The 230,918-nt window shown below is 38.6% G+C and overlaps 1 protein-coding gene across 2 annotated transcripts; it reads left to right on the top strand.

Annotated features, from left to right (window-relative positions):
• Nucleotides 1-97,076: 97,076 nt before the first annotated feature.
• On the top strand, nucleotides 97,077-195,067 carry LRPPRC (leucine rich pentatricopeptide repeat containing). Of its 2 annotated transcripts, none has more exons than XM_081312979.1 (37): nucleotides 97,077-97,260; nucleotides 105,343-105,539; nucleotides 108,166-108,288; nucleotides 109,193-109,314; nucleotides 109,391-109,449; nucleotides 109,870-109,956; nucleotides 110,967-111,093; nucleotides 112,273-112,417; nucleotides 112,697-112,851; nucleotides 113,576-113,681; nucleotides 113,767-113,874; nucleotides 116,384-116,502; nucleotides 118,239-118,332; nucleotides 118,999-119,068; nucleotides 132,305-132,332; nucleotides 135,147-135,195; nucleotides 136,240-136,346; nucleotides 136,558-136,635; nucleotides 137,615-137,725; nucleotides 138,630-138,760; nucleotides 140,700-140,785; nucleotides 142,187-142,394; nucleotides 155,795-155,919; nucleotides 156,329-156,435; nucleotides 164,000-164,068; nucleotides 166,946-167,036; nucleotides 170,804-170,946; nucleotides 171,066-171,177; nucleotides 173,677-173,794; nucleotides 177,179-177,267; nucleotides 182,534-182,738; nucleotides 185,206-185,336; nucleotides 186,329-186,444; nucleotides 190,861-190,935; nucleotides 191,481-191,565; nucleotides 193,240-193,382; nucleotides 194,898-195,067. In XM_081312979.1, exons 1-37 carry the CDS (start codon nucleotides 97,121-97,123, stop codon nucleotides 194,964-194,966), a joined length of 4,128 nt encoding a protein of 1,375 aa, XP_081169105.1. In that variant the 5' UTR covers nucleotides 97,077-97,120; the 3' UTR covers nucleotides 194,967-195,067. The 2 variants fall into 2 exon arrangements, with proteins under 2 accessions (XP_081169105.1, XP_081169104.1); XM_081312978.1 differs by having other exon boundaries at nucleotides 136,237-136,346.
• Nucleotides 195,068-230,918: the final 35,851 nt, after the last annotated feature.

Here is a 230,918-nt window from a genome sequence, read left to right as displayed (position 1 = left end):
AACCACCCAGCAGATGGGGAGGGAATAAAAACCAAACACCCCACCCCCACCCCAGCCCTGCTGCCAATCCTCAACAGAAATGGTTACAACAATGAAACCCTCAGACAGCAAGAAGAGCACCGCCGGGCGGGCAGGCAGGTATCTTGCTCGGCTGTGGCTTGAGGGGCACTTTTTTCAGTGCCATTGTAACTTTGAACAGTCACTAAGCGAACTGTTGTAAGTCAAGGAATACTTGTACTTCATCACTTTTTTACTTTTTTTTTGGTCATCACGTTTTTGATATCTTGCTAGGTGACTGGTGGTACTTGGATATTGCCATATCCTAAAAGTGGTACAATGGGTGAAAAGGTTGAAAAACCCTGATCTAGGACACAGTAACTATGCACATGGATCACTAATGGAAAGGAACTGGGTTTTGAAGGCATGAGTAACCAACTCCAATAGATTTATGCTATAGAAGGAATTGAAGCACATTGCACGACTGGACAGTAGGACAGATACAACTTCGTATAGGCAGAGCCAGAAAGCAAAGTTGCATTAGCTTCAGACTGGGGGTGAATTGAGGCTAATATCATGCATTCGTGCTCTCCACTAATGAGGCTACCTTGTGCTTGTGTTGGATATAGTAGAAGTGCTGTTGTCCGAAGCAAGACAGTCCCAATGATACAGGACTCTTCTGGCTGTGGGAGAATTCCCCTGACATACAGTAAGAGAGCACCCAGTGTAACATTGTACAGTTGTGGCCTCCATTTTTTTCTCAAAGAAGCTCCATTTGCCATGAAATAAGTTGAAACGATTAAGTCATATATCAAAAGCAAAGTGGCTATAAATTATATAATAAAGTGTGAGTGCCATTTATCTGTGTCAATTTAACTTATTTCACAGCAAATTGGGATTCTTGGGGGAAAGGTGAAGGGTACTAGCTGTGCCTGTAAAATGTGAAGCCAACTGTGATACAATCTTGTCTATTAGAAAGTGAGGAAAAGTTTAAAGATTCTCTTTTCCAGTCTTTCATTCTCTTCCTGCTAGTTGCCTCCTATTTGACTCAAACAGTTAGAATCCATTTTTTGTACATTTCTATATTTGATTTTTATTACTAAAATTCTATGCCACCCATCTCACTGAGGCTATATTTGTGAAGATAGCAAGTTAGCATTGATTCCAAGGTTGCACATTAAACCTCTGCACATTAAGCTGGATATAAATCTCATTTGTCAGAATGAGATGCAGGGTGAGCATTTATAACTATAATGCTTATAATGTTTACCTCCTAGTTCAGTGGTTCTCAACCTTTTCTTCACCACAGACCCTCTTTAAATATTTTTTGTGGCCACGGACCATGGGCATAGGCCACCAAGACTTAATTCAAGATTTAAATCATAACATTTTTTAAAATCTTCACGGACACCTCGTGACCACATCAAGGGCCCCTAGGGGCCATGGACCACACGTTGAGAACCAGTGTCCTATGGTAGTTAAACGTGTAAAATTGAACTGCACAGTTACTTGATAATAAGCATCACTAAATAATTGTCAAAGCTATATTGAAGTGCACCTGCTTTGCATGCAGAGATCCCAGGTTCAAGCTTTGGCTTCTCTGGGTATGGCAGAGAAAAGTCCTGCTTCATCATTTGTAAAGCTACTGCCAGTCAGCACCATCTGTACTGAGTTACATGGATGAATGCTGCGACTGCATATAAGCAGCTTCTTACATTTCTTAACGGGCTACCTAAGCTTCTCTTGCTTCCTACTGTTTTGGACAAGCCTGGGCTTTATGCTCCAGCTGGAAGAAGAGGAAGTAACCTGCTAAGATAATTTGCTTTATAACATATATTGATAAAATTGTTTCTATTTTGTTTGAAACCTCAAGAAAGCATTACAGTAAAACACGTCTTTCCCTTTCTGCTTAAATTCAGAGCAAGGGAAAATGACATTTCCATCTGGGTAGTGTGGTCATTCTGAAGAAAAGATGCAGAGTCAGTGAACAAGTTATTTGATCATGGAATGGGTTAGGGTTAGGGTTAGGGTTAGGGTTAGAATCATGGGTTTAGCTTTGTATTATTGCTAAAGTTTATAAAATGTTAAATCTGGAAAATGAAGCAGTAAAATATTGTATGATTCAGTGAGCAAGGAATTTTGGGTATAATGTAATGCTTGAACAATAGGAGAATATATGGAATAAAGGATTAAAATTTACATTAAACTATAATTTAAAAGAAAACTTTTACAAGATGACGTAACATTGGTATTTAACAACAGATAAGTTATAAAAAATGTATAAAGTCATTTCAGATGAATGTTGCAAATGTAAATGTAAAGAGGGGACTTTTTACCATTTATGGTGGATATGTGATAAAGCAGGAAAATATTGGAGTAGGATCCATATGTTAATATAGAAAATTCTTAAAGTGAATATAGAAAGAAAACCAGAGAGACCTTTCTTTTGGAGCTAATGGACAAAGACCTGGAAAAAATATGGAACCTTGATGTTATATATGTTGACAGCAGCAAGATTACTCTACACTCAGAAATGGAAGACCACATTGATTCCCACAATGGAGGAATGGTTGCAAAAACTGATGGAGCTAGCAGAGATGGCTAAATTGACTGTACTGGTTATTGGTACGTGGAAACTGCTTCTGGACTTTGGACTTGAGGTGGGGGGAAAAATGAAATTTTGATTTTGGGCTTTACCGATTAGATAGATTTGTTGTTATCGAAATGTTCACACTATTTTGTAAAAGTAAAAAGTTGAGGCTTGATGTTGATATTCTATTTTACTGCACCAAAGAAAGTCGGAAGTCAGTGCCTTTTTTTTCCCCTTCCCTTTCCTCACTTTTTTATTTCCTTTCCCCTTCCCTATCTTTCCCGCTATTTACTTTTGTATTTTCTTTGTATCGTGTTGTTAGTTGCGAAGTCGTGTCCGACCCATCGCGACCCTATGGACAATGTTCCTCCAGGCCTTCCTGTCCTCTACCATCTTCTGGAGTCCTTTTAAACTCACACCTACTGCTTCAGTGACTCCATCCAGCCACCTCATTCTCTGTCGTCCCCTTCTTCTATTGCCCTCAATCTTTCCCAGCATTAGGCTCTTCTCCAGTGACTCCTTCCTTCTCATTAGGTGGCCAAAGTATTTGAGTTTTAGCTTCAGGATCTGGCCTTCTAAAGAGCAGTCAGGGTTGATCTCCTCTAGGACTGACCGGTTTGATCGCCTTGCAGTCCAAGGAACTCGCAGGAGTCTTCTCCAGCACCATAGTTCAAAGGCTTCAATTCTTTGGCGCTCAGCCTTTCTTATGGTCCAGCTTTCACTGCCATACATTGCAACTGGGAAGACCATAGCCTTGACTATACGCACTTTTGTTGACAGGGTGATGTCTCTGCTTTTTAGTGTGCTGTCTAGATTTGCCATGGCTTTCCTCCCAAGGAGCAAGCGTCTTTTAATTTCTTGGCTACAGTCCCCATCTGCAGTGATCTTGGAGCCCAGGAAAATAAAATTGTATCGTGTACTATAAACTAATAAAACTTCAAGATCATGGTATGGGGTCAGACTGACAGATCTGCCTTTCCTCACTATCCTGCTGTCTCCCCAGTTTTACAGATTAAAGATAAAAACAATTCAAAGCATTGAAAAAAGAACATTATTTCTCTGGATGTTACAGGCAAAGTGAACAAAGAAATGTTTACTGTTCCCCAATCTCAAAAGTCCCAAAGCAGTGGAGAATTAACAAATAAAATCTACGTCATTAATATGCTGAAAATATGCAAAGGGAACATAGTGTGAAAAATAGTGACCCAGTGTTAAAAATCAGAACCATAGTTAAAACCTAGTATCTAAATATTTACATCTTTAGAAATCTAAAAGAACAGAACAGAAAAACAGACTTGGAAGGGACTTTGCAGTTCTAGTCCAGCGGTCCCCAACTTTCCCAGCTTGGTGGCCTGGTGGGGAGGGATGTGTGAGTGATACGTGCACGGACGTGCACATAGCACCATTCGTGTGAGCGGAACCCACACCCTCCACTCACAAATGGAGCTTTGTGTGAGTGGAGGGTGCCTGTGTTCGTGCATAAAGCTCCACTTGAGCAAGAGCAGGCACTTGTGCTCGCATGCAAAGCTCCGCTTGCACAAATGGAGGTCTTTTGAGTGGAGGGTGCTTGTTCTCACACATGAAGCTCCACTCACGTGCTCACCCAAGTGGACCTTTGCTCATGAGCGCAAGCACCCTCCACCTGTGTGAATGGTGCTTCGCATGCGAGCATAAGTGCCTGATGCTCCCGCAAGTGGAGCTTCATGCATATATGTGCAGTGGCGTAGCGTGGGTTGTCAGCACCCGGGGCAAGGCAAGTAATTTGCGCCCCCTCGCTCTCGCACCGCACGCCTGGCACCCCCCTGGCGTAAGAAGAATCGAGCCTCCCGCGATCTCCCGTCCCCCCCACCCCCCTGAAATTCTCGCCCGCTTTCACAGACTTGTTCTTTTACACCGGCTGCAAGTACCAGGAGCCAAAGGCAGCCTCTCCGAAAGCCTCACACCCAAAGACGCAGGCACGCCCACACCGAGGAATGCCGCCGCTGGCGAGGCTCGCAGACGCCGCCGCTGCCGTTCTTTCTTTCTCGTTCGCGGGAGCGCGCGGCGGCGTGCGCATACAGAGGCGTATATAGACCCAGGGAGCCGCCGAGCCTTCCCCCACCCAGAGAGAGAAGTGTTTCTGTGTCGGCGCAGGCACAGATACCCCTCGCTCGCGAGCAGCCTTGCCCTAGCCCGCCGGTCGCGCCCCCCAGATGTTGCGCCCGGTGCGGCCGGCCCCCCCTGCACCCCCCACGCTACGCCACTGTATATGTGTGCTTGCCCACCGCTTGCATGAGTGGGGTTTCAAGCGCACATGCTTGCCCATTTCTCCCGCCGTTTCAGTTTCAAACAGGCCATGGCCCGGGTGTTGGGGACCCCCGTTCTAGTCCAACTGCCTGCCAACTGCCTACCCAAGCAGGAGACCCTATTCCATTTTAGACAAATAGCTGTCCAATCTTTTTTTTTAAAAAAATCCAGTAATGAAGCACCCACAACCTTTAAAGTCAACCTGTTCTACTGGTTAATTGTTCTCACTGTCAGGAAATTTCTCCTTAGTTATAGGTTGCTTCTTTTCTTGATTAATTTCCATCCAATTTCTTGTCCTGATTCCTGGTGCTTTTGAAAATAGGTTGAACCTCTCTTCTTTGTGACAACCCTCAAATACTGGAACACTGCTATCATGTCACCCCACGTTGTTCTTTTCAGTAGACTAGACATACCCAATTCCTGCAACCATTCTTCATATGTTTTAGCCTCTAACCCCCTAATCGCCTTTTTTTTCCTTCTCTGGACTCTTTCCAGAGTCTCAACTTCTTTTTTCTATTATGGTAACAAAACCTGGAGGCAGTATTCCAAGTGTGATGTTATCAAGGCTTTATAACATGGTACTAACACTTCACGTGATCTTGATTCTATCCCTATATTAATGCAGCCTAGGCTGCATTGGCTTTTTTGGTGGCTGCAGCATACTGATGGCTCATATTTAAGGGATTATCTACTAGGACTCCAAGATTCCTCTTGCAGTTACTGTTGTTGAGCAAGTTTCACCTAATCTGTACCCATACATTTGGTTTTTCTTGCCTAAGCATAAAACCTTATTTTTCTCTACATTGAATTTCATTTTGTTAGATAGGGCCCAGTGTTCAAGTCTGTCAATATCCATCTGGATCTTGAGCTTATCTTGTGGGTTGTTGGCTCTTACTGCCAGCTTGGTGTTGTCTGCAAATTTGATGAGTTCCCCTCCTATTCCCTCACCTAAATAGTTTATGAAGATATTGAAGAATACTGGGCCTAAAACAGAACCTTGGGATATCAAAATGCTTACTTTCCTCCATGCAGATGTGGTTCTGTTAAGAACTACACAGTGAGTGCCATTTGTCAGCCATATTTTTCTAGCTTACCCAGAAGTGGGTTGTGGTCTACTTTGTTAAATACTGAAATCCAAGTATACTATGTCCACAGTATTTCATTGGTCCGCTTATTTAATCACTTTGTAAAAGAATAAAATAAGATTTGTTTGGCATGATATGTTTTTGACAAACCCATATTATGGTTATAACTTTGCATGCTTCTAGATTTTTGCCGCTCTGTTGCTTGAATATTTTTCCAGGATCTTCCCAGGTATTTATATCAGGCTGATTGGTCTATAGTTTCTTGGTATACATATTATTTTCTGCCTGGCCTCTGAATTCATTCCTCTTGGCAAGTGTTTGATTTTATTGATCTTTATAATGAGCTCTGTGTTCTGAAGTGTTGACCAGACTTTCTATAAGGCAGATATGGACTGGAAGGAGAAATAGACTGTTCCCCCATTCATGTGTCAATGGGCAACCATTTTTCCACTTTCCTCCATTGCTTTCTCAAGATAGAAAAGAATGGGGGTGGGTCTGAAGGACATCTGAACGTGCCACCTTATAGCTGCTCCTTGAAGCCTTAGCTTGTATCCCACAGCAACCATTTTATTAGCCTACTGTTCATTTGTGAAACTGCAAGCAAATCACTACCATAGCTCCTATGACTGTTCAAAACTACCACATTCTGCTATCCTAGTGCAGTGTATTTCAAACTTAGCAACCTGTGCTGGATGGGGAATTCTGGGAATTGAAGTCCACAAATCTTAAAGTTACCAAATTTGAAAAACACTGCCTAGTTCTTTACTCTAGGGAAGAACATGATCTGATTTAAGTCCTTCAGTGCCCTGCAATGAGTTTTAATTTTGAAGTTATGCTGAATGTTGTTTTAATGTTAAATATTTGCAAGTGCCCAGAATCTGACGCATAGGTAGCACATAGATTGTGATAAGAAAATAAACAAATTTGAGGATAAAGTTTTATTGTGTCTTAGAGCATCACACTGAATTTATTACTGAAAGTTGACGGTAAATCTCAGTGCATGCCATTTACAAATAGCATCCATTTTTTTCATTATCTGAAAGAAAAGGAAAAAGAAAGATGGTAGATGAAAAATATCCAAGATTGGATATTAACTTTTTCTTAAGCTAAATATCTACAAACTGTAATTCATTAGCTTATCTTTTTAATTGCTCTTTTTTTTAGATTCAGAATGACCAATGTGGACTGTTTGGTATATATTTGATTCTGAACAGTTTTGATAATAATAGAGTGCACTAACTTTCCTGCTTTTGGGACCTTTTTTTTAAAACCTCTAAAAATATGTGGTTAGCTGTGTTCTTTATTGTATTTGCTAATGTATTACATTGTTGAATACTTATATTCTACTTTTCTTGCTTTGGTCTTACTAGTTTTTGTTGTATTTCCTACTCGCGTGAAATATAGCAAAATATACTGCATATTTGCCATTTTATCCCCAACTTTTCTCTTAAAGTGTCTTCCTGAGTTCAGCACATTTTGTCTAGTTATTTTATTGAGTCTTGTAACTGTACAAAATATTAAAGTTGTTTATGTGATTTTGTAACATTTAAGTTACCTTCTATTTTTCTATTTGTTATGGCACTACCATGAAACTCAAGAGACTACTGGAGAAGTTTTGTGTCATCTGTCTCACTAATCAATGACTTTCCTTGATTTTGACATCTCAATCCCAAGCTCAAAAAGAAGCTTTTTGCATTGAATGAAGTTAATCAATAAATAGCATGAAGGACACCACAGGGTATTGTGCAATGGAACAGAGAACAGCTTTTACTAAATGTCATTTCGTAACATCTCCCTGTGGTAGTCCAATCTATTTTAGATCCAATAGGAAGTCATAATTCAATTTTTTTTGAGGTGCAATGGGCAGATTGTAGAAATGTACTGAGTAGTGAATCAAAAAGAAAGAAAAATCAGGTGCATAGTATCACATGAAAACACCTTATGTGGTTCATCTACAATCAGTTTGATGTGTTTATTATTACATTTCTAAATATAAAGCAGTATCTTTATTATATCATTTCTCCATAAAGAAAAGGGTACTGAACTTTTTTGCACCAAAATGTCCTTGTAAATTTTCTCAAAAGAATGGAAATTTGCATCACAGACTATATACAGTATATCTGTTCTAAATGAAGTTCCTTTCAGTTCAATTAGACTTATTCCCAGCTAATACCATTTCAACATAACATCAAATTAGTTACTGGTATATAAACAAGCTGCAACATTTATCTTTCCTTTGGCATGGCCGCCAGGAAGAGATAGATTAAAAATGAAAGCAAAAGTTTACAAATGTGATTAGTGACTACAACCATACCGACTTACGTTTGTGCTAGTATATGTGGGCACTGTATTTCTGTACAAATAAATAGATCTTGTTTCTGCTTTGAACAAAACTGTTTTATGGATGTTAATTACTTAATTTGCTAAAATACAATACAGCCCATAAGCAAAGAATATGCTCTACAAACAGCAACTAGTGTTCTTTATCCATGGTGATAAAGTGCTGTATTTTACAGAAAATGACATCCTATGCTAAAACCCTCTCTCATGTACAGTATAGAATAGTGGTTTCTGACTCAAAGGCAGTAACTGTGAGTAGAATCTTGAAGCCTTAGTGCAGGGGTCCCCAAGGCCCAGTCCATGGACCGGTACTGGGCCGCAGCATGCCAGCAACAGGTCCGCACAAACAAGCAAAACCCCATCTGCGGGATGCAGGCAGTATACAAAACCTGCCCCCTCCGGTCCACGAAAAAAATTCTCTCCACGTAACTGGTCCCTGGTGTCCAAAAGGTTGGGGAACCTCTGCCTTAGTGGACAATCACTTAAATATGAGCCATCAATATTCTGCAGCCACCAAAAAAGCCAGTGCAATCCTAGCCTGCAATAACAGAGGAATAGAATTAAGATCATGTGAAGTGTTATTACTGCTTTATAATGCCTTGTTAAGAAATATTGCATCCACAATATAAAAAAAGATGTTGACACTCTGGAAAGAGTGCAGGGATGAGCAACAAAGATGATTAGGGGGCTGGAGGCTAAAACATGGTTGCAGGAATTGGTAATGTCTAATCTAGTAAAAAGAAGGACATGGGGTGACATAATAGCACTGTTCCATATTTGAGAGGCTGCCACAAAGAACAAGGGGTCAACCTATTTTCCAGAAGGCAGGACAAGAAGCAATGGATGGAAATTAATCAAGGAGAGAAGCAACCTAGAACTAAGGAGAAATTTCCTGACAGTGGGAACAATTAACTTGTGGAACAGGTTGCCTTCAGAAGTTATGGATGATCCATCACTGGATTTTTTGAAAAAAGATTGGACAGCCCTTTGTCCAGAATGGTTGGTATAGGGTCTCTGCTTGTGCAGGGGGTTGCACTAGAAGAGCTTCAAGGTCTCTTCCAACTCTATTATTCTGTTCTGTTCTATTGCATCTTCTGATTTTTAGGAATGGAAGTCTATTCAATTGAACAACACATAAAGGACAGGGTGGAACCAAAAAAACAAGATGAAGGTAACCAGCATGCTAATAGCTTAGCAAATGACAGTGTTTCTACAATGTTTTTCCATTTAATTATGTATGTATTTATTGGAATACTTTAAATTGCTTTTGGTTCGAATATAGTTGCAAAAATATTTGTGTTTTAGAATAAAATGAGAATTAATAGTGCTTTTTCAATGAGAATACTATTTTAAAATGTAGGTAGAGGCTCATATTACATGCTACAAGACCAATCTGCATTGTGCATTCTCAAGTACTAACATATAGAAATAGAACTGGAAGAGAAGAGGCAGGATAAATAAATTATTAAATCTACCTCATAATATTCTCAGTGGTTCAAGATATCAAGAAAAATGATAGCATGCTGAATCTGTATAACTTTAAAATCAAAAGTGTGGTCTTGGTTATTTGCTGTATGTTATTTCAGTATTTGAAAATATTTTTCAGAAAGTAAAAAGCCAAGGTATTTTTTTTACAAAAACTGGTTGCCTGAAATTGTTTTCAACATCAATAGTCCCAGACTGTTTAATTGTTGTTTCTGTAAACCAGGTATGTACAGTACAAAACTTTTTTTCAAGTCAAAATCTGTATTTGACCTTTCAATGATGTGTCAAGGCAGTAGTCCAAGGAAATGGGCAACACCAAGACAAAAGCTAATTTTGATTTAATTGAAATTTAATTAAAGTTGATCAATGAAATTATTGTTATAAAGGAAACCTCAAGTTTTTCTTTTAGGGGTGGCAGATGAGTTGGAAAAAACATGGGACTTTATTTTTGTATGTGAGATCAGCTGCAAAGTATGTGTGTGTGTGCATGTGTTTGTGTGTGTGTGTGTGTGTGTGTGTGTGTGTGTGTGTGTAAAAAATTTTTTTGGATTGCTAACAAAGAATAAAGGGAGACCGATATGATTATTTCAAACTTATTTGTTCTCATCAGTCAGCCATACCCTCTGAGATTCGAACCTGGGCCGACTGCGTCTTAAGCAGTTGTTTTAACCCCCAGGCCACAAGGAAGATATGTGTTAAATGTTTGTTAAGCATTCAGAATACACTTGCTTAGTCCCAGACACGGGACAAATCTTATTTCCTATTCTGAATGCTTAACAAACATTTAACACATATCTTCCTTGCTTCTCAGCTAAGAGAGAGAGAGAGAGAGAGAGGGAGGGAGGGAGAGAGGGAGGGAGGGAGGGAGAGAGAGAGAGAGAGAGAGAGAGAGAGAGAGAGAGAGAGAGAGAGAGGGAGAGGGAGAGAGAGAGAGAGAGAGAGAGAGAGAGAGAGAGAGAGAGAGAGAGAGAGAGAGCGCCTGTGGCCTAGGGGTTAAAACAACTGCTTAAGACGCAGTCGGCCCAGGTTCGAATCTCAAAGGGTATGGCTGACTGATGAGAACAAATAAGTTTGAAATGATCATATCGGTCTCCCTTTATTCTTTGTTAGCAAGCCAAAAAATTTACACAAATATGAGCTGCCACTGCTGTGGCTACTGCCTGTAGATGGCCTTGGGCTAGGCTGAAACAGGGAATAAGATTTGTCCCGTGTCTGGGACTAAGCAAGTGTATTCTGAATGCTTAACAAACATTTAAAACACACACACACACACACACACACACACACACACATACATATATATATATATATATATATATATATATATATATATATATATATATATATATATATATGACAATTTACTATAAATTAGATTAAAATTTGGAAATAATGTAGTACAAATATTTATTTTTAAAGTGTTGACTTAGCATTTTAAAAAAGTTTAAGTGTTGAATATTCACCTGAGGTTGTTGTCTTGTATTATTACCTTTGCATTGAAAAAAGTTGGAAGTCACTTTTGTTTATATTTGTTTGCTGTTTTTTATGTCACTTTTTAATCTATTCTGTTATTCCCTTCTTCCTTCCTCCCTCCTTTTGAGGTTTGCATTTCAGTGTTTTTAATAAAGAGATTTGCAAAAAAAGAGAAAGAAATAGTTTCTATGGTAACTCTCTATGTATTTAATATTTCCAACCTTCATTTAATTAAAAAATATCATTTTGTGGTAAGTTTTGGGGTGCCCCCCCCCATTAGCTTTAAACCTCTCCACAGGAAAATGAGTGGATAGTGCTATTATTTATATAGTCATTAGATGGCCTTGGATTCTGGATGGAGTCCAGAACGTTATTGTTTTATTTTTGTTTAGGAAATCCTAAGAACACTCATCTCTACTATTTTAAATCTGTGCCCTCCAAGCCTTAGACAGCAGACCAAACTTTTGACATTTACCAGAGTACATTGCTTGGTTAATCAATTTTTGTTTACATCTTTAGATCTTGCCATCTGCTACACTTCAGCTGTTGTGAACTGATGCCAAACCTTCAATGTAGAGTCGAATCATTCGATTCCTTTATTGCAGTATCTGGCTACTTTCTGCAGAAAGCAAAATGGTTATTCCTTCGCCTTATTCTTTCCTAACTCAGAGATACTGTATTGTCATTCCAATTAACACTGAGAATACATTAAAGTTTATATCAGTCCTGAGTCCATACGTTTGTACTATTATAGCTTTATTTGCCGTGCCATTCTGAATTTTTTATAATGACATGCCATACAACATTGCAAAATTGCACCTGACAAAAATACATCTTTGAATATCAGTAAGCCATCCTGTATTTTTTGTCATTCATTTCATAAGCATATCCTGTTAAAGTAGCAAAAAGTAGCCAAAAAATATGCCAAAACCAGAAAAATGTGCGTACTCTGATGGTGTGCTGTATTGTCATTAGGTGGAAAGCATTTAAGAGATTCTACAATTAAAAAAGAAAAGAAAAAACCGTTTAACAGAGGAAAATAAATTCTACTGAGACCCTCATAGTTACAGATAAAGGCAAAGGCAAAGGATAAATTAATACAATTTGAAGCTCTTATGAGATGCCATGGCAGACATCAGCAGGTAGCGGGGACAGACAAAGTTGGCACCAGGAAAATCCCAGAACTGTGAGCCATACCAGGATATGTTGGGGAAAAAAAGATTTTTCAAAAGCCACTTTATTTTATTCTTACCGAAAAAATTACATGGAAGTTTTTGAGAACACATATAGGTAGTCCTCGATACGAATGGTCACCTAATGGCCATTCAAAGTTATGACAGACTCCCCAAAAGCTACATTTGACTACTTTTCAAGTTATAGTCACTGTAGTGCCCCTGTAGTCATTCGTCCTTATAACCAACCCCGCAGGGATGCTGCAGCAACCCCCAGACTCCCTCTCCCCCATCCCACTCTGCCAGGACCCAACAGCACTCTGGCCTACACCCCATATGCCTGCTACCCATCACACACTTACCAATTGAAGATCTCCAGACCTCATGTTGCAGAAGAAGGGCAGACCATGCATCCCTGAGCCATGAGATGACAACCTGGTAGCTATTGCCATTTTGTCCCGCTGGCTTGTGGGTGGGGCAAATTGGCAGCTATGGGACAAACCACTCCATTTTGTTACCCTTGCTACCTTTGCAGCCAGTTTGCCCAGTGCTGCAGAAGCTTTCTGCAACCTTCAGAAGCATTTGCAGCACTGTGCAGATCTCATTAGGGCAGCAAAACAGAATAATTTATCCCTGGGCCATGCAGCGGTGACTAGGAAGCAGCCGCAGTTTTGTCCCACCCACTTTCAGAAAGCTTTTGCAGCAATGTATGGACCTCATTAAGGCAACAAAATGGGGTGGTTTGTCCCTGGGCTTTCTGGAAGCAACCCAGAAGCAGCTGCCATTTTGTCCCCCCCTCTTGGGACAGAAGAAAGTTTCTATACAAACCAGATTAAGACAACAAAACACGGTTATCCCTTGGTTGCATAGCTCATTTCTAGAAGTGGCAATTCGGCAATTGGAAACATGGCATTCACTTCTGGAATCATGCTATGTGGCTGAGGGACAAAATAACCCATTCTGTTTCACTAATGTCTGCACAACTTTTTGGAAATCTCCGGGACCTGGTGGCATAATTCCAAAAGCAGCCACCATGTTTCCAGCAGCCAAATTGTACTCTGGTAGCTGTAAATATTACCACCGCTTCCTGAATTGCACCACATGGCCATGCAGTGAGGCCACATGGCCATTCTAGTGCTCTGGAAGGCCTTGGAGCTCTGCAAAACGTAAGTGAGAAGGAAGGTGTTTGGTATGGTGGGGTAGGAATCTGGCCTAAGGCCTGGGGAGACCATCCCGGTGGGAATGGGAAAAGGTCTGTGGGGACCCAAGGGGTGAGAAGTGGATCACAGGGTGTCCTGGTGGATGGGGGATGCTTGGGAGGGCCATAGCAGGTGAGCATGGGCCTGTACTAGGCTTCCAAAAGCCTCGTCCACCAATGAAGTATCCCATGCACCACTTAACAACCTACACATTCATTTAACAACTGCATTGGGAAGAGCAGGGATAGAAGGATCATTAAGTGAGATACTTCACAACAGCTGTCAAAACATGAGGCCAGAATGGGCAGGCTCCACAAAGGTCATATTTTGAGGACTACCTGTACTTTATCTAATGCCTTTGAAAATACATGTACAACAGCCATCATTTTCCTAGCCAGTTAGAACTGCTGCAGTTGACTAGGGCTGTCCAGCATATACTTCATAACTCACTAGAAATCATTAGAACAAACAGATGAGGTGCTTGTAAACCTTCATCCACCTTATTTCAACATGAGTTATACTGTATGCAAGGGCAGCTGGGTGTTTCTCCAGAATGTCTTTTCTTCAGGGGGCAGAAATTGTGCTTTTGATTTATACTCCCCTGATAGAATTCCCAAATAGAAAAAAATATGCAAGAGAGCCCTGGATCAGAAATCCCCCTGAAATTACAATGATGTTTTGGCCAAGCATTCTCATGTCATTGTGGTCTAGAATAAGAAAGTAAAAGAAGCAGTTCTAAGGAAGGCATAAATTGAAAGAAGCCCAAACTTTAATCCGAGCTATTTTCCCATCTGCAAGCTTTCCTCAGCAGCATATCCCCACATCAGCACATCCCCTTTCCCTGAGAAGTCTCCATCTAGACATAAAGAAGGCATTTTGCCAAAAACAGGGGAGGAGAGAGTAGAAGCTGAAAGTCATTGGCCAAATTAGCATTGTGTGATCTTAGCTTTCAAATGACCTCCTTGCTGTATAAACAAGATTATGTAAGTGTTCTGGTAGAAGGTGCAGCTGTTTTACAGCACTGCCATCTTGAGGTTGGTAAACGGAGAATTACAGGAGGAGACTGTGATCATTCTCCTCATAACCTTTACAAATCAGTCGCTAGGATGTAATTTGTGAGACTTGCAGCCCAGTCCTTTCCACAGCTATTGAATTTAATGGGGTCTGCTTTTACACAATTGTTAACTTTTTCTGGATATTTGTTTAGGCTGCAATCAATGCTCAATTCTGACTTCGCACATTTTGCTTCAGAGCAGTGCATTGTATTGCATAGATTTCCCCTCTTTCTCACACTCAAAAAACAGTTATTTACAATCACTTTTTGTCCAGTGAATTGTTCAGAATAGCATATAGATCTTAGCTGTGTGACTGGCACAGAGCTTTTTAAATAATCTCTAGGAGATTATTAGTGCTGAGCATCATAAATCTCTCCCCAGTCTGCTTAATTTTGAAAAAGTGTGCCTTGTTTCCTCTTTTTAATTTAAGTGATCTTTAAATACCTGTGGGGACTATTATTTTACATGTTTAAGTGCTATTGAGCCTGGTGGCAAAGTTAGACTGTAATATTGCAGGCTGACTCTGCCCACAGACTGGAGTTTGATCTTGATGGGTTCAAAGTTAACTCAGCCTTCCATCCTTCCAAGTACAGTAAAATGAGGACCCAGATTGTTGGGATCAATATGCTGATATTGTAAATCATCCAGAAATTGCTGCAAAGCATAATGGGGCAGTATCTAAATCTAAGTCCTATTGCTATTGTTATCATCCTATAGTAAGACCAGTTGTTAGGACTATTATAATCCAAACATCTTGAAATCATTAGCTGATTTTACATTATAAGGTTAATTTATACACTTTTACATCAGTGTCTAATGTATTTTGTTACAAAATGGGTTATCCTGCAATCTGTACACAAAATGGTGCATCCATAGAGCAACAGTTTTTGAACTAAGGTATCTCAAATGAGCTAATTTACAAAATCTGGGACCCATGGCTCCTGTGGGAATTAGGCAAATTGTAGAAAACATTTTATGATGTAGAAATCATTATAAAACAGTTTATGAAATCATACAAAATGTCATAAAATTTCCTGTGCTGTGCTATACAATTCAACAAGACTATTTTCAAGGCAACATATCTCTAAATAAATCCCAACTTTTCCAATGAAGGTAGTTCATTAGAAGTTCTATTATTGTTGAGGAATATGGTAAGAAAGGATGACTCAATGGGTCACAGATTGTCTATTTTATATAGAAAAATTTATATTGCTATTTTTATTATACAGTACTATACTTTAGCATAGTCAGTAGGACAGCACTCTCCATCACCCCTGAAATGCTGGTTTACATCAACACCTATGACACACAAGAGTGTGTCTTTTAGAAGAGAGGAATGGCAATGGGCTCAGGAGAAACTGCCAGTGACTCCTGTTTTTACTTGACACCGTTTCTGTTGTGTAGCGGGTTCTTCGGTGCAGGAATGAAGACGAGACAAGTGAGTTCAGGAAAGCTCATGGTTTATTGCTTGCAGAATCTGAACTGAGAATTGGGCTGTAACTAGCCTCAATTTATAGTTTAGCCCCTAGGCGGCAGCCAATAGGTTTGAAACAACCATTGCTGCCTAGGGACAGCCAATAGCAGCACTGGAGACTTGTAGTCTGGGTTGCTGGAGAGCCGTTAGCTGCTCCAGCTACCCACGTGGTATTACATTTGAGCCCAATACATAACACCCCTCCCCTCTTAGATCAGACAACATTGTAACACAAGTTAGTCTTAATACAATTATCAAGACTCATTATCAAAACTACCTTAAATAATAGTAATAGGAAAAAATATAGGTTACAAAGTTAACTTATAGCATCTGAATGAATAAGCTTCTTTGACAGCACACTAGACAGTTAACATCATAGCATCTGAATGAATAGGCCTTCATTGACAGCATACTAGACAGTTAACATCATAACTCCCAGTTTCTGTAGTACAGTGACAAGTTACAGTACAACAACATTATAGTTCTTTATTTTACAATGTAATCAGCAAGATATGAAGGAGGCTTGTGTGCCCTAGTGGAACGTCTCAGAATTCCAGCCACCTTGTGGTCTACCAGCTTACCCAGTGGGCTGGGTAGACCCATGTCCCTTGATGCTCCTGATTCAAGGGGATTAGATGCGCTCTGGCTGGCCTTTCAGGTTGGCCCACCCCAGAGTCAGACTGATCAGCAGAGTAGGCACAGCGGTTGCTGAAGTCCGGTTGGCTAGCTCCTTCAGGGGATCCATGTTGCATTCCTGGACTCCCCACTTCTCCATCTGGTTCCTCATCGGTTATGAGGGAAAAGTCCTGAGAGTCCATGTGGGAACTGGCTTGGCTGCAATTTTGAGGACCTTGGGAGGGACTTATGATGCAGTCCTCACTTAGTGGCCATTCTGGAAACCGTTTTCTGAGTTGATCAAAGTGGCATCTGACAACTCGCCCTCCCTCCAGCCCCACTTCATAAGACGGGCCCAGATGCTTTGGTAATTTTGCCAGGAACCCACAGATTCCCATGACCATAGTTCCTGGCCCAAACCCAATCGCCCATTTGCAACCCCCTGGGGGTTTTGGTCAAGAGGCTTCTGCTGCCACTCTATCTGGATGCAACCTGTCCAGTTTAGTGATCAGTCACCTCCCCCAATGCAGTTCTGCAGGACTTTTGCCTGTAGCAGTGCAAGGCGTAGAATGCTGGCAGAGTAGAAAATCTGCCAATCTGTGATGCCAGTCACCTGTTACAATGCGCTTGAGTGATTCCTTTGTTGTCCTCACCATTCATTCAGCTTGACCATTAGAAGACGGGTGAAAGTGGGCAGACGTTGCATGTCTGATGAGATTTGCTCTAAGGAAGGCCTGAAATTCAGCAGCAGTGAATTGGGCCCCATTGTCTGAAACTAAGACATCTGGCAACCCATGTGTGGCAGAGTTTTCTCAGCACCTGGATGGTCCTAGCAGTAATCATGTTAGGAACTGGAATTACTTCCAGCCATTTGGAGTGGCTGTCCACCACTATGAGGAAGATCTGTCCCTGAAAGGGCCCAGCGTAGTCTATGTGAATTCTAGACCAGGGAGTATGTGTTTCCTCCCACCTGTGAACTGGAGCCTGTGGCATTTCAGGCCTAGATTTCTGGCATGTATAACAACCATGGACTTGTGCCTCAATGTCCTTGTCAAGGCCAGGCCACCAAAGGTAGCTTCTTGCTAATGCTTTCATTCTGACAATGCCTGGATGGCCTTCATGTAATGACTGTAAGACCCTGTCTCTCAGTGAGGAGGGAATTATGACTCTGTTTCCCCATAAAATGCACCCCTTGTGGGCAGAAAGCTCATGCCTTCTGACAAAATAATTCTGAAATTCAGAACCTAGGCTTTTATCCAACCACCCCGTGTATACCCATGAAAGTACTCTACTAAGTGTTCTATCTGTAGCTGTTTCAGCAGCAATGTCCCCAGCATGGAGGGGAAACTCAGGCAGGTCCTGTATGGACAGAATTCTGGCAACAGGAGCCAGATCTGGTTCCATTAGTGGCAGTGGTAGTCTGCTGAGGCCATCAGCATGGCCCATTTCTTTGCCCGGTTTGTGAATCAATTTAAAAGTGTATGCAGATAGAAAAATAGACCATCTCAACATTCTTGGAGAAAGTATGTGGGGGGTTTGTTTGTCTGTTGTGAAAAGTCCCAACAGAGGTTTGTGGTCTGTAAAGACCATGAAGTCCCTGCCATATAAATAGTCATGGAATTTTTTTTATTCCAGCAACAATGGCTAGGCCCTCTTTGTCAATCTGAGCATAGTTGCGCTCAGCAGAGGACAATGCCCTTGAGTAAAACGCTATAGGAACCTGTGTTCCATTCTTTTCTAAGTGACTTAAAACTGCCCCCACCCCATAGGGAGATGCATCACATGCAAGACATACTGGTTTAGACTTTTTGTAGTGAGTTACAGTGGACTTTTCTGACAATAGTGCTTTTAGGTCCTGGAAGCTTTTTTCATGTATGCTAATCCATTTCCATGGAGCTTTCTTATCTAAAAGCCTGTGCAGAGGCTCTGCTAATGTGGCCTTGTTAGGTAGAAAGATATGATAGAAGTTAAGGAGGCCCAAGAATGCTGGTAGCTCTCCTCTGGATTTGGACCTAGGAGCCATTTTAATGGCCTTCACTTTAGATTCAGCAGGGTGAATGCCATTAGCATCAATTCGGAATCCCAGAAATTCTGTTGAAGGGACCCCAATACTACACTTGCTCTTTTTTAATTTGAGGCCTGCTTCACAAAGCCTTTGTAAAACAGCTCTGAGCCTACAGGCTAACACTTCTGGGCATTCCCCAGGAATAAGAACATCATCAAAATAAGGGCAGACGCCCTGAATGCCTTTAAGTGTGCGTTCCATGATCCCCTGGAAAATGCCTGGGGCAACACTGACTCCAAACTGTAAGCGTTTTACTTTGAAAGCCCCCCTGTGAGTCACGATCGTCTGAGCCGCAGCTGTGGCCTCATCAACCGGCAACTGCTGATAGGCCTGTGCTAAATCTAGTTTAGCAAAAATAGTACCCCCTTGCAAGGAGGCTAAAATGTGGTTGACCACTGGAACCGGGTAAGCGTGTTGCTTGAGGGCTTTATTGAGAGTGCATTTATAATCTGCACAAATGCGAATTTTCCCATTGGCTTTAAGTGGGGTAACTATAGGAGTTTTCCACTTCCCCCCCTCATCAACTGGCTGTAAAACGCCCTGTTCTACAAGCTTGTCAATTTCTGAATCAATTTTATGTTTTAAGGGAAAAGGGACCCTTTGAGGCTTAACCCTAATTGGAACTACGTTGGGAACTAGCTTAAATGAGATAGGCAGGCCTGTGTATGTTCCTAGGGCTGAATAAAAAATGTCTGCATAACCCTCGCATACTGACAAGAGGTTTGCAGTTTGTGTCCAGTTGATACCAGTAATCTGAATGCCTAAGGCATCAAAACCAATCGAGTCCAATGAGAGTCGTTCTCTGGCCCCCTACTACTATGACATCCAGGTACCCATTAAATTTTACAGTCAAGGTGGCTTCTCCCTTAACTTTAACTTGAGCATTTTGAAAGTCAGTTAGAATTATGTCTGAGGGCCTCAGTTTGGCCCAATTGTTACTGCGCCTACACACGAAATTAAAAGTGTCTTGAGAAATAATGGAGACTGCAGAACCAGAGTCCAATTCCATTTTACATGAAACTCCTTGTAGCTCTACCAGGAGTCTGAGTTTAGGGTTGAGGGGGCATCAGGCCTCAGTGCAGCACACACTTCTACGGCTTCAGAAAAACCCCACACTAACCGGACCCTGGGCCCCAGTACCTCTCCTAGTTGGATCTTCCAACTGGTGTTTGGGTGGCCGGTCCCTCTGGCAGGCTCTGCAAACTCCTGTGATGTGGCCTGTCCTGGCGCAGGCCCTGCACGTGGCTGACCGGAATCTGCAATCGGCGCGAAAATGGTTGCCACCGCACCCTTTACATCTAGGTAAGAGAACTGCCTTGTAAGTGTTCTCTTGCTTCTGGCTGTTGCAGTGTTGCACGTTGGGCTGCTTTTGGAGTCTGTTGGTTTTGGGCTCTTCTTCCTCGGAAGACTCCTCAGGGCATTTGGCATCCTCGTGGTGGACTGTTTCTTCATGCTTTGTCGTTTTGGTGGGCTGTACTATTTGAACTGCACCCCCGGCAGCTTCGTCGGCCATTACTTCATCTTGTGCTTCTGAAAATGTTAAATTTGGTCTGGCAAAGAGTCTTTGTTGAAGCGTTCAGTTCCGTAGGCCGCAGACGAGCCAGTCTCATAGTCTCTCTTCTAAGTTCAAAAATTTACAAAGCCATGCGGCCTGCCTCAGGACCACCATGAATTCTGAAGCTGATTCACCGGGTTGCTGCACTCGCTGGTCAAATTTGAAACGCCAGGCTATTTCTGACATCTTGGGCTGAAAATGTTCGGTTAGCTTCTTCTTGAGGTATGCATAGGAGACCGATTCTATCGGTGTCAGAGCGAAGAAGTTCTCAGCCAAATCAAAGGTTGCTGGGCTGCACAGGAAGAGTAGTGTTGCGGCCTTAAGTCCTTCTTCCGTGATTTTGTTTGCCCGGAGGTAGTTTTCTACCTGGGACAAATAGGATGGTCATTCCTCTGGGTGCTTTATGACGAAGTCTCGAAGTCTCCCGACCTTCGGCATTCTGTCTTCAGCTGGTTCCTGTGGTTTCTTGTGATCCTGCTTCCCAGGCTCAGGGAATGAGTCTGCTGAGCACAAGGTCGCTAGCGTAGCTTGCTAGCCGACCTTCAAGGGGAGGGGAAATGCCTTTTCCCTCCAGCGTGCGCTGCCTTTCCCTTGTAGATCTCAGCTCTTTTCAGGAAAGCAGGATCCCACCTTCATCGTCAGTGTTGTGTAGCAGGTTCTTCGGTGCAGGAATGAAGACGAGACAAGTGAGTTCAGGAAAGCTCATGGTTTACTGCTTGCAGAATCTGAACTGAGAATTGGGCTGTAACTAGCCACAATGTATAGTCTAGCCCAGGGGTCAGCAACCTGAAACAGTGAAAGAGCCACTCGGAACCAGTTCCCTCACAAAAGGAAAAACTGGGAGCCGCAAAAAATGTGTGTGCATGTGCGTACATGCACGCATGTGCAGAACAGGGTTTGACTGAAGAGTGGAGCCAAGGCGAGATATGCACCTACCCTGCATATTTGAATTGAACTTTTTTAGTCCCACTTTTTTTTTTGGACTGCACATGGCAGAGGACTGGGAGCCGCAGGAGACGGCTGAAAGAGCCGCATGCGGCTCCGGAGCCACGGGTTGCAGTACTGTGGTCTAGCCCCTAGGCAGCAGCAACCATTGCCACCTAGGGACAGCCAATAGCAGCACTGGAGATTTGTAGTCTGGGTTGCTGGAGAGCCGTGAGCTGCTCCAGCTACCCACATGGTATTACATTTGAGCCCAATACATAACAGTTTCTCTGCCTAATTTTAACAGCCAGAGAAGATTGTGACAACAGCCAGCTACAAGCTGCCATTTAACATTTCAGTAGCAAGTTCCTAAATGGATGATGTAGCATCTTTCAACAGCATTGTCAGAAACTTGTAAAAATGAATCTAACAGATCCAGTTTGGCAGCACATAGCTCTAAGCGCCAGTGTCAGCAGCTGTTCAAGGGTGCTGGGTTCTATGATCAGGAAGCATTCTTCCATCAGTGGGCTATAGATACATGTATAGCAAGAGGGACACTGTGACATTTGGACTTGCTGACAGATAAATAAAATGTCTATATATACTTCATCTGCCTTCTTTGAACCAATTGCATAAGCTATTTTATTAGGAAAACTCTGGATTGTTAAAATTAAAAAACAGTTGTCTAGACCTCCTGTAAAATTCTTTGAAAATTGAAGGACAATTGCACAATAATGATCTTCTCTGGAAGCACCCTTGGTTCCATGATAGGTACAGTGTCTATATTTTCTTGGTGAAAATAAAGGGCAAATGTTTAAAGGAGGCAAATCTGAAAGAAATACATAAGGATAAAATGTTTATGTTTAAAATTTGTTTGTGTTTATAATTTTATTTTAGAAACAAAAAATTCAGGAGCAAAACAAAGAAAATAAATAATTTAATTAAGATATATGGTCATTGTAAAATAAATTAAAAGGATTTCTCCAGGAAAGTAAAGGAGGTAAAACACAAAAATACAAGATGGTTGTAATTTCTTTGCATAGCACATCCTGCAGCAACATTCCAATCCAGAATGTTTGTGTGTGTTGTTACTTAGGGCATATCATAATTTACCATAACAACTTGATTGTAAGATGGTTTAAGAAAATCCCATCTGGGCTGTGAATCTATAGACAACAGCTTGCAAGAACATTAGCCAGTCAAAGTTGCAGGCTTCAATTGGATGATGCTCTGCCCTTTCACCTCTTTGTTCTAAGAAACTAATGACCAATCTCTTTCTTTCTGTGGGTGAGCTATCTTTGAAATATGTGCATGTGCACACGCATGTGTATGCATATATATATATACACACACAAATTTAGGTTACATGTATCTATAACAAGGTCAAACCATAAAAATGTAAATATGTACAGCCACAATAAGTCTTCTAAAAAAGATCCATTCTTTCCTGCATGCAATCTATTGCTTCTTTACCTTCCTTTATTGGTACTGCTGAAATACCATGCAAAAAAAAGCCAATTTAAAAAAACCGCCAAATTTTTATTTCCCCCCATCTACTGTTTGAAAAAAGAAAGTTCAGCGTTTTGACAAGTTATTGTATTTTTCAGTCACCTGACATAGAAGGGGTTTGCTATTTTAGAATCATACCATTGTAGCAGATATTCAACATCTAAATTAAATCTTTTCCAGCTCTTCCTATAAAGGCCATGGATCAGATTTGGGTCCTTGTGTATGCCAATTATATATTATAAAGTAGCAGTCCTTGTCTTTATCTTGTTTTGGAAACATTAATGAGTATGGATGTACAAAACCTAACAGTTCAGAAATAGATCACTCAAGAAAACTCCAGGTTCCATGCTGGATAGAGAGTTCTGGAAGCTGAGTTTCACACATTTTCCAGTTCCAATGTTGACAAACACTGCTCTAGAGTATGCAGTTCTAAGAGCAGGTCAATGATATCTTAAAATAAATCCCCCAAACTGATAACAGCTTGAGGTGTTATGAGGGTTACCTGATCCCAAACAGGTGCATTTCACCCCAAATACTATTATATGCATATAAAAATGGATGCTGTTTCAGTCGCTCACTTGGGCTTATTATTTTGAAGCAAGGGACCATCACTGCAAACAGTCTTGCTTGAAGACTTTGAATTCAGAAGATTTACTGTAAACATTCATTAAACAAGCAGTCACTAAACAAAGGATTATCCTAATTACTTTAATTTTTCCAAGGAAATGGGCATAGTTTGATAGATGAAAGTCAAATTATTCCTTAGCCTTAGAAGAGAGTTAATAACTTAAACAATTAACCATTTGTTTCCTTTTCATAATAGCTTAAATTAATGTCAAAGTCATCTGTCTGCCAAATGATATGGCTGGCCTTGACTCAATTTAAGCCCAGTCAAGACATTTATTTCTTATTTATTTGCCTTTAAAATGGCAAATTCAGATGTGCTGGATGATAACTATTGGAGAAATTGTGTCATACTTTTGACTTAGTCACCTTGGCTGAAAGTTGGATTGAGTCCAGGAAAATAAAAGATGTGATAATTATAATAACTGCCAACTATATGTTGGGAGTCAAGTCATTCACCTAGCAACTGAACATTCACCTGTACAGTGACTCTTCCAGCTAAGAAAACCTCCTTCTCTTTTCCTTCAAGCTCCAGACAAATAAATGGTTGTATCCTGGCAGGTGATGTGGAGGAAAAGGAAAGGTGACATAGGACAGTTCAATTACAGTGATAAAGTGATGAGCTGTAATTATGGGAAAGTCGAATTCAAAGTGAGGCTTAAAAAGGAAGGTCAAACAGAAAAATAGGATTTCTCTAGAATTGTGTCTTAGCATATAATAATCTGACCGCAGGTGCAATTTGGGGACTGCTACTTGTCAGACGGAGCTCTCTTCCAATATAGAAGGTACAAAGAAGTGATTCTACCTTATGGTACTCGTGCTCTGGGATAAAATCTATAAAGACATTAGGTTTGCCATTTGTTTTAATGGACAGAAGGCTTTTGTTTTTGACTGCTCCATGGCAGGGAAATTCTACAGTAACATTTCTATCCATAAATAAGCAGTGCGACAAAAATATCAGGAGCCGCAAACCAAAGGTCAAACTAAAAATCATTTACCTTTTCCTTTGTTCTAATCATAGGATGAGCCTCTGTGTTTGCCTTTGCTGACTTCCTATCAGTTCCCAAGCAAATTCTCTGTCCTTATTTTCAAAGCCAGCCTTTCACTGTCTTGACTTCCATCTTTTTGATATGGTCCTCCTAGCTGTAACTGTCACTCCTGCAGTTCCACTGCTTCAGATATCTAGATTTTCTTCATTTTCAAAGGACTAATCTGTAGCCTTCCCCACTGCCTGTCCCAGAACATATTTTGGATACTATATTTTATTTTTCATTTCTTTTCAGCACTTCTTTCCATGAAATTTTTGGCTCATTGTTCTACTGCAAATTGCAATAAAAGTCTGGGACCCTCCAAAATATGGCTGTAATAGTTAAAGAGGATAGCTAGGGATTCTGGGAGCCTAGTCCAAAACAACTGGATGGCTTCAGATAGAGGAAAGCTCTCCTATCAGTAACCAACCAACCATGGACAATTGCCTATCATTTCCTGTTAACCCCCCCCCCCCTCTCTCTCTCTCTCTCTCTCTCTCTCTCTCTCTCTCCCTCCCTCCCTCCCTCCCTCCCTCCCTCCTTCTATTGTTTCTCCATCGACCACCATGATATTTTGCAAGCAGTAGGAACTATTGGACTAATTGCAAATGCTTCATGTTTAGCTATTAGTACTTTTAACAGAAAATTATTTTGGTCTGTTTTCCGAGCCGAGTCATAGAAATAAACACGCTGGGCAACTTGCTTGAGGCAGAGGCTATTTTATTTGACAGCATAGTGGTCTGTATAGCTCTCAAAGGTGACTGCAAATTGAATGGGAGGACAGTAATATTTATACAAAAGTTTGCCTCTTTCTCAGATTTTTGCAGAGGTGCTTGGAGATGTGTTACTGACAGGGAGGAAGTGCCATTTTCTCACTCTGTGAGACATGTTAATTATTAATCTTTTGAGGTGTTACAATTTTGGGTGAAGGTTCTGGCAGGAAGGGAGCCTATCTTTGTGCAGCCAAAGGCTGTTCTTGTCTTGAGGGGATCCTTAATTTATGATTAAGTTGGAGTTTGTCAACTTCTTAATGGAAGATGCCCTTGGTCAATTTCAGTCTGTGTTTTAATATGGCCAGAAAGATTTTAAGTGGTCTTTTGTTCAGTCCTCTGGGGCTTGCCTACTGGGCATTGGGGGCTGATTTTTTGGAAGTGAAGTGGATTGACATGGAGTCGGGTGAAAGATAGGGGCCGGGGGGGGTGGCATTTGGCTTTTCATCCCTTAGTACTAAAAATGCTACCAGGTGAAATAATTAACTAACAAAATCTTACAAGTATCTAGCCTGGAATTCAGGAAAGATGAATGTCCAACACACAATGGATTAAGTTTGAAAGTAACCAAAGGCAGTTGTTCCGGATCAAAAACTAAGCCAGAAATAGCATTTTAAGAATGTTTTATGTGGTTGGGTATATATACCAGCAATCTCTGGTTGTGAGCCACAGTTTACAGTAATAAATGAACTGCTTGGCTTTACTAGCCACTAAGCCACAAACTGGCCAATCAGATTACAACCCATTGTTGTAAATGTTACGTTACGGCTGCTATTAAAAGTATTTCTGCATACTGTGCTGCTTGACTTTCTTTTGCAAATTTCTTATCCAAACACTTGACCTGATCTAACCCTCTTCAGTAACTGAGAGACCAACGAGATCATAGCCCTTAGGGGATAAAGCTGAGCAAATGAAAAACTGATAACAAAACCCGAAGCAGCATGATTGACGTATCACCAAGTCGAGTAGAATAAGTTTTCAGAAAGCTCTCTCTATATGTACATTCTATGTCCTATTATCATAACAGGAGATAAGAAATATAAGCTAAAACAGGAGGGCTATGCATACAAGTACTTGATGGCCATAATAAAAAAAAATATTATAGAAAGACAGTTTGTTGCAACAGAAATTATTTGGGCAAATTGTAAGATGTTTCTTTCAGGAAATACTGAAGCAAAAACCATCTGAGACAATTTTGCAATTAGTTATCTCTCCTCTCTCTTAGCTTGGTATTTCTTATTAAGTACTGATCTGGTGCAATATTGCTCGGTTTTTTCTAGGTATTGGGTTCGTCAAGATTCTATAAACTTATATTGTTTAATCACAAGGGGAAAAACAGATATAAGAACAACCCTAAGTGTTAAATGCATCTTCAGGCAATGAAATTTATCTCTGAGCAATCTTAAGTGATTTCATTTTTTACCTTGCAACTAGATAACAATACTTACATTGCTGCAATCAGTGTACAATATAGGTTTTGTATATGGAAGCTAGACTGACTTTCTGAGCTCATGAATGAATGGAATGCAGTGATCTTAAATTGGTGCAACCAGAGGTTTTATAATGATGTTCAATTCATTGAAGCAGAACATTCTAAGTATACCTGTCCAAAGTCTTCAGAATTTAGTTCCCTTGGTAATTTAATCAATAGGCCTTCCTTTCTTCCTCACCTGAGATGAATTCATTTGCAAAAACTATTCTGAATGATATATTTTTCCTACAGCAAACATATAAATTGATGCATTCTTGTTTTTACATTTCTTATGAAAACTACAGAGCAATAATGTATGAAAATTATGTAACATTGTTGTCTCAGTTGTAGCAAAATATTGTTTTCTGTCTAATTTGCAGCCATTTCTTTGTAAGTACTAAGAAGTTGCTTGCTCTCCATGCTTCCAATCACCACAGCAGGGATCCCTAAAACCTGGAATATAGTTATTTCATAAAAGCAAAATGGTCCAACCTCAAGTCTTTGTTACTAAATTTGTGCATATGCTTTTCAGGCATGGGAAGCTACTGAGTAGGCAAGTTGATATTGGACAAATCCCTGATTACGCTCTTTGTAATGTTAACCATCCCTACTGTGCTGGAATTGATTAGTTACATTTAGAGAAATGCTATTTGAACAGTAACTCATTTAGCCATCTTCTCATTTTCACACATCATTCAGCATGCTACTGTCCTATGGCCCATTCTTTCCTCCTGTCTTACAACAACCTACACAGCATGTCCCCTGCCATTGTTTGGCATAGTTTAAGATGGCATGGAGAAGAAAATGGCAAGATAAACCTGTGGTGATCATTGTTACTAAAATGGTTAGCAGTGCTGTGGCACTTATTCTTCCATGGACCAAGGAAGGAAAAGAAGTAATGGCGGTTCAATCAATGCAATAAACTACTTGATACTGATAAGTTTAGAATGCAGTCCAAGGACATTTGGATCCTAGCAAAAGGCCTTGCATGGAAGAAGATTCAGCACCAAGGAGAAAATGTATTGCAATGAGGTTGAAGCAGTTTTTTTTAAAATAACACAAAAAGTAACACATTTCAGTCTTGTTGAAAATGCTGTCCAAATTGTGATATAACTTGGTAAAAGGTAAAGGTAAAGGTTCCCCCGCACATGCGTGCTAGTCGTTTCCGACTCTAGGGGCCGGTGCTCATCTCCGTTTCAAAGCCGAAGAGCCAGGGCTTGTCCGAGGGCGACTCCGTGGTCATGTGGCCGGCATGACTAGACGCCAAAGGCGCACAGAATGCTGTTACCTTCCCACCGTAGTGGTACCTATTTTTCTACTTGGATTTTTACGTGCTTTCGAATTGCTAGGTTGGCAGAAGCTGGGACGAGTAACAGGTGCTCACTCTGCTACGCTGCACTCGGGATTTGACCCGCCAAACTGCCGACCATCTGATCAACAAGCTCAGCGTCCTAACCCACTGAGCCACTGAGGCTCACTGAGCAGTAGCAGGATTGTGACCATTAGTAATCTAGGCACACTAACTAGTTTTAGGGCAAATCCAAAATTGAAGGAGAATATTTGTAGCTCAGGGTTGAAATGAGGGGTCCTTGGTGCTCTCTGAGCTTGCTTGTTTTCTCACATATGCTTCATTACCCAAACTAGGTAACATCATCAGTGCTAGTAAGGAGTGCTGTTTGCTGTCAGTTTATATTCTGGTGTCTTGCTTGTCTGTGTGGGTGTGGGTGGTCTTAGAGATTCTTTGGCTGGGCTTTTTACTATTGGCTCTTTGGCAGTTTCTTGATTGGGGTATTTACTTGATTGTTGGTCTGAAGTTGACCTTGGAGTTAATCTATGCCGGGGTCAGCAACCTGAAACAGCAAAAGAGCCACTCGGAACCAGTTCCGTCACACACACAAAAAAAGTGGGAGCCGCAAAATGTGTGCGTGTGTGCATGCACGTGCACGCATGCACAGAACAAGGCAAAACATGCACCACCCCAACGCCCACACCGCATCCTGAGCCACACACACCTGTCACCGCCCGGTGCTGCCAGCTTACCGGGGGGGGACTCGCAGGCCGAGATGACCGCAGAGGGCCGTGCGAAGATGAGGAAGGAAATGGCCTTTCAGAGGATCCTGCCCGGGCCCCCCTTGGAGGCAATGGGCCCTTCCCCGGCAGAAGGAAGCCTCACGAGCGTCTCCCGCAGCATGGTTCCCTCGAGCCAGGAGGCACCTGCACAGCGGTGGCGGTGGCAGGTCTCCCTGGTGATGGGCGCTGGGTCACGGTGCTGCCTTCAGCCCAGACACCGCTGAAGCCACCCGAGCACCCTGCCCCTCTCCCCGGGGCCTCCAAACCTCCGTGTTTGACGAAGGCAGCAGCTCTCCAAACCTCCACCGCCCCGTTTGGAGAGCTGCTGACTTCGTCCGCGTTTGAAAGAAACACGGACGGCGGATTTTGGCCGAAAGAAATACGGACAAAGGCAGCAGCTATCCAAACATCAGCTCTCCAAACCTCCACCGCAGCTCTCCAAACCTCTGCCGCAGCTCTCCAAACCTCCACCGCCCCATTCTCTCAATGGGACTTTTTTACTCCCACTTTTTTTTCAGAACTGCACATGGTGGAGGAGGACTGGGAGCCGCAGGAAATGGTTTAAAGAGCCGCATTCGGCTCCAGAGCCGCAGGTTGCTGACCCGTGATCTATGCTGATCTGAATGCCGGTTTTGGTGGAGAGGTGCTGGAGTCTTTTTCTCTTTGGGGCCGGTTGATTGCCTCTTTTCCATAGTCTATAGATGTTGTTAATGTCTATGTATCTATTGATGGCTGATTTGTCAGAGTGCCAGGTTTCTAAAAATTCCCTGGCATTTTTGGATTTGGCCTGGTCTAGGATTGTCACATTTTCCCATTTGAAACTATGGTTAAATCTATCTATATGTTGTGAAATTAAAGAATTTTTGTCATGCCTTTTGACTGCCAATTGGTGTTCATGGATGCATTCTGCCAGACTTCTGCCTGTTTGTCCTACATAGTGGTTGTTGCAGTTCTTACACTGTATGTTGTAGATAACTCCTGTTTTTTCTTCTGGGGTTGCTGTGTCTTTTGGTTTGCTTAGAATATTTTGAAGGGCTTTAGTTAGCTTGTGTGCTATACTGATTCCATATGGTTGTAATATATTTGTGGTTTCTGAGAGATTCTTGATGTATGGTAGTATAATTCTTTTTAGGATTTGTGTTGGTTGTGCTGTATTGGGTTGGATGGTCAGGGACTTTTTGATGAAGTTGCATGGGTATCTATTTTGTTGGAATGTCTTGTATAGATGCTCTATTTCCTTTTCCTTTACTGTTCTGGGTTGCTGCAGTATGTTTGGGCTTGTTTAAATAAAGTCCTTACACAGCTTCTCTTGTGGGAGGTTGGGACGAAATGGAGCATCTACACAATACATTCCAACAAAATGGATCCCTAAAACCACCCTCACCCACACAGACAGGCAAGACACCAGAATATAAACTGGCAGCAAACAGCACTCATTACTAGCACTGGTGATGTTACCTAGTTTGGGTAATGAAACATCTGCAAGAAAACAAGAAAACAAACAATCTCAGACAGCACCAAGGACCCCTCAAATCCAAAATTATTTAGGAAATTATTTGGTGATTAAGAGTTTTGTCAATAGAATTAGAAAGCAAGATTTAAACTGTACAATACCTCTACTTGAATCTGTTTAAGTATAAATAGTCCTTTGGATTGGGGCCAGAGACCATAATGTATTTCCTTTTTGAGATCCAATACACTACACTGTTTAATTCACTATATGTATGAAAAAAAACATATTTGAAGAACTAAGAAGGAACTGAAATTTTTATCTGGCTTCTTCTTGCTCCTAATGAAGACTAAAGTTATTGGCTGAAAATGAATTTGCTTTTCCTTTGTCTCTAAGCAAAATATAGTTTAAGCTAGCATCAGCAGGGATTATTTGTATATGAAAAGAATAAGCAAAGCTGTTGCCAACTGCCTCCATTGCCTGCCAAAATACACGCCGGGTGTTATTGCTGATGTACAGTCTTCTCTGTTGTGACACTTCAGTTCTGCAATCTTTATTTAAAGTGGGATGAAGTAAAATAGCCTGAATCTATACATAGGAGCATATGGAATATGATAGGGAACAATTTGAATATACAGTAGAAGAAAATTAAAGATACAAAAATGCCAGCTTCCATGAATAATCCATAAAATATAAAAATTTTAAGCAGGTTACATGGAAGAAATTGATGGTTAGTTCAAAAGGCTTTGCAAGCTTTCTTTTAAGAATTCCCCATTGATTACAAACTTATTTGTGGAAGAAAAAAACTAGAACATTGCAGAATTCCTTTCTTAAAATCAGAATAAAGTAAAATGTAGACCTTCTGCTATGGCTTCTGAAGATGCGCCAACCTGTAATTGTAAAAATATTCTTTTACCTGCTAGCTGAGATATAAAACTATATACCAAAGATGCAACACTCTTTTGGACCAAAGAACGCAATCACACTCAAGAGTCACGCTGGAGGCCATAACAAAAATTAAGCCTGATTTGATTCAGTCTAGTTGTTTAAAAAAGTTGGGCTGGGGAGAAGAAAGTGAAGTGGTTGTTCATGTACATGTGTTCATAGATGGCTTACAACAGTTTTAAAGGGTCACATGAACCAGAAAGTACCTGTTTGCTGGGACTCAAGATTGCAAGTCCATTGGTGCTATAAGGACAGGTGGCTATTTTCCCGGGTGTGCATGTGTAAAATATTATGGAGGGCTAATTCACTTAAAATGCAGCTTTTTAGTCCAAAAAACAAAAAAGTCCAAATGAAAATCAGGCTCTTTGCTGCAATCTTAACAGTGATCTGGTATTGCAAGGAGACCACAAGGCCAACAGCCTATCCACCCCTCATGTAGGAATTAGGAACAAATCAGGGATGATAGAGAGCTATGGTATTTGTTTAGATCAGGGGTGTCAAACTCAATTTCATTGAGGGCCGCATCAGCATTGCAGTTGCCCTCAGAGGGCCAGGTGGGCATGGCCTGGGTGGGCGTGACCTACTGGGTGGGCATGGCTAGAGTGCGTATGGCCTACTGGGTGGGCATGGCCAGCTCTACATCGTTCGCATCAAGGGTGCCTATGGGGGCCTGGGCAGGAGTGGGACAGATCTGGGGGGTCTCTGGCAGAAGGAGGGTCTCTGGGCCAGGGCCAAGGCAGTGGGGGCCGTTCCCTCACTGTTTCCAGGATGGCTTCGCGGGCCGCATGAAACCACTTCGCGGGCCGGATCTGGCCCCCGGGCCTTGTGTTTGACATGTCTGGTTTAGATTTAGGTGCTACATGATGCCATATAAACTCTGAGTAGTTCACAATATAATAAACTATAAAAACACAATACAAAACAGTTAAACAAGTTGGAATCTGGTTGCTCAATACAAAAAAACATATTGATGGAAGCTTACTCACTCTACTTTGATATAATAAAACAGAAGTATTTTAGGAAGTGAGCCAAAGGTATTTTAAGGAGGTGAGTTTGTAATTGCAGAATGTAAAGTATACTGCCTACCTGACAAATTAATACAGAGTAACAAAGTAAATGTGGGTGAATATCACTGGCACATACTATAAATCCCAAATTCTGTTAGGCTCATTGGATAAATTTGAGGCAGAAACTGTCTTCAGACATTTCAAAGATATATTTCATATTGTTAAATCATTTTGTATAATTAATCAATTGAATATATTTTCTCTCTACAATTGTGCATAAATCTGTAGACCATATTATTCCAGCTGAATCATGCTGTATATTTGTAAATACTCAAGTGCTTGCACAAAACAAATATGAATTCAACAGATGTAATGAATTAAAAAATAAATAAATGTTTCTGTTGGCATATAATGTATTTTTTAGAAGAGATTCCACTGTGCCATCCAGCACATAAATTAGAATTCTAGTTTGGCACTGTTACAAAATAAGAACTATAAAAAGGAGCTCTCTAAAGAAATAAGAATAATACAGAGTTATATAGGCAATAATATCTCTTCTTCAAAACCTCCAATGCCCACAATCCCCAGGATAGTTCTCTGAATTTGCTCCAGCTTGTTGATAAGGTTATTTTCAATGGCAAAACTGGACACAATATTCTAAATGGGAATTGTTCACAACAGAGTGAGATAATTGCCTCTATAGGATGTTAATACATAGTAAAATAGCATTTTTTTTCCAGCAAAAAGTCCCATTAGCAAAAAAAGTTATAAGGTTATAGTGGCATGACATGTTTGCAACTAATTCATATTTCTATCAGAACTAGAAAGCCTGAAAAAACAAAATTAATTTTTATCAGTTGCCTATTCTATTCTTACTGTTCACCTTTTAGAAGATTGAAAAAATGAGTGATAAGTACAAATACATGTAAACATGATTAGATTGGAGAGAGCTAGTTCTTTCTACTTCTATTATGGCAGTTTGCAAGTGTGCCCGTCTCCTAGTTCCTCTCAAATATAAGACACTTAACCAGCTTCCAATTTGCTTCTTTTCCGAATTTTCTGAAAACATTACTTTTCCAGTTACACAATTTTAGCCATATTCATCCACATCCTCTTATACCTGTTTCTTTCTTGCCCATGATCCAGTTCTTGGGATTCACTTCCTGGAAATCAGGACGGATCCATGAACCCCACAGTGGTTTCTTCTGCAAGCTTTGGATCCTATTGGTCCTGCTTCACTTCCTCCTCCTGTACGGCTTCCTCCTCTGCCCAAGGCCTTCACCCTCCAGATCCTGTTTTTTCCAGCACAACATCAGCTCATTCTGAGCTTTGCCTTTTCTGACATAGCTGCAGAATAAAATATTTGTGCATTTTTTAAAAAAGAAGTTATTTCAATTTGGCAGGGAAAGTGTGAAATAAACATTTAAAAGAAATATTTCCATTTGTCTGGTGTGACAGCCAGCTATTTAATCAAGCACTTATCAATAAACATATTTATAGTGTACTCTTTTTATTAAAAAAATATTAAAGATTACAATTCAACAATACAAATCAATACAAACTACAAACTAAAAAATATGTAAGTAAAAAAAGAAAAAGAAACTATATAAAGAAGTAACTTAGTAATTTATCACCATCGTAAAATACAATTAATACTCTCTACATCCCTTATCCCCTTCATGGATTACTGCCTTGTCGTGGCGAAGGGGCTTGCGTAATTCAATGAAGCTATGAGCCATGCCGTGCAGGGCCACCCAAGATGGACAGGTCATAGCAGAGAGTTCTGACAAAACGTGATCCACTGGAGAAGGAAATGGCAACCCACTCCAGTATCTTTGCCATGAAAACCCTATGGACAGTACCAAAAGGCAAAACAATATGACGCTGGAAGATGAGCCCCTCAGGTCGGAAGGCGTCCAATATGCTACTGGGGAAGAGCAGAGGGCTAGTACTAGTAGCGCCAGAAAGAATGAAGCGACTGGGCCAAAGCCGAAAGGACGCTCAGCTGTGGATATGTCTGGTGGTGAAAGGAAAGTCCGATGCTGTAAAGATTTTTTCTCCATAGGAACCTGGAATGTAAGATCCATGAATCAAGGAAAGCTGGACGTGGTCAAACAAGAGATGACAAGACTAAACATCGACATCTTAGGTATCAGCGAACTAAAATGGACAGGAATGGGTGAATTTAATTCAGATGACCATCAGGTATACTACTGCGGGCAAGAATCCCTCAGAAGAAATGGAGTAGCCTTCATAGTCAATAAAAAAATAGGAAAAGCAATACTGGGATACAATCCTCAAAATGACAGAATGATCTCAGTTCGAATCCAAGGCAAACCATTCAATATCACAGTAGTCCAAGTCTATGACCCAACCACCAGTGCTGAAGAGGATGAAATTGACCGGTTCTATGAAGCCCTACAGCACCTTATAGAACTAACACCCAGAAATGATGTCCTTATCATCATGGGGGATTGGAATGCTAAAGTAGGAAGCCAAAAGATAACCGGAATAACAGGCAAGTTTGGCCTTGGATTACAAAATGAAGCAGGGCACAGGCTTATAGAATTTTGTCAAGAGAATACGATGGTCATAGCAAACACTCTTTTCCAACAACCCAAGAGACGGCTTTACACATGGACATCACCAGACGGTCAACACAGAAATCAGATTGACTATATGCTCTGCAGCCAAAGATGGAGAAGCTCTATACAGTCAGTAAAAACAAGACCAGGAGCTGACTGTGGCTCAGACCATGAGCTTCTTGTTGCAAAGTTTAGGCTTAAATTAAAGAAAGTAGGGAAAAGCGCTAGGCCAGTCAGGTATGAAGTAAATCATATCCCTGTTGAATATACAGTAGAGGTGAAAAATAGATTTAAGGAATTAGATCTGATAGACAGAGTGCCTGAAGAACTATGGACAGAGGTTAGCAACATTGTACAACAGGTAGCAACCAAAACCATCCCAAAGAAAAAGAAATGCAAGAAAGCAAAATGGCTGTCTGAGGAAGCTTTGCAAATAGCTGAGGAAAGGAGGGAAGCAAAAGGCAAGGGAGAAAAAGAAAGATATTCCCAATTAAATGCAGAATTCCAAAGAATAGCTAGAAGAGATAAGAATGCCTTCTTAAATGAACAATGCAAAGAAATAGAAGAAAACAATAGAATAGGGAGGACCAGAGATCTTTTCAAGAAAATTGGAGAGATGAAAGGAACGTTTCATGCAAAAATGGGCATGATAAAGGACCAAAATGGCAGGGACCTAACAGAGGCAGAAGAGATTAAGAAGAGATGGTAAAATTACACAGAAGAACTATACAAGAATGAGCTTAACGTCCCTGATAATCACAATGAGGTGGTCACTGACCTCGAGCCAGACATCCTAGAATGTGAAGTGAAGTGGGCCTTAGAAAAGCTGAGCAACAACAAAGCTAGTGGAGGTGACAGTATTCCAGCTGAGCTATTCAAAATCTTAAAAGACGATGCAGTAAAAGTGCTACACTCAATTTGCCAGCAAATTTGGAAAACTCAACAGTGGCCACAGGATTGGAAAAGATCAGTTTACATTCCAATTCCAAAGAAAGGCAGTGCCAAAGAATGTTCAAACTATCGCACCATTGCACTCATTCCTCATGCTAGTAAAGTTATGCTTAAAATTCTACAAGCTAGACTCCAGCAGTATGTGGATCGAGAACTACCAGACGTACAGGCAGGATTTCAAAGAGGCAGAGGAACTTGTTGTGACTCAGGGCCAGCCTGTGGGTCCGACAGCCGGGTCCGATGTATCGGAGGACTCAGATGTGGGGGAGGAGGGAAACGAACCGGCTGATGATGATTTGGAGGCTTTGCAGAGTCCTCAGCCGGGGACCTCTTCTCAGCTGTGTGAGCCCGAGAGTGCGGAGGATGATGACCCACAGCTGGCCCTGTTCAAGGACGCCCGACGTAGGAGGCAGACGAGCAGGGACAAACAAAGAAAGACTATGGGACTCCTCGGGAGGAGGCACAGGGAGACCACGCCCTGAGCTCTCTATAAAAGAAGTGTTTGGGGAGGGGCTGGTTGCTGAAAGAAACTTTTCCGCTTGAGAAGACAAGCTCTTGTGTTTTTGTTAACTGCGTAATTAAATCTTGGCAGAAGCCTTTTAGCCTTTGGACGCTTTCCAGACTCTTCTCTTAATTAGGGGTTGCGAGAAGAGGGCTGGTTCAGAACAGTTTGCTTTCAGCCACCCACCCCTTAATACTACGATGGAGCAGCTTCTTGCCGAGAATGCCCAGCTCAACCAGCAACTCACCTTGCTGGCCACTCAGGTGGCACAACTGCAGGCTCAGGTACATGCTGCCCCCCCACCCAGGAGGAAATGTCAGTTAGCTATGCCGGATAAATTTGCTGGTAAACCAGAACTGTTTCCTGCCTTCCTGGGACAATGCCAGCTTTATATCAGCGTGAGAGCAGCTGATTTCCCCACTGACCGTGATAAGGTGGGATTCGTGTTGAGCCTTCTGTCGGGAGATGCAGCTCGTTGGGGCACGCCTCTGTTGGCACAGCCTAGCCCTTTGTTGGATAACTTTGGGGGGTTTTGTGACCATATGCGCCTCATGTACGAGGACCCGATTAAGGCGCAGACCGCCACCCGACGTCTGAAAGCTTTGAGGCAGGGTCAGCGCCCCCTACAGGCCTATATCAGCGATTTCCGGCTGCTTAGCCAGGATTCCGCCTGGAATGAGGCTGCGCTCGTGGATGCCTTTCAGGATGGCTTGTCAGAGGAGATGTTGGATGAGCTGGCCCGCGTGGACATTCCCTCAGACCTGAATGGGCTGATCCATCTTTGTCTGCGGATCGATGCCCGGCTGCAGCAGCGTAAGAGTCGCCGTGCCACCCCACAGACCCCTGCCGCCCCTGTTGTGCGTGAGCCCCCAGTCCAGAGGGAGGAGCCAATGGAGCTGGGTGCCGCCAGGTCCCGTCTATCGGTGTCGGAAATGGACAGACGACGATCGGAGGGGTTGTGTTTTTACTGTGGGGACTCTGGACATTTGGCTGCTTCTTGCCCGAAGAAGCGTCAGCGGGCGTCAGTGACCAAGCCTCCCCCGAGAAAGTCCCCTGCTTTGCTATCGGGAATACGGCCCGAGCCCGATCTAGACGGTGTGAAAGATCGGGCGACCCACAACGATCACGCCGAGCGACGCCGTTTCGACGGTGCCTGTGAACCTCCACGGCATTTGATTTTGGAGGCACGACTGATCCTTCCTGGCAAGCCAGAGGGGATTCCGGTCCATGCCTTAATTGACTCTGGGGCTACCACTAACTTTATGGATTCGGCCTTTGTGGCCAAATGGGCTGTTCCCCAGTGTCCGGTGGATCCGCCCATGCTTGTGGAGACCATCGATGGTCGAGTGCTCCTGTCCGGGCCTATCACGGCCGCCACGCAACCCGTGTGTATGGCCATCAGTACCCATGTGGAGGCCATTCAGTTTTACGTCACTTCGGATCTGCACTTCCCCGTGGTCTTGGGACTGGCGTGGCTCCGGGCGCATGATCCACAGATCTATTGGTCTCAGAACTTGGTCACCTTCCCAAGTTTGCAGTGCGTGGACCACACCCGCCATATCTGTGCCGGCCAGGTGGAGGGTTCCTCAGGGGTTTCTTTGCCTCCCGTACTGTCCGACTTTGCTGATGTGTTCAGCGAGTCAGAGGCGGACCAATTACCCCCGCACAGGCCCTACGACTGCTCCATTGACCTAGTCCCTGATGCGCCTCTCCCAGTGGGGCGTTTGTACTCCATGTCGGAGCCCGAGTTGGCCGCATTGCGGGACTTCCTGACAAAGAACTTGGCTCGTGGATTCATCCGGCCCTCGTCCTCGCCAGTGTCTGCGCCCGTGCTCTTCGTCAAAAAGAAGTCGGGCGAGTTACGGCTTTGCTGTGACTACCGGAAACTCAACGCTATCACGGTGCGTAACCGCTACCCGCTGCCCCTCATCCCCGAGCTCTTGGACCGACTCCGGGAGGCTAAGATCTTCACGAAACTGGACCTGCGTGGAGCTTACAACCTCGTCAGGGTTCGGCCGGGTGATGAGTGGAAGACAGCGTTTGGTACTCGCTATGGACATTTCGAGTACACGGTGATGCCGTTTGGCCTGACCAACGCCCCCGCTGTGTTTCAGCATTTTATGAATGACATCTTTCGGGATCTGTTGGACCAGTTTGTTGTGATTTACCTGGACGACATCCTGATTTACTCCCCGTCGCGTGAAGCGCATCATCAGCATCTCCGTCAGGTCCTGCAGCGCCTCCGGAAACATCGGCTGTTTGCCAAGTTGGAGAAGTGCCAGTTCTACCAGGTGACCATTGATTTCTTGGGCCACCGCATTTCTCCCGAGGGCATCGCCATGGATCCAAGTAAAGTTGAGTCGTTGCAGAGTTGGCAACCCCCGCGTCGCGTGAAGGATGTTCAGCGACTTCTTGGATTTGCCAACTACTATCGGACATTCATCCCTGGCTTTGCTGCCTTGACAGCCCCCCTCACCCGGCTCCTGCAGAAGAAGACTCGGTTCCAGTGGAACGCCCCCGAACAACAGGCGTTCCAAGCTTTGAAGGACGCCTTCATGAAGGAGCCCATCTTGAAGCATCCTGACCCGCAACGGCCGTTTGTCGTGGAGGCGGACGCCTCCGACATTGCCATTGGGGCCGTGTTACTCCAGGCAGCGACGCCCAACGGTACCCTTTTCCCTTGCGCGTATCACTCTCGGAAATTGAATCCCTCGGAGCGCAACTATACCATCTGGGAGAAGGAGCTGCTGGCCATCAAGGCGGCGTTCGAGGCTTGGAGGCATCATCTGGAGGGGGCGCGGCATCAAATCGAGGTCCGGACGGACCACAAGAATCTGGAAAGCCTGCAGACCGCTCGGAATTTGAACCAACGCCAGATCCGGTGGTCCCTCTTCTTTGCGAGGTTTGACTTCCGGGTGCGGTACATACCAAGCGGGCACAACCAGAGAGCGGATGCTCTGTCCAGGAAGCCCGAGTACACCCGAGTGGAAGACAAGCTTCCGCCCAGGACAGTGATCCCCGTCGAGTCTTTTGCTGCGGTACGGGAGCCGGTGGATATACGGGCTCGGATCCGGGAGGCGCAGCAGCAGGAGGCGTGGGTGGCTCAGCGGAAGGAAGAGGTGGGGCCAGATTCGCCTTGGTCGGTCACGGATGGACTCCTGTATTATCGTGACCGGCTCTATGTTCCAGGAGGGCCACTCAGGGGACTCGTCCTCAGCCAATGTCATGATAACCCGGCTGCGGGGCATTTTGGCCTGTTCAAGACTCTGAACCTGGTCTCCCGTACTTTCTGGTGGCCCCGAGTCCGACACGATGTCCAGTCTTATGTCACCTCCTGCGTCCCATGCAGGCAGGCCAAGTCAGCGACAGGGGCCCCGCCTGGTTTACTGCAGCCTTTGCCAACGCCCAAGAGACCCTGGGGGGCTGTGTCCATGGACTTTCTGACGGATCTACCCCCATCCTCCGGCTTCACGACAGTGTTTGTGGTGGTGGACATGTTGACCAAGATGGCGCACTTCATCCCCTGTCGCGGCTTACCGTCAGCTCGCGCCACTAGTCGCATGTTCATCCAACAGGTGTTCCGGCTGCACGGCCTTCCCGACAGGGTCGTCTCCGATAGGGGGGCCCAGTTTACAGCCCGCTTCTGGCAGGAGTTGATGCGGGCGTTGGACATTAAGGTTTGCCTCTCGTCCGCGCATCATCCTCAGACCGACGGGGGTACCGAGAAGGTCATCGGCATCTTAGAGCAGTATCTGCGCTGCTATGTTAACCTGCAGCAGGACAACTGGGTGGACTATTTGGCCATAGCCGAGTTTGCCTTTAATAACTCGCAACACACCTCCACGCAGATGACACCGTTCTTGGCCAACGTGGGTTATCACCCCAGGTTTTTCCCCCTTTCGCCCGTGGACTCACCGGAGCCGGCAGCGAACGAATTCATGGCGGAGTTACAGGCGATCCATCGGTTGGTGCGACGGCAGCTGGAGAAGGCCAAGGCCGACTACAAGAGGTTCGCCGATCGGTCGAGAAGGGATACGCCTCCACTATCGGTGGGGGATCGGGTCTGGCTGTCCACCAGGAACCTACCATCCACTCGGCCGGCGAGGAAGCTGGACCACCGTTACCTTGGACCGTTCCCAGTCGAGGCCGTCATCAACCCGGTCGCCTATCGTTTAACTCTGCCACGTTCCCTGCGCGTGCACCCCGTCTTCCATCGGTCCTTGTTGGTCCCCGAACAACCGGCCTGTCCACTTCGCCAAGCGGAACCTCCCCCATCAGGAACTCGTGATGGAGGCAGCACCCCCGAGTACGAGGTCGCCAGCATCAGGGATTCCCGCTGGCTGAAAGGTCGCTTCCAGTACCTGATCGAGTGGAAAGGGTACGGGCCGGAGGACTTCACATGGGAAGACGCGACCGCCGTTCATGCCCCTGCGTTGGTGACTGCTTTTCACGAACAGTTCCCATCCCGACCGCATCCGGATCGGCAGACCCGAGGGAAGGGCCCTGCGGTGCGGGATAGTGTTGTGACTCAGGGCCAGCCTGTGGGTCCGACAGCCGGGTCCGATGTATCGGAGGACTCAGATGTGGGGGAGGAGGGAAACGAACCGGCTGATGATGATTTGGAGGCTTTGCAGAGTCCTCAGCCGGGGACCTCTTCTCAGCTGTGTGAGCCCGAGAGTGCGGAGGATGATGACCCACAGCTGGCCCTGTTCAAGGACACCCGACGTAGGAGGCAGACGAGCAGGGACAAACAAAGAAAGACTATGGGACTCCTCGGGAGGAGGCACAGGGAGACCACGCCCTGAGCTCTCTATAAAAGAAGTGTTTGGGGAGGGGCTGGTTGCTGAAAGCAACTTTTCCGCTTGAGAAGACAAGCTCTTGTGTTTTTGTTAACTGCGTAATTAAATCTTGGCAGAAGCCTTTTAGCCTTTGGACGCTTTCCAGACTCTTCTCTTAATTAGGGGTTGCGAGAAGAGGGCTGGTTCAGAACAGAACTAGAGATCAAATTGCTAACATACGCTGGATCATGGAGAAAGCTAGAGAGTTCCAGAAAAACATCTACTTCTGCTTCATTGACTATGCTAAAGCCTTTGATTGTGTGGATCATAACAAACTCTTGCAAGTCCTTAAAGAGATGGGCATACCAGACCATCTTATTTGTCTCTTGAGAAATCTATATGCGGGCCAAGAAGCAACAGTGAGAACTGGACACGGAACCACTGATTGGTTCAAAATTGGGAAAGGAGTCCGGCAAGGCTGTATACTGTCGCCTTGCCTATTTAACTTAAATGCAGAGCACATCATGAGAAAGGCAGGGCTAGATGAATCAAAAGTTGGAATTAAGGTTGCTGGAAGAAACATCAACAACCTAAGATATGCAGATGATACCACTCTAATGGCAGAAAGTGAAGAAGAACTAAAGAGCCTCTTGTTGCGGGTGAAGAAGGAGAGTGCAAAACTTGGGTTGAAACTAAACATTAAGAAAACCAAGATCATGGCATCTGGTCCTCTCAATTCCTGGCAAATAGATGGGGAAGAAATGGAGGTAGTGACAGATTTTATTTTCCTGGACTCCAAGATCACTGCAGATGGGGACTGTAGCCAAGAAATTAAAAGACGCTTGCTCCTGGGGAGGAAAGCCATGACAAATCTAGACAGCACACTAAAAAGCAGAGACATCACCCTGTCAACAAAAGTGCGTATAGTCAAGGCTATGGTCTTCCCAGTTGCAATGTATGGCAGTGAAAGCTGGACCATAAGAAAGGCTGAGCGCCAAAGAATTGAAGCCTTTGAACTATGGTGCTGGAGAAGACTCCTGCGAGTTCCTTGGACTGCAAGGCGATCAAACCGGTCAGTCCTAGAGGAGATCAACCCTGACTGCTCTTTAGAAGGCCAGATCCTGAAGCTAAAACTCAAATACTTTGGCCACCTAATGAGAAGGAAGGACTCACTGGAGAAGAGCCTAATGCTGGGAAAGGTTGAGGGCAATAGAAGAAGGGGACGACAGAGAATGAGGTGGCTGGATGGAGTCATTGAAGCAGTAGGAGTGAGCTTAGATGGACTCCAGAAGATGGTAGAGGACAGGAAGGCCTGGAGGAACATTGTCCATAGGGTCGCGATGGGTCGGACACGACTTCGCAACTAACAACAACAACAACAACAACATCCCTTATTTCATCTCTTAACTATAATCAAAATCCAAGGGCCTCATCATTCATTCCTTATCAGCAAAAGTCCATTAAAGGCTATAGGAAATAACTACATATCCATTTGATCTTGATCAAATAATCCAACTCTATATTCCTTACCTCTACTTTTAACAATCTTGGTTTTCAATCACTTTAAGTAATCTCTTAGAACTTGATTTCTTTTCATTTTTAGCCCCTTTTCAGAAAATACTTCAAGACATTAACAGATCTCATTTGTACATCCAATAATAAAAAGTTATCCAAACAAATCTTTTGGTTGGATACTTGTATGGTCCTTTTAAGTATTAAAACATCACCTAGTTTTATTTGTACGTCCAATCTATCATTTTAAAATTAATTTCTGTGTTCCGTATTGAAAAATATCCTTCAAACATCCACCATTAAAGTATTTTGCTTTCTTCTTTGTTAACAAGTTAAATTTAACTATTCTTCTCCTTTATTTTCTTCTAGTTCCCTCTAGAATATAATCTTCAAACTCCCTTCCTATTAGGGTTATTTTCCCTCCAAAGAACCCAAAGAACCACAGTTTTCCCACAGGAATTATTTTTATAATTAATTTCAAATTTTTATTCCCAATCCACCTGGACCTTAGTCCATTTTTTTTATTAAAAAGTTTTAGAGTACATTTTATCTTTAACAATCCCCCCTCCCCCACCCCTATCTATCCCTCCCTGCCCCTCCCCCCCATTTCCCCCTCCCCCCCGACTTCCCAGAGCTAAGTACAAGGTATAAAAACAAAGAACAATCATAAACACCCATATGCTAACAACAATAAACTCTTAAATCTATCGCTCTCTAGCTCATATAAGATAACTACAAGCAATATTAATATTACATATAAAAAGAAAGAAAAAAGGAAAAAGAAAGGAAGACCTATTCAAATGCTAAATGAAACTTTTTAGTCCCATATTTGTTCTGGATATAATCAATCCATTTTTTCCACTCCATAATATAACGTTCTTGCGAATGATCTTTCAAATAAGCCGAGATCTTTGCCATTTCCGCCAGGTCAGAAACCTTTAGAGTCCATTCCTCTATAGTCGGCAGTTCCTCCTTCTTCCAATATTGACCTATTAAAAGTCTTGCTGCTGTAATTAAATTCAACATCAACTTAGTGTCCACAACAGTAGCATCTGTAGTTATACCCAACAAAAACAATTGCGGACAAAACTTTATCCTTTGCTTGAAGATCTTCTGCATATTCCACCAAATTTTTATCCAAAAAGCCTTAACCTTTTTACAGGTCCACCATATGTGAAAATATGTTGCATCTTCGCCACCACACCTCCAGCATTTTGGCTGATAGTTCGGATACATACTTGCAAGCTTTTTAGGATCTAAATGCCATCTATAAAACATTTTATAAAAGTTCTCTCTTAAGTTTTGAGCTTGTGTAAATTTTACGTTCCTCACCCATATCTTTTCCCACGTATCCATTGTAATAACTTCTTGGATATTCTGGGCCCATTTTATCATACAATCTTTAACAAGTTCTGCTTCTGAGTCAATTTCTATCAATGCAAGATATATCTGTTTGATATGTGCTGGACCCTGATTTCTAATTTGCTTTATCAAATTTTCGTCAGTCATTGCAAAACCAATTTTCTGATCTTCTTTCCACCTGGCCCGTAACTGAGTATATTGAAACCAAGTTTGAACAATCTTCTCATCTCGCAAGAGGTTATACGGTTTTAAACACCAGACATTTCTTTCCAAGCTTAAAATCTCCTTATACGTAGTCGTATCATGTTTGAAACCAACATTTATGTTTTCTATTGCGTGTTTTGGAATTGCCCACAACGGCATCTTGTAGTCTAACTTATGTCTATACTTCTTCCAAACTCTCAACAATGCCTGTCTTAAAATATGCACTTTAAACACGTTATCTACCTTCTTATCATACAACAAATATGCATGCCAGCCAAATAACAAGTCATGGCCCTCAAGATTTAATAATCTCTCTTGTGTCAAATTAATCCAATCACTTATTCCTGATAACGCAGCAGCTTCATAATATAATTTAAGATTAGGCATTTTAAGGCCACCTCTTTCACGAATATCCTGCATAATCTTAAGTTTAACTCGTGGCCTTTTCCCTGCCCAAACAAATTTATTGATACCCCATTGCCATTCTTCCAAATTAGAATCTTTTTTAAGGACCGGTATCATTTGAAATAAAAATAAAAATTTAGGCAGGACATTCATTTTCACTGCTGCAATTCTTCCCAGCAAAGACAATTGCAGTTTTTCCCAGCTCTCCAATTCTTTTTGAATTTTTCCCCATAATTTTTCATAGTTATTTTTATATAACTTTGTATTAGAGGGTGACAAAAACACCCCCAAATATTTGACCCTTTTAGCAATCTCAAATCCAGTTAATCCTTCTAAAAGGGCCTTTTGCGATACTGTCATATTTTTGGCCAGAATTTTAGTTTTTTGTGCATTAACTTTAAATCCAGAAACCTTCCCATATTGCATTATTATCTCCATCAGGTCCACAACAGAATTTTCCGGCTGGGTCACCGTAACAACCAGATCATCTGCGAACGCTCTCAGTCTATAATCCTGATCTCTAATTTGTATACCCTTAATTCTTTCCGAATTCCGTATTTTTACCAATAATATCTCCAATGTTAACACAAATAATAAAGGTGATAACGGACACCCTTGCCTTGTGCCCTTCTCAATATTACATACTTCAGTCAAACTATTGTTAACTATTATTCGGGCAGTTTGTTTTTGATATAATGCCCTAATTGGTTGCAAAAATTTATCCCCAAAATTCATTTTATCTAAAACTTTCATCAAAAATTGCCAATTCAATTGATCAAAAGCTTTTTCAGCATCTAGAAAAATTAGCGCCGCAGGGATCTGGTTGTTCCTTTCCAAAAACTCTATCACATCAACTATATGCCTCACATTATTTTTCATTTGCCTACCACTAATAAACCCAGTTTGATCCCCATGAATCACCTGTTGCAGAACCCTCATCAATCTGTTAGCTAACACCTTAGCAAATATCTTGTAATCTGTATTTAAAAGTGATATCGGTCTATAGTTTTTTACTTGAGTAGCATCTTGATCTTCCTTCGGAATCAAAGAGATAAAAGCAGTTCTCCAAGACGGAGGCACCTTTCCCCCTCTCTGAATTGTCTGGAACAGTTCCTTTAACGGCTTTATCAACTCCAATTGTAAATTTTTGTAGTAAGCCGCAGTCAAACCATCCGTGCCTGGCGCTTTATCCACCTTCAATTCCTTAATTGCTATAAGAATTTCTTCTTCTGTTATCAATTGATTAATCTCATTCTTTTGTGTTTGCGTAAGAACCGGGATGCTAGCATTCTCCAAGTATACATCAATGTCTTTTTCATTAATCTTCTCCTTAGCATATAATTTAGAATAAAAATCCACAAAAGCTTCCTTAATAAGATCCTGTTGAAGCACAACCTTTCCCCTATATTCAATTTTATCTATATTAGAAGCCCTTTGCTTTTTCCTTAGTCTGTAAGCTAGCCATCTACCTGGCTTATTAGCATTGCAAAAAGTATTATGCCTAGCAAACCGTAAATTGGTTGCCACTTGATCAGCCATCAACTTATCAAATTGTCCTCTTAATAGATTAATAACCTCCTTAGTCTTCACATCCAATGGATTCTCGATTAGGGCCTTTTCTTTTTCCCTAATTTCATTCTCCAATTCTTTCCTTCTAACTTCCAAAGTACGTCTGCATTTATTATTCATATATATCAACACCCCTCTCATGTAGGCCTTGCTAGCATCCCAAACCATGTCCATAGAGGTATCCTTATTCATATTAATTTCAAAGAAATCCTTCATCTGCTGTTTACATTCTTCCACATTTCTCTGATTTCTAAACAAATTCTCATTTACGCGCCATGAGCGCCTATCCCTATTGTCCTTATTTATCTCTAACCAAACTGGGCTATGGTCAGAAATAGTTCTTGCACAGATCTTTACCTTCTTAATCCTAGGAAAAAAGTCATTAGTCAACAATGGACCTTAGTCCATTTTTAACTTTCCAGAATTAACATGCTAAACAGCCTTTTGTTATTTATTCAAAAATATTTTTCCAAGTTGTATTTAAAGCTTCTTTGTCTAAGGAGAAAAAGACCCACCCAGTGAATGTAATAAAAACTTCCAAAGCAAGAACAAATAATTCCAAAGGCAATTAAAAAAATGAAGCTCAGTTGAACTTTTTGTCCAAAAAAGGCTGCATTACAACAGTGAACATCGATAGTATTTAACACCTCCCAGCCACTTGACTCATAAGCCAACCATAAAAGTTTGGTTTCTGAGGTTTGCTAATGAGGAGCAGCTGTCCAGAGTGTACATGGGTTAGCTCACAACAATGCCTTTTTCCACAGAAATTTTGCTGGCCAGGATCCAGCATTCAGTCACTAATTTCCACTGTAAATGCCATCCTGCTTCAGCAGGGATGACTAGCTTGACTGTGACTGTGACTGTGACATTCACTGGAAGTCTCACACAGTGGTGGGATTCAGCCAGTTCGCACCACTTCGGCAGAACCAGTAGCTAATTTTTTGTTGGCCAGGCCCAGAATGGACTTCCAGAAGCGGCATCTACACAGAAAACCGATTATCCCACTACTGGTCTCACATATTCATAGATGACAATTTCCACATTAAGCGTACCAAATTAAAAAAAATGTGCTGAAAAAAATTGAGTATATGACTCTTTAAACAACACATTATCCATACTAGGAATCTAATCTCACTGATCATGGACCTGTAGCTGCTGCTGAGAAATAGAAGACTTAGAATTAGAAGGAGATGATCTGAGATTTCAGGGGTAGATGTACAATAAAGTCAAACTTAATATAGATTTCAAAAAGTATTATATTTGACATACTACATTAAGAATATTTGTTGTTCTTGTTAGTTGCGAAGTTGTGTCCAACCCATCGTGACCCCATGGACAACATTCCTCCAGGCCTTCCTGTCCTCTACCATCTTTTGGAGTCCATTTAAGCTCACGCCCACTGCTTCAGTGACTCCATCCAGCCACCTCATTCTCTGTTGTCCCCTTCTTCTCTTGCCCTCAATCTTTCCCAACATTAGGCTCTTCTCCAGTGAGTCCTTCCTTCTCATTAAGTGGCCAAAGTATTTGAGTTTCAACTTCAGGATCTGGCCTTCTAAAGAGCAGTCAGGGTTGATCTCCTCTTAGACTGACCGGTTTGAACGTCATGCAGTCCAAGGGACTCACAGGAGTCTTCTCCAGCACCATAGTTCAAAGGCCTCAATTCTTTGCTCAGCCTTTCTTATGGTCCAACTTTCAAAGCCATAGATTGCAACTGGGAAAACCATGGCCTCATTAAGAATATAGAATAGTTATTAATCCAGTCTGTGCTTAAAAGCATCTTTATGGCTCTCAGGACAAGAAACATTTTATAGAGAAGAAATAATAATAGGCAAACAGAAATGGTTAACATATTGTGAGATACCAGAATTCTATCAAAAAAATACAATAAAATCAAGAGAACCACTGACGACAGAGAAAAATACAGTTGTCAATGGTTTTATTATCAGAAAACTTAAAAGTACGTAAAATATAATATTGAGCATTGGAATATTGATTTTGAAACAGAATTGTATACAAATGATGATAGTATGATTGCTAAAATGTATAAACTTCCATTTATATTTGAAACAGAAGAACAAGTTAAGGAATGTATAATAAAGTGGGGCAACAATTTTGGTTATAATATACAGAAGGAACAATGTGAAAATATGTGGTTGCAAGGACTGAAATTTACACTATGTTACAATCTTAAAGAGAATGTTTATAAAATGATATACTTTTTGTATATGACCCCCCAAAATTATCTCAGATGTATAAATGTTGGAAATTTGAACAAAAAGAGTCACTTTATCTTGCATAGTGAATATGCAAAAAAGCTAGAAAATGTTGGGTTCAACTACACAGAGTTAATCAGAGATTTTAAACATTAACATTTGACTGAAACCAGAATGTTTCCTCTCATTGAACATTATTTTTATATATGATAACTTCAGCTAGTTTGCTGAATGCACAAAGGTGGACAAATGTTTCGTGAAGATGATAGAACTAACTGAAATGGCCAAACTGAATTGTTTCATTAGAGAAAAGACAATATCTGTATTTATTGGTGACTAATGACTTAAGGATTTTTTTGCATAAAAAAGAAAATAATAGGATAAATTATAAAAATAGGATAAATTATAGGATAGGACAAATTATAAGATAGGATAGGATAAATTATAAAAAAGAGTCATGATGTAACTTTAGAGAGAAAGATTAATTTATAGTTATAAATGCTATAAAGAAGATCAGAAACCATTTTGTAGCTTTCTTCTTTTTATGCTACTTTTTCTTTTTGTACTTTCATTTTTCCTTGTGTTTTTCCTTTTTATTTTTTGCAGCATTTTAGTTTGTATTAGTCTTTTTCTTGTGATCAAATTTTTCAATAAAATTAGGTATTTAAAAAAAGAAACAGAATCCGGAAAGAAAAAGAGATCCTGACTGTTGAAGAATGGATTTTGAAATTGAACTAGCAGAGATGGCAAAATTAACTGCTTTTATTTCAGAGATAACTAGACAGCTTTATAAGAGACTGGAAACCATTTGTAGACTTTCTATGTGCTAAATATAATAACAGATAGTTAACAGAGGGATTTGAAGATTAGTGTAGTGTTTAGCTCAACCTGTTGACTGCTTTTTCTTCTTTCTTCATTTATATATAAATATATATAAATATATAAAATATATAAAAATCAGAATATAGTTACACTGATGTATGAGGAATCAAAAAAAATTTCAGAGTAAATGTTATGAGAGAAAACACTTAAAGCTATATCTCAACGCCTACTCTTTGTGAATTCAAGGGTTTACTAGGATGAATCTATATTTTGCTTCAACGACCGTTTAATTAAAAAAACAAAACTATTGAAAATCTTTTTTTTTCTTTAAAGCGACATGACCAGCAGCATTCATACGTTGATCAGAGAATGAAGGTCAGTAGCTGTTAGGAAGTTTCTTTCAAAAGCTAAACAAGCAAGTCCTCTCAAACCCTAGCAATTAATTGAATTTTCAAGCATCAGTCCAGAGGTTAAGAGCTTCTACTATATTCTCTAGCTACCAGTTCCAACATTGCTATATTCCAATTACAATGAAAGATAAATTGACACTCTCCTGCTATACTCCACAGATAATATATGTAAATACATTCTTTTCCATACGTGAAAGCATAACTTCAGCAGCTATTTCTACTCAGAAACTTCAGAACTACCATAAACAACAGATACAGACCAAATGAATAATAAAGAAGATAAGGAAAAATCTCTTTTATTAGGCCATATGTTTTTACAATGGCATGATTATATGTGGACTAATGCATGCAAATTACACAAAGAATAAAAGTCAGCATTCAAATGCTACCCTTTTCCCAATCAGATGCCTTCTATACTGTACGTGTTATGACTAGAACCTCCAGAATTGTAAAGTTTCCTGACTAGAAATGCTGAAGTATTAGTTCCAACAAATCTGAAGGGCAAAAGGACGAGTAAGGTTATATTCATACATAATCACTTCAGATGGCTCTAAACAAATGTCACACTTGCAATTTCCCTTTCTACCAAAGATTACAGGGAAGTAGATAGCTGTTATCTTGTTTCCATAAAAGCCACATTAAATAGGCCAATATAATGTGATTTCTTCCATGGTTATGCTGGGATTTCAAATGCTCTGCCAGCTATATCATACTGGCTTTCCCAGAAATACACTATTTTAATAAATTCTATTAAACTTTTACAGTGGGATTACAAGGAAGAGGCAATATTGCAAACAGAATTTTGAAGATGAGCATAAACGTGGCCCACGAGGGGCTAGCTGCCAGCTTATGTACTACAATGTGATTTTAAAATCAAATCACCTGTAGCTGCAAAGATATTGATGCACTTGAGAGGCGAGACTGTTCAGTACATCACCTGAAAAAGCATCACCATTCTTACTGTTCCTGAATGCAAAGAAAAGACCTAGTACCAAGCTCTCAAAGTCAAAAGAAAACTTTGTTTTATCTAGTCAGTAGTTTAAGTATGCAAGCACTGCTTCCTAAGCTTTGATATATGAGTGCATCCACTATATAAAAGATCACAGGGAATGTGGTGGCTCTAGAAGTCCTAACAGGACAAAGCACTAGAAATATAAAGAGAACATCTATATGTAGGTGGAAAAAATCCATGATTGGGGGAGGAGCTGTTCAGCCTAAAGTTCTCAAATGAATCAAAGCTGGCGAAGCAAAATAACCTGCCATATAGTTTTTTTCCTAAGATGAAAAAAAAGAGCTAAGATGATGCAGTAGTTGGATCTTACTCTGCCATGAAGCTTACTCAGGCATTTCCATGCAATAATTATCTCCAAATGTTACCTTGTAAAATTGTTGTGCATATGTTATCAGGGAGTCCTAATTCACTGCCTTGAGTTATTTGGGCACTTCTTTCATGTTACTTGGTTTAGATTAGGCTAATCAATAATATTAATGGCAATATATTATAGATGACCAAATCATATGTGCATTTACACTGAAGCTCTTTAAATAAATCAGTAAAGATTCTTATTGATAATTAATACACAATATCACATATTCATATAGTATGCTGCTTCAGCATCACCAAATACAGGACATAGACACCCAAAAAGCATGTGAAATGCCCCTCTCCCAAATTAACCTGGATGCCAATAACATATGTAAAAGAAGATTGTATGCAACATCACTGTTGACCTTCTGTTGTCTGTTCTACTGTCATTGTCTTTGCTTACCTGCCCTTCTTGTTTTCTAACAAAACTCACAACTGGCATTGGTAGTTTCCCTGGAGAAGCAGATGCAGAACACAAGCTGAAAGAATCAGCTTTACTAAAACTGGTAAGTCTTTATCAGATAATAGAGAGGTTGAAGACATTGGCTTTGGTGAACCCAAGTTTTCCCCTGTGCTCTTCCATATGGAAGATGGTTCATAGGGTATGGGGGCAGGGTGAGCATTCAAGTTGTATTGGAAACTGCCTTATTACTGTTATAAGATGCTCCTAAATTTAAAACCTTCCCTAGGAAAAGTAAAGAAGAAAAAACTTCATTACTGCATCCAAGGAATTTAAGATTAACCTTTACTTTTAAAGGGGCAAATTATTTGAGGGGTTACAGAGGAGTCCTTCCTTTTCTAGTCCAGCACTGTCTGCTTTCACTGCAACAAGCAGAACTAAGCCTTTCTATCTCCCTGCTACCTGAACTTTTTAACTGAAGATGCCAATACCTTTTACACATACAATACTAAACTGTAGTCAGTATACAACTTGCATATAAAAACTTGTTGCATGGGTGTTATTGAAGGGATAGAGTGTTGCAGGGATGTCAAACTGCTGGCCAGTGGGCTGGACGCATCACCAGGAAACCGCGCCCACAATAATAATAATAATAATAATAATAATAATAATAATAATAATAATAATAATAATAATAATAATAATAATAATAATAATAATGATGATGATGTTGGAAGGGACCTTGGAGGTCATCTAGTCCAACCCCCTGCTCAGGCAGGAAACCTTATACCATTTCAGACAAATGGCTGTCCAGTCTCTTCTTAAAAACCTCCAGTGTTGGAGCATTCACCACCTCTGGAGGCAGGTTGTTCCACTGGTTAAGTGTTCTAACTGTCAGGAAGTTTCTCCTTAGTTCTAGGTTGCTTCTCTCCTTGACTAGTTTCCATCCGTTGCTTCTTGTCCTGCTTTCAGGTGCTTTGGAGAATAGCTTGACTCCCTCTTCTTTGTGGTAGCCCCTGAGATATTGGAACATTGCTATCATGTCACCCCTCACCCTTCTCTTTGTTAAACTACACATACCCAATTCCAGCAACCGTTTCCTATATGTTTTAGCCTCCGGTCCCCCAATCATCTTTGTAGCTCTTCTCTGTACCCTTTCTAGAGTCTCGACATCTTTTTAAAATCGTGGTGACCAAAACTGGATGCAGTATTCCAGGTGTGGCCTTACCAAAGCATTGTAAAATGGTATTAGTACTTCACTTGATCTTGATTCTATCCCTCTGTTAATGCAGCCTAGCACTGTGTTGGCTTTTTTTGCAGCTGCAGCACACTGCTGGCTCATATTGAAGTGATTGTCTACTAAGACTCCGAGATCCCTCTCACAGTTACTACTATTGAGCAAGGTACCACCTATACTATACCTATGCATTTGATTTTTCCTGCCTAAATGTAGAACCTTACTTTTTTCACCATTGAATTTCATTTTGTTAGATAGTGCCCAGTGTTCGAGTCTGTCCAGATCCTTCTGTATCTTAAGCCTATCTTCTGGAGTATTGGCTATTCCTGCCAGCTTGGTGTCATCTGCAAATTTGATGAGTTCCCCATCTATCCCCTCATCCAAATCGTTAATGAAGATATTGAAGAGCACTGGGCCCAGAACAGAGCCCTGGGGCACCCCACTACACACTTCCTTCCATGTAGATGCGGTTCCATTGAGGACCACACTCTGAGTACGGCCTGTCAGCCAGCTACGAATCCATCTGGTGGTAATGCTATCTAACCCACATTTTTCTATCTTATCAAGTAGTAGGTTGTGATCTACTTTATCAAATGCCTTACTGAAGTCCAAGTAAATCATATCTACAGCATTCCTCTGGTCCACTAGTTTTGTCACTTGGTCAAAGAATGTAATAAGATTTGTCTGGCATGATCTGTTTTTGACAAACCCATGTTGACTTTTAGTGATGACTTTGTTTGCATCAAGGTGTTAGCTGATTTGTTGTTTGATTATCTTTTCCAGAATCTTCCCAGGTATTGAGGTCAGGCTGATAGGTCTGTAGTTTCCTGGATCTATTTTTTCCCTTTTTTGAAGATGGGAACTACATCAGCTCTCTTCCAGTCCTCTGGTAGTTCCCCAGTGCTCCAGGATCTTTGAAAAATATAGTTCAGTGGTTCTGAGATCACATCTGCCAGTTCCTTGAGAACCTTGGGGTGTAATCCATCTGGGCCTGGTGATTTGAACTCGTCTAGGCTGGACAGGTGCTCACTTACCATTTTCTTGCCTATCTTAACTTGCGTTTCTATTCTGTTTTTTATGGCACTGGTTTGGGTAGGTTGGACTGTTTTTTCCCTTTGTGTAAAGACAGATGCAAAAAACGAATTAAATAGTTCTGCTTTCTCCCTATTGCTTGTCACCTTCTTGCCACTTTCACTCACTAATGGACCAATCATTTCCTTAACTTTTTTCTTGTTTTTTATATGTTGAAAGAAGCATTTTTTGTTATTTTTGACTTTGGTCGCAAGCCTTAGTTCATTTTGAGCCTTAGCTTTCCTCACTTCATCTTTGCAGGCACGGGCTATTTGCTGATATTCTGACTTAGTTATGTGCCCCTCTTTCCAATTCTTATACTTGTCCTTTTTATCTTTCAATTTATCAGAGAGTTCTTTATGCAGCCATGCTGGTTTCTTTTGAGAGCTGTTATTTTTCTTCTTTGTTGGTATTTGTTGACAGCAATGGGAAAAAAGCTCCAATACATTGCACGACATCACGTGACATCACAAGTTTGACATGTCTGTCATAACAGTTATGGTCATTGCTCGAATTAAAAACCTAAAGGAGTGCAAAAAAAGTGGCTGTGATACACAACAGAATCTCCAAAAGAATCTTTTTGCATGCAATGTTTTTTTTCTAATGAGCTCAAAAAACTTTTTGAGTATACAGTATGTAAATTCTATGTTTGGAACTAGTACAAATTCAACCCCAAATCGAAACAAGAACACACATTAGCTGCCTAATGTACAACCATGTGCTAAATGGCAAGAAAATTACAGCATTTAAATCAGAAACCTTGGATTAAACAAGAAACTGATTCTGAGAGTCATTGTGCCACCTAGCGGTACAAGTTGCTGACTAAGAAAAAAAAACTTGCATTCCAGTTTTTTCATTGCAACCTTTTTCCCTCCCTGGATTTTATTTTTCTGATTGTTATATCTCCTAGTTTTATTTATTATATAATACATTTAAAATATATGTATGTGCTTAAAACCTTTATTGCTTTTAACTTCAATTTGTGGCTGAAGAGCAGCTCCAAGAACACTAGATATAGTCATTTATTTTGATTTTTTTTATTATGCAAAAATGTACATCACAAACCAACATTAGCTCAACAATGATGAGAACAATAACCTCTAAAAGGTATTCTTCTCATTAGCAAATATGTATTTTCCAACAAATATCCAATAATTAAAAAAATTGCAGTTTGGGTGACCAGCAGTATGCATTTATATATTTGTGTGTGATTAACTTTTTAGAAATACATAGAAAGCTTTATGTATGAAAGTAAAATGCAGTAGTTACAGGCACCCTTTAGGAATTGGCTGTGGAACAATCTTGATAAGTATAAATCCATTTCTATGGACAGTTGATAAGGATTAAAAAAACACAATATAAAAATACATTTCTCAACCAACTAAAATACTGAGTGGTTGCTGAAGACATCATACGCCAGCAGTGTGGACTTTAGTAAATCCCTTAGCACCCACACTTGGGAAAACAGCCAAGTTTTCAAGATTTTCTGAAAAGTGAGTAGGGTTGAGGCCAGCCAGACTTAGGCAGTGTGGTATTCCATAGGATAAGCATGCTCTTCAATTCTGATAGATTTATTGATAGGAAGTGGAGCTTGCCTCTTCTGCTTGACTAATGGGATGGATGGAAATTTATGAGGGTAAGGCCATCCTTCAAATACCCTGGCCCCATGCCATGTCGAACTTTTAGGAAATAGTCAGCACTTTGAATGTGATCATTAAGCCAAGAATGGTTTATTTCTGATAAATGTAGAATGAGATAACACACACACACACATGCACACTACTACTATTACTACTACTACTACTACTACCTGCACCACCACCATTGCTCAAACAATGTAACCAGGTTTCTTGCAATTGCAAGCAATTTTAATAATTCTCAGGTTATGCCTACATGTCCAGCAACTGTTCACAGTTATCATGGCACTGAATGAGAGAGACTGAGAACTGGTCTTTGAAGTTTGGACCATTGCAACATCCACACAGTCTCATGACTGTAATTCAGCACTTGGCAGTTACAAAAGTTGCAGTATCCCATGATCAGCTGATTACCATTTGCAACCTTCCCTTCCAGCTTTCCATAAGTATAGTCAATAGGGAAGTTTAGAGGGGGTCACAAGTGTTCCCACTCCCACCACTTTTTTGACCACCTGCCCACAGGTCCCCCTGTGCTCCATGCACCTTTCCACAGCACCCACCCACCTGCTAGCACTCCATAGCACCTGCCAAAGGCACCCAATGAACTGTTCAGACCTGGGATTATGACGGCAATTAAGATTGCTGGGATTGATGCAGCATGGAACATTGTGCTTTATAACCTCATTGCTTAACAACAGAAGTGCCAGTGAATGAAAGCAAATATACATGTCTCAGGATAATGTTGCAGGATCCAATCTGGGTCGGTCACTGGGACCAGAGGTTTAGTCTTCTTCTGGTCCCAGTGACTGACCCAGATTGGATTCCACAAAAATGTCAGTCTTGATTATTCTCATAACCTGATCAACTACCTGTACTCTGAGCCAGTGGTGTTTTACCCATGCTTGTATAACTGCCTTGTGCTTCAAAGAGTATCCTATGCTCTTATTGGAAAGGATTATGAGTTTACCCCATCTTCAACCTCCTGGGATGCTGTCATAGCAATATGATAGCTTAATTAGTTAAACGAATTGCTGAGCATTAAACTTTTGGGAAGCAACTGAAGTTACCCACAGTGGAGAGCATCAGTGCACAGAGAAACATAGGAATTCTTATTTTTAAAAAAGAATATTTGTCTAAGCATGGCCCTGAGGAAGGAGAACAAGACTCTTAGTTACCGGGTAACAACTAAATGCTAATTATCTGATAGTTCTTCATGCTCAGCTAATGACCACAAAGGGAAGGCATGACTTAGCTGGTTGTTCTCTGTGGGCTCCAGATATAAATATGCCTGTGTTCATAACATCCTGATGTCTAAATAAATCTGAAAATATTTGAAACAGCCTGGATCAGTCTGAGTGCATTGTAGACTCAATTCAGAAGGGCTGGGAAATGAAAAAAATAATGATAATCTGAAAGTGTGACCAACCACACAAGAGTTACCCTATATACCAAATGATGATTAAAACCTTCAGGGGTGGGGTAGAGTCACTCAGTAAGAGTTTATCAGCAAATTTAAAATTGGATGTTATTATTGTTTGATTTTGGAGTTTAAACCCCCTTCCCAAAATAGAATCAGGAATTTGAGTTTTATCGAAAATAGAACACAGAGTACAGAGCAGAAGAACTATATTTATTGTAGTAATTGTGGGTGGCCGCTATACAAGGAAGAGGGGCCTGGAACAATAGGAGGGCAAAGATTTCTATCAAAGTTAGGGGCTACACACTGGGAAATTCTAGGGATCTGATTTTCTGACAACTTTGAGAGAAAATAGGCAAGTCTTTGTCCATCTACCTGGAATTATTTCTGTTCTGCAAAGCAGCCCTTTCAGAAGGGGAGTTGAAATTGAGGGAGTCCATCATTTCAAAGAGATGGATTGTTGTGCCAACCAGCCTGATTCTGGATGGAACTTTACAGTCTCTCAACTTATTAAAGTGCTGCAGTTCCTTTATTAGGGCTGCCCTTGGGCTATACTGTCAATTGGCAAGGAGGATTCTAGATTGTCTAGATTGAACTGCAGGGGCTTTGTTTGGGGCAGGGAGAGTCAGTTTGGATCTGATGGGATTAGGCAAAGAGAAAAACTGGTTTAATCCTGGTCACTTCTGAAAAACAGAGAGGAAAAGGATGGAATCTCCATTTTGCTTGTTAGATTTATTTTCGCCATTGTACTGATAGCCCTCCTGAACTATCACATAGTTTAGGATGGAACATTTAGACTGGTTAAGGCCTCATTTCAGACAGCCAATTTGGCATCAAGCTAAAAACTGGGAGACTGTCCTGCCTGAGGCATAAAGCTAATTGGGTAACCTTAGGCCTTGGATGACTCTCCCAGCCCTAGGAAGGAGATAATAGTGGACTGAAAAATGCTTCCAAGAAAACTGCATGGACTAGTCTAGGCAGCTGCCAGAAGTCACTACTGAGTCAAAGGCACCCTTCCCATTCCCCAAATGGGCACATTGTGTCCCTGCTGAAATACAGTAAGTGGGCCCTTGTTCGGCCATTGAAGGGGAGATAAAATCTTGACTCCTGTCCACACATACACACACACACACACAGACACAATCATATTGAAATCAACTCACTGGAGAAGAGCCTAATGCTGGGAAAGGTTGAGGGCAAGAGAAGAAGGGGACGACAGAGAATGAGGTGGCTGGATGGAGTCACTGAAGCAGTAGGCGTGAGTTTAAAAGGACTCCAGAAGATGGTAGAGGACAGGAAGGCCTGGAGGAACGTTGTCCATAGGGTCGCGATGGGTCAGACACGACTTCGCAGCTAACAACAACAACAGCTTACCCACATTTTCTCATTGCTTCAGCTGACTTTTCTGGCATTAAAATATATTAAGAATTGTCTTATATTGACTTACTGACACTAAAAGAAAGCACTCCTGGAGCTACTATTGGGTGCTATGACAGGTATTGAAAAACTTCAAGAGATATTAAACTATACATTTGATACTTGAAAGGGAGAGAAACCTCAGAATTGATGGCTCCTTTCCATTCAAATTAACAAGTTTCTTTACATTGTTTCCCTATTTTGTCCAATTTAAACTACAAGTTGGTTACACTTATTTGTTCCATACCATGTATTCCAAAATCTCCTTGATTATGTAGGCAAAGAAAAAAAGATCTATCTATGTGTCTTCTGCAAGCTAGAAGTGTTCAGATTATTTCATTTGGAGGCATGGGTACAAAACAGAACCTTGCAGTACACTGTAAGGCATGGGTGTCAAACTTGTGACGTCATGTGACGTGTCGCGACGTATCACAACTTTTTTCCCAATGCCAGCAATGGGGTGAGTGCGGTTTTGGTGTGACACATCCGGCCCGTGGGCCAGCAGTTTGACAACCCTGCTGTAAGGCAAATGGACAAGTCTGTGTAGAAGCCTGCCAATGCTAATCCATTATGAGGCGGCTGGATGGAGTCACTGAAGCAGTAGGCGTGAGCTTAAATGGACTCCAGAAGATGGTAGAGGACAGGAAGGCCTAGAGGAACATTGTCCATAGGGTCGCGATGGGTCGGATACGACTTCGCAGCTAACAACAACAACAACAAATAACCATCTACCAATAAGTAAACATATCGACATGTTTCAGTTTAACAGCTATTAAAAAATCAGAATTTATCAGCATTTACACATTTAGAAGTGTGGTTATGACGTTTTGGCAGAAAAAAAGAATTATGGTATATGGTCATGTAAACCCTCGGAAACAAATGGTTTAGCATGCACAGATATGCATAATGATCTCTTTCTAAATTATCAAATACATTCCTGGTCTGCAAAGCTATTTTGGAAGCTGGCCTTGGCTGTCTCTGCATGCATCTGCATGCATAGATACTTTACTGAGATACATTATTAAAAAGAGAGCATCAAAAAGGGGAAAGTCTGTGAGCATTTTTATGCATGGATGTAGGTAGAGTCCTTGGTAGTCTTAAGCACCACTAATTAATTCCCTGCACATTAAAAGCTTTAGCTTTTCATACCATGGTAGTTTGCCTTTCTATCTGAGAGGAGCAGCTCAAAGCAACAAGGCTAATTTCCATTGTTATTTAAAACTATACTAAAATATGAGAGCATCTGTATTTGGACAGTTGGAAATTAGATAAGTAATTTGTGTAGCTTCATTGTGTAGCAAATGGATGAAACTCTGTAAATGCATCTTTCTTTCTAATTAGAATAATTCAAGTGTATTTAGACAAAACAACCAGCAATAACAAAATTTACCAAACAGAATATTCATTCACATGAATAATAATAATAATAATAATAGAGATGTGACAGATATTACTGGCCAGAACAATTTCCTGAACAATTTGTTTTCTTGGGAAAGATTTTGGGGAAAAAATCAAATTAACAAATGGTTTTATTCAATCCACTAAACAGATTACTTGCACCTTTCAAAAATATTAAGTATTGCAATTTAAAATAAAATATGAGAGATGCCAATGTTTCACAATATGAAGAAGAACAGCTTGTCAAGAACATTTGGGAATAGAACTTAAAGAGATGACCCTTAACGGTAAGGAAGCCAAAAGAGAAATTCAAATACACACACGCACACACACACACACACACACACACACACACACAGAGAGAGAGAGAGAGAGAGAGAGAGAGAGAGAGAGAGAGAGAGAGAGAGATTTCCCCAAAACCCAAGAAATAGTACTATATTTTACAAAGAAAACATAAATGTGAGCAAGGGAACCATATGTTTTATGTTCACGACCTGCTAAACTTCAGGGTTATGTCCCCATCCTTGTTTTCTAGTATTCTTCATCTTTGAGCCACACTTGAACTATACAGAGGCAGCAAACCTGCTCTTCCAGACAAACCCTTGGTTATTAAGCCAAGCTAGAACGTTCCCTGGTACCTGCATCTGTTATTTTTTGCTTAGCAGTTGCTGCTTAAAATCAAGTTCTAGAGTTAATTGTCAACTAATAGAAACTTGTAATTTCATTGAGCATGTCTTATTTCTCTAATGTCCTTGTAAGGGTCTATCAATATCATCTGAACTTGTTGTGATTCAGGGTCAGCCTGTGGGTTCGGCAGTTGGGTCAGACGATTCAGAGGAGGAGGAGGGGGGTGTTGGAGAGCCTGCAGAGAACAGCCCGGAGGCTTCGCAGAGTCCTCAGCCAGGCCTCTCCCATCTGGTCACTACGCAGACCCAGATGTGTGAGCCTGACAGCGTGGATGAAGATGACCCACAGCTGGCCCTGTTCAAGGACGCCCGACACAGGACGCAGTCAATCAGGAGTAAACAGAGGAAGGCAATGGGGCACCTCGGAAGGAGGCAGAGAGAAGCCACGCCTTGAACTGTTTAAAAGGGGAATGTGTGGGAGGGCTGGTTTGCTGAAGGCAACCGTTTGAATAGCTCCTGTTTCATGGTTCGTGTTTTTGTTTGGCTCTGTTTGCTCTGTTTTATGTCAATAAATTTGGCAGGCTTAGTTCCAGCCTCTTGCCTTTTTGCAAAGGGGTTGTCCCTGCCTTTTCTGCAGGGCCGGTAGTAGGCTGGTACAGAACAGAACTGCTCTAAGACTTGAGTGTCAAACTCGCCACATCACATGACGTGTCACGACATATCATGACTTTTTTTGCATTGCCGGAGCTGGGGTTGGCGCAGCCTCAGCATGATACAACCGGCCCAAGGGCTGGCAGTTTGACACCCACTCCTCTAAGATAATTTTTTTGTCTATACCACCTAGCATTTTGATCAGCACTGAGTATCAGAAGGCTCTCTATATATTTAGCACAGTATGCCTAATATAGCAAGTATATTAGTAATATAGCAAGTAATATATACTTGCTATATTAGTAATATAGCAAGTATATAAGTAATGACCTATAAAGCCCTACATGGCATGGGTCCGGAGTACCTAAGGGAGCACCTGCGGCCGGCGTCAACTTCCCTCCGCCCAGTGCGCTCCCACAGAGAGGGCCTCCTCAGGGTGCCACCGGTCAAAGAATGCCGATTGATGGCCCCCCGGGGGAGGGCGTTCTCTGTGGGTGTGCCAGACCTTTGGAACTGTTTACCGGTTGAGCTCCGGATGGCTCCCGACCTGCGCTCCTTCCGACGTAATCTAAAAACTTATTTATTTGAACAAGCCGGCCTGGCCTGATGAGTTTGGGGTTTTAATTACTATTTTAATTAATTTATTGTATTCGGGCACAATTGTTTAATTTGTTTTTAACTTTTGTATTTTGCATTTTTGGTATTTATTGCCCTGTACACCGCCCTGAGTCCTTCAGGAGAAGGGCGGTATACAAATTAAATTAAATTAAATTAAATTAAATTAAATTAAATTAAATTAAATTAAATTAAATTAAATTAAATTAAATTAAATTAAATTAAATTAAATTAAATTAATATTATTCTGTGAAATGGTATTTCTCAGCTGCCACTATGAGCAGAAATAGGACCAAGGATGCCCAAGGGCTCTCACCCAAATAGATTACCAGATGGATTCTAATTCTCTCAGGTATTTTGGGAGTTTTCAAAATCCTTGACTGAGAGTGACTTTTCTTAGCATTTGATGGGCTTTTTGTTATTACTGTTGAGAATGCTACTGTTCATTACAGTTGGTCTTGAGATCAATTCCCTTTTCTCCCCACCTCTATAGCTAATCTAAGATTTTCTGTGATTTACCATAATGAGTAGATTGGAGGTGATAAACATTCAGATCTCAGATGCATATCTCAGACTTACTTTACATACAAACTTTCAAGGGTAATATTTGATATAAGATTTTAGTAAATACTTGAAGTGGTTCCTTGGATTTCAGATCAAAAGGATATATATTATTCTTCAAATATTGTTGATAATGATTAAATTTGCCTTGTTTGAAACCAGATCAGAATTCACAACCAGTCCCGCAAAATATTTTCAGCAGACATAGATTCTCCAATAATAATAATTGGATGATCACAAAATGGAAGATGAGTGGAAGAATCAGAGGCTGAAAGTAGTCCTAGTATTATAAAATTGTAGGAAAAGTAATAATTTTTTTTTCTTATTGGGAAAAATTGATATTGCCCCAACAACAGGGAATCTAATGCTATTTTGATTTGTATATATTGTATATTTTTAAATTCATAATAATATTATTTTTTTCAATTCAAAAGTATCAAAATGTTTACAGTTTTCAGACTCTGCTTTATTATGGTTTTGCTTATAGTTGATTGGTTTGTCAAACTTGCCACGTCACTTGCCACATTTTCTTTTGATTAAAAAAATCAATCCATGTCATTGCTTTCCTGGATAAAATAAGACATGCTAGAATTAGGACCCTACCTAACTTTCCTAGAAGCTGGATTTTAGATCATTATTTCTGCTGACACTATACAGCTGTTGTCAATTTTTTTTCTTTTTCACCCTGTTTAGAAGCAAGTTCAGTTCTGCTCTTTTTAAAAAAATTCCTCCCCTCTGGCCACAGAATGCTTTTGCAGGAACAGGAAGGCATGGCTTGTTTGAACTTGATGTAACATCAGTTGACAGGTGGATTTCAGGGAACTCTCTGGGGTGATGGCCTCTTTAGTGGTTTTACCACTGTAAACTCAATAATACTAGAATTTTATGCTTCAAAGCAAACTCTATTACCTTTTTAATTAAGCACATACAAACATACAAATATGCATACGTCTTAATACATAAGTCACAATGATGGTCTACCATTTAATATTAGTTGAAGAACATATGTTTGGAAATTGGATGTAGAATTTAATCCATTTTCATATTTATATCACTCTGATGCTTTCAGAAATGAGCAACATTGAGTTCTCATTCAAAAGAGATAAACAGGTGAGATGTGTGCATCTTAGCTCAATATAACGATGAGAACCAATCTAGTCATTTTGAAGATAGTGGTAGCAAGTCAGTACTACAACTTACTTTAAGAAGGAAGCAAGCATTTGCTTTGACTTATCCGTGTCATGCTTCAGTGGCATAACTACAATATAATTCTAGGTTCTCCAGATTGTTAATATCTTATTTTGCCACTGTCTTACCCAGCAATTGACTCTTGGATATGACTTGACAATGTAGATACATTTTGCACAGAAGGAAGCCATGTACAATAGAAGATCTGTCTATTGTAGTATAAAATAATCACAGCCTACATATATGTCAGTGCTCCAGGACTTAAATTCTAGGGTTTTTCCTACTGCATTTCCACATTAGTGATTATTTAGTCATTCCCTTTAAAGTCATAGACGACAACTAGGATATACCAATATAATATTTCTCATACATCTGGGAAAAATTATTCCAGATAATTGTTTTCAAACCATTTATTAAATTTACCTCACAAATAAGCATGATATGTAAGAATCCTGAAAAGCCAGATAATTCTTTTTCTACAGGCTCTGAGCATTTGCCCTACTGAGTACAACATTCTGTACAAAATGAGTGGATACATCCATATAGACGACTGCAGTTTCATGTGTTGTATGTACTGGTCCCTGCAACCTTAAAAAAAGCCATTGTGAGTCTAATTTTAAAGAGGTCCTCCTTGATTCAGGGGATTTTACCAACTATTATCTGTTCACAAATACTCTTTTTAAAATAGGGTATTAAAGTGAGTGGTGCCTATGAAGCTGCTTAACCTTTTCTTAACTCTTTTCATTCAGGATGCTGGCCTGGTTTTAAGACAGAATCAGCTATTGATCTGCTTAATAGATAACTTCCTATGGGGGACTGAAAGGGAATGCAAGTATGTTGATCCTGCTCATTTCATGACATCTTTTAATACTGTCAGTCTTGGTATCCTTCTGGATGAACTTTGTAAGTTGGGAGTATTGTTAATTAATGTGCCAATAATGCTTACTCTGTTTTTCAATTGACATCTAAATCAGGAAAAGCTTTTATACTTCTGAACCAGTCCCTGGCTGCCATAATGAGGTGGAGAAAACTCAGTATGTTGAGAGTGAAACCTGACCAAACAAAGAGTATGTGGATGGGTTTGTTTAGCTTCCAAAATTGGGAAGAGTTGAATAGGTTCTGCCATTTGTAAGGCAGTTTATACATAAATCCTATTTACAAAGAACATTGGCTGGATGCTCTTATCATGTTAACCCCGAACCAAGCAAATTACATTCTGGCTGTACAAACTACTTCAAATTATGATTTGTTTATATGAACCAGCAATCACTGTACAGAAATGAAATTCTCCAGACATTTATTTTAAATATAACAAAAGCTATCCTGACAGTCAGGTGAGCAACAAATTATATGATCCACTTGTAATTATGGTTTTAATAATATTCTGTCATTCATATGATTATAGAATTACAACTTTACAGAGTAATTTCCCAAATTTGGACTTGCACACCACTGAGATGTTTTGGGATACATAACTTTTTTCTCTCAAGGACTGCTATGCTGCCTCATTATGCAGTGGGTGTTCCTGGGAGGGATGAGCAAAGAGTACCAGAATGCATATCAAGAATATACTGTACATTTTCAAATGGTGTGAAGTTCATCCCAGCAGCCCAGGTAAAGGATGCAGGCACCTATTGACAGCAACAATATAGGAAGATGCTGAAGATGGAAGTTTAGTGTCAACAGCAAAGGGATAATTTCATCCTGAGTGGGATAGGGCAATGATAAATCACTTCTGTATTTTATCATGAAAAAAGACATAGATTGTCAAGATGTAGTGACAAAGCTTTTCAGATCTAAATACTGATGTGACCATGCTGGAAAAGAAATTGAAGGAGAACATGGTAGTATGAACAGGAGAAAGCTCTACATACTGAAAGGTGAAACTATTTCACTACATATTGACATTGTACAAATTGAATTGAAATGGACTAGAATTGGAAACTTTCAGTAAAGAGGTTACTACTTAGGAGGTGAAAAGCAAAGAAGAAATAACTTGTGTACAATGCAATCAACAATAGAATAATATCAATTTTGGAGGTGGACAGTGTAGTTGAAATATAAGGACTAGGAATCCAAGCTGAAATAGGAAAATTACATTAATTTCTGCCACTCCAATATTTTATTACTAATGTCTACAAACAACCAAAGGATTTCACAACACACACAGATAAGTCACAGAAATCAAATTGGTTATAATATTGGTACAAGGAGGTAGAAATCAGAAATTATTTTGGAATCTTAAACCTTATTGATAAGGAACCAGAGGAACTGTGAAATGATATTAAGGAAGTTGGCAAGGATGAATACAAAAAGACAGTGTCAAGGACTAAGAAATGGAAGAAAGCAAACTGGATGTCAGAATAGGTTATGGAAATTTCTAAGAACAGAAGAGAGAAGCCAAAGTCATGACAGACAAAGATCTTGGGAAGATACTTAACAAAGAATTTCAGAAAACTGTTAGAAGAGACAAGAAGAACTATTTCAACAACTTCTGTAAAGATATTCTCTGAGCTTGCTTGTTTTCTTGCAGACGTTTCGTTACCCAAACTCGATAACATCATCAGTGCTAGTGTGGTCTGCTGCCAGTTTATATTCTAGTAGCTCTCCCTGTCAATGTGGGGGGGGGGAGGTGGTCTTAGAGATCTTAAAAAGATCTTCAGATCAAGATCTTAAAAAGATCTTCAGTTATGTCAACTATGTTAGGATATTAGGATATTTTTTATCAAAATTGAAATCTCAGAACATCTCATTGTCCCCATGAGAATCCTATAAATAGGATAAAACTCCACAGTCTGAATGGAATATGGTGAGACAGATCGACTGCAGGCTAGCAAAAGAGAAAGACAAGGTTACATATTGATTTATTCAACGTATATTCTGAATATGTATTAAGAGAATCTGGAGAGGAAGAAGATGCATGTGCTTTAAAATGGGAGGAACAAACATAAAACCTATATTACAATCATGACACTCTCCAGTAATGAGAGCTTGCATATAAAGAATATAAAAAAGTGTTAGTTTAATTTTCTTTATATGAAGAAAATCCAACTAATGATAGCAGATAAAACAAGAGAATAGTCCATATGCAGTTATTGAAGTGGTGGATATTTTCTAACTTGTAGGATTGACTATCAACAGCAAGGAACCAGTGGATAAAGTATAAATGGTCATTCACTGGGGTATCATTCCATTATAAAACTGTGAATAATGAAATTGCAATACTGAGAACCTGAGGCTATGGGGATTGGGGCATGATGTAGATTGTGGAGTGTACAGTCATCTCCTTCCTCCCATAGCAGTCATGTGCTCCATATATTTTCTCTACCTTTTCACTCTGACAATCAGTTTGGCTGTGAGGCTCCTTATGACTTTCCCCACTTTTGCCTAGGGTTCACACAGGCTTATCTGCCCCACTTGTTTCTTTCACAACCTCTGTGGAGGGATTACTGAATCCTGCCTTTGCTTGTAGCCCACTTGTAATTGATCAGTTTTATTTCCTGTGGACATGCAAACTTACAGACAATGAGGACCACTTGCGTTTGGCACAGGTCTTTCTTTAAAATTCTGTTTCCATGCAGTGCAATGATGAAATTAACCCAGGCCATTTTTCTACATAATACAGGAGTGTGTTAAAAAGGGCCTTCATTCCATTGGCATCCTATCCTTTCTCAAAAGAGCACTTTTATCCCAAGAGTTCTATTTCTAATCACTAAAAGATGAATGAACGTGATAAAAAAGAGTTAATGTAATGATGTAGCTTTTTATATGATTGAATGTTTATGCATGGGGGTATGACTAATGGCATCCTGTTTAATAATGCAGCAGCTACGTTGCTGAGGGGACAGTGCTTGATTTGAAAACGGAATATGGTGCACTCTTAATTCTCTTCCCTAAGGAAGGCTGACTAACTGATAAGTGCCATAAGCTAGCATGGGGACTGATTCTGTCAAATCAAGCTCAAAGGGAAAGCACAATGTAAAACCTTCTTAAACTTTCATGAGTTAATGCAAACAGACACAAGTGACATTAGACAGTACATCAGCTCTGGAATGTGTAAAAGTTCACTGTCTTACTACAAGGTGGTCTTTAGATGACAGGATAAGGAAATCAGTGCAAATTTGTTAATGTAACAAGTTGGAAAAGCACGCTAAAAATGACACTCTTTTGGGATTTGTGATAAAACCTATAGGGATATAAGTGCCATTTGGAATAAAGTTATTGAAAGGACATGTATTGCTTGGGCAAAAACCAGACATTTTTGTGTTAAAACTGACACACATTCACACTAAGGATTATATCTCTGATACAGTAAGATGAACTGTTAGGTTCCATGCTTTAGATTTTGAGAGCCTTTAATTGCTCCAAATTGTCAACAATTCATTTACTGTGAATTTTTTTAATGGGAAGCAATAAGAACAAATTAAATGAAAAAATTACATGTATTTTAAACAGATATTTCTCTTTTCTTTTTGAGTTCAATATTTTTTATTATTTTTTATTTTTTTATATATCCTGAATTTCTATCCAACCAAAGCTTACAACATCAGGAAGCTAAATAAACATAATTAAAATAGATAATTTAATAATAAAATAGGCATTCCCTTAATCAGGGCTTACTGATCACTTCCTCAACCTCAGGAGCTTCAATTCCCAGAATTCTGCGTTCTCAGAGTTCTGAGAGTTGAAGTCAAACATGTCTTAAAGTTGCTGAAGTTGATAATCTAGCTCTAGTCTAGGCCATTTAGAGTTTTAAAAATTAAAGCCAATCTTTGAGTTTTGCTCAGAAAACAATTAGCTACAGGTTTCAATATGGTTATCATGTGACCCAGAATCATGAACCTTGCTGCTACATTCTGCACTGATACGCTTCAAAGGAAATCCTGTATAGGGTACATTGCAATAATCAGTTTAAAGAAAAACCCTAAGACATGAATAACTGTTGGGAATTCTGGCCAACTCATAATTTATTGCAGAATGACAGCATCCTGACAAGCAAACTCAATTGGGGAAGCTGGATTTGCTTAACAACTGTATGATTCACTTAGAGACCACATGGTTTGCTTAAAGACTATGGTGAAAATGGCCATAAAATTGGGTCTGGCCAAGTGATGACTTGCTTAATGACTGCATTGCTTCTCAGTCATGGTCATAAATTGAGAACTACCTGTAATCAGGAAGAACAGCTCATTCAAAATAAGTTCAACTACACTCCTAGGATTATAGTGGTCGCATAATCTAGATTACATTTAAGTGAATAAATCTCACACAACCCATTACTGAACTTGCCAGTTTTATAGCAGAGTGACCAATTCTATAGTCTGAAGGATTTGCAACTTGTTCAGCAGCTGCATTAAAAATGGCTCTGCATTGATTTATTGAGTAAAGTCCTCAGGGCTTTGTCCTCATTCTTGTATCCTAGAGGATGGAATAGAAAAGATTATTACCAGATTTGCAAATGATTCCACACTAAGGAGATTGGCTAGTACTTTAGAAGATAAAATCACAATTATAGCCAACCAAGAGATATTTGTAAGGCTCTGCTCTTGGGCAAGAGAAGAAACAAATCCTATGGACAGTATTGGAGAAAATTGGTTTGGCAGCAGAATGCCTGAGAACAATTTAGAGGTAGTTAGTCAGCAGATGAACATGAACAAGCAATGTGATAATGAAAAAAACAGCAGCGTCTCTTGGATTGTACAGAAGCACTGTATCCAGGTCATGGGAGATAATAACCATGCTATTGTTTTTTGCACTGGTCATATTGAACTTGGGGTAATTTCATCTTGAAACTTGGGACATGGAGAAACTAGGTACAGGTAGTCCCTGACTTATAACAGTTCATTTAGTGACTATTCAAAGTTACAACGGCACTGAAAAAAATGACTTATGACCACTTTTCACACTTATGACCATTGCAGCATCCCTATGGTCACTTGATTCATATTTGTATGCTTGACAACTGGTTCATCTTTATGATGTTTACGGTCTCATGTGATCATTTTTTGCGACTTTCTGACAATCAAACTGAATGGGGAAGCCAGCTTCACTTAACAACCATGTCACTAATTTAACAAAATAATAATAATAATAATAATAATAATAATAATAATAATAATAATAATAATAATAATAATAATAATAATAATAATAATAATAATAATAAAAATAAAAATAAAAATAATAAAAATAATAATAATAATAATTGGAAGGGACTAGTCCAGGGGTCAGCAACCTGAAACAGTGAAAGAGCCACTCGGAACCGGTTCCCTCACAAAAGGAAAAACTGGGAGCCACAAAAATGTGTGCACATGCACATACATGCGCACATGCGCAGAACAGGGTTTGACTGAAGAGTGGAACCAAGGCGAGATATGCACTTACCCTGCATATTTGAATTGATTGGTTAAACTTTTTTAGTCCCACTTTTTTTTTTTTGAACTGTACATGGCAGAGGACTGGGAGCCGCAGGAGACAGCTGAAAGAGCCACATGCGGCTCTGGAGCCGCGCGTTGCACACCTGTGGACTAGTCCAACCCCCTGCTCAGGGAGGAAACCCTATACCATTTCAGACAAATGGCTGTCCAGTCTCTTCTTAAAAACTTCCAGTGTTGGAGCATTCACAACTTCTGAAGGCAGGTTGTTCCACTGATTAATTGTTCTAACTATCAGAAAATTTCTCCTTAGTTCTAGGTTGCTTCTCTCCTTGATTAGTTTCCATCCATTGCTTCTTATCCTGCCCTCAGGTGCTTTGGAGAATAGCTTGACTCCCTCTTCTTTTTGGCAGCCCCTGAGGTATTGGAATGTCACCCCTCGTCCTTCTCTTCATTAGACTAGACAGACCCAATTCCTGCAACCATTCCTTATATTTTTTAGCCTCCAGTCCCCTGATCATCTTTGTTGCTCTTCTCTGTACTCTTTCTAGAGCCTCAACATCTTTTTTACATCATAGTGACCAAAACTGGATGCAATATTCCAAGTGTGGCCTTACCAAGGCATTGAAAAGTGGTATTAACACTTCAGTGTTAATCACTGCAGTGATTCACTTAACAAATGGGGCAATAACTCACTTAGCAACATAAATTCTGCACTCAGCGGTCATCGTAAGTCAAGGATTACCTGTACAGAGGAGAGGTCCAGAAAGAGTTAAAGAGTTAAATAAGTTGAGCATGTTTGAATTGCAGAACAGAAGACTAAGGAGAGATATTGTAGTGAAGTGTAGTTGGAAGGAACCACCAAGTTCCCTTCCTGCTCTCTTATCCTGTTATTCTGATCTACAGATATATAGAAGGCTCCAGTATAAAAGAAACAGCAGATAGTTTCACTGGAAACGGAAAGGGAACAAGGTCTACTGAAATAAAACTAAAAGAAAGGAGATGCAGGAGGAATGTCCTTTGTGTAAAAACTGTTAACTAGTCTCAACAGAGCTCTGATGGGGTCCCCCTCATAGCAGTTTGCAAATGGGGGCTAGATGGCTACTTATTGGGGATTTCTACACTAAGCAGGGAATTGGACTAGATATCCTATTAGATATTAATATTTACTCGATGATGGGTGATAAGAAGTATCATCAGAGTACCAGAAGCACTTTAATTCAAAGCTTTAGCTCAGTGATGGCAAACGTTTTAGAGACCGAATGCCCAAACTGCAACCCAAAACCCACTTATGTATCATTGGGTGCTGGGTGAGTGTGGCCCATTGGGTGGGCATGGCTGCGGTGGTAACGGCAGACTGGGTGGGACTAAAAAGTTCAATCAATCAATTCCAACTTTGCGAGATCTTTTTTTTCCCCACGAGAAGTTGAAATTGATTGAACCTTTTTTTTTTTTGCACATGGCGGCGGAGGCCTAAAGCGAAAAGGTTTTGTAAAACCCAGCTGAAGGCCTAGGACTGGGGCAATGGTGCACATGCCCACAGAGAGGGCTCTGCGTGCCACCTGTGGCACGCGTGCCATAGGTTCGCCACCACTGCTCTAGCTTATCTCCCTACTACATAGAGGACAAGATGAAATCCTATAAGATATCAGGAGCAATGCAATGTTTCAAATGAACATTTATATTTATTTATAGGACTTTTTTCATTTCTGGGGCAATTAGATAAAATAAAGCACTGTGATCATAAAAATAAAAGCATTATAAAGCAACACAAACAAGTAACATGTCCCCAACATGATCAAGTTGATCAATTCTGTAAAGCAATATAAATGTATTACTTATTGGTGACAAAATAATAAAAAAGCAGGTTGAATTCTGAGTTTAAATCCCGCCTTAGCCATGAAAGCCAGCTACGTGACTTTCGGCCAATCACTCTCTCTCAGCCCAATCTATCTCACAAGGTTGTTGTTGTGGAGAAAATAGAAGTTGTGTTGGATATGATATATATTTGTTTGTCTGTGTTGTGTGTGTGTGTGTGTGTGTGTGTGTGTGTTTGTGTGTGTGTGTGTGTGTGTGTGTGTTATATAGAGAGCCGTGGTAACCCAGTGGTTAGAATGCAGTATTGCAGGCTGACTGCTCACATATCAATTCACACTTTCATCCTTCTGAAATCAGTAAAATGAGGACCCAGATAGTTGGGGGCAATATGCCGACTCTGTAAACTGCTTAGAGAGGGCTGTAAAACACTATGAAGCAGTATATAATTCTAAGTGCTATTGCTATGTTCTCTGTCTTGAATTATTTGTAAAATAATAAAGGTGGGATACAAATTAAATACATAAATAAAATCCAAAACCTAGGAGCAGTCTCCAAAAAGGCCTTCTAGTGTTCTCGCCAGATGTACTTGTGCATCTGTTGAAAATCTTAATACCGGGATAGGCTTCTATGAAAAGATTGAGATTTTCAGAAAACGGTATTTTTGTTTAGCTAGGTGGGGTTTTTACAGATTATAATGAGCAGACCAAGCTTGTGTTCAGAAACAGATAGGTAGCCAATAGAATATCCATGAATCTTTTGCCTTTGTTACAGTGCTTTGCTCTGTTTCTCAGTGAGATTTATTCACAGACCTTTACACAGAAGAAAGTAAATCCCCAACTCTAGAATTAAACCAATTTAATTTTCATTTAATAATTTGTGAACGCTATATTTTTTATAGTTCAAGGATCAGTTTTTCCACATGATTGAGAGGTACAGGTAATGTTAAATTCACTGTCTTGCAAATGGGTAAAACCATCTTTAAACAGATTCTATCCATCTGCTAGAAATGGGGCAAAAATGGGAGTATTTGGGGAATGAATTTTTCAAAAGCCCCAGTTCAATCTACAGGCTGAATAACTTCAAGATATATGTAGAAATTCTTCAGGATTGGGATGGTTAATAGACCTTCTAAGTAAATATATAAATAAATGCCAACCCAAACAGATGTGCATTTGGCATCAAAGACATATGAAATATACAAAGAATGGCATAATTTATGACTACACCAAACAAATCACATTTTGGCTTCACACAATATGGAAAGGCAGACTCACCTCCCTGGTATAATAAATCGTCTACACTGATAGTTCAAGGAATTACGAACGTAATTTTGTAGAAACCACTATAAATAAATATTATTATTTGAATTCAAGACAAGGATACATCTTCTGGATAATTTAAAGCTTGAGCAGTAGCTTTTCTTTCTAAGAGAACAGTTGCTCTCACCTGAGGCTGACCAGGACATGATAAAACAGAACACTGACGTATAGAGAGAGTGTTTGATTCCGGCTGCACATAGGATTGTTGTAAGGTAAATAAGTTATCTAGTTACTAGCTAGTTACTTTAACTGAAATGAACTCTTTATCTCAAGTATTGATTGTACTTCTTGCTAAATTTCATTTATTCTTTTTATTTATGAAATAGATATCAAATTTAGCTTCCTGTATAATTTCAGATTAAATTGTGTCATATTATTGATCAAAGCTCATTAACATAGTATAAGGTTATTTTCTACTTTATTTTGCAACCTTTTCCTATAATTTCATTGAGCTTCTCAGATCAATGGTCCCCCTCAGCACAGAGCTGATATTGCCAATCATGTATGTTCAGTGGATGATTTTGACACCAACCTCGCATTTAATCATAAACAGCACAAATACTAAATATATCTTGTTGTTAGTTGCGAAGTCGTGTCCGACCCATCGCGACCCTATGGACAATGTTCCTCCAGGCCTTCCTGTCCTCTACCGTCTTCTGGAGTCCATTTAAGCTCACACCTACTGCTTCTGTGACTCCATCCAGCCACCTCATTCTCTGTCGTCCCCTTCTTCTCTTGCCCTCAATCTTTCCCAGCATTAGGCTCTTCTCCAGAAATATATCTACTCATATAGAATGAAAAGAATGGACCTAAGGTGACCTAGCTGTAAACAGAGACTCATTCATTGTTTCTTTTGAAACTGATTGACTTTAAGCAAATCATAACTAGATGTTGTTATAAGAAGGTCAATGTTAACACAGAAGTTTAGAATAAATGTGACATTTAAGGTGTTCCAGAATATGCAGCTGTCATTAAAAAGCTGCTACGTCGACAGAGAGATGCTAAAATTATGTACAACTTACTATTTTCTGTTACACATGAAAATGTGTGAGAACTCACAATTTAAAATAGGACTGCAAAATGGCTAACATGGCCTTGTTGTTTCTTTCCAAATGGAAAGTGGGTATCAAATGCGTGCACAATTACAACAAATAACTGCAGAAACAATATATATCAAAATAGTAAAATAAACAAAATGAAATTGCAAACCATTCATTTGAAACAACATTCATACCACCATTAGTCAAGAAACGTTAGATCAAATACAGGTAACAGATAGCTATCAAAGCTTATTTAAACAGTTATGAAGTTCTAGGAGTTTTCACTCATTCTTCCTTTGGAAATAGATTGCTTTCAAACAAACCACAGCAAGGTGTTGATGTTAAATCTGACATTTAAAGTAGTGATTGATTCAGAACGCACACCTATCATTAAACAAGCTGCTGTACTACCAGACAACTGCAGAAAAAAATGGATATCAAAGGTTTTTAAATAGTTAGGAAACAATAAGGAAGCTGATTTGGAAGCTGAGATTGACAAAAATTAGAAGTTCCAAAGTCCCTTTCTTATTTCATGTCTCTGTCAAGCCCAAACCATGACAAACCATGGGAATACATAAGGTGAAGAGAAACGAGTGAACTAGGCCTAATGCTGAGCAATCAATTACCGTGGCTGATGTAATCATAGGCAATCCTAAACATTTCTTTTTTGTGGACCACTATAATGTCATCAAAACCTGCAAACTAAAAGCCAGGAGTCATCAGGGAGGTATCTATAGGCATCAAGGCAGCATGTCCTTTCTGACATGGCATCTGTAAGATCTCAAAATTAAACAAAAAGTAAGATTTATATATTTGTATACAAGGCCATCTAGCTTCATAAACAACATGGCTTACTGGGGAATTCTGGAGTTGAGGTCCATCTTAACGTTGCCAAGTTTGAGAAACACTGATCTAAATAATGCAATGGCCTCAACATCTTCGTATTTCAAAAAACAAAAAATAAATAAAAACAACTTACGATCTGGATCCAAATATCCTTGCAACTCATTCAAAGGTATTTGCAGATTCTGTTTCTCAAATAACCATGCCTTTGACCTTATTTCTGAAGCTGGACTGACTTTTAGATATACTTATTAATACAGCAGGAAGGTTTATGTTCAAAGGGGGAAAGGTTGCCTGCAGTGCTGCTTAGCAGAAAGGCAAAATAGCAATGTAACTTTTTTTGTGTCTCACAGGCACACAAAAATCCTCCCATCCAAGGGAGAGGCAGGGCAACTAGGAAGCCTTGCTAGGCAGCCTTTGCACACTAAGCTCTCTGATGGGAAGATTAAAAAGGGGAAACTAGCAAAACTGCTGTTAATGTTTTATATGTTTGCTTGTTGATATGTCCGGAAGGGATATTATAAAGCCCTCAAACTACAAATCCCTCAGGTCCTGAAACTCACTGGGCTGCAGTGAGGCAAGAATTTCCTCTGAAATGAGAAATGGAATCAAACCATTTTAAACAACAAAACAAAAATCTAACTTCACAATAGTTTCACAATAATCCAAAGTAAATTGACACACTGCTACCATCATGGGAAGACAGAAGACCCAGAAGACAGAGATTGAGGCTTTAAGAGTGTGAGGATTCCCCTGAAGTTCACGCATGATTACACATGCTGAAAATATCATTTTGAGTCAATAAACATAGGAAAAGTGTATTGTAAGCTTAAATATATATACTGCTCAAAAAAATAAAGGGAACACTTAAACAACACAATGTACTGTATTTGATAGTAGGATGTCTTATTTTCTGTTCCCTTTATTTTTTTGAGCAGTATATTTACTCTGATGTTATGTGTAGTCTCTCACTACTATAAAGTGGGTTTAACTTAACAATAAAGGAATTGCTGGTCTTTTCTGGAAACTTTTTGGTTATTTCAGGAATGACCCTTTTCTAGGGGAATCCTTGGGGGTTGTTGTTAGCTGCGAAGTCATGTCCGACCCATCGCGACCCTATGGACAATAATAATAATAATAATAATAATAATAATAATAATAATAATAATAATAATAATAATAATAATAATAATAATAATAATAATAATAATATTACTCCAGGACCCTGTCAGCAGCCGAAAGGAATTATGCCCAAATAGACAAGGAGGCACTGGCAGTGGTTGCTGGAGTAAAGAAGTTCCATGATTACCTGTAAGGAAGGGACTTCATAATTTACACAGACCACAAACCATTATTAGGCTTATTCACCACAGACAAACAAACACCTCAGATTCTGTCACCCAGAATGCTGCATTGGTCCATCTTCTTGTCAGCTTATTCTTGCAAGTTGGTACATAGGCCAGGTAAGGAGATGGGGCACGCTGACGGCCTCAGCAGACTCCCCTTAAGGGACACTGAACCAGACCCAGCACCTGCAGCCCCCTCAACGCTAAGGATGTGGCTGCAGAAACCCCCAAAGACAAAATCCTGAGCCGGGTACAGTCATGGGTGAGCACAGGGTGGCAGGACAAATCGCCAGGCCAAGAGTTCATGGCATACTTCACCAGGAGGCATGAACTATCTACCCCAAGGGTTGCCTGTTATGGGGAAGTCGGGTCATAATACCTCAAGGGCTAAGGGAAAGGGTCCTACAGTCACTGCACGAAGGCCACCCAGGGATAGTGCGAATGAAGACACTGGCTAGGAGTTACCTCTGGTGGCCCGGGCTAGACAAAGAAATAGAGGGCTTAGTAGCAGGGTGCTATACGTGTCAAAGATCACACCCCGAACAGCTACACGCACCAGTGCACAAATGGGAGGAGACTCACACCCCATGGTCCAGAGTGCACATTGACTATGCGGGACCATTCTAAGGCCATACCTTCCTAGTCGTGGTAGACAGCCACTCAAAATGGCTAGAAGTGGTTCCTGTAGGTAGCATGACCACAGCAGGAACCATTCAAGCACTCAGAGGCCTATTGTCAACCCATGGACTTCCTGATGTGATAGTGTCAGATAACAGAACACAATTTACCTCATCGGACTTTCAGGTGTTCCTGAGGACCTTGGGCATTAGACACGTCACCTCTGCCCCCTTTCACCCGGCCAGCAATGGGTTGGTAGAACGTTTCGTGCACACCACAAAGGACGCCCTCAAGCACATCATCCAAGGGGAATGGAAGCAACGTCTGGCCACCTTCCTACTCCACCAACATTCCACGCCCTGCACTGCAACAGGCAAAAGCTCAGCAGAACTCCAATGGGGCAGGCGCCTAATAACAACACTGGACAGGCTCCACCCAGATAGAGTCGCAGCAGACACCGGAACCCCAAGCCTCAACAGAGTGTTCAACCCAGGTGACACCATCTGGGCAAGGAACTATGGCACAAGTCACCCATGGGTGCCAGGGGAGGTATTGGACCAAACGGGCCCCCTGTCCTACAACATAAGGGTGGAGGGGGGACTCCATTGGAGAAGGCACCTGGACCAGTTAAGGCCACGGGCTCCTGAAAGGGTTTTGGGGAACAATCAGGAGGCAAGATCAGAGATGGGGTCTGATGAAGAGATGTCACTACCACAACAACCCAGGATGGCTACCAGGGGGTCAAAAGGTGAAGCCTACTCCAGGCAGGGACAGGACAATGGGAGCAGGGCAACCCCTGACCCAACCGGAAGGAGGACGCTGCAACACCGCCAAGATAGTCCCACAGCCGCCAGGCTCACAGAACCCCCCAGAACCACCTCACCCACACCTACACACAACAGCCCACCACACCAACAGAAAGGGGCAGAAAATAATAATAAAATGGACCCAAACAACAATACACCATCAGGCGAACCAGCCCTGAGGAGAACTAACAGGACTCACAAGGCCCCAACCTACCTCTCCGATTATGTGCGGACTTAAAAGGGGGAGGAAGAGGGAACAATAAAAAAAATATTGTAAATACTGTATATAGTTGCTAGGAACAGGAATGGTTAAGGGATAGCTCCTCACTATGGGGGAAGGGGTGTAGTGTATGCAGCTAAAGCATACACAGGATGTCAGCACAGCAGGAGGCGCGGGGCTGGACAGCTCCACCAGGATAATAATAATCACCCTCAACTAGATAACCAAGAACTGGCTCTGTAGGCAAACCAAGTATTTAATCCCCCCACCTCCACAAAAGTAACTGTATTTTATTTATTTTTCAAAATTTTGGCTGTCTGTGGTGAGCCAGGTTTATCTACATGAATAGGCTGCCTGACTAAACATTTTAAGTATATCCATCATCAGGTAGGGAATGTTGTCTAAAGTTGATAACATCTGATTATTTGTTCAAGGTAATCGCCGGGAACCTTAGAAAGTGTTATTTAAACTAGGAAAGTGACCCTGGGTGTTCTCATTAAATATCTTCCAACTGGATGGATCTCAATTCTATAATTTCTCTCTGTGTGTTTTGTACCACAATTTTGTTTACATTAATGGCTTAAATAAATGCTCAGAATATTTTTGTTACTTTGGAGAGTCGAAATGAAATTCAAAGATGAACCACGCTAATTTCTCCTGTTTCGAAACTTTATGGAAGGGACTTACATGTAAATCCATATTTAGAAAGAAAAATCTTACCTTGAAAATTAATGGGAGAAATCACCATATGCCTCCAGTTCTCTGTTGAAGAAAATTAATATATCTGTATTTCCCTGAGTCCTTATCACTGGAAAAATTAGAACTGTCATAATGATGTTTCATTTTATTGGTTCTATGAAGGAATTTAAGCAGTTTTAAATATTAATAAATATTTTAAGCAAATATTTAGCAAGCACAAGAAGCAAGTAGGTACATAAAAGTAGTTTTTATATTGTATTTGTGGTTAGATTCAAGAGGAAGTAGGTCAAAGTAGTTAGAGGTAGTTGAAGCTGTGGTTTGACATTTAACAGGTACATTTAGTAGATACAACATTGAATACTTTAAACATTTTTTTATTAACAATATACACTGTTTCCTTTGAGTCTCGCCCATGTGTGTTTACTTGGGCTTGTAAATCCATAGTAAATTTTGGAGATTAAAGTACTCTAGTGTCCTGCCTGAAAGACAAAATGAACCTAATCTTGAGAGAAAACATGTAAGTTGGAAACGGAATGGAAATTCAGGAATTCCCTCTTACAGATTTTTCTCGAACAGTTAAGCATATAAAACCTTGGTAGAAATTTGAACAGTATCTGTGATTCAGATTTGCTTTATTTCGTCCTATCTGGAGTATAGTAGGAGGTAAAGTGACAATATATCCAAAGTACACTAAGTTTGGAGAAATCAGGTTTTTGCCAACTCCCTGGCATTTACCTAATGATTTATTTAACTCCTTGAAATGGGCACTTATCTCTAGTTCAATATTAGCTGTGGCAGAAGGAGGAATCTCTGGGGCTTTTTACCATAAGTGGAATTTCCTTTGTTTCAACAGAGAAGATGCATGTCATGAACAAATAGGCCTGTAGCCTTTATTATAATCCCACTGATTCAATCCTAGGTATTACATTAACATGGATTTTGAAGTCTACAGTTGTCTTTTAGCTCACTCTTTTTAGTTCCAGGAATCTTTTGCCTTAATTCTAATTCCCATTCCAATATACGGTATATGATATATGGTCTCCTGCTTGAGCAGGGTGTTGGACTACAAGACCTCCAAGGTCCCTTCCAACCTTGTTATTCTGTATTCTATGTTCCACATTTATATTTAGATACAGCTTTTGTGCCATCTTACACTGTGGTTCTCTTTAAATTCCAGTTTGCTTTATGTCTAGGATCAAAGGGATAAACAGATAGAAGGTAACAGTTTAGGTGTCATAGTTGACTCCTACCTATAGATTTGGCTGCTATGGAGTTATCCAGTCCATGCTTTTATTATTAGGATTCTAACAGAAGGGTGAGGATGAGTTATATTCTCACTCTTTCTCTATTCTGATCTCAGTTCTATATCCATTGACTTTCATGGGAGTGGGAGGAGGGGTGCTAAAAATTATACTTGGCTGTGACCATGCAGCTGAAGCAATCCATGTAAAAAAGGGACAGGGAGTCAACTGCATGGCTGTGTTCACATATGTATACATGGAAGTAAGTACAATTGTACAGAGTCTAAAGTCTAGTTTCCTGTTCTGATTTAGATCAGAAGGCTGTTTGGATAGGAGGAACCTTTTCTGTGTGGTCAACACTTCAACGATCAGTCTTATGAAAATTGAGCAGCTCCTTGTATCTAGAGGAACCTGGAATGCATGTTTATCTAACCGGGTTGAAAAGACAACCATAAACTGCATAAACCCTACTGTACTTTTTAATGGATTATACATTTAAACTGCTTTGAAAACTGAGGCACAAATACAATAACACGCTTTAAAAATTGAATTTATGGGCAGTCCTGTTCTTATTCTAAGCTAGATAATCTAAGACAGTGGTCCCTAACTTTCTGATTTGGTGGACCGGGGGGGGGGGGAGGGAGGGAAGAGAAGGAATGATTCTGTCCAAGTGGTAGGTTCCTGTGTGAGTGCATGTAATTCCATATGTGCACAAATGGAGCTTCACGCACAAGTTTAAATGCCTGCCACTCATGCAAATGCCTGCCGCTCGTGCAAACGGAGCTGTGTGCATGAGTGCCCACCATTCACACAAATGGGGCTTCCCACCACTTGCGTGGCCCAGTTAGTGGGGCCCAGCCCAGGGGTTGGGGACTCCTGATCTAAGATAAGATTTAATTTGCTTTATGCACAACTTAAGCATCAAGTTGCCTGTTGAAGAGTTTTAGATCATTGTCTTAATTTGAAAATGGGGAGAAGAATGCATTTCCTTACTGATGAATTTACAATGTGTAAATTTACAATTTGTTTCCCTTTCTCAAGTCTGTCTTTGGCTCCATTTAATTTGGGCTGACCATCCAAGACAACTTGGGCTAAGACTGTAAACTGTTCATACTTATTCATATGCAGCTGAATGTTTTGGATGTTTTCATTTAAAATAGCCTCCTGCTTTTCAGAATTCTAAGAACACTAAGGTCCCACAATGAGCTTTGATCTAGAAAATGATTGCCTCAAGATTTGTGGTAGAATATTATCTATTTATAAGAGCAGAAATGTGATGTGATCACTGAGCATGAGAATGCTACAAGAACTGTGTAGTCAAAAGTTATTAGACAATTGTTGCTGTCTTTTGGGGTGTTGTGTCTTTAATGGTGTCATCTGGCCTCAGACTCTCTCCCATTCAAAGTCTTCAACTAAGTCATCTTGCAAAATAATATGAAATTTCCAGTGCAATGGTTACAAAAGCTTGTTTTATTTTTGTTTCAAGATTCATTTGCAAGCATAATGGCAATTCTCTTCCACTTACCCCCCTCCACCATCTCTCCAGCGGAGAGGAAACCTAGGAGGCAAATTGCAACCAAGCTTGTAATTCTGTGAGTGGCATCTTTGCCAAAGGGGCAAGCAGCTCAGAGCAGCTGCAGGGAGCACACCAGCTTTTTATACTTGCAAATCACATGAATTTACAATTAGTGTGGAAGAGTGCTTTTTTCACAATATTATACTCTGCGTGAATATAGTTTGCTTGAATAAAAGAAATGAATCACTCAAAGGTTATTCTGTTCCACAGGAATGTTTAAAAAAAACCCACCTCGCTATACTTTAGGCAATGAAATGTTTGTTTTCTGCACATATCATGGCCCAGGAAACAGAAAAGGCTGAGATGATTTTGAAGCCACTATAATGGCTCTGTTGAAATAATAATAAGCATGCCAAGCTGCTCCCAGACAAGATTCTTATAAGCTGTGTCATTGCCCTTCCTTGGCAGACCCAGATGTTCAGCCTTTTCTCCAAGTAAAAGTGATTGACCACTTGACCCTGAATCAGCAAAGTGCTGTCCCCCCTGATGATCCTTCTAGGGCCCTTATTCTGGCTTGCTTGTTGATGGTGGTGCCCGATTCAGTATAAGAGAGAAAATACTTCTTGAAATCCAAAACCAACTGGCTTCTTCATGGTTGAAGATTAGATGGAAATGTCATGATAAATATCATAATAAAAAAGTTGCCAAGGTCTTGTTGTACTGTGGTTTGATGTAAATAGTGAGAGGTGCATTGTTCCCCTCACTTGGAATACCCTGCCACTAACTTTATATTGCCCCCCAAACCATCCATGAAGAAGCAAGAAATGGATGAACTGCACAGTCCTTTTGAACCTTCCACCCTGAAGCTCTTCATGTTTGTACCATTTGTGGAATAAAATAGAACTTGCAGACATGCAGTTCTGTGTACAAACGACAGCAATTCAAAATATGCCTGAAATCTTTCTCACAATTCACAATTCCTAGGTATGTGTGTGTAAGCATCTATCTGTATGTGTACACACAAACAAACAAACAAACAAACAATCACACTGTAATAGTATCTCCTAACTACGTTAGTAATAGCTGTTGTTAACCTTAGATACCTATCTACTTCTACTCTTCGATATAGCACTAATTATGCATCCTCATGTGTGAGAAATGAATTTGTCCAAAAGAACAACAGTACTGTTTCTACATACCTGGGGAATGATTTCAGTAGACAGTTTCATACATGTATGAGATGACCAGATGTTCCTCTTTACAAAAAGCAATCCTCTTCTGGCAGGTATGCTCTGGATTTTCTGGTCCAAGTCTTCTTTAAATAACTCTTAAAAAAAGAAAGACCTCTGCGGCCTTTAATTTTTCCATCAGTAAGTCCTAAACAGCACAGCAGACTGAGCAGCAAACACAGTACTGTCCCCACCATCAGAAGATATCAAACACTGAGCCATGGAGCCAAGACTATTTGAAGGATGACCCTTTCCCCAATTACATCTACCCAACCCACCAGAGCAGGAAGACAAGTATGTTGTTGGTCCCATTTATTACGGAAAAATAGAGAAAAGGCTCTTCTCTGTGGTGGCTCTATCCCTTTGGAATCCCATTTCTCTGGAGATGAGATTGGCTTCCACCATAATACTTCTCCAGAAGACCCTGAAGACATAGTTCTGTCAATGGACCTGGGGACCCTCAGGTTGATACCAAGCCAAAAGTGGTTGGTGTGGTTGTGTGGTTGCCACTACTGCCATTGCAGGAAATAGAGTTAAACAGCAGCGATCACCTCATGAAGAAGGGAGAACAAGCATACTAGCCCTGTCCTCCATTTGTAAATTGCATATATCTGCTGTGGAGGAAAGCCAATATTCTTACACTAGAGAGCCTCCATGGAAAGAGAGTCACTTACTCTATATATCTGGGAAAAGAAAGGGAAAATACAGCTAGGTTACAGAGTGAAAAGGGCACAAACCAGAAGCAAACACAACTGAACCTTTGATTTACTGTAAAGTAAGCATGTACTCCCCTTCATGGATTACTGCCTTGTCCTGGTGAAGGGGCTTGCGTAATTCAATGAAGCTACGAGCTATGCCGTGCAGGGCCACCCAAGATGGACAGGTCATAGCAGAGAGTTCTGACAAAATGTGATCCACTGGAGAAGGAAATGGCAACCCACACCAGTATCTTTGCCATGAAAACCCTATGGAGTAGTACCAAAAGGCAAAACGATATGACAATGGAAGATGAGCCCCTCAGGTCGGAAGGCGTCCAATATGCTACTGGGGAAGAGCAGAGGGCTAGTACTAGTAGCGCCAGAAAGAATGAAGCGACTGGGCCAAAGCCGAAAGGACGCTCAGCTGTGGATGTGTCTGGTGATGAAAGGAAAGTCCGAAGTTGTAAAGATTTTTTCTCCATAGGAACCTGGAATGTAAGATCCATGAATCAAGGAAATCTGGACGTGGTCAAACAAGAGATGACAAGACTGAACATTGACATCTTAGGAATCAGCGAACTAAAATGGACAGGAATGGGTGAATTTAATTCAGATGACCATCAGGTATACTACTGCAGGCAAGAATCCCTCAGACAAAATGGAGTAGCCTTCATAGTCAATAAAAGAGTAGGAGAAGCAATACTGGGATAGAATCCCCAAAATGACAGAATGATCTCAGTTTGAATCCAAGAAAAACCATTCAATATCACAATAGGCCAAGTCTATGCCCCAACCACCGGTGCTGAAGAGGATGAAATTGACCAGATCTATGAAGCCCTACAGCACCTTATAGAACTAACACCAAAAAACGATGTCCTTATCATCATGGGGGATTGGAATGCTAAAGTAGGAAGCCAAACGATAACCGGAATAACAGGCAAGTTTGGCCTTGGAGTACAAAATGAAGCAGGGCACAGGCTGACAGAATTTTGTCAAGAGAATACAATGGTCATAGCAAACACTCTTTTCCAACAACCCACGAGATGGCTCTAAACATGGACGTCACCAAACGCTCAACACAGAAATCAGATTGACTATGTGCTCTGCAGCCAAAAATGGATAAGCTCTATATAGTCAGTAAAAACAAGACCAGGAGCTGACTGTGGCTCAGACCATGAGCTTCTCCTTGCAAAGTTTAGGCTTAAACTGAAGAAAGTAGGGAAAAGCACTAGGCCACTCAGGTATGAGCTAAATCATATCCCTGACAAATATATAGTAGAGGTGACAAATACATTTAAGGAATTAGATCTGATAGACAGAGTGCCTGAAGAACTATGGATGGAGGTTTGCAACGCTGTACAAGAGGTAGCAACTAAAACCATCCCAAAGAAAAAGAAATGCAAGAAAGCAAAATGGCTGTCTGAGGAAGCTTTGCAAATAGCTGAGGAAAGGAGGGAAGCAAAAGCCAAGGAAGAAAAAGAAAGATACACACAACTAAATGCAGAATTCCAGAGAATAGGTAGAAGAGATAAGAATGCCTTCTTAAATGAACAGTGCAAAGTGTCAGGACCCACCCCAAACCACGTCTTAGGAAGACAAAACTCTTGGAGCCAATTCTAGTCCAACGCTGTACAAGAGGTAGCAACTAAAACCATCCCAAAGAAAAAGAAATGCAAGAAAGCAAAATGGCTGTCTGAGGAAGCTTTGCAAATAGCTGAGGAAAGGAGGGAAGTGAAAGGCAAGGGAGAAAAAGAAAGATGCACCCAATTGAATGCAGATTTCCAGAGAATAGCTAGAAAAGCCTTCTTAAATGAACAGTGCAAAGAAATAGAAGAAATATAATATAATATAATATAATAGAATAGAATAGAATAGAATAGAATAGAATAGAATAGAATAGAATAGAATAGAATAGAATAGGGAGATCTCTTCAAGAAAATTGGAGAGATGAAGGGAACGTTTCATGCAAAAATGGCCATGATAAAGGACCAAAATGGCAGGGACCTAACAGAGGCAGAAGAGATTAAGAAGAGGTGGCAAAATTACACAGAATAATTATACAAGAACGAGCTTAACATCCCTGATAACCACGATGAGGTGGTCACTGACCTCGAGCCAGACATCCTAGAATGTGAAGTGAAGTGGGCCTTAGAAAAGCTGAACAACAACAAAGCTAGTGAAGGTGACAGTATTCCAGCTGAGCTATTCAAAATCTTAAAAGACGATGCAGTAAAAGTGCTATACTCAATTTGCCAGCAAATTTGGAAAACTCAACAGTGGCCACAGGATTGGAAAAGATCAGTTTACATTCCCATTCCAAAGAAAGATAGTGCCAAAGAATGTTCAAACTGTCACACCATTGCACTCATTTCACATGCTAGTAAAGTTATGCTTAAAATCCTATAAGCTAGACTCTAGCAGTATGTGGATCAAGAATTACCAGAAGTACAGGCAGGATTGCGAAGAGGCAGAGGAACTAGAGATCAAATTGCCAACATACGCTGGATCACTGAGAAATCTGGGGAGTTCCAGAAAAACATATGCTTCATTGACTATGCTAAAGCCTTTGATTTTGTGGATCACAACAAACTGTGGCAAGTTCTTAAAGAGATGGGAGTACCAGACCATCTTATTTGTCTCTGAAGAAACCTATATGTGGGTCAAGAAGCAACAGTGAGAACTGGACACGGAACCACTGATTGGTTCAAAATTGGGAAAGGAGTCCGGCAAGGCTGTATACTGTTGCCCTGCCTATTTAACTTATATGCAGAGCACATCATGAGAAACGCAGGGCTAGATGAATCAAAAGTTGGAATTAAGATTGCCGGGAGAAATATCAACAACCTAAGATATGCAGATGATACCACTCTAATGGCAGAAAGTGAAGAAGAACTAAAGAGCCTCTTGTTGCGGGTGAAGAAGGCAAGTGCAAAAGTTGGGTTGAAACTTAACATTAAGAAAACCAAGATCATGGCATCCGGCCCTTTCAATTCCTGGCAAATAGATGGGGAAGAAATGGAGGTAGTGACAGATTTTATTTTCCTGGGCTATAAGATCACTGCAGATGGGGTCTGTAGCCAAGAAATTAAAAGACGTTTGCTCCTCGGGAGGAAAGCCATGACAAATCTAGACAGCACACTAAAAAGCAGAGACATCACCCTGTCAACAAAAGTGCGTATAGTCAAGGCTATGGTCTTCCCAGTTGCAATGTATGGCAGTGAAAGCTGGACCATAAAAAAGGCTGAGCGCCAAAGAATTGAGGCCTTTGAACTATGGTGCTGGAGAAGACACCTGCGAGTCCCTTGGACTGCAAGGCGATCAAACCGGTCAGTCCTAGAGGAGATCAATCCTGACTGCTCTTTAGAAGGCCAGATCCTGAAGCTAAAACTCAAATACTTTGGCCACCTAATGAGAAGGAAAGACTCACTGGAGAAGAGCCTAATGCTGGGAAAGATTGAGGGCAATAGAAGAAGGGGACGACAGAGAATGATTATTGTTATTATTATTTATTACATTTATATACCGCCCTTTCCCTGAGGACTCAGGGCGGTTTACAGGGAATTAAAAACCACAATACAAAAGTTAAAACCAGTTTAAAAAAGATTAAACTTAACCCTGTGTAAATAAAACCCCAGTTAAAATAAATTAATCCTCAGCCTGGGCCAGAGAGCTCAAAGAGCCAGGTCTTCAGGCCCCGGCGGAATGAACGGAGGTCGGGGGCAGTCCTCAGCTCCACTGGCAGCTGGTTCCAGAGGGCAGGCGCCCCCACTGAGAAGGCCCTATCCCTGGGCGTTACCCGCCGGCAATCTCTTACCGGTGGGACCCTGAGCAGACCCTCCCTGTGGGAGCGCACTGGACGAAGGGCACTTGATGCTGGCAGCAGGTGTTCCCTCAAATACCCCGGACCCAAGCCATGTAGGGCTTTATAGGTAATGACCAGCACCTTGAATTTCACCCGGAGGGCAACCGGAAGCCAATGCAGCTCGCGGAGTAGAGGTGTTACATGGGAGTATCGGGAGACCCCCATTACAACTCGCGCGGCCGCATTCTGCACCAGTTGAAGCCTCCGAGTGGTCCTCAAGGGCAGCCCCATGTAGAGAGCGTTGCAGTAGTCCAAACGGGAGGTCACGAGCGCATGAGTAACTGTGCGTAGGGCATCTCGGTCCAGATAGGGACGCAACTGGCGCACCAGGCGAACCTGGGCAAAAGCCCCCCTGGTCACGGCTCCTATGTGGTCTTCAAAATTGAGTCGTGAGTCCAGGAGGACGCCCAAGTTGTGAGCCCTATCAACGGGGGGTAACACCTCACCCCCCATCGTTAGAGATGGAATAGTGTTCCATCTTCTTCTAAGTGACTGAGCACAGCCCCAATCCCATAAGGGGATGCATCACAGGCAATGCAGACTGGTTTGGTTTCTACGAAGTGTGTGACTGTGGCATTTCCTGCCAACAGTTTCTTTAATGCATTGAATGCATCAGTGTGCGTGGTGGACCAGTTCCAGGCTGTCTGTTTGTCTAGTAATCTATGTAAAGGCTCTGCTATTGTCGCCTTATGTGGCAGGAATGTATGGTAGAAGTTGAGCAGGCCCAGGAAAGCCTGTAACTCTGCCTTGTTTTGAGGAATTGGGGCCTCTCTGATTGCCCTTACCTTGGATGCTGAGGGGTGGATGCCTTGAGCATCTATCCTGAATCCTAGGAACTCCGTTTCTGTCACCCCAATCCTGCACTTGTCCCTTTTGAGTTTTAATCCTGCAGCCCTGAACCTTCCCAGCACAGCTTGCAGGCGGTCTGCCAGGATGTCCTCAGAATTTCCTGTGATGAGGATGTCATCAAAGTATGGACAGACCCCTGGTATGCCCTTAAGGGTTTTTTCCATGACCTCTTGGAAAATTCCAGGAGCCACACTTACTCCAAACTGCAACCGGTCTACCCGGAACGCCCCCTTGTGGGTGACCGGTAGCTGCTGATAAGCTTGAGCGAGGTCCAGCTTCGCGAATAGCGATCCGCCCTGCAGGGATGCGAGGATGCTGCTGACTGCGGGGACCGGGTATGAGTGGGCACTCAGTGCTTTATTGATGGTCCCCTTATAGTCCACGCAGATCCTCACCTCACCGTTCGACTTGAGGGGCGTTACGATGGGTGTTTCCCATTTAGCTCCCTCGACTGGAGTTAATACTCCCTGGTCTACCAGCTTGTCGAGCTCCCGTTCTATCTTATGCTTTAAGGCGAACGGGACTCTCCTAGCCTTTATCCGAATGGGCTGAACCTGCGGATTTAACTTAAAGGAGATTGGGGGACCTGTGTATCTTCCGAACTTCTCATCAAACACATCTGCAAACTCTTTGCAGACGGTTTCTAGCGAGCGGCAGCCTCGCGTCTGGTGAATCCCTGTGATTCTAATGCCCAGCGCTTTGAACCATCCCAGCCCAAGACTGGTCTGCTGCCCTTCTACGACCAGTACATCTAACATTCCCTTGAACCCCTTGTACTGCACCTCCACTGATGCCTCCCCCCGAACGTTTATCGGTGTGTTTTGGAAGTCAGTGAAGGTCAGTCTGGATGACCTCAAGGGAACACGCCGGCCGCTCCGCTTGCAAATTGTTTTAAAGGTTCCGGCAGAGATGATGGAGATGGCTGACCCAGAGTCCAATTCAATTGTGCATGGGACTCCTTGCAGCTTCACCACCAATTTTGTTTTTGGGGTGATGGTCTGCGGACCCTCAGTTGCCAAAAAGGCCGCCCTGCCCTCCGTGTGGCTGACGGTCAGTCTCCGAAGCCGCTCCCTGGTACCTGTGGCTGACTGGAACTCCACTTCCACCTCGTGCAGGTTGTCCCGTTGCTTGCTTCGGCAGACCGACGTGATGTGTCCTGTCTTTCCGCATGCCCGGCACTTGGCTGACTTGAAGCGACAGGTAGACTGGGAGTGCTGTCCGCCGCAGCTCGCACATCGGGTAGACCGGGAGCCATTCGCGCCACAGCCGGAGCACTGGGTAGACCGGGCTTGTCCGCAGCCACAGTGCTGGGTAGACTGGGACCCGCAGCCGCAGTGTTGGGTAGACCGGGGCCAGTTCGCACCGCAGCCAGGGAACTGGGTAGACCGGGGGGTGTTCGCTCTGCACCTGCATTCCTGGCACTTCTGTTCCACCGCTGATGGTCTTGCCTCCCTCGGGGTGTCTCAATTTGTGGCGGATGGTCGAGGACTTCAGTGTATTGCGTCGATTTCGGTCGCTGGCCCTTCGTCTCCGCTGCAGCCACTCACCTGGTGGATGGCTCCGCCGGTTCCACCACCTTGTGGACCCTTCGCATCCGACCCCTCCGCAATGTCCCAGGCTAGGAATTCCTCCTGGACATCCCTCAGGGTCAGCTTCGGCTTGGCGAACAGTTTCTGCCGCAATTTCCTCTCTCTCGGGCCGAAAACTATACGATCCCTCAGCCTTACCTCGATGCTTTCGAAATTGCAGAGGCGGGCTGCCTGCCTGAGTGCGGCTATATACTGCTTAGCTGACTCACCCGGATGTTGGTCCCGCTTCTCGAACCGGTACCTCCATGCGATTTTGGACATGTCCGGTTGGAAGTGTTCAGTCAGCTTGGCCAGGAGGTCTTTGTAGCCAATGGAGCCGATGTCCTCCGGTGAGCAGAGACCGACTGCCAGCTGGTATGTGTCTGTCCCGCAGCTGCACAGTAACGCCGCCGCTTTCTGGCCATCATCCTTGACTCCGTTTGCTCGGAGGTAGCACTCCAGCTGTCCCACGAACGATTCCCACTCTTCAGGGCGGCTGCTGTTAAAAAGAGGATACTGACCCAGCTGTGCCATTTTACTGCCGCGGGTTGTCCTGCTCCGATGCCGCTGCTTCTCAGATGCTGTAGCCACACGTGGTTTCTTCCTCGGCTAGTGATGTTCGTGGCAGGATCCCACCTTTGTCGCCAGTGTAAAGTCGCGTGGTCTCACACAATGACAGACGCGCAGCTTGGGTATGCAGAATTCTTTATTGCAGTCAGGAACGGAGCTGAGGAAAAGGGGTTACCTGGCGTACCTTTATACTTGCCCAGGTGAATACCAGCCAATGGATTCAAACCTGGGCTTCCCGCCAGTGCAGGTGGCCAATAGATTTAAACCCTGGCTTCCCGCCAGGACTGGCTATAGCCCAGGGCTGTCAAGCTCGTTCAAACCAGGCTTTCCCGCCAAATGCAGTTATAGCCTGGAGCTGTCCAGCCCTGCACCTCCTGCTGTGCTGACATCCTGTGTATGCTTTAGCTGCATACACTACACTAGTTAATGACAGTCTTCCTACTCCTAGCACTAGATAAGAAATTAGAATAGAATAGAGCTGGAATCCCCTTCATGGATTACTGCCTTGTCATGGTGAAGGGGCTTGCATAATTCAATGAAGTCCTACAGCACCTTATAGAACTAACACCAAAAAATGACATCCTTATCATCATGGGGAATTGGAATGCTAAAGTAGGAAGCCAAACGATAACCGGAATAACAGGCAAGTTTGGCCTTGGAGTACAAAATGAAGCAGGGCACACAGACTGACAGAATTTTGTCAAGAGAATATGATGGTCATAGCAAACACTCTTTTCCAACAACCCAAGAGATGGCTCTACACATGGACACCACCAGACGCTCAACACAGAAATCAGATTGACTATGTGCTCTGCAGCCAAAGATGGAGAAGCTCTATACAGTCAGTAAAAACAAGACCAGGAGCTGACTGTGGCTCAGACCATGAGCTTCTCCTTGCAAAGTTTAGGCTTAAACTGAAGAAAGTAGGGAAAAGCACTAGGCCACTCAGGTATGAGCTAAATCATATCCCTGACGAATATATAGTAGAGGTGACAAATACATTTAAGGAATTAGATCTGATAGACAGAGTGCCTGAAGAACTATGGATGGAGGTTTGCAACGCTGTACAAGAGGTAGCAACTAAAACCATCCCAAAGAAAAAGAAATGCAAGAAAGCAAAATGGCTGTCTGAGGAAGCTTTGCAAATAGCTGAGGAAAGGAGGGAAGCAAAAGCCAAGGAAGAAAAAGAAAGATACACACAACTAAATGCAGAATTCCAGAGAATAGGTAGAAGAGATAAGAATGCCTTCTTAAATGAACAGTGCAAAGTGTCAGGACCCACCCCAAACCACGTCTTAGGAAGACAAAACTCTTGGAGCCAATTCTAGTCCAAAAAGAAATCTTTACTATGACATGCTTGGCTGTGGGAATACAAGACAGGATCTAATATTGTTCTACAAATTGAAACCTTATAAAGAGTTCCATGTTCAACCCCCCTTTCCTAACCCCATTTGGTCAGCCCCCCATCATTTACCTCGTGTCATCCCTTTCGTGAGAAAAGGAACTTTGGATTTTATGGTTATTGTTCTTTTCCTTCAAAAGGAGACACAAGCCAGATGCCTCCTATCCTAGCCCTCCCTTTTGTTCCCCCAGTTCAAAAGGCTTCTCTGAATCTTTGAAATGCCTAAGGCAGGCTGAATCCACATTCGTTCCTTCCTCCTCGGGAGATGGCAGAATCCATGGAATAATGTTTTAAACATACATTTATGAATATGATATAAATGGATTCTGACACAAAGAAATAGAAGAAAACAATAGAATAGGGAGGACCAGAGATCTCTTCAAGAAAATTGGAGAGATGAAGGGAACGTTTCATGCAAAAATGGGCATGATGAAGGACCAAAATGGCAGGGACCTAACAGAGGCAGAAGATATTAAGAAGAGGTGGCAAAATTACACAGAAGAACTATACAAGAATGAGCTTAATGTTCCTGATAACCAAGATGAGGTGGTCACTGACCTCGAGCCAGACATCCTAGAATATGAGGTAAAGTGGGCCTTAGGAAAGCTGAGCAACAACAAAGCTAGTGGAGGTGACAATATTCCAGCTGAGCTATTCAAAATCTTAAAAGACGATGCAGTAAAAATGCACAGATAGCTGAGCATAAATTGAAAGCAAAGAGATTAAGTGACTATTTGTTTGATTGCTATGAAAAATCTGACATTTAGAACTTATTCGTTATGGTATTCTTTATTGAATTGTTTGGCCACTTACGTAATGATTAAAACCAAACCAAAAGGCATTGTCTGATATCTGAAAACTATTCCTTTTTGACTGAAAATTACTTATCCTTGATTACATTATAGTATGAGATGCACCATTACTAGTTTATCTTCTCCATGATTTTCAGCTGCTGTTTTATTTAACTATACTGCCTACACTGCCTACAGCAATTCTGGGCAATGATTCCCCCAGTGGCATGCATGAGCTGCCCTGTTGTACTATAAAAATGCATTATGGCTGAATTCACCCTGACAGTTTGGAAAGATCTAAGTTCTTTGGAAACTCAGAAATGTGTTTTTTCTTTGTTTTAGCTGACAGGATGAGCTTCTGGCCTTTTAAAATGCAAGTCATTAGCATCCACAAGGGTAATGTTAATCTGTCTGTGTTTCAATCTCAGGACATTTTCCATTTGCTTCTGCCACAACAATCTCTGCCATCTCAGTGCTTTCTGAGCCCCCTGAGAATTAAAGGAAGCTTTACGGTGCCAGCAGGAATCACAGAAGAATTCAGCTCAGACCAGTTGCTTGCTGATTCACTCATCCTAGAGACTGGCACTAAAGAATGATAATTCAGATCTACAAGAGAGAAAGACAGGTGGGGGGGAACGAGGAAAAGGTGAGTGATTAATAATGAATTATTATCTCATCATAAATGGAAGGACACGGAAGAACCTGGAGAAAATGCAGTTGTACTGAATGAGTGTTTTTATATAGAAAAACACTCAGTCCTTCTGTGCTCAAAGAGTAGAAATGTGATGAGAGGATAGCTTGGACATTTTCTTTTTTTTAGGAAGTGAATTTATTAGACATTTCAAGTGCTACAAACTAACTTGCTTGTGTCAGCAATGGCAGCAGGCCACCCATGAACAAAATTCCATATTTTTGCCCCAGTTTCTTTTTGGAAAGATGCTACAGTACTTAGTGGCAAAATATTGCTTAATGGCAGGTGGAGAGGGGATGATAAAAGTGTCACTACTATGTTAGCATTCATTCCCAAATCTTCTACTGTATTTCCCCAAAAATAAGACCCGTGATCAGCCCGGTCAGGTGCCCCACCCCCTGGCAGCGCACGGAGGCTGCAAGTGAGAGGGGGGTGATGGTGTCTGGCAGGAGCTGCAGCCCGCAGGCCCCTTGGCACAGTGCAGAGGCAGAGGCAGAGGGGGAGGCAGGGGATCCAGATGTGCCGCCCACTCCATCCCACCGACTCTCGGCTTGCCTACGGCCGCGCTGTGGCACGCGATCCTGAGGCACTGCCCACTCCGTCCCATCTCTCAGCTGTGAGAGATGGTGGGAAAGTGGGCGGTACATCGGTATTGCGTTTCAGCATGGCTGCAGGCAAGCTGAGAGACGGTGGGATGGAGTGGGCGGCATGTCAGGATCACCTGCCCTCCCGTGCCTCTGCTTTTGCCTGCTGCTGGTGCCGCCACATGAGCCTCCCGCAAGCCAGGTGGCCGCACAGTGTATGCAGATCACCTGCCTCACCCTGCCTCTGCCTCTGCACTCAGACTTACCTACGCTGCGCGGGCTGCAGCTCACTCACTGCCTCCTGTGCTGGCCGTGCCCAATCCCCAGGCTTATTTTTGTGGTAGGGCTTATATTAGGTGTACCCTAAAAAATCAGGCTAGGGTTTATTTTCTGGGTGGGTCTTATTTACAAGGAAACACGGTAGTAATTTTAGCATAAAATGTCAGAAGTTCTCACACAATATGCTGTTCACACATTGCACTATGTTACAGTTTATTTAACAAGTGTTTGTTGAATATACTAGTCACATTTCACCTAAAGCAATACATTACGATTTATAAAACACAACACCTAGATTCATGTGAAACATTAAGTTTAAGTCAATTCATAACACTGTAGCTTTATACAATACATGAGATCAGCCAATGTGAAAAATACTTTTATACAAAGACATCTATTACAAGCTATAGAAAATGTCTCATGTACTATGATGTTATGAAAATGCCATAGATGCCATAATGTTGTCATGATATGCATGGCATTCTTTTCTTTGTCCCACTCACAGATCCCATTGAACAAGTCAGAGAATGCTGTCCCCCAAGCTAATTAAGGTTAGCTCTCAAAAAAAGCTTTTGTCCTGCCATTGTGATGCCTCATATGATATTTACAGGGGTATTTAGTGAGGGTAAAGATTCTCTATAACATTGTTGCTTCTATTTTTTATTTTGTACACAAAAATTCAAAGAAGGCAGGACAGGTAAAATGTATTTTGTTTTAAGAACTATTAGTGGATGATGATGATGATCATATGGCACTGTTACAGTAGCCAGGAGGCCACAATGCTATTGCAGTCGTAATTTGGCTTGCCAAGATACCAACCCGGGTTATACGACATGCTTGCACACTTCCCAAGGTGCATCACAGGAGGGCGAGCTGGCTTTGCACCAGAGAGAAAGGTGAATGGGTCTTCCTGCAGCATCACCCAAGGCCCTCTCCCTTTCCGGACCAGCCTTGAAAATGAACACTGCAAAACGTAAGGTTCAGAGCCATCAGGAATCTGACTGCCTGCACAGAGCACCAGCTTGTCTTCCCACTAAGGTGCACCTATCTATCTACTTGCATAGAACATGCTTTCAAACTGTTAGGTGGACAGAAGTTGAGGCAAGTGCCATGCAGTGCTTGGGCTCGAAGCATCGGAGCTGAGACCATCTCCAGCATCATTAAGCCACTGAGCCGGTGCGCCTCTATTTGTGGAGAAGAACCTTCAGTTAGGCTGTAAAATCTTCTCCTTGCTTCTAGTAGTCATCCTAATTTTTCTCTTAGCCCAAGCCAATGGCTTCAAATAAGATATAGTTGCAGAGGATAAGATTAAAATATGGGATTTATTTTAACAAAGAAATGGCCCGATATGAGATAGAGCTCTCAGAAATTCTGGAGAGCCCGCCCATTAGTTAGTACAGTGTAAAGGCTATCAAATCTGGATTGAAAACAAAAATTACATCAGAGGTTAAGAAAGAAATATAAAAAATTCTAAGTCTTTGTTTCCACCTAGTGGCCAACTGGAGTATTGTAGCCCTAATTTGTAGGTAAAATGCTGTCCACAACCAAGTTCTAAATGGGCCTAATATCACATCATGCAGCAGACTGCTAATACAGGTAGCAGTCTTAGCTACTAAATGATAACTCTAATGGAGTCCAGAACAATGACAGAAACACAATGCCACATATGAAACGAGTATGGTAACAGTGAAGAAAAAGGAATAAGAGCTAACAACTGAGTCTTTCATATGTTATGTAGTAGCTGATATAAACATAAGGCTGGACTAGAACTTAAGCGTCTCCTGGTTTCTAGGCCACCACCTTAACCATACACCAAACTGACAAATATAGCACAACCAGGTAGAATATGCCCAAAGATCAGTAATACCATTTCTACCTCTGAGGAAACTCAATCCGGAAAACCTTTTTATTGGTGTTAAGGTCACCTTATAGAAATCAGAAACTCCAGGGGTGGGGGGAGAGGACTCAGGGAAAGCAGGTGGTCAAGGTCCACCACTAGTTGGCAAACTATGGCTAGTCCTCACAGATCACTTGTGCCGTCAGGCAGGTTTTAGTGCACCAGTTTGTACCACCCACACACTGTATATTAAGTTTATTTTGTAGATTTGGAACTGATGCATCTGTTTATTCCAAACTAAAGTATGGCCAGACACTAAATAAAAACTTCTCAATGCAATATATTCTGCAGCAATTTTTTCAAGCGAGAGCGCCAACAGCAGCATAATTAGAATAGAACAGAGTTAGAAGGAACTTCCGAGGTCTTCTAGTCCAACCCCCTGCTCAGGAAGGAAACCCTATACCATTTCAGACAAATGGCTGTCCAGTCTCTTCTTAAAAACTTCCAGTGTTGGTGCATTCACAGCTTCTGGAGGCAGGTTGTTCTGGTTAATTGTTCTATCAGGAAGTTTCTCCTTAGTTCTAGGTTGCTTCTCTCCTTGATTAGTTTCCATCTGTTCCTTCTTGTCCTGCTTTCCGGCGCTTTGGAGAATAGCTTGACTCCCTCTTCTTTGGGGCAGCCCCTGAGATATTGGAACACTGCTATCATGTCACCCCTCGCCCTTCTCTTCATTAAACTAGACCAGGGGTAGGCAACCTCGGCTCTTTTATGACTCATGAACTTCAACTCCCAGAATTCCTGAGCCAGCATAGCTGGCTCAGGAATTCTGGGAGTTGAAGTCCATGAGTCATAAAAGATCCAAGGTTGCCTACCCCTGAACTAGACATACCCAATTCCAGCAACCGTTCTATATATGTTTTAGCCTCCCTGATCATCTTTTAGAATAGAAATCTTAAAATCGTTGTTTGCCGTAATCGTCATTTGAACACACCCCGAAAGCACTGGGATAGAAAAAGCGAGATTCATTATACTGTCGATTAAGCTTCCCCTTCGCTGGGAAGGCTCACCGCGGTTCGGATTTAAATCGAAGTGCGGCTGTATCCTTAATCCAAACAGGCACGCCTCGCCTTCCAGCGACCGCCAAGAAACTGGGTAAGCCGAAGAGCTCGCTGGTTATTTTCTTCCCGCGCTCCAGGCAATTTTTTTATTATTATTCAGAGCGCGTGTGATTACAGCGCATGCGCAAGTAGGGCAGTTTCGCGTGTCTTCCCCCTGCAAGAAGCGAAAGTAAGGGAATGGCCGAAAAATAGCTTTTCCGGGGTCACAGGGCTCTTGAGTCATAGCTGAATCTTGAAAACCTCTTTGAATTGGTCCGTCCCTGGACTGCGCGGTTTTTATTTTTAATACAAGTCTTGCGGTGGCTTTTGAAAACGTAACTCCACCAGGAGCAATCATAAATAATTTGCAGACTGAAACCTCGGGCTCCATTCTGAGCGGCCCAAGCCGCTCTTCGTCCTTCCCCTTGAGCTACGTAAATCCGTTTTGGACTGTTCCATTTTTTCCCCAAAGGGGTATAACTGTCTGGGTTTACAAGAAAACGCGAATATGTTTTTTTTAAGATAATCCTAACTCTTCAGGATAAATCAGACAGTTTCTCCAGCATCTGGGTTTCTTGTAGCGCATTCCTCCGTTCGAGCGTACCGGCTCTTGCCAAAGCGCTTCCCAAGACGCTCCCCCCCCCACGCCCGTCTTTCTCGGTGAATGCCACTTCCTGCCGGTCACGTGTCCCCCCTCGGCCGCTGCGTTCTTTGCTGCACCAGCGTGCGTGGAGAGCCATGGCGGGGTTGCTCAGGTCAGCCGTCTGGCTTCGTTCACGCCTGTTGCTCTGGCGAGGGGGATGCGCCATGCCGGGCCCCCTCCCGTCGCCGATGCCCTCGGCCACCCTCCGCAGCTTTAATAGCAACCCCAGCAGAGCGTGAGTATCCCCGAGGAAAGCACGCCGGCTTCTCGAGGCCGGGAGTGGAGAAAAGCAGTGGGAGGGAGGGTGGTGTCGTATCTCTTGGATCCTTTCTAAAGATCGTCCGAATGTTTTGCAGCCCAGATTGTTTTAGGTCTGCAACCCGATTTGGCACGCTTTTGCAGGCTTCCTCGTGCCGTGGCGGATTATGGGGCTTGTAATCCAGCCCAATTGATGGCGGGATGGTAGGTTGGAACAGGCCATGCCGATCTGGCCCGGGTCAGAATTGTTTAGCTGGATGGACCAGACCGAAGGCCCATCAAGTCCGGTGTCCTCTTTTTATTAGTTCCGCACTACGGTAGCGCAGAGTAAGATACGCAGCAAAGAGTTGGTTTTCAGAGGCAAAACTCTCTTGGTCTGAAAAGAGTATTAACCAACCTCTGCCTAACCTGGTAGGCAGTGATTTTCCACGATTAACATTTTAGTTTAGTGTGTTGTGGGAATCTGGCTGGAGAGTTTTCCTTTATCTGTTTTTTCCATATCTTGCTTAAATTTATAACCATGACATTTTATCCTTTGCTTTTCCCCCCTAAAGTTAAATTTCTAAATATTGTAGCGATTACACAAGGTCTGTTCAGCACATTGTTCTGCCTGCCATTTCCTAGAGCTAACTTTTCAATACCCTTACAGAGACCAGAACTGTATACAGGTAGTCCTTGCTTACTGATGATAATTGGGACTGGGTACTCTGTTCTGTTGGTAAGTGACATGGTCATAAGACAGAATGTCATGTGACGACTGACTTACAATGGGAGTTTCAGCAATCCCAGTTGCTGTTGTTAGGTGAAACCTGCACAGTTTCTGTGTCCCAGAATCATGTGATCACAATTGGCAATCACCTGCTGGCTTCCCCATTGACTTTGCTGGTCAAAAGCTGGCAGTGAAGGTTGCAGTAGTGATTGGATGGCCATGGGAGGCTACACCACCATAATTGTGGGCTGATTACTGAGTGTCCAAATTGCAGAACTGCGGAGATGTGATGGCCACAACTACAAGGACCTTTCATTCAGCTGAAAAAAACTGATGTTAAATAAGGACTACCTGTACACTAAAAAAACATTTCAAAACAAGATTTAAGTCGTCATTTAGTCACTAAGGCGCAGATGTCAAACTTGATCGTGTCACATGACGTATTGTGACGTGACGTTTTTTGCCTTTGTGGAGCCATGGTTGGTGTAGCCTGCACGTGACACATTTAGCCTGCGAGCTGCCAGTTTGACTCCCCTGCACTAAAGCTTTGAGTGCTGCCATTATGCTACACTGGTAGTATTTTTTTATGATCAAGATGACGTGTTTTGTAGGGGTATTTAACCATGCAGTCCTGTGTCTATAATTCAGTGAATCATGTAATTATTGACTATGATGCCTATGTAGGTATAATCTGGCATCATTTGGAAAATCACTAATCCAGCTGGGAACGACCTCACCACATTTATCACCTGATTTCAACATTCATGTAGTTCCATTTGCTTAAATATGGCTGTTCTTCCTAGCCTTTTGTTAATATTATATTCCTGTTAGCTTGGCTATGTTTACTATACATTGTGCTTTATGGCACCAGGCCCTTTTTGACATATAGAGCAAATTCTCCCCAGTACATCTTTCTATTTCTATAGAGGACAGAAAGAACTTCATTGGTTATATACCACTCCATTAGATTTCTTCAAGGTCTGTATTTTCTTCTGATGTCAGATACTCTACTGTTTTGTCTTGGAGGGGTCTAGCATTTACATATAAGGATCCATGAACAGTCTTATTACACCTGGAGTTTCTTTGGCAAGCACCTTTACCTTTGTGACCTTATGACTTGATTAACTACATTTATTTCCTATTCTTCCGCTGCCCCCCTTGGAATGGTTATTAAGATGTATATAAAAATTCTCTAGGAATTCCCCCCCCCCCCCCCGAACCTTCATTTTGTTGGATTTTCTCAAGAATTAAATTAAAAGTTGTTTACAATTATTTTCAATATTACTTGCCGTCATTCTAGTGTCCTCTTCGTTTAGGCATTGTATATTCTTTTTGTACAGATCTGTTTTGTCCTGAAAGGTACTCTAATACCTGTAAATTATTCTTTCTGGTATCATCACCTCATCCAAGGACTGAGTGCTCTCATACCCAATTAGTTCTGTGCTTGGAACAGGTAAAGCCGTGGTGGCCATCCAAGCAGGCATGTTGCCATGTGGTTGACTTGCCTCTTATGCATCAACCTGAATGTCCTGGTTTCCTCAACATGCTGCCAGATAGACATAGCTCCTGAACCTGGAAGTCCACTTATCTGCAAATTATCAAAGGTATTAACTGATCCACATAACAAACTTGTCCTAGGACAAGTATGGATTATCGGCACTTCTTGAGCATAGCTATGCATCTCTGGAAACCTGTCCTCTATTTTTTACCTTTTTATTTGTTTAAATACAATTCTAGGTTGGAGTTCATAAACAAAGACCTAGGACTGGTTTATTTTAGAATGAAATTGGGGCCCATGCCTGATGTTCTACCACGCTGTAAACTTAATGAACTATAAAACTATAAAATAGACTGTGGACAAGAGTTTGCGCTCTGGTTTTCTTTAAAATGCTTTGGTTTAAACCACTTTTAATTTAAATTTAGAATAAGCTTGTTTATGCTGTTGTCCCTGGGGACCCAGTTTGACATTAAGAATTGTAAGATTTTGCAGGATTTCTTCTCCTGGAGTACATGCCTATCATATATTTTTAAAGGAATTATTCTCCTAGGAATCAGTATGGGAATGACATTTTTCTTTCCTTTACATGGATGTTTAACATTGATTCTGCTTCACTGCAGTTTATAAAGAAACACAGATGCTTCCTAGGCAGGATTCTCTTGTGCTCAGAAAAAGTTGCTTTGGTACAGTTAAAGAAATAAGTCAAAAACAAACATATGGTGGTTGTTCATTTATTTATTAAGGTAATAAATGAGGGCTTAGCACAGTGAATTAACCTAGCTTTTGTGATTTGTGGCCTAATGCAATGGATAACTCAGTTTTTTCTTACTTTAATAGGCAATCGTAAATCAAGCCATTGTTTAGTACATTGTATAAACCTATTCATAGGCTGGGTTCTCACACTACACTAAAGCTCTAGTGTGGTTTGTTTAGTTTTGGCTTAGTATGATTGTGTGGACCTGAAGCATTTATTTTGTAAAGCAGAGTCCATGGTTGAAAATGCTTTGTGAATCTAGCTAATTATACCTTATTAAGTAAATAATAGCACCATATGTAAATAATAGTGCCATAGGTAAAAAAAATTAACATCCAGATGGAAAGACTATAGAAAGCCTAAAGGAAGCATTAAAGCTGACCATGGAAGATCCAAATGGGGAATAGTGTTTCAATTACTTGAATAAATATAATTTAAATTCATACACTGAGCAAGGGAATGAATGAATAATCTCTTTCAGCATTATTCTGTACAGGACATAATGAAGATAATTAACTTTAGTTGATATGGTGTTTATGAACAAGAGACCAAGCTATTATTGGTACTGATAAAGTATCTGATTTTGGCTTCTGGGACTGGCATGCCAGAAAAATACAAACGTTTTTGTTGAAGATCTGCATTTCTATAGTAGCTCTGTATTTATTTATACCACCTTTGTTATTTTTACAAATAACGCAAGGTGGCAAACATATCCAACACATCTTCCTCCTTGTATGTTCCCCACAACAGCAACCCAGATTGTTGGGGGCAATTAAGCTGACTTTGTAATAATGCCGCTGTGGTGTGTGTGAAAGCCCTAATAAGCAGGCATATACATAGAATGAAGGCTACTGCTAAGCTTGTAAGCCGCCCTGAGTCTTCGGAGAAGGGCGGGATATAAATGGAATTAAAATAAATAAATAAAACCCTTTGAGGTAGGTTGGTCTGAGAGGGAATGACCCAGCTGGCTTTTAGGGCTAAGGCAGCACTTGAACTCAAAGTCTGCCACTTTCTAACCTGGTGCCTTAACCACTGGACCAGTTCTTTATCAGCCAATTCTGTCATTATTACTCAACATAGTTATGTTAAATTGGACACTACAGAGCCATTCAGCCAATGGTTCCACCATAAGTGTTGAGGCACTGGACCTGTGTTCTTTACAATATTTCCAAAAATTTTCAATTACAGGTAATCCTCCACTTACAACCAAAATTGGTACTGGAATTTCCATTGTAAATTGTTGCAGATCTAAGTTGAATTGTATCCAATTTTATGACAGTGTTTATTACAGTCGTTAAGTAAATCACATAATTGTTAAGCAAATCAAGCTTCCCCAATGGGATTTTTGCCAGAAATCAACACAAATGGTTGATGGTTAAATTGTGATCATGTAACTGCAGGACACTGCAACCAGTTGTAAATGTAAATCAGTTGCCAAACATCCAAATTACAATCAAGTGACAATGGGGGTCACTTTTTCCATGGCCATCGTAATTTTGAACCTTTGTTAAATGAATGGTCATAAGTCAAGAACTGTGTATAGGGACTTCCTTTTTCCCAAAGCATGATTACAAACCTATAGTGTTCCAAAGGAGAACTATAGTCAAATCATTTTAGATAGTAATTTCTATAATTGCAAAACTAGGTTCACCTGAATCTTGAATTATGCCTTAAAAGCTTAATTATGCCTTAACAGCAAATAGTTTTAATAGGATCACAGATATTTTTTGCAAGTTTAAAGAGCTTTTCAGTTATTTCTGTACAGATAAATTTTTTGTTTTGCACAAGTATTACCATTGTTTGATATGAATAATTTATTATTGACATTCATTATGAATAATTTCTTATTTCTACCTCAAATCCAATATTCTCCTATTTTTATTTATACTGCATATACATAGGTCTTGCTCACCGAACAATCCCTATTATACTTACTCATACTTTTTAATAAATTGTAATTGGCTGGATTTCTACAACACATTAAGCCATAAAACAGGCTGGTCTCCTCATACAGTACACAAAGCCAAAAAGTAAACCAACAGCTTAATGTGTTATGTGAACCCAGCCTTAATATTCTTGAATTGAGAAGAAATGCTTCCAGGAAGGTGACGAATAGAATAGAGCTGGAAGGGACCTTGGAGGTCTTCTAGTCCAGCCCCCTGCTCAAGCAGGAGAACCTATCCTATACCATCTCAGACAAGTGACTGTCTAGCCTCTTTTTAAAAATCTCCAGTGATGGAGCGCCCAAGATTTCTGGGGCAAGTTATTCCACTGGTTAATTGTCCTCACTGTCTGGAAGTTTCTCCTTAATTCCAGGTTGCTTCTCTCTTTGATCAGTTTTCAACCATTGTTTCTTGTCCTGCCCTCTGGTGCTTTGGTGAATAATGTGACCCCCTCTTCTTTGTGGCAGCCCCTCAAATACTGGAATACAGCTATCATGTCTCCCCTACTTCTTCTGTTCTTTAGACTAGCCAAACCCAAGTCCTGCAGCCGTTCTTCGTATGTTTAGTCTCCAGGCCTTTGATCATCTTAGTTGCTCTTCTCTGAATTTTTTCCAAACTCTCAACATTTTTTTGTGATATGGTGACCAAAATTGGCTGCAGTATTCCAGGTGTGGTCTTACTAGGGTTTTATAAAGTGGCACTAATACCTTGTGTGATCTTGATTCTATGCCTCTGTTTATACACCCAGGTTTGTATTAGCTTTTTTGGTTGCTGCTGCACACTGCTGGATCATGGTTAAGTGATTGTCCACTAGGACTCCAAGGTTCCTCTCACAGTTATTGCTTTTAAGCCAGGTCTTGCGCAATCTGTACTTGTACCTTTTATTTTTCCTGCCTAAATGTAAAACTTTACTTTTCTCCACATTGACACTCATTTTGTTGGATCGGGCCCATTGTTCAAGTTTGTCAAGATCTTTTTGGATCCTGAGTTTGTCTTCTGGGGTGTTGGCTACTCCTGTCAGTTTGGTGTCATCTGCAAATTTGATGAGTTCCCCTTCAATTCCTTCATCTAAGTCATTGAAGAAGATATTGAAGAGTACTGCGCCTAGGATGGAACCTTATGGTATCCCACTGCTTACTTCTCTCCATGTGGATGTAGCGCTGTTGAGGACTACTTGTGGTTTGCCAGTCAGCTATAGATCCATCTGGTGGTGACGTCTATTCCGCCTTTTTCTAGCTTACAAAGGAGTAGGTTGTGGTCTACGTTATCAAATGCCTTCCTGAAGTCTAAGTATATTACGTCCACAGTATTTTGCTTGTCTATTAGTTTAGTCACTTTGTCGAAGAATGAAAGATTGGTTTGGCATGATTTGTTTTTAACAAACCCGTGCTGGCTACTAGTTATAACTTTGTTTGCTTCTAGTTGTTCACGGATATGTTTTTTGATTATCTTTTCTAGGATCTTCCCAGGTATTGATGTTAAACTGATTGGTCTATAGTTTCCTGGGTCTGTGTTTTGTTTTTGTTTTTTTTCCTTTCTTGAAGATGGGAACCACATCAGCCTTTTTCCAATCCTCAGGTACTTCCCCTGTGCTCTGAGATAACATCTGCCTGCTCCTTCAGAACTCTGGGATGTAAGCTGTCAGGCCCCAGTGATTTATATTTGCCAAGGTCGGATAGGTGTTCTCTTACCATTTTCTTACCTATTTTAATTTTTGTTTCTAATTTGTCAAATGCAGTGGTTTTTTGGTATGTTGGGCTATGATTTCTTTTTGTGGGAAGACTAATGTAAAGTATGAGTTAAACAGCTCTGCTTTCTCCCTGTTGGCTGTTACTTCCTTGCCATCTTCTCTCTTTAGTGGACCTACAGTTTCCTTGACTTTTTTCTTGTTACTAATATGTTGGAAGAAACTTTTTATTATCCATGATTTCTGTTGCAAGTCTTTGTTCTGAGCTTTTGCTTTCCTGACTTCATCTTTACATGTTCTGGCTGTCTGCTAATAATCGGCATTAATTATGTGACCCTCTTTCCATTTTTTGTATTTGTCTTTTTTGTCTTTCATTTTGTCAGAGAGATCTTTGTGCAGCCATGCTGGTTTCTTCTTGAATGTCTTGTTTTTCTTTTTCAGTGGTATTGTGCTGGTGTGGGCTTTCATGATCACATTTTTGAGAGTTTCCCATGCTTCTTGGGTTGTTTTCCGCTTTAGGGTTTTCATCCATGGGATCTTTCCTAGGTTTTCTGAGTTTGTTAAAGTCAGCTGTTTTGAAGTTCAAGACACTGGTTCAATTGTTTTCTGTTGCTAGTTAGGTTAGCTTAAGTTCAAGTTAGGTTCAAGGGATAGCAAATCCCCTTGTAAGAGGGGATGATGTCATTTGACATGAAAAAGGCAGTGGTATATATTAGCCCCCTCTCCACCCCAAAGAAGCCATTCCTTAAGTGGTTTTGGATAACTCTTGGACTATCTCTTACTTTCCTTTTTTAGGAAGATTGTTGAGAAAGCAATAGGGTTAGGGGGAGAGAGAGCTTATCTGGGCCCTTTCAGTTCAAATTCAGTCATGGATATAGACAAGAAACGGCAGTGGTCACTCTTGTGTTTGGGATAGTGGGAGGATGACTTTCTTAGTCTTGTGGAACCTCAACTATGTTTGATACCTTTTTTAATCATGATATCCTTCTAGAATAGCTGTAAAAGTTGGGAACAGAATATTGTGTGGCAATGGTTCTCCTCCATCATGAGTGGTTCCTATCACTGGGGCAATGTTTGGGTATGAATCAAGACACATACAGAATCCCATTCTCTACCAGCCCGAACCTTCCTGAATCCAGGTGATCCATGTTATGTGAATCTAGTGGGGCTACTACTTTTGATTAAGAAAAAATGGAATTTATTGCAAAGATTTGTTGGTTTTAAATTCTGGTTAGGGATGAAAGGTGGAAGGATATGGTAGCGCATACTAGCATGACACCCTTGATTAAATTAATATGTGAAACTGCCTTAATCTGTAATGCCCATTGATTTGATAACTAGCACTGGTGATAACTTTGGGTTCTTTTGCTTTGTTAACATTTTAGATATACAATTAAGTAGCTTGTAGTAATTTTTACTTAACAGGAAAGTATTGTGGTGCATCATAAGACTTTGTTTTGATTTGCAGATTCCTAATGTACCCAACAAGGCTCTTTACAATTGCAGTCCAAGAAAACAGAGATATTCAAGAGCAGTTCCCTATTCAACAAAAGCAGATACAGTTTTTTGACTGGGCATTTAACAAAATGGACACTTCTATCAGAAGAAATGGGTGCATTACTAAATCCCTGTTAGAACACATATTTCATGATGCCTGCAAAACAGGTAAAGAGTTGTCTTAATGTTAATTTCTTATTGAACATCACCATTGCAAATGTTGCATTAATATATTAATTATTGATATTGTTTTTAACAAATGCAACATTTTTATTTCTTTTGGAATCTTGTTTTAGAGCAGGGCTTTTCAACCAGTGGTACGCGTACCACTGGTGGTACATTGGCACCTGGTAGGTGGTACGCAACCCTGCCTAGCCTAGACAAGAGTAGCGGGGGAGGGAACAAGCTGAAGTGGTGCAGTGCAGGACTCACCATGAGAGAGTCCTCAGGAGCTGCAGGGCTGCTGGGCCAAGACAAAGACCCCAGGATTGGCACACCCGGGAGAGAAAGGAGGGAGAGGGAGACAGGAGAGGATATAAAAGGAGGCAGTTTTGGCTGGAGAGGTAGAGAGAAAAAAAGAATCCGGGGAAAGAGACAGAAGAGAAAAGGCTTTTGTTAGAGAAGCAGTGAGGAGAAAGAGAGGGGGGAATGCTTTCTGAGCAAAGTGTGTGTGTGTGTGTGTGTGTGTGTGTGTGTGTGTGTGTGAGAGAGAGAGAGGGGGGGGATTTTGTGAGCAAAGGGTGAAAGAAAAAAGGAAAAAAGTGAGGGGGAGAAGGGAAAAAGAAAAGGCATTGACTTCCGACTTTCTCTGTTGCAGTAGAAGGAAGCATTAATATTGAACCTCAATTTTGTACTTTTCCATATTATAAACTAGTCATTTCTATAACAACAAATGAATCTAAGAGTAAAACCCCAAATCCCTCCCCTTTTTTTAGTCATCAAGTTTTTGACCCCTTGCTAAGCACTGGTGGTACTCGAATATTGTCATGTCCTAAAAGTGGTACAATCTCTAAAAAGGTTGAAAAGCCCTGTTTTAGAGGGCCTACAACAGGCATGTCAAACTTAAGATGTCATGTGACGTCGTGCGACGTATCGCAACTTTTTCCCCATTGCCGGCAATGGGGTGGGCGCAGTTTTGGTGTGACGCATCCGGCCAGCGGGCCAGCAGTTTGACATGCCTGGCCTACAATAAGAATTTTAATTCTGTATATATGAGCAGTAGATGTGACGCATAAAAATGTTGCAAGTATGATGTTATAGAAGTTAGAAGCCCCTTCTACATAACTCCTCTGCCCAAGAGGCTAAAATATCAAACCAAGGAAAAACCATTGTTGTTTTAGTTATCTAGATATCTTTAATAGAAAATTCAGTTTACCCTTCCCCCCTTCAACCTGCAAATCCACAGTGGTTCTTTATAACTATAAATTATTTTGAATTTCAGTATCCATTGTATAGTGTCCATACTATACATTTAAGTGTTTAAAACCTTATTTAAAATCTTCACACATTGAATAGTTTGTAGATGTCATTTCCCCCTAAGATTTGGCAAAATGGGCTTTCCTCTTGTCTTGTATATTTTTACTTTGTAGTGGATTTCTTTTTTTCTCCAGAATTATAATTTTTATTCCATACTTTTCCTAATATTCTATGTTCAGTGTTTTCTTTTCCTTCATGGAGCCATTTTGTAAATTGACTCACTCCATTTTGTGATGGCTTCCGCAAAAGCTGCTCAGGATTCCAAATGGGCCAGCAGGATTCCAGACAATTTGGAGAAGTCTAATGAGGGTCTATAATAATAGCTAGATGCATAATTCAACATACATAATAAAGTGTAGAAAACAAACAAGTAGTCTTCAAGCTATGACCAGTCGTTTACCGTTCAAAGTTATAACTGACCCATAAAAGGGGCTTAAGTCCTTGATTTGAATTTTTGACGATTGGGCCTCCATTGGTTTACTTAAAAATTCCTGCAAAAACCATCAAAAAATAGGGCTGGTCATGTGACTGACCTATTTTACTAATGTCACAAAAATGACTTTTTCAGGGACTGTTGTAATTATTTTTAATTGTTTTTAACTTTTGTATTTCTTGTTTTAAATACCCTGTAAACCGCCCTGAGTCCTTCGGGAAAGGGCGGTATATAAATCCAATTAAATAAAATAAATGATTATCAGGGGCAGGCTCCAATATAGTTGTGTGCCAAAGACTAACTGTTCATGTATATCTTTAATTCAGTGGTAAAGGTAAAGGTTTCCCCGCACATGCGTGCTAATCGTTTCCAACTAGGGGCTGGTGCTCATCTCCGTTTCAAAGCCGAAGAGCCAGCGCTTGTCCGAGGACATCTCCGTGGTCATGTAGCCGGCATGACTGGACGCCAAAGGCGCACGGAACGCTGTTATCTTCCCACCGTAGTGGTCCCTATTTTTCTACTTGCATTTTTACATGTTTTCGAACTGCTAGGTTGGCAGAAGCTGGGACGAGTAACAGGCGCTCACTTTGTTACGCGGCACTCGGGATTCGACCCGCCAAACTCCCAACCATCTGATCGACAAGCTCAGTGTCCTAACCCACTGAGCCACCGCGTCCCTTTAATTCAGTGTATCTTGAGTCAAATATGCATGGGCATATTAAACCTTGTCTTTAAGACTGTATATTTTCCTCTTCTGTAAAGTTTGATTTGTTTTCCATTACTAATTTATACAAAGAAAGACTAGAATGTTTAAACTGTTCAAAACTTCTTATTTATGGAAAGTTAAAAGTTGTTGCATTTCCAAATTATTTTGTTCTAATTTAGGTTTTCCAAATGGTAACCAGGCCTTGCTGCTGTTAAGAAGCTGTGGCTCATTGTTGCCTGAGCTACTTCCACATGAAAGAACAGCCCTTGCTCATACCATGTGGACAAAGTTGAAAGATGCTGGTATGTTCTTAAGTAAAATAAACCGTACAGAATAGCATGTATTTTTTTTTAAAAAAATAAATGGTTTGATAATATTCTTTGTATTGACTATTCTTTAATATTGGTTGCTATGACATTTTTCAGGTTGGCTTCCATATTTTGAGAGCTATGCTGACATCTAGGGGATTGATAGTAAAAGCAAACTATTTTTATTTTATCTTCAGTTAAATTAGTTTTATGTTTACTGCTTTTGAGACTAAGTTTATTGATCTTGTGTTTTGCTTGTCAGATTATTAGATGTAATTTTGTGCAGTTTTCCACCTGGGCTTCTTAACTTGAACTAGCTTTTGGATAACAGCTTATGGTGTTCAGCATCAGTTTGGATGCTTTATACTTAGCTACAAACTGCGACTTGGTGCTACAAAAGGAAAATAAGAACACTCACTTTTTTTCCTTCCCTTTCTCCCCTGCCTAAATGACTTAGATTCCCTATGTTACTTCTGTGCCAAGTTACTGCAAACTTAAAAAGTAATAATTGAAAGAAATCAAATGTCAGGAACTATTGTACAGTATGCCATGTACTGAAGTGTATAACTTATCCTTCCTCTACTTAATGGAGAAATTTTAGATTGGATCTGCTACCAACCATATCAGTTCCCATCATTTGTGATCGATAGTGTGTGTGTGTGTGTGTGTGTGTTAATCAACAACTGGTCTTACTCTTCCTGTACGGGTTGTCATTGGATAGGAAAACAGTACCAAAAATGACCAATTTTAAGCTGAGGTTTGGGTAAGCAACCAGGACTGCCAAAATCTGATGTGTCTTAATTTTTAGTTCAGTTTCTGAATATTACTGTTGCGTCAAACAATCACGTGAACTTTTTATTGTACTGAATTTTATTTTTCTTTACAATTTCTTACTTAGGTGTTGTATTTGACGTAAGCCATTATAACGCTTTGCTAAAAGTTTATCTCCAGAATGAACATGATTTCTCTCCAGATGAATTCCTAACAAAAATGGAAGAGACAGATGTCCAGCCCAATCGAGTAGGTATTTCATAAAGGCATTATTTACTGTACTATTTAATAAATAGCAGTTCTCATATTTAATTCTGTTTTACAGGTCACATATCAGCGACTGATTGCTGCCTATTGCAACAAGGGAGATATTGATGGATCCAGGTAACAACATAAACAATAGCTTGAGATAAATCTTGGGGGACAATTTGTGTTTATGTTGAGTATAGTATAACTTCAGTATAACTTACTCCAAATCTTGGAGAATTTTCAACAAATATTTTTCTGATTAGGCCATAGTCTTAATATATGAGTGGGAAGCCAGCAATCCACCTATGGGTCTCAAAGAATTTCAATTAAAATATCTCCTTGAGGTTAAAAAAGTGATTCTCAGGCAGAATGGTAGATATTGGTAGATAATGGTAGATATATATTCCTTTTTGCTAATCAAATTTTAGAATATTGTTCCATAGCTCTTTTAACAAAATAAATGTAGGTGTCATTTCTCTGTCTATTAACTATCTGTCTATATATATTTTTCCTATTTTCAAGAGAAAATATTTCTGATTTTGTTTTCATTTGCAGCAAAATTCTTAATATTATGAAAAGCAAAGATCTCCCAATAACAGAGTTGATTTTCAGCGCCCTTGTCACTGGTCATGCAAAAGCTGGGTAATTTATGTTTTTTATTCTCCTTAAACCATTGTCTAAGCTTAATCTTAATTAGGCAATTATATTTTTAAATAGTTTGAATAGTTACAATAAAGTACGCTTCATAATGAACTTCCTTACCTTAGTCAGAGATCTCTGCCCATTCTGATATGAATGAGGATTTCTTGAATAAAAGCAGCTCTGCTCATTAATATGAAACAATAACTTTTTGTGAGTGTCTGCTAGGGTTTGTGAGTTTGCTTGATCAATGTTCCAAGAAACATCCTAAGGGCCTGCACAATGTGAAATTACATTAAATGCATCTCTTAAAATTGGTTTGGGATTTGAAAATAGCTGTTGCAGGCTAAGCAAATTTGAGAAGGAGAGTTTTGATCCCTTTTCTGCCATAATGCTGATTGTAGAACAACAATCTATTACTTTTAATATACATAAAAGTTGAGTGTCATGTGCATGTCATTAAACAAGTAATATGGCTAGATAAGATTTAATTTGGCTAGGTAGGTTTTTAAAAATCCAAACCACAGACAGAAGCAGCATGAGGACATAATCGTGCTGCCTATAGTGGGCTGTTGGAAAGGATTTTTCTGACATAATAGTGTGTTTTTTTCAGAGAGATATTCAATATTTATTACTGGATCAATCCAAATCTCAAATTGCTGAAAATATCCACATCTCATATACTTGTGATACTTTTTTTGCTGTGACTCCATCTTTTTTTAGTAGTTTGCTCTCATTTTTAACATAGTTCCTGAGCACCTTATGTAAAAGAAAAATAGAATTTTAAAACTTGATGCTTTTCTTCTAATACATGCTACAGCTATTCTTTAATTTTGCACTCATTTCCTTTTACACAACCATTTAATTAAATGTTAATAAATGTTTGATTCTGGATTTCTGGTTTCATGGGCTAAGGACAAATGTCAGTCATGAAATACATGTAATTTTGACACCATATATATTTAAAATAAGTGAAATACATATGTATGGTATTTTTCTCCATAATATTTCAGAGATATGGACAGTGCAATCAACATCCTTTCTGTCATGAAAGACACTAAAATTGAACCTGGTTCGGAAACTTATTTGGCACTATTGAATGCATATGCTGAAAAAGGTGACATAAACCGAATTGAAGAGGTAATGCCCTTTGTTTGTAAAGCTACATCCTTTAGAATTGCACAGGGAATACTGTATGAATACACACATAAAAATAAATACAAATCCCATGTAAAGCCCAATTTCCATATCCCGTCAATTTAGGATTACCAGAGCTACCTAAAGTTCATTCAGTATATCTTTTTCATCCAAGAAATATCTGTAGTTGATACCCTTGCATATATAGACAAATAAATAACGGCAATGCTGCAAATAGAGGTAGGTCTAGGATAGAAATGTTCCTAATTAAAATTAATTGTCTATAAAAGTATCCCTTTTTAAAAAGGAATCATTGATTATGCATGCCTAAACTATTTCCTTTCATATGTACAAAAGTAGTAGGGAGTTGTGGGGCTGACAGAAAGAAATGGTATAATGACACAGAAAGAAAAAAAAGGCTATTTACGAAAACCTCAATAAGAGCTGTGCTAACTCAGCATGTATAAATAGACGAAGGCTTACTCTATTTTAGTCCTTTGCAGTTATTTTGAAGTCCCATTGTTTTATAGTCCACGTGTTTTGGCAAGTGTCTACAGTGAGATAGAAGCCATCAAACTTAGAACATTTCATTAATCTTATACCTGTTGTTAATGTTAGCCACAATAATTTTGTTAGTAAGCAAAGCAATAACTGTGTTAAGCTGTGTCATGGATTTGAATTCTGCAGTGACAATTTTTCGATAAGCTGTCTAGTATTATTGTCTTAAGGCTTGCTTACATAATTAGCCAATGCAGTATATCAGTATTAAATCAGTATTTGGTACCTGTAGGCATGTTATTAATCTGAGAGTTTTTCTATAGATACTGCTCTCTTTGGAAAACAGTGTGTTCTTTTATTTGACAGACACATAGCAAGATACCTGTATTGTTGAGAGTAGTACTGGGGAAGTTAGCAACTACTAAAGATGGCTGAATTGAGTTAAATGTTCATGATTAAATGTTCATGAAATTGCATACTTTAATAGCCAGATCATAAGGCAGTAAAATGGTCTTTTGCTTCATATTAAGCCTACTTTCTTCTATAGTTTTAATTAGGGCTACATTTCTCAAAAGTCTATAAATGACAGCTAGATTCATTTTTGTCTTACCCACAAAATTAAATAAAAGAACAGCAATTGTGATGTTTATGACAACACTAACAGATGACATTTTTCTGATATAGGAGCTGAAAAATATTGAAAAGACTGAAATTTATCTTTCTGAAAGAGATTTTATGGAGATCATTTTTACTCTTGCTAAGGCCGGATATCCTCAGTATATACAAAATATTCTGGAGAAGATAAAGTTTAGTAAAGAAGGCATACCAGGTATATTTTCCTGCAAGTAGTTCGGGATATAGATTGTTTATTTTATTCTGTTAATGACAGGTTGTGGGAAATATAAGGTAAATGAGATGTATTGATGTGTCCTATCTATACAGCAGCCATAGAACCAGAATTGTAGGTAGAGTATATTTCTTGAATATATGCTTAAATGCACATCAAAATACCCTTTTACTGAGGTTATCAGAAAACGCATGTTTATAAAGTCTTTGTCAAAATCTTACAACTTATATCTTTCCCTCTTGTTTTTATTCCAACATGTAGATGTAAAGAATCTTTGCCTGAGATTAATAACATTTAACTTAGAAGATACAGCTTTTGAAGTTCTGCGGTCAGTTTTTGTGGCATTAGGGCTCACCTGTGAAAAACACAATACCCAGTGCAACTTTTTCTTACAACACTGTATAAACATGGAAATGGTATGTGAAGGCTTAAAAGTGCATTTCTGCTTACATTTAACAAAATTTCTCAAGATGATTTTTTTTCTATCGTGGGTTGATTTTAAAAGATGTGTTCAAATTAATAAGTTGAGTTCTATTGTAGTTTAGGCTCGGGAACAATTAACTTTCTCAATCCCTCCTTCCCCTGCCAGTCACTGGACCCTTTTAAAAATCTTTGGGGCTTTTCTAAGTGGAATGGGTTGTGCTATGGAAAGCTGACCAATCCTCTTTCACAAATTCATATTTGTAAGTGAGTCTCTTGGGGATTTATGTAGAGTGGAATTGGCAGAAAGCTTTCCATATGTCTTGCTATTTCTGTTGGCAGATTTTTAGATCTAGCTTATTTACTTTCTTAAACATAATCTGATCTGTTAGGGTTTTCTTATGCACTTCTTATCTTCCTCTCCCCAACTAACTCCATAGATTACCAATGAAATAAGTTCTTCCCATATTCCTACTTAGAAACAGGATCACATTCTCTTGTCTCTTACTCTTTATTTTTGTCTGTATTCTGGACTGAAATCCAAGGAATTCTTCCCCAGTCTTTCACTGTTTCACATAGTTGTTAACTGTAATATGGGTTTCCCAGTCAAAGTTTTTAAAAAATCTGTTTTTCAAGATCTTATGCTTTATTATTGTGATTTTGAATGATTTGTTGAAAAGTGGTGTGCTTAAAATTCCCTAAATCTTTCATTTCTTGCAGCCCTTGGCTAAGATGAAATATTTCTGCAATGAGCTAAAAGCAAGCAACTTACACCCTTCACCTCTATTATCGAGTTTATTCTTTGCATTGGAAGCAAAGAAAACTGGTATTTCTTTTCATTGTTTAACATTGTTGAACACTTTAGTGTATATGTTATACTCATTAACTTTTCTCTTTCTGGATCTTTTAAGATTTAGCTATTGATATAATGAACATAATAAAAGAAGAAGGCTTGTGTCTCAAACCTCACTATTTTTGGCCATTGCTGGCTCAGCACCAGGAAAAGAAAAATACTGAAAGTTAGTACTTCTAATCAGATTTTGGTTATCATTAATACTAAGACATAATCCTATAGAAAGAAACGTATTTGCACATGAGAACAACTCGGCAACATGCACAACTCTATATCAAAACATTGTCTTTTTATGTGGTGGTATACTGTATATCACAACAATTGCCTTGAAAAGATACTGCATTCTTACTTTATTTTGTCAGTGTTAATGTCACATTTGGAACTTTACAAAGAGCAATTATTATTTTAGCTTGGTTGTAGCCAAGGTTCAATTTGTCACAGTAGCCTTGGCTGTCTTTTAATACTCTGAACTTGAAAGACACAATACTAAAATCTAGGGAAGATGTTAAAATCAGGTTACTTTGTGCAAATTCTTCCTCTAAATATAAAAGAAATCTTTTGGATGAGGTTTTCATGGTTCTTTGCAATGATAAGTTAAATGTGAACTTAGTTACAATAATAAAAGCATAAAACCTCCATTGTTGAATGAACTATCATGATCTGACAGCATATTGATTGAAGGACTAAAATGTTCAGTTTTTGGATTCTTAAGTAGGCTTAAGCATTTAACACACACTTTCCCCTGTTACAGAGGGGGGTGTCTATGAGATATGAGTAAAAATTGAGCAAATATTAAATTTTAAAGGACAATATCTAATTCTTTGGTTTGCATTATTGGTTATTCAGAAAGAATGGACTGATAAAAAGATGCTTTTAAGAGAAGTACTTTCCCCTTGGGAAAATTAAAAACTGTCTTTTTCATCTTATTTCACAGTATAATGTGTTTTAGAATGAGATGCAGAGTTGTTAGTGTGACATGGATGACAAACAAAATGCAGAAACAACAAAAAAGAGCTTTTAGCAGGCAGTTCATATTGCAATTTTATTTTAAAATATACAGTCATATTCCAACTTAGGCTAAATGCTGAAACATGTATTCCCTAATTGTTTCTGGCAATAAAAGTGGCAGTCTTTTTTAGAAAAGTCTTTATAAAACAACAGTCGTGTTAACTCTTTACATTCCTGAAAATGCTTAAGAGTTCTGGGGAGAATATCCTAATACAACATTTGAATTAAAAATCATTGGCAGTGTTTTGCATCTCCTCCAACTATCCCCAAACTATATATACCACAACAAGCTCAAATTTAGCTATGTTTTATTTAATCCTATTTCTTTCCCAGTAAGTGTAGATTTCATGATTCTTGCCAAAAGGAGAAATGAGAAGATGAATAGGCAAGCAGTTGTGAAGTTTGGAATTTTCATTGTAGAAATCCTTCAGCCTCACATGCAGCCACTTAGTATTGTTAATAAAAATGGCATCACTTAATTGTTTTATCATAAATATTGTATAGATTAAAATGTAGAAAAACTTTATGTATATTGTTAAAAATTGTGAGGTGTTTCTTCAGATAGCGACTCCATGACTCTTTTAACAATGTAATTCTAAATGTTGCATTTAGAATTCAATTTACTGTGTCAGTCTTTCTTGAAACAAAATGTGCTATATTTTTTTCTTGTGGTGTAAGCTTGAACTGAGGAATTATATGAACTATTAGTCCCTGCAGTTTTCTTTCTTCCATTCAGCTGGGTTTGTGCCTAAGGCGGTAATAGAACTCACAGTTGCCTGATTTCTAGCCTGATGCTTTACCCACTCTTGTACACCAAACTGGCTTTCACTTTAAAATGTACCTGATATAATTATATTAATTATAAGAATATAAAACTTATATTAATTAGAACATTTAAAGAAAAAAACAGAAGAAAGGAAAGAGGAGTAGTTGTAGAAAGAAGAGGAATATCACTGCATATTAAAATTGTCTATTCATGCTCAGATATTGAAATTAATGAACTTGGCAGAACGGAGTGAATTTCTGGTAAAATTAATGATGAAACCAGGTAGTGCTGTTACTTATTGTAGAGGTGCTGTGGTAGAGCCTTCCAAAAAAAATTTGTAGATCTTCCAAAAAGACATAAATTGATAGTGATGGGATAATTAATTACCCCAGCACCTTTAGAACATAAACTTTGCCAATCATGGTTCTTGGAAATTCCTGGTTCTCAGTGATTGTATCTATGCAGTTTTCTCAAAAGTGTAATAAAAATGGTTTGTCATTGTCTTCTAGGATTTTTAAAAAGTTTACCACCTACTCTGACCTGTGGAGTTTTTGAGATAATCCAAGGTTGGCTAAAGGCTCCCATCTTCAGTATGCTATCAGAAATAAAATCCTTTTTTAACTATTTAAACTTTACTTGCCTTCTACTTTCATTGTGTGAAGAAAGCATGTAGAAAAATTCATATCCTAGGATCAGATAGCCTGTGTTGGAAGAGAATCAAGCAGAATACAGTAAAACAAAAGGCCAATGTAATTTCTGATTTCTATGTAATTTTGCCAACATAAAATTTTTAAAAAACCCTGAAATAATCTAAACTTACAAACCACTGTGTAATCTTTATTTCATACGCTGAACTGAGCCATTAACAAGCTATTGTTTAACACCTGTTTGTTTTCTTTAGGTGTAATTGATGTCCTCAAAACTATGGATGAATTGGAGGTAAAGCCAAGTATTGACACATATTTATTATATGCTTTTACAAATTTGGATAACCTTGATCCTCTTCGCCAGAGAATTCAGGTAAGTTAATCATTTGTTTTAACACTTTAGTACTTAATAACACTCACTGAAATTTCTGGGGTTTTATAGGATTGAGCTGCAAGACTTAGGAAATATCAAGTAGTAGGATGATACGTATTTGATATATCAGATAATGTAATTTTGTCAATTTTAAAATAAAAATCAACAGAATCAGATGATGCATGCTGTTGTGCCTAGAACTATTGCTTTAAAGAGAGCTGTTCTGGGCCAGTCAAGTTACCAATGATGGAATTACCACCAAAGGAATGACTAGGGGACTGAGGACACTCAGCTGTGATTTATCTGAGGCACATGTGAATATTAGGACATTCATTTTTTTTGATAAAATACAGTGAAGGACGGGAAACATCTTCAAAGTAAACATTGGCAGAGAGATAATGGTGGTATTGCAAAGAAAAGAAGACAGGCTGCTCTTGGCTTCTTTTCTTCTTTTCTTTCTGTAACAATAATAATCCAGGTTACAGTGGTAATGGTTCTTGCATTCCAGAAGAGCATTTCTTCAGTGTTAGATCAGTTACTAGTAGGTTACTAGGTTGTCAGAACAGGAAAATAGCGTTAATAGTATATCTGCCCCATTGTGTAAAATTCTCTCCCTAAACTCATTTTCTTCCTAAATTTTTTGTCCTAAGACTTTTCAGTGTTCCCATTGAAACTATGGAGAGGTTCAGGTTTCATGTCCTTCATATGGTTACTAGCCTGTCCCAGCTGGTGTCTTGCTCCAAACATACGACAGAATGCCCACTGGGTTGTCTTTTCTTGAAAGCAGTGGTCCAAAGAAAAGCTTTGTATGATGGTTCTCATATATATAGGTCACCCCTTTAGCAATCTTAAACGAGGGGATAGTGAAAGTCTTTGAGATGGAGAACTAAGGTGATCTGAAAAGATGGTTGGTATAACTAGTGTTTTCCTGAATCTGTCCATGATACTATTGAAGGTCTGTCTGGTTTGTAGAACACAGAGATGAAACCAACAGTAGATACTACTTTGATATGCATGAATCTAATATTAGAACTGGGAACGAAACAGTTACCTTTGATAATAGAATATTTAATCACACTTAATGGCTTGATGAGATACTAGATAACAGTTCATAATCATATATAACTTGAACATAATAGGAAAGCAAATTATTTAAATTTCTAGCTAAATTCCTTGCAAAGTGAGTTCTTTCTACCATAAAATGATAGGCTATAAAAAGTGTATGTTTTAGTCTAGAACATCATTCTTCCTTCCTTCCAAAAAAAGCTAATCTTAGGTAGATCTCCTTTTCTACAAAATCTAATATTGCACGCAGCATATTAAAAACATTGAGATATAAAGTTAATTTTATAAAGGTCTTTGGTTCTTTTGTACAGCAATCAAAACGTTTCCCACCATTGTTAATACGATAAGCTAGAGTTTGCACTGTATTTACAATTTAACAAATTGAAACAGATGCTGTCTTTTAAAATGCTTGCTTTGCAGGTCTACTGTGCACATTCTGGGTGTTTAGTCTTTAAATTACAATTCTAGAATTATGCTTTGCATAAACAGTTTTCTTGAGAATTTTAATATCTGTAAGATAAACCATTGCACATCCTGAATTACAGAAGACAGCTTTGGTCAAGGTTGGAAGGCTATTGGCCAAACCCACACCAGATTTGAAATATGAAGTACTGTAGAGAGCTTGGTTATGATGATATATCAGGTACTACCGTATTACCATCTTTCCATAGGAAAAAGGCTGTCCTTTGGAAACTAGTAGATTCTTAGCAGCAGAAATCAGGCATGAAGCTTCTCATGGAAGACTAGATAAAGTTTATCAGTTATGTAAGTGCTCCTGTTTTATATATTATCTGAGTGATCTGTTTGGAAAAGTGGTATGAGGTAATTTTAAGAATGGTAAATGTTGATAATTTATACAAAAATACTTGTTATTTAAGATTATTTGTTAATAATCTCTTATGATTCAAAGCAAGTATATATGTAAATTAGCCTTTTGTTTCATTCTAAAAAGTCCATATCCCTTTGATAGAAGAAAGAGATGATACATTACCTATTCTTCTTTAAAATGTTGCAGAAAATGTGTGAATACTGTGAGTAGTTTTTATGGATATACTTTAAAGGTCCATTTGAATCTACAGTGCTATAAAATTAATATAAGCTCTAACAATGTTCTTCAAAACTATACTTAAATGAAAAAAGTTATATTTAATTTGACTGGAAAATCTGAATTTATAGAACAGATTCCTTTATTTAGGAATAAAGTTTGTTTAAACAGTCATGAACTGGGACTGTTTAGGATACAGGGAGAAAGACAGGGTCAATATGTCTTTACAGTGAAATATAAAGCAATGGCTCTATCAGGTATATGTATATAACATTAAATATTTTGTTTTCCTATATAGCATATTGGTTTTAAAATAACAATTGTTGAATCAGTGCTGTTTAGAGAAATACAAGTCAATGCATCATACTGAATAATTTAACTTGCAGTGTCTTCCTCAAACATCTGGACAGCGGAGAGGAATCATATCAGGAACAGTTTAATGGTTGGATTTAGAAGGTAAGACTTACAAAATCTTATGTTTTGGATATCTTTGGTCCCAAAATCCAGCTTTGTTTTTCTGTTACTTAAGGCAATTTAAAAAAAACACAAATAGTTTATTTGTAGCTAATAATATCCCACTGTCCTGCTAGGATCTTTGTAGCTAGGCTTCAGTGTTGCTGAAATTTAATATCCTGTTCTGTGAGTGGGAATGTGAAGGTTTTCATTTGGGCCTAGATACGGTAAATTGAAAACAGTTTATTTATTTCATCTTTCACTCTTTTAGATTTATATTCCAGATTTCCTAGGAGATCCTGGCACCTTCCAAATATTCCCCTACAATAAGCATCTTTGTGTGGGAGGCTGAGCTAAGTTATCAAATCCCAAATTTAATAATGAGCTTCTATATCTGAAACTGCTCTGATAATATCACACTATCAAGTATAATCATAATATTGGATACGATAGAATTTTTTCAGCAGTATCTAGACAATGAAGATGAATCAGAAGAAAGAGAACTAAGAGCAGAGGACACCACAGAGAGATATAACAGAAAGAATCACAAGGCAAAGAACGGGAAACTGAAAGAAGACAAAAAATGAAATATGGCAATGACGAAAGCAGACTCAAAGAATTTAAGGAAGACAGATCGACTAGAGCAGACATGTCAAACACAAGGCCCGGGGGCCGGATGCGGCCCGCAAAGTGGTTTCATGTGGCCCGCGAAGCCATCCTGGAAACAGGGAACGGCCCCCACTGCCTTGGCCCAGAGACCCTGCTTCTGCCAGAGAACCTCAGATCTGTCCCACTCCTGCCCAAGCCCCCATAGGCACCCTTGATGCGAACGATGTAGAGCTGGCCATGCCCACCCAGTAGGCCATACGCACTCTAGCCACGCCCACCCAGTAGGCCACGCCCACCCAGGCCATACCCACCCGGCCCCCTGAGGGCAACCGCAATGCTGATGCGGCCCTCAATGAAATTGAGTTTGACACCCCTGGACTAGAGCGACAAGATCAAAATATAGACAGTAATGTGGAAGAACTAACAGCACTATCATTAAATGTAAACGGTTTAAATTCCCCGGCTAAGAGAAATAAAATTTTGAACAGGCTCAGTAAGAAAAAGTATAATTTTACAAGAAACACATATAAAGAACCAGCACCAAGGTTTATTAAACTACCCTAAGTTAGGAATTAAATTTATTTTATTTATTTTTTTATTTTAATTGCATTTATATCCCGCCCTTCTCCGAAGACTCAGGGCGGCTTACAAGCTTAGCAGTAGCCTTCATTCTATGTATATGCCTGCTTATTAGGGTTTTCACACACACCCCAGCGGCATTATTACAAAGTCAGCTTATTGCCCCCAACAATCTGGGTCCTCATTTTACCTACCTCGGAAGGATGGAAGGCTGAGTCAACCTTGAGCCTGGTGGGATGCGAACCTGCACTAATTGCAGTCAGCTGGTGTTATATCACTCTCACAGCAGAAAAAAGGAGAAATTGTAATATATGTCAAGAAAAGAATCCCAGCAAAACAAATCTATCAAGATGAGGAAGGTAGAATATTGATAATTGAAATCTCCCTGAATAAAAAAAATTGCCCTGGTAGGAATTTATGCCCCCAATGAGAAACAAAGACAATTTTATAAGAAACTACATAAAGTTATTGGCAATATTGAATATGAGAACATTTGCTTAATTGGCGATTTCAATGCAATTGTAGACAGAGAATTAGATTATAAATGTGAGGAAGTAAGGAAAGGAACCAGGAGAATACTACCCGTACTTTTTTTCAAAATGGTGGAGGAACTTAATATCCAGGATTGTTGGAAGGAGAGAAATTTGAATGCAAAGCAATTCACATATTATTCAGGGCGTCACCAATCCTGGCCTAGAATTGACATGGTCTGGACAACGAAAGAATTAAATTCAGATGTAGACAACGTAGCAATAGATACTAATACATGGGCAGACCATAATCCCATTATAATTAAATGGAAAGGACAGAAAACAACAACAAGGAGGCAATCTTAAACTAAAAATAATTTAAGTATAAGATGGAAGAACAAATGCAGATATTCTTCCAGATGAATAAGAAAAAGGAGACTAACATCCAAAACTTATGGGATACGGCCAAGGCAGTCATGAGAGGAACCGCAATTGCATATATGGCCAATGAAAATAAAAAGAAAAGGCAATATCAAAAAAGTTTAGAGGACGAGCACAAAAAACTGGAAACGGAACTACAAAAAAACCCCACAATGTAGGGATCTAAAAAGACAACTAGATTTAAACAAGCATAAACTGAATGTTATAGAAAAGGAAGAAATGGCACAAAGAATAAAAAGCATCAGACAAAAAATTTTTGAACATGCAAATAAACCCGAGAGATGGTTGGCTTACAGATTGAAAAAACAAAAAGATAAAAGATGGATTAGTAAACTGCAACGAAGTAGGGGAGATGGTATACCAAAATGAAGAAAAAAAACATGTAACGTACGAATTTTTAAAAGCCTCTATAAAGATGATGAAAAGATCAGTGAGGGAAAAATATTACAATGCCTCATGAGTGGACTTGCCAAAGGTACCCAAGAATTTCAAAATATATTAAACTAAGACATAACACCCCAGGAAATTATAGAAGCAATTAAAAAACAAGTAACAAAACGCCTTGTCCTGATGGACTACTGTCTGAAATATACAAGAACCTTCAGGAACTTTTGGGCCCAACTTTATTGGACACATTTAATGAAGTATTAAAAGTAGCAAAAATCCCAAATTCATGGAAAGAAGCAAGCATCTCGCTAATTGCTAAAGAAAACTCCGATTTGACCTGCATTAAAAACTATAGACCTATTTCTTTATTGAATACGGATTACAAGATCTTTATGACTATAATGGCAGAAAGATTAAAAAGATACTTGGTTGAATTTATCCATACCGGCCAAAATGGTTTCTTACCCAAAAGACAAATAAGACACAATGTTAGGATTATATTAGACACCCTAGAATATTATGAATCACACAATGAAAAACAAATGGCATTGATTTTTGTTGATGCTCAGAAAGCATTTGACAATGTCAAATGGAATTTTATGTTGACCCAACTTAAATATATGGAATTTGGGGAAAGATTCATAAACATGTTTAAAGCAATCTACTGTAAACTAGAAGCAAAAGTAATTATAAATGGAGAATTAACAAAAAGCTTTCCAATACAAAAAGGTACAAGACAAGGCTGCCCACTTTCAGCACTATTATTCGTACTCTCTCTAGAGGTGTTAACAAGAATAATTCAAAAAGATAAGCTGATTAAAGGATTAAAAACTAAGAAAGAGACATTTAAACTATAGACCTACACAGACGATTTAATTTTTATTTTAGAAGAGCCCCAAGAGTCTGGAACAAGACTAATACAGGTTCTGGAAAATTACAGAGATATAGCGGGGCTGAAGATCAACAAAGAAAAAACCAAAATGCTAGTTAAAAACATGTCCAAATTAGAAAAAAATTGAGCTAGCGGGAAAAATTAACATTCAAATATCTGAAAGGGTAAGGTACCTGGGGATCCAACTGTCAGCAAGATGAATTACATTCAGAAGAAAATTACGATAAATTAATAGATCAAATCACAGTAGACCTAGATAAATGGAAAAACTTGCAGCTCTCCTTCACGGGGAGAATAGCGACAATCAAGATGAATATTCTCCCTAAACTACTTTTTATTCCACGTATACTGATTAAATTAGGCAAAGATTTCTTTGAAAACCTAAATAAAATTACATCCAAATTTATCTGGCAAGGGAGAAAACCAAGAATCAAATTTAAACTATTACAAGATGCAAAGGAAAGAGGAGGGCTTGACCTCCCGAATTGGGAAAAATATTATCAGGTGGCAGCATCTGTGTGGATAAAGGACTGGATAAATCTAAAGAACAGAAGATTGTTAGCATTAGAAGGCCATGACATGCAGATAGGGTGGCATGCAATACTGTGAGACGGGAAACACAAGGCAATCAGTACTTTAAGAAACACTACATTAGACGGGCACTAATAGAGGTGTGGACTAAAATTAAAAAATTCAACTATATAGAAATTCCCAACTGAATATCAACATTGGAGATATTTATGCACTGAAAATTCATGAACTTAGGAAGAGTAATTACATACAAAGATATTCTAGATGAGAACGGAGAGCTGAAAACAAGGAAAACACTATTAGAAGATGGTATAGAGCTGGAATGTTGGGCCTACTTACAAATACACACATGATACAGAAAAGATAAAAAAGAACCCGGGATAAAATACAGCCTTGGTGGAGCAGTGGGCTAATGCCTCCTTAAGTAACACCAGCTGCCTGCAATTAGTGCAGGTTCGCATCCCACCAGGCTCAAGGTTGACTCAGCCTTCCATCCTTCCGAGGTAGGTAAAATGAGGACCCAGATTGTTGGGGGCAATTAAGCTGACTTTGTAATAATGCCGCTTGGGGGGGGGATGTGAAAGCCCTAATAAGCAGGCATATACATAGAATGAAGGCTACTGCTAAGCTTGTAAGCCGCCCTGAGTCTTCGGAGAAGGGCGGGATATAAATGGAATTAAAAAAAAATTTAAAGCACACAGAATTAGATAAAATCCTATTAGGAACAGAAGACAAAACGATAAAAAAGATATATCAATATTTATTAGAACAAGATATGTTAAGAAAACCAAGATCATGGCATCCGGCCCTCTCAATTCCTGGCAAATAGATGGGGAAGAAATGGAGGTAGTGACAGATTTTATTTTCCTGGGCTCCAAGATCACTGCAGGTGGAGACTGTAGCCAAGAAATTAAAAGACGCTTGCTCCTCGGGAGGAAAGCCATGACAAATCTAGACAGCACACTAAAAAGCAGAGACATCACCCTGCCAACAAAAGTGTGTATAGTCAAATCTATGGTCTTCCCAGTTGCAATGTATGGCAGTGAAAGTTGGACCATAAGAAAGGCCGAGTGCCAAAGAATTGAGGCCTTTGAGCTATGGTGCTGGAGAAGACTCCTGCAAGTCCCTTGGACTGCAAAGCGATCAAACCGGTCAGTCCTAGAGGAGATCAACCCTAACTGCTCTTTAGAAGGCCAGATCCTGAAGCTAAAACTCAAATACTTTGGCCACCTAATGAGAAGGAAGGACTCACTGGAGAAGAGCCTAATACTGGGAAAGATTGAGGGCAAGAGAAGAAGGGGACAACAGAGAATGAGGTGGCTGGATGGAGTCACTGAAGCAATAGGCGTGAGCTTAAATGGACTCCAGAAGATGGTAGAGGACAGGAAGGCCTGGAGGAATGTTGCCCATAGGGTCACGATGGGTCGGACACGACTTTGCAGCTAAGAACAACATGTTAGAAGAACAGGTTAAAGATACAGTGGTAATCTGGAGCAAAAACTTTGGCTATACCATTGATCTAGACAATTGGCAATCACTATGGGACAGGAACAGGAGGCTAACGCTAGCCACCACCTATAAAGAAAATTTATACAAGATGTTTTATAGGTGGCACCTTTCCCCCACAAGGCAAAAAACCTCACATGCTGGAAATGTAGAAAGTTACCCGGGACCTACTATCACATGTGGTGGGAATGTCTAAAAGCTCAAAATTTTTGGCACCTGATAAAAAATTGGCTTGAAGAGATAACATTACAAAAAATTGAACTAAAACCTGAAACCTTCCTACTAGGGATTATTAACGATAAATTCAACAAAGGATCTTTATACTTAATACTGCATATTTTGACTGCAGCAAGATTGGCTTACGCTCAAAAATGGAAAAGGAAAGAAACCCCTACTGAAGAAGAATTAATAAGCAACATCCTATCTTGCGCTGAAATAGATAGGTTAACATTGGAGATCAAAAAAAACCCGAAACGGACTATTATGAAATTTGGAACAATGTGTACAAATGGCTAGAGTTAAGGAGGAACGCTGGGATGAATACCGACTGATTAGTTGATAGTTTAGAAACCTTTTACAGGATAGAATGGAAAGATATTTAATTAGATTGTAGGCGAATGAAAGAATGTTTACTAGAAAACTTACTGATATTATATGCACATTTTCCTACAATGTAACTTCCTTTTTCTTTTTTCTTTTCATTTTTTTTCCTTTATATAAGGTAATACTAATAGTGTTGAAACCAGGGAAGCTGTAACATGTTCACTTTTGTTTTTAATTGTATATTCAATAACATTTGTTTTAAAAAGTATAATCATAATATTTATATAAAATATTCACAAAATGTATATACATATTATGGTTCATAGATATTATCACAATAATTCTAGTCACAATTATTATAGGTTAATCAGTATTATGTCTGTACTCTAGAGCACACAGTATACGTTTTATATAACGCCATCCCATAAATTTATGCCTAAACTCAGATTTGAACTTAAAACTTTCTAATCTTAGTTAATTTTATTAGAGATTGAACTACACGAACATCAAATAATATATACATATAAGGATTTTTGTTGGGAGCTTTTTAGTTTTTCTGTTTTTTTTTCTTTTAAATACTAAAAATCTTTTATTGCTATTAACTCACTGAATGATGCATAAGATAGAAATGTTCCATGTAAATAAATGCATTTTATCAGTAGTTATAATTTTCGGTTGACCTATATGCTACTTGGTGCTGTCTGCATCTTTTTATTTCTCCTTTGTTTATACTGCCTTGGTTGCATAAAGTTTTACTCTCAGTAAACAAAATTATTTTTTTATCATGTTTATACCCTACCACAATTTTATACAGTCTTGATGGCTCACAACATAAAACTACAATGAATAGAAATCAGACAAGAATGGTGGTAATTCAGATTTGTGGCAAAAAAGGGAATATTATTGTTCAAGTGACAAAAATGGAGAGTATGTTTGGTTTTTATAGAAGGGGTGTTATATTTTTGTTATACAGTACTTTTGAAGCCTGACTGTAAACTATGTAGACCAGGCATGTCAAACTTGCGACATCACGTGACGTCGCGCAACGTCTCAGAACTTTTTCCCATTGCCGAAAATGGGATGGGCACGGTTTCTCCATGACGCTCTGGCCTGCGGGCCAGCCGTTTGACACCCCTGATGTAGACAATAATAGATAGGAAAAAAAGGAAGGAAATCAGAATTAGGCTGTAGGGAGAGAAAACAATTAATCAGCACTAAAGTGGAGAGCCCCTTCATGGATTACTGCCTTGTCGTGGCGAAGGGGCTTGCGTAATTCAATGAAGCTATGAGCTATGCCGTGCAGGGCCACCCAAGACGGACAGGTCATAGCAGAGAGTTCTGACAAAACGTGATCCACTGGAGAAGGAAATGGCAACCCACTCCAGTATCTTGCCATGAAAACCCTATGGACAGTACCAAAAGGCAAAACGATATGACGCTGGAAGATGAGCCCCTCAGGTCGGAAGGCGTCCAATATGCTACTGGGGAAGAGCAGAGGGCTAGTACTAGTAGCGCCAGAAAGAATGAAGCGACTGGGCCAAAGCCGAAAGGACGCTCAGCTGTGGATATGTCTGGTGGTGAAAGGAAAGTCCGATGCTGTAAAGATTCTTTCTCCATAGGAACCTGGAATGTAAGATCCATGAATCAAGGAAAGCTGGACGTGGTCAAACAAGAGATGACAAGACTAAACATCGACATCTTAGGTATCAGCGAACTAAAATGGACAGGAATGGGTGAATTTTATTCAGATGACCATCAGGTATACTACTGCGGGCAAGAATCCCTCAGAAGAAATGGAGTAGCCTTCATAGTCAATAAAAAAGTAGGAAAAGCAATACTGGGATACAACCCTCAAAATGACAGAATGATCTCAGTTCGAATCCAAGGCAAACCATTCAATATCACAGTAGTCCAGGTCTATGCCCCAACCACCAGTGCTGAAGAGGATGAAATTGACCGGTTCTATGAAGCCTTACAGCACCTTATAGAACTAACACCCAAAAATGATGTCCTTATCATCATGGGAGATTGGAATGCTAAAGTAGGAAGCCAAAAGATAACTGGAATAACAGGCAAGTTTGGCCTTGGAGTACAAAATGAAGCAGGGCACAGGCTGATAGAATTTTGTCAAGAGAATACGATGGTCATAGCAAACACTCTTTTCCAACAACCCAAGAGACGGCTTTACACATGGACATCACCAGACGGTCAACACAGAAATCAGATTGACTATATGCTCTGCAGCCAAAGATGGAGAAGCTCTATACAGTCAGTAAAAACAAGACCAGGAGCTGACTGTGGCTCAGACCGTGAGCTTCTTGTTGCAAAGTTTAGGCTTAAATTAAAGAAAGTAGGGAAAAGCGCTAGGCCAGTCAGGTATGAATTAAATCATATCCCTGTTGAATATACAGTAGAGGTGACAAATAGATTTAAGGAATTAGATCTGATAGACAGAGTGCCTGAAGAACTATGGACAGAGGTTCGCAACATTGTACAAGAGGTAGCAACCAAAACCATCCCAAAGAAAAAGAAATGCAAGAAAGCAAAATGGCTGTCTGAGGAAGCTTTGCAAATAGCTGAGGAAAGGAGGGAAGCGAAAGGCAAGGGAGAAAAAGAAAGATATGCCCAATTAAATGCAGAATTCCAAAGAATAGCTAGAAGAGATAAGAATGCCTTCTTAAATGAACAATGCAAAGAAATAGAAAAAAACAATAGAATAGGGAGGACCAGAGAGCTTTTCAAGAAAATTGGAGAGATGAAGGGAACGTTCCATGCAAAAATGGGCATGATAAAGGACCAAAATGGCAGGGACCTAACAGAGGCAGAAGAGATTAAGAAGAGGTGGCAAAATTACACAGAAGAACTATACAAGAATGAGCTTAATGTCCCTGATAATCACAATGAGGTGGTCACTGACCTCGAGCCAGACATCCTAGAATGTGAAGTGAAGTGGGCCTTAGAAAAGCTGAGCAACAACAAAGCTAGTGGAGGTGACAGTATTCCAGCTGAGCTATTCAAAATCTTAAAAGGCGATGCAGTAAAAGTGCTACACTCAATTTGCCAGCAAATTTGGAAAACTCAACAGTGGCCACAGGATTGGAAAAGATCAGTTTACATTCCAATTCCAAAGAAAGGCAGTGCCAAAGAATGTTCAAACTATCGCACCATTGCACTCATTTCTCATGCTAGTAAAGTTATGCTTAAAATTCTACAAGCTAGACTCCAGCAGTATGTGGATCGAGAACTACCAGAAGTACAGGCAGGATTTCGAAGAGGCAGAGGAACTAGAGATCAAATTGCTAACATACGCTGGATCATGGAGAAAGCTAGAGAGTTCCAGAAAAACATCTACTTCTGCTTCATTGACTATGCTAAAGCCTTTGATTGTGTGGATCATAACAAACTCTGGCAAGTTCTTAAAGAGATGGGCATACCAGACCATCTTATTTGTCTCTTGAGAAACCTATATGTAGGCCAAGAAGCAACAGTGAGAACTGGACACGGAACCACTGATTGGTTCCAAATTGGGAAAGGAGTCCGGCAAGGCTGCATACTGTCGCCTTGCCTATTTAACTTATATGCAGAGCACATCATGAGAAAGGCAGGGCTAGATGAATCAAAAGTTGGAATTAAGATTGCCGGAAGAAACATCAACAACCTAAGATATGCAGATGATACCACTCTAATGGCAGAAAGTGAAGAGGAACTAAAGAGCCTCTTGTTGCGAGTGAAGAAGGAGAGTGCAAAATGTGGGTTGAAACTAAACATTAAGAAAACCAAGATCATGGCATCTGGCCCTCTCAATTCCTGGCAAATAGATGGGGAAGAAATGGAGGTAGTGACAGATTTTATTTTCCTGGGCTCCAAGATCACTGCAGATGGGGACTGTAGCCAAGAAATTAAAAGACGCTTGCTCCTGGGGAGGAAAGCCATGGCAAATCTAGACAGCACACTAAAAAGCAGAGACCTCACCCTGTCAACAAAAGTACGTATAGTCAAGGCTATGGTCTTCCCAGTTGCATTGTATGGCAGTGAAAGCTGGACCATAAGAAAGGCTGAGCGCCAAAGAATTGAAGCCTTTGAACTATGGTGCTGGAGAAGACTCCTGCGAGTCCCTTGGACTGCAAGGCGATCAAACCGGTCAGTCCTAGAGGAGATCAACCCTGACAGCTCTTTAGAAGGCCAGATCCTGAAGCTAAAACTCAAATACTTTGGCCATCTAATGAGAAGGAAGGACTCACTGGAGAAGAGCCTAATGCTGGGAAAGATTGAGGGCAATAGAAGAAGGGGACGACAGAGAATGAGGTGGCTGGATGGAGTCACTGAAGCAGTAGGCGTGAGCTTAAATGGACTCCAGAAGATGGTAGAGGACAGGAAGGCCTGGAGGAACATTGTCCATAGGGTCGCGATGGGTCGGACACGACTTCGCAACTAACAACAACAACAAAGTGGAGAGAACAAGCAAAATAAGAAATGGATGGCAATTGCATGCAAATTGTAGGGAGATGAAAAAAAGTAAAATTATCTTATTTCAAAGAGTGACAGACAAGGAAAACAGTGACAGGTACAGGTGAGAGAAAACAGGTTATATTACTATATGTGTGTATCACTAAAGGGGTAAATCCTCCTAGCTCCTGGCAAGGTGTTTCAAAATCTGAATCACGTTGAAGTAAAAGTGATTAGGATTGTATTGTCATTTATCCAGGGAGAAAGACAAAGTAATAAAAAAATAATTAAGGTAGAAGTTTGGGAAGGGCTGTGTTTCATGTCTCCCTAAGCAGGACAATTTGGTACGGATTATTTCTGTAATAGAAAATAGCTGCCATCTATAGTGCCATATATTATTGAATGCAATTTTGACATTTTAAACACTCCTCCCCCCTCTCTTTGTGAATGTGTAAAATAAACTATTAAGCTCTTTACTAAAAGTACATTCTTTGTTCTGAATTTTTGAATAGTGTTACTATGGAAAGTTGGCAAGTTATCTGAAAATATCTGAACTATTTTGATGTCATTGATAGGATAAGGATATTTTCGCTGTGGATCAGTGGCTGGTTTATTAGAGATGTGAAAATTTAGGCTGCCTATGTCATAGAACACAGAAGCCATGCTATGAACAATTTTCCATAAGTTCTCATACAGATATTACAACTGTTGGTTTAATGATGATCAGGAATTTTGATGGCCTTGTTATAGGGTGTTTTATAGCCTGTGAAGCCCTTCTGGTTGTTGCAAAACATTGCACCATTACCTCCTTGGTCACGTGATAGCAGACTAAGTACTTGGCAGCCTATTTGCACTTATGACTGGTTGCCAAGTGCCCCACAATCATGTAATCGCCATTTGCATTCTTCTCTGCCAGCTTCCCTGGGAAGCCAGCATGGAAGTTTGCAAACTGCCACTGTTGCCAAAAGGACTCCCTCTTGTCTCTGGGGTCTGGTTGAAAGAATAACTTTAAAATTCTTTAAAATTCTTAAGTTGTCAGCTCTGTTCCTGCTCCCTGCTGAGGGAGTTCTCTTCTGTGCACAGAGGGGAGCTGTACTCCAGCAGGATTCAGACAGGTTCCTGCATCTTACCAAAAGAGTTCCCATCAATGCATAGAATGGAGCTGCAATCCTTTTGCAGGCAGCTCTTTCAACCAGCCATCAGAAATGAGAGGGAGTTAAAAATAAAGCAGAAAATGGAGAGGTAGCATGATATGATAAGATGTGCAGAGTGCTTCAAGTGGATGGGGGGAAGCCCTGGGAGGATTGGCACAGACTATGCACTAGTGACTTGGATTTCAGCAGGGTGGATTTTCAGCTCCTGAGTGGGCCCTCCCACACCTTTCCCTGTTCCTCTGAGGCCGGAATGGGACAACTTGCTACAGCCAACTCGCCCCAGGACAACTCACCATGTTGAATTCAACAATTCAATTTAATTATTTAAAATAATTAAAACATTATTTTAATTTTTGTCACATTTCATTTTCTCCTTCCTTTGGACAAAAATTAATGATTCTATTCCATCATATCTTTGATATTAGTGTAACTCTTGTCCTGCAGCGAGTTGGCCATGGCAAGTTAGCAGTGGCGAGTTGGCCACAGTGAGTTGTGCTAGACCACCCAGAGACACCCTGCACTCCTTTCCTGGGAGTCTGTCTGCTTAATGACCCATGGGATCACTTAAGAACCATAAACAACAATGCCAGGATTGCGCTCATTAAGAGAAGGATTAATGTGGCAACTACCTGGATTAGTCCCTGCAGTTTTCTGGGCAAGGTTTCAGATGTGGTTCAGTCTCTAGGGCTGAGAGAAAGTGATTTGCACAAAGCTGGCATTGTGCCCAAGGCATTACAAATTCTAGGGTAAAGCAGATAAATTTGTTGTAAACATTTAGAAAGCATATCTGAGAAACAGGAGTATAGAAATATTTTACATTATATATTTAATCCAGCAGTCATCAAATACGATATTTCTGTTGAAAGAAATAAAATAGCTTATTTTAATCCATGATTAAAATAAGCTATTTTATTTCTTTCAACAGAAGTAAAATAAGTGATGTCCCTTTGTGGCATTGCTCAATATCCTGCAGACATTCCTGGTTACAACCAGGGCTTTTTTTCTCATAGAACGCTCAGAACGGAGTTCCGGCACCTTTTTTGGATGGAACCTTGTAGGGTAGGCAAGGCAGGTTGTATGACATGTGTGAGTTCCGGCACCTTTTTCTTTTACAAAAAAAGCACTGGTTACAACTGTATGCCTATTTACTTGTATGAGAGACATTAAATGTTTTTGTTTCCAGAGATAAGTTTATTATTTTCATGATATTATGGGGTGAGGCTTGCTCACATGGTGAAGGCTCCTGTTATATAACTTTGAATAGAATTAGTATCTTTACTAATTTTAAAAAGCAATCATTGTTCTACAAGAAAATTCCATACAGTATAATTTTTGGTGATACAAAAATAAAGTAAATTTCATGATGGGAAAAATGTATTAAATACAGGCGATGTGTGGTACAAACAAGAGATTACGCAGATTGCATGTATTTTGAAATGCAATAAGATTATAGACTCCAACATTACCACAAAAACATCAGTGGTAGTTGTCTATAAATATAATAAAATCATTTTGTAAAGAAAGGTTTATGCTAAAATATATATGTCAATTATTGCTTAACTTTCTTCACTTAAGCAAATCTGAACCCATGTTATAACCTGTTCAGTTGTATTGAGCTTTCAAAAGCAATAATATATATTTTTTGTATTTTCAATTTATTATCTTCTGCTGCCCTCTGCAGGTGTGCTGATGTTGATCTTTGGAACAAGGTAAGTAAAGACAGCTAAGTGTCAATGGGGAATTATTTGGGTGCACAGTATTGGAACAATACAATAAATAAATATTTCAGATGTAAGTCTAATCTTTTACTACATCTATGTGAAGCATTTTAAATTGTTATGACTTATCTAAAGTTAAATATTTTTAATTCCTTTTGATCTCAGTGGGAAAAATTAAGCATGTAATTAATACTTTTCCTTGTCTGTATTTGATCTTTCAAATGCTTTATACTATTTATAATATTTTGCTCACATTATGGAAGATAGAATTGTGACTGAATTCATATTAATGTAGAAATGGTATTTATTAAGTAAACATTAGTTTTATTGTTCATGGTCAGGGATAAAGATTTCTTGTAGGGGCAACAATTATTGTCTTTATAAGAGACATCCCAAGTGCTAGTTGTAAATACTTGATGGTATAAAAACCCAGCAAGTTTTGGAAAATTTCTTTATCAATTATTCTGTTTTTAAAAAAAACATATAAAGAGTTATCTATGTAAAAATGCCTATACCATTAATATTTTTTTCAAAGACCAAAACCACTATTAAAGTTAAAGCAACTAGTAATAAGTTTGGTAGCAGCTTCTCCTTGAAAAAATTTAGGTGTAAACATAGCTGACTTTTTTTAAAATTAATATTTTGTAGCTTCATTTTTAATAATTAGGAAATAAAAATGTTAAAACTATTTTTGAAAGGCCTTTTCAATACAAGTAGTTCTTGTCAGCAATTGGGCTGGAAATTCCATCACTAAACAACATAAAGCACGATGCCATGTAATCTTACCCCTTAGTGATGGAAATTCTGGCACTCCCAGTTGCCATCGTCAAGTGAAACGTGCCTCTTCATTAAAGGCGATATCACATGGATGCCATTTGTGACGACCTGCCGGTTTCCCCATTGACTTTGATAGTAGGAAGATTTTTTTAAAACATGGATTTAATGAGTTGTGTCTTCTCCTTTCTAAAAATGGACATATTTTGCTTTTTCAAATGGTTACCCTTGCTGTAACTCTTACCTGGCATGTTTGCTTTAATATTTTAGTAACAAATTAAGGATAATAAAATATTCATTACAAAATACATTTCTTTTACTGTAGATTCAAACAACATATTGTATTTTAGTATTACCTAAACTCATTGAGGTGTTTACTTGAATAATTTTTTTTATTTTATTATGCAGCCTTCTTGATAAAAGAAATTTTTCAAACTTTGTTGGTTTCTAATTGATATTTCCAGTGCTCCCCCTTTTTATTCTTTTCCAGATCAGTGGTTTCCAAACCACTGAAATATTGGGGGGAAAATATACAAAGGAACTCAGGTCTCTGCCCATTAGTTTTACCCACCTTTTAAACCTGAAAGGATTTGAACCAAATTTGTGATGATGGGATAAACTGGCAAAAGAGATAGCATATCTGAAATTGGCCTGGGACTTTGGAGAAAAATATTTTATGAAAAAAATATCTCTGGTGCATCCCAGTAAGAAAGGAAGTTGGGCAGCTTGCTTAAAATGTTGGCAACTACTCCATTCTAAGCTCCCTCCCTTCTCCCTCTGTGAGGCCTTGAGCTTTCCAGCTCATCCCTATAAACACGGACAGATAAACATGAGGGGGAAATGATACCTCACATGCCCAAACACACACTTCACTAAACAGAAGAAAATGCATATCCTTTGTATGGCCGGTCTTGGTGAAAGGGTGGCTAGAAGGAATTGTAGAAGCTGTGCTTAGTTTGGCTTATAGTGCCTACCTTTGTTCTTTTTGTCTGTTGTAAGAAGTGTGACACCTTCTAACGAACAGAAATTTGGCCAGTCATGATGCCCTCCCATTTTTTTCATACTGAAAGGTGCCCCTAAGGGACTAGGGGAAATTGTTGCTTGGAAACGTTTAAAACGGTCTGTATACAAAAAGGACTAGGAGTTGTTGTTGTGGTTTTTTTTTGCCAATATGGCTGTCTGTCAGTGTAATTGTTCTTGTTAATTATGTATAAAGAGATGAGTAGTGAGAAGAAAGCATTCCCATTTATTAATTAGATTTATGTAGGAAGGTTATAAAGTAATTCCAATATTTTAATAACTGGAGATAAATGGCATATAAGGCAAGCAGTCAGTAAAGGCAAGTAAAATATCTTGAAATTTCTTTCACATCATATTTTTTGGTCAGAGTTGCCAGAAAAAGTGCATTAAAATGGATGTTAATGGAGGTGGAAAATATTGTTCCCTTGATAGTAATTGGGGAGAAGGGTAATCAAGTTTAAGAAAAATCTTTCAAGTTTAATAGCTGATTAAATAGTCACTAGCTAGATACTTTGGTTACTATCAGCCATCAGGTTTTAAGGAATAGTTCTTTTGTTTCACTCCCTCCAATTCTTTTTAACTGTTACATCAAGTACTTGGTACTATGCTGTTGCTAAATACTTAAATGGAATAAAGTCTGTTAGGCACAGTGCAACTTCCTGTTAAAATTAATTTGTAAATAACAATAGCAAATTATATAGATCCTGAATTTTAAACTTCTAAACAATAGTGTTTGATTGCTTCAAGAATTTTTTTCCCTTTATGATCACTTGTGATGGTAAAATGCATGAACTAAATCATGGAGATCATATTTCTGAACTTCAGTATATCTTTGTTGTGCAGTGTTTAGAAAATACTAAAAGCTTTTGTTTTAAAAAAATAAATTGCTATGATGTGGCACAGAATAATGCTAGTAGAGAGCTGCTTTGTTATTTGTAGAATTCAATTTCAGTTACTATTTGCCCTTGCTTGCTTTTCTTGCTGCAATGTACGATTATTCTGTCTTACCAGATAACAGAACTGTTGTATATGGAGGAACCGAAGGCTGTACAAGAAACTGGTAGAGTTTCAATTTCTATGATTGTAACTTATCCACAAATCCGTTCTTCTGGGTAATGATAGGTTTGAGGGATTACAACTGTAAACATTGATTATTTCTTTTTGAAAGTGAAATTTGAAAACATGTTGGGTAAAAAATTTACCCAGATGATCACAGTATATTTTGTGGAATCCATGAGATTTTATTAGTGTTGTTTTTTTTCTTTTTAATGAAAAATCTACTTGAGATGCTTATATAGTAAGTAAAATGAACAGATTACAGGGATAATGTAATCAAATATTTACAGATGGGGGTAATATTCTTTTTTACAAGGACATTAATACAAATATTTTTAAGAAGCTATTAATTTAATTGCTTTTTGTAATGTTTTAATAAAGTTACATATTTTCAGTAATAAGAAAATACAGTACACATCACTGTGTAGTTTCTTTATTGGAATCTCATGTATTATTCTTGATGCTTCAGTCAAAATTAATACTGTTAACCTATACAGTATCGTTTGTTAACTTAAATTTCATTGGCTAATAAGCAGCTCCCCTCAGGATTATTGGAGCTGGTGACTAAGTATCATTTAATATTCTTTATTGTCTTTGATTCACTAGCTTCAGTAAAACACTGGAAATAATAAGAAATACATGGGGCTGTGCCTATGAAGCTTTAAAAAGCTCCATTTCTTTTTGAATAAATGACAAAATATTTATGGCAACTATTTTTGGGTGGTGGGCTGAAAAGTGGGGGAGAGGCTCTGGGCAGTGCTGCTTTTGTCACACAGCCTTGGAAAAATAGACTGAAGAAAGATTTTGTTCTGAAAAGCTGTCATTCGGTTTGAAAATAATTAATATTCCTTTCACTCACCAGTTAGATATGTGCTCCCAAACCACATAATCTCTTGCCTCAGTGATCATTGTTGCCATTTCAGAGCCTCTCATCAGGGTGACATCTCACACCAAAATGATTTCTTATAAATTAATCTTGATAACATGACAGTGTCAGTAATTTTAGTAGAATGCTTTCTCTTGTCTTCCTCCCACCCCCACCTAGCAGAAAATGTTGGCCGTTTTCTTTATTCCTTGATTGACAACATGACTGACTCAGAGGTACAGGACAAGGAGGAGCAGTTGAGACAATACTTCCATCAGCTGCAGAAGATGGTACTATTTCATTTTTTTGCTACATAATGCCCGTCCTTCCTGACATGTATCTATTAGATTTGAAATTGCAGCTTTTAAGTACAGCCAGACCACTTGTCAATGGCATGCAAGTGTTGGAGATTTAAATTATGTCTGAAATTTGTGTAACAGATTTTTTTTCCAGTTTGGTTGTATTTTTAAAACACATGATTTTCCCCACCTCTTCCTACAGAATATAACAATTCTTCCTGCCTACTACAAAGGTATTCGCAAACTGCTGACTGAATACAACACTCCCAGTTTAATTAAGGTCTGTAATAGCAAATGTTATTTTATATATAATTATATAAAACATACATATATACAAGCATATTCATTCCAAATATATAGTTGTCTTAAAAATTAATATGTCTGATGTATAAAATTAGTTTTATTTAATCCTTTTCTGAAATGTGGAAGCCTATTTTAGACAGAGAATGCTAAAGTTTTAGGAGACAAATAAGACAGAGCAACTCATAAATGTTGATAGCAATCTTAATAGCAAAACAAAACCACACATTTATTGAGTTTTTAATTTATCATAAGCACATCAAGCCATTGATTATATTTTATGGTGTAATTTTATTGGCTTCTGATGAGCAGCTATTAAGCGTATGTACACAATTTAAATATGTTAGCATTAAATAATTTTCCTATGTAACCAGAATACATGGCTTTCAATTTTAATGGTACAGAAAATTCCATTATTTTTTTTTTTAAAAAAAGGAGTTTCGATCCTAGCAATAGTAAAAAATATGCATTAGTTGAGGACTTTCTACCTGGTATTTCTGAATTTTCCATAAATTACTTTGAAACCTTAAATGCTCTGTTGCTATGACTTAGTTTCCTCTTAAGGATAGAGCTATTTACAGTTAAGAATTTCAGGCCATGTTTATACCATGCTGATGCAGAAGATGAAGGAATATAAAAATTAGCCTGCCCTCACTTGCATTGGAATTACACAGAGAACAAAGAAGAATGGGGGACCTATTCCAGTGGCAGAAGCCTATTTAAGACCAGTATGAATCCTAGAGCAGTACATGACTGATACAACTCAATGTCATTTCTCACAACTGAGATAACAGAAAAACATTTTTCAAAAGTGTAACATTAGGTTTTCCTTTGTACTTTGCACATAACTGCTGCAAATATAAAAATATTCCAGTATAAATGTCAATAATACACATTGTTGCTGGGATTTGTTTTATTATAAAACATCATTTAAATACCTTTCTATCCTTTTACCTTAGTCCTTGATTAGTTCACATAATTTGGAGGAGAAACTTCAACAACTTAAAGCTGAAAACAAACCCATTGGAGATGTTCTAAAGAACTTTATAGTTGCTCTGTGTTCAGAAAAGGTAATTTTCAGCAGATTTGTTTATTTTATTAACAAAATGTGATAAGTAAATTTAAGTACTTCTAATTGTATAGCACCATCAGTATAAATGACACTTTACAAAGTAACCTAAGTAAAATACAAATCCTAGCCACAGGAGACCTCATATAGGTAGGTGGGAAGAGACTTAGGGAGAGGTTATAAAAGTCATTAGAGCTCAAAATGAACAAATGCATTTACATGTGTTTGTTTCTTGTCAAACTGCAAATTCATGTAGGTGATTAAGGAACACTAATGTCTTCTGGATTTCAGTTTTGCTCCTTGCAGATCTAAGGTATTAAAAAATTATGGAAAAAACTCTCAGTACTGATTTTTAGTTACCTTGTGAATGACATGTTTTGAGATTGTGGAAGTCTGTTAATGGTAATCTGCAAAATGAATGATAGTAACAGCTGTGAAAGGTTTATCATACATGCCAAGTGTCCTTTCAAGCCACGGCTCTGGTCTCTTAAAACTAGATTGTCAAGCAACTGATACGTGTGTAATAATTTGCAAGTCAAATATTAAAAGGTGGTTAATGTGGGGGCTGAAATTCCATTTATTTTCTTGAAGAAAAGCTTTCTGAGATGCAGAGGTTCTTGTCTTCATTAGCAGGCATCCAACTGTAATTCATGTTTTTGTATAGAACTTCAGAAATCAGTGGAAGCATATATTGCAATACAGGGTAAAAGTCTATAATGGACATATTTAAACTATTTACTAATTTATAAAATGTTCATATCCACACAAATGTAAAGCATATGAATTGCTAGGAAGCAGTGCAAAGTGTAAGCATATATAAATAAATGTAATTTCCTAGTAGAATATAAAATGTCATGTTGATTTTCTTTTTCTAGTCTTTTTCTTTTGCTTAATGTTCCTTCTAGAATATGCAAAAAGCTCTTGAAGTAAAAGCCAAATATGAATTCGACATGAATTTTGTGGGCTATGGAGCCTTAATACGCCTATGCTGTCAAAATAATAATGTAGAGGAAGCAATGAACTTGAAAGAAGAATTGTAAGTACACTGGCACTGAAAGATGTCACAGAGATTTATGCTGATACACAGACCTTATTGAATTAAGTAGGTTGAATATTATCAAACCCCCCATACATTTTTAATTAGCTTATCCCACACAAAATATTTTCTGCTGAAATTCAAAATGGTTTGTGTAAGCTGTCATGATTACACAATCGTTCTTGTGCCAGCATTTTTGTTAGTGATTTGCGCTCATATTACTCTGTATTGTATTTTAATCTATTTCTGATGAAGTCTTAGAATCCATCTTGGTATCTAGATTTAGATTCTGGATTAGTAATACATCTACAGTACAGATTACTGCAATTCTTGTAAGTGGTATTTTAATAATTTCAAATGGTAGCAACTTGATTGTGACAATTAGCTCCCAGCTAAAACTTGTAATAACTGAATTGTCAAGGAGCAAAGTGCTTTTCAGCACTTCATTTTCTCTTTTTAGTTTTTTTTAAAATGTACTCTTGAGATACTTGTTTTAAATTAAAACAAATAGGTATAATAAACTAAAATGGTTTAAGATTTTCCCTTGGTTATTTTGGCATTAAAAGATTGTGATTCAGCATAAGAAACTTTATTAACAATTCTAAGCTTCCCTACCAGTCTCCCGCAAATAAAGAGAATGGGGAAGCCAGCAGGGAAGATTGCAAGTCACTTACTCAAGGCCATGTAGATAACAAGGAATGAAACGTACATCCAAAATCTAATGAGTCTGTGGAAATACAAGCTTGCCTGAGCAGTTTCAGAAGAGAAGCCAAAATTCAATCCGAGGTCTTTGAACACCAAATCAAGTTTGTCAGCCAGCCCAATGGTCAAGAGTTTCAGGGTTTCCAAGCAGAAACCACAACACAGAATAAGAGATCAGAGAGTTGTTTCCAAGATCAGCAACAGCACACAAAACTTCAAGAAATCAGTGTTTGTTCCTCACAAATGCCCCTTTCCACAGCGTCTCCTTAAGTCTCAGTCTCCAGGTGTGCCTTGTGGAGAGGGGTGGGGTGCTCTCCTCCCGAGTAGTTGAGCCAGCCTGCATTGTGCCTTCCTTCTCTCCACTCTCCATGCTCTAGGATCCTGTCCCAATCCTAAAAGGCCCTGGCCTGCCTCGGCCTGCTCTTCCCCACATCCCTCTGAAGCCACAGACACCTCTCCCTCAACTTCCATAGGCTCCAGTTCCAGCTCATTTTCCTCAGCAGATTCAGGCTCAAACAGAGGCATGACAAAATCTTTCCTGGCTTTCCTGTGCTCATTCGGTCTTACGTTTTGCGGTCTTCCTGTGCTCTCATGGTGCTGAAACACCCCACTTCCTCCAACTAGCATGTAGCCCGCACCAGGGCCCCAACAACATCCATCCACTCCTTACCTGGGATTCACACACCTTCCTGCTTAATGTCCCATACCTCTTGAGATTACAACAACACCTAGGACTGTTAGGATGGTCATCACTAAGCAATGCAATCACTTGACACCATGTTTTACAACCACATCACTCAGCAGTGGTAATCCCAATCCATACACATAAGTGTCATTAAATTCAGCTAGCATAAGCTTACTTGTACTTGGGTCCTAGTGCAATTATAAATATAATGGACATTTGATGTCAGTGGGATCTTAGTTCATGTTAACTGATATAGCTCATTAATAGTGTTGCTTGGTATTGTACCTCAGTGTGCCTTCTCTTTTTGTACATATTTTACGTAAGTCTTACAATATACAGTATTTTCTTTCTTTAAAAAGAGATTTAATTTGATTTCTTCAAAGAAATATGCTTCTATTAGTATCTTAATGTTTCAGCAATAATATTATCATTTTATCCAGTTACTGGGACTATTTCATCCCATGTAGTATTTCTAGGTGAACATGTATCAGCTTGTGGATTGAGATTATTCCAATATGACATAAGAATTGATTTATTTTTTATATACTTTAGTTGCCGTAAAGATTCATCTGATATTCTTGAATTAAGCACTTACCTAGAATTGATTAAAATTTTGGTGAAACATGAAAGACTGGATGGTAAGCATGCTTTCTTTCAATGTATATTACTGTTATATAATACATATATCTTGCCACCAGAATAAAAATATTAATGGTATATCATGTCCTACAAAGTGCTTGAACATTTTACATCTAAATTTGCATGTGAATTCAACCAGAGATACTTGGACAATGTAGGCCATTAGTTTTAATGGACTGGCAAGCTTGTCATTTACATTTACACAGCTCAGTGCTTTTTGCATTTCTGCCGCTAGTTTTTATTAGCACTGCTGTTAGGATTGAGTTTGAAGATCATGACTTATGGCACAAATTGTGTATGTGCCTCGACTAATGGCCTTGTTTTTCTTTAAGAAGGTGTGAAGCCTGAGTATAAAGCCTGTAAACATAACCTCTTTGAAAAGTGTCTAAGCACTCTTGGAGAAAAAAATGATTTTTTAAAAGAAATACATTATAGGATTACGTCTTAAAATTGTGTGTTACAAGACTTGTAATCTGTAAATTATTGGCATAGTTAATTAGAAGAAAATACTCTGACAATGACTATTGAATTCGAATATGAGATTCTGTTAGACAATTTATGCTAAATTTCTTTATTTGAAAGAGTAAAGGGTGTGTGTGTGTATAATGTACATATTGTGTACGTATGTTTTAGAGTGGTTATTTTCATAAAAGGAGTTGATATTTAGATCAGATACCTATACAATTAAAAAGGTGCTATTATGTCAAGCTTTCAAAAGCCCATACCATGCTACAGGAAATATTTCAACAGATGCTTTTATATAAAGTAGTCAAAACATTTTGCTTGTGCAGTAATTAAGAACATTACAAAAATGCTCTTATTCCATATATGAAAATGTTTGTTTCTGCCTTTCTAATGAAGATTAATGAACCTAATGTTTTAACATGCAGTCTCTTAGAAAGCTTTCATTGGCTCTCCTTGGCTAATTAGTATCGACACAGCAAACAGGCCCTATCGGTATCAGACCATTAGTCTGGTTCTATATAAAGTGTAAACACATCTTTATTATTTGGCCTCGTGACAAGCCATCTGCCGAAGAAACAATGGTGTGATTTAGCAGATGTTAGCACCAAACGATAAAAGCATCCATTTAGCAGGATCTTGTTGCTATAGGGCAGACTCTACAGGGTTATGTGGTGCAGAGTGGGCTCACAGTTCCCATGTGTAATTTGTAGTCAAAGTTGCAGCAAAATGATAAAACCATGCTTTGTGGGTTCATAATTGTAGTCTCGTTTAGAAATGCAAGTAGTAATTAACTTGAAATTGGCATTATACACCAGAATTTACATCCCTGCTGGTTTTTGAAAGGCTGTTTTAATAGCAGTTTGTTTTTTTTCTGTATATAAAATTACCTAAGGTTTTTTTTGTTTTTGTTTTTTTTTTGCTGTGGTTTATTATAGATGCTATTAACATTTTCAAGGAGATGAAAGAGAAGAACGTCTGTATTAAAGATTTAGCTGTCACACAATGTTTCCATATCCTTAATAGCATAGCCTTCAAAGGTGAAGTTGAAAAGGTGAATCAGCTGCATGAGGCTATGGTAGGCCTGTTGTTACCAGAGTCTTCTGTAAAATTGTGTTCGCCCCTCGTTACTGTTCACTTGAAGAGGTAAGTTGGTTGACACCTGTTTTTAACTAAAGAAGCAAAGAAACGTACTTTCGTGTTTACATTTTACACAACAATCTTTACATGCCTTCTTTATACTGCAGTTCTACAAGCCTATATTTAGAGAAACTCATTAAATCCAATAATTAACAGCTGTTGCTGCTGTTATTGTTGTTATGTCATCATGACCATCATATCTTTTAGGTTATCAGTATTGCTTCCATTTTCTGAACCTAATAATATTAAAGAAGCAGAAGATGTTTCAGATTGCTGCATTCTCTTAAGAATTATTGGTGTTCCCACTACTCTAATCTCCAAAAGTGCCACAAGCACTTTGGGTCTGAGTCTAGCTTACTTCCTGATGACCAGCATAGATATATCTATTTAGTTTCCTTTGTGCAATGTTAGGATGGTTGGTAAACAGTTGCAAAGCAACTCTGGTGGAATATTCCATTTTTAATTTTCATCAACAAACATTTACTGATTTAAGAGGTTGGCATGAGCAGCAAAGTCCCTGAACAACCCTATTGTGGGAAACAATATGGAAGGCTGACAATTATACTTTGGATTCATTTCAATCTAAAACTTCATCTTGCTCCCAAATGTTAAGGTGGGGTATGCTTCCTCTTCACTGAGCATGTCCAGAGACCTTAGTAAAAAGAACCAACAATGCAGAATGTAGATTGCAAAAAACAGGATATAGCAACTTCCTTAATCCTAATTCTGTGTTTCCCAAATTGTTGAAGATGTGTGTGTTAAACCATCTACAATATTTTCTTAATTCCCAATTTTATATGACGCCATTGCACTAAAAAGAGTTTTAGTCAAGCTGCAATAGTTATTCATTCATTGAATTTATACTGCTGTCCATCATCTCACTTATATGTCTCTGGGCAGCTAGCACACTTAAAAACAAATTAAATAATTAAAACCATAAAATGTAATTCACAGGAGAATGCAGTCCATTACGAACAGATATCTTTCAAATACAAGGTACAGTGAGGGAAAAAATTACCATATTTTCCGGCGTATAAGACGACTGGGCGTATAAGATGACACCCCCCCCCCAACTTTTGAGATGATTTTCAAGATTTTTCGTCTTATACGCCGGAAAATCAGCGAGCCCGGGAAGGCACGCCCTCCCCTATCACTGTGTAGGAAGCAGGGCAGGCTGGCATCTGGCGGGAGCCGGCAGGGCAGTCCTGTGCACGCGCACGCTCCCCGGCTCCTAAGGAGTCCTCGGGGAGCCATGGCAGGCACCTCACGCTCTTCCCTCTTGAAGCAGCATCGGCGGAGCCATCCGGCGTCGGGCGGGAGCCGACAGGGCAGTCCTGCGCACGCGCGCACTCCCCGGCTGTTAAGGAGCACTCTTGCTCCCACTTGAAGTTGCTTTGCAAGAACGGGGGCGCTCAATTGATTTATGTACTATTTTCCGGCGTATAAGACGACTGGGCGTATAAGACGACCCCCCAACTTTTGAGATTATTTTCATGGGTTTAAAAGTCGAGTGTTTGGTCCAAAGTCATCCAGCTAGCTCCATGCTGAAAATGGACTAGAACTCACACACTCCCAATTTCCAGTCTGTGCCTTAAGCACTACACCAAATTGGTTCTCATTCCTGTTCTTGGTGTAAAATCCAGAGTCAGAGGTTCTATCAAGGGGAACATATCCACTGACACCCCCCTCCATGTTTTCCAATGTATACTGCCTCTCTGAATATATGGCAAGATCTTTTTATTAGTTGTACATGTCATATAGGTATCTGCATTCAGTTTTGTCAAGATGGGGCAGCTTCTCAATGGCTCACACTACTCTGTGGTAGTATGTATAATTGTCAGCCTTACCAGCTAGACCAGATATGAAATATGACCAGATAAGCTAATTCTACTTATCATAAAGCTATATTAACAGAATCTTGAAAGTCTGGAAATACAATTTTTCTGCCATCTCCTTTACAGCCTGAAAAACTAGTGACAATCTTTACAAACCTCTTGCCCTGTCCATTTTGCAGTTCCAGGCTATGCTGTTTCTTACCTGATTGTTTCTTAGGCAGCATCACACTCCTCCACACCCTCCAGTGTCTCCAAAGATCTTTTTCATATACTATTGCAATAATTTGGCTTACCACAGAGGCATGGCAAAACTTTTAAAATGTGTAAGTGAAAGTGTGTTATTCAAGCTTATTAGATCACCTTCTAATCAGATTTTTTTTAAAGTCCTTTCTGTTCCTACATTTTCTGGAGTAAGGTTGATGATATCTAGACAGGTTTGTGGCAGTCCTGGGAAAGCTCCCCTTTAGCAAAAGTGTGGGGGGGGCTGTTGGAACCAGAAATAATATTTGTATTCAACCAGGACATCTGACACTCTCAGCATTATTTTGCTATTTAAATAGATGTCTAAACTGCCATTTCCCAATGAGTTCTTAAATGGCAAATAAAAAGTATGTAATTTTTATAAAAAATGTTGAAGAGTTATCTTCATATAGTGAACTGAGTACAACTGCAAATATATGAAACGCTTTACAATGGTATAATCAGATGTTCAAACACAGGGGTCTTCAAACCCCTGGCTGGCTGAAGAATTCTGGGAGTTGAAGTCCACCAGTCTTAAAGTAGCCAAGTTTGAAGACCCCTGTCTAAACACATTAGATCTCTGAGAAGAGATAACATAAGGAAGGACTTCTGATATGTTCATGGTCAGTTTCATTCTGCTGAAGTTACCGTGGTGAGGGCTTCCCTTGAAAATATTAGTGCATGGCTATTTCATGTACTGCAGCATGGCTTACCTCAATTTTGGAAAAGGCTAAAATTTTGAAAGATCTTGAGGAAATTTCATTTATTTTTTTCCCCTTAATATTTCGTAAGCTTTTGGTCTTTTTAATTTTTTAAAGAATCTTTTACAAATGATAGCTCATATTTTTATTTTATTTGGGCATACTTGACATTGTGAAATTTCTTGCTACTCCCGCCCTCTTTGACTGAATATATTTATAGCATTTTTTTCTGAGCTCTTAACAAAGAATTTTTATGAAAGCTAATAAGGCAATAAGGTTTCTTGACATGATGGTGCTACTTAAGGGAACATACAGGTCGTCTTTGACTTATTATGACCACTCATTCAGTGACTGTTTGAAGTCACAGGGGTGCTGAATGAAGGGGCCTACAAAGTGCCCAAAATTACTTCCTTTGCAGTGCCCCACAGTGATGTGATCAGAATTTGGGCACTTGACTGCCCGCTCACACTTATAACCACAGAGGCACTGCAACTCCCCGACAATATCTCTCGGTGTCCTTTTGGCCTTCTGTCATTGTGTGCTCTGCCACTGGAGAGGATCTACCATCCTGCACTCTGCCACCCCTTGGCTGCTTTATACTCTCCCCCTCCCCATTTTTTATTTTGTAGCACAAATCCAGCTCTGTCCAGGAACTCTTTGCAAATGGTTGTGGTTTTTTTATATATAAATGTTTTATTAATTTTATATTTTCACATACAAGTGCTCAATGGACAATGTGATGACTGAGTCCATTAGTAATTCTGTGCTACATATAAGCTTCCTCCAACTAAGTCCACTATTACACCTGCCCCTACATCCTCTTTTCTTCTGGTAATAACCATTTTTCTACATTAAGCAAATATAATTCTTATTACTGTTAGTAAACATGCAATTGCATATCAACATTTGTTACATTTTTCTAATAATATCAATAATATCAGTTTAAAATATCTTTTCTAGCCAAAGCATATCTTAATTGCATTTGCACTCAATTTCCACTTATTTAATCCATATCCTATTTTTGATTTTTTCAATTTTAATTTCCCATCCATGTTCTAACTATCCCAATCATTTATAATTTTGAAACAAGTTGTATTTGGGCAACCAAAAGCATCCTTTATTCAAAGTTCTTAACATGTTCTTATTTCCCTTTTCATACTAAGATATAATATTCTGATTACAAATCCTAACTATCTAGTTATAATAATACTACTCTTTCTAACAACCTATTCTTAACCATATTCATATATCTAATTATGGAATCCCCTCTAATAGGTCAAAGCTTCTGCTTCCTTCAATCTTACTCTAGCTTTCTTTCTTTGCCAACTAACTTTCCAAATCAGTGCATTTGGATTATCAAATAATTCTTTCTCTATTTTTGTATATATTATTTGGAATAAGAGAAACAATTTGGTTAAAGTGTTTTTGGAAGAGCTAGCCTGTTGATATTCATTAAACAGACTCCCTCCTTTTCCAGTCCCCCACAGTTCTGTTAACGACTTTATCTCACTTTCCATCAGCTCTCCTTCCTTGTCATCCAGTATGTTCTGAAACCTGGGTTTATAAAATGTCTTTTCCGTTTCCAGTATTATCATTGTGTCTTCTGAGTTTTCATTTATCTGAGTCTGGTCATTGATTTCTTCCTTTAGATTGTCAATGTTTGTGTCAGCATTCTCTAGTTTTCCTTCTATTTTCTGGGTTGCTGGTTCCTTCTTTGTAGTTGTTTTCTGAGTTTGTAGATTTAAGTTAGAAAATTGTTCTTTTATCTCCTTTATGTTATTAACCTGCTCACAAGCTAAAGTAATTGATTTTTGTATTAATTTCAACATGGAGAGAATTTCTTTCTGTGTTTCATCAGTATTTTCAAATTTTTATGTCCAGTAAGAAATATATCCTTTCTGTCCAGGGAGAAAAAAGAACCATTGAAGTTTGTTCAGCAATCATGATTTATAATCCAAAGTGTTCCATATGTTTCTTCTACAAGAAAATAATTCCACAATGCAGATCTGAAAGTCAGTATTTATGTTCAAAATTCAGACAGGCCAAATTTAGAATATTTATCATCTCTGCACACAGATAAGCAGTCCCCAAGCCTGTTTCTTTCCTTTCCCCCGCCCCCCAGCTGAAATTCTCAGTAGTAAAAACTTCCAAGGCCAACCAAAGTCTTATCTAATTCTGGGCTTCAAGCAAAGGATTGTTTTGATGTGCTGCAGCTCAGGGCCTGGCTTTAGTCCTTTTTTTGTCCCCATAGTGCGAAGTCACATCTAGCCCAGCCCAAGAGCACAGCACAAAGGGGCATTTTGGTGCACTGCACTGGGACTGTAAAAAGCAACCCCTTAGCCATAGTGCAGCTCAAAGCCCAGCCCTGCCCCACCATTTAGCCTCATCAGTAGTGGGAGCAAGAAGATGGGCTGGAGCACCAGAAGGCAGAACGACAGGGGTTTCAGAGTACAAGGTGATCAGTGAGCTAGGGCAGGGCTTTTCAACCAGTGGTACAGGTACCACCTGTGGTACTTTGGCACCTGGCAGGAGGTATGCGACCATCCTAGAAAAGTAGCGTGGGAGGGGAATGAGCTGAACCGGTGGCAGCACCGCCCAAGCCTGAGCAAGAGACGGCTGGAGCTGCAGGCTGTCAGGGCTCAGCAGAAGCGCCAGGATCAGCGCCAGGCTCCAGCTGGAGCTCAACGCTGATCCCTGCAACTCCAGGGTCTTGTGATTTACATTCAGATGCTGGGCAACTGATTTATATTTATGATGGTCAATGTCCCAGGGTCAGGTGAAGTCACCAAAACCTGCCACCACCCAGCAGACGGGGGGGGGGGGGAATAGAAACCAAACACCACCCCACCCCACCTCCGCTGCCAATCCTCAGCAGAAATGCTCACAACAATGAAAATTTCAGACAGGAGGAAGAGTGCCAACAGGCAGGCATCTTGCTCGGCTGTGGCTTGGGGGCACTTTTTTCAGTGCCATTGTAACTTTGAACAGTCACTAAGCGAACTGTTGTAAGTCGAGGACTACCTATACTTCATCCCTCTTTTTTTGTCATCAAGTTTTTGACACCTTGCTAGGCGACTGGTGGTACTCGGATGTTGCCATATCCTAAAAGTGGTACAATGGGTGGAAAAGTTGAAAAGCCCTGAGCTAGGGTGGCTGCTACTTTCTGGAGAATGGCAAGAAGTCTGGAACCACAGGCAGGGTACAAGGCCATCAAAGGGCAGAGATATTTTTTGAGGGGAGGGAATAGGCAGGTAGGAGGAGTTGGAGGCAGAGACGGTTGGGAGGGACCATCCTGGAATGTTTAGGATCAGCTAAGAACTGGTAGAATTTGCTTAATGATGGCAAATGGGCTTGCCGGAATAGGGGTTGCTAAGTGATGTAGTCACATGACATTTCACTTTACGACAACATTCCTTAGCAACCAAAATTTTTATCCCAATTGTGGTTGTAACTTGAAAAGTACATGTAAAGCCGAATCTGAAAGTAAAATTCTATTTCCCGGATCAATCATGGGAATGATCCCAATCAGCCAGTGATATTGTGAATAAGATGTCGTTGTGATGCTAAGTAGCCAGTAAGATTTGGTCGCATGACAGTAACACTGAATGCAAATGAAACCATTTGAGAGAAGAAGCAATATAAATACATCAATGAACTGCTGCATAGACATTGACAAAATGGTATGGGTATATGTGTTTCAGTAGAGAAAATAGTCTTGAAATGACATTTTACTAATTTCTTATGGAACATTTCCTTTGGTATAGTTAAACATAAGAAATATATATCTCTGTGGAAATATCCTTAAGCTATAGGAAAAGTTTGATTTGGAAATCTGTTACCTGATGCTATAGCGTTTAATTACACTACAGCTGCCTCTCAGTCATAGTTAAATTCTTTTGGCCACTCCGATAAGTTATGGAATAATTTAGGCTAAGGTGCCTGAACAATGCTTGTAGCAGTTTCTTTTTGGAACAGATTTGAACTGAGTGTAAGAAATTGATTAATAATCCTAGCCTAAACAATCTAGCCTTATTTTTAAGGTAATTTCTCCATCCCTCCAAACTACTGATTTTCCTAATGCTATGGAGAAATTATACATACACCGCCCTTATCAGCTTATCTTATATTTATTTCAAATGTCTACATTATTTATGGATTGTTTTCTTCTCACCAACACAATTTAAAAAAGTGAAGGAAAGGTTTGTCTCTTACTCCATTATTGCAATTAAGGATTTTACATCCTTAGTGCCAAAGGACAAAAGTGGTTCATTTGCCCTAGGGGAACAGAACAGTGATAAGATGATTTTTCTTCAAGGATCATTGGGTCGTAATTAAGTTACATTCATTGCTATTACTTTTTGAAGGCTGATTGGTAAATGACAGACTTCATGCATTTAGTACGGACAGTGTTCACTGGAGGTTTTTTTCTCCCTCTGTCAGAAAATCCTGTTGAGCCTGATAATGTAAATGTGGCATTTTATTCTGAACAAAAGAGTAGGGAAATGAGCTATCTTGTCTAATCATTCAGTTGTTTAACACTGACTTCCAGTTTAGACTCAATTGGCTGGAAAGCACTTGACATGTGAAGTTAGTGCTGTTCGGAATTCATGTTTGAGTAAATTTTAAAGTAAGTGACAGCTAAATTGTACCTAGGGAAATTACAAAGCCTTCAACACAGTTAATTTTTTGGGGAGGATTAGTTGTAATTGCAACATGAGTCTCCTTGAAGATTCCTCCTTAAAGCTGATGAACAAGGGGGAGGGGGGACGTTTAGCTCTTTTAAGGGCTCTATTCTCTTAACAGAATAATTTTTTAAGCTGATTGTATCTTCTTGATTTCCTTCCATGCAAACTTTTGCTTTAGATTTGCAGAGGGGTTTGTTTTTATCATTCTGTTTTTTTCCCCCAAAGTCCTTTCCCCGTCATTTTTCTCTAGTGATTTCTGGTTTGAGAGCATTCCAATTAGTAAAACCCTTAGGTAAATTGCCACTTCACTGATACGCTATGCAGAACATTAAAACACTTCGTTCCAATTAAAATCAATATTTAGCTTCTTATTTTACTTTTTTGATCGAGCAGGCTCCTTGGTTTGTACAGGTTTTTATATCCTGACTAGAAAACTGAATTTGAGAAAGTGACAAATTTCTTAGTATTGATATTTGTAATAAATTAAAAGTAGAAGAGGTAAAAAAGAATTATGCATGCAGCTGTAATTCACAAATAAATGGTTTCTAATTTGTACAGATAATTTTTAATGTTGCAATTTTTGAAAATGTTTACAGTTAAATGAATTAATTTCATAATTAGATTATTTCCTGTTAACATCCAGACAGATGAATTCCAAAACAACATTTGCTTAATCACAAATTAATTCAGTTTTCAATTAAATATATGAATGAGAAATTAATTCATAATCAAGTAGCTCATATCTAGACTGCATGTTTATCTAGGCAGAAGCCTTATTGCATGTTGTAGAATAGATCTCTCAAAACAGTTATGACACTGTACTGCTGGGACTGAAATATGTAAACTAGCAGATATGCAAGTAACAATGAAACAGATTTGTTTAACTATGTAGCACTGTATCTCTGAATAGCAAAATGTTCTGACTTGTATAAACAATATTAAGAACAATTGTAAAATTATGCTCATGTAACAAAATGTTCAAGTAGTTTGATCTATATTAAAATTGCATCATTGGAAAATATAATTATTTATGGCACTAGGAAGAGCCATGCTAGATCAGATCTAACAATTGTCTAATCTGACATTCTCTTTTCAGAAAGGTCAGCCACATATAAATGGAGATCCCATACCTAAGAAGAAGAATAGAAATTCAGTAGCATCCTCCCAGTTAATTTCTCTAGCAGTCGCTAAATAAAATTTAGTGAAGATTACAGAAAAATATAAACTAATAATGAATAACCTATTGCAACAAGGAAGCCATAAAAAGGCTAAAATAGGGAAAGTGCCTGGACCAGATGAATTTCTAGCTTCTTATTATAAGCACTTAGTTACATTTTTTGTTGGAAATATGAACTCTATTTTAGAGTTTAGAGAGAGATGGGGTAGCTGGATAGAAACATACTAATATAGCATTATAGTAGTCCTCACTTAACAGCTATAATTGGGATCAAAATTACAATTTCTGAAGGAGTTAAATGACATCACATGACTGCTCAACAACTGCAGTCTTTGCACTCTCAATTAATTGTACTTGTTAAGCAGTCCTGCAGATCATTAAGCAGATTGAGTCCCAGGTAAGGAATGTGGGGTGCTTCAATTTTTACTGAAGAGTTAGTTGAGAGATTATATTAGAAATATATTGAACATTTTGGAATACTTAAAGTAGCATAAAAAACCCCAAGCTTCATTGATCGTTCTAAATTCAGAAAAAGCCTGCCAATTTGAACTAGACTTTCTTGTTTAAAGTTTTGGAAGATACGGACTTTAGAGAGAATTTTATTAAGTGGCTAAAATCAATTAATACTTCACAGAAGGCAGATAAATGTAAAGAGGGAATTGACATACATTTGTAAAATACAGATTAGGGCACTCCTCGACACCATTATTATTCATATTAGCTCTGGAAATATTGAATAGAACCATAAGACAAGGCAAAAGAATTTCTAGAGAGGATTGAAAAGGAAAGGTATAAATTATGGGCAATAATTGGTGAAAATATGGAAAGTCTTTTGGAAGAAATAGAAATATTAATTTGAAAATTAAAAGATTTTAGTGTGCTATCTAGATTTAAAATTAATGAGAAAATGAAGATGTTAGTAAAATGTAGATGGAAGAGCAAAAACTACAAAAACTGGTTGTAAGATTGAGAGAAAAGTGAAATATTTCGGTGATTAATGTAAATTGTATGTCTTGTCAGAACAATTAAGACATGAACTTATGGATATGCTAAGGTTGGAAAAAGTACAGTTGACGTTAGGTAGAATTTTTAGGATTAAAAATGATGCTTTCTTAAAAAAAACTAGCTATTTTGGTAAACAGTATGTACCATTTTAACAATGGCAGAAAGATGTATGTATTTTAGTTGGTATGGCAGGAGTTACATATAAGAGAATATTTGTAGCTCAGGATTGAACTATGGGGTCCTTGGTGCTCTCTGAGTCTGGTTTTCTTGCAGACATTTCATTATTCATTGCTCTCAGAGAATAAACCCCATTCCCTTGTAACACTGATGAAGTTACCTAGTTGGGTAATGAAGTGTCTCAAGAAAACAATCAAGTTGGGAGAGCACCAAGGATTCTAAAAATTAAATTAAAAAAAATTTCCAAAATAGAAAGGGGTAGGAAACCTTGGCTGTTTTATGACTTGTGGACTTCAACTCCCAGAATTCCTGAGTCAGCATGGCTGGTTGAGGAATTCTGAGTATTGAAATCCACAAGTCATAAAAAAGCCAAGGTTCCCCACCCCTGGACTGGGAGGACTAGGACTGCCTGATTTGAGATTGTATTTTACAACTTGCAGCTTAATTTAGTTGAATCAGTGGATGCTGCTAAGAAATAAGAGAATCTTAGAACTAGGAGCATCATCTGAAGTTTTAAAAATCACTATATTAAAAGTGCCAAATTGAGCATATGGAATAGATGTAAACCCAAATTGTGCCTAAAAATACCTTTATGGGTCTTAGCACAAGAAGAAGTTTATAGAAAAAAAAACAGCAGGCAAAGAGAAATGGTTAACATATAGAGAGCTATTACATGAGTCTGGAGAATATAAGATGAAATCAAGACAACTTGATTGCAGAGGGATTTAGTTTTCAGTAGTTTTCATATGCAGAATTAAAAAGAAGATTTAAAATAAATAAGATATTTGGAATTGAACTATGTAAACATTTAATTACTAAAATCTACAGACTGGTAAAATTTGAAATGGAAAAAGAAGTGAAAGAGTATGATAAAGTAGGCTTAAGAACTTTGCACATAATATATTGCTTGAGCAGTGGGAAAATATGTGGCTGAAAGGACTGAAATTTACACTATGCTATTATTTAAAAGAGATCTTTTATTAGATGATGCAACAGAAAAATAGTCTAGAATGTATAAAGGTATTTCAAATTTATATGTGGAAAACATGAAGGGTCATTTTATTGTGCCAGTGGATTTGCAAAAAAACCCCAGAAAATTTTGGGTTCAAATATAGTGATACAAAAAGTTTTAAAGATAAATATTCAATTGAAACCATAACTTTGTTTGGACTAATGGCTGGACAATTAGAAAAAAGTTATGGAACATTATTTTTATATGTAACTGTCGCAAAATTATTATATCCACAAAAATGGAAAGGCTGCGAAATACCCACAATAGTGGAATAGATGGTAGAGATGATAATTACGAGGGCAATTTGGAAATTAACCTGTTTGGTTATCAATGACAGACACTCACAGATACAGAACTTTTATTATACACATTAGAAAACTACAACATTACATTACTTCGGAGAAGGGCGGGATATAAATGGGATTAATAATAATAATAATGATCACCATTCAAATTGAAGCACTTGTCATAACATCTTATAGGGTTTCAAATTCCTTAGTAGTAGTCACTTGGCACCAAATCTAAGCTATAGGGAGGGTGATCAAAAACAACGGAACTGCTTCAAAAGTTCTTGGGTGCATGTAGTGGTGTGCGGGTGAGCATTATAGTGAATTAAAACCACACCAGAAGTGGTGCCATAGAAAATCCCGCCAAAGGAGTACTGCTAGTGAAGTTCATGGTGCGGGGTTCAACCATCAATTCAGAAGTCTACTGTGAAATGTATATGAAAACTCAGACGAGCCATAACAAGCGTTGGAGCATGCTTACTTCCGGTGTGGTGTTGGTCAATTTGAATGGCGATTATGCCGAAAAGTAATGTCATGTAATTTTCTAATGTGTATAATAAAAGTTCTGTATCTGTGAGTGTCTGTCATTGATAACCAAACACAGGTTTATTTCCGAATTGCCCTCGTAGCAGATGTGACAAAATTGACTTGCATAATTAGAAAATGACAATAACTACACTTATCAATGATTAATAATGAACTTGTGATTATGTGTTTGATCTTTAGAAAGAGTAGACTATGGAAAGAAGGAAATTATGTAACTTTGGAAAAAGGTCAAAATATAAGTATATGTATTTTTAAGAAGATCAGAAACCCCTTTTCTGTTTTTGCATTCTTTTTACTTTTTATTTTCTTTTTTTGTGAAAATTTGTATTTTTTCTTTTAAAATTTTCTTTTATAAAAATTATATATAAAAAGCTCAAAAGAGTAGTTGATTTGGCACGTCTGTTTTTGAAAGGTGTTCTTTAAAAAGGCAGTTGCACAATTGTAGAGCATGACTTTGATTGAGGCTGGATTCTTATAGTTCCATTTAATTTTTATAGTGGTTTATTAAAAATCTTGGCTTGGGCTCAGAGTGACTCAGTGAACATAACTCATCGTGAATAACTGCTGCTGTTATTTTTTAAAAGAGCCAAATTACCAGTTTTCTCACACTGAGAAGTTTTGATGTTGCATCAGGTTCTGAAAGGGTATTTTTTCTGCAACTCTTGCTTGGGGAAATCTGGATAGTGGTGGGTAAGAAAGTTTCTTAGCATGCATGGCATTTAATCCCAGAGCTTTGTGTGATTAATTTTGTAAATGTGGTTGGAGAACTCTCATTTGGCAATCTTGAAATTGAATATTAAGATGTCATTTTAGTACTCTCCAGTTGTTAAGTCAAGATGACAGTTTAGAAATGTAACCTTTATAGGTGCGTACATTTCCTTTACTCCTAAGTATAACTTTTAACCCTTTTAACTTATTTTCAAACACAGGCTAGATATCTTGAAGACTATATATTTGAATCCTGTGTACACTAGTAATGTATCTCATTGGTGTCCAATTATTCATTTATTAATAGCTTTGATATAAACAATGAATTTAATATTGTGGGAAAGCAGCTGAGATGAATACTATTGGTCTTCCCAGAGTCACTGTCAGAAGCTGAAGTAAATAGAGAAAACTTGAGCATATAAATTTGTACCCTAAAGAAAATCATGGGGAAGAGTTTGCAAGCTGTTTCTATGTATGTTAACTGAACTTTTATTCAGAGCAGAAGAAAACATTGATTATATTAAGCTTTATATCCATATGTGGTAGCTACCGTAGCATTTCTTTTGTATGATAGTGATCTAGTTTGTATCATCTTGCAGTTTTGAAATTAACCTGTAATTTAGTCTTCACCCCAAATGACAATAATTCAAATGACTCTGTGGGGTGCCAGAAGATGTTCTGTAAACAGGGATTAGTAAAAGGGGATAAGGTAAAGATCCAACAAGCCAGGCTATTTACAATTTTCATCTGGACTGGAGTAAAATCATTATGTTGCCTACATTTGTAATTAATAATTAAATTTGCATCAATCGTTACAAAATTTTACCAACCTTTTAAAAACACTAATTCATGGGAAGTGTTTTCTTTCAAAAACTTTGCTTCTGAAGTTTTGTAACAGTCTTGTTTCATAAATAGGATATGCTGAATTTTCAATCCAATTCAACATTTTCTGTATAATTATACCAGAAACATCAGCAATTCAGGTGTTTTGTGTTTTCTTCCTGCTAAAATCTTTTTCTGGATTTCCTTTAAGGGATGACTTATTAACAGCCGTGGAAGTGTTATTTGATTGCCATAAGAAGTACGGTGGGTTGCCTAAACTTCATGACATCTTATGTGGGTTAATAGAGAAGGGAGACACTGAAACAGTGCAGAAAGGTTAGTCACTTCTATTAAGCATGTCTGTTTTCTCCTGTTGTTTCAGGGTGCAACTTTTTTTACCAAAAGTTTGGGAATGTTTGTTCAAATAAGGAGGTTCAAATAATCTATAATAATAGGACACATTGTATTTTTAAATAAGTTCTCATAGCTGCTTTAACATCTACATTTTACATAGCCTTTTTTATTGTAAAAGTAATTGATATAGATAATTTTAATTGGTTGGTGACCATTTAGTCATGAGTTAAATTTGTGCTTTTCTAGCGTTGATTGTGCTTTGTTTCACCAATATAAGAGATCTGTAAATGACATTGAATAAAAAATTACAAGTGAGCATATAACTTACTGTGTTTCTTTAATGTTCCTTGTTATTGGTTAGCCTAATAAGTCATTTAAATAAATGTTACAGTTTTCGACTTTCTCACTGAAGAGAAAAAACAGATGGGAATGATGTTTGATCTCTTCTTTGCCTTTCTGGCAACTGGCAAATACAAAGAAGCCAAGAAGATCATTGAGGTGAGAGTATATCTAAAGTAACCTAATCTCTTACAGCTATTTAGAATGTTAATTGGAATATATTTAAACTTTTTAGCCACTAATTAGTTTTGTTATAATTAACACTAAATAGAGCTCAAATCTAATCACATACGAGTGGTAGGAAGCCAAGGGAGACCTTGGGCAGATTTTTAAAATATGTATAATTATGTTTAGAAATGAAATAATCTCCTGTATATTCAAATTGTTTTTTTTTACTTTGTCAAATTTCCTATTAAATATCCACATAATATTTGCATATAAATCTTACATTGTGAAACAAATTAAACCAGCATTCCTGGGTTTAAAGTTGCTAATCCTCTTTTCTAACAAATTCTTTGTTCTTTAAAGCACTGGAATTTAATTTGCTGTAGACTATACTTAGATTTATTTGTAATGCTTGTCTAAGAATTAATCAGCCAAACAGCAGTGTCTGCTGTAGCTTGATCTTTCATTTAGCACTTTTTTTTCCTCCTACTATAATAAGCAGCTTATAGAGAGTGGAAGGTGTGAGGGAGTGAGTTTGGGGTTCCTGTCTGCACTTGAAAAAAGTTGGTATAGGCAGGCAGAAACATTTCCCCCTTCCCTCATGCGTTCACTCACAACTTTATCCAGAAGCTTCCAAGCCAATATTTTAGATCCCTTTGATAATTGAGCCAACCCTGGCATTTTCAAGCACATGCCAGTGTCCAGAGACAGCCTTACCCCAACCCCACCAGGGCCCTCAGCTTACAAAAGCAAATACTAAGAGTGAGAAAAGGGGTATAGGAAGAAATGTGATAAATAAAGGCAATTGTTCAATATTGGCAACTTTAAAACTTGTGGGCTTCAACTCCCAGAATTCCCTAGCCAGCGTGGCCTAGTCTTAAAGTTGCCAAGGTTGGATACCCCTGAGCCAAGGCACACAGACAGAGGTGGCATCTGGATAGTGGCTGCTGTGATAGGCAGGCAAGAGGATTATCATTCCACTGCTAAGACTACAAGCTGTAGTGAACAGCATATCCCTGTTTCTGCTTGGAGCGTTGCTGCAACCTCAGTAGCAACCAAAGAAGGAGCAATCACACTGAAATAGCACCTCATCCTAATTACGACAAGAACTTTTGAAAAACAAAACAAAGGTTTTATGCTACTTTATAGACTTTTGAGACTTTCATTTGAATTGAGCATTAAGACTGAGAATAAAAGAGTCCTAGACTCTTTTATTAGTATTAGGTGGTGACAACCCTTTGTAAGTCCTAGAAGGATGGAGCAATATCCTTTTGGGGAAAGTGTATATTGGGTACACTTTTGCTATGCTATGATGTGTCCAGTCCTTGGAAATCAAAGAACCCTCACAGTAGGTGACCTGATCTATATAGGACTAGTATAATTATCTAGTTTTGATTGAAATTTTGCTGATTGAAATGGGCTAAATCAGTTGCATTTCTCCTTGCCCCTAACCAGTGGTGGGATTCAGTCAATTTGCACCACTTCGGCAGAACTGGTAGCTAATTTTTTGTTGCCCAGGCCCAGAATGGACTTCCAGAAGCAGCATTCACATAGAGAACCGGTTATTTACATATTTGAATCCCACCACTGCCTCCAACTCAATACTCATTTACTACTTACACATTAGTGAGAAGAAAGGTGAGACATTAATCTTTGGAAAATGTTAAATTTAGCTTTGTTTCAAACGGGGAAAAGCCTCCAAGGAATATTTTTAATTATAATGTGGTTTGTAAATAATTGTGCAGAAAGAACACATGAATTTAATGTTAATTTTGCTCAGCTACACTATCTGATTGACAAGTTTAGTTTTAAACTGTCAAAAAAGTTACAAATTAAAGGATGGATGAAAATTTAATCATCTTTTAAAATAGGTAAGGTGATTATTTCCCTCCTCTCGATTTATGATAGGGATAAAATGAAAGAATATTTTTTCTGGGATTAGAAATTTCCCAAAAATTTATTTCACTAATCTTGATGGTTATATATTACCTTAACAGTTGCTAAGAAGCAGCTATGAAAACATACTTGTCCTCATATCCTATTTTACTTGGAAGCTTTCTGAATGAATCTGGCTGACCTCAGTGCCGTACTGAGTATTAGAACTGGGAGACCTATTGCTTCTTAGGGAAGACCATTTCCTTCTGCTGTTTGGTAAATGCTTGTTGGTATCATTATCACTTGGGTGCCCTGTTCTTCATATGTCTAAATCTGATATATTTGTTTTGTGGCCTATACAAGAAGTGCATGTCCTTGGTGTGTTTATGCTTCCCCCCCTTCCTTTTAATAAACACTGTAGTTATTTATTTATTTCAATTTTATTCAGCCTTCTGTTTAATAATTCATTTACTTTACACACACACATACACAGAGAGAGAGAGAATCTTTCAAGTTTAGCTTATTTATGCTAAGTAGAATGCATTCAGGTAGTCATCACTTAATGACTTTGTGCAGTGACTTGCTTATGAAAGTGCTGAACCAGGAGATTTGTAATCAGTCCTTATAGCTGTGATCATCACAGTGCTGCAGTCATGTGATCGTGATTTGGGCTCTTGGCTATCAGCTCACAATTATGAGGGTTGCAGCATCCTGCACTCACACTTGCAGTCTATACTGCTGACTTGTGATAAGCAATGTCAATGGGAAAACTGACAGAAGGTTGCAAATGAATGTAACAACTAGGCAGAATTTGCTTAAATGCAGCAAATGGAATTTCTGCAGTTGCCATTATAAATTGGTGAAGTCATATAATAATAATAAAGTTGGAAGAGACCTTAGAGGTCATCTAGTCCTGCTCAGGCAGGAAACCCTATACCATTTCAGACAAATGGCTGTCCAGTCTCTTCTTAACAACTTCCACCTGTTGGAGCATTCACAGCTTCTGGAGGCAGGTTGTTCCACTGGTTAATTGTTCTAACTGTCAGAAAATTTCTCCTTAGTTCTAGGTTGTTCTCTCTTTGGTTAGTTTCCATCCGTTGCTTCTTGTCCTGCCTTCAGGCACTTTGGAGAATAGCTTGACTCCCTCTTCTTTGTGGCAACCCCTGAGATATTGGAACACTGCTATCATGTCCCCCCTTGTCCTTCTCTTCATTAAACTAGACATACCCAATTCCAGCAGCTTGAGATTATTTTTCTACTTTAATTTGAACAAGATATGGCCATGCCAATCTGTGAATCTGTGATGGAAACATAAAAGGTGTCCTAATTGCCCCCCTCCCCCCCAAAAAAATGTTGATAGGCAGAAGAGGTAGAATAGATGATAGATAGCTTGGATTCTAGTAACATATTTTCTTATGTGAGAGTTAAGATTTTTGTTGGAAGAAGTGAATGGTTGATAAACCTGAATCAAGACAGTATGTGTGCTGTTGAAGATTTCTTGATTTAGTATCATAAAATGGATTTAATAGTTTTGATCTATATTAGAAATATTAATTTAAGTGGAGCTTTTAAGTCTCCTGAAGCAGCACAGCACATGAACCAGAGAACTGTGCTAAAGAAGGGTGACATCATCACTGGGAATCTACCTACCACAAAGACTATTTGAGGAATTGGAGGAATGAGACTAGAAAGACCAAGGTTTAGAGATTTGAGACCAGGTCAGCTTGATAGAGAATGCCACATTTAACTATTTATAACAGCACATCAAAGTATTTATTGATTCATATTTTTCATCTCATTCTCTTATACGTCTTGGGGAGTTCTTAAGGATTTGATCAAAAAATGTAAAACATTTCTTGAGATTTATTTCTTGCTGTTTTATTACATTATACAGTGCTTATTTTCATTACTATTTATTTTATATTTATTTTCAGTACTATTCCTTTGCAAGATTATTTATTGCCGGATAAACCAATTCTGGCTTACTTTTTACTGATAACCAGGAGTGCAGTAAGGAAGCCTGGGCTCCAGATTTAAAGTGTATTGCAGAGAGAACTTTTTCCCATACTATAACTTATTTTCTTTAAAAAAAATATTGTTTTTAAAGTTGTAAGTTCTAAATACACTCTGAGCAAGCAAATAGGGGTTACTTCATTTGTAAAATAAGTTCAAAAGAAATTTCCCTCCTCAGATTATTGATGCGGATGGATAAATATATGTAGATGGCAGCATGGTTGGAACTAGTGCCTGTACACAGGGCTAGATTTCAGCATGATAATTGACTTCATGTGTATAGAAGAGGGAGAAGTAGAAATATGTTTTTGATATATCTGCATATACAGGTAATCCTTGATTTATGACCACAACCGAGTCCAAAATTTCTGTTGTTAAGCAAGACATTTGTTAAGTGAGTTTTGCCCCATTTTGCAACCTTTCTTGCTAGAGTTGTTAACTGAATCACTGTAGTTGCTAAATTGTTAAGTGAATCTGGCTTTCCCGTTGACGTTGCTTGTCAGAAGGTCAGAAAAAGTGATTGTGTTACGCCATGACATTGCCAATGTCATAAATATGAACTATTTGTCAAGAATTCAAATTTTGATCACATGACCATGGGAATAGTACAATTATAAATGTGAAACATGATCATAAGTCTCTTTTTTCAGTGCCGTTGTAACTTTGAACAGTCACTAAACAAACTGTTGAAAGTCAAGGACTACCTGTATATTAAACCATGAAGACATTAAAATATGTACTTAAAGCTTTGTTCTGGATAAGGGATTGGTAATCATTTATTAATAATGGGAAATACTTCTGTATTTTGATCCTTGCAAGACTGAACAGCAGGGAATGAATCATCTGCTTCATGCAGTTGGTGACCTAAAATAACAAGAGTTTTATGTAAACTTATTTATATAGTTTAAACAAGCCCATTTTATCAGATACATGGAATGTTACCACTCTCTCCAAAAAAATAACTAAACCTTCATATCTTTTGGCCTCCTTCCCCTGGAAGAGTCCTCAGAGTCATATAATTGGCCAACATGTTTTTATGACAGGATGGTCCAAAGGTGCTTTGGCTGGCACACAGTTTTCAGCTTGCTTGGAAAAAGGAAGGTTTTGGTTCTATACCCCTCAGGTTATACTGTGTTATTACTTTTTTGTTAAATGGGCAGGCATATAAATAGAACGAATAAATAAATAAAATAATGAAATGCCAGTGAACATGTTGCTCTTTCAATAAAATAAATAGAATGCTTACTTTCTCTTTTTGTTAGTTTCTCTGACAAAAACAGCAATAAAACAGAGGCTCCCTTAATAATTATAAAAGCATCTATAGGTAGGTTGGGAGAGATTAACACGATACCAGAGAAGTAAATGTCATAATATAGAAAAACATACTTTTGACCCATTAGAAAGTAAATATGTCTGAAAATTGCAACAAATGGTTAAAAAGTAAAATTATGGGTGAGAAGGAAAAGCTATAAAATTATATTTATCTTTATAATTTGTGTTGGAGTGATTAACAACTTTAAAAACCCAAAATTTATTAAAATGCAACACATAGTTATCTACAATCTATAATAAAGTGTAGATCAATGTCATAATTGAAATGTTAAACTTATTTTTGAAAATGCAGTAGGTTAGAGGTAAACTGCCAATACAGACTACTGTGGCAGTCCAAGAGATTTAGTTAATCTGACCTAGATGTTCTTTTAATAATTAAGAACACAGTATATATGAAAACACCTCTCCATTTCAAAATGAAATGCAAGAACATTTGTAGTATACTAATTCAGTGGTCCTTGGCAATGATTGGTGCAGAGTAATTTCTTAAGAGAAAAGGATTGGCTACATACACTTTTTCAGCATTTAAAGCTGTTTAGATAATTGGCATTTGGAGCATAAGTAATATTGAAAGTTGGAGGTGAAAGCTGAATCCAATTTTTGCCATATCACAAAGGATATTATCTGCAATTTCAAGTGGAATATTTCTGTATAATGTTAACGGGCATACTATATAAAATGTTAATTTTATAGTTCTCGCTGGGTTACTTTTTCTTGTATATTCTCATCAAATGGTTTCAGAATGAAATAAAAGCAATAATTGAATGAGCTCTTTTTGTTGTACCTGCTTGCAAGTATAAAGTGAACTATAAAATAATATGTGAACATTTTTTGTTGATCGTATTTGTCTGATAAGTCATGTTTTATTCTCTTTTGAATCTATATGTGAGAAGGAAATTAAATGCTCAGATTTTTCCAAAATTTTGTTTAAATGTTACTGTGGCATTGTTTATTAAGTTTGCCTACTCACACTTCAATTTTTTACCTATTGGATGTTAAATAACATACACTAATGATATTAATAGTAGAATAGGAATTTAGCAGTAACATTTTAACTCTAATTTTTAATTTATTTTAATTTTAATTTTAATTTATTGTACAGAGGCCTTTAATTTTAATTTTATCTTAACTTCTGTATTTATTGTATGTTATTGTTGTTAGCCGCCCTGAGTCCTTCGAGAGATAGGGCGGCATATAAGTCCCAATAATAAATAAATAAATTAATAGATAGATGGATTTACAGAGTATTCTGAAGAGGTTGGCTGCAGAATATTTTTCATGCTTACTGGAAAACATCCAGTAATAACGGGGGCTATAAAGGAAATTTGTTTTTGAAAAAATATTTGCTCTAGTAAGAATAGGACGGTTACTAAACCCTACGTATCTTTTCATTGTGAGTGATTATTGGGAAGTGACTGTCAAGAAGGCAGACATGCAGGGAAAAAAGTTTGTAGTTGTATTGGAGAATTCTGAATGCTTGACTTGAATTGTCAAAATGAAATATTTTTTATTTTTATTTTATTTTACATCCCCCCTTTATTGTGTACTCCCCATATCCAAATCTCCTTATATCTAGTGAATCAGAGAGATGTCTCTGCATGAACCACTTCCAAATATTATTTTGTTTCCCACGGTTTAAAAAATGCCCAATTTGCTTATATTTCGATCAAGGATATTTTCCGTACTCTCTACACGGTGGGTGGGGGGCCCCTGCAAAATTTTTCTCTAGCGTTTTCTCCTCAGGTTGTGCACTGTTCTCTTCTTTCTTTATTGTTGTTACTACTTTTAAAGTTGTATGTTACTCAGAGTCTTTGGCTACCTTTAATTTTTAGAAATAAGTTTAAAACACCAAATATTTTTTTATAGTTTTGTGCATGAAAAACAATTTCAAATTGAGCAATATGTGTTCTATCAAATTACCTTATCTTAAATGAATTTTATCAATAAATAGGTATATATAAAATTGAAAACTTTAATAACAATTAAGGTAGTCAGCATCAGTAGGCTAATCTAAGACATAAACAGTCAGTACAAAAAACTCTATTTATTCTTCAGGACAGAATATTTCAAGGAATAAGTGCTTGAAAGTATAGTATTTATATATATCTTCTACCTTAACATGTCAGTTTAAAGCCCAAATATCGATACCATAAATTTCATTCTAAAAATAATTTTTGTTTTTGCTATTTTAGAATAAGAATTTTTTATTATAATGCCCAATAGGGGTTCAATTGGCCTTTCAGGAAGCCAAATTACAAATTTCATATTAATAATTCATTTTGAGGAAGTTATCCTTAGAAAACAAGTACTTAACTAATTTTGAAATCTTCTTTTACAGACACCAGGCTTAAGAGCAAAACCAGAAAGATTGGAATGGTTTGCAAACAGATGTATTTCAAATAATAATGTATGTATATTATTAATTTTGGTTTGTGTGTATTGATTCAGTAGAATTTCATCGTATTACTATCAAATCATTCAACTCCAAGAACAAATAGATTACTTTCTGCAGGGATCACTGAATAGTATTTAATCCAGTTTCCAGGTGGCAGTATTGTAATTGCTGTGATTAGTTATTCTTTATTTCTTATCCTTTACATTACTGCTTCTCAACCTTGGCAACTTTAAAATGTGTGGACCTCAAGCTGTGAAGAATTCTGGGAGTTGAAGTTCATATATCTTAAAGTTGCCAGGATTAAGAGACATTGTTATAGATCAGACATGTCAAATTCGCAACGTCATGTCACGTCACGAGACATATTGGGATTGTTTTGCCATTACTGGCAATGGGGTGGGCGTGGGCCGGCAGTTTGACACCCCTGTTATAGATGATGTTTAAGGCACTATTATTTTCCCCTCATTCCTTTACATGAATTGTGACTATTTCTGGACAAAAAATAGCTATTTCAGAATAATGAAATTGGAGAAGGAAATTTAGACCAGCATGTCTAATTTCCTGCTGAGTGCAAGAATCTTATAGAAAGGCATTTAGGTTTGTCTTGAACATATCTAGAGAAAGGGAGTTTCCCTATGGAATTGCGGTTAATATTAGAAATGTTTTTCTGATAGCGTCTCCCTTGCTGTAACTTAAACTAAGGATTTTTTTGTACAGCTACTCCTCGATTATGAACGTAATGGAGTCTGGAGCCTGAGTATTCTTTGGAATAAAATGAATGTGAAAACTCCCTGCATATCCACTGAATTGTCATGCAGTCTAGCTCACGTTTACCCAGTTTATAAATTATGGTGTCCTTGAGTACTCGTCAAATACTTGCAGGATTCTCTATATCTTGAACTTTCTTCCAAAATTATTAAATTATTATTATTAAATCCTTAGGCAGCATCATTTGTTCCAATATGATTAATAAGGATAACATTATCAGTGAACATGATAAGACACTGATATTTTTCTGTCATATCCCTGATCCTTGCTTCTAGCAATCAGCATACTTCGAGACTCAGTTAGTCTTGTCAGTATATGCTTATTTCAGTTCCTTGCAGTAGTTAATCACCAACTGCCATGACTTTTTGTCTTCAGGTTGCATCCATTGTGCCTTAAAGGATTACTCACCTGTAAGATCCGAAAACTATTTATGAATTCCAGTAGTGCTTAATATCTTCTGGGTTTTTCCCCAATAATTGTTACTCTCTTCTACTGCACATCTTCCAGTTAGACTTGTGTTATTGGTAGAGAATTACTTCGCAGTTAGTTATTTTTTACAAGAGCTTCTTTTCTGTGAACTCAAAAATTTGCATTCTTGTTAGCCAAAGCTCCTTTTTTCCCCCTTCAATATTTCTCAAATATTCATCCCGTTATTTTCAGGCAGGAAGATAAACATGCTAGAAGCATTGCAAGTCACAATTATGGATTTGCTCTTATCATTTTCATTTGCTTGATTTTTTTTCCTCTTCTATTCAATCATGTTTGATTCTCAGAAAGTATATGGACAGTTTTCTTGGCAAAATTTGCCAGAAGTGGTTTGCATTTTCTCCTTCCAATAGCTGAAAGTGACTAGTGAAAGATCATCTAGCAGGCTTTGTGCCTAAAGTGGGACTAGAACTCACTGTCTCCCAATTTCTAGCATGATTCCTGGACCATTACACCAAACTGGTTTTGTTTTTTTGTTTTTTTAGGGAACCATTCATAATAGAACTTGTATTCTTCTTGTTGCCCTGACAGCATTTCATTTTAACAAAGCACAAAATCTTAGAGAAAATGTTATGAGACTCACTTAAACTCCCCAGAAAAACTTCTGTTACCTCATTCAGAGTACCTCGAATCTGGAAATTGGGTGGCATAACCTTAGAATAGATCTTCTTGCAATTGTTGCTGATTTTTTCAGGAAGCAGTGATTCACTAATTCTTGCTGAGTAATTAGAAACCCTTGCTATCAAGAGATTATCTTTCATCCCTCGAAGCTCAATGAACAATCCTTCAGAACATACACCAGAACATACACATTCTCTCTTTCCGTTTTTGCAAAATCTTGCTAGTTCATAAGTTAATGGACCTATTACTACCCCTGCTACAAAACCCAGGCAAAGAGGAGCACGCTATCTCCCTTTATCCCTTTGGAACGTTTACATGATTAGGTTTTCAGATTACTTCTTCCTTCAAATTCTTTGCCCCTGGTTGATTCCTCTCTTTTGTGATAGGTGACAGGAATAGCCACAAGTGATGCCTCTTGTATCTTTCATAAAAGCCCAATGAAGTGCTTTTTTCTTGCTAGTAATGTCTGATACCTCACAATGTGTAGAAGTGAGGGGAAAAATGGTCACTACAGGTTGTGTGAACTATATTGGTTTAAGAACTCAAACTTTATGCTATACCTATTTTTAAAAAGTGCTATCTATGTATTTAGACATTGGAGCAGCTGCTGGCATGTTAAACCAAAAGGCAAATGAAAGTGGTTTCATTCTAAAAGAGAATATTTGAGGGGCAAATATATGAATAGTCTTAATGCAAATATATGAAAATTGCTGTATTATATATATTTATGTAATACGTTCAGAAGCTATGTAAGCCTTTTGAAATAACTGCATGTTTTGAATATTTTTATAGTTCTTTTTGTTTGCATGTATTCTAAGAATTCATAGATTATGAAAATTATTACTAAATCATTGGCCCATATTTTGAAAGCATGTGATTCATTCATTGTTATTTTCTGTTAATCAGTTCTTCACATTGTCTATATATAGACCATTTGGGAAGTTGTATAACTGCCCAACGTAAACAGAAAAAATATGAATATTACAATATATACGTTCTGTTTTTATTTTATAGGGCGAGAGCTTGGAAGCCATGGTAAATCTGACTCAAAACCTATTTGATTGTGATAGAGATAAGATGTATTATTCTCTTTTATTATTACACCGTAAGTAAAGTGACCAGTTTTATTTTATTCTAACAAGTGTTTCATAGCCTAGAGTCTAGACCAGGGATCAGCAACCTGAAACAGTGAAAGAGCCACTCGCAACCGGTTCCCTCACAAAAGAAAAAACTGGGAGCCGCAAAAAAATGCACACATGCGCAGAACAGGGTTTGACTGAAGAGTGGAGCCAAGGCGAAATATGCACCTACCCTGCATATTTGAATTGATTGGTTGAACTTTTTTAGCCCCACTTTTTTTTTGGACTGCACATGGCAGAGGACTGGGAGCCGCAGGAGATGGCTGAAAGAGCCGCATGCGGCTCTGGAGCCACGGGTTGCAGACATGTGGCCTAGACTTATCTATCATAGGAATATAATTGCTAAGCATACCCGCAAAAGCTAATGCAACTGTGTAAGTAGCATGAGAAAATAGATATGTATCCTTATAATCAACTAATTAAAAATAAAAATGTAGAAATCACCAAGGCGATTACAAGCATAGAACTTCCATATACCAGACCAGACTTAAATAATACCATCCAGTATTGCCTGTTCTAAAAGGTTACAAATCTCAGAAACCAGTTCTTAACTGGAAAACGCTAAAGTTCAACTTGAGGCCTTCAGTGTGGAAAACATACAAGATAGGCTTCTTCTCCGTATTGCTCAGATAAAAAGAGGCTTCTGTGTCTAGTTTAGCTTCATCACAAGGACAAGGACAAAAACAGGTATGGAGGTAGACAACACTAATATACTTTTGGTTATCTTCCCTCCTTATACATTGCTTTTAAGAGATTCAGAAAATTTAAGAAAGCTGGAATCTGAACTACTTTCTTCCATATATTATCTAAATGGGCTGGTGACAACCATGGTTGTGGATTCTGGTTAGCCACAAGCATAAAGGTCTGCATTTATACTTGTTTACATTTGTAACCATTTTCCTCCAACGGAGGACCTTCATTGGGCCTTCAGTTTCCTCCTCCTCCTCCTTCCCTTGCAGATTCTGTTGGCTGGTTTAAAGATCTTGGCATAACACTACCTTTCCTTCTTTCTGACCAATGTGCATATATTCTATTTTTTAAAAAGACACCACAAGAAAAATTAGGTGGCATTTTTGCATTCATTTCAGCAACTTGTCCATGGGTGAAATATTCAGTGTGTTTGGGCTGCATTCCAATTTACCAGTCGGTTTCTTTCTTTCAGTTCTAAAGTATTAACTTGAATAGGGAAACATTCTACAGTTGGCTTACTTTGGTTGAATGATAATTGAAGGTTTTTGTAAACCACCTATTTTCTTCTGCATAGGTGGTATTTATCTCTTGAGAAGTTTCTTTAAAGAAAGTTGCCATTTCCCATCATTCTGTAGTACTAAACCATGTTTCAGAAATTCAAGAAGTGTCTCTGTAATTTCTCCCTTTACTTTGAATTGTCTTGTTTTGCTGTCTGCTAAAAAAATGTTCCTCTTTGCTATATGCATAATTGCTTTCAATAGAAGATAACCAAGTACACTCGCATTCTCCCAAGGAATAACTCAAAGCCTTTAATAATCTTACCGTTACGTAGGCAACTTGTTAAGCTTTTGAGGAAAATGCTATAAAATTGAGAGCCTCATAGCACAGGGTGACTGTACATTCAACTCAGGGAGATTTAAATTTGGCAGGCATGTTAGCTGAAATTATTATTTTGAAAAAAAAATCAGAAGTTCATATGTATTTGATGTACTGTCAAATAGCTTTACAGCTTTTATACATAACGCTTTTAAGAATGTATACGTTACTGTTCAAAGTTGGAGCAGTATAGCTTCACATTGGAAGTTCTGTTAAACTAGGGGTAATTACAAAGGTAAAACCAAGAGCAAATTATTTTTTAGAAGTTCTACTGAACCTTTTTAGATTAGCTATAGTTTTAGCTGAAACAAAATCCTGAACATTTTGGCTGTTTGGGTGATTTGGACAAAATAAATTCCAGAAGATTTGACAGGATATGTAAGGCAAGGCTGGGACATATCACCCCTGTCCCCTCCTCATATTAGAACTGAGGCATATCCAATCCCCTCATACACACAGTTCCTTCTTTGTTTTCCCTTGGCTGCTTCTGCCACCTTGATGTGTGTATTCCACCGCCCTGCATCCTCTCCCAATCTGTATGAAACAGTCAACGTTCAGTCTTCATCTGCAACAAAACAACCACGTTTCATTCAGTGTCTGGACCAAAACGTCTGAAACATATTCAAGCATGGACCATTCAAAATCAGGTGTTCCATGCATGGGCAGATTTGTGCATCCCCAGTCAGAAAATTTTGAGGAGGCTGCGTTTTGGATGACAAAATTGACTGGGGAACTTGAAAATTGACTAGAGCCCATGGTGTTTGGTAATTGGCTCCCAACTTGCATTAAAAGTGGCTCAGAAAAGATTTATATTTTATTTTTTAAAAACAATTTTCCAAACAAATTGTGGAATGGTCAGAGGTGGAAAATGTTTGAACCGTTGGAAGTCTGCTGTTGTACTGATCCAGATTGATACCTTTACACATTACTTTAATGTCAGATGGGAAAAGCTTCTAATAGAACTTAATAAATGCTAAAAGCTTTTCTTTCATTGCCCAGTCTCTCTCCTGTTTGCAGAGGTCAGTTATTCTAGAAAATTCCTCACACAAAATGGAAGGAAGCATTATGAAACGATCTTTAAAATGCAAAGGACTTTCTGCATTTTTTGCTGCAGCAGATTAACCCAGTTCTCCCTCCATAGGTCTGCTTTAGATGGTTGACTATTGGCTTACTATTTAAAAGAAAATAAGCAAAAAAAAATGGGTCCGAATTTCAATTTAAATAAAGAAACATAGCATTGGGCTTCAAAGCATAATTTTTTGTCACTTAAGAGATTGTTCTCGCCTTCCCAATAGGACTCTCCCTTATGTGAGGGAGAAATATAAGAAAATAAATTTTATGAAAAATTTCTCCAGTCAGTGAAAATAAAAAGCGCAACCAATTTCTCTATTCAAATAAAAAGAACAGCTTTGTTTTTTAGAAGATAAAACAATGTGTTTCTTAGTGCTTTATATTTGGTAATTAATTATAATCCTTTGTCATAGAAATGAAAAAAAGTAGACCCAGGAGCATCATCTTCTGCAAACTATATTTAGGATTTATGCTCGTATTTTAAGAAGGGTATTTTATATACTTAGTGTTGTGTGAATAAAAAAAGTAAATAAAACAACCACATTTCTTTTGTGATCCTAGAAGAGGAGCACATCCATTTGCAGGAGTGGGTACATAAAAGTACAACAAATTTATCAATTATGGCACTGTCAAACTTCGCTTAAGTACTTATACAACATCACAACAACAGCTATTTTGTTTCCTCTCATAGAAGGATCTTTTGGATCCAGCCAAGAGCTTAAATTTATTTAACAAAATAGCATCTCCAAATAAGATAACCAGAACATAAAATTAATGAAATTTCACTTAATACAACATGATATGACTTATTGTTATGAACAGTGAAATTTACAAAATGAATATATTTTTGATACAAGTTTTTGAAATAAAATCTTTTCTTGGTAAACAGTGGTGTTCCCATGATTGTTTTATAAAATGTGAAGCAGTAAGGAAAAAAAGCACTTTTTATTTTAGCTTACTAGTTTTAGTGGATTTTTTTTGGTAAAATATTTGAACTTGAAACCTTTGGGTTTTTTTCACACTATGTTAAAATATACTTATCAACAGTACATATGTGTAATTGTTTTTTTTTTCTTTTTAAATGTTTCCTTTTCAGAAAAAAATAATGATTTAGGAAAGGCTGAAGCTGTTTGGACTAAAATGCAGGAAGAAAACATTGTTCCCCGTTCAAGAACTTTGCATTTGCTAGGACAAATTTTTAAAGTTAATAATCAGAAAATTCCATTTACTGCACCTCAGGTAAATTAGATTCAGTGTTTTTATGATGAAATAGCTACATTAGAATAACTCTTTAATTAGATAATAAGTGGATATTATCTATTTAGAAAAATAAAGACACATATTTGTTTCTTTTAAAGAATTGGTATGAAAGCGATGATGATTCTACACCAATTGGCTTGTCATTTCCTCAGCAAACAAATCAAGTTAATGAAAAAATAAACCAATTTTGCAGAAATGGTAAACACAAAGGTAAATCAGTTTTGGCTTCTTAAACCTTTGTTGAAGATATGATTAACTTTTTCTGTATGATGTTCTATGAACAAACAAACTGAAATCTTTAGTGCCAGAATATATATGTGTGTGTGTGTGTGTGTGTGTGTGTGTGTGTGTGTGTGTGTGTGTGTTACCTGAATCTGCTGTACTATTTTTATGACTTTATTACTATTCTAACTTTGTTACTGTTTTAATTGTAAAATCTAACAAGATACCAGTATCTTGTTATACTGGGATGATAGTATATTAAGATGGGGGAAATGCCACTCCCAAACAAGAGAACAGCAGGATAGAAATACTCTAGAGATCATGAGGCTGTAGTTTCTCTTGCTATATCTGTCGTTTCTGGAGCCTGTTTCCTGTAGACAAAACAATTAATTCATTGTCCCTAAGGAATTTGGAAGGGACATGAGTTAACCGGCCATGATGGATCCCTTCTGGACAGATAGCCTAGAATTTTCAGCTAGATGAGTGTCACCTACTATGGCCGCCGGAGGGCAGTTATGGCTGAAGAACTGGTACAAAGATTTTATCTGCTTTGGTGCTCATATTGGGCCCATTCAAGGATGGAAAACTGGAGAAGCCCTAGAGACTTAAGCTGTATCCCTGTCGAAAAAAAGTTATGAAAGGAAGACTAGGAGGACTTCAAGTTACTTCTGTCATTCCTTTAGTTCTTACAATTCTAGTTCCTACTATTCAAACCATGCTGGGGGAATAGAGACTTCTGAACAAGCTGCAGCAGTTCCAGTAAGAATGGACATTGTTTCATCCCATCCAGCAAAGAGGAGGAGCAAAGATGGGTGTCTTAGCCTCAGTTACCTGAATTTGAAAGACTGACTCATGAAACTTGTTAGTCTTTAGGATCATATGACAACCTATGTAGATTTGGTATCATGGGCAAGAATCCATTCCTTCTGTCTCCAGTGGATATTCTTCCCTTTCAGGGTGGATGAAATCCTGTATGAAACTAGAGTGTGAGCTAGGGGTATTTATTGAATTGCCACATAATCAAGATCTTTATTAAATATTACCAACTTAACCCATCCATCTTAGCTAAAGAAACATTCAGTAAGAGAGTGGTGCAGAAAGTAGTTCCTATAGAGTTAAGCTCCTTTAATAGAAGTTAAGCTCTCCCAAACAGTTTTAAGTTTGTTCCACTATCAAATGTTTTAATTCTGTTGTAGGAAAGCAGTGTGTTACTCTTATCATGAAAGATCATTTTCTTCACTGAACATCCAGCTACCCTTCAGCTACCTTCCATGAATATCAAGAGGGAAAGAAATGTCCCAGGGCCTGTCTATACCTGCAGCCAATTTAACATATTTTAGTCACATATATTTATTCCTAATCTCTAAAGTGTTCCATTTTTGGAAGGAGGAATGCTTGGAGTGGAACTGACATATTAGCCCTTTTGCCTCTTACTCAATATAATTGATTAGGCTTTTTTAATACTAGAGTATTTTGTTGCTGATGAGATATTAAGTAAAACACCCCAGGAAGCATGCCAGCTAGCCTGGCTTCATGTTTTTTCGTTAATCTCGACTGCTGATGATGACCTATTTTACCTTTAAGAATAACATAATATAGGATGTGCATCTGTCTGGCAAGTACATGTAGTGTAAGTTCTGTCTCACCTATTCTTCATTCAGTTTTCTGGATATATTTTCAAAACTAAGCAGAATTCCACTAGATATTAAAGGCATATACAAGCACTTTTATGTGTAATACTGTATTCTGATGATTAAAATGACTTTCTAAAGTAAAGTATTGAACAGTGGTGGGGGTTTAGATATGTAACGGGTTTTTTTAGAGCAAATTAATGTTTTTGTTGGGACATTCACACCTTAATCTTGTTCAGAAAAGTAAATGATTGAAAAGTATACTTCCCTTTTCCTCCTTAGCTTCCTCTTCTTTTAATGTCTTTTGATTGTCAGTTTTTGTGAATGTGTGAAATAAAACCATTAATCAGTCAGATAAATGCTGTTGTAGTATATTTATAAATGGTATGTTTCTATGTAAACCTTGTAAGCAAATAATTTCATCTCTCAAAAGTAGAAAGATTGCTAATATTTCCTAAAGATATCTGGGATAAATATTAACCATTGTGACTATCACAAGAATCAGGAATTACCTTAAAATTGAATGTAGAGTATTCTTAAATGAGTAGCATTGCAGTGATTTGATAGTGATTTGAAAAGGGCTGTTGTAACTGGCTAAGGCATAACTTGTTCCTCATTTGTGGCAGTAATTCCTCTCCCCCCTTTTAGTATGAAGACAAATTTAAGTTGCTAAAAATTAAGTAGAAATTAGATTTTTATTGGACACTAAAACAGCTCTTAAATGTAGCTTTGAACTCAGAAAGAAGAGCAGAGAAACGGGTTTGTTTCATGTGCTGTTATAAAGAAGAGATGAACATTTTACTATGCCACTTCAATAAACGCTGACACATTTATTGTTTTTTAAATTCTTTTGCAGAGGCATACAGGCTTTTTCAAATGGCAAAGGATGTACTTAATGTCAGTTGTTACAACAATCTTATCAAAGCATTGCTCAGCCATGGTTCTCTTTCAGAAGCAATGGAAGTAAAAAAAGTGTAAGTCTTTTTATGTACGCATCTGTCTTTACCAGTTATGGGTCATTTTTCATGTACATTATTTCATACTTTGCCTGTTGTTTAAGGACAGTGTAATGTACTAGACTTTCCACCACTGCATCAAAAAAGTTGACATTCTCAAGTCATCTTGGTTAATAGTCCATCATGACTGAGTCACACATTTGGTACACTTAGCAATTTAACAAATGTGCACATTATCAAAACACCAAACACTTCATATGTGTAGGTGGTCCTGGGGTCTCAAGACCAGACAACAAATATAGCAAATGTTCTCTTGACAGAATCATATGAATAGGAATAAACGTCATTTAGTGCATCGGACAGCTTTGCTTCATGCATAAAATCCCCAGTATGGAAGAGAGATCTGAATATGCAACTGTGCCACACATTGCTTCAATTGCTTGAATCTCTGAAAAAAACTTTCTTGAAATAGACTTATTAGTGTCTGGATTGATTTTATATCGATAGTGAGAAAGAGAGATTACATACAGAAGATTGTCTGTGTGGCCAGGATCTCCAACTGAAATCTGATCCTCTGCACTGTAGAAATAGTGGTGGGTATCAGCTGTGAATATTAAGACTGTTAGAAAAACGAATTATCTTTAAACTTAGCTTACATTATAATCAAGAACGAGAGAGAAGTTTTAAATCAGAAGACTGTTGAAAGGGTAGTTTATTAGACTCAGATTATTATAACAAAAACAACAATAATAGAATTAAATAGCTACTAGAAAACAAACCTGAGATATTTATATACTCAAAAAACAGAGATTTATCTTAAGTAATTAATATACAGAAACACAAAATTGCCAACAGGTTGATTAACTTTTTCAAAAAAAAATAGTCTGCTAGAAAGAAAGGTGAACATGAACAGAAAACAGTTAAAGCAAGATTTAAATTGTGAACTAATTAAAATTATACTGAAATTGTTTAAAATAAAATAATAGAGAAAGTTAAAATTAACTTCAGTATTTAACCCTAAAATCTTACCCTGTATTTGGCTATACTTGGACATATTGCACAACTAGGAATAAAATGGTTACTAGTAAACAAACACAAGATTAATGTGCATTAGCTTTAGCTTTTACAGTCGTTTCCAGTTGTCCTTCCCAAATGCATGGGGAAAAATTGGAACCTTTCTCTTGTACTTCAGCTAATTCTGCTTTAGCATAATTTAGCACCGTATGTCAAATCTTAGCAAAGCTGTTTATTTTTTGTTATTATTATATTTTTATTTATTCATTCATTTTATATCCTGCCTTTATTATTTGTATAAATAATTCAGTTGGTGAACATACCTAATATTCTTTCTTCTTCCTATTATTTTAACATTCAAGTAAGAACAAAAACAGCTTGGGTTATGAAAAATAACCTGTTTCAAGAAAACAAAATAAAAATTATCCATGGTCTTCTCTTCACTGATATTCTAGAGAAAGAGAGAGTTGAGAGACAGCATACTAGATTTATATATCTAATGCTCAGCTAAATCATACTTTACCATTGCATCCAAAATGGATTGCAGTATAGATACTAATCCAGAAAATAAAGAACAGAGAAACACAGAGATAATTTTAACCAAATGGCAGCCTTATGTAACAGGAGAGGGTCTAATATAAAACCTGCTTACCTTGCTACATTGTACATTAATTTTGATTTATAGGATATACCTACATTAGGTGTCAAAACAGAATTTTCAGGGTTGCTTGGTAAATTGCAAACATAAATCATTAGGACTGCTTTTCGTTACATTGACAAAGGTTAACACTTTGGGGGAAAATTTAGGCAGGGCAATATATCAGAACACAATACATTTTACATAGTCTATTACCAGCAAACAAAAAATACTAAAATAAAAAAAATGTGGTAATCCAAGTGAAATACAATATGAAAGGAGAATTCCAAGATCAGGTTATTTTGAAAGGAGAGTTCTGCCTAGCTTACAGTATGGAAGAAATAATAAGGCATTACTTTCTTTTTTCTACCTGTAAGGCTAGATATTTTTTAATCAATTTCTGATAGATAAACTGGAAATACTGAATATTAATGCCTTTATAGAAAAATATTTTATTTTTATTTTGTTCAGCGTAAAGATCTTGATGAAATTTAACTAGTTTTAAAATAGAAATGTAATAATTTTGAAATAAGGGATTAAGTCTGTAATAATAGCACTTATTTAATTGCACTAAAGATTGGAAGATTGGGGAAAGTAAATCCTTTGTTATATGTCATTTATGGTTCTGTGCATGAGTTTTTGACTTACAGGTTTTGACAGATGGGGCCAAAGGAAAAAAAAAGAGCAATGAGGGCTTAGGCAGAGATTAAGCAGAAAATCCTGAGGGTCCAGAGGCTGAAAGTGACTGAGAGGAAGGTCATATTACGAACTTACCAGAGGATTTTCTTGAGATTGGGGAGAATAATTTAGCAATGACTCTGTTTACTTCCTAATCCGCTCAGTTCATAAATTCAGAAAGGTGGGCTCTTCTGTTGCTTCTCACAAGATGATCCCTCTGGTTTATCCTGACTGTTGATACAACAAATGTCAGTCTTGTATTTACTTCTCTCTGGGGGAATTTTCAGAGTAAAGTCTATATTTAATTATGTGGGGACCATTTAAAGCCATGGACATGAAAATAGAAAAAGGGTTTTCTGATCAGCGTGTTAGAAGTATTTTTTTTCCAAAAGGACTTAAATATTAGTAAAGCTAATTTCTTCTTGCAATTTCTGGTAAGTGAAGTTGATCATTTTTGTTTTGTTTTTGCCTTTTAAAATACTGAATTAATGAATGATGCAGTTTAGTTTTAGGACAGCAGAGTAATGCATATTTTTTTTAATCCTGCATATGTCTAGATGACAAAAAATTGAAAATTAAATCAACCAAATTATACAGAGCTGGTTCATATAATATCCCTTTGATTTGTATTTAAAATATACCGTGCTGAAAATAAATGTTTCATTTTTTTATTGCAGGAAGAATGGTTTTACATTTTATAATTATGGTGACTGTTTTAAAAAGAAGAACAAAGTATCCCGCTTAGGATACAGCAGAACAATAGTGGGCATGCAGTTATTTTCGTCATGTAATATGTCAGCATTCAAGAATCTGAACCGATTGTTTAAAAAAATCTTGTACTTTGTTTCTTTTGTTGCTCATTTCCAACTTTGTCATCTGTCAGAATGCACAAAAAAATTATCCTTCTATAACCATTGACAGGATAACACAAAAGCTGTCTCCAGGTCGATATTTTGCAGCAATATTTTTAACATACGAACAGTAGTTTTTATAATTTCACCTTGGTGCTCAACCATTTATTATCGTATCAGAAGCATGTCAGTAATTCCTTTCTAAATGTCTGCTTCTTTTAGCGCTGAGAACCACATCAAGGGCTTCGTGCTGAACGATGCTGCCAGCAGCCTCCTCATCTTAACGCAAGTTAGGCGGGATTATTTGAAAGGTATGTCACAATGCTTGACCTTTACGTCACATTAATGCCTCTGCAGATTTTTCTTGTAACGCCCTTCGAATACTTGGATAAAGGAGTCCATTTAGCAAATTACCTGCTTATCAAGCGCCTTTTGTGGTAGCTGAGAGACGTAAATTACTGTACATGCATTTATAATACAGCTTGAATATGAATGTACTTGTCATTTGACCACTTAGTCCAGTTTCCGTTCCATTTAACACAAGATGGGTTTTCTTAAGATGAATCACAGCTCTTCAGACATGCAAAATTTGTGTTCCAGAACGAGAAAAAGTACAGGCTTTCAAATGCGTTAAAATTCACAGCACAATTCATTTTGCTTTGAAAATTAACATACCTTAGAGCATCTGAAACAATTCCCAGCAGTTTCTTCCTGCACATTGTGTTGATAGCACCAGATATCAAGTGAGTTAAATTGAGTGTTAAATGTTTATAATACTGATTTTTTAAAAACTTAATTGATTACTTTTAACAGTTCTCAATGCCAGCAGTAATAAAACATACATTGTCCTTCTGTACTCTTTGTAAACTTACTTTGCATGGTAACAGCAGTACTGGCTAAACAGTTTAAATACTTGTGAATGCAGCAGTGAACAATTTTAATGTTATTCTATATTCATTTATTTGAGTCTAGTTTAGGTTCATCTTGAACATCTGCCTTCAGAATCTACTGGTTTTCACATAGCGAGAAGGGCAGTCAGGTTTAGGATCACAAACTGAACTTGGACAAATTCCATGTTTATACCATAGTTGTTACATATTGCCACTGAAAATGTCTTTTGTGTTTTTCATCATATGCTTAAATGCATTTTTTCCATAGTTTATTTCATTTTAATCCAAGTTTAGCAAATGGCCTTCTTAAAGGTAGGAGGACTATTGCTAAATCATATAGTTTCATGAATTCTCTGAAGAATATATCTTAGTTTAAATATGTTGGGGTTGGATAATCTGTAGCCAATAACAATATACAGTTATTGGCTTAATTAAAGAGTCCTCTTTAAGTTCAGATCTCTGATAAGAATTGCCTGTCCTTTAGCAGTCTATGAAGTGGGAAGAAGTGAAGGTGTCTGAAACAGCATAGAAAGAAAGATTACTTGGAGATGAAAAAAATGTAGGAAGAACTGTGGGTGGCCTGTTCATATTTTGCTTTGGCCCTACTTATGTTCTGCTTAAGCTCCATGTGGTTCCCAAGTGATTATCCCCAGGGAATCTCTTCAACAGAAATAATTGCCCATCAATCAGCTGCCATGACCCTATAATGCCAGACATGATATCCTGAATCTCAAAGTATTCAGAAGTCACTGGGAGAATAGCTTCTCCTCTCGTGTCTTCCCTTTAGACCAGTATTTAAGCAAAATTTCTACAGCACAGCAAGATATCTTGCTGTTCTCTCATAATTTCCTTTTTTGGCTCCCTCTTGGACAGCAGCTAAAGGATGCAGTAAAAGATTGCTGGTAGATAGACAGGGACTTCCTGCTTCAAGCTATTGGACGAACTTCTTTGCTTTTATTTGACCTCTTGATTTCTACAGATGTGTCTGCTTCCCTTCCCTTCCTTTCCCTTTTCCCTTTCTCTTGCTGGATATCCTTCTGGCTTGCTCTCAACAATACCTAATGAAACACTTGCAAATCTTGATATCATTTTCTCAATGCTGAGTGCATCAATCTCTGTTTCTCTTTGCTGTGCTTTATTTAGCCAATTTTTGATTATTTAAAGTAGATCAGGGAAGCTAGGATAAAAATTGAACAACTGAAATTGGATGGATTCTATATTTTAAAAATACTTAATATGATTGCTGATGTGATCTACCTAGACCAGGGATACTACAGTAAAGGTAATTCGTGCCTTGATTGTTCCCAGTTGGCCTACTGCAATGCATGGCTCCACATTGTAGCAGCTACAATTGGCACAAAACTGGATGGGTTATTTGTGTCACACAAAAAGAACGCTAATTGTGCAGTCACTGCACTGGTTTCAAATTTGGCTTCTAAGCCCAAATCAAAGTGCTGGTTACTATCTCTAAAGCTCTTTATACTGCAATAAAGAGAATAATATCAGGCATCACCTTCCTGAAACTGAGTCTGACCGCTCCATTCCTCCAAAGAGCCTGTTGCAGGTCTCCATCCTCAGAGGATTTACTGACATGGGTCCAGCAACAGCCCACTCTGTAGCAGCCTCCATCTTATGGAGCACTCTCTTCTGGAGATACAGGTGGCCTCTAATTTATAGACTTACAAAACCTAGCCAGAGTAATACTGACCCAGCAGGTGCTTGGCCTTAAGTTAATTTCATACAGTAGTGGTGCAATATGTTGGTTTTGTATTGATTGTTTTTATTGCTTGCATGGGATTGTAATAAATCATAAACTTAATTTTAACAAAAGCCATGTGGGCCTTAGAAGTATTCTGTACAATTTTGGGGGTGGTGAATTATGGGATATGTTTGTATTTGTTGCACTTACTGAGTGCATCAGAATTTTTAATAGGAAAATTAATACATAGCTGTTGTGACTAAAATAGGGAGAATTATGACCTTGGTCAATAATACATACAAATCAGATGTGGATACATTTTTAGTCTAAATTATAGTCATTAATTTTCATTAAGAAAATAGTCACATTTTTATAGTGAAACTTTTATTTTTCTGGATCTCCATTTAGGGCGCTTAAGGTGCAACTTTTTTTTTAAAGATTTCATCTCCAGATATTTATCTGAAGCAGTCTAAACAATTTTTACATCTTTTCTCTAATTATATAATTTATGTCTTTACTGAAATGACATAGGTTAGCATAAAAATATCAGTTATATAATGATACATTACTTCAGTTAGACTTAATAGTGATATGAATGGGAACTGCTCCTCCTTATTCCAACTTCAATGGTCCATTAAATCAAAGTTTTATTGGAAAAATAATGTTAGCCTTGAGATTCTGGAGACATATATATATATATATATATATATATATATATATATATATATATATATATATATATATAATCAAGAGAGTAAAGGAATTGAAATGGAAATGGGCCAGTCACATGGCAAGAAGAACTGATGGCAGGTGGATCAAGGCAATCATAGAATGGATCCCATTTGATAAAAAGCATCCACAAAAGAGACATAAAACAAGATGGATTGACAACATCAGCAAGAATTGTGGGCAAAAGAAAGCTCAGGACCGTGTTGGTTGGAAACATGCAGAAGAGGCTTTCATCTTGCAGTGGATAGGCCGTTAACTAATTAGAGGTAAAGAAGTAGTCTTGGAAATGTAGACCTCAAAATCTTACATGCAAGATATATGTAAAGGTTCCCCCGCACATGCGTGCTAGTCGTTTCCGACTCTAGGGGCCAGTGCTCATCTCCGTTTCAAAGCCGAAGACCCAGCGTTTGTCCAAGGACGTCTCCGTGGTCATGTGGTCGGCATGACTAGACGCCAAAGGCGCACGGAACGCTGTTACCTTCCCACCGTAGTGGCCCCTATTTTTCTACTTGCATTTTTACGTGCTTTCGAACTGCTAGGTTGGCAGAAGCTGGGACGAGTAACAGGCGCTCACTCTGTTACGTGGCACTCGGGATTCGACCCGCCAAACTGCCGACCTTCTGATCGACAAGCTCAGCGTCCTAACCCACTGAGCCACCGCGTTCCATACACACACACACACACACGCACAGGCATACATATATATATGATAATACATGTTCTTCATCTAATTATTAAAGTATTGATGAAAATATGTACGAGTGTATGCATGTGTGTATTCTAATACTATCTTTTCATTCCTGGTATCCATGTTTGTGTGTGTCTCTGTCTTTCTGTGTTTATACCCTAACCCATACATACACACATACATGAATCCAATTCCTCTTAGCTATGTCAATGTGGCTTGTGGGGAAAGGAGGATCAGAAGTTTAATTTTAATTTTTAATTATTTAGGATAGGTAAGCAAATGTGGTCATTTCATATTTTTAAAAGAATGTTCTGGGTGTTCTGAAAAAATAGATGCTGCACCTATTCATAATTGATTAGGATGGAGGCATGGCCAGGCACCAAACATCCATTAACTAGAGGGAAACTTTTGTGATTACTTCCCACCCTTTCTTTTTACCATAGGATGCTCTCTATGAATGTTTTTGCTTTCCTGTTTAGATATCTCACTGAATTTTCTCGTATTATTGTAACATACGAATGCAGCTTTTGATTAGTTATAAATGTGTTCCATACTCCTTTTCCCAAAGAAATTTGGAAGGAATGTTGGCAGAGTTTTATTTTTTCTACTGTTACTGTTAACTATAGTACCTATACCTGGGAATAAACCAAAAAGATTAGAATGTTTTGTTATATAGTGGTGAGTTTCATCATCAAAATTTGGTAGAATACATAATAAAGTGATGATATTGTTTTTCATGTTGCCATTTTCAATAGCTAATATCAAAAGTTGGACTGAAACCTATCATAGGTGAGGACTATTGATTTGTGAACCAGTGAACCCACCATTTTTTTGTGTTGAACCCTACCAAGATGGTAGTGCAGGTTCTAAAGATATCTTAGTGGTAAAAAAAACATAAAAATTACTTCTTAGACCATGGGTCAGCTTAGATCTAGAAAAATGGTGCTTGAGGAAGTAGTGTTATGCATGATGGCCCTCTGAAGCCGTTAACTAATTAGAGGTAAAGAAGTAGTCTTGGAAATGTAGACCTCAAAATCTTACATGCAAGATATATGTAAAGGTAAAGGTTCCCCCACACATATGTGCTAGTCATTTCCAACTCTAGGGGCCGGTGCTCATCTCCGTTTCAAAGCCGAAGAGCCAGCGTTTGTCCAAGGACGTCTCCGTGGTCATGTGGTCGGCATGACTAGACGGCAAAGGCGCACGGAACGCTGTTACCTTCCCACCGTAGTGGTCCCTATTTTCTACTTGCATTTTTACGTGCTTTCGAACTGCTAGGTTGGCAGAAGCTGGGACGAGTAACAGGCGCTCACTCTGTTACGCGGCACTCGGGATTCGACCCGCCAAACTGCCGACCTTCTGATCGACAAGCTCAGCGTCCTAACCCACTGACCCACCGCGTCCCTTAAAATATACATAGCAACATATAATAGCTTTTGGAAAACAGTCTAAAAAAATTAATAGGTTGAATTGGTAAGATTTTTCTTTCATTAATTAGATTTATGAGTATGCAATGTAATGTCAGAATCTACTGTTTTGAATAACATCTGTTTTTTTAATCTATTCAATAGAAGCAATGTCTTCCCTCAATACACTTCTTGGAAATGGTCAGATACCCAGTCAGCTAGCAATTATTCGGCTTGTTCAGGCATTCGGTCAGAAAGGAGATGAAGAGAGTATAAAGGAAATTGAGAAATTAATAGAACCCCTCCATGAGATTGTTAAATTCCCAAGAATGCTTTTCATCAACAATACTGCATTGGCTCGCATCAAAAAGTAAGTAACTCGATAATAGGTACCACTTCTTTGTACTAGTAGGGAATCAAGTTTATGGTGATCTTATTATCAATAACCTTTTCTTCATAATAGTTAAATGCTTGACTGGGCTAACACAGAAGATTCTTATCCTAGAAACAATGAATGTTGGAGTCTATTTAATGAAATGCAAAAACTGCAGATTATTAATGGATAAGTGAACTTGCAATACTATTGTGTCCAATTCTTGGAAGACTGCCTGGACAAATCTTTCTTGCAGTTTTCTTGGCAAGTTTTTTAAGAAGTGATTTGCCATTGCATCCTTCCTAGGGCTGAATGAAAATGACTGGCCCAAGGCCACCCCACTGTCTTCATGCCTAAGGCAGGACTAGAACTCATGGTCTCCTAGGTTCTAGCCTGACGTCTTAACTACTACACTAAACTGACTTTCATGTCTAACATACCTGTTTTTAAAATTCTGTCTACTTGAATGAAATGTTGATGTAAGCTAACTCTTGCTAACTCTCGTAATTCAAGCATAGTGCACACCTGTTTGTAGCAGTAAGCTTTACATGTGTGTTAAAATTGCTTTGCACTCCTGTGATAATGCAGAATAATAAAAGATTAGCCTAAAGATTGTGAGTACCTTAAAATAAATAATCACTTATTTGTCCAATGGAATGTTTGAAAGTTCTTTTCAGATAATAGAAGATTTGGGAACATAGTTCCCAACATAGTACATTCCAATTATACAGTCTCTCTTCTCTTTATAGTATTAGTACATAAATATCAACTGTATGTTTTCTGAAGTATACTGGCTTCATTGAATGGTTTCATAGTATTTATTTAATATTGAGTGTTGGCTTATATCTATAAAATCTTGTCTCTGCTTTATGCATTGAAGACATTTTAAATATACCAGTTAGCTGAAGCTTGTCCTATTTATTTCATTCTTCTGCTAGCCTCTCAAATAAATTTGGTTCTTTTCTCACAGTCAGTACTTTGGTAGAATATGCTATATTACAGATATGTATACCCCAGACATATATTGATGATAGTCCTAATGAAGACTGGCAAAGTATTTGAAAAGATATATAAATTTGGGTAGAAAGATCGAAGAACCATTTTAACAGTTTCATTTCCACGTTCATCCTTTCTGTTTCTGAACATGGATTAGCATCCTTCTAAGGAGAAATAAGCTTTACAAATTCTTAATAGTATCCAAAATCTTTCATTAAATCAATTTAAAAAACTAGTCTTTTGGAAATGCTGGAAGACTCCAACTTCTCTTTTAAACATCAGTTTAACATCAGGAAAGGTCCAAAGTACACATATAAGATTGGATCAGGTAGAAGAACATGGCAACAAACAATAGTACAAACCTTTTTGCCATTTTATAGCCCAGTTATCTATTTGCTGTAGTCCATTTTTATCAACCAATTCAGATATTATGTCAGCTGTCTGCAGGGAGAAAATATTGCTGCATTTAGAATCAGGTACCTTTCTAAATTAGCAGTTAACTATGAACTTTCACATGTCTTCCAGTATCTTAGGTATAATATTTGCCTAAGTATGTCCACATATTGTTGCAGACAGACTCTGAAGTCTACAACTCTTTAAAATCAAAGGGACAATAAGTTGTGTTTATTTCTTATGACTACAGTAGTTTTGTCATGTTGCCATTTCTGTTACACTAGAACAGGGGTAGGCAACCTTGGCTCTTTTATGACTCATAGTCTTCAACTCCCAGAATTCCTGAGCCAGCTGGCTCAGGAATTCTGGGAGTTGAAGTCCATGAGTCATAAAAGAGCCGAGGTTGCCTACCCCTGCACTAGAAAGTAAAAATATTAGAACAAAACCATTAAACCTATCCATGGGTAGGCATGGAACGACACGAAGTTGCAAATGATACACATTTATTATGATGAAAATGATGAGGCCTACATATTTGTGTCAGATATTGTGACATGAGTTCTATCCTTTCTGCAATGATATGATACACATCTTCATTTTGGCACCAGCCTGGTTGTTACAGACACTGGTGAGCATATCATATTTAATATAGTTGTGTCTACATCCAAAAAGGTAACTATGGAAAATTCAAGAAAGTATTTAATATTATAAACATGCTGTTTTCCCCGTATCTTTTGTTTTTTTGGATATTTTTAATTTTTAATTCCACATATTTCAAAGGTAACTAACCTACATGTTATTTTTTTCTGTTACCAAAAAAGTAATGTTATTCAATGGTAGAAAAGCTTATAGTTTATTTCTGAAGGAAATGGCGCCAGTACTGTTGTTATGCGCTGGGCCGTAAATGTGTTTCACTTTGTATTATAACAGTGTCTGCATGAGTGGAGTAATACTTTTAACATTGCTATTCTGTGTAATATTAATGTAGTAATAGAATAAAACATTCATGGACTTGCTTTATTGGCATATGAATTCTAATTCTAACTTAGCTAATGCAGCTTTTTACTTTCACCAGCAATAACTGCGATGCTGCCACAGAATACATTGAGGAGAAATTCATTTCTAGACAACTGACTGAAGATGCAAACCTATCCTTTGTATTCAGAAAATTGTTAGAAGACAAAGAGGAAACAGCTTTGGAAAAATGTAAGTGTGGCAAAAAAAAGTCTGCTGGTATCACCGTCTTACAAAAAACTTCAGAAAATTTGTAAATCTTTCCTATTTGGTCAGTTCTTGAAGCAGGCAGTTGTTTTAAGTCTTATATAGCTCATTTTGTGCTAATTTCAAAAGTAGCATCACTTAAAATGGAATTTTACCTGCAACAAACAGCCTAGGTGAATGTATTTCAAACTTGGCAACTTTTTAAGATGTGTGGACTTCTGGGCTAGGGAATTTTGGGGGTTGAAGTCTTATGCAGCCTAGAGTTGCCAAGTTTGAAAAACATTGAACTTTAGGTGATCACATTTACTAAATGCTGGGCTGCATGTTTCCTAGAACAGGATCGGACAGCAAGAGGTGTTTTGACATTAGAGGAGAAGCATCCCAAGTGATTTCTATGACAGCTGGGAAATAGAATTCTGAGATGAGATCTGCCCCGTAGCCTTTTCTCTCTGCCCAAAAGGAGGCAGTCTGAAATATATAATCCTATACTGTAGGATTGCGGTGCCAGGAGTTTTACTTCTTTATTGATGATAGGTGTTCATTTATACATTACTTTTGTTTTTCCCTCAGCCTTTCAACCTGAAGAGTACTCAAGGCAGCCAATAGACAAAAATTCAAAATCAAATGGAGCTATTTAAATATATATATTTTTTTAATGCACAGTTAAATTGATTATCAGTTCAGGTCAAAGGGTGAAATCACCACTTTTTATTTATTTATTTATTATTTATTTATTTATTTATTTATTTATTTATTTATTTTTTAGATTTGTAACATATTTTATTGTTTAACCATTTTATGTTATAAATCAATTCATATGCTGTAAATTAAAAAACAGCAAAAATTGATAAACTGCTATTAAAAACATTAAAATTACGGACCTGTACCCCATTTTCTTTCCCAACTTCAATGATTTCTCTTATATTAATAAGCCTTATTTTATTTTCTGCATATTTATTTATGCATTTGTTTTACAGTGAGTGCCATGACTGAAAGATTGGCAAATCAGTTTGGAATTTATAAGCCTGTTACAAACCTTTTCCTTCAGTACATAGAGCACGAAAGAGTGAATGATGCTGAGCTGCTTCTACAGGTAAGAATCTGCCAAAATCAAACATGAATCTAAAGGGGTGTGTGTGTGTGTGTGTGTGTGTGTGTGTGTGTGTGTGTAAAATAAAACATTCCATGGACAAGATATACTAAAGGTCTTATTATACACTGTATCCAGGTATTACACTGTGATTGTTCAGATAAATGTTTGGGGTTTTTTTTATTATTTTTTATATTTTTGGAGGCAGATGAAATGATTCTAAATCTCTGAAACAAAGGAACAAGTGCTCTTTAGAGTAATTTAATCTCAGGTTTATCCTAAATATGTCACCTTTTGAAGTATGTCCTGCATGTAGCATATTCTGCTTCTTTACAGACTTGTTATAAATGTCTGGGTCTGTTTTGCTGCAGAGCAGTGGGAGAAGGAGAGCGAAGGCTTGTGTTTTTTGATAAAGTATTTTCTGTCTCTGCTTAATGGAAAATTAAGATTAAAAACGCAGACAGTGAACATGGTTTACCATTAAACAACATTTTTCAAGCAAAAGTGGGGTTTTATTTTTCAAACAGTGATTTCCTTAGCTTTTGAATTGCTAAAGTACTAAAAGGGGTTTTGTTGGTTTTTTGTTTTTGTTTTTTTTTAAAGCAATTAATCTGTTAACTGACAAATGCAGTGAACCATATTCTCTCCCTTTTAGAATTGGCAGTCTTCAGGGAATGGGATGACCATGTTTGCGCTAGTTTAACAGGGCTAAATATAGAGCTGAGAAAAATGCAGAACAAACTGAGTGATAAGAGCTGGCACTGGGAATGTACACAAACAGGCTCCAGCAGACTGACTTTCCCAGCAGGTGGCAGTCAGAGAACCACAATGATCCAGCAAATTGTGGGCTTCGTGTAAGCTCCCTCTGTCAAACAGAAGCCTTCTTCCAGTATCTGATTAAAAAACCAGCATACTTTATATGCTTGTTCCTGCTTAGCTGCTAAATACCTTAAAAGGGAAATAGAAAGAAAAACACCCCCTCTCCTAATCAGAATGCTTTGCGGCATCTGGGGAGATTAGGCAATAGGACTGTGTGGTAAAAGAAGGCTTTTGTCTGTTGCTTATAAAATTAAAAGAACTTTAGTGCTTGGTCATCATCTGGTCATTGAAGAGTTCTGTTGCTTTTCAGTGGATCTCATTATCGTTATGAATAGCTTATCTAGAATGTTAAAATTGGTTTAATTTCTGCCCCAAGGAAATGACTTGGATTTGTTCATGGAAAATCAGTGAGCAGATTTGGAGTGGTGTTCTTAAAACATTTCTTGTTTTTTGAAGATGACTGGATAGTTAGCTACATATACATATTAGGACTGGGTTTTTTGTTTTGAGTTTTTATAAATATACGTGTAAAATATTTTTAGTTTCATTTAAAATTAATACAAATATTTCAATGTGTTATATTACTGATACTAAGGACTTGCCTAATGGCGCTCTCTCGCTCTCTCTCTCTCTCTCTCTCTCTCTCTCTCTCTCTCGCTCTCTCTCTCTCTCTCTCTATATATATATATATATATATATATATGTGTGTGTGTGTGTGTGTGTGTGTGTGTATTGCTCAAAAAAAATAAAGGGAACAGAAAATAAGACATCCTACTATTAAATACAGTACATTGTGTTGTTTAATTGTTCCCTTTATTTTTTGAGCAATACACACACACACACACACACACACACACAGCTTTGCACAAAGTTACTGTAATAGAATATCATTTGTCAGATTTACCAAAGCAGAATCTCTGGTTTACCTTTCTTCTCAAGGGACCTCTTTACTGTGTTAAGATTAAGAGAAAGGAAGAACCAAGCAACTTGTCTTAAGTCTTCCTCTCTCAGCATCCCAAATGCTGAGACTGAGGCATCATTTTTTTTTCTTTGTCCTCTTTTTGTTCTTCATAAATATATTCATGTTATGGTGGGCTACAAGTTGAATGCTATGGAAACTAATTAATAAGCTGTGCTTATTCTTTGTTACCTTTGCTCTCACCCAGTCCTTTACTTCAGGGGTCCCCAACCCCAGGTCTATGGACCAGTACTGGGCCATGGCATGTCAGCAACTGGTCCGCACAAACAAGCAAAAGCCCCACCCCCAGGATGCAGGCAGCACACAAAACCATGTGCCCTCCGGTCCATGGAAAAACCTCTCTCCATGGAACTGGTCCCTGGTGCCCAAAAGGTTGGGGGCCTTCATATTCTTAAAGGGTGAAGTGTGAGTCCTTTGAAGACAGCAATAAATATTGTCCAAATTAGTGAAAAATGCATTAAGAGATGGTATCAATATAGATCTTCTGTAACTAATTCCATATGGGAATTTTGAACAATATGTCTTAAGTTTCTCATCTCTTAGCGCTGACAGTTATAAAAGCTATGATAACTTTTTAAACTGCTTGCAATATGCCTCTTTGTCATTAACTTTAGTTTCAAGTTAAAAATATCACTTGCTTTCCCCCAAATTATGTGTAATCTTACATCTTTTAAAGGGTGGTTTTTTGTTTTTGTTTTTTGAAAAAAAATTGCTTGTTAGAAGTGGCTAACTCTGCCATAAAGACTACATATGGCATTTTTTATCTCTCAATTGGTGCACAGATTATAATTCTATTGTGGTCGTCCAGAATCATGTACATATACTATTACGGCTAATATTAATAAACTCAAGGATTTAGGACCATATTATGTGACTATCTCTCAAGGAAAGTGACCCATTTATTTCAATACGCAATGCACTATTTAACTAAGGCAGACATGTCAAACACAAGGCCTGGGGGCCGGATCCGGCCCACGAAGTGGTTTCATGCGACCCACAAAGCCATCCTGGAAACAGTGAGGGAACGGCCCCCACTGCCTTGGCCCTGGCCCAGAGACCCTCAGATCTGTCCCACTCCTGCCCAGGCCCCCATAGGCACCCTTGATGCGAACGATGTAGAGCTGGCCACGCCCACCCAGTAGGCCATACACACACTAGCCACGCCCACCCGGCCCCCTGAGGGCAACCGCAATGCTGATGTGGCCCTCAATGAAATTGAGTTTGGCACCCCTGAACTAAGGCATGGAATTAGAATCAGAAATATTTATTTTAAGATGCCCTTCATGAAATAGTCTCATATCCTAGATCAGTGATGGCGAACCTTTTAGAGATTGAGTGCCCAAACTGCAACCCAAAACCCACTTCCGTATCGTCAGGTGCCGGGTGGGTGTGGCCCATTGGGTGGGCATGGCTGCAGTGGTAACAGCAGACTGGGTGGGACTAAAATGTTCAATCAATTCCAACTTTGCGAAATCTTTTTTTTTCCTGCGAGAAGTTGAAATTGATTGATTAACCTTTTTTTTTGGCACACGGCAGAGGCCTAAAACGAAAAGGTTTTATAAAACCCAGCTGAAGGCCTAGGACTGGGGTAATGGCACGTATGCCCACAGAGAGGGCTCTGCGTGCCATCTGTGGCCTGTGTGCCATAGGTTCACCACCATGGTCCTAGATTGTGAATGAATGGTGGAGAAGAGGGATAGCATCCCTTGAATTGAAGAGCACATACCACTTCTATCACTACAGCTAAATATTGGTAACAAAATATAACAAAACTCAAAAACACATTTTCTGTGCTAGGTCTCTGACCATTACAGGTCTGGAGCCAAAAAAAGAAAAATAATGTTTTCCTGGTTTAATTTTCAAGTTTTCAAGAAACAAGAGAGAAATTTAAAAAGCAACAAATCAGACAATGTTTTAGTTTTATTGTCTGCTTTACTGTTTTTCTTTTCTCTCCCTCAATAGAATTTATGAGATGGGGCAGAGGCTTGATTTTTTTCGGGTCTGTCAAAAAAACTTTGAGTTTAACTTTTGTCTCTTGAGCAGTGGCTGTCTGTTGCAGAGAAAGCCTTTTATAAAATAGAGAGATTGAAATCAGTCCTTTTGTATGTGTAAGTGTAGGTAATTATACTTTAAAGAGAACTTGCTTTGTACATTTTAATTTTTATAAAGAAACGAGCAGTTATCTCTCTGACACCTTATTAAATGTATAATTAACCTTATGATCCCTGCCTCACTTGTGAATGCTTGGCAGAATAATTGGAGAATAGTCTTCCCCCCTTTCTTTCTTTCTTTTACAGTCCTAAATCTCTTTTCTGTGGATTATTAAGCCATTTCTTCTTTTTCTTCTCCCTTTGCAACAAACATAATGTTTATAATGCCAAGAGTACCGTTTGTCAGAAAAAGAAGAAAAAAATAAGTCTTAGAATCCCATGTATATTTCTTTCTCCAGGTTTTTAATAAGTAGTTGACCATTAAGGCCTTTAGTAATAATACATTATTGGCTATTGTGAACTTTTCTAATTGAAAGTTTTCACCTTGGTGTGTTTTATTTATCAAAATATTACAGTTAATTTGCTCATTTAATTTTCTTTCTTTTTTTTCCCCGCCTTCTCTCTTTCAAGAGAAACAAAGCAATAAGTGAACAAAGGAATTATATCATAGCTTTTATTATACAGAAATCCAGGACCAAAGGACAGGTATATAAACTTTTTTTAAAAAAAATAGAATGCAATTAGCATAGTGTTTCTAGCATCTTTACTTAATTGTGTTCTGATGTCAGCATTTGCATTGTTGAACATTTTCACAGGGATGTTAAGATTTTACTTTCTCAAGCCAAGAAGAGAAAAGAAAAAGGGAGATATTCCAATTTAATATAAACAGTGAATATCTTACCTTCTTTTGACTCTAAAGTTAATAAACATGCATGATTTACAACTTGAGTCACTGTAGTTTAGGGATAAAGCAGATAATCTGTATGCAGAGTGCCCCAGATTAAATCCTTAGCAGATAGATTTTGGAAAAATCTGTGGGAAACCCTGGAGAACTGCTTATAATAAATTATAATAATGGTACAAGGTGGTTTCCTGTATTTTTCCCCCTTGGTTTCTCTAATAAGCTGTCCAGATTGTGCTTTCTCTGCTAAAAGCATCTGTGGTTTCAAATAGCGCTTTTGTTCTTACTTAGCCCTAAATCTTTATGAAAGATGTTTCACTAATATATTCTGTGCCTGTAATTTTTCTAGAGCAAAAAGATCAAGACTTTATGGGACCTGATACCTGATTTCAAAGATCAAGAACTTCTGTCCCACTACCTCATGAAAAGCTACTGTAAGATTTAGTGTTTGGTTGTTTACATTTTGTGTACATATTTGCATTTTAATGTTATCCTTTGATGCAAATGCTATCAGCAATTAGATAATTTTTTAAATGGCTGTAACAAAATCATAAAGCTTAAAGTTGGAGGGGCTTTTGGAAAACTTTCAGAAGGTGGATTCTCTTTAAGACTGTTCCAGCTACTCCACTGGGAGGAAAGGAAGCACCACAAAGATGACAAATACCTATCACAAGTTGACATAAATTGATCTAGGTGTCCAGTGGGCTGTTGTAATGGCAGAGGTTCACAAACCTGCGCCTTGCATCATGTATTTCTTTCCTGCCTACTTGCACATACCAGTTTCAAAGTGCCATATTTTGTATTTAAAAGATTTTAGCCATATTTTGACAGTGATCTTTTTTTCACTGGAAAGCATTAGAATTCTCTGCTATCCCAGATAGTAAGTTACTGATATTCAGTTTCTAAACACACATACAGGATGATATACTTTCAGAAACATTGGGCGTTAATGATATTTTGGCATTTTTAAAAATGTAGCACCTCCTCATGAAAAAGAAATGTGGATGGGAGTTACAGGAGCTGAAACCCAGTGCATTTGGAGGTGAATCAGGGTTGCTTAAACTCCCCAGAGAGTGAGTTATACAAGTCAGACCTCCGGCAAAGGCAGCAAACCAATAGATAGTCATTCTGTTTTTCATTGAGACTAATTCTCTACAATCCTGTTCTCGATACATACGTATAGGTGGGTGGTGAGGTAGGAGAAGCTCTTTATACTGTTAGTCTTCCAGGAATAAAGAATTACTAAGAAAATGTCTCAGTTATGCGGTCCATTAAACATAATCTCATTATTCTTTCACACAATAGATACTTCCATTTTAAAGGAATGGGAAGTTAACAATTTCTATTATACCTTTATTAAACCATCACTTTCTGCAAATTCTGAAGCCTCCCACAGTTAGAAAGCGACTCTTCTACTTGCAGCTGTGAGTGGGGAGTTTCTTCCTGGCAAATGGAGGGATATGAGGCATACGCCTCCATGGAATATAAGCTTTTTAGTTAAGTAACTCCCTGTTGGAAAAGCAGATACCACAAGTGAAATGAAAATCAAATCAGTTCAGCATAATTTCCCAAAACACTGTTTAGTGTTTCTGTCATTCATTACACGAACGAAGCAGAGAAATGACAGTAAATGTTTTGCTGCACAAGCTCTGTAGGAAAACATAGAAATTAGTAGTGCTATGTTGGAGGTCAGAGTTGCAAAGACCTTTCTATAGAGCCTTTTTTTAAGGGCTCAGTTGCTTGAGGATGAAAACTTTGGTGCAAAAACAACCTCTGCTGTTTATGGTCAAAGCAGAAAGCCTTCTTTAGGAGTTTTATTATTTTTTGAATGGCAATCATTGACCAGGGTTGTAAATGTCTTCATCTCTTAACAAATCTTGATCTTATCAGTATCTAAAAGAATACAGTAGCACTCATTGCCACTGATACTGTTCTGACTGACTTGTGTTTTATGTTCTTAGAAACAGCCCTGTATAACGGGGGTGTCAAACTGGGAGGCTGGATGTGTCATGCACAGGCCACACCTACCCCGGTTCCGCAAAGGCAAAAAAGTCAATTATTTACAATTGACAAATTACAAATTATTTGGGTTTGCTTTTCCTTTTTAGACTTGGAAAAGGATGTAGTTTCATGTAAAGCTCTGTATGAAGAAATGAAAGCAAAAAATATGGACTTAAATGAGCTGTTTTTGAAACGTTTGGCAGTCCTTCTGAGAGAATACGGACAACCTGTTCCTTTCACTGAACCTCCTGTGAGTGCTTACTGATTTTCAGGAAAAAAAAATCTCTGTGCTTGAAATTTAATAAGACTTGCCATGTTTAATTTTGCTCAGATTGAGAACGCTTATTTTTTTACTGTGTGATTACATTAGTGGGAGAACAGAAACGTGGAGGGTCTGTATTTTTAAGCCAAAGGCTCAAGCTCAGGTGTGGGTTTACCACACATTTGCAGAATATTTCACCTTTAAATGATTACTGCATGCTTTAATGTAGAATAAGATCTAATGTCAACTGATTACTACATACAGTCCTCAGTTAACAACCATTCATTCAGTTACAAAGTATTACTTACAAGCACTCCTCGAAATTCCCACTATTCCAGCACCCCTGCAGTCTCATAATTGTGATCCAGGCACATCCAGAGTGCTGCCACCAAGGTCACGCCTAGAGTGGTTGCAGTATCCTGCGGTCACCAGTTGTGAACTCCCCTACTGGCTTCCCCAAAAGCAAAGTTGGCAAGTGGTTCCCATTCCTTCCACTTTTTGTTCTGAGGAGCCTGGCTACGGAACACACAATCCCAGTGACCCACAGCACATACTGTACCCCACACGCCGTAGCACAGACTTGGGCTGTGCCCATGTTGCACCCCAGCAGCCACCTGGGTACATCCTTCCACACCTGGCACCCTGGCCTGTTGACACTTGCACAATGTGGCAGGTGTCACCAGGACACCCTCCTGTACCCGGCAAGGATCCACTCCTGGCCTAGCTGTACTCATGCCGCCATGGCCACTGACTCCCCACTGGCCTGCTTGTGAGCCGTCCAAGACCGCCAGCTTCCCAATTGGCTTTGTTTTTGAAATTCAGCAGGAGGTTGCAAGGAGGTGTCCTCCATGATAGCAATGGGGACTGCCAGGATTGCTAACACTAAACTGCGGTTGTGATGTCACACTTTACGACCACATGACTTCACAGTGGAAATTCTGGTCCCAATTTTTTAAGCAAGGACTACTTATACTTTATAAATCTTTTTTATGAGCTTTTGTATGACCTTTCTGCCATTAAACAAATCACTGCTGTTTTTAAGTGAATCATATGGTCATTAAGCAAATCCATTTTCCCCTATTGACTTTACTCGTCAGAAGCCAGCTAGGAAGGTTGCAAATGGTGATCACATGACCTTTGGACCCTGCAGCCATCGTAAGGTACATGCCAGTTGCCAAGTACCCAAATTTTGCTCACATGACCATGGGGTGCTGTGACAGTCCTAAGTTCAAGGGCTGGTCCTAAGTCACTCTTTGCAGTGCCATTGTGACTTTGAATATTGCCAACCAAATGGTTGTAATTTATTGCAGAGTAGCAATACTCTGTATACAATACAATACCCTTAGATTTTTAATATCATTGACATTAGAATAGATATATCAGATATCCTGTTAAAGAGAAGGTCTGGAGATTTGATACGAAAATTGCTTGGATATGTGTTAAAATATGGCTTCTCACTTCACTGTCTTGCCTTTTTGTTTCTTGCTTTTTTTTTTACTGTAGGAAAGCTTCACATTCTACGCACAGAAGTTAAGGACTGAAAAGGAATCACATTCATCAGATGACGATTAACTTGTTTATATATTAGCTTCTGTTAGAAATACTGTGATTATTGTAAAAGGGCCTGTTTTAAATTCTGTGCTATTGCCGGAGAGAAAATAAACGATGAAAAATAGGACTTTTTGTGTAATAACTGACTTCTATACCATTACAGATTTACAATAGTTTTAGCCTGAAGATTGCTTTTGCTGCTAACAAAAAATACATGTAGAAGAGTTATATTTATGAAGTGTATATATCACTGTTTCTTCATTTCTTCTGGTCTGCATTCATTTTGCTACCTACCCTTAGCACATCTATTTCAGTAAAATTCATAGAATAAAGTTGTGCATGTATGTATGATTGGTTTAAAAAACAAAAACAAGAAGAGTAGTTGGATTATAAGTAAGGGGAAATCAGCACAAAAAATGAAGTTGGTAACCATAATGGGTGACAAACAGCTATAGTCAGCCAACAGAAAGAGTTGTAATTTTTCCAAAATCCTTCTGATCCCTAAAATCTCTTCCTAAATATCTTTTGATTGAGTTTCCAGTCTTTTCTCACGTGAAAATGGGGTAAAATAAGGATACTTCTGTTGCTAGATTTAACTGCAGCAATTAGATTTCAGATTTCTGTTCCTCTTTCAGACTTCAGAATTTGCTCAGATTCCAAAACCATGAATAGTCCTCATTCTCACCAGTATTATATTGTATATATTTCCTTGAAAATTTTAGCTTCTTTTTAGAAAATCTGCAAACTTCATTAATGGTCATTGTACTAATACAAAGCTCTGTAGTTATTTTTACTTTACGGATACAGCATAACAATTAGAAAATTGTGAGATGGACAGTTATATAAATCAAATAAATAATCAGGAATAATTGACTTTAGCCAGTGTTTCCATTGTCTGTCAAGCTTTGGACAAATTACTGCTTTATCTAAGAAATTTAGATGTAGTACATTTTTCATTAGTGGTACCAGTGTCATAGGTTTGCATTGTTAACTTTTTTATACTCACAGCATGGAGTATTTTTCTGTACTGTTTTGTTTCATTACGCTTTGTTATCAGAGGCACATTAATGGTGCATTGTCCTGAGCATGCTTAAAATGTTGAACGTATTTATCAAATTGAGACTTAGGAACATTTTTAATCAATCTGCCCTTGAAGTGCAGCCAAGATTTTGGAGACTATGTGAAAGCTGCTGATTGGTGGAGAGATGGAGCAATGCATTTGATTCCTCTTTTGTGGTCCTCCGTATCTTTCTTCCCTGGTGGTGTTGGAGGGGGAACTCAAAATCATCAATGTGCCAAATATAGCATTATAATGCAAGCCCCACCCTATGCCCATTTAAAAGAGGCGGGACTTGCAGTATAATTCCTCATTTATCAACCTTGATTTTCATGCACACACAAGTGTTGGGGAAGACATGAGAGACAATATGACAGCACTCATACCATATGCTGTGGTCACTGCTGTTCTTCCCACCTCAGTTTCAGGCCCAGATCAAAGAACGTCCTGGATGGATCAAGCTAATCTAGTCCAGCACTCTTGACAGTCTGATCATTCAGAAGATCTGGGAAAGTAACAAGCAGGGTCTTTTTTAAATAAGTAGAAAAGTCTAGTTTCTTGACTTAACTGAAATGATACTGTGTAAATCTACGCAACATGATCTATAGCAATCTTCTATGGTTTCATTTCTGTTTTCCCTAAAATACCTCTAAAGCAACCTGTATAAACTTTCACACATAACCAAGAAATACAAATACCTTCGTTTTTGCAACATACTATCCTTGGAAGTAGAATTGTATAGAAGATCCTGGCCAGGAATTTGTGAAGATAATGGAAGATCACCTGATTTTTTTCCACTGGGACGTTGCTTCCTGAAACCATAGTTTGTTTACATAGTTCACACTGCACAAGGTATACTTCACTATAAATGTTAAAAAGTTCATCCCTCATTCTCCATAGGGTGTTTGAATCTCAACCCTGATAATAGAAAAAAAATCCTAGTATATTTCCTGCAAGTGCAACATCTGTTTTTTTTTCAGATCAGCCAAGTGTTGATCCATTGGTTGCAACAGGAATTGACTAACTGGGTTGTCAGACAAGCCTGGCATTGTGGGCTGAGAGAGTGACTTGCCCAAAGCCAGACAGTCAGCTTTCGTGCCAAGGGTGGCACGAGAACTCCGTCTCTTGCTTTCTAGCTCAGATTGGCTCTCCATAAATAATAGAATGATGTGATTAAATTACTCCCTTTCTATGCTTAAATTTTCAGGAAAACAAAGAGCTGTATAATAAAGCACAACAGGTTTTGCTAATTAGCACTATAATTATTTTTCTGTAGTGCTTATATAAAGATAATGACAGGTGGCTCCACGTTTTGAGTGTTTTGTTTTGCACGGAAGTTGATTTAAGTGTTGAATGTTATTTTGTAATGAAAGGCATTTCTTCTTTTCTTGGAACTACTCCAGAAAAAATTATTTCTCTGATTGAATCCTTTCAGCAATCCATTCAGTAGACCATAACTTACTCCTATAGGTTGTTTAGAAGATCTGTTCTATTCAGAGGAGCAAAGTGTGTTAGAGAAACCAAAATATATTAAAGTATGAAAATAGAGAACTTGTGAATGTCTTAAATAACCAAGGCAAAAACATGAAGGGTCTGCTTACCACTCTGAACAGCTAAAAAATCAAGATGACAAATGTCTGTAAAAGAGCAAAATGTAGTTGTCCTCAATAGTAAGACTAGATTTCCTTGCGCTTTACATCATACATGGATTTTCCCCTGTGGCCCCCTCCCCAATAATATTAAAATTAAAGTCCCCAAAGTGCTTTTCAAAAGACAACTCGACTTTTTTGGGTTTTTCCTTTGAAAATGTTTCACTTCTCATCCAAGAAGCTTCTTCAGTTCTGAAGAATGGAAAGAATCCTGCAAAGAATATAAATCATTCCATTTCCCCACCATTCAGTCAGAACTGAAGAAGCTTCTTGGATGGGAAGTGAAATGTTTTCAAGGAAAAAAAACCCCAAGAAAGTCCAATTGTGGTTTTTGTTTTTGTTTTGAAAAGCACCTTTGGGACAACCATGACCTGGATGATTGAGAATCTCCGTAGACACTAGAATTAAAGGTAAGCCAGCATTATTCACTTAGCAACAGATTCAGGATTGCAAACAAAATACTATAAGAACCTCCCTTGGTTTTATTATGTCACTTAGTATCTTTGAAATAGAATTGATTATAAAAAAATTGTTTCTGAGCACAAAAAACACTGGAAAAAAAGCATTTTAAAAGTTCCTTACAAATTGCTTTCCAGCTTGCTTTAATTTTAATACATGTATTTATATCTATTATAATAAATATATGTCCTCACCAGCGAAAAGGATGTAAGGCACAAGTGATGGCAGCGTTCAGCAAATTTGTAAATGCACCAGAGATGAGTCATCCTAACTTTATTTGACTCCAAATATAAATACAAAAAACTATATCCAATTTCAGTTGGTTTTGAGATCTGCAGCCACACAGTATAATAGTTCGGTTTAGTAGGATACAAGATGTGACTGAATTATGTCCAGACATAATAACTAAAAAATTCATTATTTTTTTTTAAGTTTTATTGATTTTCTAGTTTTACATTTCAGTATTTAAAAAGCAATGTGGCGGCTGGGTTAATAATACATTCAATAATTTTTTATGTAATATATTAAAAACTCAGAAATTTCCAAATCAACTGGGGCACATTTTTCAAGTGAGGTCAAAAAAGTCGAGATGGCAGCAGTGATTACATAATTGTGACAACTACTTTGACTTTTCTATTTCCCCAATCCACCCCAGTTAATGTGCAAATACTTTATTTTTCATACCAGCAGTCCAAACCATTCAAGGCTGAGAACTGAATCAACAATGTGGATTTGAAATGAACCAGTAGTCCTGTATGCAAATGAAGTATTTCATGTAAAAATAGATTTTTTAAAAAAAATCACATATATGGTTTATTGTGTGGAAAACGGCCTATTAATGGGGTAATAGTGAATAATTTTTAACACATTGGCAAAGACCTTCCATATTCCCCCATTCTAGAATTACACTGATGAAAATTCAAAGGGGGGAAACGGGTAATTGTACTATACAACAGAATTTCAAATCAAGAAGATGGAATAAAGAATAAATTGCAGACTGAACAGAGGCCCTTGTTGATTAATTTGGTTTCCAGTAGCCTTAGCCGTGGTTGATTAACCATTGGTTTGGTCTAAAAAACAATACCAAAGTTTTAACTGTCATTTTAATTATGGGGGGGGGGGTGTTTTGTATGTGGCCCAGAGTCACATAGTTTGAGTTGAATGTCATATCAATGCATAAGATAATAAAATAAAATTCACTTGGTATTTAAAGATACAATTCTTGTTTCCTTTTCTCAATATAAACTTCAAGGGACTGCCATAGCTCCAGTAAACATTATCCAATGTCCAAGAATATTCTCTCTCTCTCTCTCTCTCTCTCTCTCTCTCTCTCTCTCTCTCTCTCTCTCTCTCTCTCTCTCTCTCTGTGTGTGTGTGTGTATGTGTGTGTGTTGTATTTGTATGAATAACTTTTCTAAGCCATGCTAATAACATTATGAATTTATCTAAATGGAGCAAGTGAAAACTACTTTGGAAAAGTGTATTGTACCATTAACTGCAGGAGGGGCAGAAAATTGTGGTAATTTATGGGTTTATTATTATTTATACACATGAATGTGTTCAGTGTCAAGCTTCTGGGATTGAATATATCATAAAGCAGCTATAATGTACTTTTTATTATGTGGAATACTGATGTTCTCCATAAAATACACAGCTAAATAGTCAAACCCTCTTTATTCTTTTTGAAAAGGAACGAATCGGAGATACATTCCAAACAATTGAATGTATTAAGACCCACTGCAACCAGAACAGGAAAAAGAAAGAAAATTGCTTTTCTGAATAAAGATAATACTTAGTCAAATAATCACTGTAAACAATTACTAGTAGTAATTTGTTGTTATTATTATTTATAATGCAGAGAAACAGAGTTTTAAAATGGTAGTCAAAGCAGTCAAAATGAAATTAATGGCATCCAGAATGTTAGGTTTTACTCTTGGAAAATGCTGTGGTAGGTCAAGTGCAGCAACAAGCCACTTTCTGCAATTGTATTTTTAGGAATCCAAAAAACAAAGATAGCAATTTTGCATTGTTCCTATCACACGAACGGTTGCAGCAGCTTTAGGTTTATTTAGTGACAAAGTATTACTTGGTGAGAAACATAGTCCTGCACTTTTTGGTTCTTCTGGCATCAGGCTGCTGTGATGATTATTTTTAATATTCAGTTTAATCTAGTGAAATAGGAGGAAGGCTTTTTCTAGCTCCTCACAAGTTTAAAAGGAATTGCCTACAGAGAAAAAATTTGGCTCATGGAAGAGAGAGAATGATAAAATTATTAAGAGGGTGGATATCACCAAATCTCTCCCCTTTTAATGTATGTCATAACTAACGAAGTTTCAAAGCTATTCCTGATGCTCTCTTTGAAAATGGTGGGTGTATTTTCAAGATCATATGCTAGAAATTGGTTGTCTTCTTTCTTCCAGGTTAGCTGAATTTGGAACTTGTTATCTATTCCACAGTCAGCCCCCTTGGTTACATCTTTGTTGTTATAACTGAGCCCTTCCACCCCTCTACAAATAATATAATCAATTTGACTTCTGTGTACTCCATCAGATGATGTCTATGTAGGTATTATTTTGGTTATTTGAATACTGTGTCAACAATGAAGAAATAATTGGATTGACAGAGATTGAACTGTGGTTCCCCTGCTTCATGTCAGTTTTCTAGGCCATGCTGCCAACTGTAGTTTCTTCCTTTATATTTCCAACTTTGGCATTCCACTCTTCAACCACAAGAAGCACACCTTGCTTGCATTTTGTTTTAAATTCAGGTTGAACATGGCTATAACACCCTCTGTATTAGTGCATGGAGTATAAAATTGCTATATAATTCCTAATTAGGAAAACAGTACCAGACTGTTAATTTTCATGTTCTGAATAATAAATGTCCAAAATGCCAGACAAATCTTATTGCATTCTTTGACCAGGTGTCAAAATTAGTGGACCAGAGGAATGGTGTGGATATAATTTACTTGGACTTCAGTAAGGCATTTGATAAAGTAGACCACAACCTACTACTTGATAACATAGAAAAATGTGGGTTAGACAGCATCACCATCAGATGGATTCGTAGCTGGCTGACCGGCTGGTCCTCAATGGAACTGCATCTACATGGAGGGAAGTGTGTAGTGGAGTGCCCCAGGGTTCTGTTCTGGGTCCAGTGTTCTTCAACATCTTCATCAATGATTTGCATGAGGGGATAGATGGGGAACTCATCAAATTTGCAGACGAAACCAAGCGGTATTCCAAGTGTGGTCTTACCAAGGCATTGTAAAGTGGTATTAACACTTCACGTGATCTGGATTCTATCCCTCTGTTAATGCAGCCTAGCACTGTGTTGGCTTTTTTTGGCAGCTGCAGCACACTGCTGATTCATATTTAAGTGATTGTCCACTAGGACTCCAATATCCCTCTCACAGTTACTACTATTGAGCAAGGTACCACCTATACCAGGGGTCAGCAACCTGAAACAGTGAAAGAGCCACTTGGAACCGGTTCCCTCACAAAAGGAAAAACTGGGAGCCGCAAAAAATATGTCCGCATGCACGTACATGCGCACATGCGCAGAACAGGGTTTGACTGAAGAGTGGAGCCAAGGCAAGATATGCACCTACCCTGCATATTTGAATTGATTGGTTGAACTTTTCCCACTTTTTTTGGGGGGGACTGCACATGGCAGAGGACCGGGAGCCGCAGGAGACGACTGAAAGAGCCGCATGCGGCTCCAGAGCCGCGGGGTGCAGACCTGTGACCTATACTATACCTGTACATTTGGTTTTTCTTGCCTAAATGGAGAATCTTACTTTTTTCACCATTGAATTTCATTTTGTTAGATAGTGCCCAATGTTCAGGTCTGTCCAGATCCTCCTGTATCTTAAGCCTGTCTTCTGGAGTGTTGGCTATTCCCGCCAGCTTGGTGTCGTCTGCAAATTCCCCATCTATCCCCTCGTCAAAATTATTGATGAAGATCTTGAAGAGCAATGGGCCTAGAACAGAGCCCTGGGGCACCCCACTACACTAAATATCCTAAAAGATCCATAACACTTCCTTAGTGGCATATTGAGTATCATCTAACTTGAAGGACCATCAAGTGGCACTATATTTCAATCATTTTGCATTTACTACCTTTGTTTCTTGGTAAAATACAAGAATAGAATAGAATAGAATAGAATAGAATAGAATAGAATAGAATAGAATAGAATAGAATAGAATAGAATAGAATAGAATAGAATAGAATAGAATAGAATAGAATAGAATAGAAGAATAGAATAGAATAGAATAGAATAGAATAGAATAGAATAGAATAGAATGGAATGGAATGGAATGGAATGGAATGGAATGGAATGGAATAGAATAGCTGGAAGGGATCTTGGAGGTCTTCTTGTCCAGCCCCCTGCTTCAGATGAATAAAAATACAATACATTACAAATAAATACAATAAAATACAGTACAAAAGGATACCTTTGCCATTGTCACTAGAGTGATAATCTGCCTTCAGCATCTTCCTGTACTGCTGCTACCAAAAATAAGTGCCTGCATCTAGAATGACCTTTGTGACTCAGTGACCCTAATGGGAATATATATTCTTGGCATATACCTGCAAGGTTCTTCATTCATCCTCTCCCCTGTCACGATGAAACAGTACAGCAGGACACTGTTGTGACACATTAGGCAGCATAACATTTTAAAAGGGTGGGAATTCAGTCTCATGGGCTGAATTCATCATCTTGTCTCCTTTTCCCAACATTCACTCTGGTCCTTCTACAATATCTAGTAACCCCCAAACAGCATGGGTGAATGCTGTAGAATTATAGTTTAATAATATCTGAAGGATTCAATGTTATATGTAATATCTGTATTTCATTTTTTTTGAAAGTTTCCGCTGCTATAGTTCCATAGGTTGTGTAAATATTTTATCTTAGAGTCACTTAAGCCAGCCTGCCATTTTCATTCACTTGAGCATGGCTAAACATGAACCTCTACCTGGCTGTGGTTTCCATCTATGTTTTTTTTGTTGTTGTTGCCATTCAGTCCATTGATTGTATAATATTGTCTTGGAATAATTTTTCCAACCTTCCAGTTCCTCATCATCTTCTAAAAACAAATTTGCTTTGATCCTGGAAATGAATAGATTCTAGTTATCTAACTGAGCTCAACTTGCATGTAAGGATATTTGTTCGTCCATTGAAAACAGCTTCCCATATGCCCTGACTCAAATCCTACTTACCATTACACTGTACCTTGCTTCATATTGCCGTAAACGTTATCATTTGAACAGCAATAGCAACTACACTGGCATGCTAGTCTTATAGAACTTGTTGCCATGTCACTCTCATAGGACCTTCCCACCTTCATAAGATATCTCAGCTATGGTAACTGAAAACTTTTAATTGCTGTAGCAGAACTTGTAGAAATAGCTAAATGAGTTACTTAATTAGGGAAGGAGCAATAACTACTTGTATAAAAGACTGGAAACCCTTTATGGGCTGAAAATGAATAAAAAATGAACTGATGAACTTAAGATATGGTGATTAAAAGTATGGAGAGAAAGGAACTGGGTTATTGTAATTTAGGAGGGTGAGAGCAGTATTAACTTTGTAACTGCCGCAAAAAAAGACTGGAACTCACTTTCTCTTTTCTTGATGTATACTGTTCACATTTTCTTCTGTCTTTCCTATTTTTCTTTTTATCTCCTTTTTTCTATATTCTTGATTATTTTTCTGTAGCATTTCACTCTGTAAATAATCATTCTTCATGCACACACACACACACACACACACACACACACAAAACACACATGCTTTTAATTGGCTGACATTCTCTACATTATACACTCAGCTGTAAACTAGCTCAGATGGACAAATTTGCAAGAAATAATTGGTTGAAAGTGTTTCCTGTATGCTCCAGGCTCACAAGCATGTAGGCCACATCATGCTGAAAGCTTTTGAGAAAAATGTGGAGCAATAGGTAGAGTGCTTCTGAACTACATCGTGAATGATTGGCAAATCTATTAACTGCGTCAATTCTCACTACATTCTGTTCTGGAAATCTGGGGTGGGGAAGGGTTTCTGCACAGGTTCCTCCCATTTATCCCTTTTTCAATAAGGCTGTGAGCAGAAAGTTAATGGAATATTTAGGCCTATTTTCCACATTCAGCTCCAGACAAACCACCTGTCCAAGAATATTTAAGGAAAATATTCCTCAATCTGGTGTCCTCCATCTGGTGATCTCCTATCACGTTCAGCCAACAATGGTGCACACCATCTTATTAAAATCTAATTCTTGTAATGCTGAGTAATAGAAATTTTTCATGCTATCTATAAAACAAATTACTTGAAATTCAGCTGCACCTTGTTGCAAATTTTGACTTTAGGGGGGGAAAAATCAGCCTAAATCAGGGGTGTCAAACTTGCAATGTGACATGACGTGTCACAACATATCGCGACTTTTCCCCCATTGCCGGCAATGGGGTGGGCACAGTTTTGGTGTGATGCATACGGCCCACGGGCTGGCAGTTTGACACTCCTGGCCTAAATAAACAGCTTTTCCTTGTTGTCACAAGCACTCTATGTTCAAATACCAAGCCAAGCTGCCATTTCAAAGTAGCCCCTGCTCAAATGGCTGTATTTAATAGCTTTATGAGAAAAGCATACTTCTTTCCTTCAGTTGCCTATGAAAGCAAGCTCTAGAAAGAGTTAAATGCCTTTTTAAAAATATCTCAACCTTCCATTTAAATGTTGCCTCCTTAATTAATAGTTGTTAACACTCTGTGAACTGTTGTTGTTCGTCTTTGGTTCACGGAGGATTTTTCAAGCCACATGTCAAAGGAAGGCATGCACATTTATTGCTTCTCACCCGCCCTGGAATTTAAAAAAGAACTGCCTCAAATAAGTTATTCTCTCTAGTTTTAGAGAGAAGAATTTCCAAGTTTTTTTCTTTGTTGTGTCAGCCAAACTATAAAAAAATTTTTAACACCTACTGAAGACTTCTTTCCTTCATTCTCTGGCTGATGTATTATGACATTCTCATAAACAAATAGCATCTCCTCTTCTAACAGCAAAAGTCCAAGTCACATGCTGAGATCACTTCTGACTCTTTTAAAAATCTTTGTTGAAGGTACCAAAGATTCCACTTAGGACAACCTAAATCAAAACAAGCAGATATTATGTATATAATTTTAACAATAGGTACTAAAATTTAGCCCAAAACAGGTAGAAATCTTGATCTTAATACCTCATCTTAGAAGTGTTGTGGCACTATAGAATTATTTCACAGGGTGGAACTGATCCAGTTAATGAGACCCTTATAAATGATATGGTTACCACATGATTTATGGCAGAAGCCATTCTTCATTTATTTCCTATTAAGCAAAGAGCAAATTCAGCCTTAGGCTTTCCTCAAATTTAATCAAGTCTGTCGGTCCAAATCTCAGATGACAGTGTTCGTACTCACAATAATATAACATCTCTTGCAAATGACCCTGAAATAATCAGGTATCCCTCACCCACATCTATGGACCCTTTCAGAATTCTTCCCCAATATGGTGCTTTCAAATGTGTGGGATTATAATATCCATCATGTGTTCAGGATATTATGTAAATTGAAGTCCCAACATGTCTATAAAGAACACGTTAGGGAAGACTGGTCTGATTAGTAAACTAAAGATCAAATCATATTGGACTAGAAAATATAAAATCTGACTTACCTTACACTACTTTCTTACATTAAAATAATCTATTTACGTAAATCTGCCAGTATGCTCTAATTTCATATATGTCTGCGTAAATCTAATATTAGATATTTTTTAAGCATTAATTAAAATAAACACTTTCTGGATTGCATATTTTCTATATAAAATTGTAAATAAGTTTCTTAAGCTTATCTTTTTGAATCTCTTTTGGCTATTAATGATTTTTTCTGCTCCTTCCTCTTTTAACTTCTCTTCATATTATGATTCTTCCTTTTACTATAGCCTTTTTCTCTTCAACTGTGCTTGTTCCCTTGGTTATTCTTGTTCTTTCTTTAGACTTCTGTTTTGTGCTTCTGAGATTCTTTTTGGCCTGGTTCCCACTTCATGAAACTGTGGCCATCTCATGGGGCATGAGTTTACTGATATTTTCTGTGGTCAATACCTACATTTGAATGGCTGCTTAAGAACCATCTTATCTGTGAAGGAGACTCTCATTTAAGGGTAATTTCCAGAACAGAGTCAGAAATAGCTCTGTGTCCCTGAGGTTGCTTTTTTAGATAGTAGAAACAATTTTACCCAATCTCAGACTTCTCCATTATAGTGAGAAGTACATTCCAAAGATTATCTGCAATGTGAACATTAATTTATGCTGAGTTAAATGCCAATCAGTAATGTTTTTATTTTTTTAATAGTTTCATAGCACTGGAAGCCACCACTTAAGCCTGAGTCTCACACCTGGTTCAGAATTATAATCCAAATTCAAGCATCCTGTCCAGATCATTGACCAGCTCAGCTTTCTCTTGATCACATCCAAAGAAGGAGAACAAATTAGTTCCCTGTGTGATTATTCGGACAACAGAAGTTTCTTTCAGCTGGAAATTTTCTGATATTCAGCAGAAATTTGTTATTTTCTGAAGTGGTACAGGACTGAAGGCATAATGCTGTTTACACATTATGTGGTATCCTTAGACACTTGGGTTTAGCCTTCTTTTAAAAGAGCACAGACTATTCTCAAATGTGGGTTTAACACTCTTCTGGAAATCTGCTGCACAGATTTATTTGAACTAAGGAAGAAAAAAGTATCTATAATACCAAATGAGTATATTCATTTCTCATAGTTTGTATTGACAAGTTTTTTTGTATCATCACACTTTTTATTGTTTCTGTTCCTGAGGGAGGGGACACCATTCATCAATCCTTATGCTCTTTATGCTATTTCCTATGTCGTTGGGCATTGCCAGGCATACCATGCATGGAAGAAGCCTCTTCTACACTTTTTGGCTTACTATTTGGAATGATAGGTTTATTATTTTCCATGTCAAACTGTAGATCCCATTGTGACTAATTGTAATCTGAGAGCATATACCGGTCCGGTATCTGATTATTTTAAGATAAACAGTTCTGCATTTCAATGGTTAGATGGCCTAGAGACATTGATATTTGAACATAGATCTTTTCGACATTTATATTTCATTGGGTTCTACTAATCTAGCTCAAATATTAATTTATATTGCTAGTCCATGTACGTTATGCCATATGCTAAATAAATAAATATTTTCCCTTTGTGGCAATCAATCTAATTAGCTAAAGTATGATTTCAAGAGATTTTTGAGTTTCCCAAAAGCTCTTTTTTTAACTGTAATTTCAAAAGACTGAAAGAAAGAGAACCATACCATGAGAAACATTGAGAAGAAAAGGGGTGTGGGCAGCTGCTAACCTGCCTGTTAGTTATGTTTGCAATATACTCAGCCGGTATTGTTAAAGATTAACCTGTGTGAGAATTCTGGACATTGTATTTAGGGGCATCTGTGCTATGCGTGTATCAAAAAAGTGAAAACGGTAACCGCCACCCCTTGACTGTACTCTTTTAACATGCACGTAAGTGCTTGTATTGCATGAAAAAGGGTGAGATTTTGCCCAGCTGCAACTGGCATCTTGATCTTTTTCATCTTGACCTTCCTCTGCGGATATCCCAGGATGCAATTCAATGTACAGGAAAGTTTATGAATATTGTTGCATTATTAGTTATATGATAATGAGTCTTAGTTTTACAGATTGACCATGACCACAAATATTGCTGCACATCCCTAATTCTTGACTGATAAAAGAGAATCTATGTATCTTTTGTGCACATCAGGATGGGCAAGGAGATAAAGTAAGATCTGATGTTTTTTTAACTTGACAGCATGCGCACACTTGCTTTCTGCAAGACTTTTCGGCTTTCAAATGCCAAAATAGCTGTTGTAGCCTTGCTCTCCCCCAAATTCTATTGTACGTGTATCTCCTCTTGTCATAACACCACTTCTGAACACCCATCCTGCTTAGTTCCTTTCGCAGAACATTTAGAGGGTGGAATTTTAAAATATTAAAAACCTTGTTTAAGCAATGTCAAGTCTTGATTCATTTCACAAAAGAAAAACTAAAGGGGGAGATAAAGGAGGCATTTTTACATCTTTCGTCCTCTAAATTCAGAATTTTCCGTGTGGTGTGAGATTTCCCCAATTATCTCTTTTCCTTTCTGTTTGCTCCCCCTTTTTTCTAAAAAAAGGAGAAAAGAACCCCATCACCTTGCATTCACAACAGAGAGTCAGCCTAGAATTTAATCCTTAAAAATAGAGGGTGTTTTTTTTTTAAAAAGAAAGAACTGACTTGCCAATATAATCTGGAAACTAGCAAATTAGAAAAGAGATCCTAATCATAACAGAACATTATGCAAAAGAAAAAAAATTCTTTTTTTAAAAAAAGTCTTAAATACAATAAAAAGGAATAATTAAGAATCAGAGAGACCACCATCTAGACAGTTTAATGATGCCACGTGAGACTGAAAATGTCTAGGTCTATCTCTTTTAATTTTCATCTTTTTAAAGAGAAAGTTGGGTAATTTCAAAATTATTGAAATGCTAGTTCACTTTTTAATATCACTTTTTACCTTTATGTTAAATATAATATAACTAAATGTACAGTAAGTAAGTAAGTAAGTCTGTGTCTAGAGTGGGATTCACTTTCATTCCACAGCAGCCAAGCTTTCTGTGCTGGGAATTTCTAAAGCATATTGGGGTGGGGGTGGGAGGAACAAGGTTGCCAAATTGCTAAAGAGAAAATAACAAGACAAAACTGATGAAGCTGCTTTCTGCACACGTGCACACATGCATATGGAGCAACTCCTAGGAAACTTTCTATCCACTTCCTCTTATTTTTACCTCTTTTTTCCAATCAGGTGGAAATACTGTAAAAAAAACAACCTGGGCTGCAGCCTTCCATCCTTTCAGTTGTTTAAACTATGCTTAAGAGCCTTGGGAAATGAAAATTATGCTAGAGCATATCAGCTTCCTGTTTATTTGTTTTTTAGTAGAACAACTGTAAAATAAATTAGAATCTGTTTTAATTGGTTGATGTCAAAGGTGACCTCTAAGGACACATTGGTGCTTTTAAGCATAACATTACTTAATGTAAGTTGTCTATGATTGTACTTTGCTTTCTTGGGAGCCCATAATAAATGAAAATACCGCGGCTGCTGCCATCCCAACTACTGTTCTGTTTCTGATTATCCCTACAGCATTCCAAAACAATTTTTCCTGTTTGCAGGAATAATATCTTCTGAGTAAGCAATGTCCTTTCCATGCCCTGTGTCTCATTACCAATGTAGATGTTCATACATCATCATCACAATATGGACTTTCCTTATGTTTCAAATCCAACTTCTCATGGCTTTGGGGTTGCCCTTTAATAGTGTTTAGAAAATGACAGGCAATGCCAATTGTTTGATTCATTTAATTTTGGCTTAGTGTATTGTGTGTGAACCTAACTTTGCAACTTATAAGCATTAGCTTGGTGTGTTGTTCAAATCCAGCCAGGTGCAATTGCTGCAAAACAGACATGCTATGGCTTGTTTTATGAACCAAACCTATGTTTATATTGGGATAACACAGTCAAATTAAATTAATGGGATGGGGTCAGATGGGGAGATGATCAGAAATTACCGTATTTTCCGGCGTATAAGACGACTGGGCATATAAGACGACCCCCTACATTTCCTGTTAAACTATAGGGTTTGGGCTATACTCGCCGTATAAGACTACCCCTCTTACAACGCACACCAAATAAAAATTAAAAAACATCAGATTTGATTTTAATATGGTAATTTTAATTCAAATGCTTATGACATGCAGGTGCGTAGTAGGAAAACTGTCACTTATAAACATAAGGCTGTTTGTCATCAAACATGTAAACATAAAAAAGTGCAAGTGGATTAAACTATAATAATAATAATAATAATAATAATAATAATAATAATAATAATAATAATAATAATAATAATAATAATAATAATAATAATAAGAAGAAGAAGAAGAAGAAGAAGAAGAAGAAGAAGAAGAAGAAGTAGTTGGAAGGGACCTTGGAGGTCATCTAGTCCAACCCCCTGCTAAGGCAGGAAACCCTATACCATTTCAGACAAATGGCTGTCCAGTCTCTTCTTAAAAACTTCCAGTGTTGGAGCATTCACCACTTCTGGAGGCAGGTTGTTCCACTGGTTAATTGTTCTAACTGTCAGGAAGTTTCTCCTTAGTTCTAGGTTGCTTCTCTCCTTGATTAGTTTCCATCCATTACTTCTTGTCCTGCTTTCAGGTGCTTTGGAGAATACGTAGCTTGACTCCCTCTTCTTTGTGGCAGCCCCTGATTCCAGCAACCATTCCCTATTTTCCTAATTCACTTTTTCACTTTTCCTAATTCACTCTAAAGCTTTCCCTGCGCAGAGCCTTAAGTAACACAAGCTGCCTGCAGTTAGTGCAGGTTCGCATCCCACCAGGCTCAAGGTTGACTCAGCTTTCCATCCTTCCAAGATAGGTAAAATGATGATCCAGATTGTTGGGGGCAATAAGCTGACTTTGTAATAATGCTGCTTGGGGGGGTGAAAGCCCTAATAAACAGGCATATACACAGAATGAAGGCTATTGCTAAGCACATTGATTTGTGCTTTAAATTGTAAGCCACCCTGAGTCTTCGGAGAAGGGCAGGATATAAATGGGATTTTTTAAAAAAAAGACCAAATGGGAGATCCGCTCCAGGTTTTCCAGCCCGCACGCCCAGTTCCTGAGTCAAACCGCTGCTCTGGCTGCTGGCTTCCCCACCTGCCTTTCAAGTTGGGATAGACTACAGCTGGTCTTCAACTTTAGAAGGAAAGACGCCCAGACCCCAGCCTGTAAAAAATCACAGACTGCAGATTCTTCTCCAATTGGTCCCGCTTTCCCTGCACAGACTAAATGGGAGATCCGCTCCAGGTTTTCCAGCCAGCCCTGTCCCTAAATTTTCAGCACCCGGCGTATAAGACGACCCCTGACTTTTGAGAAGATTTTCATGGGTTAAAAAGTAGTCTTATACGCCGGAAACTACGGTAGGTTTTACTTATAATGAACTTAAGAAAGTAAATAAAAAGATGACGACAAAATGTGGACAAAGAACATATAAAACTATACCTTAGTACTGATAACCAACACATAAATGTTGAGGAGTTTGCCACCATGGTGTCTGCATATATCCAAAAGTGCATAGAGGATGTCTGAGGGCGAATGAAAGCATTGTCGTGAGGGCAAATGAAAAACCATGGCTGTCTTATGAGGTCTGCAAGATACTGAATTCATGGAATGTAGTTTTTAAATCTGGTGATATGCTGGCACTTAGAACAGCCAGAGCAAATTTTAAAAGTGCCATAAAAGGTACAAAGCAAGCCCATTGCCAGAAAATTCAGAACTTTTTTCAGGATCCAACAAACACCAGGCAAATGTGGCAAGAAATCCAAGCCATTAAGGACTATAAGGTGACTCCATCGAGATGCAAGGATGACACAGACTTCCTAAACAAGCTGAATACATTCTTTGGAAGAGTTAAGGTATCAAATAGCACTCTTGTTAGAAAAATTGTGCCCCATCCTGAGGAGCAAGTGCTTAGCTTTGATGTCACCTATGTCCGGAAAACAATGTGGAAAGTTAACATTTGGAAAGCAGCAGGCCCAGATAACATTCCTGGACGTGTCCTTAGGGAATGCGCAGAAGAGCTGGCTTGTGTTCTCACAGATATTTTCAATCGCTCATTGCAGCAGGCAGTGGTCCCATCGTGTTTTAAGATGGCCATCATCTTGCCAGTGCCAAATAGGTCCACAATTATACACTAAATGATGACTGTCCGGTTGCACTGACATCCACCATTATGAAATGCTTTGAGAAGCTGATAAAGGACATTATTGTATCTAGCCTCCCGCTAGCATTTGACCCGCTTCAGTTTGCTTACCGACCAAATCGATCTATGGAGGATGCTATTTCTTCCGTTTTCCATTTGAGCTTGAAGCACTTAGAGGAAAGAAATACTCATGTATGTTTGTTGTTTGTCGACTTCAGTTTGGCATTTAACACAATCATTCCACAGCATCTAGTAGATAAACTGGACCTTTTAGGCTTAAACACTCCTTTGTGCAACTGGATTCTTGATTTTCTTACAAACAGGCCCCAATATGTGCAAGTTGGAACAAATACCTCTAATACCATTTTCTTGAGCACAGGTTCTCCTCAAGGCTTCATCCTAAGTCCGCTGCTTTTCACCCTCTTGGCCCATGACTCTTGTGCTAGGTTTGCCACCAACCATATTGTGAAGTTTGCAGATGATACAACAGTAGTGGGCTTTATTCATGATGACAATGAAGGTGCTTACTGCAAGGAGATTGAGTGGTTGGTGAACTGATGTAAGGAGAATAGCCTAGTATTAAATACCAGAAAAACCAGAGATCATTGTTGATTTCAGAAAACGCAGCCACAGCCACACTTCTCTGTGCATTAATGATTCACCTGTAAAAATGGTTACCAGCATCAAATTCCTGGGTGTGCAGTTTACAAGTAGGCTGTCTTGGTCGCTCAACAGCGAGACACTGGTGAAGCGGGCACAGCAGCGCCTGTATTTTCTGCGTCGCATGAGAAAAGCACATCTTCCTTTTCCTGTCCTTCCCACTTTTTACAGGGGGACGATTGAAAGCATCGTCATACAGCATCACAGTCTGGTTTGGAAGCATCACTGCTTCGGACAGGAAGGCGGTGCAGAGAGTGGTGAGGATGGCTGAAAAGATCATCGGCAGTTCCCTCCCCCCCATCCAGGACATAGCACAGAAGTGTTGCTTGAGCAGGGTCCGTAAGATTGTCTGGGACACTACCTATCCTCTTCACAACCTGTTTTCCTTGTTACCTTCTGGGAGGAGGCTCTGTGCTATCCGAAGCAGAACATCCAGATTCAGCCACAGACTTGTTCCACACAGTATAAACCTAGTGAACTTTCAAGCTTCCTTCTTCTGTTATATATTCAAGATGGACAGTGTTTAATATTCATATGTTATGTTTATGTAGGGTATAGGTCTACGTATATTGTATATAGTATGTATATGTTGTATATAGTGTGTTTTAGGTGTGTGTCATGTATATGTTCACTTTGAGAGCAGGCAACTAAATTTCATTTTTGATGTGTGTCGTTGTGCCCACAGTAAAAAATGACAATAAAGGTTATCTTATCTTAGTTTATTTTTCAAAAAATCTATTATGAATGCTTATTATAATTTGCTTTAAGCTTTTAAGAGGAACTGTGCTATTCTACATCCAGATGGTCCTTGTTTTATGCTTACCGGGATGATCTTCTAATAGATTGTACTTGATTTTGTTTTGCAATACCATAATTCAGAAATTTTTATAATCATGCTTGAGAAAAAAAGGAATGTCCTTTAACAGAGAAATATTGTAGAGATTGTTAGCATGCAAAAATGGTAAGTTAATGTTTGTATAATGGAATCAGGGAGCATTTGATTTTGAAGAGACCTTATACTGTATATAATTTAGATCAACCCTTTCTTTCCTCAGTGCCGAAATCCACTAAAGCATCACCAAGTCACCATCCAATGTCTGAAAACATTCAGAAATGGTTCCCCCACCAACTAACTCCAGCATGACAAGATTGCTCTTTCCTAAAATGCCTGACATCTTCAGTCCATCAAACAGTTCTTCTTGGGTATCCAAAGTTAGATCCAGAATAACTTGATAACCTTGTTTCTTCTTCTTTCTTCTGAAAACTGCAGCTATCAGCAAAAGAATAATCAACAATCAACACCCTTCCCTTTTAGGAAACAAACCTATATATTTACAAATCTAAGATCCATGGTGGATCTCATATGTGAGTAGGGTAACATCTGTCACAACCAACTGGAACACTGTGAGTCCAGTACCACACGTGACCACGAGACAACTTGTTGTTGAGTATGCTTTGGGGATATGTAAGTCAAGAACTGAAAATGTGTTCTTTCTTTGATCTTTCTGGTTGTCTACTTATACCCTGCTCTATACAGTTTTAGTAGCATAGTGTCTCCAATAGATATTTCATATCTTAGCACGAGAAAATTGCTCAGCTTGGATCAGCTTCTTAAATTATATAACTGGTGTTTGATTTCTTCAGTATGTTATACTCTGATATGCAAATAGAACATTTGAAAGTTTATGATTCAGTATATTTATTTTCTCCAGGTATTGCTCTTAAAGCACTCTTGAAAACTTAAACAAACCTTTCATCCATTCCATTTGCTGATGTAATGTACTGATTCCATGGTGCTGATGCAATATATCTGGTTCTTTTTTGGAAATTTCTGAAACTGTTCAGCTACAAAACATTATCCATAATTGCTCAGTGTTAGTTATAGAAAACTTGCTAAGAACTTATCAATACATCTGTGCAGGTCTAGGTTATAGATTTCTTGGTTGTTTGTTGTGTTCTAGCACTGTGGTTTGTCATGACATGAATAAACAGGAAGAATAAACTTTGGTCATTCTTCCACCAAGTCCTTGATATGGAACGAAAGCAAGCTTTCTGCTTGCTTCTGTCCAACAGCAGCACTCAGCTATTTACGAAGCATCAGTATCTCCCTATAATAGCCCATAATAGCTCTTTTAATTTTTCTATTACTGAAAAATAAAGCAAATAATCCTTTCAAATAAAAGTACAACAAATAATCATTGTCAGGCCCTCTGCTGTATTTGATTTTATTTTGGACATGTATTTGTTAAGATAAAATTTGATGACACAATAACAATTTTCTGAAGTAAATCTAGGTTTGTATGGCTCCAACCATGACCAAATGCAGGAATATGGCTTTCTACCGGTGGTGACTTGCTGCCATCTAGTGGCTGATTCAAATCATAAAAACAATGAATTTAATACAGTATTTATCTTTGTTAAAGGTAGACTCTCTTGACACTTGATAGCTCCATAGATTGTCTTGGCAACAGTATGGAAGTGGCTTGGCTTTCTGTTTTCCCAGAGATTTTTTTCTGACTTCTCTTGTCTAGTGTAGAATTTATGGATGAACCAGGTCCAAACTTGCAGCCTTGTTGAGATCTGCCATGGCTAGCTAGGTGATGTCATCTGCCATTACATTTCTTACCTTGTTACATTTTCAGAAACAGTAATCAGTTTTTTAAACATTTTAAAGAGTTTTATGGTGAGGATTAGATGACCTTTAATCTGTCAATGCACAAGTTTGTCTTTTTCAACATCACAAGATACCAGTTGTGAACATACCATATGTTATGATATTACCTGGCATTCATAAGATTGACAGCTGTTTCTCAGAGAGGAATTATCTCATCTCCCTGTTTCAAGCAAGAGTTGTGTGGAAAGATGCCCCCACCTCTCCTTGGCCAAGTGGAAGGTTTTTAGGCAGAAGGTACACATATTGAGGCAGATTAGGATTAGGGAGGAAGAAGGCCCTAAGGTCTTCTAATCTCAGGCCAAATTTTACAAAAAAGGAATTTTCCCCTTAACAAAGGTTGCTTCTGGGTCCAGTTCAATGTGTTGGTTATTACCTTTTAAGCTCCATATGGCATGAGTCCTGTATCTGAGGAGCCGTCTCACCCCAATGGAAGTAGCGTGCCCCATTTGCACCAGCAGAAGAGGGCGGCCACTGACCCCATCTGGTAAGGAATTCAGCAGGCAGGGTCAAGGAGAAGAACCTTTTCTGCTATGGCCCTGATCCTACCACCAGAGGTGAGAACTGCCCCCACCCTTTTGGCCTTCTGGAAGGATATGAAAACGTGGTTCTGCTACTTAGCTCTGGGCCATGAGGGAGGCACGCACCTCTGGAGTGGTTGACAGGGTAAGAAGACCTCATCCCTATATCGTCTGTCTCTTGGTTCCTGGTTTTTTCTGTTTTTCTTTTGCATAATTTTAACATTTCAATGTCCATAGTTTTAAATTTTTAACTACTTATTTATTTGATTGATTGTTTATATTCATATATCAAGCTTCTTAACCACCATCTAGACTGCTTATGAAAATGTTGACGAGTACTAGGCCCAAAACAAAACCTTGAGATACTTTATTGCATGCTTCTCTCCATGTAGAACAGCGGTGGGACTCAACCAGTTTGCACCAGTTTGGCAGGACCGGTAGCTAATTTTTTGTTGCCCAGGCCCAGGATGGACTTCCGGAAGCGGCATCCACACAGAGGTTGTTCACATATTTGAATCCCACCACTGCATAGAGGTAACATCAGTTTTGCAATGGTCTGTGGGAATGACCTTGGGAGACAGAAGGAAAAGCCTAGACAACCATATCTCAGCCCACAGAAGCCAAAGGAATGTGAGAAGCATCTCAAGGGGGCTCTCCCTGATTTCCTGGGAAATAAAAATAAAGGAGGGGAGAAGTGCTATCAGACTTGCAAAATTCCATTTCTGTAACTTTACAACAAATGTAGGGCTAGTACTCATGGTTTGTGCTTCTTGCACAATAAATGTAGGGCTAACACATTTCTAGCATTGTCTGTTCTCTAGAGAAATAATAAAAAAAGGTTAGCCAAAAGGTCAGGTAATTTCTCCCCCCCATTTCTTGCTTCTGATTATTATTGTGTACAAGTGTAGAAATGTTACTGTGTATAAATGGAGTCCCTGTATGTTTTATGTAAATTCATTACATCAGAACTGTTTCAAAACAGAAGCAGATAACATCTTAAGGTCTGATTCTGAACATGTATTTTTAAAAATGGTTTGTTCTTCTGAAATAGTATCTGTGATCTGTGATAGTAGAAATATATGCCCCGAATGGAAACCAAGAACAGTTTTTTAAAACGTTACATAACAACATACGTGATATAGATTATGACGCGATCTCTGTGTTAGGAGACACCAATGCTATTATCGATAATAATTTGGATTACAAGGATAACAAGACCAGGAAAAGGAAAAGAAGAATACTACCAAGATCCTTCTTTAAATTGGACAAGGACTAAACATTCAGGACATATGGAGAGAAAGGAACCGTGAGGCAAGACAATTCGCATATTACTCAAATAGGCACAGCTCGTGGTCTAGGATCGACATGGCGTGGATGTCAAGGGAAATTAACTCTTAAATTGAAGATGTGTGTATAGAGACAAGCATCTGGGCAGACCACAAACCTGTGAAATTTAGCTGGAAAGGGTCCCAAAAATCATCTAGATGGACAATACCTTGGTGGAGCAGTGGGCTAATGCCTCCTTAAGTAACACCAGCTGCCTGCAATTAGTGCAGGTTCGCATCCCACCAGGCTCAAGGTTGACTCAGCCTTCCATCCTTCCGAGGTAGGTAAAATGAGGACCCAGATTGTTGGGGGCAATTAAGCTGACTTTGTAATAATGCCGCTTGGGGTGTGTGTGAAAGCCCTAATAAGCAGGCATATACATAGAATGAAGGCTTCTGCTAAGTTTGTAAGCCGCCCTGAGTCTTCGGAGAAGGGCGGGATATAAATGGAATTAACATAAAAAAAATAAAATAAAAAAATACAAAGGTCAATATTAAAAGAAGATGACTTCAGACTAAAGATGGAGAGTGAACTGGACTTCTTCTTCAAAGAAAATAAAAAAGAAGATACCTCTGTCCAAAATCTTTGGGACACAGCTAAGGAGGAGTAGCTATAGCATATATGGCGAAAAAGAATAAGGAGAAAAAACAAAAACAGAAAATGTTAGAAGGGGAATACAAAAGATTAGAAACAATACTCCAACAAGAACCACAAAAAAAGAATGTAAAACAACAAATGGACTTAATTAAACACAAACTTAACATCTTAGAAAAAGAAAATTTAGCACAACAGAATTTCTTTGAAAATGCAAATAAACCTGGTCGATGGCTTGCACATAAATTGAAAACACAAAAGGAGAAAAGTTGGATTAGTAGATTATGAGATGACAAAGGGAGCATACATTATCAAGAAGAGGAGAAAAAAATTATAGCCCAGGAATTCTATGAGAAATTATACAAGGAAGATAACCAGGAAATTGAGGAGAAAGCGGAGGAATGTTTCAAAAAAGCAACACTACCAAAAGTTAAAGATGAAATTAAAAATATCTTGAATGAAGAAATTAGGATGACAGAGGTGATTACAGCCATTAACAAACAAAAATAATAATAAAACATTGGGTCCTAATGGCCTTCCGATAGAAATCTATACGGTACAACAAAATATTTTAGGACAATAAATGTGTTTAACGCAGTCCTGGATGAAGCAAAAATCCCAAAGTCATGGTCAGAGGCGAATATTGTTCTGATCCCAAAAGACAATACGGATCATACATCAATCCAAAACTATAGACCAATATCTTTACTTAACTCTGATTATAAGATATTTACAACAATTATAGCTGAGCAATTAAAAAGGTTTTTAAATGACTTTATACACGTGGATCAGAATGGATTTCTAGCCAAAGGACAAACTAAACATAACATTAGGATAATATTGGATACTTTAGAATACTACGAAATACATAGTGGACAACAAATGGCGTTACTATTTTTAGATGCTCAGAAGGCTTTTGATAATGTTAAGTGGTCATTTATACTACAACTCAGGTATATGGATATGGGTGAAAAATTTATAAATATAATAAGGGCAATATACACTAATCAGGAAGCTATAATAATAAATGGGGAAGCAACCAGGAAATTTCAAATACAAAAAGGAACAGGACCTCCGGTGGCGACGCAGCACCGAAGACAGCCGCCTCCGGGCTGTCCGCTCCACAGCTGTGTTTTTCCATCGTAAACAGCACCGATCAGCTGTTTAGATGGATTTGAAGCCCCCTCCTCAGGAGAAGAGGAGGGGGTGAGGCCCCAGGTAGGGGTTGAGCTCTCCGGGGCCGCCTGAGCTGAGAGTTTGGGCGGCTGAAGGATTGAGCCCCCCTGAAGCCTGGGTTGCTCCGAGCTGCGCAGTGTCTCTGCTCCGTGATTTTTGGAGCAGAGCCAGGCGTTAGCAACCACCCCTGCCAGAAGGAATACTTTGGAGTATAAAGATGCAGGCAGAGCGGTACAGGAGGTCAAGGTGATGTGGACTTTTATTTTTACTCTCTAGCTCAACGGATTTTATAGCTTTAAAGTGAAAGTGCGCAATAAGTGAAAGTGACGAAAGATGGCGGCCAAAACTTCTAAAGCTTTTCGGAATGCGGGGTTCTCCCCGGTGCAACAGACCTCGTTGCAAGCTTTGCTTCCTCCTGTACCTCCTTCGGCGTTGACGCTTAAGGATTTACAAGATGCCCTTGAAAAGCATTCACAATTAATATCTGATATGATGGATGAAAAGTTGAAAAAGCTGGAGGAGAAGTTGGAGAAGAAGATGGAAGAGAAGTTTAGAGCAATGAGGGTAGACATGTTGTCTATGATTGAAAGTGTAGCTGAATGTGTGCAACAGCTGGATGCAAAAGTGGAGGATCTCAGTCAAAAGAACTCTATATTAGAAGCAAAGGTATTAGAGAATGAAAATATAAGGGATAAAATGGACGGAGAATTGAGCCTCGCTCAGTATCATCAGATGCAGTATGCTATTAGAATTAGGGGCTTAAAGGAGAATTCTAAAGAAGATTTAAAGCAGCTGATCTCTGAGGCTTTGGAAGCGGTATTGGGCCAGCCAGCATCTGAAATTGAGGGAAATATGGATAAAATTTTTCGTGTTAATTCATGGATTGCAAGACAGAGGAAGTTACCCAGAGATGTGGTGGTCTATTTTACAAAGAGAGTAATTAGAGATGAAGTCATTCAAGCTGCTTATGATACTAAATTGGTAGTTGCTGAGCAAGAAGTCTTGGTTTTAAAAGAGATTCCTCCAAAGATTTTAAAGAGAAGGAAAGATTTTGCATTTCTTGTACAGGAACTTAAGAAATGTGATATCAGGTTTAGATGGGAGATTCCAGTTGGACTGGTGGTGATGCATGAAGGTAAAAGACATCGTTTGGTTACTGTGGCCCAGGCACGTGATTTTTATAGCAATGTGTTAAAAGCAATCCCCCTACCACTTCTGGAAGCTGCAAAGGGATATGGTGAGGGAAAGCTTCAAGAAGTTGCAGATAGACAGACAGAGGAGAATGGTGCTGGAGGGGATCAAGTTACAGTCTCATCGGTTGCTGCAGGAGAGCAGAGGATGACGCGTGCCGCCCTAAGACGAGCGAGACGAGAGCAAGAGCAAGACCAGCAGAAAGTTATGGAACCTCCAAAGCGTACTTACAGTGAAGCTGTGGGAGGGGTGCGGTCTAAAGAAGTTGAAGGGGTCATTTCAGATATGCTCCAAAAGCTTTGGAGTGTCAAGATTGGTGACTAAATTTCTAATTAGAATGTCAATGGATTGAATTCATCATAGAGGAGAAAGAAAGCTTTTTAATATTTAAAACAATTTAAGACTGATGTTATCTGTTTGCAAGAAACGTATATTAGGGTTGTGGACTAAAAGTATTTATTGAATTTAAGATTGGGTACGCAAGCTTCTAATCAACAAGAAGTTGATTTTTCTTAATTTACTACAAACAAAGGTTACCTAATTGGATTACAAATTTTTTAAATTTTTTATCTTATTCTTATTGGAGATTGGAATGGTGTCCTAGACGTATAGATGGATGATCTGGAACTGCGAGACATTTGGCGTGATATATGCAAGAACTATTTTTGATTATAGTTCAGTTTGGTTGGAGATTAATAAGGTTAATAGAGATAGGCGCTTTTGGCGCGTAATTGAGAATTTGTCTAGAGATTAGAGAAATGTGGGAGAATGTAAATAGTAGATGAAAGTTTTTTCTTTGAAATTAATATGAATAAGGATTGGGATTAAGAAATTTTATTTAGCATTTGAGTAAAATTCCTTTTTTGTTTTCTTCCTTTTTTTTTATCTGTAATATTATTATTGTTTGTAATCATTTTACATGAGCCAGAGGGTGATAGAATTAATAGTTTATTGTTGATAGCATATGGATGCTTATGTTTGTTTTTCGTTTTTATACCCTGTATTTAGCTCTGGGAAGTCGGGGGGGGGAGGTGGGAATGGGGGAGAGGGATAGGGAGGGTTAGATGGGGGTGGGGGAGGGGGGGATTAAAGTTAAAATGTATTGTAAAACTTTTTAAATAAAAAAAAAGGAACACGACAAGGATGCCTTTTATTTTTTTATTTTATTTTAATTCCATTTATATCCCGCCCTTCTCCGAAGACTCAGGGCGGCTTACAAGCTTAACAGTAGCCTTCATTCTATGTATATGCCTGCTTATTAGGGCTTTCACACAAATCCCAAGTGGCATTATTACAAATTCAGCTTATTGCCCCCAACAATCTGGGTCTTCATTTTACCTACCTCGGAAGGATGGAAGGCTGAGTCAACCTTGAGCCTGGTGGGATGCGAACCTGCACTAATTGCAGGCAGCTGGTGTTACTTAAGGAGGCATTAGCCCACTGCTCCACCAAGGCTCTTTATCCCCATTACTATTTATTCTGATGCTAGAGGTTCTAACGAGGATAATTAGAAATGAACCGCATATAAAAGGATTGGAAATTAAAAAAGAAATATTTAAACTCCAAGCATTCGCGAATGATTTGGTCTTTATTAAGGAGGAACCACAACAATCGGGACCGAAATTGTTGGAAGAACTAGATAAATATGGAGAAGTCGCTGGGCTGAAAATAAGGATAAAACTAAAAGGATTGTTAATAATATGACGAATAAACAGAAAGAAAACTTGGCTAGGATTATGAACATACAAATAGTTAAGAAGATAAAATACCTGGGAATTACTATTACGGCCAGATGCACCTCAATCAAAGAAGACAATTACGACAAAATAGTGAAACAAATAAAAAAAGACCTGGAAAGATGGGGAAACTTGAGCCTTTCATTGCTAGGGAGAATTGCTGTCATAAAAATGAATGTACTACCTAAAATTCTATTTCTGTTCCAAAATATTCCTATACAACTAGATCAAATTTTTTTCAGAAACCTGAACAAACTGACACTAAATTTTATATGGCAAGGGCAAAAACCAAGGATTAAAATGAAACTCTTGCAGGATGCTAAAGAAAATGGGGGGGTTGGACTACCAGACTGGGAAACATATTATCATGCAGCGGCGTTAACCTGTATTAGAGAAGTGATAATCTTAAGGAATAAAAGAGTATTAATTTGCAATTAGGCTGGCACGCATTCCTATGGAATGATAAACAAGGGCTATATCGACATTTCCAAAACCATCGAATTAGACAAGTGCTACTCAAAATTTGGAATAAAATTAGAAAACAAAATTATATTAAAGTACCAGTCTGGTTGTCCACCCTGGAGGCGATAGTTTACCCAAATTTGTTCAATTTGGAGAATAGCACTACGTATAAAGATATTATGAATGATGTGGGAGAATTGAAATCGAGACAGGAACTAGACCAACAAAGGATAAAATTGGAATGGTGGGCTTACTTACAGATACAAACATGATATGGGAAAGATAAGAAAGAGTGGGGGATAAATATTCAAGAAACTGCATTGGATAAAATCTTATTGGGGGCAGATGAAAAACAAATAAAAAAATTGCATAAATTGTTATTGGGGTATAAAATGATTGAAGAACAAGTCAAAGAAACGATGTTGATATGGGCTAAGAATGTTGGACATGGTATTGATCTTGATGTATGGCAAATACTTTGGGATAGAAATAAAAAGATAACGCTAGCCACAGCTTACAAAGAAAAACTTTATAAGATGTTTTACCGGTGGCATCTCCCTCCAACATGGCTAGCTAAAATGTATAAAACAATATCCCCCAATTGCTGGAAATGTTCCCAAGAATTAGGCACCTATTTTCATGTATGGTGGACCTGTAATAAATCGCAAAGGTATTGGCAAAAGATACGGACATGGCTAGAGGAAATATTAGGACAGAGAGTAGAATGTAGACCAGAATTTTTCCTGCTTGGCATAACAAAAGAAAAACATAGCAAAGAAGAGTTATATTTAATAATACATATCATCACAGCAGCGAGAATGATGTTCGCCCAGAAATGGAAAGATAGTGAAACACCTGACGAGAGTGAGGTGATAAACAAAATATGGGCTTGCGCAGAAATGGACAAGTTAACTTTGGAAATAAAAAATAAAGATCAGTCAGAGTATTATAAAATTTGGAACAAGTTTTACCTATGGTGGGAACAGAAAGGAAGGACTTAATAGAGATATACAAGATGTTGAACTTAAATAATATTAGAATAAGGTGGATGATAAGATTGAATATTGTATAATTGTATATAAATGATATGTATATAAAATGTATATAACATACAAAAAATGATGTAAGACAAGAAGGTTTGTTAGACTGATTACACCATGTCCAAAGTTTTTAAATATTTTAAATAATAAAATTTGTATTAAAAAATAAAATAAAAAAGTATCTGTGATCTGAGCAGCTATATTTTATTTCCTTTGCTATTGAATTACTGTAATTACCTACAGTTATAAATAATTTATTTTTACTTTATCTCCTTTCATTAATAAAATGGGGTTCTACTTATCTCATGTGAGGCTGGTTTTTGTCCCTTCAGAAAAGGATGGGGAAGAATGGCTGCTTTCCCTAGACCAGGGGTAGGCAACCTAGGCTCTTTTATGACTCGTGGACTTCAACTCCCAGAATTCCTGAGTCAGCATGGCTCAGCTTGGAAACCTTTCCCATTCCCCTCAGCATGGCTGGCTCAGGAATTCTGGGAGCTGAAGTCCATGAGTCATAAAAGAGCCAAGGTTGCCTACCCCTGTCCTAGACATAGACCTCAGCTTTTTAGGGCCAGCAGCTGGAGCTATATAATTTATTGCATTCCTATCTTTTCCCCCTTTATGTTTGCCAAAAAAATCCCTCAGACTGTCCATTCCTTGTGGAGATTAGGGAGTAGGCGGCCAGGCAAAAGTATCTCCTGAAAGAAAAATAAAACGGGGGGGGGGAATCATCTGGGTCGCTGCACAATTAATCTCTACAAGATGAGTTCAAATCACCAGGACCAGATGGTTTGCATCCCAGGGTTCTGAAGGAGCTTGGCAGACATGATCTCAAACCACTGAACAAAATATTTCACAGCTCCTGGAGCATGGGGGAAGTGCCAGAGGAATGGAAAAAGGCTGATGTGGTTCCAATTGTCAAAAAAGGAGGGGAAAGTAGAAACATGAAACTACAGACCAAAATTAGTTTAATATTACCTGGGAAAATTCTAGAAAAGATAAGCAGTGGATTTGAGTACCTACATGCTGAACAAACCTTATAGCCTTCTTTGATAAAATGACTAAATTAGTGGATCAAAGAAATGCTGTTATAACGTACTTGGACTTTAGCAGAGCATTTGACAAAATAGTCTACTTCTTGATAAGATGGAACAATGGGATAGACAGTACCATCACCAGATGAATTTGCAATTGGCTGACCAACTGCACTCAGTGTGTAGCCCTCAATAGAACTACTTCTACATCAGTGGTGGGATTCAAATATGTGAACAACTGGTTTTCTGTGTGGATGCCGCTTCCGGAAGTCCATCCTGGGCCTGGACAACAAAAAATTAGCTACTGGTTCTGCCAAACTGGTGCAAACTGGTTGAATCCCACCACTGTTCTACATGGAGAGAAGCATGCAGTAAAGTATCTCAAGGTTTTGTTTTGGGCCTAGTACTCGTCAACATTTTCATAAACAGTCTAGATGAAATGATAGAAGAGGAGTTCGTCAAATTTGCAGACAATACCAAGCTGGGGGAAATTGCTAAGACTTTGGAAGATGGACTCAAGATTCAGAAAGATCATGACAGAATGGAGGACTGGGCCCTATCCAACGAGATGACGTTTCAGTGGTGAGAAAAGTAAGGTCCTGCACTTAGACAGGAAAAAAACGAAATGCACAAGTATGAGCCAGCAGTGTGCTACAGCTGCCAAAAAAGCCAATGCAGTGCTGGACTGCATCACCAGAAAGATAGCATAAACATCAGAAGTAATAGTATTGATTTATGCTGCACTGGTGATGCCACACCTGCAATACTGCATCCAGTTCTGATTGTCACAGTACTAAAAAATGCTGAGACTCTAGGAAGAGTGCAGAGAAGAGCAACAAAGATGATATGGGGTCTGGAGACTAAATTGTTCGATGAAGGATTAAGGGAACTAGGAATATCTACACCAAGGAAAAGAAGAAGTAGGGATGACATATCTGTTTTCCAGTACTTGAGCAGCAGTAATAGAGATGAGGTGGTTGACTTATTCTCAAAAGCACCCGACTGCAGAACAAGAAGCAACAGGTGGCAGCTCATTAAAGAGAGACCTGTCTGGAACTAAGGAGAAATTTCCTGACAGTGAGAACAATTAACTAATGGAGCAGCTTCTCTCCCAGAGTTGTGGGTGTTCCAACGCTGCAGGTTTTCAAGAAAAAAGTGGATATTTGTCTGGCATGATATAAGGACTCCTGCCTTGTATGGGGATTGGACTAAAAGACCTTCAAGGTCCCTTCCAGCCCTATGATTCTATAGGCAGTTTCACTTTCAAAAGAAAGATTTGGTAAAAGAGCTGATGTTCTTACCAACTCTCTGGTCCATTGAAATAGCCTGGGAATGGAAGGAATACTGACAGTGAATGATTGGCAGATTTGTTACCTGGGGCCCTCTTGGAAATTATGTACTGGATAGAAGTTTATCCTGCCTTTGCTTCTGGTAGTCAAATATCTCACTGAAGCTGCAGGGGATGGGTTGCATGTCACAAAGACTGGAAAAAGGGCTTAGCTAAAACATGGCAATGTTGATCAAAAGAGCTCTGATCTGAATCCTGGATGCAGGATAAGATTGGTGCTACTGTCTTGGCATTTCTAGTCATATCCTGTAGACACCCCTGATTCATACAATCAGAGAGATTCCTACAGCAGCTTGGAGCACCATCAGACCACCTGCAACCAGCACTTCAAGAAAGCAATCATTCTTACTATTTTCTTAAATAATCTGCTTTGAAGGACAAATGATGTAAATTGGGGTGGGAGAGATGTATTCTGCAAAGGGACGGTGCTTGGTGAGAAACTTTACAACAGAATTTGGAGTTGCAGCGCTTTCCAAAGGCTGATTTGGACAAAAGTTTTTATGAACGTCTTATAAAATATCTATGTAAATATATATACACCTATAGAGCTTAAGCATATTGTTGGGAGGAAGTGCTGTTGCTAAAGTTCAGATTGCTTTTTTCATAGGATGTAAAATACAAAATTGCATCCAGACCAGTTCTGCCTCCTGTTATAAACTTCTATTTTTCTGACAAGGGTCTATATTTACATCTAGTCCATCTATGAGATAGGAAGGAAAAAGGCACAGGAGCATCCTGTATTTGCTGGCCATCAGTAAAGAAAGCCATTAAGAGCTTATAGCCTATGATTTAGTTTCCATGACAACATGTCACCGGTAATTTATCTAACAATAGATGTGCATTGACAGACTTATCTAGTAGGATTCAAGCCCATTAAACACTTTTAGAATTTCTGAGCAAGATGGGGTTCCCAAATGTCATTTAGTCCAACTCCAAATCTTATAATATTGTTATTAAACTTCATTTATAAGGTAGTTTATCACTGTGCTTAAAAGGACGTTTATTTGGAAGTTAATCTTGTTGAATGTCCTAAGAGTTGTACAGGAATGCAGCATCAGCCAGATAGGTTAGTATAAAATGTGTCACCATATTTCTTAAATGTGTAACTTACAATTTAGCTAAGATATTAGGGGAAGGGACAAGAGGAGGCACATATGTAAGATCTTATCCTGCTGTTTGCAGCTTACTGAATTGTGTAAGAAAAGTACTGTACCTGAACATGGCATTTGTGTGCTGATTTCATTGCAGTTGTATAGTTATTGTCATGGTATCACAGTTTATTATTGATGCCACTGAAGATGTGGCTTCACATGTTGCCAAAGGATTGCCAGAAATCTATGCTCTAAATCTGTGCTAATCTTTCAAACCACAGTTGAATTAGAAATCCACACTGGAACAGGATAGGCAAAACTAGACAATGCATACAAACCATAAACTTTAGGTCAGGGATGTCTATTTTCAGTGGTAATACTGAAGATCCTCTCAGGTGACTGCAGAAAAACATAACTACAGAGAATATCATGAACCAAATCAAGGCTGGAAAATACTTGCTTATACAAGAGCTAATGAAATGGCATGATGGAGCATAGGTTCTTCTTAAATGTATTATAATGTACTGTAGCTGAATCAAGAAAGAATGTTCTTCAGAGATAACATCAATCTGATTTATAAAAACAGCGAAACCCTAATAGGAACAATTACTTACTGACAGGGAGCTGCAGTTATGTTGGCAACACTCATCCTCTGGTCTCCAACCATATCTACAGTTTTATGGACATATTTTCTGGGACAGTTATTAACTAATCAGGGGGCATTGCATTCATATCCTAGAAACCCTGAAGAGTTAACTCTAAATGTGTCCCCTTTGAAAGGAAGGATTTTTCATTGAAAATGTAGGCCTTTGAACTAACAGGGCTTACAATATTTACGAGTAAATATGATAAAAGAATCTTGGTCATAGAAGTGCATTGTTGGATAATATTGTAATAGTAATAGCAGTAATAGTAATAAAGTTGGAAGGGACCTTGGAGGTCATCTAGTCCAACCCCCTGCTCAGGCAAGAAACCCTATACCATTTCAGAAAAATGGCTGTCCAGTCACTTCTTAAAAACTTCCAGTGTTGGAGCATTCACAGCTTCTGGAGGTAGGTTGTTCCAGATTAATTGTTCTAATTGTCAGGAAATTTCTCCTTAGTTCTAGGTTGTTTCTCTCCTTGATTAGTTTCCATCCATTGCTTCTTGTCCTGCCTTTGGGCGCTTTGGAGAATAGCTTGAGTCCCACTTCTTTGTGGCAGCCCCTGAGATATTGGAACACTGCTATCATGTCATCCCTCACCCTTCTCTTCATTAAACTACACATACCCAATTCCAGCAACCGTTCCTTGTATGTTTTAGCCTCCAGTCCCCTGATCATCTTTGTTGCTCTTCTCTGCACTCTTTCTAGAGTCTCAACTTCTTTTTTACAACATAGTGACCAAAACTGGATGCAGTATTCCAAGTGTGGCCTTACCAAGGCATTGTAAAGTGGTATTAACACTTCACGTGATCTTGATTCTATCCCTTTGTTAATGCAGCCTAGCAAATAGTACTCTATGGAAACATTATTTAATAGATCAGGAGTTTGCGAGTGTACTGGATGTGCTGATTTATACATATAGGTACAAACTTAGAAATTATGTTCAGTGTAGAATCCAGGTGTTAATAAGTAAGGGCAAACAAGGACACTGAATGTCCTTATCTTTGAACTGGAATTGGACTAATAATGTTTAAAATATTAGATGACTTCAAATGGAAGACTATGGATTTTGAGGATGGGAAACTATCCAATCATTTAAATAGTGAGCATCAATAGTTGGGATCAGTTATCATTATGCTGACAAATCCTATGATTATGCTTAATTGTGTAAATCACTTCTCAGATATTATTGATATGAACGTCATTACATGTGTAGGTGACAAGCTAAGGAAGGATTTATCTGAAAATTTATTGTAGTAAATTTATCGCCAAACTGAGGTGTAAATTGTGCCTTCATCACTCCAGAAAACCAAACGATCTGATAATGCTAATATTGCTTATAGTTTAGTAATTTACTGAGTGATGGATTCAGTGATGAACTAGTAAGTGTACACTGAAAAATGTCTAAATAGCAAGCTGCTTCATTTTGAAATGTACAAAAATTGTAGATTTCCAGGACTACTCCTCTTCTCCAGTACATAACAACTGGGCAAGCAGTCTTTACTAAGGGTTGAGATTCAACCATGTAACTAAAGTGAAATTGGACTCTGTATTTGAGGGGGATTTCTGATGTGGAGAGATGCTGTGATTTCAATCACAACAGATATTACAAGATCTAGGGGACTACAGTGGCTACCTTTCCAGCACAAATTAAATACTCTGTCGTTTTTTTATTAGACTGCCACCTGCTACACATACCTACCACCTACCTCTAGCCAACATTTTTCAATCATACTTTTCATCTGTCACAAGAGGTGCAATCTAACAAGCTTCATTAATTTCAAGAGGAGCTCAACATGCCCTCCCCCACCCGGCAAAAATTTAGCAAAGGCCTCATTGGAGCTCAGCTTGGGTTTGATGGGATTTGAAATTACAGCCTCCCCATTCCCCCCCACTCCAGTTTAGTTTAGGCGTTACGTACAATAGCCCATATCTCTACATAGCATGGGACCCTGCTACTGAATGTAAGAAGCGGCTTTACATCTCAGTGAGATTTCAGGCTGGGTTCAAACTGATAGATCAGAGAAATGGATTGAAACTGGCAGAAGGGAATTTAAGAGAATTATGGAAGTTCTTTACTTACAAAAATAAAAATAAAAAACACAAGTATAGAGGGGAAAAATATCTGTTCTGGCCATAAGTAGTAACAAAAAGGATGCCCAACTGAATTTTTCCCTTACGTGCTGGAGTGCCTTAGCGGGTTGCATATCACGTAGCATGCACGGATGATGGTGCTGATGTTTCAGCTGTTCTTCCCAAACATGAACCACTACAGAGGAACTTCCATCAATGCCCTCATGGGTATTGGCTCTGGTCTTGTGGATGCCACTAAAACACATATCTTCCCAACAGCATATTCAACATCCAGCACGTCCAGCATGCAGTCAGCAGGCACCCCATTTCACTAGCCCTTAGAGTAGATTTCAAAGAATGGGAAATCATCAGGAGTTACAAAATATCAGATATTTTTTTAAAAACTTGCCAGATGAAGCTTTTAAAGAGGATACGTCTGGAAAAATTGTGGTAACCCTCTTTTAATATCCAGACAGAAATGAGTCTTTTTGTAGTATTCCTTCTACTTGAAGCTCACTTAGCTTTTAGTTCTCAGCTGTAAGATGAAGAAATGTTCCAGCATTCGTTGAATTTATGATAGGATCCAATTTTTTTTAAAAATATATATAATACTTTTTTTCTTGTGTATTATAACGTGTGGATTTATTTTTTATTTTATAGAATAGAGCTGGAAGGGACCTTGGAGGTCTTCTAGTCCAGCCCCCTGCTCGAGCAGGAGAACCTATACCATTTCAGACAAGTGACTGTCTACTCTCTTCTTAAAAAACTCCAGCCGGTGAATACCACCCCACTCAGCAATTAACGTTTAGCTGAGAAAGACAAGCCTTATCTATATATATAACTTTCTCAGCAGCATGTTAATTGTAAGTCATGAAAGTCACCCAACTAAAGCAAGCAGGAGCCTATATCACACTGTAGTGCTTTGGAAGATGCTGAAGATGCAAGACATCAATTCACACTGTGGGCGAGAAGGCAATGGTTAATCAGTCTTGTATTTTACTAAAAAAAAAAAGCACATGGTTAGACAAGATAAAGTGATGATGTTGTGTTAGGAGATGTGTTCTTCAGGTCAGATAGCACTTAATATGCAAGTGAGGAAGAGCTGAAAATCTTCTGGAGTATTAAACATCTTTATACTGTGGCTAAATTAACCCATTCAGGACATTTAGTTGCTGATGCTGCCAGGCAAGAAGAAACGTAACAAAGGGACCCGTTAGAATAGCAAGATGCAGCATTATAATATTGATGATGAAACTGGCTGGAAAAACAAAACTTTTTTTTCAAAAAGACCACAGAACTCAGAAGATGAAGTTTGATTGGTAGTCTAGTCATTACCAAATCTCAAGGTTATGAGAACTGATGAATATCTCAAGAAATAGTAACAA

The sequence above is a fragment of the Vipera berus genome (assembly GCF_964194415.1).
Source record: "Vipera berus genome assembly, chromosome: 1".
NCBI lineage: Eukaryota > Metazoa > Chordata > Lepidosauria > Squamata > Viperidae > Vipera > Vipera berus.
This window is presented reverse-complemented; position numbering and strand designations above follow the sequence as displayed.

What these genes read in the sequence shown, in the direction of transcription:
- LRPPRC (XM_081312978.1), top strand. Translation starts at nt 97,121, where the DNA reads ATGGCGGGGTTGCTCAGGTCAGCCGTCTGGCTTCGTTCACGCCTGTTG. An exon ending in GTTACTGTTCACTTGAAGAG is followed by an intron (nt 142,395 to 155,794) that starts GTAAGTTGGTTG and finishes ATTTCCTTTAAG; the next exon opens with GGATGACTTATTAACAGCCG. An exon ending in TTCTCTTTTATTATTACACC is followed by an intron (nt 167,037 to 170,803) that starts GTAAGTAAAGTG and finishes TTTCCTTTTCAG; the next exon opens with AAAAAAATAATGATTTAGGA.